The sequence below is a fragment of the Dendrobates tinctorius genome, unplaced genomic scaffold (genome assembly GCF_039654945.1).
Source record: "Dendrobates tinctorius isolate UK_male_01 unplaced genomic scaffold, ASM3965494v1 ptg000292l, whole genome shotgun sequence".
In the NCBI taxonomy this organism is placed as follows: Eukaryota; Metazoa; Chordata; class Amphibia; order Anura; family Dendrobatidae; genus Dendrobates; species Dendrobates tinctorius.
Window position 1 is genome coordinate 4732653 of NW_027361959.1, and position 288358 is coordinate 5021010.

The 288358-nt window shown below is 43.7% G+C and overlaps 2 protein-coding genes across 5 annotated transcripts in view; one reads left to right on the top strand and one right to left on the bottom strand.

Annotated features, from left to right (window-relative positions):
- The first annotated feature begins 45041 nt into the window (after positions 1-45041).
- ZSWIM8 (zinc finger SWIM-type containing 8) lies at positions 45042-203915 on the top strand. 2 transcript variants are annotated; one of them, XM_073560052.1, is made up of 26 exons: positions 45042-46180; positions 95350-95503; positions 110093-110187; positions 115117-115289; positions 126562-126669; positions 126745-126826; positions 135547-135667; positions 136583-136784; positions 140978-141153; positions 141259-142306; positions 144616-144747; positions 145150-145329; positions 147430-147613; positions 157460-157558; positions 161479-161603; positions 163126-163273; positions 164476-164625; positions 176532-176754; positions 176847-177136; positions 177304-177527; positions 177700-178173; positions 182395-182563; positions 183196-183369; positions 189849-189968; positions 190313-190491; positions 202963-203915. In XM_073560052.1, exons 1-26 carry the CDS (start codon positions 46003-46005, stop codon positions 203164-203166), a joined length of 5412 nt encoding a protein of 1803 aa, XP_073416153.1. In that variant the 5' UTR covers positions 45042-46002; the 3' UTR covers positions 203167-203915. The 2 variants fall into 2 exon arrangements, with proteins under 2 accessions (XP_073416153.1, XP_073416152.1); XM_073560051.1 differs by having other exon boundaries at positions 45043-46180; positions 163126-163360.
- Positions 203916-220666: 16751 nt separating this feature from the next.
- Positions 220667-288358, bottom strand: part of NDST2 (N-deacetylase and N-sulfotransferase 2) — a 229064-nt gene continuing 161372 nt past the window's right edge. For 2 of the 3 annotated variants that reach the window (XM_073560053.1, XM_073560054.1), the window contains 12 exons: positions 283839-283926; positions 280827-280981; positions 269739-269924; positions 268359-268487; positions 255765-255947; positions 254411-254507; positions 254204-254327; positions 253943-254129; positions 251669-251839; positions 225785-225894; positions 223668-223770; positions 220667-222669 (listed from right to left, as the gene is read on the bottom strand). In XM_073560053.1, coding sequence (XP_073416154.1) covers positions 222544-222669; positions 223668-223770; positions 225785-225894; positions 251669-251839; positions 253943-254129; positions 254204-254327; positions 254411-254507; positions 255765-255947; positions 268359-268487; positions 269739-269924; positions 280827-280981; positions 283839-283926 — 1659 coding nt within the window. In that variant the 3' untranslated portion in view covers positions 220667-222543. The remainder of the gene's footprint in view (positions 222670-223667; positions 223771-225784; positions 225895-251668; positions 251840-253942; positions 254130-254203; positions 254328-254410; positions 254508-255764; positions 255948-268358; positions 268488-269738; positions 269925-280826; positions 280982-283838; positions 283927-288358) is intronic. The other variant, XM_073560055.1, reaches the window with a different exon arrangement.

Consider the following 288358-nt stretch of genomic DNA (forward strand, 5'->3'; position numbering starts at 1 on the left):
GTACTATTTACCTGTATATATCAGAGGCTGTTGCTGTGCTGGCTGTATATAGAATAGAGTCTGAGGGGCTGTATAAAGTGTATACACAGCACTATACTGTAAGGGTATGTGCACCTTCTGCGGATTCAGCTGCAGATTTTTCTGCGCGTATTTGGCTAAATCCGCAGGTCAAATGACCTGCGTTTTACCTGCAGATTTAGTGCAGATTTTGTGCGGATTTCCCCTGCGATTTTACACCTGCCTTTTCCTATAGTGGAGCAGGTGTAAAAACGGTGTGGATCCGCAAAAAGAATTGACATGCTGCGGATTTGAACCCGCAGCAAATCCGCGCGAAAAGATCTGCAGCATGTGCACTGCGTTTTTTATTTTAGGTAGACTACAATGGTACTGTACAATGCAGCAGAATCCGTGTGCACAGACCCTAAACAGGTCTACATTATATACATACAGTATACACAGACACTGTAATGCAGGATATAGTGTGGACCTGTATATACAGTATGGTACCATGTAGGACAGGAGCTGCAAGAAAGATACACAGACAGACACACACAGACACACACACAGACAGAGACCATACTCACCCACCGCGACACTGTGAAGACTGAACCACTTCACTCTGGATCTTCAATGACTGAAGATCCAGAGTGAAGTCCTGCCGCGCTCCGTGCTGGAGAATCCTCTTCTCGCGCCAACATTGTGGCTCCGCCTCCTTTCTCGAAGGTAGCTGAACAAACTCTCATCTGATCTAATCCGAGGGAGCGATATAGCTGAATAGGTAGCGCCTAGAAGCTTCTGTTGGGATCAGAGAAGGCTGCCGCATGCCATAAGCTACGCATTAGGTACAGGTACTTAGGAAGTCTGGCTAGCCAGGTCAGTGGATGCTGACGCAGGTGCCATGACTCTGCCGCTCTGCGCCAGCCAATGAGATGTGGGACTGTAGCCAGGTCCCTACACTTTCAATAGTTTCTCTTTTGTTAAATGTTCCTTATCATTAGAAACGGTTCACAGCAAAGAGAGGTGTATTTTACATGTTTTGAGATATTTATCCCTATATTGGTGGGAGGCCCCCGCTTGTTGGGTGGCCCCGGACCCGGGCCCCTTGGGCCCCCCCCCTAAATCCGGGGCTGAAGAGAATACTTATTGAGATCAAATACAGAAAGTCCACCACAAGGAGCAAACCATTAATCAAGCTTTAAAATAGAAAGTTGAGATTCCGGTACTTTTTGCCAGAAAACATCTAAAGAAGCCAGCCCAGTTATCGAAAAGCATTCTTTGGACAGCTGAAACTAAGATCAACCTCTACTAGAATGATGGGACGAAGAAAGTATCAATCAATCACCAGAACTCAACCACATCGAGCAGCATTTCTCATGCTAAAAACAAAACTTCAGGCAGAAGCATCCACAAACAAGCAACAACTGAAGTCAGCTGCAGTAAAACCAGACAAAGCATGGCTTACAGACGTTAGGCAATCATTGCCTGTAAAGGATTCTCTGCAAAGTATTAAAAATGAACATTTAATTTATGGTAATGTTCATATATCCAATTACTTCTGAGCCCCTGGGATGAGGAGGCTTTGTAGAAAAATGTTTGCAATTCCTAAACGTTTCACAGGATATTTTTGTTCAACCACTGAAATTAAACCTGAAAGTTTATACTTCAATTGTATCTCAGTTGTTTCATTTTAAATAAAAAATAGTGTCATGCAAAGTCCAAATCATAAAGATTTGGTCACTGTCCAAATATTTCTGGACCTAACTGTATATGGTGGGCAAATTAAAACTGCATGTATGTATGGGGAAGGGTTGTAAGAATTAGCTGCCAGCCGAACAAGCAATTGAGTTGCTGGCAGCTATCTAATATGCATGTTTATTGGAATCGGCTGAAAAATCTAATATATATAGTCCTACTTCTCTAGTGGGATCTGATAGGCTGTAGTGTATTTGAGACTCATAAACCATAGTCAGGCCACCGGTTGCCATTGCCACCCATCATTATACCCACCAGCACGTTTTGGGGGGTGCCGATGGGCTGACAGAGGAAGCGCTCTCCCTCTGTCAAACTCCTCATGTGCTTCTGTCACTTATGTAAGCAACATATTAGAGGTTAACCTGCTGAGATTGGTGAGAACAGATCATACCAGCTAATTGTGAAAGTAGAGACGCTGTAAAAGCTGTACCAAGTAATTAGCATAACGTACATATTTGTCATGGAGCACAAAGTGACGTGCTTATGACCGATACTGTATGTCAAATGATGTTGAGATGTTAAGAAAAACTTGTTAGATGGTGCTACTGCACAGGGGCTATATGGTGCCTCTTGGCCATTCAGTGGCACTATATTAAAAACAAGCATCCATAATAAATAGAGAATCACAAAGAAGAATGTAAAGCTCTGCGCAGCCTCGGAGATGTTAAATGCAAACTTATTTCATGCCCCACTAAACTTAGCCCTATATTCTGATAGATGCCATATATTCAACCACATATGCACCGTTTAACAATTCTTCACACAATTCAAGAGGAAGTATCTGTTTAAAATGTTTGCTTTTCAAAAACTATATAGTGCAGTATAAGTAAGGAAAGAGTTTGTAAGTGATTAGTTTCTTTTTTTAATGCTTTTTCTACTTCCCCCACATGCTCCCAAGAACTATGGTTAATGTTCATTAAAATGTGAAACCCTCCTAAGAAAAAAAGCTATTCTTCCTTTGTTCACAAATCCTAGGAATTAGCTCACTTTATTTTTTTGAGCAGTATATACAGTGCCTTGTGAAAGTATTCAGCCCCCTGGAACTTTTCAACCTTTTCCCACATAAAGATACCAAATGTAAATTTTTGGTGAAGAATCAACAACAAGTGGGACACAATTGTGAAGTTGAACAAAATGTAATGGTTATCTTAATTTTTTTTGGCAATTCAAAAACTGAAAAGTGGGGCGTGCAATATTATTCGGCCCCTTTACTTTCAGTGCCGCAAACTCACTCCAGAAGTTCATTGTGGATCTCTGAATGATCCAATGTTGTCGCAAATGACGATAAATATAATCCACCTGTGTGTAATCAAGTCTCCGTATAAATGCACCTGATAGTCTCAGAGTTCTGTTTGAAGCACAGAGAGCATCATGAAGACCAAGGAACACAACAGGCAGGTCCGTGATACTGTTGTGGAGAAGTTTAAAGCCGGATTTGGATACAAAATTATTTCCAAAACTTTAAACATCCCAAGGAGCACTGCTTAATCTCGTCTTGTATAGCTCATTGTGGGTGGAACTAAAATCCTATGGGCCCCAGTTGATCTTCTGGAGCTGCTCTACCACAACTTCAAGCTTATTATTTGGATGTCTTGATGCCCCTGATAGAATCTATATATTTCTTCCTCCCTAAAAAAAAATCTCACAAATATACAGTACACAGTGACTTACGAAAGTATTCATTCCCTTGGCATTTTTCATGTTTTGCTACCTGGAATTTCACAGTTATTTTAAGAGTTTGCATCAGTTCATGTAAAGAAGATGCCGACAACTGGGAACATTTGTTTTTTGTTTTATTGTGAAGTAAATGACATTCCCTATTCATAAAAATATTAAAGTATTCTTAATCAATGGAGAATAGAAAAGACACACAAAAAAATTAAAAATGTTTAATACCAGTTTGAGGAGTCAGACTCTGCCTTTTTAGATAGATACCTTAACCCCTTTCCGATGTTGGGCATAATAGTATGCCCACGTCGGACTCCCCCTGTTTAGTGCAGGCTCCACTGCTGAGCCTGCACCTTTCCAAGCACATGTCAGCTGATCTATACAGCTGACATGTGCCCGCAACAGCTGCGGGTGGAATTGCGATCCACCCGTGGCTGTTAACTAGTTAAGTTCAGCTGTAAATCTCTGACAGTGGTATTTAACTTGCGCTTACAGGAAGTGCATCACTAATCCTGCCCATCAGTGACCCCGTAACATGATTGTGGGTCACCGATGAGTTGGCCTGACAACCTGAGGTCTGAAGCAGACCTCTATGGTTATCTTTGTCAGATTGCTATGAGTGGCGCCCCGTGTTTGGCACTCATAGCAAAAGAACATTTCTGCTACAAAAATTTTGGATTTTGGATTTTTTTTCACCACTTAAATAAAATAAAAAGGAACCTATACATGTTTAGTATCAGTTAAATCGTAATGACCTGGAGAATCATAATGGCAGGTCAGTTTTAGCACTTAGTGAACATGGTAAAAAATAAAATAACAACTGTGGAATTGCACTTGGAATTTTTTACCTGTTTTTCAAGTCATTCAAAAGTACAACTTGTCCTGCAAGATACAAGCCCTCACATGGTGATATTGACTGAAAAATAAAAAAGTTGTGGCTCTGGGAAGAAGGGGAGCAAAAAACAGAAATTCACTGGTTGTTAAGGGGTTCCACCTGCATCCTTGTTACGAAAGTCTCAAAAAAGTCATCTCTGTCTTTTCATGATATGAATATATTAAAAGATCCGTTGGATAGGAAGGCGTAAGATTTTCTTAGAAGAGCATGGGAGGCATCTGCTGTCTTTTTTAAACTAAATATTGCAGCAACTCGTACATCACAACCCCTTTTTGTGTGGTTGCTTCAGGTTGAGCCCTATTTAGGAGGAGAAAATCCAAGAGAGCAGTAAAAGCACTTCTGCTCCTGATTACAAAAAAGGCAGGTTTTTACTCCATGTTTTTTGGTAAATGACCCCAACAAATAATAACGAATCTCTAATATTTGAACATATTCATCAAATACAGAAAATTCAAGATGGAACTTACTGTATAAAATCAACCCTAAAACTCTTCTATCTTTTTTGTTTCATGTCTGTAATACATTTAAGACATGTTTACTGTGAAGGATGACACCAGAGAGCTCACACAGAATCCCACCACTGCCACCAGATGTGGTGAACCCGCACCTCACCACCCCACCTGACATCACTATCACGTAATCTGGTCTCCCCACTATCACCAACGTGACATTCTTCCCCCCTTAGGGACACGTAAGGTCAGCTTGGTACAGTTTTACTTAGACACCCCCTGTCCCAGGGAGGCACAAGGAGTGAGAGGATGTGGCTCACACTCGCTCACAACCCTGTAACGATGAGAGGCCCCTATGACTAGCACCAGTGAAACAGCGCCTGACCAGCCTGGTAGGACTACCCCCAGTTGCTCGCTAGATATAAGCCTGGTCTGTTAATGGGATTATATCACACTAGAAACCAGCCCCGGTAGAATGGAAAGTTAAGCCGAGAAAGGGACTTGTGGATTCATGGATCGACTTTGTTGTAGCTGTTTTCGTTCTGACCCAAAGCCAGACATGCCAGATCACCAGTGAGGCCAAATTAGGAGTTTACGCCCTTAAATTACAAGCGCTTGGAGACAAAGGAGACTGCACACAGGTCATGGGCAAATCACTTTATCTGACGTAATGAAACACAAGGCAATCTTTTATACCATTTACAACAAATATGTAACTCTATGGAGCTCATGTAGCCCCCACTGTTTACCCAGGGTCATACCTTGTTTACCATGTACCCAGAACACGTTGTGGCTGACTATTGGGAACATATATGATAAGAAGCATATTTTCCTTGAAGAGGAGACAGGCAAAACTGCTGTGTCATAAGAATAAATTCTAGCAATGAAAGGCAAAACGCAATTGAAGAATTAAAGGCCGTTAAAGGCAAACCATTAACCCTTCTATATCAAGAAAAAAGAGCAGCCCAAGGTTAACTTATATATTTTATCGCCTTGAGGGCACACCAGACACTACACTATATACACAATGGTTATACATATACAATGCTCAGATATGCAAATACAAATAATGGTAGTACAAAAAATATGAGCAGGTGGATCATGTCAGTTACCAGGTTGATGTTCATAAATATGTGTGCTGGGGTGCAGGGGGCATGGGCTGCTAGCTGGTTCCTAGGTCCTTTCAAGAACGTTAGTCGACATGGCCCCCACTTTCAAAGTGAACCACAAGCATAACAGAGAGAGAGGGCCCACATGGCCTTACACTAACCTTTTTCCCCTTTGGGTCACTCCCCTCCTGCCCTCTAGGCTTATACTTAACCCCTTGCCTCTAGCAGCTAAAACTCCAAAACATAAGATAGAACATAACTCCTTAATGAACGGGCCTAGAGAGGTGGTTTTGGCGTCCTTGGACCTGGCCAGGTCCATGCTACTTTTGAGACCAAACAGAGATTTTCTACCTCCCTCCTACTAGCCATTTTACGTATCTCCCAACCCTGTGGTGCTCGAATGGATGAGATCCTGAAAGGCGTTCAGTCTGTTCCAGAGATCTAAAAAATGTAATCGGCGTGTAGCTTTGAAACAATAAGTCCATATTCTCCTTATGAAAACCTAGTTGTCTGAACAAAGCAGTTAGATTGCATGGTATCGACATTGCAAGCTAGGCCTTTGTTTTGAGCTTAGCTGGCTCAAGGTGTGAGATCTGTCACTCACATACTGTACTTTTGAGGCATGGCTCCCTGCTGAGCTAGGTGTCCTGTTACAGCTGCACAACAGATTGGGATTTTATAATCCCATGGTAAATAAGATACAAATGAGTGACATGAAATTATATCTCCAGTATCGTTCACAAATCCCCCCTTTAAAGGGCGCTAAGGGCAGCACTTTCCAGTGTTCCCCCATGCGCCCATCCGCAACCTTCCCTCATCGGGATAACCTGTCAGCATTACTGTCATCATGGCTTTTCTTGTGGCAAATGGCAAAGTAGTACTGCTGGAGTGCAAGGCTCCAGTGGAGCAACCTCCCATTCATTACGGATATAGTGTATAACCAGCTGAGGGGGTTGTGGTCCATTTCCACTGTGAATTGGCGTCTGTACAAGTATGGCTGCAGAGTCTGCAGGGCCCACACAATTGCCAGACAATCCTTTTCCATCATGGTGTAGGCGACCTCCCTTGGCAGGATCTTCTGGCTCAGGTACAAAACAGGATGTTTTTGGCCCGTAGAGTCGACCTGGCTGATCACAGCACTGAGCACTGAGACCAAAGTCACTGATGTTGGTCTGTATTACAAACGGCCATGTAAAATCGACTGTAGTACCGGCAGGCTGGAAAGGGCGGTCTTCAGCGCTCAGAAGGCGGTCTCACAGTGGTTTGTCCAATTGACTGCGGAGGGCAGCTTCATCTTGGTGAGGTCCATCAGGGACTTCAATAGGCTACTATAGTGGGGGACACACCTTCTATAGTACCCGGCAGTGGCCGGGAAGGTCATCACCTGTTTCTTGGTCCTGGAGGTAGGCCAGGATGCCAAGGAATCAACCTTCCCAGCTTTAGAGCCCTCACCTACCCGGTGTCCCAGGTAGCTGACCTCACTCATACCCAGCTGCCACTTTTCTGGCTTAACCCCTCTACCACCCAAGAAGTATCCGGTGGTAGAGGGTGGTTGACCTGGGATGTATGGATACATCCTGGCAATTTTGCACGTACAGAGGCTGACACCCGGCACTCAGTGCCAGGAGCGGTCCCGCACTGCTCCCGACACTTTAACTCCATAAGTTCTGCAATCAAACTCAATCGCTGCATTATGGGAGCAGGCAGATTGAAGAAAACTCCTCTGTCCTTGGATCAGAGACCCCACAACGTCATCGTGGGGTCCTGATCGTTGCCATGGTGACTCGATGACGACGACATTTGTGTCACCGGAGCTAGCAAAGTCAGTTCAGCACTGACAGTTTGCATAGCATAGGGATGCTCCTGCATCTCTTTGCTATACAAGTGATCAGCCTGTAAAGAATGAAAGTTCCATTGTGGGACAAAGTAAAAAGGTAAAAAAAAGTTTTTAAAAAATTGTAAAAACATTTGAAAAAAATCAAAAAATGATTTAAAAAAACAAAACAAAATATATTGTACTCATGAATAAATATTTTAATGCAAAAAAACAAACAAACAAAACAATAAAAGTACACAAATTTGTTATCGCCTCATCCGGAACGACCAGATCTATAAAACTGTCCCACTAGTTAACACCTTTAGTGAACACCATAAAAAAGGAAGGCAAAAAACAATGCGTTATCATCATACCGTCAAGCAAAAAGTGGAATAAAACATGATAAAAAAGACAAATATAAATTTTAAAAAAACAAGGCATAATACAGCTCCATCAGCGGAAAAATATTTATTGCTCACAGAATAATGCGATTCAAAACTAGTTAATTTTTCTATAAAATAGTTTTTATTGTGTAAAAGCACCAAAACATAAAAAAACAGAATAAATGTGATATCGTTGTAATCGTACTGACCTGAAGAATAAAACTGCCTTATCAATTTTACCACACGTGGAACGACATTAAAAAGAAAATAGAAAGCGATCAAAAAGATTTATGTGTCTCAAAATAGTACCAATAAAAACGTCAACTCGTCCCGCAAAAAACAAGCCCTCACATGTCTCTGTGGGCCAAAATATAAAAAAAATTAGCTTTCAAAATACGGCGATGAAATTAGTTTTTGCAATAAAAAGGTATTTTTAGTGTGTGACAGCAGTCAAAAATAAAAAAAAATATAAATCTGGTACTGCTGTAATCGCACCAACCAGAAGAATAAAGTCAACATATCACTTATACTACACGAAGAAAGGCGTAAAAAAAATAAAACCAATTCTTCACCTGCTGATGATTTGTTCATTCTCCCTTGGGGTTTCCGTGTAAATCTCTGAAATACCTGATTCAGACAGAATCCCCATAGGAAGATTCCCTATAAGGCAATTGGAGGAACTGTGGATGCCATAGGACCTGTGATCCGGCGGTGTCTGTTTCTTAGGATTTTATAAAAGTGCCGTCGGCCACAGTTTTGTGTATTTCTGAAAAGGGCACTGCTGAACAGAGGCCAGACGGAGTCCAGAATAACTCTGCTGCCTCATTATAGTGAATAGATCTCTCGGGGGTTTCATCTGAATCACATCACTCAGAGATTTAGATGAAAACTCATATGTAATGCAACTGCTCAGCGTAGAGTGCCGGATAAATGTGATCCCAATTGTTGTGTAAAATGTTCCTAACAAAAGCTTCAACTCAATCCACATAAAATGCAAGTCCCCACTCAGGTCCGTAATCTGTTAATGGAAATTTAGGGGGCTGCTACGTTACTGGTAGCACAAAAGCTCTGGAAAAGCAAAATGGCTCATCGCCCCTCAAAAGAAATTCAGCAAATTCTGCGCTCCCAAATCCAAATGCCTCCCTCCCTTCTGAGCCCCACAGTGTACATCAGCCACATATATGTTTGGCATTTCTGAAACGATGAGAGCCCGCCTAATTTACAGGTGCATGTCTCCAGAAGCATGAGCTGGGAAAAAAAGTACTGGTCACTACAATATACTGGTCACTACAGCGTACTGGTCACTACAACGGCAGTTTGCAATTTTCACTTGGCAACATTCATTGCTGCTTGTTTCTGGAGAACACTCATGGAGTCAAAATCGTCACTACACCTGTAGATAAATAGATAAATTCCCAAAGGGGTATAATTTCCAAAATGGGGTCACATGAGGGAGGGATTCTGCTCTTATAGCACTTCGGGGCTCTGCATATGGAGTTCGCAAACTATTCTAGGAAAATCTGCACTCCAGGAGGCAAATCGCGCTCCGTTCTTCCCGAGTCTCTCCGTATGGCTAAGCAGTATTGTACAGCCACATATGGGGTATTGCCACATTCAATAGAAATTGTGGGACACATTCTGGTGCCATTTTTACCCACTTCTTGTGTGAAAATGTAAATTCTGGGGGTAAAATGAAATTTTGTTGTAAAAATGTCATTATTTTTTTTTCACTGCCCAGTGGTATAAAATTCTGCGACACACCCGTAGTGTCAATATGATCACTGCACCCCTAGATAAATTTATTGAGAGGTCTAGTCTGTAAAATGGGGCCACTTTTGCTTTTGTTTTTTTTGCTGTTATGGCAACTCAGGGGCTCTCACAGTGGGACATGGCACCCGTAAATCATAACAGTAAAATCTGCACTATAGTATGGTGATCCTTCTCTTCTGAGATTTGCACTGTGCCTGAAAAATATTTCCTGATTACATGTAAGGTATTGGCGCACTCAGGAAAAAATGAACCTCACTTTGTTGTAAGAATTTCTCCTATTAGCCTTAGAAAAATTAAAAACTTAGGGCTAAAACATCATTTTAGTGGTAAAAATTTAATTTATTCTTTCAAGGTGCTCACCACACATCTAAATACATTCCTTGAGGGGTCTAGTTTCCAAAATGGTGTCACATATGGGTGGTTTCCATTGTTTAGGCACATCAGGGGCTCTCCAAACGTGACATAGCATCTGCTAATTGTTCAAGCAAATTTTGTATTCAAAAAGTCAAATGGCGCGCCTTATCTTCCAAGCTCTGCCGTGCTCCCAAATAGTGGTTTTCACCCTTATATAGGGTATCAGCATGCTCGGGAGAAATTGCACAACAAATTTTGGGGTCCATTTTTTCCTGTTGCCCTTGTGAAAATAAAAACAATTAGGGTCTAAAGTAAATTTTCTGTAAATAAAACTTTCCTGTGACGGGTTAGTAAACTTCTTGAATGTGGTTTTGAACACCGTAAGGGGTGCAGTTTTTAGAATGGTGTAACTTTGGGGTATTTTCTATCATATAATCATATAGACCCCTAAAAGTCACTTCAAATGTGAGGTTGTCTCTAAAAAAAGTGGCTTTGTAAATTTTGTTGGAAAAATGAGAAATCGCTGGTCCACTTTTAACCCTTATAACTTCCTAACAAAAAAATTGTTTTGAATTGTGTGGTAATCATGACGTAAAATAATGTCACAAAAAAACAATCTCAGAATCAGTGGGATCCGTTGATGCATTCCAGAGCTATTATCTTATAAAGAGACAGTTATCAGAATTGTAAAAATTGGTCTAGTCATTAAAGTGCAAACCACCTTGGGGGATAAGAGGGCCAATGGTCAAGCCTGCTCGGCGGATGCTCTCAAGCACCTGTGCCAGATGCTCTAGGTGATTCTCCTATTGTAGGTGGGACTGATGATGGCAATGTTGTCCCGGTACGCAGCCGTGTATAATTCATGTCCTTTGAGCAGTGTGTTGACCATCCACTAAAAAGTTGCAGGGGCAGTCTTCATAGGGAATGGCCTCATTGTGTTCTCATACAGTCCAAATGGGTTGATAAAGGCAGAGCAGTTCCGTGGCTCGTGGGTCAGGGGACTCTGACATTATCTCCGCTCAGATCCCTGATGGTCAGGTAGAGGGGCGTAACTAGAACTGATTGGGCCCCATAGCAAACTTTTAAACGGGGCCCCCTCAAAGACACACCCCCTTCAAGACACACACCCTTCAAGACACACCCCCTTCAAGACACACCCCCTTCAAGACACCCCCCCTTCAAGATACACCCTCTTACCGATAATGCAAACTAGAGTTGGCTGAGTGGCTGGCCTGGCATTAATTAAGCTGAGACAGTGAGGGCTGCCTGCCTTCCTCCACGCAAACCGATCTCCAGGAACTACATTTCCCAGAGGTCCATGCGGCAGGCAGCTCTGCAAAGAGCTAATAGACAGCGAGGGCTCAGGGAAGGGGCGGGACTGAACTAGTCTGAAGCAATACACTGGCTGCAGGCAGGGAGGCGGGCCCAATATGTGCTTCGCTCCGCACAACAGGCACAGAAATGCAGCGTAGGCTGCAAAATCATAGTGTACATTTTTTTCCACTGGAGCCCCGGATCCCCTACACTACACGCACCGGGCCGGTGGGCCCCCAAGACAGCGTTGGCCACAGCACCTGCCGGAGCGCCGCAGTAATGTACCGTATATGCTCGTGTATAAGCCGACCCATGTATAAGCCGACCCCCTAATTTTGTCACAAAAAACTGGGAAAACTTACTGACTCGCGTATAAGCCTAGGGTGGAAAATGCCGAAGCTACTGGTAAATTTCAAAAATAAAATGGGCCCCATAAGATGCTCCATAAAGTTCATGATGGGTTTCATAAGATGCTCCATACAAAAATATGCCTAATAATGCTGCACAGTGAATATTGGTGGCCCTATAACATGCTCCATAATAACATATGCCCCATATAATGCTGCACAGTGATTGGTGGCCCCTTATAATGCTGCACAGTGATTGGTGGCCCCTTGTAATGCTGCACAGTGATTAATGGCCCCTTGTAATGCTGCACAGTGATTAGTGGCCCCTTGTAATGCTGCACAGTGATTAGTGGCCCCTTGTAATGCTGCAGTGATTGGTGGCCCCTTATAATGCTGCACAGTGATTAGTGGCCCCTTAAAATGCTGCACAGTGATTAGTGGCCCCTTGTAATGCTGCACAGTGATTATTGGCCCCTTGTAATGCTGCAGTGATTAGTAGCCCCTTGTAATGCTGCACAGTGATTAGTGGCCCCTTGTAATGCTGCACAGTGATTAGTGGCCCCTTGTAATGCTGCAGTGATTAGTGGCACCTTGTAATACTGCACAGTGATTGGTGGCCCCTTGTAATGCTGCACAGTGATTATTGGCCCCTTGTAATGCTGCAGTGATTAGTGGCCCCTTGTAATGCTGCACAGTGATTAGTGGCCCCTTGTAATGCTGCACAGTGATTACTGGCCCCTTGTAATGCTGCACAGTGATTAGTGGCCCCTTGTAATGCTGCACAGTGATTACTGGCCCCTTGTAATGCTGCACAGTGATTGGTGGCCCCTTACAATGCTGCACGGTCATTAGTGGCCCCTTACAATGCTGCTGCCGCTGCCTCAATTAAAGAAAAAAAAACCTATATACCTCACCTCATCTCTGCAGCTGCAGCTGCTGCTCCTCAGCGTTGCCGGCCCTGCACAGTGACTGTTCAGGCAGAGGGCGCCTGCTAACTACGTCATGGCGCCCTCTCTGACCTGAACGTCATTGCCAGAGGAAGCAAGACAGCAGAGCGATGCGCAGCGGTGGAACGGGGGACAGGTGAATATGGCTTCCTCCATTATACTCACCTCTCCTAGCATGTCTTGCAGCCCCACGTGCTTATTCCATCTCAGCGCTGCTCTTCCTGCTTTCAGTCTCCACGTGGTGCCGCTCATTACATATGCGCATATGTAATGAGCCGCTCATTACATATGCGCATATGTAATGAGTGGCCACTGAAAGCAGGAAGAACAGTGCTGAGAAGATGGAATAAGCAGCGGGGGCTGCAAGAGACATGCAGGAGAGGTGAGTATGTACTCAATTGCACTACCCGGGTAGCGCAGATCGGAGCCGGGGACCCGGGCCCCTATATAGGCCGGACCCCAAAGCAACCGCTTCGGCTGCTACCCCGGTAGTTATGTCAGTGGTCAGGTACTTGGCCCTGGCCAACTGATTGATCAGGTCATTGATGCGTGGCATTGGAGTGGTGTTGAGCCCCCTGTAGTCCACGCAGACCCGGGTTGTCCAATCCTTCTTTTGAATGAGGACTACAGGCGAGGCACAAGCATTAATGGATGTTTGGATTACCCCCAGCTTCAGCATTTCATCAATCTCCTTGCGCATGTGCTGCTGTTGCTGAACACCGGATTGGGAGAGATCCCCGTTGTCCATGTAATTGACGACTGGCTTGGTCCTTCTAGGTTTGTTGCTGAACAAATTCCGGAAAGGGTGTAGGGTTGGTCCGACAAGAACTGGTGTCAAACCTCCACATCTTTGATGGTCATACCCACCCTAGCTCAGGTGAGCATATACGGGAGGGTCTCTGCTTCTCCCTCTTCTGGCAGGTTGTATACAGAGATGGTGTTGACTTCGAGTTCCAAAGTGGAACTGAGAAAGTGGGATATACATAAATCCCCGCAGTTCTTGGAAGGTTGATAGCAGTGGTGGGGCATCCAAAATACCCCCCCTGCGGTAAATTGTTAGAGCAAGATTAGCTTGCTGTATTTTTGTCACGTGGTGCCAGTGGTGGGATAACTAAGATAAGCCCCCACTCTGCGTGTGATAGCCGTGTTCCGGCAGTGCGTCACGTCCCTCCGTCCGCTGACCTGCTGGTGCCAGTGGTGGGATCATGACGTTTTGGTGGCACCGGGTCCGCCGTTCGTCACAATTCGGTGGCAGCGGCGTGCCTCCTGCTGCCGTATCGACACACCTGTGTTACCTGGTTATATCAGCAACCATCTGGGCCTAAGCCATCCCGTTCCGCCTACAGCCATCCAAGTCCAAGAACTGAGTGATGGTCACTGGAACCGACTCCTTACCAACTAACCGGATCCAGGACCCAGCACATTACGGACTCTGCTGAAACTTTTGATATCCCTTTTGGTCCCGCTGGGACAGCTGCCACATGTTCGGGGTCTAACTGGAGGTAGAACCTGTGTCCTCCAGGTATTCCATTCTGGCCTTGCCTGAGGGGCTTTACTACGGGTGCCTGGGGCTCACTAGTCACGCCCCCTTCGGAGCCCCCCGGATCGTGGTCCCGAGGTTCCACTTAAAAAATAAAAACGAATGTAAACTTCACCATCTCTGCCTCCGCTTCCATTCATTACAATTGGTAATAACTCCTTAATGGGCGGTCCTAGCAAGGCGGTTTTGACGCCATTGGATTTGGCCAGGACCCTACTATGCATTGAGACCAAACACAGCTTTACAACTTGGCTCCTACAAGCTATTCTATGTATCTCCCCACCCTGTGGTGCTAGAATGGATTGAGATCCTGGAATATGTTCAGTTCATGCCAGAGATCTCAAAAATGTAATCGGTCTGTGGCTATGACATACAATAAGTCCATATTCTTGTGAAATTCTAGCTGTCTGAACACAACACTTAGACCACATGGTATCAACATTGTAAGCAAGCCTTTTCTTATGAGCTTAGATGGCTCTAGTTGTGAGATCTGTCACTCACAGCCTTTCGAGGCTTGACTCCCTGTTCAGCTATGTCCTGTTACAGCTGCACAATGGACGAGAGTTTATAATCCCATGCCAAATAAGATACAAATGATTGACATGAAAATATATGTCCAATATTCTTCATATTTACTATCAAGAGCCTGTAAATTGCTAGTATCAGAAATATCAAAGAGTGGCCATCTTTTTAATAAAATCAGTTGGGTTATTTTCAGTTTCAATCATTACCTTTTGAAATTGCTATGGCACCAACATTGATTTTTTACCAAAATCATATCATAAATGGTGGCCCATATAAGAGAAAAGGATATCCTATTTGGACTATGGACAGCAAAATGGCACCCCAGTATGCCAACCTTTTCATCGCTAAACTGGAAAATAATTTTTTGCATGCTGCTCCATCAAACCCTTGGCCTATTTTCTTTACATGGATGACATCGTAATAATCTGGACTGAGTCTGAACAAGAATTTTAAAAGTTCCATGACACATTACAAACATTTCATCCCACCATAAATGTAACATTGGATCACTCATAAAAGGAAAATGACTGTCTGGATACCACCATGAAAATTCAAAATGGCTCAATCCTGACATCGATGTATCGGAAACCAATTGACAGTCTCACATACATCAGATGGGACAGCTTCCACCCGAAACACAATAAAAAGTCAATCATCTACTGTCAGGTCTTTAGATATAATCATATCTGTTCGTGACTACTGTAATGAACAGGGATGAACACTTAACTCATCTTAAAAAGACATTTTTATAAGTTTAAATTAAGGCTACCACCCCACCTCCATTGATGATCAGATCATTAGAGCCACAATTATCCCTAGAAGTAAATTACTTCAATACGAAGAAAAAGTAATGAGGTATTGAGAAAATCAGCTAAAAAACTTCACCACATCCTACACAAGGATGAGCTCTAAAGACAATAATCAAAAATCTTCCCTTGCTGGGTTACAGGCAACCTCCAAATTTAAGAAACATCACGATCCAAAGTTTAATGCCTTCAAATACACCAAGAGGAATTTGTCCTTGCAATATGAGGAGCAGCCAAAGACACGATACAGATTCACAATACTTAGTAAGACTATAAGATTTCTGGGACATTCACATGTTCCTCTTCCAATGTGGTGTACGGTACTTAATTCTGTACACTCTCTCCAGTCATCACAACTCACCTAACTACAATCTTTAATCTCTCCCTCTCCTCAGGCATTTTCCTATCCTCCTTCAAACACTCTATCATTACTCCATTATTAAAGAAACCTGCTCTCGACCCATCCTGCACAAACAACTACAGACCAGTCTCTAATCTCCCCTTCATCTCTAAACTCTTGGAACGCCTAGTCTACTGCTGCCTTACCCGTTACCTCTCCACTCACTCCCTCCTAGACCCTTTACAGTCTGGCTTCCGACCCCTACATTCGACTGAAACTGCACTCATCAAAGTGACCAATGACCTTCTGACAGCAAAATGTAACGGTGAACACTCTCTGCTCATTCTTCTCGACCTTTCTGCAGCTTTCGACACTGTTGACCACCGTCTCCGACTCCATAGGCTCCAGTCACTAGGCATTAAGGACATCGCTCTCTCCTGGTTCTTTTCCTATCTCTCTGACCGCTCCTTCAGTGTTTTGTTCCCTGGCTCCACGTCATCTCCTCTTCCTCTCGATGTCGGGGTACCTCACGGCTCAGTCCTTGGCCTCCTTCTCTTCTCTCTCTACACAGCCCCAATTGGACAGACCATCAGCAGATTTGGCTTTCAGTACCATCTTTATGCTGATGATACACAGCTATATACGTCATCCCCTGACCTTACTCCCACTGTACTACAGAACGCCAGTGACTGTCTGTCCGCAGTCTCCAACGTCATGTCCGCTCTCTATCTGAAACTTAACGTCTCAAAAACTGAACTTTTCTGCTCTCGCTATCTACTAACCTCCCTAAAGCTGACATTTCCCTCTCTGTGGGTGGCACCATAATAACACCCCGGCAGCAGGCACGCTGTCTGGGTGTTATGTTTGACACCAACCTCTCCTTCACATCCCATATACAATGTCTTGCCCGCTCTTGCCGCCTACACCTAAAGAACATCTCCAGAATTCGCCCTTTTCTCACCTTGAAAACAACAAAAACCCTCACTGTCGCATTGATCCACTCCCGCCTGGACTACTGCAATGCTCTATTAATTGGCCTCCCCGCTACTCGACTTTCCCCTCTCCAGTCCATACTTAATGCAGCAGCCAGGGTCATCTACCTGGCTAAATCGGTACTCGTACGCGTCCGCTCTTCGCCAGTACTTACATTGGCTGCCCATTCATTATAGGATCCAATTCAAAGTACTTGTTCTCACCCACAAAGCTCTTCACAGTGCGGCACCCTCCCTACATCTCCTCCCTCATTTCTGTCTATCAGCCTAGCCGACTGCTGCGCTCTGCAAAAGACTTTCGACTAACCTCTGCACTAATCCGCACCTCCCACTCCCGACTCCAAGACTTTTCCCACGCTGCGCCAATCCTCTGGAATGCTCTACCCCAAGAAATTAGGAATATCCACAATTTGCACAGTTTTAGGCCCTCTCAAAACACATATATTCAGAGCAGCCTATCACGTTCACTAATCAAAGTCATTTTATGTGCAAGTGTGAGTATGTAGCCCATTCACTATCTCTGTCCCCCACCTTCTCAAGTTGGCTGGACCATCATTGTAAATACATCATTGTAAATACACACTTGTACTTTGTATCTCCCCCACCTCATTGTAGATTGTAAGCTCTCACGAGCAGGGTCGTCTTATTTTACTTTAATTACTGTATTGTTAACGTTGTTACTTATGACTTGTGTTTTGAAACTATTAAACTGTAAAGCACTGCGTAATATGTTGGCGCTATATAAATAAAGATTATTATTATTATTACTATTGGAGATCTCTATGTGGGCGAAAGAGGACAGAAATTGAGAGCAAGGATGAGATCTCATCGCCATACGATTACAGATAAAACATTTACCAGTGGCCAAACATTTCTGTTTTCCAGGACATAACATAAACAATATGAAAGTTATCATATTAAAAGGCAACTTTAAAACACAAAAACATCGAAGGGTTTGAGAATACAAACTTATTACAGGCTTTGATTTCTTTCACACAGGACTAAATCTGTCAGGAGGATTTATGACTTATTTATGATTTATGACTCTCTACAAGATCTGAGGAGTCTGCTCCAGAGACATTGAGGGCATCAGGCCTCTGATCTTACTTGGATATTGGGACTATAATACTTTCACACCACTAATCTAATCCAATTTAGGATTCATTCTCTGAGCTGACTTTGTTTATATAAATGTCTATTTATTATGCCATGCTTCTGGGTTTTTCTTTGTTTTGTTTTATTTCTTCATATATTTGTGTTTCTTCAGAAACGTTGTCCTACCGGCCTGAGGAAGAGACCTAGGAAGCTTGATTTGTAACATAATTTATTTGATTTCTGTTAGCCCTTAAAAGGTATCACAACTGCAAGATTACCTTGTTTCCCACTGAGAGCATGGTTATTCCCACTGGCGTAACTACCGGGGTAGCAGCCGAAGCGGTTGCTTTGGGGCCCGGCCCATATAGGGGCCCGGGGCCCCGACTCCGATCGGCGCTACCCCAGGGGCGGACCTACCGCCGTGCAGCCCGTGCATTGCACGGGGGCTCCAGGGGAGAGGGGGCCCCTCCAGCACAGCATGGCTAATTATTCAAATTAGCCATGTGGAGCGCCAGGCGTAAGGAGGAGAGGAGCCAGCCCTGAGGTGAGATGATATCAGCGTCAGTCATGCTGTCTGCGCTGCTGCTGTGGAGGAGGAGAGGAGGAGACAGACTGTCTCACTTGCTGTGCCTGTGGCGCCGGCCGGTGGCTGCAGCCGCAGGTTAGTCAGTCACTTGTGTGTGTGTATGTATGATGTATGTGTATGTGTGTATGTATGTGTGTATGTCTGTGTGTATGTCTGTGTGTGTATGTGTGTATGTCTGTGTGTGTATATCTGTGTGTGTATGTCTGTGTGTGTGTGTATGTATGTGTGTATGTCTGTGTGTATGTTTGTGTATGTGTGTATGTTTGTATGTGTGTATGTCTGTGTGTGTATGTCTGTGTGTGTATGTATGTGTGTATGTCTGTGTGTGTATGTATGTGTGTATGTCTGTGTGTATGTATGTATGTGTGTATGTCTGTGTGTATATGTGTATGTATGTGTGTCTGTGTGTGTATGTAGTATGTATGTGTGTACGTTTGTATGTCTGTGTGTGTGTGTGTATGTCTGTGTGTGTATGTATGTCTGTGTGTGCATGTATGTGTGTATGTATATGTGTGTGTATGTGTGTGTCTGTATGTATGTGTGTATGTCTGTCTCTGTATGTGTGTATGTACAGTATGTGTGTATGTGTGTGTGTTTGTATGTATGTCTGTGTGTATGTATGTATGTATGTCTGTGTGTGTATGTATGTGTGTATGTCTGTGTCTGTGTGTATGTATGTATGTATATGTGTGTGTGTCTATGTGTATGTGTGTGTGTATGTATGTCTGTGTGCGTATGTATATGTGTATGTCTGTCTGTGTGTATGTCTGTGTGTGTGTATGTCTGAGTGTATGTCTGTGTGTGTGTATGTCTGTCTGTATGTCTGTGTGTATGTATGTGTGTGTGTCTGTGTGTGTGTGTAGGTTAGCCTGGCCCTGGAGGAGATGCGGACATGAGAAGACTGTGATGAGGAGAGAAGGCCATGATGCCCGGGGTGATGGGAGAAGGCCATGAGGGGTAATGGGAGACGGCCATGGGGGGTGATGGAAAGAAGGCATTGATGGGGAGAAGGCAATGATGGGAGTGATGGAGATAAGGGAGTGATGTTGAGAAGGCAATGATGGGAGTGATGGGGTGATGGAGCAGGCAATGATGGGGAGAAGGCAATTATGGGAGTGATGGGGTGATGGAGCAGGCAATGATGGGGGTGATGGAGCAGGCAATGATGGAAGTGATGGGGAGAATGCAATGATAGGAGTGATGGAGCAGGCAATGATGGGAGTAGGCAATGATGGGAGTGATGGGGAGAAGGCAGTGATGGGGTGATGGAGAAGGCAATGATGGGAGTGATGGGGGAAGGCAATGATGGGGGTGATGGAGCAGGCAATGATGGGAGTGATCGGGAGAAGGCAATGATGGGGGTGATGGAGAGAAGGCAATGATGGGGGTGATGGAGAGGGCAATGATGGGGTGGTGGGGGAAAAAGAAATGATGATGGGGTGGTGGGGGAGAATGCACTGGTGGTGGTGGAAAGGGCAATAATGGGGGTGGTGGAGGAGGAAATGATGGAGGTGGTGGAATGGGCAATGATGGGAGTGGTGGGGGAGAAAGCAATGATAGTGGTGGGGGAGAAGAAAATGATGGAGGTGGTGAAGAGGGCAATGATGGGGTGGGGGAGATGACAATAATGGGATGCGAGGGGAGGAGGACAATGTGGGGTGTGGGGGATTGGGATGTTAGGAAGGGGGACTTATAATGGCCTTAGGAACAGGGGGAGGTGGAGGAAGACGTTATCGCTTATTATGTCTAACACAGTCCCTTATTATATAGTGTACTCACTAATTCTGTATAACACGACCCTTAGTTACATAGTTTCCTCTTTTATTATGTATAACACATCCCTTATTACGTACCATCCTCTCTAGTTATATATGGTGCCGTCCCTTATTATATAGCTTCCTCTGCTGTTATGTATAGTGCTGTCTCTTACATAGATTCTTGTTAATTTTGTTATTTACAGTGCCCTCTTTTATTACATAGTCCCTTCTCTTGTTAGATATAAAATGACTGCTGATGGAGCAGCCGGTGACCAAACTACCAGTCCATCAGCTCCTCCATTAGAAAGGAAGCTCTCCCATGCTCCATCAGCCATCATTGCATTATACAGCTAACAAGACAGGATGGTATGTAATAAAAAACAGGGCTCTATATAATTCAATATGTAAGGGACGGTACTGTACATAAGAGAGGGCACTGTGTAAGGGACAGCAATATACATAATAAAGGAGATTATGTAATATATATACATGTATGTGTGTGTGGCTATATAATATCAATATATATATATATATATATATATATATATATATATATAGCTTTGACGCCATAAAAGGAGGGGGGCCCAGACACGTTTCTTGCACAGGGGCCCCAAGCTGTCAGTGTCTGCCCCTGCGCTACCCGGTAGTACAATTTAATTAAGTACATTACTGCGGCGCTCCAGCGGGTGCTGTGGGTGGCCAACGCTGTCTTGGGGGCCCGGTGCGTGTAGTGTAGGGGATCCGGGGCCCCAGCGGAAAAAAATGTACACTATGATTTTGCAGCCTACGCTGCATTTCTGTGCGAAGCACATATTGGGCCCGCCTCCCTGCCTGCAGCCAGTCACAGAGTGTATTGCTTCAGACTAGTTCAGTCCCGCCCCTTCCCTGAGCCCTCGCTGTCTATTAGCTCTCTGCAGAGCTGCCTGCCACATGGACCTCTGGGAATGTCTTGAAGGGGTTGTGTCTTTGAGGGGGCCCCGCTTAAAAGTTTGCTATGGGGCCCAATCAGTTTTAGTTACGCCCCTGGTTATTCCTATGTACTACTTACTATATCAGGCATACAGTTGTGGCCAAAAGTATTGACACCCCTGCAATTATGTCAGATAATACTCAGTTTCTTCCTGAAAATGATTGCAAACACAAATTCTTTGGTATTATTATCTTCATTTAATTTGTCTTAAATGAAAAAACACAAAAGAGAATGAAGCAAAAAGCAAAACATTGATCATTTCACACAAAACTCCAAAAATGGGCCAGACAAAAGTATTGGCATCCTCGGCCTAATACTTGGTTGCACAACCTTTAGCCAAAATAACTGCGACCAACCGCTTCCGGTAACCATCAATGCATTTCTTACAATGCTCTGCTGGAATTTTAGACCATTCTTCTTTGGCAAACTGCTCCAGGTCCTTGATATTTGAAGGGTGCCTTCTCCAAACTGCCATTTTTAGATCTCGCCACAGGTGTTCTATGGGATTCAGGTCTGGACTCATTGCTGGCCACCTTAGAAGTCTCCAGTGCTTTCTCTCAAACCATTTTCTAGTGCTTTTTGAAATGTGTTTTGGGTCATTGTCCTGCTGGAAGATCCATGACCTCTGAGGGAGACCCAGCTTTCTCACACTGGGCCCTACATTATGCTGCAAAATTTGTTGGTAGTCTTCAGACTTCATAATGCCAAGCACACGGTCAAGCAGTCCAGTGCCAGAGGCAGCAAAGCAACCCCAAAACATCAGGGAACCTCCACCATGTTTGACTGTAGGGACCGTGTTCTTTTCTTTGAATGCCTCTTTTTTTCTCCTGTAAACTCTATGTTGATGCCTGTGCCCAAAAAGCTCTACTTTTGTCTCATCTGACTAGAGAACATTGTTCCAAAATGTTTTAGACTTTTTCAGGTAAGTTTTGGCAAACTCCAGCCTGGCTTTTTTATGTCTCGGGGTAAGAAGTGGGGTCTTCCTGGGTCTCCTACCATACAGTCCCTTTTCATTCAGATGCCGACGGATAGTACGGGTTGACACTGTTGTACCCTCGGACTGCAGGGCAGCTTGAACTTGTTTGGATGTTAGTCGAGGTTCTTTATCCAACATCCGCACAATCTTGCGTTGAAATCTCTTGTCAATTTTTCTTTTCCGTCCACATCTAGGGAGGTTAGCCACAGTGCCATGGGCTTTAAACTTCTTGATGACACTGCGCACGGTAGACACAGGAACATTCAGGTCTTTGGAGATGGACTTGTAGCCTTGAGATAGCTCATGCTTCCTCACAATTTGGTTTCTCAAGTCCTCAGACAGTTCTTTGGTCTTCTTTCTTTTCTCCATGCTCAATGTGGTACATACAAGGACACAAGACAGAGGTTGAGTCAACTTTAATCCATGTCAACTGGCTGCAAGTGTGATTTAGTTATTGCCAACACCTGTTAGGTGCCACAGGTAAGTTACAGGTGCTGTTAATTACACAAATTAGAGAAGCATCACATGATTTTTCGAACAGTGCCAATACTTTTGTCCACCCTCTTTTTTATGTTTGGTGTGGAATTATATCCAATTTGGCTTTAGGACAATTCTTTTTGTGTTTTTTCATTTAAGACAAATTAAATGAAGATAATACCAAAGAATTTGTGTTTGCAATCATTTTCAGGAAGAAACTGAGTATTATCTGACAGGGTGTCAATACTTTTGGCCACAACTGTATGTGTGAATCCAGGGGAATAAAGGCTCCCTGAGGACATATGTCTATAAGAACAGCTATATTGAGAAAATGCTTTGGAGGCACAAAAACCACCAGCCTTCAAGTAAGTTTTTACAGCTGTGCATGATCTCATCTTGACCTTATGTGAAGGAGTTAAGCAGATTAAAACTTGTGACAAGACTGTATATCACTGTTGTCTGCAAAATATGTCAAATGTCACATTCTTGAAACCCTATTTGGAGACATACATATCAAATCAATAGTGAAGTATCCTGACTTTGTCCTTGGGACAGAAAATGTCAAAATAAGCCACACATGCAAAAGACAAACCAGTAATTAAGTGTCTATGAAAATCTTTGCTCTTTAAATACATCCTCACATATTTCATCTTTGAGCTTAATTATTTTTTCATGAAATGCTGGTCAGATTGCAGCAAAAAGGAAAGTACATTGAATATTTCCATCATTTCCCATAGGAAAGTCTTGGAAGATACTGTTGATAAGAAAGGAGTGATAGTCACTATCAGTAGAGGAAATATTCCAATAAATATTCAACTGTTTGAAAATATTATTTAAAAAAAACAAACACATTGTCAGAAGCTTTAGTTATCGGTTGTATTGTATTACATATCTGCAGTGACATCTATTAACGGGACTGCCAAATTAGAAAAAAATATGCCAGCATAGTGTGACCGCATGCAATTGTTGCTAAGACAAGTCATTAAGGTTGCATGTGCAGAAAAAGTTTGATACAATTTCTGAGGTCAGTTCTGATTGTTGAAAGAGTAACAAAAGTTTTTGCTTTTGTTTTCAATAATTTTATCCAGCTTGGAAAGCTATGAAACATGGCAAATCCCTTTATTTGGGGATTTGTCTTTCTTCCTGTAAAAATATTTCCTGTAAGTGTCTTCCACACACCTTTTTTTCCAGTATATTTGCCTGAATTGATATCAGATATACTCAGTTGGAGTACGGATGCTGGCAGTGAAAAGGTCATCTCAGCAACTGTGTCTCACTAGGGATCATTCAAAACGGTCCGAGTTTAATCAGTGTTTTTCATCAGAAGCTTTATTATATACAAGGCTAGACACAGGACTAATGGTTAAATAGAAAATTTTCATTAACTAGCTCAGGGGTGGGAAACCTTTTCTCTGCCAAAAGCCATTTGAATATTTATACCATCCTTCGGTGGCTGCACAAAATTATCAACTTGAAAACTACCCATCTATATTTAGTCAGACAATTAGTTAACTTGCCAATGATGTGATGGCTGAAGCTGCTTCTCTTTGATGCGGCGGTGATGTTAGGTGATATGGATGATGATGCTAGTAACTGCTTTATATAAATTGTTAACGTCTTTCATACTTTGAACGTATCCATACGTCCCTGTGATCTGAGGCTTATTAACCTGGGATATATAGATACGTCCCGGCGATTTTGTGTGCAATGTGCTGTGCGCACGCGATCGCCCCCCGGGTGCCAGCTAATTCTAACAGCTGACAACCGACACTAAGTGCCAGGAGCAGTCCCGCACTGCTCCCAGCACTTTAACCCCCTAAATGCTGCAATCAAACTCAATCACTGCATTTTGGGAGCCGACAGAGTGATGACAGCCCCTCTGCCCTGGGATCGGAGACCCCGCGATGTCAGGCGCGTCCCGATTGTTGCCATGGCGACCCGAGCATGATCAGCAACTTACCCTGTCAGTGCAGAGCTGCTGCATCCCCATGCTATACAAGCGAGCAACCTGCAAAAAAAAATTAAAGTCAAACCAGACAGGCCTAAATGCTTCAATGTTTTCATGTTAGAGTAGGACTGGCAAGTGTAAGGAACTTTGACGCAGTTTGCCAGCTTCCGTATTAAGGCCTTAATATCAACCAATACCTTACATATATTGATATGTTTTTTGTTCACTTTTTATATTTCTTTCAGGGTGCAGTTGGGCCCAAATGGTTCTGCAAACTTGTGGCCTCTGTTCACACGGGATGCATTCTAGTTGGCACTGGGCAGCTCCCCTATATGGTGTTACTAAGAGGTTGTGAGCCAGAAGCCCTGCATTCCCTGTGTGAACATTGCCACATGCGGATTATTTCTTCTGCACTGGTGTACCACACGGCTAATCCTTGATTGTAGGCTGGCTGTTTCGTTTGGTATTTATGCACAGGTGCAGCTGCCATTTTACTTGGGTCCGCTGCACCCTGTAATAGTGCAGATGCATTTAGGCCTGTCTGGTTTGTATTTGAATTTTTTTGGAGGATTTTTTCCTATTTTTGAGGTTTTCAAAAAAAATTAAAGTCCCAAAGTTTAAAAAAGTTAAAAAGACATATAAAAAATGTACAAATATATAAATAAGTAAAAAAGGAAGTAGAGCCAGCGCTGCTTGTGGTCAGAACGCAATACATAAAGTGCATATGCACATATTAATATCTAACTGTATTCAAAATGAGATATTTGGCAAAAAATTGATCAATCATTTGAGCCACCCCGCCGCGCCAAGGCAATCTCATGTGGGGCAGTCCTACTCTACATTTTTTATATTTGCTGTGCCATTGCGGCCTCTTAAATGTATTAAAAGCAAGACCATATTGAATGCAATCTGTACCTGGAGCATTTCTGAACCAATCCCATGGAGCCAGAAAAAGCAAGCGCAGATAAAGGCCAACCAGGTCTGGATATAGACATCTCAGGTTTAACCTCCACACTTGCCTGACCAGCAAACACAGATGAAGGGCGATGCAGGTTCAGACACAGGTGCACAATTAAATAGAGCTTGGGGCAGGGCAGGGCTGCTGTGTGTGCACAAAAGCCTAGATCAATCACAGTGAACACAGAAAAAATGGTGAACATAACCCTGCGCGCACGGTAACAGTGGCGGTCAACCACAAACCAACATACAGTAAAAAAAGGAGAAGAGCCAGCGGTTCTTGTGGTCAGAACGCAATACATAAAGTGCATATGTACATATTAATATCTAACTGTATTCAAAATGAGGTATTTGGCAAAAAATATTCAGACCCTTTGCTCAGACACTCATATTTAAGTCAAATGCTGTCCATTTGCGTGTGATCCTCCTTGAGATGGTTCTACTCCTTCATTAGAGTCCAGCTGTGTTTTATTAAACTGATAGGAATTGATTTTTAAAGGCATCACCTGTCTATATAAGACGTCACAGCTCACAGTGCATGTCAGACCAAATGAGAATCATGAGGTCAAAGGACCCGCCAAGGCGCTCAGAGACAGAATTGTGGCAAGGCAAAGATCTGGCCAAGGTTACAAAACAATTTCTGCAGTACTCAGTGTTCCTAAGAGCACAGTGGCCTCCATAATCCTTAAATGGAAGAAGTTTGGGACCACCAAACGTCTTCCAAGACCTGGCTGTCCAGCCAAACTGAGCAATTGTGAAAGAAGAACCTTGGTGAGAGAGGTAAAGAAGAACCCCAAGATCACTGTGGCTGAGCTCCTCAGATGCATTAGGGAGATGGGAGAAAGTACCACAAAGTCAAGTATCACTGCAGCCCTCCACCAGTCGGGCCTTTAAGGCAGAGTGGTCTGATGGAAGCCTCTCCTCAGTGCAAGACATATGAAAGCCCCCATAGAGTTTGCTAAAAACACACAAAGGACTCCCAGCCTATGAGAAGTAAGATTCTCTGGTCAGATGAGATGAAGATAGAACTTTTTAGTGATAATTCTAAGCAGTATTTACGGAGAAAACCAGGCACTGCTCATCACCCGCCCAATACAATCCCAACAGTGAAACATGGTGGTGGCAGCATCATGCTATGGGAGTGTTTTTCAGCTGCAGGGACAGGATGACTGGTTGCAATTGAAGGAAACATGAATGTTGGCAAGTACAGAGATATCCTGGATGAAAACCTCTTCCAGAGTGCTCTCGACCTCAGGCTTGGCCGAAGGTTCACGTTCCAACAAGACAATGACCCTAAGCACACAGCTAAACTAACAAAGGATTGGCTTCAGAACAACTCTGTGACCATTCTTGATTAGCCCAGCCAGAGCCCTGACTTAAACCCAATTGATTAATCACTATGAGGTGTCCTATTCACAATATAACATTAATGTGTACCATCAAAATAATGCAAATAAACCACAGTTTTGGACCCATGAAATAAAGACTGGGCTTTGAGAAAAGATAATACTGATAAAAATTCACTTTGGGAGGAGGCCGTAGAAGCAACAGCGAAACGCGCATCGGGGCGGAGGGACGCCTAGGGGACTCCACGCCAACCTCACGGTATGAACTGCTACATTATTTGATAGATCCATTTATACCAAACATTACTCCTTGTGCTGTACATGTCACGGTCTTATCATGACAATGCATTTAGAATGGTAGAGATTGTTTGTATGCCTCAATTGTTCAGGCAGCCATTTGATAGCGGGTCAGAATGCAGCCACCATATACATTTGGTTGAGAGCCATGTTTGAGCTTGCTTACTTCAGTGGCATTTCTTTAAATAACGCCATATTATAATCTTCAATGCATTATTTTGCATGATATGAATAAAAGGTGTTTTTTGTAGCCACAGTTTTAGTAGCTATTCAGGCAGTCACCTTCATTGGTGATGTTTTACATCTTTTTATGGGGGTTGATATTGTTGTGAGATACCCTATGGGTGATTAACATCCCTTTTTGTATTGATATGCACATCTCTCTGATTGTATGTTTTTAATATTAGTAAATAAAAGTGAATTTTTATCAGTATCATCTTTTCTCGAAGCCCGGTCTTTATTTCATGGGTCCGAAACTGTGATTTATTAAACCCAATTGAGCATCTCTGGAGAGACCTGAAAATGGCAGTCCACCAATGATCACCATCCAACCTGACGGAACTGGAGAGGATCTGCAAGGAAGAATGGCAGAGAATCCCCAAATCCAGGTGTGAAAAACTTGTCGCATAATTTCCAAGAAGACTCATGGCTGTACTAACTCAAAAAAGGGTACTTCTACTCATCACTGAGCAAAGGGTCTGAATACTTATGACCATGTGATATTTCAGTTTTTCTTTTTTAATAAATTTGCAAAAATTCCGACATTTGTTTTTTTTTTCAGTCAAGATGGGGTGCAGAGTGTACATTAATGAGAAAAAAGGAACTTTTTTGAATTTACCAAATGGCTGCAATAAAACAAAGAGTGAAAAATTTAAAGGGGTCTGAATACTTTCGGTACCCACTGTATATAAAGACGAATAGAAATGAAAATGGTACCACTGAAAAGGTCCTCTAGTCCTGCAAAAAAAACAAGCCATCATTCAGCGGAAAAATAAAAAAGTTATAGCTCTCAGAATAAAGTGATGCAAAAATAATAATTTTTTTCTATAAAATAGTTTTTATTGTGTAAAAGCGCCAAAATATAAAAAAAGATACAACTGTGTAATCATATTGCCCTGAAGAATAAAACTGCCTTATCAATTTTACCACAAGCGAGGCGACATAAACCCCCCTAAAAAAAATTCCTGAATTGCTGATTTTTGTTCATTCTGCGTCCCAAAAATCGGAATAGAAAACGATAAAAAAAAATGCCATGTGTCTGAAAATAGTATCAATAAAAACGTCAACTTGTCCCACAAAAAACAAGCCCTCACATGACTCTGTGGGCTGAAATATGGAAAAATTGTAGCTGTCAAAATATGGTGATGTTTTTTGCAATAAAAGCATCTTTTAGTGTGTGACAGCAGCTAAACATGAAAAAATATATAAATCTGGTATCACTGTAATCGCACCGATCCGAAGAATAAAGTCGTCTAATCACTTATACCGCACGAGGAACAATGTAAAAATAATATAAAACCAATTATTCACCTGCTGTTTTGTTCATTCTGCCTCCCAAAGATCGCACTAAGGCTCGGTGCACATTTATCCTGTGCTCTACGCTAAGCACTTACATTGGGGACATTGGGGTCTCTGAAAGATGTAATTCAGATGGAACCCCTGGCAAAAGATTCCCTTTAAATGAGGCAGATGGAAGCACTGTGGAAGCCATAGGACCTGTGATTCGGCGGTGTCTGTCTTTTTAGGATTGCATGAAAGTGTAGTCCGCCACAGCTTTTTGCACTTCTGAAAAGTAGGACACCGCTGAAAAGATGCTAGACGGAGTCCAGAGTAACCCTGCTGCCTCATTATAGTGAACGGATCCATCGGAATTTCATCTGAATCACGTCACTCGGAGATTTAGATGGAAACCCCAGAGTAAGTGCCCAGCATAGAGCACCGGATATATGTGATCCCAAACATTATGTAAAATGTTCCCAATAAACGCTTCAAATCAATCCGCAAAGAAGTCAGGTCTCTCATCTGTTAACGGAAATATAGGGGGCTTCCAAGTTACTGATATACAATGGCTCCTCGCGCCTCAAAAGAAATTCTGCGCTCCCAAATCCAAATCCCCCCCTTTCTGAGCCCCACAGTGTACCTAAACCACATATAGTGTCCACATGTTTGGCATTTCTGAAGGGATGAGAGCCCGCCTAAATTACGGGTGCATATCTCCAGAAACATGAGCTGGGCATAAAGTACTGGTGATTGCAAGGTACTGGGCACTACAACATACTGGTAACTACAATATCAATTTTCAATTGGGAATATCCATTGCTGGTTATTTCTGGAAAACACCTATGGAGTCAAAATTGTCACTACACCTGTAGATAAACTCCCAAAGGAGTACAGTTTCCAAAATGTGGTAACTTGAGGGGGGATTCTGCTCTTCTATTAATTAGAGGCTCTATTTATGGAGTCCGCAAACTATTCTAGAAAAATCTGCGCTCCAGGAGGCAAATAGCGCTCCATCCCTCCCAAGTCTCTCCATATGGTTAAGCAGAACTGTACAGCCACATATGGGGTATTGCCACATTTAGTAGAAATTGTGGGACAAATTATGGTGCCATTCTTACCCACTTCTTGTGTGAAAATGTAAAATCTGGGGCTAAAACAAAATTTTGGTGGTAAAAATGTAGTTATTTTTTTTCACTGCCCAATGGTATAAAATTCTGTGAGGCATATGTTGTGTCAATATGATCACTGCACCCCTAGATGAATTATTTGAGAGGTGTAGTTTCTAAAATAGGGTCACTTATGGGGGATTCTGCTGTTCTGGTAACTCAGGAGCTCTCCCAGTGGGTCATGGCAGCCACAAACCGTACCAGTAAAATCTTCACTATAGTATGGCGCTCCTTCCCTTCTGAGCTTTGACTGTGCCTGAAAAATATTTTCTGATTACATGTAGGGTATTTGCACACTCAGGAAAAAAATGGACCTGTTTGTTGTAAAATAAAAATTCCTATTTGCCCTTAGAAAAATTAAAAACCTGAGGCTGAGGCTAAAAAAACTGTTTAGTGGTAAAAATGTAATATATTCTTTTTTCACCGCTCAATGTTATAAATTTCTGTGATGCACATGTAGTGTCAGTATGATCACTGCACCCCTAGATGAATTCATTGGGGAGTGTAGTTTGTAAAATGAATTCACATATGGTGGGTTTCTGTTGTTCTGGTACCTCAGGGGCTCTGCCAATGTGACATGGCACTCTCAAATCATTCCAGCAAAATGTGAACTCCAATATGGCACCTCTTCCCTTTTAAACTTTGCACTTTGCCTCAAAAGTAGTGTTTCTTCACATATGGGGTATGGGCGTACTCAGGAGAAATTGCACAACAAATTGTATGGTGCAATTTCTCCTATTACCCTTGTGAAAACAAAAAAATTGGTGCTAAAATAAAATTTTTTGAGGAAAATGTGATTTTTTTATTTTCACAGGTTAACGTTATAAAATTCTGTAAAACACCTGGGGGTTCAAGGTGCTCACCACACATCTAAATACATTCCTTGAGGGGTCTAATTTCCTTAATGGGGTCACTTGTGGGGTTTTTCCATTGATTAGTAATATCAGGGGCAGTCCAAACGGGGCATGGTGTCCGCTAATGATTCTAGCAAATTTTACATTCAAAAAGTCAAGTGACTCTCGTTCCCTTCCAAGTCCTGCCATGCGCCCAAACAGTAGTTTTCTCTCTCATATGGGGTATCGGTGTAGTGTGCAATTTTTCCTGTTACCCTTATGAAAAAGCAAAATTTGGGGCTAAAATAATTTTTTGTGGGGAAAATGTGATTTTTTTATTTTCACGGCTCAACATTATAAATTTCTGTGGAGCACTTGGGGGTTCAAAGTGGTCACCACATATCTAAATAAATTCTTTGAGGATCAAATTTCCAAAATGGGGTCACTTGTGGAAGATTTACAATGTTTAGGCACATCAGGAGCTCTCCAAATGGGACATGGCATCCTCTGATTCCAAGAAATTTTACATTCAAAAAGTCATATGATGCGCCTTCCCTTCTGAGCCCTGCTGTGCGCCCAAACAGTAGGTTTCTCCCTCATATGGGGTATCTGTGTACTCAAGAGAAATTGCACTACAAATTGTATGGTGTAATTTCTCCTGTTACCCTTATGAAAATGCAAAATTTGGGGCTAAAAACATATTTGTGGGGAAAATGTGATTTTTTTTATTTTCATGGCTCAGCGTTATAAACTTCTGTGAAGCACCTGAGGGATCAATGTGCTCACCACACATCTAGATCAGTTCACTGAGGGGTCTAGTTTCCAAAATGTTGACATTTGTGGGGGACTTTCATTTTCTAGGCACATCAGGTGGTCTCCAAATGCGACATGGCCTCCTCAAATTGTTCCAGCAAATTTTGCATTCAAAAAGTCAAATGGTGATCCTTCCCTTCCAAGATCTAGCGTGCTGCAAAACAGTGGTTCTTCCCCCATATGAGGTATCGGCATGCTCAGGATAAATTGCACAACAAATTTTGAGGTCAATTTTTCCTGTCACCCTTATGAAAATAAAAAAATGTGCGTCTAAAGTAAATTATTTGTGATAAAAAAGTCAAATGTTCTTTTTTTTCCACATTCCAAAAATTCCTGTGAAGCACCTGAAGGGTTAATAAACTTATTGAATGTAGTTTTGAGCACCTTGAGGGGTGCAGTTTTTAGAATAGTGTCACCTTTTGGCATTTTATATCATATAAACCCCTCAAGGTCACTTGTGAGGTGGTCCCTAATAAAATGGTTTTGCACATTTTGTTGTAAAAAGTAGAAATCGCTGGTGAAATTTTAACCCTTATAACTTCCTAACAAAAAAATGTTGTTTCAAAAATTGTGCTGATGCATAGTAGACGCGAGTAATCTTATTTATTAGCTATTTTGTGTGACACATCTCTCTGATTTAAGAGCATAAGAATTCAAAGATTGAAAATTGCAAAATTTTCCAAATTTTTGCCAAATTTCTTTTTTTTTCACAAATAAGCCCAAGTTATATTGAAGAATTTTACCTGTTATGAATGGGTCACCGAGGAGAAAAAAACAAAGCAAGCTAAGTCACAGAAAACCAGAGAGGTTGGTAATTATGCAGATTGCAGATCCCTGATCCTAACCACAACAACTAGCAGCAGCCGTGGAGCGTACCTACGATGATCCTAGAAGCTTCGTCACAGCCGGAGAACTACATAAGCCTGAAGCAAGAAAAGGGGAAACTAACTGCCCCAGAGCAGACCCCAAAGTAAAGACAGCACCCACACATGTATTGACGGTGAAACAAGATGAAAGCACAAACACAGGCAGGAAAATAGGCTAAGCAAACGATGGGGCCCAAACTAACTAGAAAGGACAGGAAAGGAAAGACACTGTCTGCAATCTGCAAAAAAACCCTACAAAAATAATGTCAAACACTTCTGATAGCAAAATTAACCCTGAAGTCACTAGACTTCTCCCACTATATCAGCACTCTGAAATATTCTGAGACAGAGCAAAAAAGAGGCCAATCTAATAAGGGACAAAAAGAAAATTGGCAAATACAGATAAATAAGAGTGGAAGTTCAGTACAACCCCAGCCGGGGTTGGCTGACCACACAAAAAACTGAATAGACCAACAAAATCAAGTGTGAACATTAGCAGAAAAACTTAGCTTTAGATGACTAGAACAGAGCTGAAAACCAAGACCTGACAAGCAGAAGGAATCACCAGCACCTGAATAGGGCGTCGGCTGTCTTAAATCCAGTCTGAGATTCCTGAGGTCCAATCGTCATCCTCATTATCAGGTGGCAGATCTCTACTGATTATATCAGCCTCACTACCTCCTGTTACCACCAGAGGGAGCCTGGCGGGAGAACTCACAACTGGTGGACCAGAAAATGAACTCACAACATTTACTACTATCAAGAAGTGCAATGTCACGAAATAACAGTCTCAGAATAAGTCGGATCCGTTGAAGCGTTTCAGAGTTATGACCTCATAAAATGACAGTGGTCAAAATTGTAAAAATTGGCCTGGTCATTAATGCGCAAACCACCTTGGGGTGCTAAATGGGTTAAAGAGTAACCAACATTTAATTTTTTCTTGTAAAAATCAATAGTACACATGTAAATGAGCAGCGTTGCAATAAATCTTATCAGAGAAATCTGCATCTGTTATGCACCTGTCCTGGATCCATGTTTTGCTCTCCTCTCCCCAGTCCACTGAACTCTTTTGTGCGCCAAGTTGTACTTTGCAGTTGGCCTTGTGGGATCTCATGTGATCATCTGCCTGGGCCTATATATCGCCTACCAAGACACACACCTATGTCTTGGTATTAAGACTTTTAGACTCCATGAGTCCTGTTTTCTTGCAGCCTCCAGGACTCCTGACACCTGATCCCGGCCTCCTACGAACCCCAGAACCTCAGTTACCGGTCTCCTGTCCACCTGTGGTCTCCAGAACCTCTGCTATCTGTTCTGGGTCTCCTGTTTGTCTGCAGTCTCCAGAACTGGCTATTCATTTTCAAAGTTCTCAATTCTCGGGTAAAATCTGTATTGAGTGAATCAGACTGTCCTATTTCTGAGATAGCAGTCGTTATGATGATAAAATATATTGTGAAGTTGCTCAATTTCATGTGTAATACTGATTTATGAAAAAATATAAAAACAACAATTACTCTAAGTTTAACAGGAAAGTGGAAACAAGGTTTTATAAGTTTTTACAAACACATAAGAACTAAATACTAATCAGTGATAAAGATTTTAGAAGAAATTTGGATACGGAAGCATGTTTAGTAAATTCACTGATTAACATACGGTTTTGTTGATGTTAAGTCAATGGTGACGAGAAAAAAAAACTCATCATGGGCATTATGTAGCTTTAATAGATATATTTACAATTGGCCATTATAAAACATTCTATATACATGCAAATGACTCAGTATATAATCATGAATAGAAGGCTTTCATGGAGATTCCTCTGCAGCTTGCTCGAGACCCGACGTGACACAGGAATAATAATTCATGTCAGGATTTAATGGTTTTTTTTAACTTATTGTATCAATGTGTTCGGGATTACTCCTTATGTTAAAGAAAATAATAAAACATATTAATATCCTAAAACATATTTAATCACGCCTAATTCTGAGGCTTTAATATTTCCATTTAAAATATCATTGGATCATATCATGGCTCCTAAGGAGGTGTACAGGAGAAGTGCAGAATTAGAATGGGGCCCCGCCATGTGCTGGTTCACATTACCATAACCCCATACTGGGACTGGTGGGCCCTGCACTTGTTTGCCAACTGCCTTCACATCTGTTCTCGTAGCGAAGGATGGCATGATCCTCCAGGAGGTTGACCCCCTCTCTATTGTTCAATAATGTGGTGCTTGTGGGCAGCAAAGACCCTATATTGGTCCACACAATGCATAGGGAAGGGGCCAATGTGACCTGGACCTCTTTCCTGGAGTAAAAATCAACAGGACAACTCATTCGCTTTGTAGTACAAATACCCATGCCACCATGATGGTCACAGTGAAAAAAACGACTCCTCCACTGACACTGAATAATATATTCTAAAATTCATGTCAAACAGCTATAGTTTGGCCACTTGTATTAAACATTGAATGACATTCTGGGTCCTGTCGCCGTGCCAGAACTTCACCCATCGGTACTAACAGAAAAGATTACTCATCAAACTGCTTATATTTATTTAATGGTCACTTCTAAACAATTTTATGAGTTGTTCAGGGTATCAGACATATGACATGAGGATGATATTAGACTATTGTTTTTCCTGGACTATTGTATGGACAATGCAGTGACCATAAACTACTTCACATTAATTAGTAGCACCAAGAAGTAACTAATATAAAGCCTTAGTGTGGAGTCTGTGGTAGATAACAAAACTCGTATTACTGTAGACCCTGGTCAGTTCAACAAGCTTATAGATGAATATGGGTTTCAATAAACAATATACTTGTAATCACTGCACATGCTCCAGGCCACAAGGAAATGAGCAAAAAAAATACTAAAATAAAAAATGGCAAATTTGGGAGAATAGAGAAACTATAGACTTTATCCACAAGACTGAACAATCCCTTTAAAGGGGAAGTCTAATGAAAACAATTTATCACCTTTCCACAGGATAGGTGCTAACTTTTTTTTTTAAAATCAGATGATTTTTATTTAAAAGTTGTCAGCATGAAACTTTGACAATGCATTTAACTTTAGCATATAATATAAACCATGTTCAACCTGACAGGTGATATAACTGTACTTACATCCTAAATCCCATGCCCTCCCCCCATCCACCCTAACCCCATCCCTTAAATCATTGCACTTATCACACACCATGTCACATTTTGAATCTTTTTTTGAGACAGCCACTTAAGATCCCTGTTTACAGTACCAACACAGAGGGTCAAGGGCGCGTAGGTAGACGCATTCTTTCTCTCATAAGAGCCTCCGAAGCCAGGCCTGGGCGCTCCATCCAGCCACCCCACGCATTCTCAAACTGCATGTGTTGACCTCTTTTCGCATATATGTTCTGTTCCATCAAAATAATAAAGTTAACCTTATTAATCAGTTCCTGTCTAACTGGCGGTTTGTCATCTAACCAGTGGGCCGCAATGAGCTTTCTGGCAGCATATAGGATTCTGGCTATGGTCAGCTTCCCCCACTCATCAACTGCAATATCCTCCATGCATCCCAATACACACGTCAGCGGGTTCTTTATAAGATCCACTCCCATTACCTCCTGAGTCAAATTAAGTGTTTGTACCCAAAAGTTCTGTAGGGCAGGGCAGGACCACATCATATGTAGGAGATCTGCCCCATCCTCAGAGCAACGTGGGCAGCAAGAATCTCCCCTCAGGCCTGCCCTCTTCATCCAGACCGGGGTTCTGTATACCCTATGTATTAGGTAGAGTTGTGAGACTCTCCTGGCTTCGCTCATAGAGACTTTGGGGATGAATTGTAATACGCTCTCCCACTGAGAATCCGAGATTTGTCCCATATCCTACTCCCATTTTTCTCTGGACTTAGCCGGGTGCCCTACTAGGAATGAATCCAAAAAACCCCTATATACGAGGGAGATGAAACCCCTAGTGCCCCTCAGTGACCCTATAAGATTCACCATCACATCTGATTGCACCACTATTCTTGATGTTTTAAGCTGTCGATCGACTGCATGCTGCAGCTGCAGATATTGAAAGAAGAGAGATTGACTAAGAGGGAACTCCCTCCTGATCTCGTCAAAAGTCTTGAGCATGCCGTCAACAGCTGTGACACAAACCGTATCCCGACCCTTCTCCATTGAGCAAATCCCCTCAGACATATTAACTCCCTCAGTCCAGTCTCGGATCAAACCAAACCGACGAAAAGCGCGTGAACTCCGTAATGCCCCTCCATTGTCTAACTCTTTGCCAAATTTTGTCCACCATAGTGATCGTCGGGAGCCTTTTAGGGTTCACCCGGAACCTACCAGCCTCTAGACTAGCCAGCAGCGGACCTCTGCCCACTATAAACTCAAGGACCTTCCCGGCCGATGTAGATTGAGTTGGCTCCCCCACCCCACCATATGCTGACATTGGGATGACACATAATAAACCCACGGGTTTGGGATTGCCAGGCCCCCCTCCTCTTTTGACCTCTGTAGATGTTCAAGTTTAATGAGTGCCCTACTACCCTTCCAGATCAAGTCCCGGAAAAGAGAATCAATCCGGTAGAATTTACTTTGCGCCAACCAGACAGGCGTATTATGAAGTGTATATAGGAGCTGGGGCATGAGGATCATTTTTAATAAATTTGCTCTACCTGCCACAGACAGGAATAGTTTCTTCCATGCTCCAATTTTTTGTTGAAACTTATTGATAAGGGGGGTAAGATTAAGCCGTTCATATTCCTCCAATTTAGCCGAGACCACAATGCCCAAATATTTAAACTCCCTAACCACCCTCAAAGGGGTCCCAGGGTCTAGCACCAGGGGAGCAGCCGAGTCCACGGGAAGCAACACGGATTTATCCCAGTTGATAGTCAGTCCAGAAATAGAGCCGAATTTACCAATAACTGCCATAGCCGAACTCAGGAAGTTGCTCGGGTCAGCCAGAAACAGCAGCACATCATCCGCGTATACAGCCACTTTCTCTACGTGGCAGCCATATTGTAACCCCGGATATCTGTAGTACCCCGAATCTTTGCTGCTAACGGCTCTGCCGCAATCGCAAACAGCACGGGGGACAGGGGACACCCCTGCCTTGTTCCCCTATATAGGGAGAAACTCTCAGACAGCAAACCATTAACCCGTATTTTAGCACTAGGGGATGTATATAGCAAACGCACCCAACTCACAAACTGATCACCAAATCCCATGGTTCTCATTACCGCCCACAAATACCTCCACTCCACACTGTCGAATGCCTTAGCGGCATCTAGGGAAACTATTACCCTCTGTCCCACATTATCCGCCCTCGCCTGCATGTTTAAGTATAGTCGCCGGAGATTTATAGCTGTGGATTTATTGGGCATAAATCCTGACTGGTCTTGGTGAATTAGGGATTCGATGACCTTGTTAAGTCGGTTCACCAGCATTTTGGCCAATAACTTAATGTCAGTGGTCAACAAAGAGATCGGACGATATGAAGCTGGGTCCGTCAAATCTTTTCCCTGCTTTGGTAGGACAACAATTATCGCCTCTCGTATGGAACGGGGCAGCTCCCCCCCCGCCAAACCCGCAGAGTAAACCTCCATCAACTTGGGAAGCAACACCTCCTTGTATTTTTTGTAGACTTCCCCTGGGATACCGTCCCCCCCGGGGCCCTGTCACTAGGTACAGAAGCCTCTGCTCCGCTAGTGAGAGTCGTGGAAGCTGCACCCCCACTAAAAAGTTATCAATTTCCTCCTCCGACGGCTGCACGTGTGACTGGTACAGATTGGAGTAAAATCCCATCTTCACCTCCAGTATGGCCCTACTGCTGTATGCTCACATCCATCTTTCCCCTTTAATTTAGCAATATACGCCGATTCCCTTTGGGCCGCCACCACCCTGGACAGAAGGTGACCTGCTCTCTCTCCCTCCTCGAAAAACTTCATTGTGCAGAACAGCCTTTTCCTCTCTGCAGTTTTCATAGTCATATTACAAACCTCTCTCTGCGCTGATCTCAAACGGTCCCAGGCCTCAGGGGTTTGCTCCTCAATTAGTGCCGCCTCTGCTCCCTCTAATGACCTAATCAATTCCTGGTCTCTCCTGCCCATCTCGGTCTTAACTAGCGATATGTCTTTAATGCACAGCCCTCTAAAGTAGGCCTTCATGGTTTCCCATACCATTAATACCGAGGCCGAGCCCATATTAATTTTAAAGAACTCCGTCAGGTCAGCCCCCACATGGCCGTCCAGATCAATCAGCTGGAGCCAGAACGGATTTAGCCTCCACAGGGGTCTCCTGGAAAATTCGGAGCCCTGCCCCTGAAGCACCACACACGTAGGCGAGTGATCCGACAGAGTTCTAGCCAAATAAGTTACCCCACCCACTAGACTTAATATTGGACCATTCCCCAGAGCCAGATCAATCCTGGACAGCGAGGCAGAGGCGGACGAAAAGCAGGAGTACTTATAGGTTCCGGGGTGATGGATTCTCTATATGTCTATTAGTGCAGTCTCCTTCAGAACCGCCCCAAAGGGGGTGCAATTACCACCCGATCTCCGCACCTCCCAACCACCCCTGTCCCAATGGGCATCAGGAACATTGTTGAAGTCGCCAATTATCAGAAAGGGAATCCGCGGGAAATCGCCCACTACCTCCATGACCTTATACAGCAATTTCCCACAATACGGCGGAGGGATATATATATCGAGATCAGTAACATCAGTATACCAGACAATTTACATAGCAAGCATACGAACCATCCCAGCAGGTCTATAATCACTTTACACTGTTCAAAAGGCATACCTGTGCGAACAAGAACACTGACCCCCCCGTGAGTATGAGGAATATGTTGCATGATACGCCGCCTGCAGCCACCCTTTTTTGAGAAGATGCGTTCCACTCTCTATCAAGTGGGTTTCTTGCAAGCATATGACTGCAGGTTTGGAATCGAGCAAAAACGTAAACATTGCCTGTCTTTTTACTCCGGACGCCAACCCCCTAACGTTCCAACTTATTATCTTTATTTTATCCGCCATTACCCTGCAGCCCCAAATACTGTGCCATCCATTTCCACAATTGTGAATTAGTAAGGCTGTCTCCACTCAAACCTGTGTGACATAGAGCTCTCAACCTCTTCTTAATGTCAACGAATTTGGTTCTTTGCTTTTGAACCTCCATAGAGAAGTCCGGGTAAATGGAAATCCTGGAGCCATTGATTTTCAGGTCCGGATGATTCTTGGAAAAGCGAAGAATAGCATCTGGGTCGCCCTCCCAGGGCCGTGGGGTACTCGGTACCGGGCCGGTATCAGTGGGATGTGTCACAGCAGCGGTGACCCGGACCGTGGCCCTGGGCGCCCAAGTAATAGGAAGATGTGAATGGTGGAATGTAGTTAGATGAATAGTTCGTGACGCCACCTGTGTTGTTCGGCAAGGGAGGTGTTAAGCCGACGCTGCAGACAGATCCTCCGGGACATATGGTGTGGTGCAGCAATGATGTTATAGCCCTCCACAGGCAGGGCTGTTGTCCCAGGGCAGTGTAGATATGCAGACACTTAGTGTAGTGTCCGGCGCAGGGGATGTAGCAGTGCCAGTCGGACGGACGCAGGAAGGAATGGAGGACACCAGGGCATGTAGTTCCAAAGCTTTACTCACAGTCTGTAGTGCCCGCTTCTGTGCCGTGTCCTCCGGGTGAGGGACTCAGTCAACCCCCCAGGCAAGATGGAATGCTCCCTTCCACGCTCCGCCAACTTCTGTGCCTTTTCTGAACGTCTCCTCTATAGCGCCTTTAAGTGTGAAGATCTCCTAGTACTGTGTTACACTGGAGTTCCTCCTGACAGATGTTCCCAAGAACTCTACTTGCACGGCAGACAGCTGTAGCCTGCTTTGGGGACTCTCTACTCCTAAGTCCCGGCTCTCTATCCGTGTTGCTGTTGTGCCCTCAAGTCTTAGATGGGAGTAGTGCATTTACAGCCCACTACTCCACCGGTGTCTGCTGCAGAACCATTAGTGTCCATACAACCTCGGGGACCGGGCCCCGGCCTTGCGCTTAGAACTTCTAGGCAGGATTCTTCCTCTAACCCACGTCATCTGTGTTCCCTTTTACTCTTACGTTCCGTACTTGTCTTTTCCCTTCTATGGAAGCTCAGGCTTCGGTTCAATGTCCTTCTCCTTCTTTCCTTTCCCGTGCCAGCTGGCTCAGATCACTGAGGCAGCTGCAGCACTCCTTCCTCCATCCCTCTTCCAGGGATCCCTACTCCTCCTGAGTGGCTTCCTCTCTCAACCTCTGAACTCAACTGAACTCAATCCTGGAACTGTCCCGCTCTTATATATATATTCTGAACTCCACCTACCTCCCAGCACGTCTAGTGTTCCAAGCAGGGAACCACCAAAGGCGATCTGCTTCTCTCTAAGCAAGGAGCCGCAATGTGGTTTTGCTGAACTACTCTATTGTGTGGGGTGCGAGTGTTGGAGTGTGGTCAGGAGCCCCCAACCTACCTGGATGGTGGGGCACCACACCTTAGGATAAGGTGCAGTACCTCTGTGGCGACTGAGCCTCAGGGGCACCACATATCCCTGTCCTGATAATGCAGAACCTTGACAAGCACCTGTCTTGGGGGATGACCAGGGGGAGGGGAAACACGGGAACGCGGTGAGCTCTTTCCACGGCGTATAAATGGGACAGGTTATTCTGGCCAATAGTGTTTAACAGCCACTGTTCAAAGAACTCGATGACAGAGCCTTCGTTTTTTTCCGGCACCCCAATGATCCGCACATTGTTGCGTCTTGACCTGTTCTCTAGGTCATCAGTCTTTACCTGCACAGCTGATATTGCAGTGGCCATAGTTGATGCTGCTTGTCAGATTTTGATTTAGTATCTTCCACAGTGCTAATACGTTTCTCAGCTTCCCCCATCCTCTCCTTAGTGACATGCATAGAGTGTTGTAACTTAGACATACTGGCCTGCAGGACCCCCAGCTGTGCTCCCACCTCAGTAATAGTAGTGTGAGAGTGCAGTGCCAGCCTGAACAAGTCTTTTAATGTGGGCAGGATAGGTGATAACTTGTTGATTGATGTGGATGCGACTACTGGAATCTGCACTGATCTACATATTGTGGCAGTTTTATTCCTGTTAAAATAGAGCATCAGTGTGTATGCTTAGCCTGCTGTTCCATTCATGCACTAAAAGGCTGCCAAGCGCTACGATCTTCTAATCCCAACAGCCCCATGGAAAAATAAGGAAGTGGTGGTCGGGCATCTGACCTGCTGCTCCATTTTATAGACATGGTAAAAATTCCCCATTTTGCTGATTGGTGCAGGTCCCAGCTGTCAGAACCCACTGATCAGCAATGTAACACCTATGTAGGGGCTTTCAAATGCTTGTTACAGGGTGTAAGTGCCTCTTTCTGAAGCTTTAGCAGGGGCATCTCATTGAGATGGTCAAACTGTACTCTGTACTGTCCAGGGGAAAGGACCCCAAAAAAGCTGTCTGTAGAAGAGTGTCAGGCTTGTCTACTCATCCTGGTCATGTTGCATGCATCATTAAAGGATAGGGTTACTCCCTGGCTCTTGCAAAATAATAAGGGAAAAGACAGTAAAAGTACACTTTAAGGTGGCACCACTGTGCCTGACTGACATTAATAGTGGTACCTTATTTCTCACAAATGCTGAAGCCAATCAGGACCAGAGCCTGGTAAACCTGGCCAACTGCTGTGACTTACGTTTCAATTTGCGGCGGATGTGCACACTGTGTGCGTGGAGTTGTCTCAGAATTTAAGCCCGCTCCCTACAGCCCGGGTGTCGGCTGTTTTATACAAACAGCACCTGAAACTAAGGTCACATTCAGACATTTGTGGAACACGGTCCATGATGTGTGCCTATCGATGGCTCTGCCTTGTCAGTGGGGCCTACTGATTGCGCTGCCCTGCCAGTGGGACCTACTGATGGCTCTGCCCTGTAAGTGGGGCCTACCTATGGCTCTGCCCTGTCAGTGGCGCCTACCGATGGCATTGACCTCTCAGTAGTGCCTACCGATGGCACTGACCTGTCAGTAGTGCCTATCGATGGCACTGCCCTGTCAGCAGGGCCTACCGAGGGCACTACCCTGTCAGTGGGACCTACCGATGGCACTGTCAGTGGAACCTACTGATGGCATTGCCCTGTCAGTGGGGCCTACCGATGGCACTGACCTGTCAGTGGGACCTACCAATGGCTCTGCCCTGTCAGTGGGGCCTACCAATGACACTGCCCTGTCAGTGGGACCTACCGATGGCTCTGACCTGCCAGTGAGACCTACCGATGGCTCTGACCTGTCAGTGGGACCTACCGATGGCTCTGCCCTGTCAGTGGGGCCTACCGATGGCTCTGACCTGTCAGTGGGGCCTACCGATGGCTCTGCCCTGTCAGTGGGACCTACCGATGGCACTGCCCTATCAGTGGGGCCTACCGATGACACTGCCCTGTCAGTTGGACCTACTGATGGTTCTGCCCTGTCAGTGGGACCTACCGATGGCTCTGCCCTGTCAGTGGGACCTACCGATGGCTCTGCCCTGTCAGGGGGGCCTACCAATGACACTGCTCTGTCAGCGGGACTTACCGATGGCTCTGACCTGTCAGTGGGACCTACTGATGGCTCTGACCTGTCAGTGGGACCTACTGATGGCTCTGCCCTGTCAGTGGGACCTACCGATGGCTCTGCCCTGTCAGTGGGACCTAGTGATGGCTCTGCCCTGTCAGTGGGGCCTACCGATGACACTGCCCTGTCAGTTGGACCTACCGATGGCTTTGCCCTGTCAGTGGGACCTACCGATGGCTCTGCCCTGTCAGTGGGGCCTACCAATGACACAGCCCTGTCAGTGAAACCTACCGATGGCTCTGACCTGTCAGTGGGACCTACCGATGGCTCTGACCTGTCAGTTGGGCAAACCAATAACACTGCCCTGTCAGTGGGACCTACCGATGGCTCTGCCCTGTCAGTGGGACCTATCGATGGCTCTGCCCTGTTAGTGGGGCCTACCAATGACACTGCCCTGTCAGTGGGACCTACTGATAGCTCTGACCTGTCAGTGGAACCTACCGATGGCTCTGACCTGTACAGTGGGACCTACCGATGGTTCTGCCCTGTCAGTGGAACCTACCGATGGCTCTGCTCTGTCAGTGGGACCTACCGATGGCTCTGACCTCTCAGTGGGACCTACCGATGGCTCTGCCCTGTCAGTGGGGCCTACCAATGACACTGCTCTGTCAGCGGGACTTACCGATGGCTCTGACCTGTCAGTGGGACCTACTGATGGCTCTGACCTGTCAGTGGGACCTACTGATGGCTCTGCCCTGTCAGTGGGACCTACCGATGGCTCTGCCCTGTCAGTGGGACCTAGTGATGGCTCTGCCCTGTCAGTGGGGCCTACCGATGACACTGCCCTGTCAGTTGGACCTACCGATGGCTTTGCCCTGTCAGTGGGACCTACCGATGGCTCTGCCCTGTCAGTGGGGCCTACCAATGACACAGCCGTCAGTGAAACCTACCGATGGCTCTGACCTGTCAGTGGGACCTACCGATGGCTCTGACCTGTCAGTTGGGCAAACCAATAACACTGCCCTGTCAGTGGGACCTACCGATGGCTCTGCCCTGTCAGTGGGACCTATCGATGGCTCTGCCCTGTTAGTGGGGCCTACCAATGACACTGCCCTGTCAGTGGGACCTACTGATAGCTCTGACCTGTCAGTGGAACCTACCGATGGCTCTGACCTGTACAGTGGGACCTACCGATGGTTCTGCCCTGTCAGTGGAACCTACCGATGGCTCTGCTCTGTCAGTGGGACCTACCGATGGCCTGACCTCTCAGTGGGACCTACCGATGGCTCTGCCCTGTCAGTGGGACCTACCGATGGCTCTCCCTTTCAGTGGGGCCTACCAATGACACTGCTCTGTCAGTGGGACTTACCGATGGCTCTGACCTGTCAGTGGGACCTACTGATGGCTCTGACCTGTCAGTGAGACCTACCGATGGCTCTGCCCTGTCAGCGGTGCCTACTATTGGTACCTGACTGAACCCAACTTGTGACCAGGCTTCCTATGACATGGGTCATTTACAATAAGCTACATTATATTAAAAAATTGCAGGTTCAAGCACACAGGTAGAAGGACTAATATAAAGTGTAAAAAAGGGAAAATGGTTTTGAAAAAAAAGATATTTTTTTTAAGTTCAAATCCTCCCACTTTTCCAGGAACATTATTAAACTCGTAACACATATTTGGTATTGCTTTATGCCCATTTGACCAGACTGATAAAGTATTATTATATTTATACCATACGGTAAACGCTAAAACAAACAGAATTAAATGGTAGAATATTGTTTTTTTTCAGTCACTTTGCACATTGAAAGCGAACAAGGAGCACAGCCAACCCGAACCCTGCTGTGAGGGGGAGGTTAGCAGCGAGCTGGTGCCCTGAGAGTCCTCCTGACATCATAGATTCCGGCCGCGGTCCAGACTGTCGCTTCCCGTCCTCTGTTCTTCCTCTCACCGGGTCTCTCTGGTGAAGGAAGCCGGAAGTAGCGGGGCGGAAACCGGGATCAGCTGATCGAGCTGTCCCCAGGTAGAGCCGGGGAGAGGAAGCCGAGGCTGGCAGGCGGGTAGGCAGGCTGGCGGGGGAGGACTGGTAGCTGGATGGAGGACGCCTCTGACGAGCAGCGCTATACCACAGGGTGCACAGAGAACGAGGACGGCAGCGCACAGGCCCCGCAGCAGCTCTCTCCCGGCCACACGGGGGCAGTGTCACCAGCACAGCGCTGAGCAGTAGGGGGGCTTTTGTTCAGTCAGAGGAGCTGATAAATCCCCTCCGGGGGCCCTGACATCGTCCTCCAGCCCCGGCCTCAGCAGCTCCGGCTTTTCACACCAGAGGCAGGCAGGAAACAAAGGATACGGGAGAACAAAGAGCGGACAGAGGCAGCTGGCCCGGCGGCTCCAGGTGACAGCAGCTCCGGGACCTGACAGGAGACAAAGCAAGAAGTCCTCCACCAAGATGTGAAGTCGCCATTTGTGGGGGGCAGGAGCCAGGTTGTCACGTTGTCGGGGTCTCTGGTTTGGGAAGTTGGTGCAGCACTTGTATGAGCGGAGCCATGCAGCCCCTGGGCTGTGGCGGGGGGTCCTGGGTGCTGCGGCTCATCGGTACCCAGAGACGCTCTGTCATTTAGGTGTCGATCGGTGACTGACGGGGGAAGGGTCGGGCATGAAGATAAGCACAAGAGTCCAGTGACCCCGGGGAGGCGATGTGAGACACCGCTGCCTGGATCTTTAGAAGAGACCCTCTATTTCGTCGTACAGGAACGTTCCCACACACCGCTGACTGCCGGCCCCTTTATATACAGAGGTTTTTAGTTTGTGGTCCTGTGCAGACGTCCTCGTCGGTTTAGACCACTGGATGTAATGGAACTCATGTTCGCGGAGTGGGAGGACGGCGAGAGATTTTCTTTTGAGGACTCTGATCGGTTTGAAGAAGATTCTTTATGTTCTTTTATCTCCGAGGCGGAAAGTCTCTGCCAAAATTGGAGAGGATGGCGCAAACAGTCGGCCGGGCCCAACTCCCCTACCGTCAAAATGAAAGGTGAGTCCAACTTTATTTCCATCTGATTATAGAATGGACCGTGTAAAACTTGTTTGTTTTTTTTGTAAAGAAAAAAGTCTGTGTTGCCTATAGCAACCAATCTGAAGATTTCATTATTCTAGAACATATTTGAAAATAACAGAAGTGATGTGATTGGCAGCCGGGGCACTGGCATGAGGCCTATTGTAATATTACATTTTCCTGTTTTCTCTCGTGGTCTTCATGTTTCTTTAAGTTGGATGATTGAGTATTACAGAGTTTCTTCGTATCTAATGTTGATTCTTTTTAGCATTGCTAATAGATTTTGCATCATTTCTGGCCAATGCCATCTTGGTTATTACTCTTGATGACCAAGTCACTATTGTACAATGCCTATACTCTAGGGGGGCTTTGGTAGTCCACAGAACTTTAAATACATATCAGATTTATTCTTTGGGCTTTTTTAGGGGTTATTTAAATACGAAAATGTTGTAGATGTTGCAGTTTGAGGGCTTGATAGAAAAGCATTCAGCACTACACTATTCAATGGTGTCATTCTATTGTCTATCCCATTATATACAATGGTGTCATCCTAACGCTGTATACTTGTGTCAAATCAAATTATCATTGTGACCGTCTCTGATATTGCACAGTTTCATATGCAATTGTTGTTGAAGATCATGAAATGTTGACCTCTTGTTTTTATACATATGACTAGCTGAAGAGCCTGGTGTTGCCTGGGCATAGTAACTCACTGTTTGTTACGCTCTCTCCCTTAACAGTCCCGCTCTCCATCCACCATCATGCTCTCTCCTTCCGCAGCCCCGTTCTCCACCCACTGTCCCGTGCTCTCCACGTGCCGTCCCGCTCTCCCTCTGCAACCCCGCTCTGCAGTCGCCAGTGGGCGGGACTATGTGGAGTGGACGTGGCTATATAAGCACACACACACAAACACACACATATATATATATATATATATATATATATATATATATATATATATATATATATATAATATACATAGATATATATACAGTACAGACCAAAAGTTTGGACACACCTCATTCAAAGAGTTTTCTTTATTTTCATAACTATGAAAATTGTAGATTCATACTGAAGGCATCAAAACTATGAATTAACACATGTGGAATTATATAATTAACAAAAAAGTGTGAAACAACTGAAAATATGTCTTATATTCTAGGTTCTTCAAAGTAGCCACCTTTTGCTTTGATTACTGCTTTTCACACTCTTGGCATTCTCTTGATGAGCTTCAAGAGGTAGTCACCGGAAATGGTCAACCAACAGTCTTGAAGGAGTTCCCAGAGATGCTTAGCACTTGTTGGCCCTTTTACCTTCACTCTGCGGTCCAGCTCACCCCAAAGCATCTCGATTGGGTTCAGGTCTGGAGACTGTGGAGGCCAGGTCATGTGGCGTAGCACCCCATCACTCTCCTTCTTGGTCAAGTAGCCCCTACACAGCCTGGAGGTGTGTTTGGGGCCATTGTTCTGTTGAAAAATAAATGATGGTCCGACTAAACGCAAACCGGATGGAATAGCATGCCGCTGCAAGATGCTGTGGTAGCCATGCTGGTTCAGTATGCCTTCAGCTTTGAATAAATCCCCAACAGTGTCACCAGAGAAAACAGAAAGCAAAAAACACAAATATCCTGAACTAAAAGTAAAAAATATACTGCAAATAATGCATAAAGGTAATAATAATAATAAGGGTATTTAGTAAACATAATTTTGATCAAAATTATGTACAAGCCATCCCGCCAAGTCACGTGACGTGGCGGGATGGCTTGTACATTATTTTTATCAAAATTATGTTTACTAAATACCCTTATTATTATTATTACCTTTATGCATTATTTGCAGTATATTTTTTAGTTCAGGATATTTGTGTTTTTTGCTTTCTGTTTTCTCTGGTTAATGGTCATGTGTTAAGATGCACTTACATTGTGCATACACATTAACTTGTCTCAGTTCAGATTTGTTTTTTATTTTTTTTGTTTTTTAACAGTGTCACCAGGAAAGCACCCCCACACTATCACACCTCCTCCTCCATGCTTCATGGTGGGAACCAGGCATGTAGAGTCCATCCGTTCACCTTTTCTGCGTCGCACAAAGACACGGTGGTTGGAAACAAAGATCTCAAATTTGGACTCATCAGACCAAAGCACAGATTTCCACTGGTCTAATGTCCATTCCTTGTATTCTGTAGCCCAAACAAGTCTCTTCTGCTTGTTGCCTGTCCTTGGCAGTGGTTTCCTAGCAGCTATTTTACCATGAAGGCCTGCTGCACAAAGTCTCCTCTTAACAGTTGTTGTAGAGATGTGTCTGCTGCTAGAACTCTGTGTGGCATTGACCTGGTCTCTAATCTGAGCTGCTGTTAACCTGCGATTTCTGAGGCTGGTGACTCGGATGAACTTATCCTCCGCAGCAGAGGTGGCTCTTGGTCTTCCTTTCCTGGGGCCGGCCTCATGTGAGCCAGTTTCTTTCTAGCGCTTGATGGTTTTTGCCTCTGCACTTGGGGACACTTTCAAAGTTTTCCCATTTTTTCGGACTGACTGACCTTCATTTCTTAAAGTAATGATGGCCACTCGTTTTTCTTAGCTGCTTTTTTCTTGCCATCCATTATACAAATTCTAACAGTCTATTCAGTAGGACTATCACCTGTGTTTCCACCAGACTTCTGTACTACACAACTGATGGTCCCAACCTCATTTATAAGGCAAGAAATCCCACTTATTAAACCTGACAGGGCACCCCTGTGAAGTGAAAACCATTTCCGGTGACTACCTCTTGAAGCTCATCAAGAGAATGCCAAGAGTGTGCAAAGCAGAAATCAAAGCAAAAGGTGGCTACTTTGAAGAACCTAGAATATAAGACATATTTTCAGTTGTTTCACACTTTTTTGTTAATTATATAATTCCACATGTGTTAATTCATAGTTTTGTTGCCTTCAGAGTGAATCTACAATTTTCATAGTCATGAAGATAAAGAAAACTCTTTGAATGAGAAGGTGTGTCCAAACTTTTGGTCTGTACTGTATATAGATTTAAATAGATATAGATAGATATATATATAGATATTTATAGATTTGTTACAGGTAATCTCTGACATATAACTTCGTGTCCATATATTGTTTGCACTTATTGCATACTAAGTTACTATGCATTATGAGTACTAGTGAAACAGTTAATAAGAATGCAACTAAAGTTAAGGGGAAGCTATCAGATGTTGACTCATTATTTAAATAAGGTTTTTATGTGTTTCATTTTTTTTTATTTTGGAAACATTCCTCCCCCATATCACGATCTTTATTCTAATAAAAATGCGTAATCTTGCAATATTCACACTGGCCACTGGGGCTTTTATTCACTTTAATTTCTTGTCCTTTCAAGAAGAGTTTCAGCAGGAACATTATCGTCAGAGGACAGCTTACAATGCCAGGTAACACACATCTACACAGAGGACCCATTGCAATGGGTGATGGCATTGCTGACCTTGCTCCCTTCACAGTGCCCTTTACACAAGCTCATTAGAGATGGGGCTGAGAGTTGCTCATTGTGGCTTTGTAAATTTGTTTCCTGAAATAACTGGAGCCTAACAATCCTCAGTGTCCAACGTGGAAATTACAAACTTGCAGTATTTATTTTTAATACAGATTGTGATGTCTGAGTAAAAAAAAAAAAAAGTATCATTGCCAAAAATTAAAAAAACATCCCATTTTTTTTGTTTGCTAATTTATTTTATTTGGTTTCAGGATCACTATTTTATCATTTCTATAAGATATTTAATCATATAATGATATATGATCTTCCTGTTTTGGGTAAGAATAGCAGGGCTGTAATTAAGATTTATTCTTGTTCTTCTTAGAAAACAAATGAACATATACCCCGCTATAAGTAAGTAAAAAGCAATAGTGTATATTAATAATATACGGTTCTTAATAAAACTGTCTTTGATTAAAAGGGTAAAACCCATCTCTCCAGCGCCAACGTGTACCCAGTCAGGATGGTCCTAACCGCTAAGTATTAGACCCTTACCATGTGTAGTATTATAAAGTGAGAGTAGTTGGGAGAAGCAATTTGCCACCTTAAAAGACACTGTCGAAATTCGGGCGCAGTCAGACTGCTGTATAAATTGGACCAAGATCGGAACTCTTTGCACGGACTGGCCGGCAGCTGTCCTGACCCGACCGTGACAGCTGCTTAGAAATACATGAAGCTGTCGCACTCTGATCGGGATAGTCACCGGCCAGTCTGTGCACTGCTTTCCAATCTCTGTCCCGTTTATTCGGCTGTCTGACTGCGCCCTTAGGGCAACTCGTTCTAAAATCCCTTACTCATTGGGTTTTTTTTTTATTCTTTTGCTCAGGATCAAGGAATTTGATTATTTCCTTTCTTTAGGCTAATTTTATTCAGGTTTTTTTTTATCCTCTACTCTACTTAGCATCTACTGCGTCTTTTTTTTTTTTTTTTTTTTTTTTTATTCCTTAATACTGATAGGCATGGCCTCAATTAATGTAGCCATGTTAAATGTTGGGGGATTTAATACCCCACAGAAATGTTCTCAGATTCTATATATGCACATAATGGGAGGGCAGGTCTCCTTTCTACAGGAAACCCATTCAAAATCAGAGGTGAAGAACCGCTATTATACACATTGGTTTCATACGAATCAGATTTCTAAATCTACAGGGGGTTACCATTGTCATCCATGAGAATTTACCCTTCAGATTGTAGTGATCAGATGGAGATGAGAATGGACGATTTATTTTTCTGAAGGCCTCAGTTATTAACCAAATTTATACATTAGCTAAATAAAGATCAAAAGGAAATCTGTCAAAGGTACATGAGACGGCTGGAGGGTTTGATGGAAGGTTTACTGGTTGTGTGAGGAGACTTTAATCTGACGGTGGATAAACTACTAGACTCTTCTGTTGGTAAGTCCTCGATCCCATCCTCACCCAATTGGAAAAATAGTTTAGCCTATAAGCAGTAGACGTTTGGCGCATTTTACATCCGAAAGTCAAAGACTTTACCTACTACCATCAGTCCACAAGTCATACAGTAGAGTTGACTACTTTATGACCAGGCATCACCTCTTAAGTTGGAGTCCCTCTGCATCTGTTGGCACCGTGAACTGGGCAGACCATGCCCCGATTTTGTTCACTTTTCAACCACCAGGTTCTCTCTGACTGTAGCAGTGGCGCCTAAATTGAAATATTTTACAAGATACTTTAAAGGGAACCTGTCGTGTTCTTTTAAGCATGTAAACTGTCCCCAGTGTGGTGTTAGTGATGCAGTGTGCAGCACTAACATGTTTTTTTTAAATAAAAATGGTGCTGTGATCCTGTGCAAAAAGCACTTTATATATTTAGATCGTACCTGCTCATTTAGTCATAGGGTGTGCTTAATTTTATTCAGTCACAGTGAGCGCCTCCCACACAATTTGAATGATGTTGATTGCGCCACCGTCACTCAAATCCGCTTTGAAAAATCCCACGCTTGCGCAGTGTTGATCAGGGAGCTCTGCATGCGCCGTGACGAGCCACTCCCCGAGTGTGCGCAGTTAAGCTTTGTAGTACCCAGTTTCACGGTGCAAGTGCGGGAAGCTGCTTGTCACTGCGCATGTGCGGCTCCCCTATTGACACTGTGCAAGTGTGGGATTTTTCAAGGCTGATTTGAGTGACCTCTGGAACATCATTCAAATTGCGTGGGCGGCGCCAACCATGACCGAACAAAATGAAGCACACCCCTATGACTACATTCTAAAACGAGCGCCTTTTACCTATATATCATTCATTTGGACCTCTGCAGGCATAGCAGATGAAGCCTGACATATTGCCGATGCATTTAAAGATTATTATAAATTTCTATATAATATTACATTCCAATATTCAGATATTTTCCCAACACACCTCTAAATAAAGGTAGACCAATATAGTGAAGAAACTGCTCTCTCCTCCCTATCTGATGACATAAAGAGCTCTCTAGAACAACCTCTTACTCCACCTCTTAACCACTCCAGTGTTCTGTGTTTTTTTTTTCCCCTCCTATTTCACCTGTGTTGTTTGTGTTGCTTAAAATCCAAGTCCCATGCTCCCTGTCTGACACTCACCTTCTGGCATTTTCATCTGTTTTCGCTTCCGCTCTGTCCTTCTGCAGTTTGTGACCTGCCGGCAGCTCCAGTATTTCATGGAGCGAGCTGGAGGTCACTAACCGTTGTAAGTCTATGAGAACCTCGTTCTGGCTCTCAAAGACTTGGATTGAGAGCTTGTGACGTAGCTTTTGACTTCCTGCTAGTCAGAAGCTGCGCTCACAAGATAGCTCTGCTAGACATGAGCGACTCTGAAAAACTGTGAGCACGCCAGCAGGTGAGTATACAACCCCTGGCAAAAATTATGGAATCACCAGCCTTGGAGGATGTTCATTCAGTTGTTTAATTTTGTAGAAAAAAGCAGATTACAGACATCACAAACTAAAGTAATTTCAAATGACAACTTTCTGGCTTTAAGAAACACTAAAAGAAATCAAGAAGAAAATATGTGTTAGTCAGTAATGGTTACTTTTTAAACCAAGCATAGGGGAAAAATTATGGAATCATTCAATTCTGAGGGAAAAAATTATGGAATCATGAAAAACAAACAAAAAACACTCCAACACATCACTAGTATTTTGTTGCACCACCTCTGGCTTTTATAACAGCTTGCCGTCTCTGAGGCATGGACTTAATGAGTGTCAAACAGTACTCTTCATCAATCTGGCTCCAACTTTCTCTGATTGCTGTTGCCAGATCAGCTTTGCAGGTTGGAGCCTTGTCATGGACCATTTTCTTCAACTTCTTCCACCAAAGATTTTCAATTGGATTGAGATCCGGACTATTTGCAGGCCATGACATTGACCTTATGTGTCTTTTTTTCAAGGAAAGTTTTCCCAGTTTTTGCTCTATGGCAGGATGCATTGTCATCTTGAAAAATGGTTTCATCATCCCCAAACATCCTTTAAATTGATGGGATAAGAAAAGTGTCCAAAATATCAACATAAACTTGTGCATTTATTGAAGATGTAATGACAGCCATCTACCCAATGCCTTTACCTACATGCAGCCCCACATCATCAATGACTGTGGAAATTTGCATGTTCTCTTCAGGCAGTCATCTTTATAAATCTCATTGGAACGGCACCAAACAAAAGTTCCAGCATCATCACCTTGCCCAATGCAGATTCGCGATTCATCACTGAATATGACTTTCATCCAGTCATCCACAGTCCACGATTGCTTTTCCTTAGCCCATTGTAACCTTGATTTTTTCTGTTTAGGTGTTAATGATGGCTTTCGTTTAGCTTTTCTGTATGTAAATTCCATTTCCTTTAGGCAATTTCTTACAGTTCGGTCACAAACATTGACTCCAGTTTCCTCCCATTCGTTCCTCATTTCTTTTGTTGTGCATGTCCTGTTTTGGACACATATATTGCTTTAAGTTTTCGGTCTTGACGATTTGATGTCTTCCTTGGTCTACCAGTATGTTTGCCTTTAACCCGTTTACTCCCAAGGGTGGTTTGCATGTTAATTCCTGGGCCAATTTTTACAATTCTGACCACTGTCCCTTTATGAGGTAATAACTCTGGAACGCTTCCATGGATCCCGGTGATTCTGACATTATCTCGTGACATATTGTACTTCATGTTAGTGGTTAAATTTCATTCATATAACTTGCGTTTATTTGTGAAAAAAATGGAAATTTGGCGAAAAGTTTGAAAATTTCGCAATTTTCCAACTTTGAATTTTTATGCTCTTAAATCAGAGATATGGCACTCAAAAAACTTAATAGATTACATTTTCCACATGTTTACTTTACATCAGCACAATTTGGGAACCAAATTTTTTTTTTTTTGTTAGGAAGTTATAAGAGTTAAAAGTTGACCAGCGATTTCTCATTTTTACAACACCATTTTATTTTTAGGGACCACATCACATTTGAAGTCACTATGAGGGGTCTATATGATAGAAAATACCCGAAAATGACACCATTCTAAAAACTGCACCCCTCAAGGCGCTCAAAACCACATTCAAGAAGTTTATTAACCCTTCAGGTGCTTCACAGGAATTTTTTGAATGTTTAAAAGAAAATGAACATTTAACTTTTTTTTCACAAAAAAGATTACTTCAGGTTCAATTTTTTTATTTTACCAAGGGTATCAGGAGAAATTGGACTGGAAAAGTTATTGTGCAATTTGTCCTGAGTACGCCGATACCTGATATGTGGGGGGAACCACTGTTTGGGCGCATGGCAGAGCTCGGAAGTGAAGGAGCGCCGTTTGACTTTTTCACTGCAAAATTGGCTGGAATTCAGATTGGACGCCATGTCACGTTTGGAGAGCCCCTGATGTGCCTAAACAGTGGAAACCCCCCACAAGTGACCCCATTTTGGAAACTAGACCCCCCCCAGGAGCTTATCTAGATATGTGGTGAGCACTTTGAACCCCCAATGGCTTCACATAAGTTTATAACGTACAGCCGTACAATTAAAAAATCATATTTTTTCCACAAAAATGATCTTTTCACCCCCAATTTTTATTTTCCCAAGTGTAACAGGACCCCAAAAGTTATTGTGCAATTTGTCCTGAGTACGCTGATACCCCATATAGGGGGGTAAACCACTATTTGGACACATGGCAGAGCTCGGAAGGGAAGCAGCGCCATTTAACTTTTTTGGCTGGAATTGAGATCGGACGCCATGTCACGTTTGGAAAGCCCCTGATGTGCCAAGACAGTGGAAACCCCCCAATTCTAACTCCAACCCTAGCCCTAACCCTAGCTCTGACCCTAACGGGAAAATGGAAATAAATATATTTTTTTAAATTTTATTACTTTTCCCTAACTAAGGGGGTGATAACGGGGGGTTTGATTTACTATATATGGTGGGTTTTTATTTTTGGCAGCTGTCATACGCCAAAAGACGCTTTTTATTGTAAAAATAGTTTATGCATCACCAGATTTTGAGAGCTATAATTTTTCCATATTTTGACCCAGCGAGTCATGTGAGGTCTTATTTTTTGCGGGACGAGTTGACGTTTTTATTGGTACCATGTTCGGGCACGTGACTTTTTTGATCGTTTTTTATTCCGATTTTTGGGACGCAGAATGAACAAAAAACAGCATTTCATGAATTTCTTTTGAGGGGTGCGTTTACACCGTTCCGCGTGCGGTAAAATTGATAAAGCGGTTTTATTCTTCGGGTCAGTATGGTTACAGCGATACCTCATTTATGTCATTTTTTATGTTTTGGCGGTTTTATGCAATGAAAACAATTTTATATAAAAAAATAATTATTTTTGCATCGCTTTATTCTGCGAGCTGTAACTTTTTCGCTGATGACACTGTGTGGCGGCTCGTTTTTTTGCGGGACAAGATGACGTTTTCAGCGGTACCATGGATATTTATATGCGTCTTTTTGTTCGGCGGTATGATGATAAATCATTATTTTTTGCTTCGTCTTTTTTTATTTTTTACGGGGTTCGCTAAAGGGGTTAACTAATGGGACAGCTTTATAGGGTGGGTCATTATGGACGCGGCAATACCAAATATGTGTACTTTTATTGTTTTTTTTCTTTTTGTTTTTTTATTTTAAAGAAATGAATTTATTAGGGAATATTTTTTTTTTATTTAGCGATTTTTTTTTTTTTTTTTTTTTTTTTTTTTTACTTTATTATAATGACCCATTGGGGACATCACTGTCCTGTGACAGATCGCTGATCTGTCACATCACAGATCAGCGATCTGTCACAGGCACTGCTGCAGGATTCCTCATGCCTGCACTCTGCGGGCAGTGAAGAAGCCAGCTCCCTACAGGGCCCCGAAGGTCCCCGTCGCCATATTGGATCTGGGGACCTGCTGGGAAGGCGACCCCCGCAGCGGCGCTGCACATCGCGCTCCCTGCCGATGCTTCCTTTAACCCCCGGTACACCGCGATCATTTTTGATCGCGGTGTGCCAGGGGTTAACATGTCGGGGGCGGTCTGTGACCGCCCCTGACACATTGTGCCAGGTGTCAGCTGTGATAATCAGCTGACACCCGGCCGCGATCAGCTGCGCTTTCCCCGTGAGCGCTGCTGATCGCATAAGACGTACTGTTCCGTCCTTGGGACTTAGGTCCCAGGTCACATGGACGGAATAGTACGTCTAATGTAGGAAAGGGGTTAACAACCTTGCCATGTTGTTTGTATTTGGTCCAGATTTTAGACACAGCTGACTGTGAACAACCAACATCCTTTGCAACATTAAGTGATGATTTTGATTTACCCTCTTTTTTTAAGAGTTTGATAATCCTCTCCTTTGTTTCAATTGACATCTCTCGTGTTGGAGCCATGATTCATGTCGCTCCACTTGGTGCAACAGCTCTCCAAGGTGTGATCACTCCTTTTTAGATGCAGACTAATGAGCAGATCTAATTTGATGCAGGTCTTAGTTTTTGGAATGAACTTTTACAGGGTGATTCCATACTTTTTTCCCTCAAAATTGAGTGACTGCATAATTTTTCTCCTATGCTAGGTTTTAAAAAAGTAACCATTACTGACTACCACATTTTTTGTTCTTGATTTCTTTTAGTGTTTCTTAAAGCCAGAAAGTTACCATTTGAATTGACTTTTTAGTTTTGTGCCATGTCTGTAATCTGCTTTTTTCTACTAAACTAAACAACTGAATGAACATCCTCCAAGGCCGGTGATTCCACGGTCAGGGGACTTAAGTTTAAAGCACCAATCCAGGGGTGAAAAAACAAAATGCTGGAGCTGTGCTTTAATGAAGAAGTGGTGTTAGGGTGCTTTCACATTACGTTCTTCGTCCACGGTGGGGCATACGTCCCGTAGGAGACTTTATCTGAGTGTCCTCTTCCTGTTGGCGTACACTCCCGAAAAAGTACACGGCAGAGCTCGCATTCTCTCCGCCGTCACCATTACAGTCTACAGTGGGTGCGTCTGGGCCCTGTTTTGGACGTATGCTTGACGGGGACACAGAACTCAATTTGAAAGCACACTTAAGTTAAGTTGTCCCAGACCTCACAGTAGAAGAGCAATAATCTACAAGATATTTGCTGCACAGCTGACGGCACTCTTCACCATGGTATTCAGCTCTGTTAAACCCATTCCCTAAACAAACTTTGGAGGCTCACATTTCGGTTATAACAAAACCTAGGAAGAATTTGACTACTTGCTTGAGTTATCGTGCAATCGCCCAAATATTATTGTGCAATTATATAGATGAGATTGGCCCCTCACTCACCTTACCTTACACATAACAATTAGGTGGGATTTGTTCCTCATAAGGAGGTGATAATCCAGATTTTCGTACAGGTATAGGGGGTCAAAAGATTTATGATATGAGCATTTAATAAAAAAATCGGATTACAAAAAGTCCTTATAAATTCTCACTTTCGACATCCTTAACTGAGCTAAAGGATCAGTCGTGGTTTTCTTATTTACAATGGCATATTTCAACCTTCCAGCAGGTCTCTGTGCTAAGAACTGAACTTACTCCTTTTGAATAACTTTTCCTTCAAGACTTTACACCAAGACGTCCCATCTCTCAAGTCTATTCAATTCCCTCCTCTGACGCCAATTGTGATGCACCCTGGTTCGTAAAGGAATGGCAGATGGACATTGGGTCGGACTTCTCTGAGGAGCAGTAGAATAAAGCAAGCACATGCTGCTACTCATGTTATGTCAGGGCAGGAATAAAATACAAAATCATCACTAGATGGTTCCAGTGCTCAGTTGATCTACATAGAATATACCCCTCAGTTTCCAAACAATGTTGGAAGTGTGAAAAGGCAGATGGTACTATGCTCAATATATCTTGGGAGTGTTCCTCAATTCATCAACTTTAGAACAAAGTTTGGTGTGTTTCAATGTCTCTGGTGAAGATTTATCTGGATCCCCTCAGTTTCGGCTTATCTTTATGCTTCCAGGTTCTTTTAAAACTGTTAAAAATGGGTTATTCAAACCCAGCATAACCCATATCCGCTCCGCTATTTAGAAAAGATGTCACACCAGGATACCTACCTCCTTCTATACAGGAGTGGGCCTCGGAGATGGTTTCTGCTTATAACAAAGCTCAATCTGACAGATTTTATAGAACTTGGAAGAGTTGGATCAAGTTTAGAGACTTTAATGAATACTTATCCGCAGGGCTGTGGAATCGGGAAGCCAAACCTGCGACTCCAACTCCTCAATTTCCCTTGCACCGACTCCCACATATATTGCTTATATTTAAGTGAAAAATTTATTGCAGTACAATGTGAACATCAGACATTTAATCGTTTTTATGATACAATAATCAAGATATTTAGAACATAATATGTATTAATTGGAATACAACTGTAGAACACCAAAAACTGTAAAAAATTGTAAATATGTGAAACACTATGTAATATCGATTACATGTATAGATATATTGTGTGTGTGTGTGTGTATATGTGTGTATATATATATATATATATATATCACTATGTAATAAACTATGTAAGTGGCAAAAAACAGTTTTCAACAAAAACATACTAAATAACATTTGTGCAGTCTATGAATTTGTTCAAAGGCCAGGTTCACATAGCGTTAACACATCCCGTTCAACGCATAGCGTTGCCGGGCTGCATTAACGCTATAACATAACGCGATATGCGTTATGCTATACCTCTAGCGCTGATGATTCATCAGCGCTAGCGGTGACGGAGCCTTAGACGCTGCCGCCCGCGTCCGAGGCTCCATCAGTGAATGACGGCACATTGCGAACGCGTGCCGCTTTACGGCAAGCGTCGTGATGCGCCACATAATGGGGGTCTATGGCAGCGTTAACGGACTGCGTTACACCGCGGTGTAGCGCAGTCCGTTTAACGGACTGCCTTAACGTTGTGTGAACCCAGCCTAAGAAATGGAATTGCCTCCATCAGATCCTCCTTCATAGATGACCTCAAATCTGACCTAATAATTTTAAGGCTATAGAACAACCTCTCTACACTAACTTGGGTTGGAGGCAAAGCCGTAACCACATGGGCAACAACAATTTCCAAGTATAAAAGAACTGCCTCATGCACAGTTTTGATGAATGGTTGAATTTTTCTATTTCTTTGAGAGCAAGTGAAACATTTTGCTGAAATATGGTCAATCTGCTTGCTATAGGAGACGGAGTGAAAACTTTTTCCTTGCGGCAACGCTTTACGTGCTCTATGTCATCCAAATGCTTGTCAAAGTCAAACTCCTCATCTGAAGAGGATGAAGATTTGGCAGCAGTAGCACTGTCAGGACCCAAGTCCTCTTGTGCCTGGCAGTCCTCCTGTAGGCCACTCATCCTGACTGCTACCTCAGTCAGAGCTTCTTTTCCTTTAGTAAGCTGTTGATCATCAAGCAGTATACGATGACTTGGGTCCATATAAACAACTGCCAGAAAATTTTTATTTTCCAATAGCTGTGTCTCTCTCCATTTCATTGAAGCAGAAATGTTAAATCCTCAGCTTGTAATGTTTTAGTCACGGTAAATAGGTGATTAAGCAATTCCTTCAATTCAGCCACCTGTGTCCATTGACCTTCATTTAGGGATACCTGAGGGTTCGCCATATCTATAAGAAACAGTTTTAGTTCAAGCAATCGCTCAATCATTAAGTAAGTACTGCCCCACCGAGTGGCTTGATCGACAATTGCCCCTTTCCCAGCACGTCTCTTCAAGATGGAATCAATGTTAGTGGTTCTGGCGGCAATAACCAATTTCCTCACATTTCCAATCAGATTTCCAGCATGTCCCTCTTGCAGACTATCTCTTATTGCCAGCTGCAGCGTGTGCACAACCAGGGCTGTGGAGTCGGTAAGCCACAGTTGCGACTCCGACTCCTGGATTTTATCAGGCTCCGACTCCGGCTCCGACTCCTTCATAAATGGCCAATTCATAACAACAAATTTACTGTTGTAAAATATTAAACATCGTGCTTATTCAGTTTCTCACCATCATAAAAGTAATCAGACCACTTAGAGCAAAAACTACATTTATTAGAATACAATTAGAATATAGTAAATAACTTTTATAAACTTTTCTAAACTGTAAGTAAATATGCAATAAACACTTTTATGCAGTTAATAAGAAGAAATCTATAAATTTGTCCTCAGAAAAAGTATTGCCTCTGTCAGATCCTCCTTCATGGATGCCCTCAAATCTGATCTAATTATTTTGAGAGCAGAGAACAACCTCTCTACACTAACTTGTGTTGGTGGCAAAGCAGTAACCACTCGGGCAACATCTCTGACAATGTCAGGATACAGAGGAATCGCTTGTTGCACTGTTATTTTTGATGAACGGTCAAATTTCTCAATTTCTTTTAGTGCACATGAAAAATTCTGCTGAAATGTACTGGCTGTGTTCCTTGATGGGGATGACTCTTCTTCTACGCGGGAACGCTTTGCACGGTCCTTGTGATCCAAATATTTTCCGAAATTAAATTCTTCATCAGTTGATGATGAGGGTGAAGATGTGGCAGGACGACCAAATTCTTCTTGTTCCTCCTGACTGTTCTGCAACCCTTTCATCCTTACTGCTATTTCAAACAGAGCTTCTTTTTCTTTACTTAGCTGTTGATCATCTAGAAGAGTCCGATGCATTGGGTCTACATAAACAGCTGCCAAAAGAATGTTATTTTGTAATAGTAGCTCCTCTCTCCGTTTCATTGATGTAGCAATGCCACTTGCAATTAACCCTCCTCTTTGGGACAGGCGAAACATCAGGTTCTTCCACTCCTTTAAGAAAATACCTGGAGTTAAGTCCTCTGCTTGTAATTTTTTAGTCACTGTAAATGGGTGCTCTAGCAATTTTTCCAGCTCAGTCACCTGATTCCACTGACTTTCATTTAGCGTCAGTTGAGGGTTAGCCATGTCTACAAGAAAGGTTTTCAGTTCAACCAAGCGCTGAATCATTAAGTAAGTACTGCCCCATCGTGTGGCTTGATCAATAATTGCCCCTTTTCCAGCACGTCTCTTCAAAATTGAGTCAACTTTAGTGGTTCTGGCAACAGTAGCCAATTTTCTCACCTTGCCAATCAGTGCAGCAGCATGTCCTTCTTGCAGACTGTCTCTTATAGCCAGCTGTAGCGTATGCACAACACAGCGCATGTGATGAATGAAAGAACATATTGACACAGTTTCAACAAGATCATCTAAACTATCATGTTGCTGTTCATCTGAAGCAACTTCATTTTGCTCCTCGGTTACAATACTGTGTTCCTCTATTTGAAACATTTGTGTCTGTGGACCCAGAATGTTCTTCTAGCTGCTGGTCACCATCATTACTCTCATTCATTAGCTTAATAGTACTTATCATATTTGAAGCATTGTCAGTTACGACAGAAAGAACTTGCTCTTTTTTAAGTTCATAGTCTTGCAGAACCTTTTCCACCAAGACCTGGAGAAACTCACTGGTGTGATGAGCTTTGGTGTCTTTTACTGCCAATGTCTTGGTAACTATTTCATTTTTGTCACAAACAAATCGGACATTGATGGCAAAATAGTTCACTCTGTGACGTGTGCAGGCATCCATTTTAAGAAACAGAAAGCGTCCCTTGAGAGTTTTTTAAGTTCTTCCTTTTGTTTAAAAGCTTCTTCGATTACTAATTTTCTAATATTCTCTCTCTCCAGAGAAACACCAAGCTTGCGGGCCATTTCCCCATTCAGACACAAAAGCTGGTCGTGAAAATAATGAAATAGGCACACTATCCTTTACAACAAGCTCTATGATCTGTTTTTTAAATGTATCTACTGTCATTGTCACAGTAACTTTGTCACTGACAAAATATCTTGCAACTGATGGCTGCAAAGTTCTCTGCTCCTTTGTTTGGCTGGAAGAGCTGGGCACTGGTTCATTGGTTTGGATGTGCAGTCTTTCTCATCCACTGCTTTCAGTACTTCTGGATGAAAGCGCTGTAAATGTCTCTTTAGATTAGAAGCTCTGGTAGGAGCATTTTTATCTTTGCCTGAATATGCACTTATCTTGGCTTCACAGCATTTGTTTTCGTCTGGATCATTTGTCATACACTGACAGACATAATGTTTTCTATCTTGAGTGATGGTGAAATGTTCAAATACAGCTGATTTAATGTGATGCTTCTTTGACATTCTCAGGTTTTTAATTCTGCATTCACAATCCAAATGACAATTGTTTTTCCTAAAAACAATTGTACAAAATTATTGCCAGGTCGTACAACTGATATAGTGGTCAGTAATACTGTTATTATTCCTCATGTACTCACAGTTAACTGATGCAAAGTTTGTTGAAAGGATAATACTTCTTACAGTCTTCCTCTTCTGAGTAGCAGGCAGCTGTGAGATGCTTGGAAGACGCACACCTAGTATGATCTAGTCTAGAGGAGGAGCTTTACTACTAAGAATTTGCAACACATTTTCACTTTCAGTTTCATACATTGTAAGTAGGAGGGTTGGGGCAGCATGAGGTTAACCAAGTATAAGATTAGATAAGGGCAGTGGAGAACAGTGACACACAAGAAGTAAGAAATGTCTCTATCTCCAGCAGAACTGCTTATCACTGTTGTTCATAGTTTTATAGAACATATATATTTGAGTAACATTTATAAAATTCATATGAAAGTTCAATTATGAAATATTAATACATTTTTTTTAAAGCTGGAGTCGGTACATTTCTACCGACTCCGACCAAAACTAACTCCGACTCCACTACTCCGACTCCACAGCCCTGTCACAACACAGCGTATGTGATGAATATGAAAAACGTATCCTCAAAAAACGCAGCAAAAACGCTGTGCGTGAATGTAGCCTGAGATCAGGAATAGAACAGGCATTTATAGGACATTTCATAACTTTCCCAAATTCCTATGAAAAAATATTCAGCACATTCTGCATTGAACTACTGTACCCAATTTATTATATATTAGCTGAAGAGCCCGGCGTTGCCTGGGCATAGTAACCAACTGTGGTTAGTTATAACAAATTATAATGATTATATTGCACATAAAAACCGTGCATCTAATCCTATCCTGTGTGATACTGACTGCTGAGCCGTGTATCTAATCCTATTCTGTGTGATACTGTCTGCTGAGCCGTGTATCTAATCCTATCCTGTGTGATACTGTGTGCTGAGCTGTGTATATAATCCTCTCATGTGTGATACTGACTGCTGAGCTGTGTATCTAATCCTTTTCTGTGTGATACAGACTGCTGAGCCGTGTATCAAATCCTATCCTGTGTGATACTGGGCTCCCCCTGCAGTCTGTGTCAGAGGGTGGTCTGTGTTGGCACGGTAATAAATTGTGTTATTTCCAGCTTTACAGAAGGACGATAACACCATAGAAATGATAAGAATAATAGGCCTCAATTACCACAACTGTCTACAAAGAAAATTGTTGCTGATAGCAACCAATCACAGCTCATTTTTCATCTTTTAAACAGCTCTGGGACAGCGTGGCGAGTTTTGAGTGGCGACTTTTGTGTTTCAACTTTTATGTGGCGAGGATGGTGTATGTGTGGTGAAATGTGTGCTGAGGGTGGTATATGTGTTGAAGCACGTGGTAGTGTGTGGCGCATTTTGTGTGTGTTCATATCCCCGTGTGGTGAGTATCCCATGTCAGGGCCCCACCTTAGCAACTGTACGGTATATACTCTTTGGCGCCATCGCTCTCATTCTTTAAGTCCCCCTTGTTCACATCTGGCAGCTGTCAATTTGCCTCCAACACTTTTCCTTTCACTTTTTCCCCATTATGTACATTAGATAGGGGCAGAATTGTTTGGTGAATTGAAACGCGCGTGGTTAAAATTATGCCTCACAACATAGCCTATGACGCTCTCGGGGTCCAGACGTGTGACTGTGCAAAATTTTGTGGCTGTAGCTGCGACGGTGCGGTTGCCAATCCCGGACATACATGCATACATACACACCGACATTGAGCTTTATATATTAGATTTTAGGAGTCTGAGTTGGTCCATTTTATACCGACAGCACCGACTCCGACTCCACAGCCCTGCTTATCCGTGCTCTTGATCTGATTTTTTTTGGAAGATGAGGCTACCTTAGATCTCTGTACCCATTCTCTCCCCTTTTCCTACTATTTTCTTCTTTGTCGTTTTTTTTTTTTCTTTCACCCTTCTCTTATTTTTCTTGGGGGGGGAGTTGTATTATAACTGAAATGCAATATTAAACAATATATCACGCCTTTGATTCAATACTTTATGTTGCAGTAATACTGATGTGATGCAAATATTGTATGAGGTCTTGTGAGATATTAGCAACAGTTTTGTGTTTGTTTTTCCTCATATAATTGACAAATAATTTGCTTTATATGTATTTTATTAATTGTTAGTACAGTAAACAAGTTGATGCAAAAAAAAGAAAACGCCAAACAGATATTTAAAGGGAAGGTGCCATCCAAAAAAATTTTTTTCAGCAATTGAAAAAATGTAAAGAATTAATGTTTACATTTTCTTAAAAAATATTATCATTTGTTTTTAATTTTGCAAAATATGAAAAATAATTTTAAAAAGTTTGGCATTTCCACTTGTTAACACTAGGGGGAGCAGCTACTGAAATCTGGCACAAAAACCTATGACATCTAGGAACACAGTGAGCAGCCATTTTGATGGGGCCTGCAAAGTTACTGACTGTCTTTGCATGTAAAGTCTGGATCAGAACGGCCATCAATCAACCTGATCCAGACTTTGCAGGCAAAGACCCCATTCCCCTCCTCAGATCCTGTCCTGGCGATGTGTGAAAGTGAGGCGACAGGCGCAGTCCGGGGTGACGCTGGGAAGCAGGATGGGGGAATTGTAGCCATACAGTAACGATAAAAATGAGACCCCTCTCTTCAGCTGCCTCCCTAGCCCTCCCCTGACTGCACCTATTACCCCTGACCCGTGTGCAGGTGCTCAGCCAGAACCACCCTAGAATGGGTCCCCTTTTAGCAGATAATACTGCCATAGTGTTCTCACATAATACCGCCATATACTTCACACATAATGCCGCCATATAGTTCATACCACCATGTAGATCACACATAAAACCAGCAGGGTGACAGCAGCACAGAGTATTTCAGGAGAGCAGTATCACACGGGATAGGATTAGATACACGGCTCAGCAGGCAGCATCACACAGGAGAGGATTAGATACACGGCTCAGCAGGCAGCATCACACAGGATAGGATTAGATACACGGCTCAGCAGTCAGTATCACACAGGATAGGATTAGATGCACGGCTCAGCAGTCAGTATCACACAGGAGAGGATTAGATGCACGGCTCAGCAGTCAGTATCACACAGGAGAGGATTAGATACACGGCTCAGCAGTCAGTATCACACAGGAGAGGATTAGATACACGGCTCAGCAGTCAGTATCACACAGGATAGGATTAGATGCACGGCTCAGCAGTCAGTATCACACAGGAGAGTATTAGATGCACGGCTCAGCAGTCAGTATCACACAGGATAGGATTAGATACACGGCTCAGCAGGCAGTATCACACAGGAGAGGATTAGATACACTGCTCAGCAGACAGTATCACACAGGAGAGGATTAGATACACGGCTCAGCAGACAGTATCACACAGGATAGGATTAGATACATGGCTCAGCAGTTAGTATCACACAGGATAGGATTAGATACATGGCTCAGCAGTCAGTATCACACAGGATAGGATTAGATACACGGCTCAGCAGTCAGTATTACACAGGATAGGATTAGATACATGGCTCAGCAGTCAGTATCACACAGGATAGGATTAGATACACGGCTCAGCAGGCAGTATCACACAGGAGAGGATTAGATACACGGCTCAGCAGACAGTATCACACAGGATAGGATTAGATACACGGCTCAGCAGTCAGTATCACACATGATAGGATTAGATACACAGCTCAGCAGTCAGTATCACACAGGATAGAATTAGATACACGGCTCAGCAGACAGTATCACACAGGATAGGATTAAATACACGGCTCAGCAGGCAGCATCACACAGGAGAGGATTAGATACATGGCTCAGCAGACAGTATCACACAGGAGAGGATTAGATGCACGGCTCAGCTGGCAGCATCACACAGGATAGGATTAGATACATGGCTCAGCAGTCAGTATCACACTGGGGAGGATTAGATACACAGCTCAGCAGGCAGCATCACACAGGATAGGATTAGATACACGGCTCAGCAGTCAGCATCACACAGGATAGAATTAGGTACACGGCTCAGCAGTCAGTATCACACAGGAGAGGATTAGATACACGGCTCAGCAGACAGTATCACACAGGATAGGATTAAATACACGGCTCAGCAGGCAGCATCACACAGGATAGGATTAGATACACGGCTCAGCAGACAGTATCACACAGGAGAGGATTAGATGCACGGCTCAGCAGGCAGCATCACACAGGATAGGATTAGATACATGGCTCAGCAGACAGTATCACACAGGAGAGGATTAGATGCACGGCTCAGCTGGCAGCATCACACAGGATAGGATTAGATACATGGCTCAGCAGTCAGTATCACACTGGGGAGGATTAGATACACGGCTCAGCAGGCAGCATCACACAGGATAGGATTAGATACACGGCTCAGCAGTCAGCATCACACAGGATAGAATTAGGTACACGGCTCAGCAGTCAGTATCACACAGGAGAGGATTAGATACACGGCTCAGCAGTCAGTATCACACAGGATAGGATTAGATACACAGCTCAGCAGTCAGTATCACACAGGATAGAATTAGATACACGGCTCAGCAGTCAGTATCACACAGGAGAGGATTAGATACACGGCTCAGCAGTCAGTATCACACAGGAGAGGATTAGATACACGGCTCAGCAGTTAGTATCACACAGGAGAGGATTAGATACACGGCTCAGCAGGCAGTATCACACAAGACGGTATTACAGATATGCCCACACTGTTGAAACTTCCAGCCCCCCCATACACTAGACTATGGGCTGTATAAGTCACTGTCCTCCTCAGACAGCCATAAAAGCTGTCATAAAAGGGAAGGTGTCAGATTACCGGAGATCACTGGGGCTGTGAGTGAGGAGACCGAGCAGAAGAACACAGTACAGCAGGAAGCACAGGGCCGAGCCTGGAGCAGGACAGAGGAGCATAGAGGAAAATCACCCGCACTCACCACTCTCCATCCTCCGGCTCCAGTGAGCGCTTCTCTCCTCTGCTGACCACCTTCTCCATATCTACAGCCTCTCCTCACAACACAGGACCTGTTATGCCACAAGTGGTCCTGTGATAGAGGGTAAGTGGAGCTCAGCAGATAGCACTGGGCTACAGTAAAATGGCGCCCAGCCACACCTACAGCAGTGAATGGTGCAGCCCACAGGGGCGTGCCCAGTTCACTGCTAATGAGGCTGCAATGTGGGGTCGGGAGCCGTCCGCAGTCTCCTATGTCCAGGGACGGCCATATTTGCAGACTGTATGAGTCCTCCACAGATCTGCAAATCAAGATGGCAGCGCCCAGTGGCTACATTAAAACATTATTACAAACAAACCATAAATCCTGGTTAGTACAACATTTGCTGAAACAACATGTTTTGTTACTTACTATTTTTTTGCAAATTATATAAAATTGCGGCACCTTCCCTTTAACACACAAACTTGCTTTAAACAATAGGCCTTTTTCTGTCGGTTCCTTTACAATAAGGCCTGTTTCACACTTCCGTTTTTTCAAATCCGTCAAAATCCGTTGGTTTCCGTAAAAAAACGGATCCGCCATTTTTTTGCAGGATCCGTTTTTTTTGTCCCATAGACTTCCATTAGTGGTTACCGTGGATCCGTCAAAAAAACGGATCCGTTTTTTTAAAAACGGATCCGTTTGCATCAGTTTCCGTCAAAAAAACGGAAACGGATCCGTTTGGCGGACACAAAAACGGAAGTGTGAAACAGGCCTAAGCTGTCACCTGGCTCACGCTGCTCAGAGCACAGGCAGCATCAATCAGATTTTGGCTGCAAGATCACAGCCAGATATAGTTTTCTCTGAAATGTTTCAGCTGTTTTTTACAATAGTTTATCTATTCCAAAGTTTTTACAATCGCAGACCTGGCAAATATCTAAAAGACGCCCTAATATCCTGCACTGATGGTGCTGCCAGGCCTCTTGTTTCCCCTGGTGAGTCATGGTCTGGGGAGGAGGTCTATCCCCAGGTGACCTTTCTCCTTAAACTCCCCAGGATTTCCCTCACTGTATGGAGAGCCTTGCTGTGCACTGTTAAATTTCTTTTAATTTTTTTGGCAGTACAATACACTGCACTTGGTTTGCCTTGGAAATAAACAATCTGGATTAGTTGCCGTACTTGGCAGGAAATCTCATGAAAGCGCTCAAATATTGTTCCCTTCCTCCGTGTCTTTTTTCTTTAAGTCAGTGCACTATGACTTTGTAGTCTGTTTTGCCAGTAAAATGAATATGTTGTAGAAAGTCTAAATTTAAACCATGTGTGGTTATAGCAGCCGAGCTTGTATGTAGGCAGTGGTCCTGGTAGTCTGCTTCATTGGTGTTAGTGATGGTTAGCTCGCCCTAAGCCCTGCTTGTCATTAAACCATGGGTCGTCATCAAATGACCATAAGGCCTCATTCATACACAACTTTTCTCTTTTTAAAATTCATGAAAATAGCATCCAAATATACAGGATTTTTACTTGAGGGTTTGGTGACATTTTATTTCCCGACATGCTTGACGTTCAACAGAGAAAAATCCATGCCTGGGAAATGCATAGTTTTGATCAAACACTAGTAACACCAATGTTGACAAAAAGCTAAACAAAATGCCTTTATGGCTGTATAATGTGCCTGGGATCTAGCTAAACAGCAGTACATTGAATAGGAACATTGAAGTGAATGTCCCACCATGTGCATATGTCCAATAAGGCCATAAAGATGGTATGGGCCATTCACTTATTACATGGAAAGAGCTGAATAGTCTTTTTTTTCTCTTTTTAATCTCATTAACACTAAAATATAATGTATATTTGCTCTCGCTATTGTAAGCTGTGTATTGTGGTTAAGGCCCCATTACACATGATGATGGCCCAGCGATCCCACCAACGATCCGACATGATGGGATCGCTGGGACATCGTTAGGCTGATCACTGGTGAGCTGTCACAAGACAGCCCCTCCAGCGATCATGACCAGCGATGCTGGACACTGGTTTCTAATGTAAACATCGGGTATCTAAGAGCCGCGCTACTGGATACCCGCTGTTTACCTTGGAAACCAGCGTCCAGCGACTCTGATCGCTGGTCTCTCGCTGCCACACGCAGCGAAGCGTACTGGCCAGCGGGAGACCAGCGATCGAAAAATGGCCCTGGCCGATCGAGCACGATCAGCGATACCCGGCCGGGGGGCCGGTCATTGATCCCCATCACACACTGCGATCTCGCTGGCGAGATCGCTGTGGCGTCACAAAATCAGCGATCTCGCTAGCCTTTAGAGAACTTTGTTAGTGCATTTTCTACCGTTACTGGGGGAATTTGTGTTTTTACTGTGAGCTTTTCTGCCTGTTTTACCTACTGGTGATTTTCTGTGTTAATTCAAGAGCTTTCTCTGTTCTAAAGGCCCCGTCACACATAGTGACTCACCAGCGATCCCGACAACGATATCAACGTGTCAGGATCGCTGGTGAGTTGCTACATGATCGCTGGTGAGCTGTCAGACAGCCAGCTTCACCAGCGATCAGCACCAGCGACGCCGAGGGCGCGGCATCGCTGTGTACTTTAGTTACCAGCGCGCTGATGCAGGGAGCTGGTAACTAAGGTACACATCGGGTTTCTAAGGGACGTGCGTCCCTTAGATACCCGATGTGTACCTTAGTTACCAGCTGATCGCTGGTCTCCTGCCTGTCACGCGCAGCGATGCGTGCTGGCCAGCGGGAGACCAGCGATCAAAGAAATGTCCAGGGCTTTCCAAGAGCGATCAGCGATACCCGGCAGGGGGGCCGGTCGCTGATTGCTGTCACACACAGCGATCTCGCTGGTGAGATCGCTGTTGTGTCACAAAACTTGTGACTCAGCAGCGATCTCGCTAGCGAGATCGCTATGTGTGACGGGGCCCTAAGACATGATGGCATATCCCAATGATCTGGGCTGATGATTGACAGTTAGAGAAAGCTTCAGCTTAAGGGCCTGTCACACTAAGCGATATCGCTAGCAATATCTGCAGGGCACAAATCAGATTAGCTAAAGCTGAAAATGAATTGAGGCTTGCAAGAGATGTCAAAAGCAATAATAAAGGATTTTGGGGATATGTCAAAAGTAAAAGAAAAGTCAAAGATGCTATAGGATTTTTACAGGATGAAAATGATGAAATGGTAAGACAGGATGTTGAGAAGGCTGAACTTTTAAATTCCTATTTTGCATCTGTTTTCTCTCAGAAAGGAAATGTAACATCAACTGTTATTCACTGTCCTATTAAGGGAATAGAAGAATCCAGGATATCTATAAACAGAAAGATAGTGAGGAAACACTTAGCTAGCCTAAATGAATTCAAGTCTCCAGGTCCAGATGAATTACACCCCAGAGTACTGAAGGAGATAGCAGAAGAAATTTTTGAACCCCTCTCTATAATCTTTGAAAATTCTTGGAGAACAGGAGAAGTGCCAGAAGACTGGAGAAGAGCAAATGTTGTTCCTATCTTCAAAAAGGGGAAGAAGGTGGACCCAGGTAACTATAGGCCGGTGAGTCTGACTTCTATACCAGGAAAGATCTTTGAACAAATTATTAAACAACATGTATGTCAATACCTGGATAAGAATGAAGTGATTAAACAGAGTCAGCATGGGTTTGTAACTAATAAGTCATGTCAGACTAACTTAATTTCCTTCTATGACGGTATCACTGATTGGGTGGATCAAGGAAATGCTGTAGATATAGTATATCTTGACTTCAGCAAAGCATTTGACAAAGTCTCTCATACAATCCTTATTGAAAAAATGATTAAGTATGGAATGGACAAGGCAACTGTTAGGTGGATTCATAACTGGCTTAGTGATCGGACCCAAAGAGTGGTCGTAAATGGCTGCACATCCAGTTGGAAGAATGTCTCAAGTGGGGTACCACAGGGCTCTGTCCTGGGCCCTGTATTGTTCAACATCTTTATCAACGATTTAGATGAAGGAATTGAGGGTAAACTGATTAAATTTGCTGATGACACAAAGCTAGGAGGGATAGCTAATACTAGAGAAGAGAGAGAGAGGATTCAAAAAGATTTAAATAAACTGGAGAAGTGGGCAGCAACTAACAGAATGGTTTTTAACAGGGAGAAATGCAAAGTACTACATCTGGGCAATAAAAATGGAAAAAGCATATATAGAATGGGAGGAATAGGGCTAAGTGACAGCACATGTGAAAAAGACTTGGGTATACTAATAGATCACAGACTGAATATGAGTCAACAGTGTGATGCAGCAGCAAAAAAGGCAAATGCAATTCTAGGATGTATTAACAGAAGCATACAGTCTAGATCACGTGAAGTCATTATTTCCCTCTACTCCTCTTTGGTCAGACCTCATCTGGAATATTGTGTCCAGTTTTGGGCACCACATTTTAAAAAAGACATCAACAAACTGGAGCAAGTTCAGAAAAGAGCGACCAGAATGGTGACCGGTCTGCAAACCCTGTCTTATGAGGAAAGGTTGCAGGATTTGGGAATGTTTAGTTTGCAAAAGAGAAGACTGAGAGGAGACTTAATAGCTGTCTACAAATATCTAAAGGGCTGTCACATTGTAGAAGGATCAACTTTATTCTCATTTGCACAAGGAAAGACTAGAAGCAATGGGATGAAACTGAATGGGAGGAGACACAGATTAGATATTAGAAAAAACTTTTTGACAGTTAGAGTGATCAATGAGTGGAACAGGCTGCCACGAGAAGTGGTGAGTTCTCCTTCAATGGAAGTCTTCAAACAGAGGCTGGACAGACATCTGACTGGGATGATTTAGCGAATCCTGCTTTGAGCAGGGGGTTGGACCACATGGCCCAGGAGGTCCCTTCCAACTCTACGATTCTACGATTCTATGATTCTATGATTCTATAACGTCACTGGTTTTTGTGACGTTATAGCGATATTGCTAGCGATATCGCTATGTCTGATACTTGCGTCCGACCGGCTCCCCCGCTGGTTATAGCTGATCGCGCGAGAACGTCCTGGGCCGTTTCTCGTCGTCCGCTTCCTGTGGCGCCGACGAGCGACGCGTGGATGTGAGCGGGCGGACGCAGGATCGCCTCGTCTGACAGGTAAGTAACGACCCCCGACCGCTGCTATGTCGCTGGTGAGATCTGCCTGTGTGGCAGCTCACTATCGACCACTTTGCGATGCACCAGCGATCCTGACCAGGTCATATCGCTGGTAGGGATCGCTGGTGCATCGCTAAGTGTGACAGTACCTTTAGTGTCCTCACAGCCAAACCACACATCTGCTCAGTGCTCCCTCCCCCCAATAACCTGCTTTTCCACTATTAGGATAAGGCCAGACAGAGCGGCCAAAAACCTTGGTGGCAAGAAACTGATTAGTTATTTAAATGATTGTTAAATGGGTGCATGATGCTGCAGGAGACCCGTTATCCACCCACAAAAATGAATGTCACTATGACATGGCTGCTTAATGTAGCCTACCTCTGATAAAATACTTAATGAGGCACCTTACCACTCAAGCACTTGATTTAATTCAATCACATCTCATTGCCAAACTTATTTTGTGTTCTTACCAGTCTTGACTTATCTCTTCAATGTTCTTAATAACATCACACCCGTTCTTAAGCCACTACTCCTGATTCAGTCAATACTCTTTGAATGACCTTTGTCTGTCTTCCCACCTCTCCTCCAACTCTACAATGTGGTTTCTGTTCTCGCCTCTCAACTGAAGCTTAATAATGATATACTATCTCTTGAAGCCTCAAGACGTTGCCATGTCTTCCTTCTAGATCTGTCTTCTTCCATTAAGACGACCATTTCCTCCTGTTACAAATGTTCTCATCTCGTAGCATCACTGACGTGACCTCTCTTGGATCTCCTCATACATCACAAACCTAAATTTTAGTGTCTCCTACTCATACCCCCCTCATCTCACTCTCTTTTGGTGTCTCTCAAGGCTACTTCCTGGGACCCCTGCTTTTCTTAATTCTTACCTGTAGCCTGGAACAGTTCCTAGAATCCCATTGCTTTCAATACAGTTTTCTGGTATACTTTAACTCTTTGGCTCCTGTGTAACATCTCTTTGATCCCGTATTCCTGGGTGTCTATCAGCTACTCTGAAAAGATGTTTCTTGTACTTTCATATGTGCAGCGCTATAATAAATTAAAAAAGAAAGATGGCACTCGCCAGTCTCAGTTGTCCATATTTTTATTGAAGACAGTTAAAACATGTTGCTGGGGGGAATGGGATCAGGTGTATGCGAGCGACAACGGCCGTTTTGCGCTGTTTTGTTTCTATTGGTCACCCCGTAGAAGCGACCCTTATATATCTGTTTTAAAAATGTGGCAACGACCCTATCCCCCAGCAGTTACAATGTGATATGCCATACCATTGTTAGATGTTAGTATCTCTTTTACACCTTCCTAATCAGGGCTGTGGAGTCGGAGTCGTGGAGTCGGAGCTCATTTTGGCGGAGTCGGTATAAAATGGTCCGACTCCTAAAATATATAATAAATTGGGTACAGTAGTTCAATGCAGAATATGCTGAATATTTTTTCATAGGAATTTGGGAAAGTTATGAAAAGTCCTATAAATGGCTGTTCTATTCCTGACCTAAGGCTACATTCACACACAGCATTTTTGCTGCGTTTTTTGAGGATACGTTTTTCAGCTGCAAAAGCAGATCAGGTTTTTAAAAAACCGCATCACCTGAAAGGTTTTTGAGCTCATAGATAATGTTTTCAATAGCAAAAGCAGATTAGAAATCTGCTCTATCTATCCATTTATCCATATCTGTCTATCCATATCTTATCTGTACCAAAAAGAATGAAAGCCAGGTAGCACACAGACTAACACTCCCTTTTTTTTTTTTTTTTTTTTTTTTTAGCACTAGTCAGGTACACCTCATAGCTGCTGAAAAGGACGCCCAGGACAGGCATTGCTCGTCTTCAGTAACACATCAACATCAATTGATAGTTGGAATAAATAGACTGCATTCACCACATCTTAAGGTGCAGGCTTTATTTTCAAGTGTAGGGGTGTGCAGTATAAGGTTCTGCAGCAGCTGAGGTGTGCAGTATAAGGTTCTGCAGCAGCTGAGGTGTGCAGTATGAGATTCTGCGGAACAGTAAGAGGTTCTGCCCCCTCCAGTTTTGATCCTGGCTAAAACCGTTTCTTATAGATATGGCGAACCCTCAGGTAACCCTAAATGAAGGTCAATGGACACAGGTGGCTGAATTGAAGGAATTGCTTAGTCACCTATTTACCGTGACTAAAAAATGACAAGCTGAGGATTTAACTCCTGGCATTTTCATAAGGGAGTGGAAGAACTTGCTATTTTGCCTGTCCCAAAGAGGAGATTTAATCGCAGATGGCATTTCTGCTTCAACGAAACGGAGAGAGACACAGCTATTGGAAAATAAAATTTTTCTGGCAGCTGTTTGTGGACCCAAGTCATCGTATACTGTTTGATGATCAACAGCTTACTAAAGGAAAAGAAGCTCTGACTGAGGTAGCAGTTAGGATGAGTGGCCTACAGGAGGACTGCCAGGCGCAAGAGGACTTGGGTCCTGACAGTGCTACTGCTGCCATATCTTTATCCTCATCAGATGAGGAGTTTGACTTTGACAAGTATTTGGATGATATGGAGCAGGCAAAGCGTTGCTGCAAGGAAAAACATTTCACTCCGTCTCCTATAGCAAGCAGATTGACCATATTTCAGCAAAATGTTTCACTTGCTCTCAAAGAAAAACAAAAATTCAACCGTTCATCAAAACTGACTGTGCATGAGGTAATTCCTTTATACTTGGAAATTGTTAGAGATGTTGCCCATGTGGTTATGGCTTTGCTTCCAACCCAAGTTAGTGTAGAGAGGTTGCTCTCTGGCCTTAAAATTATTAGGTCAGATTTTAGGTCATCTATGAAGGAGGATCTGATGGAGGCAATTCTATTTCTTAGAACAAATTCATAGACTTTTTGTTGAAAACTGTTTTTTGCCACTTACATAGTTTATTACATAGTGTTTATTTATATATATACATATATATATATATGTATATATATGTAATCGCTATTACATAGTGTATTACATATTTACAATTTATTACAGTTTTTTGTGTTCTAAAGTTGTATTCCAATAAATATATATTATGTTCTATCTAAATGTCTTAATTATTGTATCATAAAATTGATTAAATGTCTGATGTTCACATTGTACTACAATAAATTTTTCACTTAAATATAAGCAATATATGTCGGAGTCGGTGGAAGGGAAATTGAGGAGTCGGAGTCGCAGGTTTGGCTTACCGACTCCACAGCCCTGTTCCTACTGTAGTAATGTCACCTGCTTAACCCAGCAGGAAGTGCGGCATAGTCTAAAAATCACTAAAATTGACAAATCCCCGGGTCCGCATGGGATACACCCCCCCCCCCCCCCCCCCCCGAGTACTGCAGGAATTAAGTACAGTCATAGACCATTATTTTTAAACTTTAAAGATTCCATAACAACGGGGTTTGTTCCACAGGACTGTCGTTTAGCAAATGTGGTGCCAATATTCAAAAAGGGGACAAAAACTGAACGTGGAAATTATAGGCCAGTGAGCTTAACCTCAACTGTGGGTAAAATCCTGGAGGGTTTTCTAAGAGATACTATACTGGAGTATCTGAAGAAGAATAACCTCATGACCCAATATCACCATGGATTTACAAGGGACCGTTCCTGTCAGACTAATCTGATAAACTTTTATGAAGAGTTAAGTTTCGGACTGGACCAAGGAAATGCAGTGGACGTGGTGTACATGGACTTTTCAGTACAGTTTTTGATACGGTGTCACACAAAAGGTTGATGCATAAAATGAGAACAATGGGGATAGGGGAATATATGTGAGCTGGCTCAGGGATAGGAAACAAAGGGTGGTTATTAAAGGGAATCTGTCACCCTTTTTTTGGACTATGTGCTGCCGCCACTGACATCAGGGGCTTATCTACAGCATTCTGTAATGCTGTAGATAAGCCCCCGATGTAACCTGAAAGATAAGAAAAACAAGTTAATTATACTCACCGGAGGGGGCAGTCCGGTCCGATGGGTGTCGCGGTCCGGTGCCTCCCATCTTCATACGATGCTGTCCTCTTCTTCCCTTCCTGTAATGGCTCTGGCTGACGCCTGCGCACTGCAGTATTCTGCTCTGCCCTCAGCAGGGCAGAGCAGTGCGCCTGCGCCGGAGCCACAACAGGAAGGAAAGAAGAGGACGGCATCGTACAAAGATGGGAGGCGCCGGACCGGACCGTGACACCCATCGAATCGGACCAGACCGCCCCCTCTGGTGAGTATAATCTAACTCTTTTTTTTTCTTCTCTTTCAGGTTACATCGGGGGCTTATCTACAGCATTACAGAATGCTGTAGATAAGCCCCTGATGTCAATGCTGGTTATGGTAGAATTTCAATATTTGCAGATGACACTAAACTCTGCAGGGTAATCAATACAGAGGAGGACAATTTTATATTAAAGGAGGATTTATGTAAACTAGAAGCTTGGGCTGATAAATGGCAAATGAGCTTTAATTGGGATAAATGTAAGGTCATGCACTTGGGTAGAGCAAATAAGATGTATAATTATAATAATAAATTTTATTTCTATTGCGCCGACATATTCCGCAGCACTTTACATTTCAGAGGGGACTTGTACAGACAATAGACATTACAGCATAACAATAGTCGCATAGGTGATGACAGATACCAAGAGGAATGAGGGCCCTGCTCGCAAGCTTACAATCTATGAGGGGAAAAAAGGGTAGACACGAAAGGTGGGTGGTAACAATTACCCTGATTGTTTGGACCAGCCAAAATGTTAAGTGTGTAACAGTACAGACACAGAGGCTAATAGATGCATAAGGCATATGGAAACATGATGCGGGGAACCTGGTTATGGTAAAACTTTTGACTGTGCCACACAGAGATAGTTATGTTAATGTGTTGAGGCGATAGGCCAGTCTGAATAAATGCGTTTTCAGGGCATGCTTAAAATTGTAGGGATTGGGGACTAATCGTATTGACCTGGGAAGTGCATTCCAAAGAATTGGCGCAGCACGTGTATAGTCTTGGATATGGGAGTGGGAGGTTCTGATTATTGAGGATGATAACCTCAGGTCATCGGCAGAACGGAGGGCACGGGTAGGGTGGTAGACTGAAACGAGGGAGGAGATGTAGGGTGGTGCTGAGCCACGGAGAGCTTTGTGGGTGAGGTAATAAGTTTGTACTGGATTCTGGAGTGGATGGGTAGCCAGTGTAATGACTGGCAAAAGGTAGAGGCATCGGTGTAACGATTGGCGAGGAATATGATCCTTGCTGCAGCATTCAAGACAGATTGGAGGGGGGAGAGTTTGGTAAGAGGGAGACCGATTAGGAGACAGTTACAATAGTCCAGATGAGAATGAATAAGAGAAACAGTAAGCGTTTTTGCGGAATCAAAAGTAAGAGAAGGTCGAATTCTAGAAATGTTTTTGAGGTGCAGATAACAAGAGCAAGCCAGTGATCGGATGTGGGGAGGCGAATGAAAGTTCGGAGTCAAGTATGACCCCAAGACAGCGGGCATGTTGCTGGGGAGTAATAGGGGAACCACACACAGAAATAGCAATGTCGGGTATAGGTACATTAGTAGAGGGAGGAAACACAAGGAGTTAAGTCTTTGACAGGTTCAGTTTCAGATATAGTGAGGACATGATGTTAGACACCGCGTTTAGACAATCGCTGGTGTTTTCTAACAAGGCAGGCGTGATGTTAGGAGAAGACGTATATAATTGGGTGTCATCAGCATAGAGATGGTACTGGAAACCAAATTACATGCTTAAATGTAAAACACTGGGCAAAACTGTCATTGAAAAAGATCTGGGTGAATGGGTGGATGACAAACTCACATTTAGTGGCCAGTGTCAGGCAGCTGCTGCAAAGGCAAATAAAATAATGGGATGCATTAAAAGAGGCATAGATGCTCATGAGGAGAACATAATTTTACCTCTATATAAGTCACTAGTGCGACAACACTTAGAATAGTGTGCACAGTTCTGGTCTCCGGTGTATAAGAAAGACATAGCTGAACTGGAGCAGGTGCAGAGAAGAGCGACCAAGGTTATTAGGGAACTGGGGGGTCTGCAATACCAAGACAGGTTCTTACACTTGGGGTTATTCAGTTTGGAAAATCGAAGGCTTAGGGGTGATCTTCTTACAATGTATAAATACATGAGGGGTCAATACAAAGAACTTTCTAATGATCTTTTTACTCTTAGACCTGTGACGGGGACAAGGGGGCATCCTCTACATCTCGAGGAGAGAAGGGTTAAGCATACTCACAGACGTGGATTCTTTACTGTAAGAGCAGAGAGACTATGGAACTCTCTGCCATATGATGTTGTAATGAGTGATTCCCTACTAAAATTTAAGAGGGGACTGGATGCCTTTCTGGAAAAGTATAATATTACAGGGTATATACACTAGTTTCCTTGATAATGCGTTGATCCAGGGAGCTAGTCTGATTGCCGTATATGGAGTCGGGAAGGAATTTTTTCCCCCAATGTGTTGCTTACTGATTGCCACTTGTTTTTTTTTTTTTTTTTTGCCTTCCTCTGGATCAACATGTTAGGGCAAGTTAGGTTAGGATATGGGTTGAACTAGATGTATTTAAAGTCTTCCTTCAACCTTCATACATCAGGTGTAGGTGTATGGAGTGGGTTTCTAAGCTGAGTCACCTCCGTATACGGGAAGAGGCGGCTGTCATATAGCCAGTACCTGCCACCTGTTTAACCTTTTACATTCTGCTGTCAATATGTTAGCAATTAAACAGTTTTGGTAACTGTGCGTGGGGTCCCTAGGGGTTAACCATTGCAGTATGAAGCCTACTGAAGCCCCCGTCTCAGCCATCCTTGTACTCAGCTTGTGACTGGGCTTCAGTGGAGATTGTCATTTTTACTTATGCTTACCTTATATATTGCAGTCTATAGTACAAGAAATTACACAATCACGTGTTCAATTCACCTAGGGGTAAAAAAAAAGAAAAGTAAATTAAAGTTAAACAAACATTTTAAAAATGTTAATAAATATGACTGTTTTTAAATCGTACCTTTTTCCGAATCAAAAAATAAAATCCATATATATAGTATCGCATCGTCTGTCCGGCCTATGAAAATATAAAGGTAATTAAAACACATAATCCAAGAACTACCGTATACAAGTTTGGTATCCTTAAGGTAGTTCTGGCCTGAAGTATTATGTTGCCAGATCATTTTAATCACACACAGAATGCCTTAAAAACTGAACCATAAAAAATAAATGACGGAATTGCAATTTTTCACTATTTTGCTTCACTTGAAACATTTCATTTTTTCATGACATTCCATGGTAAAATTAATGGAGTCATTCAAACTACAACTTGGCCTGCAAAAAAACAAGGCCTTCATAAGACCATGTTGTCATAAAAAGTATAAAGGTTACGGCATTGGAAAGAAGGGGAGAAAAAAATGAGAGCGTAGTAAGAAAATTCTCTAGAAATGATGGATTGGTAGGCTTGTAATAGTGAATTGGAAGCTGTTTTACCATGTCAAAGTGACAGGGCGGGTACGCCCTTACTTACGTAATGCTCACTAATATACCAATTAGGCACACTGAATACAGTTTTATGGTAAAACAATAATGTAACAATTTATTAAGATTACATCAGGATAATACTGAATTAAGGAATGGCAGATATAATATTGCCCTGTTTTGTTAATTCATTTTATGTGAATCATACAACTAATATGAATTATAGTACATAGAGAAATAAGCATCAATACATTACCAAGTATTGTAACATCACTTCTCCACTGGAGGGACCACAGTGTCAGCGAGAGGGAAATACTCTGGTCTTGTCATCACAGAAACTGTGCGTCCACGATACCTTCTGGAATGTCCCTACCTCGCTGTCACAGGGTCCCCTTTTTTATACACAGCTTCCACATCCTCCCCTATCACATCTGTGCAGTATGTTTAGGCCGAATCATCAGTATCTTGCCATTGCGCAGTAGGTTGTTTGTTATTGATTACAACCCAAGATTTGTTTGCCACTGGCATGTCTTCTAACAATAGCACAATGCTTCAAGGTTGTTTGTTACTGTTCAAAGTTCCCCCATATGTTGCTTGTCACAAAGTTAACTCTTCATGATCATAGCATAACGCTCTAAGATGGTAGCATATGGGCAGCATGACTTCCATAATCACCTATTCTGAAAACTGGATACCTATCGTAACCCAGGCACACACTCATACTTGTCTCATTTGTATCATAGAAGCAAAAACAGTAACTTTATTTCATGAGTGTGCGCCAGTTCTCTTCCCCATCCATTGTTTGGTGTTGTGTAGTTATTAACAATAGGTCTTGATGAATGGATGCCTCTTATCGCTCAGCTGTCTTGTGATTGTTAAATTTTAGTGCTGAATAGATTTTTAGTATTTTTTTTTATCTAAATGGTACTCTAGTAACTGTACTCGAGGGACTGTGGCATAGCAGATGGGAAAGTGGGACCTGTTTAGGCTCTGGTCACCTCTGAAAATAGGAAACTGAAGAACTTAAAGGGGTTGTTATAGGACAACCACTTCTTGAGCAAAATGTTTGGTCCCATAAAATAATAAAACCTCCTGTGCCGGCACCATTCCCGTGGTGTTGGCACTCATGGTCCTGGGACTCTCGTGCGGTTGTTGTGACACGTTATTTCGGCACCCAGTCAGTGCTGACATCACTGTCCCCATCTTCGGACAAATTGAACATGAAGAGAAAGTCCAGGCTGCAGCTGATCTCTGGCTTTCTCTTCCTGCTTAATTTGACAGGATTGTCACAGCACAGGAAGCCTGGGACCGCAAGTGCCAACATCACAGGAAAGGTGAGTATAAACTTCATTATTTTATGGGGGCCAATCGAGGGGTATGACAAGAAGTTGTGGACAACTTCGTTTAATAGCTTCCTGCTGAACTGTTTGACCTTATTGACATTTTATGATTATGATGGGACATAAACCCGCACTAAAAATTAGACTAAAACCACATGTTGACATACTTTAAATGTTCCTACAAATGCTTCCATGACAGTTTGTGATCTTAAAGGAAATGGCGAGATAACCCCCCCCCCCCCCCCATACCATCCAGCTCACATATATGGCCATGCAGATGTTTGAAATTAAATCAACACCTTTCTGTTTTCTATAGGTTGCTAGATTCCCTAGTAATTAGCTTTTTAATTCATATGCAAAGTAGCTATTAAGAGCTCTGGGTGTGACAAAGCACTTCCCAGGCTTTTGCTTCCTCGCCTCAGCATCAACCTTTTTAGCTGATTGATAGCTCGCTGTCTGTGTAATGTCAGATTCCAAGAGTTTATAATTCACCGCACACTCTAAAGGCCCCGTCACACATAGCGACTCACCAGCGATCCCGACAACGATATGAACTTGTCAGGATCGCTGGTGTGTCGCTACATGATCGCTGGTGAGCTGCCAAACAGGGATGCAGGGAGCTGGTAACCAAGGTACACATCGGGTTTCTAAACGCCGTGCAGCGCTTAGAAACCCGATGTGTACCTTGGTTACCAGCTCCAGCTCGCTGATCGCTGGTCTCCCGCCTGCCACACGCAGCGATGTGTGCTGGCCAGCGGGAGACCAGCGATCAAAAAAATGTCCTGGCCATTCCAGGACGATCAGCGATACCCGGCAGGGGGGCCGGTCGCTGATAAGTGTCACACACAGCGATCTCGCTGGTGAGATTGCTGTTGCATCACAAAACTTGTGACTCAGCAACGATCTCGCTAGCGAGATAGCGGTGTGTGACGGGGGCTTTGGATCATTTGCAAAAGGAGCGATTAGTTTATTATATAAACAAAAATCCAGTAATGTCAACAAAAAGTACAATGCGACTGAAACACCCGACGTTTCAACCCTCACGGAGTCACGGGTCTTAATCATGGGGTCGCTTGGTTTCAGGCATAGGAATTGTATAAGGCAAGAGTAAACAAAGGGGGTCCCTGAGAAAGTCCACAGACGCTAGCATTGGTGGCTGTCAGGGTTGTGGGGGACCTTGTGATGAGGAATTGGCTTGCTGCTAGTGCTGGCGCCTGCTGTAATGTCTGTATACCCTCTTCTGCTCCCCCCCCCCTGCCCAGATGATATGATTAGACCATGTTCCTGTACGGTCAGACACAGACATCACACAGCATCCAACAGGGGCACATTTATAAGATTATCACAGCACAGGAACATTTGTTTTTAAACATATTTGCGGAAATGATTATTATTCCAAGATCTATTGATGAAAATCAACTTTAAATTTGGCTTTGTTCATTGGGAAAACCCCTTTAAGTGCTCTTAATTCCACAGCAGATTCCTAGGGAATGCATCATCAGATAAAATGAACAAAGGTGCCAATAGAGTAAAGGTACTGTCACACTTAGCGATGTACCAGCGATCCCGACCAGCGATATGACGCTGTCAGGATCACTGGTACATCGCTAAGTGGTCGCTAGTGAGCTGCCACACAGGCAGATCTCACCAGCGACATCGCTGGGGACGGGGGTCGCTACTAACCTGTCACACCAGGCGATCCTGCGTCCTCCCGCCCGGCTCCACGCGTCGCTCGTCCTCACAGCAGGAAGCGCCGCAGGAAGCTGACGACGAGAAACAGTCCTGGACGTTCTCGCGCGATCAGCGATAACCAGCGGGGGAGCCGGTCGTAGGTAAGTATCAGACACAGCGATATCGCTAGCAATATCGCTATAACGTCACTAGTTATAGCGATATTGCTAGCGATATCTCTTAGTGTGACAGGCCCTTTAGAGTGCCTGAGGTATTGCCATGTGTATGATGCCTAATTTAAAGGAATTTTCTCAAAAGTTGTATGATTATCTAGCTGACCACAATCCCTATCACTGAGTGCTCCACTGTTCTTTAGAACAGGCGTCCTTGACCCCCTCTCTGCTCCTCATTACTGCTGTGACTACCTGTGGTTGGGCTTGCTCTATTACATACTGAATGTGTGGAGTTCTGGGAAACATTTGCATCGAGGAGGACCAGATGACAAGGGTCCCAGTCATAGTGATTGGTGGGCCCACCAGCTCTAAAACCTGTAGACCTATGTACAAGGGATTGAAAAGTGTTCACCATAAGGAATTGTGTAGAGAGAAACCATAAGGACTACTATACTAACCAAATTGTGCATAGTTTTTACAATTACAATCCATATTTCCAGACGCCCCACTGCTGTGTTTTAGGCAGCCCCCAAATTTATGAAGCATCATTGTCAGAAGCTCCCTGTCCTCCCCAACAGCTGCAGGAACCTTTCCTTGCATCCAGAAAAAAATGTAAAACCTGTCCATTTATAATGACCATGGACAAGATAAAGATCCCCAACTCACATCAGGACTACAAGATCCCAGGTACTTTCAGCTGCATCACATCTAATGTGGTGTGCCTAATCATTTGTACTAAATGTCCAACTGGGAGTCTGTATGTGGGGGAGACCGGGTAAGAACTGAGAACAAGGATGAATTCTCATCACCACACAATAAGAGAAAAAAGAATGGATCTACCTGTGGCAAAACATTTTTGTATCCCCGGTCATACCATGATGGACATTAAATTACTTGTATTAAAAGGTAACTTCAAGTCTCAGAGAGACAGGAGGGTCTGGGAGTATAAATTTATGACAACCTTTGACACACTCAGTGCAGGAATGAATGTGAAACAAATTGCAAAGCTTTTTCGTGCAAAAGGTGACCTGTGGAAGCGCATTTTGCGCGAAACGATCATCGTCACTCCCGTTCTCTGGCTCCCATTCTCCCGTTGAAGATGTTCTAATGAAGGCTTGTAATTTCACCCAGTGAGTGCCATTCATCTTTTCTTGCGATTTGTTTCATGGACATATTTTTTCATATGAATGGACAACAGCGGGTTTCGGGTTCATTTGCCGGCTGCGACTCCTGCACAGTAACAAGTTTGGAGGTTTTAGTTTTGTTAGCGGTACCGATCAGCTGTTTCTCTTTTGGTATTCGCAGGAATGAATGTATCGCATGCATTTATGTCTTTTTACATCAATTAAGGAATTTGCTCTTCAGACCTTCTGGGGTCATCACAACACAGAACTAGACCCCATCAGAGGGCAATAAAACCTTCAGGCTCCTTATCTATGAACTGTTCCAATATTTGTGTTTCTCCCTCTCCCATAAAGACAATTCTGCTTCACATCACTTGTCTTATCTATTGCGTTATTTCTGTGCTGTGTTGTGTATAAATGTGATTCTTCAGATGTTGTATTAGTCTAGCCTGATGAAGAGACCTGAGTAGTCTCGAAAGCTTGTAATGTGTTACCATCTTTTCAGTTAGTCATTAAAAGGTATCAACCACTGAGGACTCTCAATTCTAAATGTTTTTTATGAAGTAATATTGAAGCCGCAGTGCTTTCCAATGTGCTGAACTTAACAGCCAGCAGCAGCATGACGGTTGCGAAATCCTTAGCAAGGTCATGCCTAGATTATGACACGCTCACTCCCTGCAGTCCTTCTGACCACAGACGGCTGCTTTCCTCTCCATCACAATATTTTGCTTTCCTGTAATTGCTGCCAGACGTTGGGGACTTCCAGCAGGTGTTCTCCATAGACCCGCTATGCTCTAATGGCCACAAACTGCTCCGAGGTTATTGTGAGGCTGCTATTCACTTGGGGGAGAACGTGGCAGATAGTACCTCTCAGTACATGGCACGAGTGTAGGAAAATAGATTACACCCAGGTCTTTGTTGTACATTGCTCAGTGCCCGAGATTCATGTACTTGGAGAATTTCAGGGAACATTCTGTGCAGCTCTGATTTTTGGTTCTTCAAATCCCCTTAATGGCCAGGCCTGATAAGCCTTAGTTTATTTTTGCTGTATTTTAAAAGCAAAGGAAACAAATAGCTATCCCCTTCACCTTTTTTGAGCGATGTCTCTCTAGGATTAAAAACAAAAGACATCCTGACATCTACTGCCGATCTGTGTCCCTAACATTCAGGGCACTGGTAGTTTTGACATCAACATTACAGATACAGGTTGGTGCCCCCATCCTCCTTGAAGAAGCCAGGTCATGTGAAACGCATGTTGGAAGTATAGCGTAGAGAGGTTACATGTGTGCAAAACCAATAAAGTGCGTGATGTAAGTGGACAGGATGCAATCATCTATTGCTCAAGTGCTAATGCCTGGTGCAAAATAAACATCACAAGCCTATAGGTAAACATTAAGACCTGTACAAAAAGTAAGAGGTAAATGCCACATCTTAGTTCACCCTCCAACATCTCATGCACACTAGTGTATTACCGCTCTGTACCGTCTCCTATGGGTTACAGCAAACAACTCAGCCGAGTACTGAAGAGATTCATTAAAAGTAAGTTTTTATTAATTTATCACAAACCAGTTTAGAAAAAACAGTTAAAGCAGCCAACAGGGGACGCTAGTGTGACCACAATAAACGATTATGACCAAAGTGCAGGAAATTGAATTAGAGAAATGGAAGGGATTTTTTATTATTTTTTTTTAGAAATTCAGGTACCTTTACTACCCTTCATTGTTAGGGCTTATTAGATAGGTATACCATGCATAAAAATTTAAGGTGATCACCGTCTTAACAGGGATCAGGTGTGTGGACAATGGTTTTGAAAAATAACATGCAGTCTGCTGGTTCATGTGAGTCTGTTCTGTTTGAGCAAATGCATTTAAATTCAGCTCAATATTGAGCCAATTCATGGACTGGGTATGTAAAATAGAGCTGGTATCAAATAGAAACAGCACAAAAAAAAAAAAAAAAAAAATAATATATATATATATATATATATATATATATATATATAATATTAGTTCCAGATACCATGCAGCATGGTTGCACATGTTGCAAATAATACCGGAGTATGAGCCCACAGATAGAAATGGTCATCACTCGCGTCCCCTTACTGTATACACATCCGTGCACACTCGCCTTCTCTGTTGAATTAACAAGGTCATATTTTGGTCTTCAGGCATCTTGTTGTGGCTTCTTCAGTTTCAGCTCAGTGTGTAGAGAAGGGCTTACCTGTCTAGCTGGGACTGGTTAATTTGAGTAGACATGTGGTGAGGCATAGTGATTCACTTGCCCTTTCCTAAATTTTGTAGGTGTCATTCATAAAAAAGTGATATTGGGATCATTTCTGGTAGTGCAGTGATGTTTTTACAGACCTCGTCATCATAATCTCCACTTTGGCTCAGAATCTAAATCCCTTATGAGTATGTCTTTGGAGTGTGGGAGGAAACCCACGCAAACACTGGGAGAACATACAAACTCCTTGCAGATGTTGTCCTTGGTGGGATATGAACCCAGGACCCCAGCGCTGCAAAGCTATAGTCATAACCACTGAGCCACCATGCTGCCCTGGTAGAGTCTTGTGAATCTACCATATCTTTCTATATCATTTACTGGTGTTGGCTACCAATTTTTGACATTGTTGTATGGACTCCTGTCATTCTGTTATATACTGTAATGTTTACATGATCATGATGTGTGCGCGTGAAACCAACTTGGGAAAATTATCACACGCCTGGTCAATAAGATCCTGAGGAAGAAACACATTTCTAACAGATCTATATCTGTGTGATCCACTGCTGAGAATATTCCTTATACGCTTTGGCGAATAAGTGTGTGTGTGTGTGTGTGTGTGTATGTATATGTGTGTGTGTGTGTGTGTGTGTATGTATATATATATATATATATATATATATCTATCCCTCTGTATAAGTCCGATACCGAGTACTCTGGTGTGGGCACTATACGGTGAACATTTTCTAATGTAAGGGGCATGTGCCGTTTTCTTTTTTATGACACAGTATAAGTATTTTAGCATTATTTTGCGTTAAAAGCGGTCTAGAGACTTGTTTTATGCATCGGTACTTAAGGCTAGGGCTACATGGCGGCATGTCACATAACACTGAAATGGGAGCTACACATTGTTGGATTTTCTGTCATTAAGTCGCAAGTTGCACATGACTCTTGGCCTAGACTTCAATGGAAATCACACAGTATATGTTCTGCTCTTTTTCTTAGTGACGTCACTGCTCTGCAAACTCTCCGGGTGACTCAGAATCTGCGTGATCTGGAAGTGGCTTTTACAATGTACGCATATGGAGCATCAGAACGAGACCCCCTTAAGGCCTATATTGTAAAAGAGACTTCCGGCTCACACATAGAGCACAGAGTGACCTGAAAAGTGGTGATGACACTGAGAAGAGGAAAAGGACGGCGGTAGATGAGTACATTGACATATTCACAGTACACACTATACAAATACAGTGGGTATGGAAAGTATTCAGACCCCTTTAAAGTTTTCACTTTTTGTTTCATTGCATCCATTTGGTAAATTCAAAAAAGTTCATTTTTTTTCTCATTAATATACACTCTGCACCTCATTTGGACTGAGAAAAAACAAATGTAGAAATTTTAGCAAATTTTTAAAAAAAGAAAAAACGAAATATCACAATGTCATAAGTATTCAAACCCTTTGCTCAGACTCTCATATTTAAGTCACATGCTGTCTATTTCCTTGTGATCCTCCTTGAGATGGTTCTACTCCTTCATTGGAGTTCAGCTGTATTTAATTAAACTGATAAGACTTGATTTGGAAAGGCACACACCTGTCTATATAAGACCTCACAGCTCACAGTGCATTTCAGACCAAATGAGAATCATGAGGTCAAAGGAACTGGCCAAGGAGCTCAGAGACAGAATTGTGGCAAGGTTACAAAATAATTTCTGGAGTACTCAAGGTTCCTAAGAGCACAGTGGCCTCCATAATCCTTAAATAGAAGAAGTTTGGGACAACCAGAAGTCTTCCTAGACCTGGCCATCCAGCCAAACTGAGCAATCGTGGGAGAAGAGCCTTGGTGAGAGAGGTAAAGAAGAACCCTAAGATCACTGTGACTGAGCTCCAGAGATTAAGTAGGGAGATGGGAGAAAGTACCACAAAGTCAACTATCACTGCAGCCCTCCACCAGTCGGGCCTTTATGCCAGAGCGGCCCGACGGAAGCCTCTCCTCAGTGCAGGACATATGAAAGCCTGCATAGAGTTTTGTTGTGAGTTCATTTTCCCCTTCACCATTGAGGTCTGATGAGCTCCCTCTTCTGGTGAAGGAAGGTAGTGAGGCTGATTACAAAGCACCTGAGCAGAATGATGATGACTGGGTGACTGGGATTGCTGACTGGATATAAGGCAGCCGACGCCCTTCTGCCTTGCGGGTGATTACTCTGAGGGATTCTTGGAGACCAGTCTGATTCTTGCTCCTCAAAAGCTAAGTTTTCTGCTCTACTTTTTGCATTTGTGTTTTGGTTTTGTTTTGCCTTGTTTTTCTGGATTTCTGCCTTTCCCTGCTGGGTGAGCTGAATTCCTTTTTGCTCTGTCTTCAGATAATACCGGAGTACTGATATAGTCTTTTTGAAGCCTAGTGTCTTCAGGGCTTTTTTCCCTATCAGTCTGTTGGCTCTTGTTTTTGAGAGGGTTTTGGTGGATTGCAGACAGCAGCTTTTCTATTCTGTCCTATTTAGTTAGCTTGGGCCCCATCATTTGCTCAGCCTATCTTTCTATCTGTGTGTGTTTTTTCATTTTGCTTCACCGTCCTTATATGTTGGGGGCTGCCTATTGCTTTGGGGTCTGCTCTGGGGCAGTTTAGATTTCCCTTTCTGTCTGTAGGCCATGTAGTTCTCCGGCTGTTCTCAAGGGGTCTAGGGCACCGTAGGAACCCCCCACGGCTACTGCTAGTTGTTGTTGTTAGGTTCAGGGGTCTGCAATCCGATAGCCGCCAACTAATCTGGTTTTCTGGACTTAGCTAGTATTTCTGTTTTTGCCTCCTACGGTGACTCATTCATAACAGAATTTGCTCAAAAAAACAAACACATGTTGGACTCTGACTATGAGAAATAAGATTTTTGGTGGTATGTGTGGAGAAAACCAGGCACTGCTCATCACCTGCCCAATACAATCCCAATAGTGAAACATGGTGGTGGCAGCATCATGCTGTGGGGTCGTTTTTCAGCTGCAGGGACAGGACAACTGGTTGCCATTGAAGGAAACATAAATGCGGCCAAGTGCAGAGATATCCTGGATGAAAACCTCTTCCAGAGAGTTCTGGACCTCAGACTTGGCCGAAGGTTCGCCTTCCAACAAGACAATGACCCTAAGCGCACAGCTAAAATAACAAAGGAGTGGCTTCAGAACAACTCTGTGACCATTCTTGACTGGCCCAGCCAGAGCCCTGACCTAAACCCAATTGAGCATCTCTGGAGAGACCTGAAAATGGCTGTCCTTCAGTTCCCTCAGGTTGGGTAGTGAACGTTGAAGAGGATCTGCAAGGAAGAATGGCAGAGGATCCCCAAGTCCAGGTTTGAAAAACTTGTTGCATCATTCCCAAAAAGACTCATGTCTGTACTAGCTCAATAGGGTGCTTCTCCTCAGTACTGAGCAAAGAGGCTGAATACTTATGACTATGTGATATTTCAGTTTTTCTTTTTTTAAAAATTTGCAAAAATGTCTGCATTTCTGGGTTTTTTTCAGTCAAGATGGGGTGCAGAGTGTACATTAATGGGAAAAAATGAACTTTTTTGAATTTACCAAATGGCTGCTATGAAACAGAGTGAACAATTTAAAGGGGTCTGAATACTTTCCGTACCCACTGTATAGGTAGATTTAGTGAAGAAAACAAAAGTTCATGGCAGGACTTTTTAGCATTACATTTCTGCTAGAACCAGTGTTGTTTTTTTATCTTTAATCCCTTCTTACAAGGATGTTTTCTTTTCCAAAAATACTCTTGGCGTGCTCTTGTGTTTACAAAATGATGGTATGAGATGGATTAATGTTGATATTGAGTTTACGCCAACATTGCTTGCTTTGTGTGTGTGTGTTTTTTTTCTGAACTGACTGTTCTTTAATGTTTGCATTTCAGGTGCAAAATGTATTTTTCAGATGGTTTTCATTAAAAATTTGCGCTGTTTGGCATTTACTGGCTCATTGCTTCCTTGAAAATTACATGCTGCTGCGTTAAAGGGTTATTTACATATTGTCATTTAGTCCTTGTAAATCCAGGCATTTTTTCAATTATTCAAATTTACAGCCATTCTTGAGATACTAGCACTTTTTTCTTGAATACTGACCACTGCTGCAAGACAGTGGGACATGTGCAGTGCTTACAAGCTCTTTTCTTTTCAGCTTGTAATCACTGTTTTGTAGCTAGCTGGGATCACTGGAGTGTGATGTTACCTCCTAATCCTGAAATGCAAAAGGAGGGGTGCACTACTGTCATATCTCAATCTCCAGTGGAGTGCAATACCTAGCCTGTGAGCAGAGAAGCAAAAAAAAAAAAGGGAGAAAAAGACTAGGCTACATTGCAGGAAAGATAAGGCAGAAAGACAAACTTGATATCAAGCATATAATAAATGTAAGAAAATTTATAAATCCTAACTGCCCTAAAGCATGTGGACCTTGTAAAAGACACCCAAGAATGGTTATACCATGGCTGAAATTGCAAAGTTGCAGTGGATGCATAATGAGCAAATTAGAATCACCAGATACAGGTCAGAGCAGCAAGAGTCCCAAAGGGGTTAAAGAAAGGGGGTGGTAGGCTTTGCCTGCAATGTACATGGCTGTCTTGTTATATAGAATTGCATGATATGTGCCTGCTTATGGGTGGCTATGAATAGTACAATATGGGCCACATCTCAGGTTCATATTACCTGTTTTTTTGGGGGTGTCTGGGTCATTGTTTCTTTGTATTTTAAATGTTTTTAGCTTATTGTATCCAATATGAAATAAAAGTTTTTTTATTGTCTATTGGGATGTGCATACCATCATTAGCCTAGTCTTTTTCTCCCTTTTTGTTACTTCCTAATCCTGGCCATCTTCCGCACAGTGCTTACAAGCTAGAACACAGTAGGGTTAATATATCAGGACAGCTGTAAATTTTAATTACCATAGCAGTAAATTGTAAAAGTGCTTGTATCCAACAATAGCCATCTTGGAAAATGGCAGTGAATTCATTCTGATGGGGAGTTTGTAACCTTTTTTTTTCTGAGTTCTCATGCTAATTTATGACCACAGACCACACACAACTTTGTACTGAACTTTTTTTGTGTCTGTAATCAGCTGAGAGGAGCTCAGAAGAAGACAGAAAAGGAATGTTTATACTGTCTTTTTTGCCTTTTTATCAGCAGGGCCACTAAAAAAAATGTCAGGTTAAGCACTAACAAAATGATCAAAAGAATGTTCTTTATTAATTTATATGTGAAAAAAAACTTACACTTAAGTTGTTCAGGCTTTTGAATGCCATTTAAACACTTGGCATTCTTTGAAAGCCTGAAATGTTTAAAAGAAGGGATGTACAATCATGGCTGAAAGTGTTGCAGAAGATGAAGTATTTCTTCCAGAAAATTATTTCAGTTACGTTTTGTTATGCACATGTTTATTTCCAGTGTGTGTATTGGAACAACGTTCAAAAGTAGAGAAAAAATGCAAATTGGACATCATTCTACACAAAACCCCAACAATGGGCCTGACAAAATTTTTGACACCCTCAGCTTAATATTTGGATGCACAGCCTTTGGAATAAATAACTGCAATCAATTGCTTCCTATAACCATCAACAAGTTTCTTAAACCTCTCAAATGGAATATTGTACCACTCTTCACACTACATTGCAAATCAAAATCCTTCATATTTCATGATGCCTTGCACACAGTCATGGCACCCAATGCCAGAGGCCGCAAAACAACCCCAAAACATCCTTGAACCTCTACCATATTTTACTGTAGGGACTGTGTTCTTTTCTTTATAGACTTCATTCCGTTTTTGGTAAATGATAGTATGATGTGCTTTACCAAAAAGCTCTATGTTGGTCTCATCCCTCCACAAGGTGCTTTCTCAGAATTTGGCTTACTCACATACGTTTTGGCAAACTGCAGTCTAGCTTTGTTTCTGTGTCAGCAGTGGGGTACTTTGGGGTCTCCTGCCATAACGTTTCATTTCATTGAAATGTCGATGGAAAGTTCGCACTGACACTGATCCCCACCCTAAGCCTGCAGGATAGCTTAAATTTCTTTGAACTTGATTGGGGCTGCTTATCCACCATATGGACTATTCTGTATTGCAACCTTTCATCAATGTTTCTCTGCCATCCATGTACAGGAAGATTAACTACAGTTCCATGGGCTGTAAACTTTTTGATTGTTGTGCAGGGTGGAAAAAGGAACATCAAGATCTCTGGAGATAGACTTGTAAACTTGAGAGTGTTGATATTGTTCAACAACTCTGTGTGGCACACACAATGCAAAGATTGAGTCAACTTCTCCCCTTTTTATCTGGTTTCAGGTTTGATTTTTATATTGCCCACACCTGTTACTTGCCACAGGTGAGTTTGAACGAGCATCACATGTTTGAAACAAAGTTATTTGCCATCAATTTTGTCCAGTCTATTTTTAGGGTTTTGTGTGAAATTATGTCCAATTTGCCTTGTTTTCTGTCGTCTTTCTTTTTTTGTGGTGTTCCAATACACACAAAGGAAATAAACATTTCTATAGCTAAATGTGTAATTACAATAATTTTCTGGGAGTACTTCATTTTCTGGAACAACTTCAAGGGTGCCAACACCTTCTGCCATGACTGTTTATTCCTTAGAGGTTCTTCTCTAGGATCACACTCAATATTTTACAATAGTAGTCCATTGGAAGGCTGGCTAAAAAGATGCCCTGGTGTCTAAGTGTGTATTTGAGCATTTTGTCAGTGCTTTGCTGTAAACTACCCCCCCACACACACACACTTTTTCTTAGTATAGTGGATTTTAAAAAAGTGTTCGGAAATGCCAATAAAAAAAAGCACAGAAAAAACTTTAAAAAATGAGAAAACATAAACAAAGTGGTGGATAAAACATCGAAAAATGTTTAGGAAATGACAAAAAGCCAAAGAAAGAAGAGGAAAATTTTATATATATATATATATATATATATATATATATATATATATATATATATATATATACCGGGTGAGTCATAAAGGACGGACGTTTTTAAAATAATCATAAAATCGTTAAATATTTATTAAATATAAATGTATTCACAGATTTGGTTACGTATACTAATAGCATTTGACAAATTCAAGTGTGGAAAACAACATCTGCCATGTGGTGGCCATTATCAGTGATGCATTTCCAAAGGCGTTCTTGGAAGTTGGCATCAACACGTTCCAACACAACTCTGTCGATTTGGGCAACTTCCACTCGAATAGCTTCCTTCAGTTCTTGTAATGATCGAGGCTTAAGCTTGTATACACGTGATTTGAGGTGACCCCATAAGTAATAATCGCACATGGACAGGTCTGGGGACCTAGGAGGCCAATTAATATCGCCAAACCTGGAAATGATGCGACCAGGGAAGAGAGGGCGAAGAATGTTCATTGTTGCTCCGGCTGTGTGGGCCGTTGCCCCATCTTGTTGAAACCACACACTAGAGATGGGGATATGTTGCCGTCGTAACTCAGGAACAAAGAAGTTATTTATCATGGCAATATAACGTTGTGAGTTCACGGTAACAGTATTGCCATTATCGCCTTCGAAAAAGTACGGACCGATCACGCCATATTTGCCCATAGCGCACCACACCGTTACCTTAGGGCTGTGCAGCGGTACGTGCCGTTCGTGGAGCCCCCGGTGGTCGTTTGTTCATTAGTGTACCTCGTGTACGGAGTGCTTCAACCCAACGTAGGATAGTGTTACGAGCGGGAACAGCTTGATTTCTGTGAATATTGAAATGACGCCGAAACTCACGCTGAACGGCTGTGATACACTCATTATTCTTGACAAAACTGTCGTACGCAAAAACGCGATGTTCTATCGTCCACGGCACCATAGCTTAAACTGAAACTAAAATAAAAACAATGCTTTCACCTCACAAACATAACCCCGCCTCCCGCACATCTCTACCTCCACCTGGTGGTGAGTTATAGCCACTTCAAATACATCCGTCCTTTATGACTCACCCGGTGTATATATATATATATATATATATATATATATATATATATATATTCATACTATATCCCCCTCATTCTCTGATCTCTTTCCGAAATTCATCTGCATGAAAGAGACATATATCCTGCTGGTGGAAAATGAGAGCGTGGCTGAGATAGCAGCGCAATGTGTGAGTGCAGGCTTCAAGAAAGAGAACTATGATATGCCATGGACCTCCATAGTCCCCATCCATCGTTCCTCCAGTCCCTACCCATCATCTCCACAGTCCCTGTTCTCAACTGTACTTGTGCTTTGACACACACACACGTGTGTGTGTATATATGTATGTATTTTGTTGTATAGCAATTACCTTTCAGTTTTGCTGTTGCTATGCATAAATAAGTTCGCTTCTGCGAGGTTAAGAAGTAGAATAAGTAACACAAAGGAACAAATGCAACACACCCCATACTAAAATTATCTGTAACATGCTGTGCCAGGAATAATAAAATCCATTGTTCGCTTGGGTTACATTCATCACTTTGTGCTATGTCTAGTTTTACATCTATTATTAATTGACTTTTGAATAACGTATATCTTACATTTATGTATAGTAAGAATGGTTTGTGTCACTTCTGCTGGCTAAACTTTAATAGTGTTTTTTATCCTTGTCGTGTACCAAAGATGTATATTCCAAATATATTGACCACATAATTACATTTTGTATAGTTTAGCCTGCTGCTCTAGCTTTGTGCCAACTTTCCTAACTCCTACTAAAAGAGTGTTTAAAAAGCAGCTTGTAAATCACATGTTATTCTGTTGTGTAAAGGCGCATGCTGATTATGACCTATGGTCCTGCAAGGACGTTTGTACTCAGGACTGGCTACTTTTAGGCTCCATATGTAATTTGTTCTTCTGACCTAGCTATTTGATTCTATACACTGTAACTATTATTTTTCCTCTCTTGGTAGATGGATTTGTCAATCCTCTAGTGGAACTGTCTGCCAAACAGGTAGCATTTCACATTCCATTCGAAGTGGTCGAAAAGGTTTATCCCCCAGTCCCAGAGCAGCTACAACTGCGGATCGCTTTCTGGAGCTTCCCGGAGAATGAGGAGGACATAAGGTGTGTTCTTCACATTTTTTATGTCTGTTTGAAACCTTAGTGTGTGTTGGGAGTGGTGTATTAATCCAAATAATTTTCATGTATTTTGTATGATCCTCTGTATAAGGCCGGGATCACACTACCGTGTGTGATACAAGATACTCGCACGAGTCTCTCGCATCAACACCCGGCAGCAGATTGCCGCGAGCACTCAGGACCGGAGCGTGAGGTCCACTCCGCTCTTGAGTGCCGGTGGTAGCGTTGGGTGTTGATGTGAGAGACTCGTGCGAGTTTCTCGCATCACAGTAGTGTGATCCCGGCCTAAGGATGTCTATTGTCACCAGTCCTCAGTATTAAGCTATATTAAATAGGTAGTACATTAAACTTTTATCAATTGCAAAATAACTCAGTAAATTGCTGTCATTTACTCACTTTTTGTAAACAGTTTACCCTGTATTTTGGCATAAAAAATATAAATAAAAATTTGCACTAAAATGTGGAACTTTTTTAATCCAAGTATGCATAGCCTCCAAAGAGACAGTTTGTCACGTTATTAAAGGAGTTATCCACTACTTGGACACCTCATTGTTAAGGGAAAAGCATATACCGTACTTTCCTCAGTGACCAACGCTATTCTAATGATGTCGGCTCTGGGTCTGTGGGTTCTCTTGTGACATAGTCATGGGAGCGCTGCAGCCCATCAGCAGACAGAGTGCCTGCTAAAAGACATTAGGGCCTCTTCAGGTGACCAATTCAAACTTGTATAGCAAGAAACATTTTTAAGTCCTTCTTGACACCATTAGAAAAAAAAAATGTGTGTATATACAGTAGAGACCAAAAGTTTGGACACACCTTCTCATTCAAAGAGTTTTCTTTATTTTCATGACTATGAAAATTGTAGATTCACTCTGAAGGAATCAAAACTATGAATTAACACATGTGGAATTATATAATTAACAAAAAAGTGTGAAACAACTGAAAATATGTCTTATATTCTAGGTTCTTCAAAGTAGCCACCTTTTGCTGTGATTACTGCTTTGCACATTCTTGGCATTCTCTTGATGAGCTTCAAGAGGTAGTCACCGGAAATGGTCTTCCAACAGTCTTGAAGGAGTTCCCAGAGATGCTTAGCACTTGTTGGCCCTTTTGCCTTCACTCTGCGGTCCAGCTCACCCCAAACCATCTCGATTGGGTTCTGGTCTGGTTACTGTGGAGGCCAGGTCATCTGGCGTAGCACCCATCACTCAAGGAGAGTAGCCCTTACACAGCCTGGAGGTGTGTTTGGGGGTCATTGTTCTGTTGAAAAATAAATGATGGTCCAACTAAACGCAAACCGGATGGAATAGCATGCCGCTGCAAGATGCTGTGGTAGCCAGGCTGGTTCAGTATGTCTTCAATTTTGAATAAATCCCCAACAGTGTCACCAGCAAAGCACCCCCACACCATCACACCTCCTCCTCCATGCTTCACGGTGGGAACCAGGCATGTAGAGTCCATCTGTTCACCTTTTCTGCGTCACACAAAGACACGGTGGTTGGAACCAAAGATCTCAAATTTGAACTCATCAGACCAAAGTACAGATTTCCACTGGTCTAATGTCCATTCCTTGTGTTCTTTAGCCCAAACAAGTCTCTTCTGCTTGTTGCCTGTCCTTAGCAGTGGTTTCCTAGCAGCTATTTTACCATGAAGGCCTGCTGCACAAAGTCTCCAACAGTTGTTGTAGAGATGTGTCTGTTGCTAGAACTGTGAGGCATTGACCTGGTCTCTAATCTGAGCTGATGTTAACCTGCGATTTCTGAGGCTGGTGACTCGGATGAACTTATCCTCCGGCGATCCTCATGTGAGCCAGTTTCTTTGTAGTGCTTAATGGTTTTTGTCACTGCACTTGGGGACACTTTCAAAGTTTTCCCAATTTTTTGGACTGACTGACCTTCATTTCTTAAAGTAATGATGGCCACTCGTTTTTCTTTACTTAGCTGCTTTTTTCTTGCCATAATACAAATTCTAACAGTCTATTCAGTAGGACTATCAGCTGTGTATCCACCAGACTTCTGCACAACACAACTGATGGTCCCAACCCCATTTATAAAGGCAGGAAATCCCACTTATTAAACCTGACAGGGCACACCTGTGAAGTGAAAATCATTTCCGGTGACTACCTCTTGAAGCTCATCAAGTGAATGCCAAGAGTGTGCAAAGCAGTAATCAAAGCAAAATGTGGATACTTTGAAGAACCTAGAATATTAATAGAACTTTTGGACTGTACTGTATGTGTGTGTGTGTATGTGTGTGTATATATATATATATATATATATATATATATATATATATATATATATATATATATATATACATACAGTGGGGCAAAAAAGTATTTAGTCAGTCAGCAATAGTGCAAGTTCCACCACTTAAAAAGATGAGAGGCGTCTGTAATTTACATCATAGGTAGACCTCAACTATGGGAGACAAACTGAGAAAAAAAAATCCAGAAAATCACATTGTCTGTTTTTTTTTTTTCATTTTATTTGCATATTATGGTGGAAAATAAGTATTTGGTCAGAAACAAGCAATCAAGATTTCTGGCTCTCACAGACCTGTAACTTCTTCTTTAAGAGTCTCCTCTTTCCTCCACTCATTACCTGTAGTAATGGCACATGTTTAAACTTGTTATCAGTATAAAAAGACACCTGTGCACACCCTCAAACAGTCTGACTCCAAACTCCACTATGGTGAAGACCAAAGAGCTGTCAAAGGACACCAGAAACAAAATTGTAGCCCTGCACCAGGCTGGGAAGACTGAATCTGCAATAGCCAACCAGCTTGGAGTGAAGAAATCAACTGTGGGAGCAATAATTAGAAAATGGAAGACATACAAGACCACTGATAGTCTCCCTCGATCTGGTGCTCCACGCAAAATCCCACCCCGTGGGCTCAGAATGATCACAAGAACGGTGAGCAAAAATCCCAGAACCACGCGGGGGGACCTAGTGAATGAACTGCAGAGAGCTGGGACCAATGTAACAAGGCCTACCATAAGTAACACACTAAGCCACCATGGACTCAGATCCTGCAGTGCCAGACGTGTCCCACTGCTTAAGCCTGTACATGTCCGGGCCCGTCTGAAGTTTGCTAGAGAGCATTTGGATGATCCAGAGGAGTTTTGGGAGAATGTCCTATGGTCTGATGAAACCAAACTGGAACTGTTTGGTAGAAACACAACTTGTCGTGTTTGGAGGAAAAAGAATACTGAGTTGCATCCATCAAACACTATACCTACTGTAAAGCATGGTGGTGGAAACATCATGCTTTGGGGCTGTTTCTCTGCAAAGGGGCCAGGACGACTGATCCGGGTACATGAAAGAATGAATGGGGCCATGTATCGTGAGATTTTGAGTGCAAACCTCCTTCCATCAGCAAGGGCATTGAATATGAAACGTGGCTGGGTCTTTCAACATGACAATGATCCAAAGCACACCGCCAGGGCAACGAAGGAGTGGCTTCGTAGGAAGCATTTCAAGGTCCTGGAGTGGCCTAGCCAGTCTCCAGATCTCAACCCTATAGAAAACCTTTGGAGGGAGTTGAAAGTCCGTGTTGCCAAGCGAAAAGCCAAAAACATCACTGCTCTAGAGGAGATCTGCATGGAGGAATGGGCCAACATACCAACAACAGTGTGTGGCAACCTTGTGAAGACTTACAGAAAACGTTTGACCTCTGTCATTGCCAACAAAGGATATATCACAAAGTATTGAGATGAAATTTTGTTTCTGACCAAATACTTATTTTCCACCATAATATGCAAATAAAATGAAAAAAAAACAGACAATGTGATTTTCTGTATTTTTTTTTCTCAGCTTGTCTCCCATAGTTGAGGTCTACCTATGATGTAAATTACAGACGCCTCTCATCTTTTTAAGTGGTGGAACTTGCACTATTGCTGACTGACTAAATACTTTTTTGCCCCACTGTGTGTGTGTGTGTGTGTGTATATATATATATATATATATATATATATATATATATTCCTATAAAAAATTGTGCATTAAAGACAATTTATATACTCGAGTATAAGCCAAGATTTTCAGCCCATTTTGTAAGGCTGAAAGTGCCCCTCTCTGCTTATACTCGAGTCATATACCGGGGGTCGGCGGGGGAGGGGGAGCGCGGGTGTCAGAGTTCATACCCCCTCCTGGCGTGGTCTCTGCAGCCTCCCTGCTTCCATGGTCTCGGCGCCCCAGCTATTTCTGCATTCAGCGGTCATGTGGTAGTGCTCATTAAAGTCATGAATATGCGCATATTCATGACTTTAAGGGGAATCTGTCACCCTTTTTTTCAGCTTGCAGCTCCTGGCATAGACATCGGGGGCTTATCTACAGCATTGTGTAATGCTGTAGATAAGCCTCCGATGTAACCTGAAAGATAAGAAAAGCACGTTATATTATACTCCCCGGGGTGGGCGGTCTGGTCCGGTGGGCGTTGTGGTCCGGTCCAACTCCTCCCTTCTTCATGCGATGACGTCCTCTTCTCCCGTCCTGTAATGGCTCCGGCGCATGCGCACTGCTCTGCCCTGTTGAGGGCAGAGCAGAGTCCTGCAGTGCGCAGGCGTCGGGAGAGGTCCGGTGCCTGCGCACTGCAGAATTCTGCTCTGCCCGCAACAGGGCAGAGCAGTGCGCTTGCACCGCAGCCATTACAGGACGGGAGAAGAGGACGTCATCGCATGAAGAAGGGAGGCGTCGGACCGGACCGCACCGCCCACCGGACCGGACCGCCCACCCCGGTGAGTATAATATAACGTGCTTTTCTTATCTTTCAGGTTACATCGGAGGCTTATCTACAGCATTACACAATGCTGTAGATAAGCCCCCGATGTCTATGCCGGCAGCTGCAAGCCGAAAAAAAAGGTGACAGATTCCCTTTAATGAGCGCTACCACGTGACCGCCGAGACCATGGAAGAAGCACGGGGGCTGCAGAGACCGTGCGCCAGGAGGCAGTGAGTATAAGGAGGATGGTTATCAGTGCAATATTCACCTGTCCTCATTCCACTGCCGCGCGCTGCTCTGTCCTCCTCATCCTCTGACTGATGTTCAGGTCAGAGGGCGCGATGACATAGTCAGTGCGTGCCCGCTGCTGAACGTCACTGCAGAGGACCCGGGAGACAGAGCGGCGCACGTTTACGGAACGGGGAGAGGTGAATATCGCCAGTGCCGGGGGCCTGAGCCAGTGACGACACCGGCACCTGGCCCACATAGCGCGCCGGTGTCCCCGCCTGCTCAGGACATCGGCACCTGACCCCCAGTGACGGAGAGGTGAGTGTGTTATTTTTTTTTTTTTTTAATGGCAGCAGCAATATATGGGCCGTATTTATCTATAGAGCATCTTCTTGGGCCACCATTAACCCTAGTGCAGCATTTTATGAGGGTATTTATCTATGGAGCATCTTCTTGGGCCACTATTAACCCTTGTGCAACATTTTATGGGGGTATTTATCTATGGAGCATCTTCTTGGGCCACCATTAACCCTTGTGCAGCATTTTATGGGGGGTATTTATCTATGGAGCATCTTCTTGGGCCACCATTAACCCATCTGCATCATTTTATGGGGGGTATTTGTCTATGGAGCATCTTCTTGGGCCACCATTAACCCTTGTGCAGCATTTTATGGGGGGGTATTTATCTATGGAGCATCTTCTTGGGCCACCATTAACCCATCTGCAGCATTTTTTGGCGGGTATTTATCTATGGAGCATCTTTTTGGACCACGATTAACCCTTGTGCAGCACCACCCTCAGCTTATACTCGAGTCAATAAGTTTTCCCAGTTTTTTGTGGCAAAATTAAGGGGTCTCGGCTTATACTCGAGTATATACGGTAGATATTTTTATTATTTATTAGGTATACAAGATATAATGATAATATTAAAAATAGCTGAATGAATCGGAGCATGTTTAAAATAGTATTATTTCAGAAAATTTATGCAAAAATATATTTAAATATCCAAGTACATAGCCCAAAGAAATTTTAAATGGTTAGCTGCATAGCACTACAATATCGTAATTATCACCATCAAAATTAATAAATAAATACATCCAAAAAATTTTTTTTATAAAACCAAAATTATGCTGCAAATTTGATAATAAAAAAACACAAAGGGTTATTATTTATATAAACATAATATAAAGTGCTGAAGTGCAAAAGGTTAATCAACCCTATAAATAACCCTATATATTTTTCAGTGCTCTATATATGATTGCACTGCAGCACTTTCTATAGTGTTTATCATAATTTATTATGGTTTTTTGCACTTTTTTATAGGGTTGATCACAAAAAAGTGCCCTTACTTTCAGCAAAGCAGTATTTTGCATCTGTGCTGCACCCGCCTTTATCATGGGGGTCGGCTGCTGCCTGGTAGTGCTTTTGTATTGTGATTGGCTGTAAATAATTGGCCAATTTTTTGTAATGTGTATGGGAGGCCCAGATTGTTTTGTCAGGGGAGTTAACGATCCAGGATGTCCAATTTTGGAATGATTCTTTTATACTTCCCATGATAAGGCCGCTATCAGGCATGTCTGGCTGTGGCTCTCTCATAGGGAACACAGAAGTGCTCGGCTATAACACTCCTGATTATGGTAGAAAGGTCCAAGGTAGCTGCCCGCCGGACAATCACTTTACCCATTGTTCGGCTAACAGCCATTTAATTTGTATTGGGAGCTTCACAGTTGGGATCACATTTTGCTCTAAAATTCTTTTGATTATCCTCTGATTGTTCATATAACGTGTTCAAGGCATCCAGACCCAGAGGCATCCAAGCAGCCCTACAGTATTACCGTATGTACTTGCGTATAAGCCGGGATTGTCAACCCATTTTTTAGGGCTAAAAGTCCCCCCCCCCCCTCGGCTTATCCGCGAGTCATATAGACAAGGGGTAGGTGGGGGAGCGGGGGTGTCACATCATACTGACCCCCCCGGCGTGGTCTCTGCAGCCCCCCTGCTTGTCCCACGGTCTCCCTTCCTTCCTATAGCGGTCACATGGTACCACTCATTAAAGTCATGAATATGCACATAATGAGCGGTACCACGTTACCGCTGAAGGAAGGAAGGGAGACCGTGGGAGAATGGGGCTGCAGAGACCGTGCCAGGGGAAGGTAAGTATATGCTATATTCACCTGTCCCGGTTCCAACGCTGCTACACGCTGTCTGCCCGCCGGGTCCCTCTGTCAGTGACGTTCAGACAGCAGAGGGCGCGATGACGTAGTCAGTGCGCGCCCTCAGCCTGAACTGTCACTGACAGAGGGACCCGGTGGGCAGACAGCGGCTAGCAGCGTTGGAAGCGGGACAGGTGAATATCTCAGGTGCCGGGTCCTGAGCCAGCGGCAACACCTGTCTCCAGTAGCGCGCTGGTGTCTCCACCTGCTCAGAACACCGGCACCTAGCCCCCAGCGACAAGAGGTGAGTATGTCTTTTTTTTTTTTTTTTTAATACCTGCAATAGCGGCAGCGGCAATATATGGGGGCATAATCTATGGGGCATCTTATGGGGGCAGCATATGGGGGCATATTCAATGGAGAATCTTATGGGGGCATATTCAATGGAGCATCTTATGGGGACATATTCAATGGAGCATCTTATGGGGGCATATTCAATGGAGCATCTTATGGGGGCATATTCAGTGGAGCATCTTATGGGGGCAACATATGGGGGCATATTTAGTGGAGTATCATATGGGGGCATATTCAAAGACGCATCTTATGGGGGCAGCATATGGGGGCATAGTCAATAGAGCTTATTTGGGCAGCATATTGGGGGTGTATTCAATGGAGCATCTTATGGGGGCAGCATATGTGGTGATATTCAATGGAGCATCTTATGGGGGCAGCATATGGGGCATAATCTATGAAGCATCTTATGGGGCCTATGCTATGGAACATTTTATGGGGCAGCATATGGGGCATAATCTATGGAACATCTTATGGGGCCATAACCTTTATGGAGCATCATATGTGGCATATTTTTCTATGAAGCATCTTATGGGGCCATTATTAACCTTTGTGCAGCATTATATGGGGCGTATTTTGTATGGAGCATCTTATGGGGGCAGAATATGGGGCATAATCTATGGAGCATCTTATGGGGCCTATGCTATGGAACATTTTATGGGGCAGCATATGGGGCATAATCTATGGAACATCTTATGGGGCCATAACCTTTATGGAGCATCATATGTGGCATATTTTTCTATGAAGCATCTTATGGGGCCATTATTAACCTTTGTGCAGCATTATATGGGGCGTATTTTGTATGGAGCATCTTATGGGGCCCATCATGAACTGTATGGAGCATTATATTTGGCTCCTGATTCAATATGGCTATTCAAAAACATTTAACCTACTGATGCCTCAATTAATTTTACTTTTATTGGTATCTATTTTTATTTTTGAAATTTACCAGTAGCTGCTGCATTTTCCACCCTAGGCTTATATGCGAGTCAATAAGTTTTCCCAGTTTATTGTGGCAAAATTAAGGAGGTCAGCTTATACACGGGTCAGCTTATACATGAGTATATACGGTATTTATCCTCCACCATGTTTACCTCCACCTTCACTGTAGGTGGGGTGCAGTTTTTTTATATGCTTCATTTTGTCATCTATAAACATAACTGTCACTAATAATACACCTTATACAAAAAAAAAAATCTCTGCTCCTCCCCAGCAGGCTATACTTAGCCTCTCTGCACCAAGCTTCTCAGTTCTTGTCACAATGGAGACAGTCATGCTTCTGAATCTCAGTCCTGTCTTTGCCTTGAATAGAAAAAAGGGACTTATCAGTAGGGATGGGCAGACCCGTGAATGTTCAGGTCTGTCGTGTTCGGCTGAACTTTATTAAAATGCTCAGTTTATGTGCCAGAACAGTACCCAAATTTGATCCCAAACTCCTTTGAAGTGAATGGAGGGCCCAAACATCCACCGGCGGTTACAACCGCTGAGTATCGCGGACCGCTGCGAGTTCCCACACTTTCACACAGGAGATAGGCGTCGGCTGATGACTCCTACTACTGAAAAATGATATCAGAAAAAGTATATTCAAAAAATGAAAGAAAAAAAAAAAGTGGGTGGAAAGAGGGGGAAGAGACACTTTACGTGTTTTGGACAAACATGTCCTAAATCACATGTATGAGGAGTAGAGAAAAACCTCCTGAACGTTACAGGTAGCTTGTTCCTTCTATCACAGAGCAGACAAAAAGGGGCATTTCTTTTCTGCTCAGTGATTGAAGGAACAAGCTACCTATAACATATTCAGGAGGTTTTTCCGCTATTCCTCATACCTATGATTTAGGACGTTTGTCCAAAACGCGTAAGGTGTCTCTTCTGTCTCCTTCCCCCTTTTTTCTTTTTTTTGACTATAGCGTACTTTTTCAGATATTTGATTTTAAGTGGCATTAATAAAATTTCCTATTTTTAATTTTTTTTCTTAGTGCTGGAATTTTTTTCTTAGTAGTTTGCCTTGGATAGGTTAGGACCTAAGGTGTTTTTTTTTTTTTTTCCCCCCACTCCTTTAGTATGGGTAACACAGTGGAATGATGCCACTTTGCTTCACCCCACGGATCGATGGAGGGTACAGCCTGTATCTTGTCTCATCAGGATGGCAGGACCGTGTACCCCGACTTCCCGATGCCTAGCCAAAGTATCAAACCTCTTCAGGACACTTAAGTATATTCTTTTCTTTAGTCCTGCGTTGCCCTGGCTGCCTTGTGTTCGTTTCAGCATACCGATGGTGTACCTGAGGCGTCCTGGCATTTGAGTTCAGGCCGGGCACTCAGTGCAATGTTCTTGGGCTGCGTGCCTCCCGGCATCTCTGGTCTTCAGTTTGGAGGGGATCTTGAGTTTGGAGGGTTCCTTGATTTGAGGGGTGGGCATGTCGCTTCCCCCTCCTGGTCCGTTCGTTTTTGCAGTGCCTTTCTGGGTTTTCCTGTGTGTTTGGGGCTCTAATTGAGCCCACAACTTTCTTGCAGTTTAACTATCCCCCACCTTCCGCCCGCAGGCCAGTCAGCATAGCCGTCGAGCACTGGCCAATCCGAGAGGGCAGTGAAATCCTACCTGCCAGAGTCTCTGCTCTTTCTGCTTCCTGTGTTCTGGTCTGCTCCTTTTTATTGTATTTTTCTGGGAAGGTTTGTTCAAGGCTCTGCCGTTGCTCCTCACTCCGCCAGTCGGCCACCGTGTCTCTTTGCACTCCAGACGCTTGACTTTGGAACACTAGCTGTAGTTATAGTCCAGGTGCCTTCAGTCTTTATCCTGTCGGGGTCTTGCCACATTTTCTCTCCGCAATGTTGGAACGGGTATGCTGTTGGTTGCTGGGGGGCCTGACACTAATGATGCCCTAGCAGCTTTTTTCTTTTCTTCACCAGCTATTGCCCCATGTTTTCCCTATCCCTTTGTGTTCTCTGTCTTTCAATATGTCAGAGTAAAAAAAAAATAGCACATGCCCTACAGCTCAGCCAGTCCCGGTTACTTAGTATGCTTGCATCTCCTGTAAGTATAAGTTTCACTCGGGCCTCTGCATAGCATGTTGCACTGCTTGTACCCTCCAATATCTTCTGAATGGGCCCTGACATTAGCTTTTTCTTTCTAGTTCTCCTAGGAGTTAGTGGGCCAAGCCAATCGGCTCGCTCAGACTGCTAAGTATCTTTGTTCAGCATCATTGGCAGCTCCGCCCAAGCAGTGAACAATATTGTGGCTATCCACCTCATTCTGTGAGAAGGCGCATGGAAAGTGAATCTAGCTTCCAGAAGATCCCTTACAGGCCTGTATTACTTGCTGGTTTAGAACCACGTTTTACAAAATTATTGTGGACACCTCGATGGCAAAAGTACGTTTCTCCCTTAACCATGACAAGCAACCCATTTAGGTGACATAGTGGTCATCAGTTACCGTAAATTACTTTTGTAAGTTTCCATCGGCAGGTGGCTGTAACCGCCCAGACAGACCTCAGGCTTCCCAGGGAAGAATGAGGTTATCTTTCAAGCCTGCGCTATCCTGGAATTTGCACTGTCCAGGAGTCAAGGCCTCTAAGACTAGAGGCAACACAGGGTCCAATGCGTGACAGACTGGTCTTCTCTTTTTCCAGGAGGCAGGGGCAGTCGACAACGTCTGAGTCAGAGACGTCATCTCCTCTGGTACAAGATAGAGTTTACCACTGTCCCACATGACCGATTTTTTTTTTTTTTTTTTTTTTTTTTTCAACTCTTGTACCCCCAGGGATCCCACCTTAAGAGTCAGTTTCAGCAAGGCCATAATGTCTCTTCACCAAGCAGGGGTCCTTACGCTTGTCCCGACTCTGGAACATTTCAAGGTTCTCTACTTGAATCTGTTCATCATAACCAAGGAAGATGGCTCAGGGCAACAGGAAGATACTGCAGGCCGCAGTCACTCATGTGGTTGGCCTGAGTGAGGATGATTCCTCCTGTTGTAACTGTGTTTTTTTTCGTTCCCACTCCAGGTGTAGCTTTAGGACTTCCCGGGGTCCCTGTGTCTCCAAATGAATCAATCGAGAAAAGAAAATGTTTCGGATTTACCATAAAATCTTTCTTTTAGTCTTCTTTGGGGAACATAGCACCCTTCCTTGGTTGTTCATTGCATTTAAGTTAACTTTTCATTTGTGGTGGTTGTGCTTTTTTTTTTTTTGCTTCTACTGATTTCTAACTAATGGAGAGGGTTAGAGTCGGCAGGCTAGGGATAGTCTGCTGGGGAGGAGCGGACTTTTTTTTGGTTTTGTTAAAGTGTTTTATTAGCCTCAAACTTCAACCATTGTTCTTGTCCCCCCCCACACTCCATCAATGAAATAAACGATAAAGAGATTTTAAGTTAAGTACCAAAAATCTTCATTTAATGCTGAGTAAAAATTTGCCTTACTTGCAAAAAGCAATTTTGCTGATTTAGAGAAATCCATAGTTGAAATTGTATGCTAATGAGTTGTAACAGTAGTGAGCGGGCACTGCATGCATGGTCTGCTCTCCCCGCCCTCTCTCCCTATTCGCTGCCTGTCAATTGCCAGCGGGTGGGGAGTAGGAAGACAAGCGGAGGAACTGTAAGTTCCCACTGCATTTGCAACTCATTAGAGCACAATTTCAACTATGGATTTCTCTAAAGCCACAAGCTGGATTTCTACAAGGAAAGTAAGAATTGACTCAGCGGCCCAATGGAGGAAAAGATTGCACTCTATGCAGATGATGTTCTTCTGTTTTTGGAGGATCCCCTCGAGTCATTGAACCAGGTGGTAGCTATTGTCGAGCGATTTGGGATTTTGCCTGGATTGACGATAAATTGGGATAAATCAAATCATATGATGGTAGACAGGGATAGACTGGGTGAGTTGGGAGAGTTTGGATGTACTAAACTTAGTGGTTGACCGTTTAAAGGGAATCTGTCACCCATTTTTAGTGATATCATGTAAAGATATCACCCAATTGTGCGTCCCATAAGGATTCTATTAGGACTTTTGATTCCCCCGACCCCACACCTTTGATGCATAAATACCTTTTTTATCTTGGTGGAGATGTATGGAAATCGTCGCGGTTCGGACCGATGGGCGGGGCTTATTTGCCTTCTCCCCCCCCCCTCGGCTTGCTGAACGTAATCTTCATCTGTGAATATCACAGATGCCGTAGTTTTCCGCGCTTGCGCATTGAAAAGGCCTCCGGTGCTTGCGTATTATGCTTTGCCCAACTGTGGGCAAAGCATATAATTGGTATTGCGCATGCTCCAGTATTTCTCAGCGCGGTCTATGCCCCGGAAATCTTCACATGCAGGACACACTTCCGGGGCATAGACCGCTCTAAAAAATACCGGCGCATGGGTAGGACGAACCTGTCTAAAATGATACTTATGCCGAAACACCTATATGTGCTTCATAATTTGCCAATCTGGCTCCCGTGGGGTTTATTCCAAAGACTTAATTCCATATTTTGAGACTTGGTTTGGGGTGGCCGTCAACCTAGGATAAAACTAGAGATCTTGTATAGACCTAAGGATGGAGGGGGACTGGCTCTGCCAAATTCTTGCATATACTTCCTGGCATCCTAAGGCCAACATATTAGAGGTTGCGTATCAGGGGTCGGTAGGAGTTCAGTGCAAGCTATCCTTGGGTATGTGGTTCGGAGGGTCCCTTTGGTGCAAGGGCTGGAGAATGGGAGTTTTGGGTGGTTGAGTAAGAGGTTCCCCACTCTGGGTCTGGTGCAGAAGATGTGGTCCAGGATAAAAAAGATTAGAGAGATTTCTGAAATTACTGTCTATACTCCCGTCTGGATGGACGAAAATTTGGGTGAATTCCATAAACTGGGGGAATGGAAAGCTTGGTCGCGTAGGGGGATATGTTATATATTGGAATTATAGGTGAATCAGGAGTTGAGGTCGTTTGAGTCCTTACAAGAGAATTTCAGGTGCCAGATCGGGTTCTTTATATAAGGGTTCTGCATGCCTACAGGCTGCAGAGGTGGGTTAGTGGTCTAAGGGTCCAGAAAGACAATTTATTAAACTATATTTGTATGGAAGGGACCACGAGAAGGGTTATTTCCATGATCTATGAAGACCTGTTACACACCTTTTTGATGTGGCACCCTATTCGAGCTCGGGACAAATGGGAGGAAAAATTGGGATTAGTCTATTTTAGAATATATTCTGAAATTGTCATTCAGTGAGCCTGGTCGTATGTCGCTATTATTTACCATTCATAAAGCTTACAGATTCCCTGAGTTTCTACATAGGGTTGGTGTGAGAAGCACTTCTGAATGTCCGAGATGTATGAATGAGGGTGTGGGTATTTTGCATATGTTATGCGAATGTCCCCGGTTACAAGCTTTTTGGATTGTGGTGATTAGTATGATACAGGGGAGGTATGAATGCGTAGTGCCTAGGACTCCTTTAGTGTGCGTTTTGGGGTTTGTTGATGAAATTGGAATTAATATTTGAAAGAAGTTGGCCATGGCCAGAAAATTAAATGCCAGATATTGGGTGAGGGCTGAACCACCCTGTAGAAAGGAATACATTCAGCAAGTGGATTATACAGTTGTATAGAAGAAATGCATTAAAAAAGTTTGAATACATTTGGGCATCATGGTTGCAGATAACGTAGGGAGGTATATGGACCTTTGAGATATAGTAGCGGTTGCATAAAGGCTCCTGAGTGAGTGTCCTGTTCCAGCTGCATAATACAGTGTGGTGTATGTATTGCAAAATTTGGTTTTGGTTCCCAAAAGGAGGAGAAAATATGATTGCTGTGTACTGGGGGAGAAGGGAGTGGGTGGTGGTGGGAGGAACCAAAATCTTAGAAATTCCCAATTGTATGTTATTGGGTATACGTTGTATTTGCTTTACTTGTTGAATAAAAAATGTCTTATTTTAAAAAAAAAAATAAATAAATAAATTTGACTCCGCGTTGAAGCACCTTTATATGCATGCCATTAGTTTGGGTTCAAATTCCTGGCGACAGGTCCTCTTTAAGTATATTAGAAGTCTTTTGTTATCTATGACCATCTTGTTTTGGGTAGTCTTCAACATCGCATGGAGGATCTTCAGAAGAAAGGGTTCTACTGTAACTATAATCAATAATCTTCTCCTTCCGCAGGTTGTACTCATGCTTAGCAAATGGTAGTGCTGATGAATTTCAAAGGGGGGATCAGCTTTTTCGTGTGCGAGCCGTGAAGGACCCTCTACAGATAGGTAAGGAGCTATGAAGTTACTGTAATCGAGGTGTGCTGATGCGCTGCAGTCATACTGCAGTTTTAGCCGAGAGTTTTGATGAATCGTTCTATGACCTCAATGTGTTGACACATCTCTGGTTCTTTATCCTTGTTTGCTTGTCACAGGAATGTATAACAATAAAATGCAGAATGTCTAAGACTGTTAAAATGTTGTACTATTTAGTGTAATGGAAAGGGGTTAACAATGTATAGTATTTCTATAGTAAGCAGTTTCCGGTAAATTTTGCTTGACTTCTATGACTGTTCCCAGCACTGTGGGTTGGTAGAGCTGTATGGCGCAGCTCAGCACTAGTGCCTCCCTACCTGCATTGTGATAATGCAGTAATACATACAGCCAGGCTGTTCCTGTCTACCATGCCAGCAGCACAGATGGTTCTCTTGCTCTTCTAATACATAGAGGTCAGTCAATGAGAACTTACTATCGTCTGAAGATGTTAAAGAAAAAAATGGGTGAAATGTGATATACTTCCTTTATGTAATTAAAACTAGACAGTGAATCATATTCTTTTTGGCTAATCTGTTCTTTTTAGAGTTTTAGGTTTTTTTGCTATCATTTTCCATATTTTATGCCTAATTTTGACCTAAAACTGCATCAGATTTTCACAAAAGTCATACAAGTAGATAAGAGGAACCAAATCAAACAGTTTAGTAAAACATATTAGACTTTATTTTTCAAATGAGGAAAATGATCCAATATGTCATTTCTGTGGCCGGCAAAAATGTGATTCTTTAGGATTAGCAGATTACATGAAGGTGACATTTTTTCTATTTAAAAGCGTTAACAATCAGATGCAAGTGGGTTATGTGTTTCATTTATTAACGAGGATCTAACAAAGTCTGAGAGGTGTTGATGATCGTCAGGCTCTAAAAAGGTCACAAAACAATCATTATTATTGCTGCACAAGGGAGGTCACATCAGATCCCGAAAGCCGAGGTTCACATACTTTTACCATATTTGGATCATCTCCAGTTAAAAAAAAAAAAAAGATAGTCTAATCATAGAATCATAGATATTTGTGACCCATCTGTTTGATTTGGTTCTCTTTACTTACAAGATTTTAACATGTCTTAAAAGTATGTAGTTCTAGCTCAGATTTGTACAGAAATATGGAAGAGTCTGAAGGGTTCATAACTTTCAAGCATTACATATATACCGTATATGCAAAATAGTAGCATGTTCCCACCGGCCATCAAACAGACAAAACCCAATACAGAAACAAAATTAACAAATAGCCTGCTATAAGTAAAAGTAATATAAATAACATTGGGTAAGAGAAAAAGTCAAGTTCTTGATCATCATGCATTATTTTTACATCCTATACCCTAGTTTATCGTTAAGATTATACTTCTAGATCCATCATTCTATCCCTAAGTAATTGTGCAGAAGTTAGACGAAGAGTGTCTAACCATGGGCCCCATGCTTTTTCATGTTTACATGTAGACTTTTTTTTTTTTTTTTTTTTTTTTATAGATATATCGCTCTTCATTCTGATTTATAGGATTTATCTTATTTTTAAATTTGAGCAACAAAGTTTTGAATCCATCGGGCAGTGATACGTTTTGTGGCTTGGAATAGTATTCTGGAAATACGCATCCATTATGTCTTCTAGCATCCCTAAAATGCATGTTATGAGATTTATTTGGATTATATTGTAGATTTTATAAATTCCATTACACATACCCCCTTCCAATAATTACCCAGTGCATAGCATTCCCACAGTGCGTTCTCCACTTTGCACCTTGGACACCTATTGTCTGATCTATTGTGTGCAAAATAGGTAGAAGTTCTTTACTTTCTGTGTTGGAGATATAACTGGGATAACCTTTGTCCTTCACCTAATGATAATTGTGGAGTGAGTTCCATTATAGTGTTCCATTGACCTTCATTGAAAATCGCCTACATTTTTTTGCTTATTCGTTTTGGGATTTCATAGGAAAGTCAGATATTCTGATAATAAATATTTGTACAAGAGGGATATCAGTCTTTTCTAAGAATTTACTTAAATGGCAACCACAATAAAATAATTAACAATAATCACAAATTGTGTGTTTGCTTCTGTGTTATAGGCATGTCTAAATTTTAGATACTTATAAAATAGGTCTGTGCCAAATTGAAGTCTAGCTGGAGTTGATCAAAGCTTTTAAAGAGGCCATCTTTTAGAACATGCTTTAATCTATTGTATTAATGCCCTTTCTCCAGTGTATGAAGTTACCGTATGTAATTTAAGTATTTCAGGCAAATTATGATTATGCCATAGGGGGTAAGTTTTATATGTGCTGCAATCCCTAGTATTTCCTTTCCTCTATCCCAAACTTTGAATATCATTGCCAGTATTGTACAGATTGAGGCTGGGATTCAGAATGTAACTGGGCCCATCAAGCTCATATTTTCCATGGTGTATTCTCAGTAAGTAGCCTTCCTATATCCATATTTGTTCCCTGCTACCAGCCCCTCAACCGTAGACCCCTCCTCCACCAATGTATTCACTACTGTGTGCATCGATGCAGATGGCGATGACTGCTGACGGCGGTGAATGGATGGCCAGTGTGCAGGGTATGGTGCAGCCCGTAAGCTACTGTTTAAGTCCTTCCGCTGTCTTGGTCCACGGGCCGGACTGGAACAGCCAGTGGGCCGGTTGTGGACCGTGGACCTCAGCTTGCTCAGGTCTGCTTTAGCGGCATCTAAACACAGTGTTGTTCTATCCCCAGTCTCACCAGAGGAAACTAAAGATTCAAAAATAGTTTCCTTCGATTTGTCGTTGTGGACCTATTTGGCATAAAGCCAAATTGATCAGTCTGAATTATAAATGTAATGGTGTGTTTGACAGGGCTTTAGCAATAATTTTGACATGTACCGGAAGGAATGAGTGGTCTTTATGATTCTAGTTTGAACAATTACGACTTCGCTCATAGACTCCAGAAAATGACCCTCTTTGATGGCTGATTCAAAAGCTGGTACCTGGTAGTATCAATACAGAGTATGTTTTGTAGAATTCCCCAGGTAGACCATCCACACCTGCTGATTTTTCATTGAGGATAGATAGTAGTGCAATCTCTAGCTCGTCAAGAGATAGGGGGACTTCAAGAGTAGCACTCTCTGTTGACAAACTGGGCAAAGCAATATCATCCAAATACCTATCTATTTCTTCCAAGGTCCCAGTAAAAGTAGATTTATATATATTTGTAGACTATTCCCTTAGAGCTTCCAGTATGTGTCTATCAGTTTTGACATATTCCCCTTTATTATTATTATTATTATTATTATTATTATTATTATTATTATATTGAGATATATGGAAGGATCCCTCATAGGATTTTACTATGGTAGCAAGCAGGTGTCCGACGCTTTCGCCTGTTTCAAAATATTGTTGCTTAACAAGAAAATGTTTTTCATCTACAGTTGACAGAAGATGATCATACATTTTCTGTGAGTCCTTCCAATTACCCATATTTATTTTGTTAGGGAGTTGTGATATAAAGTTGTTCAGCATCTTTAACATTATTTTGAAGGTTCAACTTTAGGGCTCTTGACTTGGATTTGTCTACTTACACTACCATTCCAAATTTTGGGGTCACCCAGACAATTTTGTGTTTTCCATGAAAACTCATACTTTTATTAATCAAATGAGTTGCCAAATGAATTTAAAATCTAGTCCAGACATTGATAAGGTTCGAATTAAAGATTTTTATTTGAAATAATAATCTGTCCATAACACTTTTTACCAATCTTCCTCTGTCCAATGTCTGTGTTCTTTTGCCCATATTAATCTTTTCCTTTTATTAGCCAGTCTCCGATATGGCTTTTTCTTTGCCACTCTGCCCTGAAGGCCTGCATCCCGGGGTCGCCTCTTCACTGTAGACGTTGATACTGGCATTTTGCGTGTACTATTTAATGAAGCTGCCAGTTGAGGACCTGTGAGGTTTCGATTTCTCAAACTACAGACTCTAATGTACTTGTCTTGTGGCTCAGTTGTGCAACGGGGCATCCCACTTTTCTTTTTACTCTGGTTAGAGCCTGTTTGTGCTCTCCTCTGAAGGGAGTAGTACACACTGTTGTAGGAATTCTTCAGTTTCTTGGCAATTTCTCGCATGGAGTAGCCTTCATTTCTAAGAACAAGAATAGACTGTCGAGTTTCACAAGAAAGTTCTTTTTTTCTGGCCATTTTGAGAGTTTAATGGAACCGACAAATGTAATGCTCCAGATTCTCAACTAGCTCAAAGGAAGGTCAGGTTTATAGCTTCTTTAATCAGCCAAACTGTTTTCAGCTGTGCTAACATACTTGCACAAGGGTTTTCAAGGGTATTCTAACTATCCATTAGCCTTCTTACACAGTTAGCAAACACAAAGTACAATAAGAACACTAGAGTGATGGTTGTTGGAAATGGGCCTCTACCACCTATGAAGATATTGCATTACAAACCAGACGATTGCAGCTAGAATAGTCATTTACCACATTAACAATGTATAGAGTGTATTACTGAAAACTCTGCTTTTCTTTCAAAAATAAGGAAATTTCTAAGTGACCCTAAACTTTTGAACGGTAGTGTACTGTATATCCCTAGTAAGCAAATCTCTTGTATACTCTTTCATGGTATTCCAGATTATAAACTTAGATGCCGAATCAGCATTTAATCTAAAGTATTCTGGGATTTCTTTTTTGAGTGAATCACCAATTAACTGTAACCCGAAGGGGTTGAGGTGCCAAGGGGGTTTGTTTCCTCACATTTGCCAGTTATGCAAGAATTCTGGCGAATTTAGCTTTATAAATATACCATATGCTCTTTGACACTTTTATAAGAATGAAAGAATCTAATTGCTTTACTGATAAATGTACACATTTTGTATTAAAGTTCCATTATAAAAAATGTTAATTTTTCTCTTTTTCAGGTTTCCATCTGAGTGCCACTGTGGTACCTCCACAAATGCTGTCCCCAAAAGGCGCCTATAATGTGGCTGTGATGTTCGACCGTTGCCGGATCACATCGTGCAGTTGTACCTGTGGAGCGGGAGCAAAGTGGTGCTCCCATGTGGTGGCCCTCTGTCTCTTTAGGATACACAATGTTAGTAAAATGATTAATGGGGGAATCACATAATTATTTATGTTCCTTGCTCAGTAGGGTGTGATATTTGTGTGTTTGGGATTCCACCCCCAGTGTAGTACGATAAAATACTGAGAAAATAGGTGACGTGTCCAACGCAATATACTCCAAGTTTCATTTTGAAACCACATGATGTGCTGCGATTGATATCTGATCAGTTTTATTCCAGTGACTCTGCTACACAGAGCTTCTGTAATCACGCCTGGGAGTTACCTAGGATGCATCTAAGGGACTTCATGATGTCCTATAATTAATCCCATAGATGTGGTTGTCTGGTAACAAATGATTCTGGGAAGCAGTAAGGATGTGATAAAACACAATAGCATGAAAATGCTACTTTTACAATTTATATTCAATTTACTGTTATCTCTAAGAAACATATATATCTAAACACGTATGTTGGTACCTCTGTTTTAATGACAGAAAAACCCACAATGGTCACAGAAATAACTTGAATCTGACAAAAGTAATAAAAAAAAAATATCTATGAAAATGAACAAATGAAAGTCAGACATTGCTTTTCAACCATGCGGCCTGGACTGAAATGATGGTACCCCTGAAAATAATGTAACAAAAGGGACATGTTAAATCAATGTGTGTCCACTAATTAGCATCACAGGTGTCCACAATCTTGGAATCAGTGAGTGGGCCTGTATAGAGGGCTACAGATACACACCATTTCACCAAACAGCACAGTGAATATCAAACTCAACATCGACCAGACGAAGCGAAGGAAAGAGTTGTCTCAGGAGATTTGAAAGAAAATTTATAGACAAACATGTTAAAGGTAAAAAAGTTATGAGACCATCTCCAAGCAACTTGATGTTCCTGTGACTACAGCTGCACATATTATTCAGAAATTTACGCTCCATGGGACTGTAGCCAACCTCCCTGGATGTGGTCGCAGGAGGAAAACTGATTACAAATCACAGAGACGGATAATACGAATGGTAACAAAAAAGCCCAGAAAAACTTCTAAACAGATTAAAGGTGAACTTCAAGCTCAAGGAACATTGATGTCAGTTCGCACCATCCATCGTTGTATGAGCCAAAGTGGACTTCATGGGAGAGAACCAAGGAGGACACCATTGTTGAAAAAAAATCCTAGAAAAACCAGACTGGAATTTGCCAAACTACATGTTAACAAGCCACAAAGCTTCTGGGAGAATGTCCTATGGACAGATAAGACAAAAATGGAACTTTTTGGCAAGGCACATCAGCTCTATGTTCACAGATGGAAAAATGAAGCATATCAAGAAAAGAACACTGTCCCTACTGTGAAACATGGGGGAGGCTCTGTTATGTTCTGGGGTTGCATCTGGCACATGGTGTCTAGAATCTGTGCAGGGTACAATGAAATCTCAAGACTATATCAAGGGATTCTAGAGCGAAATGTGCTGCCCAGTGTCAGAAAGCTTGGTCTCAGTCGCAGGTAACGGGTCTTGCAACAGGATGATGACCCAAAACACAAAGCTAAAAACACCCAAGAATGGCTAAGAGGAAAACATTGAACTATTCTGATGTGGCCTTCTATGAGCCTTGACGTAAATCCTATTGAGCATCTTTAGAAAGAGCTGAAACTTGCTGTCTGGAAAAGGCAACCTTCAAACACGAGACAACTGGAGCAATTTGCTCTTGAGGAGTGGGCCAAAATTCCTGTTGAGAGGTGCAGAAGCCTCATTGACAGTTACAGGAATCATTTGATTGCAGTGATTGCCTCAAAAGGCCGTGCAACAAAATATTAAGTTAAGGGTACCATCATTTTTGTCCAGGCCTATTTCATGAGTTTTATTTTTTTTAAATTCTGTGGAAGCATGGTTGAAAAAATGTCTGACTTTCATTTATTCATTTTCATAGATTTTTGATTTATTACTTTTGTCAGATTCAAGTTATTTCTGTCACCATTGTGGGTTTTTCTGTTTTTAAACGAGGGGTACCAACAATTTTGACCACGTGTGTATCTGTACACTCATAATGATTTAGTGTATACACTCACATACAAAAAAAAAAGCTAGAAAGTAAGAAGCTTTCAAATCTAGAAGTTTCAATAGTTTATTTTTATCAGTTACTAGCTGAAGAGCCCGGCGTTACCTGGGCATAGTAACCAACTGTGGTTAGTTATAACAAATTATAATGATTATATTGCACATAAAAACCGTGTATCTAATCCTATCCTGTGTGATACTGACTGCTGAGCCGTGTATCTAATCCTATCCTGTGTGATACTGACTGCTGAGCTGTGTATCTAATCCTATCCTGTGTGATACTGTCTGCTGAGCTGTATATCTAATCCTCTCCTGTGTAATACTGCCTGCTGAGCCATGTGTCTAATCCTCTCCTGTGTGATACTGACTGCTGAGCTGTGTATCTAATCCTATCCTGTGTGATACTGACTGCTGAGCTGTGTATCTAATCCTCTCCTGTGTGATACTGACTGCTGAGCTGTGTATCTAATCCTATCCTGTGTGATACTGACTGCTGAGCTGTGTATCTAATCCTATCCTGTGTGATACTGACTGCTGAGCCGTGTATGTAATCCTATCCTGTGTGATACTGGGCTCCCCCTGCAGTCTGTGTCAGAGGGTGGTCTGTGTTGGCACAGTAATAAATTGTGTTATTTCCAGCTTTACAGAAGGACGATAACACCATGGAAATCATAAGAATAATAGGCCTCAGTTACCACAACTGTCTACAAAGAAAACTGTTGCTGATAGCAACCAATCACAGCTCATTTTTCATCTTTTAAACAGCTCCGGGACAGCGTGGCGAGTTTTGAGTGATGACTTTTGTGTTTCGACTTTTATGTGGCGAGGTTGGTGTATGTGTGGTGAAATGTGTGCTGAGGGTGGTATATGTGTTGAAGCACGTGGTAGTGTGTGTAGCATTTTGTGTGTGTGTTCATATCCCCGTGTGTGACGAGTATCCCATGTCAGGGCCCCACCTTAGCAACTGTACGGTATATACTGTTTGGCGCCATCGCTCTCATTCTTTAAGTCCCCCTTGTTCACATCTGGCAGCTGTCAATTTGCCTCCAACACTTTTCCTTTCACTTTTTCCCCATTATGTAGATAGGGGCAAAATTGTTTGGTGAATTGGAACGCACGGGTTTAAAATTTTGCCTCACAACATAGCCTATGACACTCTCGGGGTCCAGACGTGTGACTGCGAAATTTTGTGGCTGTAGCTGCGACAGTGCGGATGCCAATCCCGGACATACATAAACACCCACATTGAGCTTTATATATTAGATAAAATGGATAGTGAATGAATCAAATCTAAATCAAATATTTGGGGTGACCACTTTGTGACTTCAAAACAGCATCAACGCATCCAGTCTTCTGCATACACATGATCAGTTTTTGAAGGAACTTGTCAGGGAGATATTCCCAGATATCTTGAAGAACTAAGCATAGATCTTCACTGGATTTAGGCTTGCACAAATCCTTTTGTCTCTTCTTGTAATCCCAGACTGACTTGATGATGCTGAGATAAATCTTATTTGTCAGTAAAAATATTTTAAACATCTGACTTGGATATCTAAAAACACTGAAGTATCAAACTATGAAAACCAAAATGTGAGAGTTGGAGTACAGAAAAACGATAGCATGTGCTGTGGACTGAGTCAAAATGTTAAATATTTGCCTTTTAACAGAAAACAGTTTGTTCACTGAAGGGCGGGAGAGCTGCATAATAATGTGTCTGCAGGCAACAGTGAAACATGGTGGAGGTTATTTGGGGCTCTGGTCAAGGTTAATAGTATATTCAATGCTGGGGAAATCTACTCTGCAGCAAGATGACATCCCCAAACATGCAGCCAATGTTCTTAACAATTATCTTCAGTATAAAGAACAATGAGTCCTAGGAAATTATATGGCCCCCACAGAGCCCTGATCTCAACACCATTCAGTCTCTGGGATTACATGAAGAGATAAGTGTTTACAGAAGTCTACATTCATATAAGATCTGTGGTTAGTTCTATGAAACGTTTAGAATAACCTCCCTTTTGAGTTATCACACACAGCGATATCGCCAGCGAGATCACTGATTTTGTGACGCCACAGCGATCTTGCCAGCGATATCGCTGTGTGTGACATGGATCAGCGACCGGCCCCCCTGCTGGGTATCGCTGATCGTGCAGGATCGTCCTGGACCATTTTGTGATCGTTGGTCTCCCGCTGGCCAGCACGCATCGCTGCGTGTGGCAGCGAGAGACCAGCGATCAGCGACGCTGGTTTCCAATGTAAACAGCGGGTAACTAAGAGCTGCGCGGCTCTTAGATACCCGCTGTTTACATTGGAAACCAGCTTGCTCGCTGGTCCTGATCGCTGGAGGTGCTGTGACAGCTCACCAGCGATCAGCTATGTCCCAGCGATCCCATCCACGTCGGATCGTTGGTGGGATCGCTGGGACATTGCTACGTGTAACGTGGCCCTTAGTTTAAAAGCGGTTTGTAAGTGTACCTAGAAGACTTGATGCTGTTTTGAAAGCAAATGGTGATCAAATTAAATATTGATAAGATTTCGATTTATCTTTTGTGCATTCACTTTTAATTTTTTTTAACGGATAAGACTAAGTTAATACTTCTATAAACCTGCACAGTATCATAATGTGTGAGCATTTTATATATATCACATATATACCATATTTTGCAGACTAGGATGCATCCCAAATTTTGGAGAGGAGAACAGAAAATATATATTTTTTAATAAAATGGTGCATTTTATAGTCCGATTTTGCGGTCGCTTACTGGGGGAGGGTGGGGAGATTACGGTGGAGTGGGGTCACACAGGAGGCAGGATCGCTGCTGTAGGAGTGGGGTGCAAGGCTGCGGCGGGCCCCCAGACTATCACAAAATGTCAGCGGAGTCCCCACATTTCCCATTGTATTCTGCAGTGGACTTTGGGGGAAAATAGCCAAGAGGTGGCACATGCGTACATTGAGATCTCGGGAGCCAAGATCTTAATCTGTGCATGCGCCTCCTCACATCATCTCCACATCCCATCATACAGTCCCCTCTCATCCCCACAGTGCCTGTCCATATTGTTTACTTCACTCGTGCTTTGACAAAACTAATGTTTATTTGGTCCTGCCAATAAAACTTCTTTGAATTTGAGACACACACACACACACACACACACACACACACACACACACACACACACACACACACACACACACACACACACACACACACCATATATTTACTGTGTGTGTGTGTCCGAATGTGTTGGCACCCTTGGAATTGTTCCAACAAATAAATTATTATCTCAAAGAAAATTATTGCAGTTACACATGTTTTGTTACAAAAATGTTTGTGTGTATTGGAAGGGCGCAAAAAAAAAAAAGCAACGGAGGAAAAAAAAGCCACTTGACCATAACCCCCCCTCCCCCCAAAAAAAGTGTTAAATCTCACCTGTGGGAAGGAAAAAAGAAAAAGTGTGGGCAATGTGAAAATCACACCTGAAACCAAACAAAAAGGTGAGGAGTTAGCTTTTTTTTTTTTTTAATGAGATGAAACGCTGTGGCAGGAGACCCATGAACTGGTCTGCAGTTTGCCAAAATTTACATGAGTAAGCCAAAGTCCTTCTGAGAAAGTGTCTTGTGCACTGATGAGACGAAAATAGAGCATTTTGGTAAAGCACATCATTCTAGTGTTTACTGAAAGCAGAATGAGGCCTACAACAAAAAGAACACAGTACCTATAGTCAAATATGGTGGGGTACAATGCTGTAATCGGGAGGGCAGTAATGTCAAGATGGGGGCAGGCTTTGCAGCATTGAGAATCTCTCCCCCCTGTGCTCACCCACCTATCCACTCTCTCTCCCCATGTGCTGACTTTTCCCATCTGTGCTCTCTTCTTTGACCTGTCTACCCCATGTGCTATCCCCCTTATCTGCTGTCTCTCTCCTTCCTGTGCTGTGTTCTCCCCTCATGTGCTGTCCCATTTGAGCTGTCTCCCCCCTGTGCTCTGTCTCTCTCAGCCCTGTGTCTGACCATGTACAGAACATACCACTGCTCCTGGGCAGGGGAGGAAGCAAAAGACAATACTGACATTATAGCAGGAGATTGCAGAGGATACATTTTGTGAGGTAAAATATTGAAATATTTTACCTCACAAAATGAATCCTTTGTGATCCCCTGCTGTAATGTCAGTATTGTCTTTTGCTTCCCCCCCCTGCCCAGGAGATGTGGTATGCTCCGTACATGGTCAGACACAGACAATTTTTAAAATTAACTTTCGTTCGTTGGAAAAGCCCTTTAATGTGACAGGCTTCCTCTGCCTGTAGACCCGTTGTGCATCTGCCGCCAGGATCAGCCGAATGATTCACTGCACCTGCTTGGAATTTGTGCGGGCGCAGTGCGATGGTGTTCCGCTGGTGGTACCGCACAAGCGGTTGCGTGAGTGTGAGTTGCGTATAGAGTGTGTGTGTGTGTGTGGTGCGACGGTGTTCCGCTGGTGGAACCGCGCAATAGGTTGGTACCATAATGTAAATGTCTTGTGAAGCACATCACACAAACCCACCTTTAAGTGGTGGTATAGAGATATAGTACTATGGTGGTGGACAATAATATGGGAAATCGCATAAACTATAACACAACAAAGAAACCACGAAAAAAGCCCGAAAATTGCTGAAAAAATATGCAAATATAAATTTATTCAAAATAGACAAATACACGGAGAGGAGGAGTTACACCTACTGGCACATGTACAAGAGGACGCCCAGTCAGATCAATACATTCATTATATAATAGCCAGGGGAAAATTCATAGATGGCAAAACTATAGCAAAGATAATTCATTACTGAAAAATGACACATTGGTCAGAAAAAGAGTAATATAATCATATGGAGCAGATACATGATCAAGAAATATTGCACATTCCCACAGATGGCCTATCATCACGGTATTATAGCCACATGGAGCAAATATATGATCAAAAAAGTATTGCACATTCCCCTGGCCTATTGACACAATGTTGGAGCCACTGCACCTGAAATAGTACTGTAAAGCAACATATTACCTGATGTAATGGCAGGAGCAGGAGATGATCAGAGAGCGTCCACCCCGACGCGCGTTTCGGTGATAAAAGCCTTTCTCAAGGGGCATAACTATAGGGGGAAGAGGCTGGTTTTAAAAGCCCCATCAACCAATGGCAGTCACAACCTTCAATTAGGGAAGTGAGCATCATGGTAACCAAGCGGCCAATAGCATGACTGATCGTGGCGTCTTATCACTTTACAAGGCCCTAACATTACAACCCATCCATGTGACGCGTGTATCTGCTCCATATGATTATATTACTCTTTTTCTGACCAATGTGTCATTTTTCAGTAATTAATTCTTTGCTATAGTTTTGCCATGTATGAATTTTCCCCTGGCTATTATATAATGAATGTATTGATCTGATTGGGCGTCCTCTTGTACATGTGCCAGTCTCCTCCTCTCCGTGTATTTGTCTATTTTTAATAAATTTATATTTGCATATTTTTAAGCAATTCTTTGACTTTTTTTGTGGTTTCTTTGTTGTGTAATAGGTTGGTACCAGCAGCAGTTTCCATATTGGGACACCCATCACTTGTGTGTCCCAATATGGCGGTCGGTGAACTTCCTCATCTTAGAATGCTGGGATATGGTGACATCTGGACAGAACAGGAAATGTAGACATTACAAGGCAATTATATAAATAGATTGAATGTAGTCTTTTAATCCAGAGGGTGTGCAAACAAATATTAAGTTGAGGGTGCCAACAATTTTGTTTGGCCCTTTCTTAGAGTTTTGCATGAAATTATGTCCAATTTGCCTTTTTTCTCTGTTTTTGTGTTCAAGTATTCACAAAGGAAAGAACCACGTGTATAACAAAACATGACAGGCATGATGGTGTATATATTATGTATATATCTATTTTTCATTGTGTGTGTATGTATGTATGTGTATGTATGTATGTATATGTGTGTGTGTATGTGTATGTATGTGTGTGTATATATATATATATATATATATATATACACTCACTGGCCACTTTATTAGGTACACCATGCTAGTAAGGGGTTGGACCCCCTTTTGCCTTCAGAACTGCCACAATTCTTCGTGGCAGAGATTCAACAAGGTGCTGGAAGCATTCCTCAGAGATTTTGGACCATATTGACATGATGGCATCACACAGTTGGCGCAGATTTGTCGGCTGCACATCCCTGATGCGAATCTCCCGTTCCACCACATCCCAAAGATGCTCTATTGGATTGAGATCTGGTGACTGAGGAGGCCATTTGAGTACAGTAAACTCATTGTCATGTTCAAGAAACCAATCTGAGATGATTCGAGCTTTATGACATGGCGCATTATCCTGCTGAAAGTAGCCATCAGATGTTGGGTACATTGTGGTCATAAAGGGATGGACATGGTCAGCAACAATACTCAGGTAGGCTGTGGCGTTGCAACGATGCTCAATTGGTACCAAGGGGCCCAAAGAGTGCCCAGAAAAAATTCCCCACACCATGACACCACCACCACCAGCCTGAACCGTTGATATAAGGCAGGATGGATCCATGCTTTCATGTTGTTTACGCCAAATTCTGACCCTACCATCCGAATGTCGCAGCAGAAATCGAGACTCATCAGACCAGGCAACGTTTTTCCAATCTTCTACTGTCCAATTTCGATGAGCTTGTGCAAATTGTAGCCTCAGTTTCCTGTTCTTAGCTGAGAGGAGTGGTACCCAGTGTGGTCTTCTGCTGCTGTAGCCCATCTGCCTCAAAGTTCGACGCACTGTGCGTTCAGAGATGCTCTTCTGCCTACCTTGGTTGTAACGGGTGGCAATTTGAGTCACTGTTGCCTTTCTATCAGCTCGAACCAGTCTGCCCATTTTCCTCTGACCTCTGGCATCAACATGGCATTTCCGGCCACAGAACTGCCGCTCACTGGATTTTTTTTTCTTTTTCGGACCATTCTCTGTAAACCCTAGAGATGGTTGTGCGTGAAAATCCCAGTAGATCAGCAGTTTCTGAAATTCTCAGACCAGCCCTTCTGGCACCAACAATCATGCCACGTTCAAAGGCACTCAAATCACCTTTCTTCCCCATACTGATGCTCGGTTTGAACTGCAGGAGATTGTCTTGACCATGTCTACATGCCTAAATGCACTGAGTTGCCGCCATGTGATTGGCTGATTAGAAATTAAGTCTTAACACACAGTTGGACAGGTGTACCTAATAAAGTGGCCAGTGAGTGTGTATATATACACACACACACACACACACACACACACACACACACACACACACACACACGCTACAGCCCAAAAGTTTGGACTCACCTTCTCATTCAGAGTTTTCTTTATTTTCATGACTATGAAAATTGTAGATTCACTCTGAAGGCATCAAAACTATGAATTAACACATGGAGAGTGATGGGTGCTACGCCAGATGACCTGGCCTCCACAGTCACCATACCTGAACCCAATCGAGATGGTTTGAGGTGAGCTGGTGAAGGCAAAAGGGCCAACAAGTGCTAAGCATCTCTGGTAACTCCTTCAAGACTTGGAAGACCATTTCCGGTGACTACCTCTTGAAGCTCATCAAGGGAATGCCAAGAGTGTGCAAAGCAGTAATCAAAGCAAAACGTGGCTACTTTGAAGAACCTAGAATATAAGACATATTTTCAGTTGTTTCACACTTTTTTGTTAAATATATAATTCTACATGTGTTAATTCATAGTTTTGATGCCTTCAGAGTGAATCTACAATTTTCATAGTCGTGAAAATAAAGAAAACTCTTTGAATGAGAAGGTGTGTCCAAACTTTTGGTCTGTACTGTATATATATTTTTATTTTAATAATTTTTATTTTTAATATATACCGTATATACTCGTGTATAAGCCGAGATTTTCAGCCCATTTTTTGGGGCTGAAAGTCCCCCTCTCGGCTTATACACGAGTCATATACCGGGGGGGGATCGGCAGGGGAGGGGGAGCGGGGGTGTCATATCATACTCACCCTTCTCTGCAGCTCCCCTGCTTGTTCTATGTTGTTGGCGCTGCTCTCTTCCTGCTTCAGCTGTCAAATGGTACCCGCTCATTAAATATGCGCATATTTAATGAGCAGGTACCACGTGACCGCTGAACCAGGAAGAGAGCAGCGCCGACAACATGGAACAACAAGCAGGGGAGCTGCAGAGACAAGCGCCAGGACCCGGTGAGTATGAACACGGGGGGTTGGGAGGCATAGTCACCTGTCCCTGCGCTCTGCTGTCTTGCGTCCTCTGCAGTGACATTCAGGTCAGAGGGCGCTATCGCTCTCTGCCTGCACAGTCACTGCAGAGCGCAACGCTGATGAGCAGGGGGCAGCGACTGAGGTGAGTATGCAGGTTTTTGTTTTTTTTTGTAAGGGAGGCAGCGGCAGCAGCAACATGACGGGGCCACTCACTGTGCAGAAAAGCTGGGGCCACTCACTGTGCAGAAAAGCTGGGGCCACTCACTGTGCAGAAAAGCTGGGGCCACTCACTGTGCAGAAAAGCTGGGGCCACTCACTGTGCAGAAAAGCTGGGGCCACTCACTGTGCAGAAAAGCTGGGGCCACTCACTGTGCAGAAAAGCTGGGGCCACTCACTGTGCAGAAAAGCTGGGGCCACTCACTGTGCAGAAAAGCTGGGGCCACTCACTGTGCAGAAAAGCTGGGGCCACTCACTGTGCAGAAAAGCTGGGGCCACTCACTGTGCAGAAAAGCTGGGGCCACTCACTGTGCAGAAAAGCTGGGGCCACTCACTGTGCAGAAAAGCTGGGGCCACTCACTGTGCAGAAAAGCTGGGGCCACTCACTGTGCAGAAAAGCTGGGGCCACTCACTGTGCAGAAAAGCTGGGGCCACTCACTGTGCAGAAAAGCTGGGGCCACTCACTGTGCAGAAAAGCTGGGGCCACTCACTGTGCAGAAAAGCTGGGGCCACTCACTGTGCAGAAAAGCTGGGGCCACTCACTGTGCAGAAAAGCTGGGGCCACTCACTGTGCAGAAAAGCTGGGGCCACTCACTGTGCATCATAACTGGGGCCACACACTGCAGATAACTGAGGCCACTCACTGTGCACCCTCGGCTTATACACAAGTCAATAAGTTTTCCCAGTTTTTTGTGGCAAAAATAGGGGGGTCGGCTTATACTCGAGTATATACGGTAAATATCTGTATCTAATGCATATGGTGTGAAAATCTGTTAATAATTTGCATACAATGATATATATTTTTTATAGGCCTCCGCAGTCTGTTTGCGAGCTCCAGTTTCTGAATCCTTATCCAGGCTACAGAGGGATCAACTGCAAAAGTTTGCCCAGTATCTCATCAGTGAGTTACCACAACAGGTAGGTAATTTGTACTTAGATGTATAGGTGACCAGTCGCTGTTACATGTTCTCACTTTAATCTGTCTTCATTTAGATACTTCCCACAGCTCAGCGTCTTCTGGATGAATTACTGTCTTCACAGTCCACTGCCATTAACACTGTGTGCGGAGCTCCAGGTAGCTGCGATCTTCAAAAATTTGCTTCTGTGTCTAGTGTTAGCACTGGGCTGATGACCAATTGTGGGTTTTGAAATTGCTGCTTCGAAAGGCATGTTTTTCAATAAATATACAGCCCTGGCAAAAATTAAGAGACCACTTCAAAATTTTCAGTTTGTCTGATTTTTCTCTTTATAGGTATGTTTTTTAGTAAAAGGTAAATTGCTTTTTTATCCTATAAACTACTGACAACATGTCTTTTCCAAGCACTAGATTTTGTGTTTTCAGAAAATGTGAAATGGTCAAAATAACGAAAAAATGCAGTGCTTGCAGACCTCCAATAATGCTAAGGAAGCAAGTTCATAATCATTTAGAAACAACAATACTAATGTTTTAACTCAGGAAGAGTTCAGAAAACAATATTTTGTGGAATAACCATGATTTTTAATTACATCTTTCATGCTTCACACTGCTTTTGTGTGATCTTATGGCACCCCTGGTACAAAAATTTAAGCAGTTATTCTTTGTTTGATGGCTTGTGACTATCCATCTTCCTCTTGATTACATTCCAGAGGTGTTCAATGGAGTTCAGGTCTGGACATTGGGCTGGCCATGACAGGGATTGGATGTGGTGGTCCTTCATCCACACATTGATTGACCTAGCTGTGTGGCATGGCACATTGTCCTGCTGGAAAAAACAGCCCTCAGAGTTGGGGAACATTGCTTGAGCAGAAGGAATCAACTGTTTTTCCAGGATAACCTTGTATGCGGCTTGATTCATACGTCCTTCGCAAAGATTAACCTTCCCAATTCCAGCCTTGCTGAAGCATCCCCAGATCATCACTGGTCCTCCACCAAATTTCACATTGGGTGCTCTCACTGTGGCTTGTACGCCTCTCCAAGTCTCCGTCTAACCATTAGGCGACCAGGTGTTGGGCAAAGCTGAAAATTAGAATCATTAGAGAAGATTACTCCAGTCCTCTATGGTCCAATCCTTATGGTCTTTGGCTAACTTCAGCCTGGCTCTCCTTTGCTTCTCATTGATGAAAGGCTTTTTTCTAGCTTTACATGACTTGAGCCCTGCCTCCTAGGAGCCTGTTATGAACTGTTCTTGCCGTGCACTTCACCCCAGCTGCCATTTGCCATTCCTTTTGTAGGTCACTTGATGTCATCCTGCGATTGCTGAGGCAACATGACTGCTCATGTACAGCTTTTGCCAGAGCTGTATATATGTCCACTGCACAGTTTTATAAAAATTTGCTTCTCTACAGGTCTGACAGCCATTTCATTCCAGTTGAATTCCAAACAGAGAACACCTCATTCTACTTAATGTGCTTCTGATTAGGTGATCAGTTGAAACAAATCTTATTTGTCAAAGGAAAGTGTAAAGAACCCTGCTGTTGTGTTCACAATCCTCTTGCAATAGGACCAGCCGGATGGCAAAACAAGTGCTAGTAATATCCCTTTACTAGCAGATGAATACAGTGAGCGTCATCTTTCCTCTATCCTTAAAATTTCTAAGATGGCAGTCCTTTACAACAAGTCAAGCAGCAGACATTGGGGACAACAAAGCTACAGAGCGGCAGAGGGCGAAAGTGACTCTCCACTGACCGGGATGACCGTCATCTTATTCGAATGTCACTCAGCAACCGCAAGATGACATAAAGTGACCTACAAAAGGATTGGCAAATGGCAGTTGGGGTGAAGTGCACAGCAAGAACAGTTCCTCAAAAATGATTTTTTTTAGCCCGCAATTTTTCATTTTCACAAGGGTAACAGGAAAAATTGGACCCTAAAAGTTTTTTTCCTATTTGTCCTGAGTACCCTAGTACCCCAAATGTGGAGGGGAACCACTGTTTGGGCACACGTCGGGGCTCGAAAGGACAGTAGTGCCGTTTTGGAATGCAGACGTTGATGGAATGGTCTGCGGGCATCATGTTGCATTTGCAGGGCCATTGATGTGCTTAAACAGTAGAAACCCCCCACAAGTGACACCATTTTGGAAGCTAGATCCCCCATGGAGCTTATCTAGATTTGTGGTGAGCACTTTGAACCCCTAATTGCTTCATAGAAGTTTATAACGCAGAGCCATGAAAATAAAAAGTCATTTTTTCCCACAAAAAATGATTTTTAGCCCGCAATGTTTTATTTTCACAATGATATCGAGAAATTAGACCACCAAAGTTGTTGTGCAATTTTTCCTGAGTACGCTGATGGCCCAATATGTTGGGTAACCACTGTTTGGGCACACGTCGGGGCTCGGAAGGGAGGGAGCACCATTTGGCTTTTTGAACGCAAAATTGGCTGGAATCAATGGTGGCGCCATGTCGCGTTTGGAGAGCCCCTGATGTGACTAAACAGTGGAAACCTATCAATTCTAACTCCAACCGTAACCCCAACGCACCCCTACCCCTAATCCCAACCTTAACCATAACACTAACCACAACCCTATCGCCAACACACCCCTAACCCTAATCCCAACCATAACCCTAACCACAACCCTAACACCAGCACACCCCTAACCCTAATTCCAACCCTACCCCTAATTCTAACACTAACCCTAATGGAAAAATGAAATAAATATATTCATTTCATTTTTCCATACCTATGGGGGTGATAAAGGGGGGTTTTATTTACTATTTACTGCGTATGCGCCCACCATTTTTTAACCGGAAGATGATGTCGGTGCCCATGGGGGAAGGCCTGGAGCGGGATTCGGGAGGGGTTGTGGAATCTGACGACAGGGGGAGTGGGGGAGGGGTTGTGGAATCGGACGGCGGGGGCAGCGGAGGGCAGAAGAGGGAAGGGGAGCAAATACTGACAGCGACAGATCACAGCCATCAATCGGTGTCGGGGCAAATCGCGGTCTCCAGCCATGGCCGATGATATTGCAGCATCGGCCATCGCTGGATTGTAATATTTCACCAAGTTTTATTGGTGAAATATTACAATTGCTCTGATTGGCTGTTTCATTTTCAACAGCCAATCAGAGCGATCGTAGTCACGGGGGAGCAAAGCCACCCCCCCCCGGGGTCAAGTACAGGTCCTCCTGTATCTGCAGGTCGAGTGACATTTCAGTGACCCCGGTCACCCGACCCGCAGGAACGGGATCCTGCCATGACGCCACATAGGCATCACAGGTCGGATTGGCACCGACTTTCATGACGCCTACGTGGCGTCACAGGTCGGGAAGTGGTTAAGCTCTATGGGACTGCAGTCAACCTCCCTGGACATGGCCGCAGGAGGAAAATTGATGACAAATCAAAGAGACGGATAATACGAATGGTAACAAAAGAGCCTAGAATAACTTCTAAACAGATTAAAGATGAACTTCAAGCTCAAGGAACATCAGTGTCAGATGGCACCATCCGTCGTCATATGAGCAAAAGTGGACTTCATGGGAGACGACCAAGGAGGACACCATTGTTGAAAAAAAATCATAGAGACACCAGACTGGAATTTGTCAAACTACATGTTGACAAGCCACAAAACTGGGAGCTTCTTTCCTATAGACAGATGAGACAAAAATGGAACTTTTTGGCAAGGCACATCAACTCTATGTTCACAGATGGAAAATTGAAGCATATCAAGAATGGAACACTGTCCCTACTGTGAAACATGGAGTAGGCTCTGTTATGTTCTGGGGCTGCTTTGCTGCATCTGGCACAGGGTGTCTAGAATCTGTGCAGGGTACAATGAAATCTCAAGACTATATCACGGGATTCTAGAGAGAAATGTGCTGCCCGGTGTCAGAAAGCTTGGTCTCAGTCGAAGGTCACGGGTCTTTGCAACAGGATAATGACCTAAAACACACAGTTAAAAACACCCAAGAATGGCTAAGAGGAAAACATTGGACTATTCTGAAGTGGTCTTCTATGAGCCCTGACCTAAATCCTATTGAGCATCGGGAAAGAGCTGAAACTTGCTGTCTGGAAAAGGCAACCTACAAACACGAGACAAAATTCCTATCGAGAGGTGCAGAAATCTCATTGACAGTTACAGGAATGGTTTGATTGCAGTGATTGCCTCAAAAGGTTGTGCAACAAAATATTAAGTTAAGAATATAATCATTTCTGTCCAGGCCTATTTCATGAGTTTATTTTTTAAAAATTCTTTGTAAACATGGTTGAAAAGCAAACTCTAACATTCATTTGTTCATTTTCATAGATTTTTGATTTTTTGGTTTTGTTAGATTCAAGTTATTTCTGTCACCATTGTGGATTTTTCTGTCATTAATCGAGGGGTACCAACATTTTTGACCACGTGTGTATAGCAGCTATTAACATTACTCTATAGCTGACAATTTGCCATCTCAGCCACGATCAGTGTTTATCGACTATAGTTGTTTAACCTCTTAAATGCTGCTGTCAATAGTGACTACAGTATCTAGATGGTTAAAGTGTGGCAGCTCCCTTTTTAACCCTATTGGCACCTTGAGATCTTGATTGTGTGGTCCTGAGGTTGGCCATGGCAATTCATAGCTAAATAACAGCCTTAAGACCCCTTTACATTTAGCGATGCACCAGCGATCCCGACCACGATACGACCCGGTCAGGATTGCTGGTGCATCGCTAAATAGTCGCTAGTGAGCTGCCACACAGGCAGATCTCACAGCGATGCAGCAGCGGTCGTTACTTACCTTTCAGACGCGGCGATCCTGACGTCCTCCCGTCCGCGTCCACGCGTCGCTCGTCGGCGCCAGCAGGAAGCGCCCGACGAGAAATGGAGCTGCGCGATCAGCGACAGACAGCAGGGAGCCGGTCGGAGGTAAGTATCACACATAGCGATATCGCTAGCAATATCGCTGCTGCGTCACAAAATCGGTGACGCTTTAGCGATATTGCTTGCGATATCGCTATGTGTAAAGCCCCCTTTAGAGTTTGCTGGCTACAGTGACCTGTTAAGTAATTATCAACATTTAGATGGTAAAAATAAACTTCTTCATTCCGGTCATGTCACTTTGCATTAATTCCTGAAAAGAACCTGAAGGGTTAATAAACTAACTGAAAGCAATTTTAAATATGTTGAGGGGTGCTGTTTTTAAATTGTATCAGTTTTAATATCTGATGTTTTTATAAATAAATGCAGAAAATATCAACATAAATTTACCTTTATAATAAATTACAATGTCACAAAGAAATCAATTTGAAAATCATTGGGCTATCTTGAAGCATTTCAGAGTTATTACCACATAAAGTGACACTGGTCAGAGTTTAAATATTTGGCCCGGCCACTAAAGGGTTAAAGATTATAGTTCTCAGCAGCACATCATCGTGTGTGTACAGGACCTGTGCTGATGAGAACAATGGCAGCCTATGCGCACAAAATGATCTATTATAGATAGTTCTGCACACATGTTAAATGAGGTTTCCCTCTCTAAACAGGATATTAACCCCTCTCTGCATTAGACGTAATATTCCGTCCATGTGACCTAGGACTTAAATCCCATGGACGGAATAGTACATCATGTGCGATCAGCCATGCTCAGAGGGGAGCGCGGCTGATCTCGGTCGGGTGTCAACTGATTCTCACAGCTGACACTCGGCACTAAATGCCAGGAGTGGTCACAGACCGCTCCTGTTATTTTAATCCCCGGAACACTGCGATCACACATGATCGCAGCGTTCTGAGCTGGGTTAACAGAGCTGAGAGACTTCCTGTCATGCGCAGTGCATGTCAGGACGTCTCTGAGGCCAGTGTGCACAGAGTGCAGCGCTGACAGCTTAGGCCTCTTTCACACTTCCGTTTTTGACAATCAGTCAAGATCCGCCAATCTCTCTCTCTCTCTCTGTCTCTCTCTCTGTCTCTCTCTCTCTCTCTCTTTCTCTTTCTCTTTGTGTGAAAGAGGCCTTATATGGCATGCAGATATGCGTGCCATATAAGCAATCAGCCTGCACAAAATGTGTCCCATAGTGGGACAAAGTGTAAAAGTAAGAATGAAATAAATTTTTTTTTTTAAATAATTGTAAATATATACGGTATATAAAAAAAAATCAATATTCCATCAATATATAAATATTTTAATTAACAAAATCAAAGTATACATATTTAGTATCGCCGTGTCCATAATGACCCGACCTAGAAAACTGTCCCACTAGTTAACCCCTTTAGTGAACACCTTTAAAAAAAGGCAAAAAAAAATGCTTTATCATCATACTGCCAAACAAAAAGACATATAAATAAATGTGGTACCGCTGAAAACGTCATCTTGTCCCGCAAAATACAAGCCGCCATATCGCTGTACTCGTACTAACCCAAAGAATAAGACTGCTTTATCAATTTTACCACACGCGGAATGGTATAAAGGGCCCACCCCAAAGAAATTTGTGAAATGCTGGTTTTTGTTCATTCTGCCTCACAAAAATCGGAATAAGAAGCGATCAATAAAATGTCATGTACCAATAAAAACGGCAACTCGTCCCGCAAAAAACACCTCACATGACTCTGTGGGACAAAATATGGAAAAATTTTAGCTCTCAAAATGTGGTGATGCAAAAACTATTTTTTTGCAATAAAAAGTGTCTTTTAGTGTGACTGCTGCCAAACTTAAAAACCCGCTATAAATAGTAAATCATACCCCCCTTTATTATCCCCTTAGTTAGGGAATAATAAAATTAAAAAAATGTATTTATTTCCATTTTCCCATTAAGGGTTAGGGTTGTGATTAGGGTTAGGAGTGTGTTAGGGCTAAGGTTGGTTTTAGAATTGTTTTTTTTTCCACTATTTAGGCACATCAGGGGTTCTCCAAACGCGGCATGTGTTTGATCTCAATTCCAGCCAATTCTGCGTTGAAAATGTCAAACGGTGCTCGTTCCCTTCTGAGCTCTGTCATTCGTCCAAACAGTGGTTTACTCCCACATATGGGGTATCAGCGTACTCAAGACAAATTGCACAACAACTTTTGGGGTCCCATTTCTCCTGTTACCCTAGTGAAAGTAAAATATTGGGGGCGAAAAGATCATTTTTGTTAAAAGAATGATTTTTTTATTTTTCCATGTCTACATTATAAACTTCTGTGACACACTTTGGGGTTCAAAGTGCTCACCACACATCTAGATAAGTTCCTTAGGGGGTCTACTTTCCAAAATGGGGTTACTTGTGGGGGTTTCCACTGTTTTGGTACATCAGGGGCTCTCCAAACGCGACATGGTGTCCGATCTCAATTCCAACCAATTTTGCATTGAAAAGTCAAATGACGCTTCTTCCCTTCCGAGCTCTGCCATGCGGCCAAACTGTGGTTTACCTGCATATATGGGGTATCAGCGTACTCAGGATAAATTGTGCAACAACTTTTGGGGTCCAGTTTCTCCTGTTACCCTTGGTAAAATAAAAAAAAATTGGATTTGAAGTAATTTTTTTGTGAAAAAAAGTTAAATGTTCATTTCTTTTTTTAAACATTCAAAAAAAATGGTATTGTAAAAATGAGAAATCGCTGGTCAACTTTTAACCCTTATAACTTTCTAACAAAGAAAATTTTGGTTCCAAAATTGTGCTGATGTAGAGTAAACATGTGGGAAATGTTACTCATTTAGTATTTTGGGCGATATATCTGTGATTTAAGGGCATGAAAATTCAAAGTTGGAAAATTGCGAAATTTTCAAAATTTTCTCCAAATTTCCACTTTTTTCCACAAATAAACGCAAGTCATATTAAAGAAATTTTACCACTAACATAAAGTGCAATATGTCACAAGAAAACAATGTCAGAACCACCGGGATCCATGGAAGCGTTCCAGAGTTACCTCATAAAGGGACACTGGTCAGAATTGTAAAAATTGGCCTGATCATTAACATGCAAACCACCCTTGGTGGTAAAGGGGTTAAACGATCACCGACCTGCAAACAAGTAACCGATCAGTGATTGTTTAGTGATGTAAATCGTGTGGTGTAAAGCCATCCTCCTAAATCATAATTTCCACTTTCAACTGAATAAAATAAAATTTGCCTATCGTATGTTTGCTGAAAAATATAGAAATGTTTTATTGCATACTGTGGTTTTCACAGTTTGGATATAATATTATTGCAACTTTATACATGTGTATTATAAGGATCTTTGTAAGGAGATATGGTGGAAATAGTCATTAGTAGGTTTGGAAACAAACAGAGAGATGCATTCCATGTATTAAATTACCAATTTATATTCCAGAATATCAGTCAATGACTAAGGGCCCCGTCACACATAGCGACTCACCAGCGATCCCGACAAGGATATTAATGTGTCAGGATCGCTGTTGAGTCGCTACATGATGATGGTGAGCTGTCAAACAGACAGCTTCACCAGCGATCAGCACCAGCGACGCCAAGCGCGGTATTGCTGTGTACTTTAGTTACCAGCGCGCTGATGCAGGGAGCTGGTAACTAAGGTACACATCGGGTTTCTAAGGGGCGTGCGTCACTTAGAAACCCAATGTGTACCTTGGTTACCAACTCCCTGCATCAGCGCGCTGGTAACTAAGGTACACATCGGGTTTCTAAGCACCGCCCGGTGCTTAGAAACCCTGCATTTACCTTAGTTACCAGCGCACTGATCGCTGGTCTCCCGCCTGTCACACGCAGCGATGCGTGCTGGCCAGCAGGAGACCAGCGATCAAAAAAATGTCCTGGCTATTCCAGGACGATCAGCGATAACCGGCAGGGGGGCCGGTCACTGGTCAGTGTCACACACAGCGATCGCTATGTGTGACGGGGGCTTTACTTGTAAGCTTGTTAAGTGATGAGCTCATTGTCGACTTTTTGTTCCAGACCCCACAGCAGGACCCTCTGCCTCTGACCAGAGCACTTGGTACCTGGATGAATCCACTTTGAGTGATAACATAAAAAAGACTCTCCATAAGTTCTGTGGCCCCTCTCCTGTTGTTTTTAGGTAACTTCATTGTTTAGTTGATTGGAAGATCTGATACATTAGTACAGTATCATGTTTATTGTGCTTGGATTACGCGTAAATCCAAAAACTATACAATATTTAGCATCATAATGCTTCTGAATGATTGATCTCTTAAGGACCAGGGGTATTTGTTTTTGAGTTTCCGTTTTTTGCTTTTTATCATATCTTGTACTGGAAAACTGTAAAAAAAAAAAAATTAGTATGTGGCAAAATTGCAAAAAAGTGCAATTCCACAATTATTTTTTATTTAGTTTTTACCATGTTCACTAAATGTTAAAAGTAACCTGCCATTATGATTCGCCATGTCATTACAAGTTTGTAGATGCCAAACATCAGGTCAGGAAGGTGAAAACAGGCTTTGGGGTGAAGGGGTTAAAGGGAACCTGTCATGTAAAATAACACTATTAACCTGCAGGTAATGGTGTTGATCTGCAGGTTAAAATCATTATGATACCATGTGGCATCTGCACCAAGATCTCCTCTGCTGGAAGGAAATGAACTTTGTTCCCTTCAGTGTCATTCGACTTCCAGTCATCGAGGTGGCGCCGGCACGGTTTCAATCGCCTCTCTGTGCATAGACTTTGGTGACTGTGACCATGCCCTGGTATTGACTGACAGCAGGATCACCATTAAGGCCAACTATCAGTTCCTGTTTCACAGTTACAGCCGCCGCTCTCTATGCACAGAGTGGTGACTGTAAACCGTGCTGGTGCCACCCCTATGCTGTAGGGTATATTCTTTTTTTTTTTTTTTCCATCTGGGTTTATTTTTTTTAATAAGGACATTGCAGATTTGTTTTTTTTTTTTAAAAGCACTTTGCAATTTTACTCATTTACTCCGTTTAATATGGCGTAACAATGATTGTCTTTCCTCTGCTCTTTTCTACCTCTGCAGTGATGTAAATTCTATGTATCTGTCATCTACTGAGCCTCCTGCGGCAGCAGAATGGGCCTGTCTCCTGCGCCCTTTAAGAGGAAGGGAACCAGAAGGTATATGGAATCTTCTGTCTATTGTTCGGGAGATGTTCAAGAGACGAGATACGAATGCAGCGCCCTTACTGGAGATCCTCACTGAACAGTGTTTGACTTATGAGCAGGTATGGGTTATGACTTAGTAAATTCTCTGTGGAGGGAGTCAATTTATTAAAAAAAAATCTGCAATGTCTGAACATAGCCTAAATAGTTCCTGCAAATTTGATGAAATACGCGAAAATCGGTACAGAGGAGCTATGTCTGCTGACTGACTGCAGCAGTCATGTGTCGAAACTGTTAGAAAGAGACAGGAGACTGTTTGTTCTGGCTCAATAGGAATGTAACCACTGCAGACAATTGGCAGCTGCTAATTGGCAGAAACTGCCATCTAACGTTACCACCAACATCCAAAGTGGAAGCCTGAAGACTGTAAGGGAAAATCAGTAGTGGTACAAGGGAGTGGTGAGGGTCCAGTAGGGTAAGTATTAGAGTTGACCAAAAAGATTTGCAGGACACTGGTCAAGATGTCGTCCATGTCCACCGGAACAGAGGCTTGCAAACCTCCTGCTTCCTGCTGGCATCCCCTGCTCCTCTACTGATTAGTGTGCCTGTTGCAAAATCATGATTGCGGCTTGACACATGCATGACCTTGCGCTGGCCTAGTAATGTAAACAAACGGGGATGCTGGTAGGTATCAAAAGGTTCACATCCCCACATTTTTACAGACATAAACCAAAGCCCCTTTTACAAACCATGCCTCCATTTGATGCCCTCAACACTGCCTAAGAATCACAAAAAAAATGAACAAAAAGAATAGATAAATTCTCCTCTCGTTTCCTCAAACTCAATGTGCACAAATACAAACTTATCTTCCCTCCATCTCACAGATCTTCCTTACCTGATTTTTCTATCACAATAAATTAAATCTTACGTTCCCCCATATCGGAAGTTCGCTGCCTTGGAGTAACGCTTGACTCTGCCTTGTTCTTCAAACCGCATATCCAAGCTGTTTCCACCTCCTGACACCTCTATCTGAAAAATATTTCCAGAATCTGTCCTTTCCTCAACACTCAATCTACTAAAATACTTGTGCATGCCCTCATCATCACCCATCTCGACTACTGCAATATTTTTTTCTGTGGCCTCCTGCTACCACTCTCGCACCTCTCCAGTCCATCCTTAACTCTGCAAACCTAATTCATCTCTCTCCTCGCTACTTCTCCGCTTCTCCCCTCTGCACATCTCTTCACTGGCTCCCATTCCCTTAGCGTGACCCGTTCAAATTACTAATACTTGCCTACAAAGCCATCCATAACCTGTCTCCCCCATATGTCTCTGAACTAATCTCCCGATATCTTACCTCACGTGATCTCCAGTCCTCCCAAGACCTCCTTCTCTCCTCCACACTTACACGCTCATCACCTAATTTCCTCCAAGGCTTCTCCCGAATATCTCCCATCCTCTGGAAATCTTTACCCCATCACGTCCGACTATCAGCCACATTCGGATCCTTCAGACGGAATCTGAAAACCCACCTCTTCAAGAAAGCCTGCAATGACCCCGCTGCCTCCTCACCATTACCGGAGCTACCGCCTCACCATCACCAGAGCTGCCGTGACCTCCCAACCTACTGTCTCCTTCCCCTCCATCTTGTGTAAATAATGCCCAAAAGGGCAGGATCCTCTCCCCTCTGTATCAGTCTGTTTTTGTTAGTTTCTCTACCGTAAGTGATATCTGTAATTTGTATGTAACCCCTTCTCATGTACAGCACCATGGAATCAATGGTGCTATATAAATAATAATAATAATAATAATAAGTGTAGTTCTATATACAAGTTATTACTGCAGCATTGGATGTGACTGGAGTATAAGGGGTACTTCACACTAAGCGAGATCGCTAACGAGATCACTGATGCGTCACCAATTTTCTGACGTGTCAGCGATCTCGCTGTGTATGGCACGCATCAGCGACCGGCCTCCCCGCCGGGTATCGCTGATCGTGCATGAACGTCCTGGGCCATTTTTTGATCGTTGGTCTCCCGCTGGCCAGTATGCAACGCTGCGTGTGGCAGAGGGAGACCAACGATCAGCGAGCTCCCAGCGCTGTAAGCAGACACTGGGAGCTGGTATCCAAGGTAAATAGCTGGTAACTAAGCGCGCGCGTCCCTTAGTTAACCGCTGTGTACCTTGGATACCTGCGTGCTCGCGCTGGAAGCTGGTATCCAAGGTAAACAGCGGGTAACTAAGCGCCGCGCATGCTACCGCTGTTTACCTTGGATACCAGCTCCCAGCGCAAGCACGCTGGTATTCAGGGTACACAGCGGGTAACTAAGGGACGCATGCGCTTAGTTACCTGCTATTTACCCTGGTTACCAGCGTCCTTGCTGGTCCTGATCGCTGGTGAGTCTGCCTGTTTGTGAGCTCACCAGCGATCATGTAGCAAGGCACCAGCGATCCTGACCAGGTCATATCGTTGTCGGGATCGCTGGTGCGTCGTTTATAGTGAAACGGGACACTAAGCCTTATATAATGGTAGAATAGTGACTGCAGCTCTGAATGTGACTGAAGTACATGACACGATGCAACAGCAAGAATAGTAACTGCAGTTCTGTTAGTGACTGGAGTCAAAGAAATGATGTGATGCCGAATAGTGGCTGGAGTAAAATACTTGCTGAAACGTCAAAATAGTGACTGTAGCACAAGATGTGAATAAGATATAAGAGAAGAATAGTGCGTGCAGCTCTGCAGATGACTGGAGTATAAAGGCCCCTTTACATTTAGCAATGCACCAGCGATCCCGACCACGATATGACGTGGTCAGGATCGCTGGTGCATCGCTAAATGGTCGCTAGTGAGCTGCCACACAGGCAGATCTCACAGCGATGCAGCAGCGATACAGCGGTCGTTACTTACATTTCAGACGCGGCGATCCTGACCTCCTCCCGCCTCCACGCGTCGCTCGTCTGCGCCAGCAGGAAGCGCCCGATGAGAAATGGAGCTGCGCAATCTCGCGCGATCAGCGATGGACAGCGGGGGAGCCAGTTGGAGGTAAGTATCACACATAGAGCTATCGCTAGCGATATTGCTGCTGCGTCACCAAATCAGTGATGCTTTAGCGATATTGTTAGCGATATCTCTATGTGTAAAACCCCCTTAAGACATGGTGTAACACCAGAATAGTGATTTCAGCTCTGGATGGGGGAGTATAAGGCATGATATGGCAGCAGAATAGTGACTACAGATCCATTTATGATAAGAGTATAAGACTTGATGTGACTGAGTAGTGACTGCATCTCCTCTCCCTACTGCTGCACAATGCCCCAGTTTCAGCTCATCAGTAGACTGGCTGTTAGTGATTCTGCACTATACATTCCATTTTTTTCTGCTGAACTCTAACCACACCCCCAGAAAATGCACCCCCAGAAAATTTTTAATTTTTTTTTTTTTTTTTTGTGTGTGGACGGTTTATGAATTTACTGGTGGTTTTCAATCTATTTATGAGGGAGATAGTTGGTGCACTTTGAGTAAATTTGATTTATCATGGAAACGTCCAGTCCAATCTACATTGGGATATTTGCAGCAATACAGCCAGTGGCCTTCATGTGAAATATTTCAGTGGCAATTAGTGTATCATTTTCACAAGGGTACTAGAATACCACTGTACAGTTAGTTGTATCCAAAAATATAAATAAGCATATACGTGATATTTTTTTAAGGTCTAATGCCTTGCTTACTAAATTTTCTGTTGACCGCAGAAAAGTTGCTTCCCTGTAAAGAGTTCCCGCTTTATTGTGTTAAATAAGGGGTAAGAGCCTAATGGCTGCAAATTCAAATTGCAATATATTAAAGAGGTTGTCCCATTTCAGAAAATCTTGGTCCCCAGGTGCAGTTTGTTACTAAAACAAAAACCCCAAAGCACTCTTAACTGATCATACCCTGGGTGCACAGCTGAGTGTCTTCTACTGCTCCTGGCATCTGTTATTGGCTGCAGCGCTGACGTCATGTCCATCTACACAAGTAGAACTGCTAAGGTAAATAATTGGCTGGTTTGCTCTTGACATGACATTAGCACTGCAGCCAATATCAGACACCAGGAGCATTGGCGGAGACTCGTCACTGGACCCGGGCAGGGGGAGTTAAAAAGTTTATTTTTAATAAATTGAAGCCAGGGACCAAGATTTTTTGCACAAAAACAACCTCTTAAATAGTAGGTAGATGCTTAGGAGGTTACAAAGAGGTTGGATGTAGGTGACTGTGCAGAAAGTGCGTTCTGATTTATATTTCTGTTAGCTAACCTAGCTCTGGTTTGTATTTGCAGATAACTGGTTGGTGGTACAATGTGCGGACATCAGCATCTCACAGCAGTGCTAGTGGACATACAGGTCGCAGTAACGGGCAGTCAGAGGTTGCTGCTCATGCATGTGCTAGTATGTGTGATGAGATGGTCGTCCTGTGGAGATTGGCCGTTTTAGATCCTACAATTAGCCCTCATAGGTAATTGGCCCTTACACAGTGTGTCTGTCTTTCTTACAGGTTTCATTACTTAATATAATTCATTTTTTTCTTTTCTTTTGGTTTTGCACATTTGATATATTACAGACGACGGGACCTCTGCGCTCAGTTACGTCAGTGGCAGCTAAAAGTCATTGAGAATGTCAAGAGGGGCCAGCATAAAAAGTCTTTAGACAAACTCTTCCAAGGCTTTAAACCAGCAGTAGAAGCATGCTACTTCAATTGGGAAGAGGCGTACCCCATTTCAGGAATCACTTATTGCAGCACTGACAAGAAGAACTCGTTCTGTTGGGTTAAAGCTTTTCAACAGAGAACCTGCCGCTTGCAGTGCTCTGAGGCTGTCTGTGAAGGTGGACGTGCACAAGGCCATGAAAGCTGCCTGCTTTTTGGTGATCGATCACGTCCTTCTTCGCAGGAAATGTCTGTACGTCCTAAGGAACTTGTGGGCAAAAGGAAAGTGGCATCTGAAGTGCCTCAAAGAGTTCTGAGGAGACTTTCTACAGAGGGAGGTGAGAAAGCGATTTATAAATCTACAGTCAACAAAACGAAGATACCAGCAAGTAAATGTCTGGCCAACAAGCACAGTGGCAAGCGTAGGATGAGTAGTGAAGATAGCTCTCTAGAACCAGACATGGCTGAGATGAGTCTTGATGATAGTAGCATGGCACTTGGAGCTGAAGCCAGTAATACTTTCAGCTTTATTGAATCACCTCTCAGTAGAAGATACAGGGATACCTTTGAGGACGAGGGAGGAGTTTACTACTCCGAAAACCTAGAATCTTCTGTTGTCAGTACAGCCATTTCGAAACCCGAGGTTGGTGCACTGGTAGAGTCATCTGCTGCTAGTGGCAGTGGAGAAGGTGATCAAGTTGCTGCAGATGATGACGAGGGAAAAGTCCAAAAGACGGATGCTGTGGTAGCAGAGGTTGGAGCAATAGGTGGGGGTGAAGGAGACAGCAAAGTAGCAGAGGAAGCCAAGAGCCGTGAAAAGGGAGAGGAAGATGATGACTATCAAGCCTACTACTTAAACCCACAAGAGGCAGCTAAAAATGAAGAGGAGAAAGCAGAAGAAGGAACAGAAGAACTGGATATATTTTCAGGAATAAAACCTTTGGACCAGGAGAACAGAATGGAGGTGATAAAATGTTAAACATTGTTTAGAATGTTATTTAGAAATTTAGAAAACCATGTATCATTTCCTTCACACTTAACAAATATGTCCCATCCCATTAAAAAAAGCAAACATTTGTTTGTGGTATGACGTAAAAAAAAAAGTGGAGAAGTTCACAGAATATGAATACTTTTTCCAGGCACTATCAAGAAAAAAGAGGGGGAGAAGCCAGCGCTGCTTGTGGTCAGAACGTAATACAAGAAGTGTGAAAACACACATAGGTTTCAATCTGTATTCAAAAATGAGACATTTAGCAAAAAATTGATCAATTGTTTGAGCTACCCCGCCACGTCAAGGCAGTCTCGTATGGGGAGTCCTACTCTACGTTTTTTATATTCGCTGTGCCATTACGGCCTCCTAAATGTATAAAAGCAAGACCTCATTACATGCACACTGTACCTCAAGCATTTCAGAATCGCTCCTATGGCACCAGAGAGGACAAGCGCAGATAAAGATTAGCCAGGTCCATGCAGACATTTCAGGTCCAACCTCCACACTGCCTGTCCAGCACCACATGATAAAGGACGATCCAGGCCCAGATACAGGTGCGTAATCAAATAAAGCCTAGGGCAGGGCAGGGCTGCCGTTTAATGTGAACAGCAGCCTAGATCAATCACTGAGAAAACAGAAAGAATGGCGTACATGACCCAGCGCGCACGGCTACAGTGGTGGTCAGCCACAAAACCAATATCAAGAAAAAAGAGGGGGAGAAGCCAGCGCTGCTTGTGGTCAGAACGTAATACAAGAAGTGTGAAAACACACATAGGTTTCAATCTGTATTCAAAAATGAGACATTTAGCAAAAAATTGATCAATTGTTTGAGCTACCCCCCCACGTCAAGGCAGTCTCGTATGGGGAGTCCTACTCTACGTTTTTTATATTCGCTGTGCCATTACGGCCTCCTAAATGTATAAAAGCAAGACCTCATTACATGCACACTGTACCTCAAGCATTTCAGAATCGCTCCTATGGCACCAGAGAGGACAAGCGCAGATAAAGATTAGCCAGGTCCATGCAGACATTTCAGGTCCAACCTCCACACTGCCTGTCCAGCACCACATGATAAAGGACGATCCAGGCCCAGATACAGGTGCGTAATCAAATAAAGCCTAGGGCAGGGCAGGGCTGCCGTTTAATGTGAACAGCAGCCTAGATCAATCACTGAGAAAACAGAAAGAATGGCGTACATGACCCAGCGCGCACGGCTACAGTGGTGGTCAGCCACAAAACCAATATCAAGAAAAAAGAGGGGGAGAAGCCAGCGCTGCTTGTGGTCAGAACGTAATACGAGAAGTGTGAAAACACACATAGGTTTCAATCTGTATTCAAAAATGAGACATTTAGCAAAAAATACGCTATTCTTTCTGTTTTCTTAGTGATTGATCTAGGCTGCTGTTCACATTAACAGCGGCCCTGCCCTGCCCTAGGCTTTATTTGATTACGCACCTGTATCTGGGCCTGGATCGTCCTTTATCTGTGGTGCTGGTCAGGCAGTGTGGAGGTTGGACCTGAAATGTCTGCATGGACCTGGCTAACCTTTATGTGCGCTTGTCCTCTGGTGCCATAGGAACGATTTTGAAATGCTTGAGGTACAGTGTGCATGTAATGAGGTCTTGCTTTTATACATTTAGGAGGCCGCAATGGCACAGCGAACATAAAAAACGTAGAGTAGGACTCCCCATACGAGACTGCCTTGACGTGGCGGGGTAGCTCAAACAATTGATCAATTTTTTGCTAAATGTCTCATTTTTGAATACAGATAGAAACCAATGTGTGTTTTCACACTTTATGTATTACGTTCTGACCACAAGCAGCGCTGGCTTCTCCCCCTCTTTTTTCCAGGCACTGTATATGCTGTGTATACCATGATTGGAAATGCAGAGTCTGTAATTTGCCGACTCTGCCTTCTCTATATGGAGTCTGGTTGTGTCTGACAGCCAACTGCTGTGTCACGCATTGATTCTTTACAAAGTCACTGCAAAGTAGAGCGTGAACAATCTGAAGGTTTATAGTCTATGGGTAGTTCGGAAGTAGTTAAAAAGCCAATAAACTAACACAAATTAACCCATTGTGCTTTACTTTAGTAGGGGGAATATCATTCTGTGTATTCGTTAAGAACCACCCCATAAACACAGGCAGGGCATTCCTGTTTTCTCCACTTGTTGAACTCTTTTCATTGTATGGAAACCGGATGAATCAAACTTCTTGAAATATAATTACGGTATTTCTTAATTAAATTAAGCTAACTAAATCTTTTTATCATTTTCTTCCAGGTATTGTTTGCTTGTGCTGAGGCTCTGTATGCTCATGGGTACAGTACTGAAGCTTGCCGTCTTACAGTGGAACTAGCACAGGATCTTTTGGCTAATCCACCGGACCTCAAAGTTGAGCAGCCCCCAACCAAGGTGAGAAACACTGAAACGTCTGATATCTAATTACTTATAAAATAAGTTTTGCCATCAGAAAGAAATGGCGGGATATTACTAGGATAAGTAGAGCCCCTGTAATCAGAACGTTAAAGCATTTCCTTATTATATGCCATAATATCTTAGGATAGAATATTCTTTCAACTGTGTGATTTGAGCAGGTCTCCATTTGTGTCTATTTCAGAACCTCATTTGAGATGGGGTCACTCATATGCTCAAGTGACTGAAATTTTTGGCAATTTCTTGTATCATTTCTATTCCTAGAGGTCTTCATATTTGTTTCTAAGAGTCACATGTTCAGGCAGAAAATTAAATTGGTGCTTACCTAAAAGTATTGGAACAAGAAAACCAATTTTGTTAAATTTTTATTTTATTTAACAGGGTAAAAAGAACAAAGTATCTACTAGTAAGCAGACGTGGATAGCAACAAACACATTGTCCAAAGCAGCTTTCCTCTTAACTGTGCTGAGCGAGCGGCAGGAGTACCACAACCTGGCCTTCTGTATTGGAATGTTTGCCCTGGAGCTTCAGAGACCCCCAGCTTCCACCAAGGCATTAGAGGTAACCAGTGTGTCCCAATGGTCAAACAATGGTCAGGAAATAAGCAAATCGGTTGGCTATAGAAATAGGGCTAAGTTCCTGCAATTACCCTATAGTCCCTCCAGCCACCGGTTGTGTCTGCAATCAATGGAAGGCTATACTCTGCTGATTGCTATAAAGGGATATTTAAGGAAGGAAAATCCTCATAACCCGTTCTATATTGATAGACTACTGTGATTAATGCTGAAAAAGCAAATGTCATGTAAATGTCCTCTTTATGCAGCATACAAGCCTTTATATGATTTTGACCTTTTACATAAGATAAATAAGACAAAACTTTTCAGGGTAATTTTTGACCTTTAATTCTGTCATTTATTCTTTCTAATTATAATAATTTTTGTTTATAAAATATACGATCTTTACTCATTGTATCAATTTGATACACATTTACACTTCCTACCAGCAGATATGATGAGGCACATTAGTGTTTCTTTACACAAGATGAAAGATATATTATTTATTATTATAGCGCCATTTATTCCATGGCGCTTTACATGTGAGGAGGGGTATACATAATAAATACAAGTACAGTAATCTTAAACAATACAAGTCAAGACTGGTACAGAAGGCACGAAGACCCTGCCCGTGAGGGCTCACAATCTACAAGGGATGGGTAAGGGTACAGTAGGTGACGGTAGGGCTGGTTTGGTGCTTGTTATATATATTTAATATAATATATGGAAAAACGATTATTGCTTATAATACGAAGCTGTGTGTAGCTGAACATTGTACCTACACGTGCCGGGCAAACATGGAACGGAGTTCATGCGGACCCAGTATAGCATGTATACATGTCTGAATGACTGTGATATATACATTATAAAACAGCTGTTGATAAGCCAGGGATTGTGTTTAGGCTGATAACTACTTTTTATGAAATCCTTGCCTAGTGTAAACGTTGTAAGAAAATGCAACTTGGATGGTAGAATGTTACTGATATTGAGAGGTCTCGTGCACAATAGTGTTAAAATGTTGCATTACGGAATCATGGCTCTTAGTTAATACATCCATTGTATAAAGAAACATCTGATTCCATGACCTATTAATTAGTACAGCCTTACCATAAAAACCACAGACTTGTGAAGAATATTGATTCTCATGACAGTGGCACCTGTCAGAGGGTGGGTTATTTAGGAAAGCAGGTAAATCTTTATTTTTCAAGTCAAAGTGTTCAAAGCAAGTATTATAGACAATTGTAAGGATCTGAGGGACTTTCCCAGCAACCGAATTGCGATGGTTGGACAACTGCGTAAAACATCTCTTAATAAAAAAAAATAAATAGAATGTGTGTGAGGTGATTGCAGTATGCATTGATCAGTACCTTACAGAACTGGTCCAAGGAATACTGGTTTAAGAAATGTGACAAAAAAATTCTAGATGAAGACTTAACCTTCAAATCCCAGAGATCTGAATCTAATTACGGTAAGCATCTGTAGTATATGCTGGAAAAATCCATGGAGCCCCCACCTTGCAAGTTACATGGCTTAAAGGGGTTGTCCACTAAATACCCATGTTCCCTAAGTAAAATAAACAAAAGCTTATACTCCCCTCCCACATCAGCACCTTTCTAGTGTTGTTATGTCACAGGAGCGTTGCAGCCAGAAATTGGCTGCTGATTGGCAGCAGAAATAAAATGACATAACATGATCCCTGGGACACCTGACATCAACACTGCTGGAACTGCACCAGTTCGGGAGCCAATTACGGTATATAAGCTTTTCTTAATATATTTGGGTGACTTGAGAATATAAGAAAGTGTTTTCCAAGTGTTGAACTAAAGGTTCTGCTGCTAACGCTTTGGTGACCGCTACCCCAGGATGCCTTTTAGAGATCTTGTGAAGTCCCTGCCTTGATAGGTCATAGCTGTTTACTGGGCACAAGGGGGACATCCAAAATATAGGCTGGGCTTTGATTCTGTGACTGATTGTCATGAACTGAAAGTTCTTTTTAAGTTTTATTCTCATTACAATGTTACATTAATCGCCATTTATAACGTAAGTAGTGTTTCATTCCCATGATTGCATTATATTACAATTAACCACTTACTTTTTTTCGGTATAGGTGAAATTGGCTTACCAAGAATCTGAGATTGTCTCTCTTTTGAAGAAGATTCCTTTAGACTGTAATGAAATGAACACTATTCGTGGACGAGCTAAGGATCTACGAGATGGCACGCTGTGCGACTACCGGCCTGTACTTCCTCTTATGCTGGCCAGTTTTATTTTTGATGTCCTTTGTACACCAGGTACAAAGATTTTAGTTATTTACCGATTGCTGTTATATTGTTACACTGCCATGGGCTACAGATTGTAGGTGAATAATTGGTGGACCCTAAAAAATTAACCAGGAAATTGCATTATTGGTATTGTCTTGGATTTAAAGGGAATCTATCACCATATTTATTAATATGGGCATACAGGTTATAGACTGCTGAGGAGAGCGATACCTGTGTGTCTCATATCAGATGTGTTGTTGTTGTTAAGTCATCTTTTATCACTTTATATAAATGACCTCTTCCAGGCTGTGGGGAGGCGCTGCCTGGAGATAACTCTGCCTCCAGAGCTTGTTATACATGAGGGGGAGTTACCAGTGTGATGTGTAATGGTTACCAGTGTGGTGTGTGATTGCCGCTCTCTGACCTCACTGCAGAATTGTGTGTCATTATACCTGACACATCTGTAGGTTACACTCAGGTTCAGTTTCCAGCTCAAAGGGAGACTGAGTTGCAATATTGTTGCAATACAGCAAAGCTATGAGATATGCAAAAATATGTTTGCAAGATGACAAATTTAATTTCTCCTGTTCTGTGTTAGTTACTAGTCTCACACTGGTAACTGCCTTTTCATGTAAATAAGCTCTGGAAACAGTTATATTCTGGGCAGCGTCCTTCCCATAGCCTGGAAAAGGTCATTTACGTATAAGAAAAACATAGATTTCTCTGGAATAAGACATCAGATTACAAAAATCAAGGTATCATTTTATTCACCTTCCTGTAACCTGCATGCCCATATAGATGGCTTAGAAGGAACAATCCTAGTGACAGATTCCCTTTCACGATTGATAACCCATCCATTTTATCGGTATGAAAATGGTGGCGGTCCAATACTTGGCAACCCCACCAATGAGTTGAAACCCAGTTCGGCATCTGCCGGTTATGAGTATTGTGTGCAGCAGAACACAGCAGCCTTGTACATTATTTAGTGAACATGGACGATAAAGCGCAGTACCCTGCAGCTTTCTGAAGCAGATATAATCTAATCCAGGGGTCCCCAACCGCCGGTCTGCGGCCCAGCACCGGGCCGCTGCAGTGCCCTTGCCGGTCCGCGGACACAAGGGGAGCCAGGGGCGGTCAGTGGCGTAGCGGGGGCTGGGGCAGCGCGCAGCAGTTCTTAGCGGCGGCCAGGGAGCGATCCAAGCAGCTCCGCTGCCTGCAAGAGGGAATAGCAGGAGCGGAGCTGTAAGGACCCGTCCAGCTTCCTGCCCGCCGCCCGCGCTTCCTGTCTCTGACTGACACAGAGAGGAGAGCGCGGTCGCTGCTGTGTCAGAGCGAGGAAGCGCGGGCGATGCTGCGACAGGTGAGAGGAGAGAGGTGGTGTCTGTGTGTATGTATATATAATGTGTGTGTGTGTGTGTGTGTGTGTGTGTGTGTGTGTGTGTGTGTGTGTGTGTGTGTTGGTCTGTGATTGTGTAGCCTGGCCCTGGAGGAGATGGGGACATGAGGAGAAAGCCATGAGGGGAGTGATGGAGAGACGGCAGTGATGGGGTGAAGGCAATGATGGGGAGAAGGGAGTGATGGGGTGAAGGCAAAGATGGGGAGAAGGGAGTGATGGGGTGAAGGCAATGATGGGGAGACAGCAGTGATGGGGTGAAGGCAATGATGGGGAGACAGCAGTGATGGGGTGAAGGCAATGATGGGGAGAAGGGAATGATGGGGAGAAGGGGGTGATGGAGCACTCATTCAAAACCTATGGTGAGTTGAGTCACATTATGAATGTTATTTAATTATAAGTATGCACTGCTACACTACAACCGTGTCCATAGCCCCGCCCCCTTATGACCAAACCCCCGCCCCTGCCACACCTCCATCCCCGCCCTGCCGGGACATGGAAGAATGGTCTTGCTTGAAACCGGTCCCTGGTGCAAAAAAGGTTGGGGACCACTGATCTAATCCATGGGGGTGCCATTTGACAGACCCCCACCAATCTCATATTGATGACATCTTCTTAGAAACCTTACCTAAATCAGTAGTGTGGGTGAATATAAAAACACTTTGTAGTATATATTGTCATCAAAATGTACTTTTTTCCGCTCTTTCTCATTAGCCACTTTTACCCTGTTTCCAGATCTTATGCTCTGGTTTATCATTCACCCTGAAAAAAACAGTTGATCTCTGTCTTGCTCAATACAAGACGGGCTACTAGCTCAGTGAGGTGTTGGGTTACCCTCCTATTGTATTCTGTGCAGCGAGGAGAGAGGAGCAGAGGGAGGAAATTTATAAGGCTGAGTTCACACGTGGCGTTTTTTTCGCGTTTCCGCGGCGGTTTTAATCGCGCGATTTTGCCGCGAAAAATAAGCATCTCATGCATTCCTATGGGATTCCGCAATGCTGTGCTAATGCTGCGGTTATTACCGCGGCGGAATCGCTTCGCGGTAAAAACCGCAGCATGCTCATTAATTTGCGGAATCGCGGCGATCCCGCACCCATAGGAATGCATTGTTCCGCTTACTTCCCGCATGTGGCTGTGCACACCATGCGGAAAGTAAGCAGAACAATTGCGGATGGTACCCACGGTCCGGAGGAGAGGAGACTGTCCTCCGGGCTTTGGGTACCATATCCCTGTAAAAAAAAAGAATTTAAAAATAAAAAATATTGTTATTCTCACCCTCCGACGTCCCGCGCAGCCTTCCCGCTTCTCTCCACGCTCCCGTTCCCAGTAGTCCTTTGCGAAAATGCCCGCGATGGCGTCCAGTCTCGCGGGATCGCGAAGTCTCGCGGTCATTCGCGCGACGTCATCGCGAATTACCGCGAGACATCGCGATCCCGCGAGAACGGACGTCATCGCGGGCATTTTTGCAAAGGATTACTGGGAACGGATGCGCGGGACGTCGGAGGGTAAGAATAACACCATTTTTTTATTTTTTTTTACATTCTATCTTTTACTACTGATGCCGCATAGGCAGCCTCAATAGTAAAAAGTTGGTCACACTCGTCAAACACTATGTTTGACGAGTGTGACCAACCTGTCAATCAGTTCTCCAAGCGATGCTACAGATCGCTTGGAAAACGCTAGCATTCTGCAAGCTAAATACGCTTGCAAAATGCTAGTTTTTCCGCGGGAAAGTCGCGGGAATTTAAAATGCGATTTTTCCACGGAATGGAATTCCGGAATTCTCGCGGTAATTTCCTTGAGAGTTCCGGTACGTGTGCACTTAGCCTAAAGACACACAGAAATCGTGCTGAGCTTTCTAACAAGTCTTTTACCCAGCCCAGAGCTTTATTTCCTTCTACACTGCACAAGACTGCTGTATCCTTTCTCCCGTGCTCCTGCTTCTCTCTGTGTACTAAAAACGGATTAAAGAGCATATATCCATCTCTTTGTGTGATGTACTATATATGGAAGACATCATAGAAGCTCTTAGCACCAGCTCAGAGGTAACTGCACATTAAGAGATACAGACTACATAGTGTTAAATTGGTGACAATGCAAGATACAAGTCATAAAATGGCTCGATTTAGTGTTATTCCACAAACTCACAAATGACAGCTTTTTTGCAAAAGTTACTTGAAAATGCAGCTTCCTTTTAAGTCTGTCAACCCCATTAAGTGATTTCACACTGACAGTTTTGTCCTCTGTTATGAGGTACAGTGGTATCTGAGTCTCCAAAAGTTGTGTATTTAGGACTCCATTTAGACAATCCGAATGAGGGTGCTAAATGACCGCCAATCGGCCACATGCATTACAAATCTCTGTAGTTTAAAACACACAGATTTGGGGGATGGGGCAAAAAATGCATTAATATATAAGAATTTATATATACAGTCATGGCCGAAAGTGTCTTCCAGAAAATTATTGTAATTACACGTTTTGTTATACATGTTTATTTCTTTTGTGTGTATTGGAACAGCACAAAAAACTCAGGAAAATAAGGCAAATTAGACCTAGTTTCACATAAAACTCCAAAGCCAGACTAAATTGTTGGCACATTTCCAAAATTGTGGCTAAACAACTGTAAATATAATCACAATACACTGGCGCTCCCAGCAGTACCTACTAAAGCTGCAGGTGCTCAAGCCGTTACTGTGCAAATAACTGGCAATAATAATAGTTACAAAGTATAGCAAATAGCGCACCGCGCTGAAGCTGCTGCTGTACAGATAAAAGATTGTCTGTTACCAGTGATTGGTAACTGAAAAAAGGTTAAAAGTGCGGCATACAAATAAAATCCTCTGACGAAGAAGGTCCGTGCACCTTCGAAATGCGTTGGCGATTGGCCCCTCGCCCCCTCCACACTCCGACACTGTCAGCGGCGTCCTACGTGTCGGCACGATCTTGTGTGATCACTGGTGCTTGGTCAGATCACGTCTTCCTGCTCCAGCGCCCAGGACCCTTTATTACCGAAGCACCGTTTTGACTGAAGGTAGGCTGGATTTTATTTGTATGCCGCACTTTTAACCTTTTTTCAGTTACCAATCACAGGTAAACAACTGTGTTTTGAGCATGTGATGCTCGTTCAAACTCTCCAGTGGCAAGTAATAGATGTTGGCAATATGAAAATCACACCAAAAACCAGATAAAAAGGGGAGAAGTTAACTCAATCTTTGCATTGTGTGTGCCGCACTAAGCATGGAGAACAGAGAGAAGAGAACTGTCTGAGGACTTGAAAACCAAAATTGTTGAAAAATATCAACAATCTCAAGGTTATCATCTTCAGAAACCTTGATGTTCCGTTATTCATGGTGTGCAGCATATTTAAGAAGTTTACAACCCATGGAACTGTAGATAAACTTTCTGGACATGGATGGCATAGAAAACTTGATGAAAGTTTGCAATGCAGGATAGTCCAGATGGTGGATAAGCAGCCCCAAACTAATTCCAAAGAAATTCAAGCTTCCTGCAGGCTCAGGGTGCATCAGTGTCAGCGCAAACTATCCCTTGATATTTGAATGAAATGAAACGGTATGGTAGGAGACACAGGAGGACCTCACTGCTGACACAGAGAAATAAAAAATGGAGACTGCAGTTTGACACAATGTATGCGAATAAGCCAACGTCCTTCTGGGAAAGTGTCTTGTGGACAGATGATGAGACCAAGATAGTTTTTTTTCTGGTAAAGCACATCATTCTACTGTTTACCGAAAATGGGATGAGGCCTACAAAGAAAAGAACACAGTACCTACAGTCATATATAGTGGGGTTACAAAGATGTATTGTCATTGTTTTGCTGCCCCTGGCACTGTGTGCGTTTATTGTGTGGGGGGAAAAAGGAAAAGTTGTGCCAGCTTCTTAAAAGTCCATACTTTTATTGTTCAAAATCTTAAAAAATAATGGCAGGAAATAGTACACACAAACGTATGTGGCAACACGTTTCAAGCACTCAAGGGGTCCTTTCTCAAAGCCTTTGACTGTGTACAAGGCATCATGAAATCTGGAGATTACCAAAGGATTTTGGGGAGCAATGTAGTGCCCAGTGTCAGAAAGCTGGGTTTGCGTCATGGGTCTTCCAGTAGAACATACTTCAAGAAGCACCTAGAAGTGGATGGAAACAAAGCACTGGAGAGTTGTGAAGAGGGAATGAGTCCGGATCTAAATCCCATCGAACAGTGGTGGAGAGATCTTAAGATTGCTGCTGGGAGAAGGCGCCCTTCAAATATGGGAGACCTAGAGCAGTTTTTCAAAAAAAGTGGTCCAAAATTTCATTTAAGATGTGTAAGAAGTAGTGATGAGTGAACGTGCTCAGATAAGTTATCAGAACATGCTCGGGTGATAACAGAATTTCTCCCACTTGCCTTAATAACTAATTGGAGTCTCCATGGCTACTTGCCTGTTTGCCAGGCAATCCCTGCATGTATTGCGGCTGTCAAATAGCCGTGAGACATGCAGCCATGGAGAGTCAAACATATTCTTCGAGCACACCGATGACACTTGTTTAACACCCAAGCGTGCTCGGATAACACCTTATCCGAGCTCCGTTGCTCATCCCTAGTACGACGCTTGTTGATTGTTATAGGAAGCGATTGATGCAGTTATTTATTTGAAAGGTTGTGCAACCAAATATTAAGGGTGCCAACAATTTTGTCCAGCCAATTTTTGGGGTTTTGTGTGAAATTGTGTCCAGTTTATTTTTTTTCCCTTTTGTTTTTTTTTGTGTGTGTTAATAAGCGTGTGTATAACAAAACGTGTGATTGTAATAATTTTCTGAGAGAAATACTTCATTTTCTGGAACATTTTCAAGGGTGCCAACACTTTTGGGCATGACAGTTAAGAAATAACCATTAAATGCTCAAAGTAGATTTACACTGCGTGATTATTGTGAATTCTCACTTGTTGGGTGAAGTGATCTTTTGGTTTGTCCAAAAGACCGTTATCCTAGGCGGCACATCTTCCTGTGGAGAGCAATATCAGCACAAGTCGTGATGAGAGATCATTGTGTTAAACGATCGCCCACTGGTGAGCATGTTACAGTGAGCATTGCACAGTGTAAATGCCCATGCTGTTTAGTATTCAAATGTATGTTATGACTTCTTTATTAATTTGGATCTCGATGTTTAAAGGGATCCTGTCAGCAGTTTTGGCCGATATGAGATGCAGCCATCACCTTTCAGGGCTTATACACAGCATTCTATAATGTTGTATATAAGCCCCCAAGCTGACTTGGAAGAACTGAAAAATAAGTTTTATTATACTTACCTGAGGGGCGGTCCGGTCCAAGGGGTGTCGCAGGTCTTGGTCCGGTGCTTCCCATCTTCTTATGATCGCCGCCCTCCTGCTTTTTCTTGTGGATGACACGACCCTGAATCATCCACAAAGGCTCCCGGCATTGTTCTCCTGCACAGGTGTACTTATGTCCCCTGTTGAGGGCAGAGCAAAGTACTGCAGTGCGCAGGCAGCGGGATAGGTCAAAGAGGCCCAGCGCGCCTGCGCACTGCAGTTCTTTGCTCTGTCCTCAACAGGGGAGATAAGTATGCCTGCGCATGGGAGTGATTCCGGGGAGCCTGTGTGGATGATGCAGGCTCGCGTCATCCACTAGAAGCAAGCAGGAGGGCAGTGATCATAAGAAGATGGGAGGCACCGGACCAAGACCAACGACACCCATCGGACCGGACTGCCTCGCAGGTGAGTATAGCAAGTTATTTTTCAGTTCTTCCAGGTCGGGTTGGGGGCTTATATACATCATTATAGAATGCTGTGTATAAGCCTTGAAAGGTGATGGCTGCATCTTATATCTGCCAAAACTGCTGACAGGTTCCCTTTAATTACATGGATTTTTAATGCATTTCACAGAAATTGTTAAATTTTCATTGATGGCCCAATTTGTCTCCAATGTTTGTTTTGTTTTGTTAAGGTATAATGTTGCAGGGAAATAAAATCTTTGCCAGCAACCAGTGGATCTATCCGCAGACTCCTGGTTCCTTTCACTAAAATGTATAATTTGTGGGTTTAGCACAAGTTTCATGTATTTTTTTTACTGAAATATACGGTACATGTTCTACATGAAATAGCCATTTAAGACTATAGTGTTAACCACCGTGTCCACAAGAGGGCATACCAGACTATGTACCGAACTGGAGTTCTAGTTTGGTTGAACGTTTATGCAGCTTTGTTTTCATCTAACGCAGATTCAATATGTCACAATATTTGCAGCATCATTTACACACTATTAGCCACTTAGCAAAGACCAGTACGATCATATCGAGTATTATCAATGATTTTATAGAGGAAAGTCATTGCACATTTACAATTTGATGTTAAAGACACAATTTGCGTAGAGCTATAGATGCTATAATACCTTCCGGAATAGTCACGTTGTACACGTAAAACATTTTTTCACTGCGGAATTACATGTGGCAAATTCATTGTGTATTAAATTATAGCGGCGGCGTTGTGGATGCCTTTTCTGCTTCATGTCAGTTTATGAAGCAGACACCACGGCGTTGTTAAACTTTTAAAAGTAAAGGTTGTAAATTGTGAAAACACAACTGCACTTCTGCAATGTCCGTTGGGGATGTGTTCCTCATAAGACTCTTGATCTTCCCAACATCCTAGGTGTTTAGGATTCCTGAAAATAAATGTTATTACACAGGGTCAAAATTGACTTGCTGGCCACTGACCATTTATTTGGTTGCTCACTGCAGCCAGACTGGGTAGTTCATGCTTACTCTTTGCTGACAATGGGGGTTAGACTCGAGAATCATTTTCCATTACAGTCAGGTTATACAATCACTGCTCTATTTCCTAATTCAACCAACACATAAAAAAACCTTAAGTGCTTCACTGGGGGCTCTGAAGAAGCAGTCGTGGCCAAGTTCTGAGACTGACACATATTTTGATAGTCACAAAGTTTGTTGCTTCAGTGTTATTACATTTTACTCAGAGGTTTCTATGATAGCTGAAGTACAATTATAAAAATGTCATAAGATTTTAAACCTTTATGTGCAAAGACTTGATATATACAGGGTTGTCTTTTATGTTTAAAGACTTCTGCAATTCTTCTTGGCACCTGTACATCAGCTTCTGGTTCAAATCCTGCCTGATGACAACCCATTCTTGTCTAATCAATTCTCGGAGGTTGTCACATTTTCTGTATTTTTGTTTGTCCATCCACTTTTTGACAAATGACCACAGGTTTCCACTGGAATAGGGATCCGGTGAGTTTCATGACCCCGGTCCCAAAAGTTCAATTTTTTTTTGTAACTGATCCACTTGCCTTTTGAACGTGGTGCTCCATCACCAAATTGTTCCTGGACAGATGGGACACATTGCTATTGGAGGAGGTTTAGATCCCATTCATTATTAATGGCAGTGGTCTTTGGCAAAATTGTGAGTGACCCCATCAATGAAAAGCCCCCACACAAGAATCATCTCAGGATGCTTCACTGTTGGTATGAAACAGGACTGATGATGGCACTCAACTTTTCTTCTCTGGACAATCATTCTTCCAGTTGTCATAAACGGGGGGGACTTCATCAGAGAAAATAACTTCAGCCCAGACCTCTGCAGTCCAATCCTTGTACTTTCTGCAGAATGTCAGTTGTCCATCAATGTTTTTTCTGAAGAATATTGACTTCTTTGCTGCCCTTCTTGATATCAAGCCAGCCTCGAAAGCTTTCACCTCTTTCAGCGTGCAGATGCACTGATAGCTGCCTGCTCCTATTCCTGAGCAAGCTCTGCATTGATGTTGAACCAATTCAGTAGCTGAATCCTCTTTAGACTTTACTGGAACTTAGGGACCTTGAAGTTTTCTTCATAGCAATTGAACTTCTCTACTTCTCTCTTTGAAGTGCTTGATGATCCAATAATTGATTAACATTTGCAATTCATCTGGTCACTCTTCATAACAATTTAGAGATCATGTAAATTGCCACTATAAAAGCAGGAATGGCAAGCTTTTGAAAACCAAAATGTGTCAGTCTCCAAACTTTTAGCTATTACTGTAGTTCACATTGTCTCATTCTATCTATGGAATGCATTACTCTTCTTGATGCCTTTTGAGCTGTTGTGGGAAAACATTTTACAAAAAAATCTAAAGTTTTTGATTTAGTTCACTTTTCTACCTCTAATGTACAGTACATATGCACAAATCGAAACACTGTTGGTATTGCAGAAACAAGTTTTTTTTCTCTGGGCTTAAAAACAATGGAAATGTAAAGTAAAGTAATAAAATAAGCAATACTTGAGAATGAAATGTAATGTCAGAAATACTTGGCATTTAGGATAAGAACGGTATGACTGCCATAACAAATCTCTCTGGATAAAGATATTCATATGATTACACTGAAGTATAGAAAGGGAGGAAGTGCATGCTACGTGCAGTGTCGGTGCTCTGCCTACGCTACACTGCAGCTGTGTGATTGTGACTATTTGTCTTGCAGTGGTATCCCCAACTGGATCCCGTCCTCCAAGTCGTAACCGTAACAATGAGATGCCTGGGGACGAGGAGCTGGGCTTCGAGGCAGCTGTTGCTGCGCTTGGTATGTAATTTATGTCATGGCCTCATAGATGTAATTGTTCGTTTTGCTGTTTGATTCTCTCCCCACATTTGTGTATAATACAACCCAGCGGTTTTGTGCCTGAATTATAAAACAAGTATGCACTTATAGAACTGTATACATGCACATAATAGGTTCGTTTTTGCATATAAAAGCAGCAGTATTATGGCGGCTGTCCACAGATGTAACTGTTATTGCTAACGATCCAAACTATAACAACCATCATTAACTATAATTGCTATGTCCGTGGTATGGAAATGATTAGTTCCAGCTAATGGCTGCTACATTTATGGGGCACGCTTTATTAATATTTATTGGTTGGCGTTGGTAAACTCTTTTAAAGCACGTACTAAGCTATGTTCTGAGAAAAGAATCCATTTTTATAAAAATAGGGATTCTTCCCATTGTTTTTGATGTCTATGCACATGTGTCTCTTTCATGATAAGTACACCTAATGGTAGTCAGGGTACCTCTGGCTAGCACATGGAAGAGATGCCTCACCACACCATTACTGACCCACTGCCAAACCAGTCATGCTGCAGGCAGAAGAACGGTATCCACGACGTCTGTCACACCTTTCACCTGCTCAGTGTGAACCTGCTCTCACCTGTGAAAAGCACAGGGTGCCAATGGCGAATCTGCCAATCTTTGTGTTTTCTGGCAAAGTCGCCCTGCATGGTGTTGGGATGTAAGCACAACACCCACTTGTGGATGTCGGGCCCTCATACCACCCTCATGGAGTCTGTTTCTGATAGTTTGTGCAGACACATGGATGTTAGTGGCCTGCTGGAGGTCATTTTGTGGAGATCCAACACTGCTCCTCCTGTTCCATCTTGCACAAAGGCGGAGGTAGCGGATCTGCTGTTGGGTTGTTGCCCTCCTATGACCCACTACACATATCCTGGTGTACTGGCTTGTCTCCTGGTATCTGCTCCATGCTTTGAACACTGTGCTGACAAGCACAGCTATTGATGTGCCATCCTGGATGAGATGCACTACCTGAGAAACTTCTATGGGTTGTAGAAAATGTCTCATGCTTCGGTACAGTACCTCTAGGGGTGAGAGAATTTACACTACTAAGCATCATTTTACTGTCTTAAGGCTTTTCCACCGAAGCTTGTAATTTTATTTTCCACTTTGATTTGCGTATCATTCCAAATCCAGACCTCAATGGGATATTAATTTTAATTTACATTGATCATTTTTACATTTTATTGTTCTCAACACATTCCAGTAGGTAACAAATAAAGCTTTGCAGCTGGAATATTTAATTCAGTGATATGTGTGTGTAATGTGTATGTATATAGTAGAAATTAGAAAAATTATCTGCAGCATTCCCATTGCTGTAAGATCCACTGCAAAGAGATCTCATGGGGTCTGCACTTTTCCTAAAGAGGACAACTTTTTGAAATGAAGCTGGGCTGCAGTCAGCTTATTGTTGTGGGTTTTTCTTCTGAGACCTCTGCTCAGTAGATTTGCAAGTTGCTGTTAACCATACATTTTCTCTGCATTTAAAGGAATGTGTCATCACAAAATAGTTGTCAACAACTCCAGGATTGTCCATGTATTAAATCATAGAATCGTAGAGTTGGAAGGGACCTCCTGGGCCATCTGGTCCAACCCCCTGCGCAAAGCAGGAATCGCTAAATCATCCTAGACAGATGTCTGTCCAGCCTCTGTTTGAAGACTTCCATTGAAGGAGAGAACTCACCACTTCTCGTGGCAGTCTGTTCCACTCATTGATCACTCTAACTGTCAAAAAGTTTTTTCTAATATCTAATCTGTGTCTCCTCCCATTCAGTTTCATCCCATTGCTTCTAGTCTTTCCTTGTGCAAATGAGAATAAAGATGATCCTTCTACAATGTGACAGCGCTTTAGATATTTGTATACAGTTATTAAGTCTCCTCTCAGTCTTCTCTTCTGCAACTCATGCAGCCTTTCCTCATAAGACACGGTTTGCAGACCGGTCACCATTCTGGTCGCTCTTTTCTGAACTTGCTCCAGTTTGTTGATGTCTTTTTTAAAATGTGGCGCCCAAAACTGGACACAGTATTCCAGATGAGGTCTGACCAAAGAGGAGTAGAGGGCAATAATGACGTCACGTGATCTAGACTGTATGCTTCTGTTAATACATCCTAGAATTGCATTTGCCTTTTTTTGCTGCTGCATCTGTTGACTCATATTCAGTCTGTGATCTATTAGTATACCCAAGTGTTTTTCACATGTGCTGTTGCTTAGCCCTATTCCTCCCATTCTGTATATGCTTTTTTTCATTTTTATTGCCCAGATGTAGTACTTTGCATTTTTCCCTGTTAAAAACCATTCTTGCCCACTGCTCCAGTTTATATATATCTTTTTGAATCCTCTCTCTCTCTTCTCTAGTATTGGCTATCCCTCCTAGCTTTGTGTCATCAGCAAATTTAATCAGTTTACCCTCAATTCCTTCATCTAAATCGTTGATAAAGATGTTGAACAATACAGGGCCCAGGACAGAGCCCTGTGGTACCCCACTTGAGACATTCTTCCAACTGGATGTGCAGCCATTTACGACCACTCTTTGGGTCCGATCACTAAGCCAGTTATGAATCCACTTAACAGTTGCCTTGTCCATTCCATACTTAGTCATTTTTTCAATAAGGATGGTATGAGAGACTTTGTCAAATGCTTTGCTGAAGTCAAGATATACTATATCTACAGCATTTCCTTGATCCACCCAATCAGTGATTCCGTCATAGAAGGAAATTAAGTTAGTCTGACATGACTTATTAGTTACAAACCCATGCTGACTCTGTTTAATCACTTCATTCTTATCCAGGTACTGACATACATGTTGTTTAATAATTTGTTCAAAGATCTTTCCTGGTATAGAGGTCAGACTCACCGGCCTATAGTTCGCTGGGTCCAACTTCTTCCCCTTTTTGAAGATAGGAACAACATTTGCTCTTCTCCAGTCTTCTGGGACTTCTCCTGTTCTCCAAGAATTTTCAAAGATTTTGGAGAGGGGTTCAAAAATTTCTTCTGCTATTAGGATACTCATTCATTAAACAAAACACTATATGTAATACCATACTTCTCCATCCAACTTTTAAAGGGTGTTGTTTACATGTTTTAATATTAAATGTATTTTTTTTTAAAGGTTTGATTTTTATATTTTTTATTTTTCATCCAACTATATGTAAAAAAAAACAAAGCCAAAAACCGTGCAATTTTCATATCAGCAACTAGGCATGTTATTGAACGTCTTCTTCCTGTTGCGCACATGAACATTAGCAGCAATTGACTGACTCAGACTTTTTTTAAATTGTATTGATGTTTTTAATGAGCGTGCACCCATCAAGGCAGAGCTCATCGTGGAGGGAAAGTATTCAGCAATAGTGCATAGGTGTGGAATCCCTGAACATGTGATCATGGCCGTGATGGGAGATGACGGCAATTTTGTGATGTGGCACACAATCAATGCATGTATGGGCAAGCTAAGGCTACTATAAGATCTCTTTAATCTCTTTAGGACACTAATATTAGCAGCACAAACAAGAAAATGAAATATTCATTTTATAGAGAGGAGGTTAGGATGTGAGAAAAGATTAATAGAGACATAAATCACTTGAATGAATGGAAAAAAAATGCCAAAGTTGTACAGTAGTCTGACTTGTGTTTCTCCCTATTTACTCTAACGGGAGATGTCTCACTTCCATTTTTAATGTACCACTGACACCATAGATAGGAAAGTTGTCCAGGCTGTTGATGTAATGAGTTTTTGTTCTGTCTGTATACATTTAGCAGATGGCACATATCACAGAGAATATTATCCGTTTCAAAATGAGTTTGTCCCTTTTGTACTTCCTGTAGTATATATCGGTGTAAACGTTGTAATTGCTTTTGTTCTGACTCATTTGCCCAGGCATGAAGACAACAGTCAGTGAAGCAGAGCATCCTTTGCTTTGTGAGGGAACAAGAAGAGAGAAGGGTGATTTGGCGCTAGCTCTAATGATCACCTATAAAGATGATCAATCCAAGCTGAAAAAGGTACTGAAAAAACTGACGCCAACAGCGCTACATTCAATACTTGACATTCTCTGTGCCACTTACTATCTGGTTTGGGAAATGGGAACTGTTCCACTAGAAAGCCGCTATACAGTCTCTCTTATAATGACATGGTGCATGCAGAATAATGGGGAATGCGGCCACGTGCCCACGATGCGTTTTTGATGTTGCAGATTTTCTGCACCTATTATTTGCATTTTTTTCATTGCTTTTTGTGTGCTTTTTTTTTTACACTTCCATATTTATCACACTTTTCAACTACGCTTTTTTTTCTAATATGTCTTGCTCTAAATAAAACTGCTCTGTTTTTTGACAACTTCCTGATATTTTATATTGTTAAAAGTTTATTGATAAAGTCATGTGTGGATTACGTGTGATTTTAGTCCATTACCGGTAGAAACACACGTGTGGCCTGTGGTGCTGTGTCTGCAGGATGGTGTGACCTGGAGCCGTGGTTGCTTTGCCTTACAGCATGGGTGTTGTAGCGTGTCAGGGTCTCTCCCCTTGCTGACGCAGTATCCGTTAGGCACTGGTTGCTGCACCTTTAGGCCTCTTTCACACATCCGTGTCTCCGGTACGTGTGGTGAAAGTTTTCACGCGTACCGGAGACACGTACTCACGTAGACCCATTCAAATGAATGGGTCTGTGCGCATGTCAGTGTGTTTCCATGGTCCGTGTGTCTGTGTGCCCCATACGTTGACATGTCCTTTTTTTACTGTCAGCACGGACAGAAAAACATCCCGCACACGGAGAACACACATTGATGTAATCCGTGTGACATGCATCAGGGAAGAAGTGCTACATTAAGCGCTGTTCCCTGGCAGCAGGTGCTGAAGAATGATAAGAGCGTCTTCAGCACCCGCCGAGGAACAGCGCTTACTGTAGCGCTTCTTCCCCGGCAGCTGATGCAGCACACGATCGGCACACGGTTGCCACACGTGTGCTACACGTATTACACACACTGACACTGATATCTCCTGTACCAATATTTCCTGTACTAGAAATAAACGGGCGTGTGAAACCGGCCTTAAGGTTAAAGACCACATTGAGGTTTGCGTGGCTATGAAGAATATCTGCTAATAAAACCCATATTTCTCACTAGAGGAATTGACATGTTAGGGATTTAAAAAAATGCGCTACAGATCAGTTTACACTGTGTACAAAAAAAAGTGAGCAGGAGATTTCTACATATCTTATTCACCACTTTCCTGGAACTAGAAGATGCTGCATTTTTTGCGCAGCATCAAAAACTCATAGTGGGAACTTAAGTTAAAGAGGCTCAGACTCCTCGAGCCACCGCACAGGGAGGCACCTGGGGCAAATACAATAGGACTGCTGGGTTGCTGTACGATATGTCTGATGCATTATAGTCATTGGTGGGGGTAGAGGTGAGACCACCATGAATCAGTACGTGATGACCTATCCTTGCAATATGCCATTGAAGCATGTATTCTTGTGATTCACCTTAACACATTTCTTCTGTATTCCTCCCCCAATTTCCAGATATTGGATAAGCTCTTGGATCGAGAAAGTCAAACTCACAAACCTCAGACTCTGAGCTCCTTCTATTCTTCCAGTAAACCAACAGCAGCCAGTCAAAAATCTCCTTCAAAGCATGCGTCCCAGTCCACAACATCCATTCTAATATCAGGTAGCACAGCCACTCACCAGCAGCCAGGTGTGACCACTGCAGTCCATGGAGGGATCGCTGAAAACTTCTCAGAGAAGAACGTGCAGGGTACCTTACTCACCGTGCTGTTTTTGTTTTTCCTGCCCATTGTAATTTCAAAGATGTTAATGATACTGGTGTTTCAGTTACATATTTATGGTGGTTTTTGATTTTCCTACCAGAACGTCCAACCTATTTTGTCCAGAATCAGTGATCACAAAGGCTCAGTAGCGCAATCAGACTGGAATTCTAATTATTTTTCATGTCGCAATCACAAGAATCGGTGTACAAAAAGCAGCTTTTTTTAAAGAAATACTGAGCTCGTTAGATTACTTATTACCAGAGAGCATTGCTGGGCCCATAAGTTTCTCTACTCCAGCTTGGCATCTTCCGCATTGCTTGGAGAACCAGTAGTACCGAGACTCCGTTGCAAGTGTTCCTTAGTAATTGGAGTAGCACTGTTAAAGGGATTGTCCACTAAAAACAAGCTATCACCTATCCACAGGATAGGAGATCCCTTATAGATTGTAATTTGACCCGTGGGACTTGCACCAAATGGCAGAAGGGCACACTTCTATCCTGCCTAAAACAGAGTGAGAGTACACATGCCTGACCATCGCTCTATTCTTTCGTTATGATGCAGCAGTGAACTTCTGGCATCCCTGTAGAGAATGAATGGAGAGTTGGATAAGTGCCCGAACTGTGACTCCATTTTGTAACAGGGATAAATATTCCCTGGCGACTGATGCAGGTTTCATCTGTCAGACCCTCACCGATCAGTAAGGTGTCACCTGTCTTGTGTATAGGTGATAACTTCTTTTCTCCAGACAACCACTTTACATGAACTCTGTCAGCTCAGAATGATCAAACTTAGTACAGGCACTTAGTGCCCCATGGTGAGGCCAATCACTTATATACACCCATCTGCTTGGTTTCCATCTATCTCCTCCCTTCTCTGGCGCTATGAAGCCAGAGCTGTCACACAAAGAAGAGGGAAATGGTGGAGACAGAAGGACAACAAGCTGGTGGGAAGGTGTAAATTAATGGTTGGCCCCACCGTCAAGCACAGGCTAACAGGACTTGGTTTGAACAGTCATTCTGTGCTTACAGAATCCCTTTTAAGTATTTTGTGAGTGGACTTTACACATTACCTGTGTTAACAGTGTTGTATGGTTGTGTTGCAGATGGCTCCCAGAAATCCAGCAGCGAACCAGTGGAAGCACAAGTATACAAACAGGAAGGAAAAGTTCCAAGCCGCCTTGCCTTGGGAAACCGAGGAGGATATAATGGGAGATGTTGGGGTTCACCAGTGCGTCAGAAAAAAAAGCACACAGGTAATTGACGCTCGGACAGCCATGACGTCTACTACATTGAATTATGGATGCTTATAGTTACAATAAAGCCTCTAGAAGCGTAATGGATGCCTGTAAAGACATCAGACCACTTTGAAATCCGTCTCATATATTTTTATGAGACTGAAGTAAGCTTGGGCCACTGGGTAATACAGTATAAAGTAGTGTTGTGTATAAGAAGCAATTTTCTCCTACGCCTCATTGGGGGACACAGACAGTGGGTGTTATGCTGCTTGCCACTAGGAGGACACTAAGTAAACCAGAAAAAAAGTTAACTCCTTCCCTGCAGTATACACCCTCTCGCTGGATGAGATATCTCCAGTTCATGCTTAGTGTCTGTAGGAGGCACTTGGGTCTGGTTTCAGACCCCACCGTTTTTATTTATTTTTTTTTTTAAATTCGTTTATTAAACCACAAGCAGTTTTTATTTTATTTTTGATTTTTCTGTAAATTTTTATTTTTTAATTAACGGAGTGAAGGGGGCGACTGTTCCTTTCTATGGCCCGCTCTCCCCCGAACCAACAACAGGCAAGCACGCGGAGTATACCTCCCCGTACACTTTCCTGCGACATTTGGGGCTGATTCCTCTAGCAATTTTGGCGATGATCCTCACAAACCAGAGTTCGGGATTCCATGGACAGCGCTTACAGATATGAGGGCAGGCGCAATGGAGAAGACTGGACAGCGCTTACGTAGGCCCTGAATCATCCCCATAGCTCTCCATCCCCCTATCATATGGAGATTGAGCATGGCACCTTTAAGAACTCCTCCAGCTCTGCTACATCAGCCCATCGGCGCCAACCGCGGGTAGGCTCAGAAATTTAGCCCCCGTCTTTTCCGGCCTACTAGGGCACAATTTGAATAGCGTCGCCCGCGCTATTATCGCCGCCCCCTCGCCCTGGCGCCTCTCATCCCTGACGAGATGCGCAATTATAATGTCGGGGGGGCCATATCCTTTTACCTCAGCCTGCTCTGGAAGCTGTGAGGCGAGCATTCTGCCAGATACCGGGTGACACCGCAGGGCCACCGCTATTCCTCCCGGTGGGACACAGCATAGGACCGGGTAAGCTGCATCTGCCCTCAGATTAAAGCTTAACCCCTTCCCAGCACGTTCCCTGCAGCTGCAGCAGACTCTGCCGTTAACCCTTTCAGGAGCGCTATGTCTCAATCTAAGGAGGCTACGCGGGCAGCTAAAAAGCACACTGCATTTTTACCGTGTGTACCACTTGCAAGTCTGCCCTACCCAGTGCACAGATTAGTCTGTTATGCACGGACTGCAACCTGGCCTGCGCCCCGACCTGCGCTCAATCGCCCCTCGCCGCGGCTGCTGACGGGCCTCCTGCGTTTAGTACCCCTGAGTGGGCTGCGTCCCTGTCACGGTTGGTGGAGTCTCTGACCCAGGACTCTTTAAGCCAGAAGGCGTCCCCCCCCCCCGAGGAACCATCCACCAGCAGGGGCCGTACTCGGTCAAGGGATGGTCAGGTTTCTATAAAGCGGACCCATGATGCGTCCCCTAGTCCCTTTCGCGCCTCTGCATCTGTGGCTCCTGTCTCTCGCTCTCCCTCTCCTGGAGTTCTCAGCGAGCATGACTCTGAATTCGAATCTGACACATCAGCCCCTCAGAATCCCCCAACTGATCAGAAGTCGCTTGATTCTCTTATAGAATCGGTCAACAGGATTCTGAAGTTGGATGAAGATAATGCTCCAGCACATCCTATCTCACTTAAGAAAACCAAGCATGTGCGCAGGTTATTTACCAGCCATCCGGACTTTAAGGAAATTGTCCAGAAACATAGAGATCGTCCACATAAGCGGTTCACAGGGCAATAGTCTTTTTTTTTTTTTAAACCAAAGATTTTTATTATATTCAAATGTCGTTATAATTACATTCAAGCAAAGCTTTCAAATCATCTCCATTGCATATAGAAGAATACACGACATTCAATTTCCTCCCCGTCATAAAAAGAAAAGATAACCTAACCCGACCTCCTCCCTCCCCCCCCTTCCCAACTGCAATACAGACTTTCTCAATGTGATTGTCTCCACTGTAATCACATGGCCCAGAGTTTTTCAAAGTGAGCTTCCGTATGTCGCCTTCTATAAATTCTCTCCTCCAATCGGATTACGTTATTCACACGGATAACAAACTCCCCAGTCGTTGGGGGTTCAGCATCGATCCATTTTTGAGCTATCAGCTTACGGGCAATATATGAGTTTTGCTATGATGGACTTATAGGCATTCCCCACCGACACCTCCTCCACATACCCCAACACACACGTTACTGGGTCCCTTCCTATATCACATCGGTATATCTTCTCAACAAGCCCTATAACCTCCTCCCAGTATAATGAAAGTCTTGGACAAGACCAAAGCATATGGAGCATTCCCGCAGGTTCATACCCACATCTTGGACACTCCGCATTATCCCTCAAGCCCATTTTCCTCATAAGTTCTGGAGTCTTATATGTTCTATGTAAAATATATATTTGCGATATCCTACCTGGCTCATTCAAAGAGAGTTTAGGTATATACTCTAAAATAGACTCCCATGTGTCATCTACTATTTCCCCCACTTCTCTCTCCCATTTAGATTTTACTGTTAGAGGAAACCCAGTCAAGTAAGAATATAATAAATCTCTATAGATGGTAGATATAACACCTCTCGTACCCCCGGACGCACACACATAGTCCAATACCACATCCCTCTGCACCGTCATATTCATTATCTGTTTCTGCGCTTGAAATGCATGCCTGAGACCAAAATATCGAAATTCCCCACTACATGGGAGTCCAAACTCTTCTTTCAAAACAGTAAAAGACTTGATCTCAGACCCCTCCAATAGTTGCCACACATATTGCAAACCTCTCCTCTCCCAATCAATAAAGTCCTTCAGTTTGTATAGTTCAGAAAGGTTCACATTATCCCAGATAGGTGTGTATGTCGTCAATTCCTCAACTCTTCTAAGAATTTTGATATGTTGCCATATTTTGTGCATTAGTCCAAATGTGGGCATGTCCTTCCCTAATCTCCCAAAGTTTCCTGCTTCTAGACTCTGTACCAATGTTCTCTTGTTGGTCAGTTGGGCCAAAACTCTCCCCATAACGCTCAAGTTCCCCTCCTCTCGCCAACCCCTAAAGTGCTGCCCCTGCGTTGCCACAAAGTATATCCATGGATTTGGCGCTGCCAACCCACCCTCTTCCTTCCCCCTTTGCAGTATTTCCAATTTAATTTTTGCTTGTTTTTTCCCCCAAATCAATTCTCTAAAAATGGTATTAATTTTGTAAAATTTTTTCTTGGGAATCCAAACCGGGGCATTATGGAGGACGTACATCAACTGAGGCATCAGAATCATTTTAATTAGATTTGTCCTCCCCACTATTGATAGTACTAGCTTACACCACGCTGTCATCTTAACTTTAAATTTAACTAGTAATGGGTCCAAGTTTAGTTCGAGAAATCTAGATACAGGCATAGATACCCATATTCCGAGGTATTTAAATTCCTTAACTACTTTCAAGTGTCTAACTACCTCCCCCACATCTTGATCTCCCAGCTCTCTATCAATCCCCATGATACATGACTTGTCCCAATTAATTCTCAATCCGGAAAAGTATCCAAATTTCCCTATAAGGCCCATGACCTCAGTCAGTGCTTCTCCGCCGTCTTTTAAGAAAATGAGTATATCATCCGCGTATAGGGTGATCTTTTCCTCCAATTCCCCATATCTAAAGCCTTGTATTTCTTTGGAGTTACGAATTTTTATCGCTAACGGTTCCATCGCTACAGCAAACAATAACGGTGACAATGGACATCCCTGACGAGTTCCTCTGAACAACCCAAATGCCTCCGAAGTCTCCCCATTAATCCTAATATATCCTTTCGGGTCTACATACAGTAACTTAACCCAGGAGATAAATCTATGCCCAAATCCCATACATTTCAGTACTGCCCATAAATACTTCCACTCTACCCTATCAAATGCCTTTCGTGCATCCAGTGAGACCACCACCCTTTCCCCCCTATTATCTGCTGGAATTTGAATATTCAAAAAAAGTCTTCGCAGATTAATGGCGGTGGATCTATTTTGTAAGAACCCTGATTGGTCTGGATGTATCAATTTGGGGACAACTCTAGACATTCTTATCGCCAACATTTTGGCTAGTATTTTAACATCTGATGTCAATAACGAGATTGGTCTATAGGATTCTACGGATGAGGCATCCTTCCCTTCCTTAGGAATCACCACGATTACAGCCTCCCTCATAGATCCTGGCAATACCCCTTTCTTTACTGCCACCTCAAGTACGTGCTTAAGTTTGGGTGCTACAATTTCTATTAATTCTTTGTACACTTCTCCTGGGATCCCGTCAGATCCAGGTGACCTGTCATTTGTTAATGATAGGATAGCCTTCTCTACCTCTTCCACAGTAAATAATTCTTCCAAGTTTTGTTTATCAATATCATCTAACTTAGGTAGCTCTATCTCTTGTAAATATCTATCCATCTCCAGATCCGAGGCCCTCAATTCCGAGGTATACAGTTCAACATAATATTCCTTAAAACACTCCAATATCCCGGTGGTATCCTTATGGACTGCCCCATCTTTAGTGACAATTTCATATATTTGTGAGGGTTTTTTCTGTGCTGCAGTAATCACTGATAAGGCCGGTTTCACATTAGCGCATTTTATGCGCACGCACGGCCGGGGGTAGCTCCGCCCCCGATCCGGCTCTCTGCCCGGCGTGCCCGCCCCTTGCCTGTAGCGCCGCCTCCTAGCGGACGGCGGCGCCTGCGATCGGCGCACCCTATCTTTAGCATAGGGTGCGCCGATCGTGCGCAGGTCGTGCGCTAGTTGCGCTTTGACCTGCGCTGCGCACTTATGACGGTGCGCCGTGCGCGCCAAAATCCGAAAAGTTCGATTTTGGCGCGCACGGCGCACCGTCAAAAGTGCGCAGCGCAGGTCAAAGCGCAACTAGCGTACGGCCTGCGCACGATCGGCGCACCCTATGCTAAAGATAGGGTGCGCCGATCGCAGGTGCCGCTGTGCGCTAGGAGGCGGCGCTACAAGGAAGGGGCGGGCACGCCGGGCAGAGAGCCGGCTCGGGGGCGGAGCTACCCCCGGCCGTGCGCGCGCTGAAAATGCGCTAATATGAAACCGGCCTTATAAATGTCCCACCTTTTCCCCCTCTTCATAGAACAATGCTTTTTGGAATGCCCTTTTCTTATCTATCCCTTGTAGGTATAACTTATTTACTTCCTCTTGTGCTTCTTTTAATGCGTTTTGGGTGTCGGCATTGGGTCTAACTATCATCTCTTCCTCTGCCCTGCTAAGCCTATCTGCTGCCTCCTGATTCACTTGCCTCGTTCGTGTCTTCTGTCTCGAGATATCTCGTATGAATAATCCCCGCAAGTAAGCTTTCATGGTATCCCATACAATAAGTGGATCCGCAGTACCTTCGTTTAACTGAAAAAACTCAACAATATCATTTTTAATAGTTCCCATGTTTAAACATTTGAGCCATTCCGGGTGAATTGTCCCCCCTGCTCTCTTCCCTTTCCCCATTCCCACTCTCAGACTAACCACAACTGCCCTGTGATCGGAGATAAGTCTCTGTAAGTATTCCACCGTCCCAACCATTCTGTCCATGCCCCTATTACCCAGTGCTAAGTCTATTCGTGATAAAGTGTGATACGAAGTCGAATAACACGAAAAGCATTTCTTCCCCTCATTGCGTACTCTCCATAAGTCTATCATATCCATTTCGCTAACATATATCCCAAATGGAGTCATCTTGTTTTTCCTAGGGCAATTACCCCCATTACCCGCCCGGTCCCAAAACTCATTCATAACATTATTAACGTCTCCTAATATTAGCACTGGATAATCCCCTCTCCCTCCAATCCACTCAAAAATCTCCTGCAGTTTCTTTTTCGAATATGGGGGTGGAATATAGAGGGCCACCACAATCATGCATATTCCAGAAATTCGACAGTGCAGAGACACAAACTGTCCGTCCTTATCTACGCAAGAATCAATTTCTTCATAATGAGTATGAGAGTGTATCAGTACAGATACTCCCCTTGCGTAAGCTGAATACGTAGAGTGATAGGCCCGAGTGATCCATTTTTTCCCCTCCAACCAGTTTTCCTTTCCTTTAATCAAATGGGTTTCCAATAAACATGTAATAGCTGGATTATGCCTCCTAATTTCTGCCATAACTGCCGCTCTTTTATTTGGATCAGACACTCCCCGTATGTTCCAACTTAGAATTTTTGCATCACCACTCATTATGTCCTAAAAATATAAAATATAGCCGAGCTCCTGTGGTCACTATATTGTATTGCAGTACATGAACTACCCCATAACAAGGCAACGTAGGGGGACACGGTGTGCTCTCTCCACTGCGAACACCCTGGAGAGCGTATCTCTGCCGATCTTGGATAAAATCCATTGCTCAATAAAGTCGGTGGGATCACTGCCCTCTGCTTTTTCCGGAAAGCCCACAAATCTAAGGTTGTTCCTCCTTGATCTATTTTCTAAATCGTCCTGTTTTAAGTGCACTTCTGATATCTTTTGAGCATGCTGGGTCTGAGTTCTCTGCATTTTGTTTACAGAATCCTCAGTGGTGCTCACCCTCTCTTCCACAGCACCCATCCTAGTATCTGTCTTGTTCAGTGCCTCCTTAATGCCAGTGATTTCTTCTTTGATCTTTATCAACCCGGCTATTCAATCTAGTCAGTGTCTTTTTGCAAAACGACCACCATAAAGACATCTTTCAGGGTTGGCTCTCTCTCAGGGGTCTCATCATCGGCTCCACTGTCTTCCTCCTCAGACATACATTCAGGGGCAGCGACTTCCCCTCCCCCTCTTCTCCTGTTATCAGCGTCTCCTGTGGCTTCATCGCTCACCCCTTCCCCCTCCAGCACAGTACCTTCTCCGGTGTCCCCCTCCTCCTCCCTTGCAAAGCGCTGCAACTTCTGGAGGATTTGTGACCGTTTATCATAGCTCTCAGACTGTCTCCGCGCCTCCTCCACTTTCCCGGCGCCATCTTGTGCAGTCACGCTGCCGTCCTCCCCGATATCTTTCTGCCTCCTCCTTCCCATCTCAGCGCTTCTCTGTACTCCCGGCGTCTCCTCCCGACTCTTAAGCACTTACTGTGCCGATAGATGTGCCCAGATCAGTGCTAAAGCGGCCTGATGAAGGATATTACATAAAGCTGATGGCAGAGCTCCTTTGCCTAGCGTCTGCTCACATCAGCGCTAGGCCACGCCCCACAGGGCAATAGTCTACTGAGGCTAAATACCCTTTTGATCCAGACCTAATGAAGGATTGGTTACAGTCCTCCCTGGTGGACCCACCTGTATCGCGTCTTGCTTCAAAAACGCTTCTATCTGTTTCTGAGGGTTCCTCAATCAGAAACCCGTCAGATTGACTACCTTGCCCGTTCAGTTTTTGAAGCTTCAGGAGCAGCGCTTTTTCCATCTTTTGCGGCAATTTGGGTCACTAAGGCAATGGCCGCTTGGGCAGAAGTCCTGATTACTTCCTTCCAGGGCACCAATCTTCCTCCAGAGGCAACCACGGTCGCCAGGCAGATAATTCACGCAGCAGACTTTGTAGTGGACGCCTCTTTTGATGCCGCCAATTGCGCTGCCCAAACTGCCGCTAATGCGATCTCCATTAGAAGAGCCCTATGGCTCCACGACTGGCGGGCGGATGCCACATCTAAAAGATCGTTGACTTCACTCCCCTTTCAAACGGGTCGTCTTTTTGGAGAGAAACTGGATCAGCTTATTTCTGATGCTACCGGAGGAAAAAGTAAATTCCTTCCTCAACAAAAGGCTGTTTGGCCGTTTCGCAACCAACATCTGACGCGCTTTCGATCTTTTCGCAACAATTCCAGTTGGTCCTCCTCTACCTTCTCTTCTGGATCAGGTCCGTCTCCACGCGGAGACAGAGGCTCCCAGGTCTCATACAGACCTAACTGCTCTTGGAAACCCAGGCCCAGTGCTTTTGGATCCAAGGGAGCCAGATCTCATAGATCTACCCAATGACTTGTTGTGGTATCCGGCGGAAGCCGACAGAGTAGGCGGTCGCCTATTTTCCTTCAGCCACACCTGGCTCGCGGTCGTTCACGACAAGTGGGTCAGGGAGCTGGTGTCCTACGGATACAAGATAGAGTTTTCCTCTCCCCCTTCAACTCGCTTTTTCCTTTCCTCTCCCCCCAAGGGAAAGACAAGAGCCTTCCTTCGGGCTGTTCAGGCTCTCTTAAAGGACGGAGTCATCATTCCGGTCCCACATCACGAAAGGTTCACAGGATTTTATTCAAACCTTTTTGTGGTTCCAAAGAAGGACGGGACAGTGCAACCTATTCTGGATCTCAAACTGTTAAATCAGTTTGTCATGGTTCGGCGATTCCGAATGGAATCTCTCCGATCAGTTGTCGCTTCCATGGAAAAAGGAGAGTTTCTAGCATCCATCGACATCAAGGACGCTTACCTTCACATTCCGATCTGCCCGTCTCACCAGAAGTTCCTGTGTTTTGCAATTCACGAGGAACACTTCCAGTTCGTTGCCTTGCCCTTCGGACTCGCCACTGCCCCCATGGTCTTTACCAAGGTCATGGCGGCTGTCATGGCCATTCTCCACTCTTGGGGAGTTAGTGGTGTTACCGTATCTGGACGACCTGCTCATCAGGGGTCTGTCCCTTCCAGCCTGTGAGGAATCCGTGGAGATAATAGTAAATACACTTTCGCGCCTGGGGTAGAAGATAAACTTCGCAAAGTCTTCCCCAAAACCGGCTCAGCAGATTTTCTTTTTAGGAATGATCTTGGACACTTCCCGCGGGTTGGTCATTCTCCCTCCAGAAAAGACGCAAGCTTTACAACAGGCTGTGCGGACTCTTTCCCGTCCAGCTTCTCACTCCATTCGTTTCAGCATGAGAGTTCTCGGAAAGATGATAGCTCCGTCCCTTACAACATGCGTTGCTGTTAGCGTGGGACAAGAACCCGTTCTCCCTGGACCGTTGGATCCTTTTGTCCCTGCGGGTCAGGCAAGCCCTCAGGTGGTGGACTCTGAGGTCCTCCCTGAATCAAGGGAGGTCTTTTCTTGACTGGGGTGTGGACTTTCGTCACCACATGGCACAGGGTCGTTGGTCGACCCGAGAGTCACGTCTCCCCATCAACATTTTTGAGATACGAGCAATCAGATTTGCTCTACGGAGTTTCCACCATCTCGCAGGTCACCCCATCAGGATCCAATCCGACAACGCCACGGCTGTAGAGTATATCAACCGCCAGGGGGGTACCCGGAGCAGGATGGCCATGCACGAAGTGAGTCACATCCTCCATTGGGCCAAGACCAACCATTCATCCATCTCAGCAATCCACATCCCGGGCATAGAAAATTGGGCGGCAGATTTCCTCAGTCGCCAAGGCATTGCCTCGGGAGAGTGGTCTCTTCATCCGGAAGTCTTTCAGCAGATTTGTCGTCGTTGGGGGACTCCGTATGTGGACCTCATGGCCTCAAGCCTAAACAACAAGGTGTCTCAGTTCATTGCCCGATCGCGCGATCCATGCGCCATCACAGCGGACGCCCTAGTTCTGCCATGGCACCGGTTCCGGCTCCCGTACATCTTTCCCCCTCTTCCCTTGCTTCCGAGGGTCATCAAGAAGATCAGAGCGGAGGGTGTACCAGTGATCCTAGTCGCGCCAGATTGGCCGCGCCGAGCTTGGTATACAGAACTAATACAACTAGTCGCCGACGTCCCCTGGCGACTCCCAGATCGCACGGATCTGCTTTCTCAGGGCCCGATTTACCACCAGAACTCTGGGGCCCTTTCTTTGACGGCGGGGCCGTTGAATCCTGGATTTTAGCACAGGCTGGATTCTCTCACGACGTGATTTCTACCATGATTAGTGCTAGGAAGCCTGTGTCCAGGCGTATCTATCACCGCACCTGGAAAATCATCTTTTCATGGTGCAAGGATCATGGTCGATCCCCTCTGGTGTTCTCCATTCCGGCCATATTGGAGTTCCTTTAATCCAGATTAAACTCAGGCCTCGCGCTTACCTCGCTCAAGGGCCAAATTTCTGCCTTGTCAGTGCTTTTCCAATGCAAAATTGCCACCAAACCTCAGGTCAAGATGTTCATTCAAGGAGTGTCCCATGTGGTGCCTCCTTATAGAAGGCCATTGGAATCATGGGACCTTAACCTGGTTTTCGGGGCCTTACAGGAGGTCCCTTTCGAACCGCTGCAGGACGTGTCATTGACCGTCCTCTCTTGGAAGGTGGTCTTTCTAGTGGCAATTACGTCAATCAGAAGACTTTAGGAATTGGCAGCCCTGTCCTGCCGCTCTCCGTTCCTAAATTTTCATCAGGACAAGGTAGTTCTCAGGACGTCCCCGTCCTTCCTGCCCAAGGTCGGCTCCTCTTTCCATCTCAACGAGGAAATTGTTTCGCCTTCCTTTTGTCCGGCGCCAGTCCATCGCATTGAGAAGGCCCTCCACATCCTGGATGTGGTTAGGGCGCTGAGACGGTACATCTCGCGGACGGCTCCCTTCCGCAGGTCAGATGCCCAGAGGGGCATAGGAAGGGTCTAGCCGCTTCAAAGGCAACGCTAGCCAGGTGGATTCGCTCAGCGATTCAGGAATCCTACCGTGTCAGGAACGCGCCTGTCCCAGCGGGGATTAAGGTGCACTCTACCCGGTCAGTGGGCGCCTCTTGAGCCATTCGGCACCAGGCCTCGGCAGAACACGTCTGCAAGGCTGCAACTTGGTCCAGTCTGCATACTTTTACAAAACATTACCAAATTCATTCTCAGGCCTCTGCAGATGCAGCTCTCGGCAGACGCATCCTGCAATCGGCAGTACCTCAGTGTTGACTCAGTGGTACATGGGGTATTAGCAGATGTATGCTCCCCACCCAGGGACTGCTTTAGGACGTCCCACTGTCTGTGTCCCCCAATGAGGCATAGGAGAAATAGGGATTTTTGTGTACTCACCGTAAAATCCTTTTTTCCGAGCCATTCATTGGGGGACACAGCACCCGCTCTGTTTAGCCTACTGGCTCATTTGTAGCATTCTTAGGTTTTGACATAGTTATGGTTATTGTTGACTGTTTAAGCTCCTACTGCTTTTTTTCACTGAACTAGAGATGTCTCATCCAGCGAGAGGGTGTATACTGCAGGGGAGGAGTTAACTTTTTTTCCTGGTTTACTTAATGTCCTCCTAGTGGCAAGCAGCATAACACCCCACTGTCTCTGTGTCCCCCAATGAATGGCTCGGAGAAAAGGATTTTACGGTGAGTACACAAAAATCCCTATTTTTTTTTAAACTCCTTGTTTCAAAGAGGTATTCCCAAGCATTTTCTGCTATTTTCTGAGCAGTCATAGAAGTTAGTGAAGAGATGCTCACCTACATAGCCATCCATGTGGGTGCAAGACGGGGCCCCGTTTTAGAGATGGATGCGGATCTCAGAGGTGGGACCTGATTGTTTATCAATCACTTATGGCATGTGCCATAAATGTCTGAGACTGGAACACCCACCCCTTTAACTTCCATACTGGGTACCATTGCTGGCTGTCAGGCAGCTCATGATGACAGCTGGTAAGGATCTGTGTGTCCTCCTGTCGCATAACCCCAACATGTGTTGAGTAAATGAAAATGTAAGTGGCCCCTCTTCCTACATAAAAGCAGGAGCCCTCCGTACCCACACAATACAGATCTGTGGGGTTTCTCTAGAGATGGCTATGGATTTCATAGTACCCACTGCAGTAGCAGCATTAATGTCCTGTGCTCACCAGATGAAATCTGTCACATTCTAATGGTGACATTAGTGCCGAGAGAGTTTTCATTTAATTCTCACATTTTGTATAATTTTTAACAAAAGGAATGGCCAGCATCGACAGCAGCGCACCAGAAACTACATCTGACAGCTCACCAACACTTAGTCGCCGTCCACTGCGTGGAGGTTGGGGTGCTACTCCTTGGGGACGGGGACAGGACAGTGATAGCATCAGCAGCTCCTCAAGTGACTCACTTGGATCATCATCATCTAGTGGGAGCAGGAGGGCAAGTGGTGGAGCCAGAGCCAAAACAGTAGAAGTCGGAAGGTAACTGTCGCATTTGCTTCAGTAAAATACATTTCTTTCTATTGGTCAAGATAACATTTTGAATAAATTACTTGATTGTGTTTATTCTCTAGATACAAAGGACGTCGTCTGGAGAGCCATGCTCCCCATGTCCCTAATCAACCCTCTGAAGCAGCTGCCCATTTCTATTTTGAGCTCGCCAAGACTGTCCTCATAAAAGCTGGTGGGAACAGCAGTACTTCCATTTTTACACATCCCTCCTCCAGCGGTGGACACCAAGGGCCCCATCGCAACCTCCACCTCTGTGCCTTTGAGATAGGTCTCTATGCCCTGGGCTTACACAATTTTGTGTCTCCAAACTGGCTGTCTAGAACCTACTCTTCACACGTCTCCTGGATAACTGGTGAGCGATGTATACAGGTTATTGAAATGTTTAGTGTGGTTGGAAAGCATTGAGCAAAGTAACCAATTCTGGGGCAGCAGCCATATTTTCTGTATCACAAACCATTATACATCTTAATTTTGTTATTTGTATATGTTTGTGCTTATCAACCTAATTTTGCATTCCAGGGCAGGCAATGGAGATTGGAAGTGCAGCTCTAAATATTCTGGTCGAGTGCTGGGATGGCCATCTCACTCCACCAGAGGTGGCCTCTTTGGCAGACAGGGCTTCCAGAGCAAGAGATTCCAATATGGTCCGTGCCGCTGCAGAACTGGCTCTGAGCTGCCTCCCTCATGCACATGCCCTGAACCCCAATGAGATCCAGAGAGCGTTGGTACAATGCAAGGAGCAGGTATGAATGCATGATTTACCTTCTAGCTCATAATCACCTGTTCACTCCTTGACCTGTGGTGAATTATAATACCATAGGAAATTCACATTTTTTGTTTTAGGTCAGTTAGAGGGAAAAGTTATATCTGTTTGCCGTCAGCAATCCAGTTACTTCAGAATGTTTTTCTTCCTAGGACAACTTGATGCTGGAGAAGGCATGCATGGCCGTGGAAGATGCAGCCAAAGGAGGAGGTGTTTACCCAGAAGTCTTGTTTGAAGTGGCTCATCAGTGGTATTGGTTGTATGAGCAAATGGTGGGTGGCACTCCGGCACAAAGAGAAGGCGCTACTGGCTGCAGTACAGCAGGAGCTCGTTCTGTGCCGGAGGTGGTGCGCGGACTGACAGACAGTAGGATAATACCAGATACCTCCACTGTGACCGTGGCAGCCGCAGTGACAGCAGCAACTGTGGTTCCAGTGATATCAGTCGGGTCCACTATCTACCAGCAGCATAGTGCAATGGCTCATGCCCACAGCCAGGGACTACACCCTTATACTACTCTACAGACACACATACCCACGGTGTGTAATCCTCAGTACATTGGAATCCCTCGCCAGCAAATCCCACAGCCAACAGTCTTCCCAGTTCCTGGAACATTGTACACACAGGTAAGCATCATGGGGGGGGGGGGGGAGGTGTGAAGTGGGGTACTAAACAATCCTTACGTTATGTCTGTAAGCCTGAGGTCATTGCTGGAGTGGTTCTCGATGGCAAGGCATAATATATGTGTGTGTCCTTATGTTATCTTCATTCAGGTTAATACAATTGGAATTTTCAAGTTAAACTTTGAAATGATCCTACAATGCAGCAGAGATATTCTATTTTATGGCAATGCTGGCGATAGCTGAGCTCAGTACTGGGCCTATAGACAATTAATGGACTGGTAAAATGTATGATTAACCATGCCATCAACATTATTAATAAGGGATAGAAGATCAGTAACTGCCTTTCTAATGATCCATAGGTGTCCTAGACAATAAATGTATTTTGTGGGAAAATTTTTGTATGTACCTCATGAAACAGAAAAGATCTTTTCCCAAACTGTTGCTAAAAAACTTGGAGTACATGGATATCTAGACTGTCACTTTGGGGTTAAGTACAAGTTCACAAGGCTTTATTTTGGTCCATGATTTTCTAACCTAAATCAGGAATTCTTCAATCCACTTTCTTTACTGGACCTGATCATCTCAACTGTTATTCCTTCTTTCTCTATGGCCTCCATACACTATAGACTTGACTAAAGTCCGCCAAACCCTCGCCTCCTGACTTTTCCCCGAAAAATAATATCTGGAGAGAAAAGGATCAGTCGGTTTCCTTTTGTTTAGCCCTGAGAGGAGTCTGTTAGTGGCTCTCTCATTGAGGATGCAGCTGAGCCAAGCGTTGCTGTGTCTGGGGAAATTGAGAGGCTTTTATTCATGCCACATTGCATATACAGTGGCATGTAAAAGTTTGGGCACCCCTTTTCAAAATTACTGTTACTGTAAACAGCTATGCAAGTTGAAAGATCTCGAAAAGGACTAAAGTTAAAGTTCATCTTTTACTCTTTGAAAATTGCTAAAAGTAAAATGTGCCAATGCAAAGATTTGGGCACCCTGCATGGTTAGTACCTAGTAGGACCCCCTTTTGCAAGTATCACAACTTGTAAATGCTTCTTGTAGCCAGCTAAGCATTTGAATTTTTGAGGTATTTTCATCCATTCTTCCATGGAAAATTCTCATTCTGTGAGATTCCTGGCTTGTCTTGCATTCCCTGAAATTTTGAGGTCTAGCCACAGATTTTCAATAATGATCAGATCATGAGACTGTGGGCAATTGTAAAACCTTCAGCCTGTGCCTTTTGAGGTAGTCTGTTGTGGATTTTGATGTGTGTTTAGGATCATTATTCATTTGTAGAAACCATCCTTTTCTCAACTTCAACTTTTTTTTTTTTTTTTTTTTTTTTACAGATGGTGTTATGTTTTCATCAATAATGTGTTGAAATTTAATTGAATTTATTTTTCCCTCTACCTGTGAAATGTTCCCCATGTCATTGTCAACCCCAAAGAATGACTGATCCACCCAAATGCTTAATGGTTGGCGAGATGTTGTTCTCCTGAAATTGTGACTTTTTCGCCCCACACATACATACTTTTTGATCATTGTGGCCAAAGAGTTCTATTTTAACCTCATCAGTCCACAGAACTTGTTTCCAAAATGCATCAGGCTTGTTTAGATGTTCTTTTGCATACTTCTGACGCTGAATTGTATGGTGAGAATGCAGGAGAGGTTTTTTTCTGTTGACTCTTCCATGTTTGTGCAGATGTCTCTGAAGAGTAGAGCAATGTACCACAACTGCAGAGTCTGCTAAATCTTTCTAAAGGTTTTTTGTAGGCAAGCAGGGGTTTTGATTTGCCTCTCTAGCAATTGTACAAGTAGCTCTCACTGAAATTTAGCTTGGTCTTCCAGACCTGTTTCTTGTTATCTGACATTTCTTAATTACATTTTGAACTGAGGAAAGGGCAACATGAAAACGTTTTTGAACTTCTTATGGCTTTTTCCTGCCTTGTGGGCCTCCATCATTTTCACTTTCAGACTGCTAGGCAGCTGCATAGAATAACCCATAGCTGTTGTTTTTTCGCCCAAGGTTAGAGGAGGCTGAGTTTTTATAAATCTATGAAATTTGTATCACCTGGCCTTTCTTTTAACGATGGTGGTGAACACACCATAACCCTAACAGGCTGATTAAGGTCTGAAAACTTGGTCAAAGTTATCTGAGCACACACATTTCCAAGGATGCACAAACTTTTTCATCGGCCCATTTTTCTTTTTGCAATTTTTAAAATGTAAAAGATGACTAATATATACAGGTGCTTCTCACAAAATTAGAATATCATCAAAAGCTAATTTCAGTTCTTCAATACAAAAAGTGAAACTTGCATATTATATAGAGTCATTACACACAGAGTGATCTATTTCAAGTAATTATTTCTGTTAATGTTGATGATTGTGGCTTACAGCCAAAGAAAACCCAAAAGTCATTATCTCAGTAAATTAGAATAAGTAACTAAAAACACCTGCGAAGGCTTCCTAAGCTTTTAATAAGGTCCGTTAGTCTGTTTCAGTAGGCTCGACAATCATAGGGAAGACTGCTGACTTGACAGATATCCAGAAGGCAAGGAGGGTAAGCCACAAAAGGTCATTGCTAAAGAAGCTGACTGTTCATAGAGTGCTGTATCCAAGCATATTAATGGAAAGCTGAGTGGAAGCAAAAAAGTTTGGTAGAAAAAGGTGCACAAGCAATCGGGATAACCGCAGCCTTGAAAGGATTCAGAAAAGGCCATTCAAAAATTTTGGGAAGATTCATAAGGAGTGGACTGCTGCTGGAGTCATTGCTTCAAGAGCCGCCACCACACTTACGTATCCAGGACATGGGCTAGAAGTGTCGCATTCCTTGTGGCAAGCCACTCATGACCAATAGACAACGCCAGAAGCGACTTACCTTGGCCAAGGAGAAAAAGAACTGGACTGTTGCTCAGTGGTCCAAGGTGTTGTTTTCAGATGAAAGTAAATTTTGCATTTCATTTGGAAATCAAGGTCCCAGAGTCTGGAGGAGGAGTGGAGAGGCCACAATCCAAGCTGCTTGACGTCTAGTGTGAAGTTTCCACAATCAGATGGTTTGGGGAGCCATGTCATCTGATGGTGTAGGTCCACTATGTTTTATCAAGACCAAAGTCAGCGCAGCCGTCTACCAGGAAATTTTAGAGCAGTTCATGCTTCCCTCTGCCAACAAGATTTTTGGAGATGGAAATTTCATTCTCCAGCAGGACTTGGCTCCTGTCCACACTGCCAAAAGTACCAATACCCGGTTTACACACAACAGTATCATTGTGCTTGATTGACCAGCAAACTCGCCTGACTGTAGCCCCATAGAGAATCTATGGAGTATTGTCAAGAGGAAGATGAGACACCAGACCCAACAATGCAGACGAGCTGAAGGCTGCTATCAAAGCAACCTGGGCTTCCATAACATCTCAGCAGTGCCACAGGCTGATCACCTCCATGCTACGCCGCATTGATGCAAAAGGAGCCCCGACCAAGTATTGAGTGCATTTACTGAACATACATTTCAGTAGGCCACATTTCAGATTTTAAAATAGTTTTTCAAGCTGGTGTTATAAAGTATTCTAATTTACTGAGATAATGACTTTTGGGTTTTCATTGGCTGTAAGCCATAATCATCAATAATAGCAGAAATAAACACATGAAATAGATCACTCTCTAGTGACTCTATATAATATGAGTTTCACTTTTTGTATTGAAGAACTGAAATGAACTTTTTGATATTCTATTTTTGTGACACGCACCTTTGTGTGTATGTATATATATTATATATTAACAAGGGAAATGTGTCATCTTTAACTTTAAGCCTCTTACAGATAATTTAATCTTCAACTTTCTTGACTGTTCACAATAACAGTAATTTTGACCAGGGGTACCCAAACTTTTACACGCCACTGTACAAGAGGCATGTAAACACTGTTTGTGTTTCCAGAGCGGTTTTTGGCTGGTCTTCACAATGTGTGCACTACTAGTACCAGGTGCAGTGTGACCACATAGTCCTGTAAGTATTGTACCTATAGGGGCTGCAGGCTTCCATATTCCCCTGCCATAGGGCCTGGCAGACATCAGTTCGCAGTCCTCTCACAGCACCTCTTATAAACCTGTCTAGTGGTGAATTATAGTTTTTGTTAAAACCATTTCTGAACATGGCACATACATTGTAATCAGTTCAGCATGATTACTGCGTCCTTCAGATTGTGCCTAATGACTGTAATTTTCCCTTATTTGCAGGGCGTTCATCCAGCGTTCATCGGTGCCCAGTATCCATACACGGTGACAACTCCTTCAATCGCAGCCACGGCTGTGTCCTTTCCGGGGGCCCCTGTCCCTTCAATGACACAGATTGCTGTCCACCCTTATCATACAGAAGCAGGACTGTCGCTAACATCTAATGTAGCAAGTAAGTAAGCCCCAATCACCCACCGTCTTTGTAGAATATTCCCCACCATTGGGATTTTGTCCCGTTGTTACCACTAGATGTTGCTAGAATCCTTCCCTGTAGAAACATTAAGCAGGAGGGATATGTAGCTACAATTTGGATTCACTTTACAAACCGTCTCCAGCGGATGACACCTTCCCTCTTGTTATGTACGCGAGGGTACGGAGGCCAAGGCCCACATTCCTTATCAGGCCTCAACAATTAATCCCACTTTAATTTCCTAATATAAAATATTTATCTTGTGTAATATAATGTGGTAGAACCTCTCATTGGGGACATTTAATTTGTACTTTGACATCCACGATCCTATATATGTTTTCCTTTACTTTGAATGTGCTTTTTTTTTTTGTTTAACTATTTTTTTTTTTTCATGTATCATTATATGTTTCTGGAAATTACATTTGCAAATTCAGGGTGTTTTTTTTAAATGTGAACCTGTCAGGTTCTCTGACCCACAGGCAGTATAAATCTGGGCCAGATTACCTAATTCAGGGTATCCGTGTCAAGATTGACTCCAAATGTGTAGTTCTTTTGGTTAACATAAAGGAAGTGGGGAGTAAGATGTAAAAATGACTCCCTTTTCTTGATACCAGTAGGGAGCGTTCACACAGGGACTACCTTTCCAGCCATTCCAGGCACTAATCTGACAACACTAACCACCCAACCCGCACAGCTGGTAACGGGGAGCTTTCCTGTGGAGGATGAGCAGCACAGCCAGCCGGTCAGTCCGCAGGGTTTGCACTACCTCCACTCTGCATATCGTGTCGGTAAGTAAACGTCTGTATAGCTTGTGCTTCACCCGACAAGAATTGAGATTCACTTTCAGTGTGCTTTTATGTTATTTCCATTAGATGAAAAAAAAATTCCCAAATCTATATTAGTATTAGAAAAGGTACCAGCAAAAAGCCTCATCATACCTTCTTGTGTAAACTGAGGAACACCTTAAGCATGTTACAAATGTCTCATCACAAATGGGTAAAATTGCAAAGTGATTGGAAACAGAAGCAAGGGATTTTTTTATTCGGTGCGTTACTACTTGTTGCCTAGGTTATCTGCCACTTTTGCAGTGTGGCTGCTTTCCTAAGCAAAGAGCGCACGCTTGGAAGCCCTGCTTTATAGCTGACCGGATTGCTGGATTCAGTCAGGGGAGCCATTGTGCTCCCCTGGTGCCACAAAAACAAAGCGGACTCTACTTGCATCAAAAATGCTGTTTGTCAAAACAGTCAATTAATTAATTTCTCAACACCCCACCCACCCCAGCAAGTAGAAAGTCAGGAGGCAGGGGAGCAATACGTACCTGAGAGTCAAACATGAAAACAGCCCTATCATGGAAATGAAGGATATTGACATTTTAAACTTTGGTAAATCCTAAAATGCGTCTGTAAGAGGTACTGCATTGCCTTGTGAAAGTATTCGGCCCCCTGGAACTTTTCAACCTTTTCCCACATATCATGCATCAAACATAAAGATACCAAATGTAAATTTTTGGCGAAGAATCAACAACAAGTGAGACACAATTGTGAAGTTGAACAAAATTATTGGTTATTTAAAATTTTTGTGGAAAGTCAAAAACTGAAAAGTGGGGCGTGCAATATTATTCGGCCCCTTTACTTTCAGTGCAGCAAACTCACTCCAGAAGTTCATTGTGGATCTCTGAATGATCCAATGTTGTCCTAAATGACTAATGATGATAAATATAATCCACCTGTGTGTAATCAAGTCTCTGTATAAATGCACCTGCTCTGTGATAGTCTCAGGGTTCTGTTTGAAGCACAGAGCATCATAAAGACCAAGGAACACAACAGGCAGGTCTGTGATACTGTTGTAGAGAAGTTTAAAGCTGGATTTGGATACAAAATTATTTCCAAAACTTTAAACATCTCAAGGAGCACTGTGCAAGCGATCATATTGAAATGGAAGGAGTATAATACCACTGCTAATCTACCAAGAGCCGGCCGGCCCTCTAAACTTTCATCTCAAACAAGGAGAAGATTGATCAGAGATGCAGCCAAGAGGCCCATGATCACTCTGTATGAACTGCAGAGATCTACAGCTGAGGTGGGACAGTCTGTCCATAGGACAACAATCAGTCGTACACGGCACAAATGTGGCCTTTATGGAAGAGTATCAAGAAGAAAGCCATTTCTCAAAGATATCCATAAAAAGTGCCGTTTAAAGTTTGCAGCAAGCCACCTGGGAGACACACCAAACATGTGGAAGAAGGTGCTCTGGTCAGATGAAACCAAAATCGAACTTATTGGCAACAATGCCAAACGATATGTTTGGCGTAAAGGCAACACAGCTCATCCCCCTGAACACACAATCCCCACTGTCAAACATGGTGGTGGCAGCATCATGGTTTGAACTTGCTTTTCTTCTGCAGGGACAGGGAAAATGGTTAAAATTGATGGAAAGTTAGATGGAGCCAAATACAGGACCATTCTTGAAGCAAAACTGTTGTAGTCTGCAAAAGACCTGAGACTGGGACGGAGATTTGTCTTCCAACAAGACAATGATCCCAAACATAAAGCAAAACCTACAATGGAATGGTTCACAAGTAAACATATCCAGGTGTTAGAATGGCCAAGTCAAAGTCCAGACCTGAATCCAATTGAGAATCTGTGGAAAGAGCTGAAAACTGCTGTTCACAAACGATCTCCATCAAACCTCACTGAGCTCGAGCTGTTTGCCAAGGAAGAACAGGCAAGAATTTCAGTCTCTCAATGTACAAAACTGATAGAGACATACCCCAAGTGACTTGCAGCTGTAATCGCAGCAAAAGGTGGCGCAACAAAGTGTTAAGTTAAAGGGGCCGAATAATATTTTAAGTTTTTGACTTTCCACAAAAGTTTAATATAACCAATAAATTTCGTTCAACTTCACAATTCTGTTCCACTTGTAAATTTTTGGTGAAGAATAAACAACATTTGGTATCTTTGTTTGATGCATGATATGTGGGAAAAGGTTGAAAAGTTCCAGTGGGCCGAATACTTTCGCAAGGCACTGTATACACACAAGGTGTATATGAAATCTGTGTTCAGTAGGCGATCTGTTAGATATAATTGTGAAGGCTACATCCAATCAGTGACTGGCTGCAGCTGTCATGTAACCTGGTTAATTTCATGACACCGGTGGGAGACCGTGCAGAGGTGGCATCCATCCGGGAAGGAAGTATACATTATTTTATATATACAGCACCCTTAGACAATTAATAAGGGCTTGTCCCGTAATGCAGCTGAGCAATGTAAATAAAAATGAAAATATGAAATATTTTTTTTTTTTTTTCATAATTTTATTTCCTATTTTTCATTTTTATATACATTGCTCAGAAATGTTTATTTACAATTTATTCTTATCATAACTCATTTTGGCATACTTCCATATCTCTGGGTGCTCCATCATTCAGTTAATACAGATTGTATTACATTGTTCTATATTATCTTGTACCATATCAACGTGACAATTCTTGATCTATACATTTCTTATATATTTGTGAACTAATCTATGGTGCTACTTTTGTATTTTACTTTGTTGTAATCTTTTGACCTTTTGGGTTTAACCCCTTCCTGACCTTTGACGCCACATAGGCATCATGAACAGTCGTGCCAACACGACCCATGACGCCTATGTGGCGTCATGAATTGATTGCCCCCCTGCTGGTCAGGTGACTGGGGTCACTGAAAGGTCACCCGACCCGCACACAGAGGACCCTTTATAGTTAACACCAGGGGGCGTGGCTTAGCCCCACGTGCCTACGATCCCTCTGATTGGCTGTTAAAAGTGAAACAGCCAATGAAATTTGGTGAAATATTACAATCCAACCATGGCCGATGCTGTCATAGCATCTGCTATGGCTGGAGACCGAGACCCAACCCCCCCCCCCCCCCACACACCGACTGCCTGGGCCGATTGGCCCCCGCCACCGACAGACAGCAGCTATCCGCCGCCGTTAAAATCAGCTCTCCTTCCCTCTGCTAATCAGCTCCCCTTCCCTCTGCTCCCCCCTCACCCCCCACGGTACCTACAAAGTCCCTCTGGCCGTCCCGGATCATGGGCGCCGCCATCTTGGAAAATGGCAGGCGCATGTGCAGTGCGCCCGCCGGAATTTGCCAACTGCAGATTAATTTTTTTCATTTTGATCACTGTGGTAAACTCACAGTGATCAAAGTAAAAAAAAAGTAAATACACCCACCCTTTATCACCCCCATAGGTAGGCACAAGTAATAAAATAAAAAATATTTGTATTTTTCCATTAGGGTTAGAATTAGGGTTAGAATTAGGGTTGGAATTAGGGTTGGCATTAGGGTTAGAGGTAGGGTTAGGGTTAGAGATAGGGTTGGAATTAGGGTTAAGATTACGGTTAGGGGTTAGGATTAGGGTTAGGGGTGTGTTGGGGTTGGAGTTATAATTGAGGGGTTTCCACTGTTTATGCACATCACGGGGTCTCCTAACGCGACATGGTGCCACCATTTATTCCAGCCAATTTTGCGTTCAAAAAGTCAAACAGTGCTCCCTCCATTCCGAGCCCTGACGTGTGCCCAAACAGTGGGGTACCCCCCACATATGGGGTATCAGCATACTCAGGAAAAATTGCAAAACAACTTTGGGGTCTAATTTCTCCTGTTACCCTTGTGAAAATAAAAAATTGGGGGCTAAAAAAATTAGATTTGTGGAAATTTTTATTTTTTTATTTTCACAGCTCAGCGTTATAAACTTCTGTGAAGCACTTGGGGGTTCAAAGTGCTCACCACACATCTAGATAAGTTCCTTGGGTGGTCTAGTTTCCAAAATGGGGTCACTTGTGGGGGGTTTCCACTGTTTAGGCACATCAGAGGCTCTGCAAACGTAACATGACGCCCACAGACCATTCCATCAAGTCGGTATTTCAAAACGTCACTACTTCCCTTCCGAGCCCCGACGTGTGCCCAAACAGTGGTCCCCCCACCCCACATATGGGGTACGAGCGTACTCGGGACAAACTGGACAACTACTTTTGGGGTCGAATTTATCCTGTTACCCTTGTGAAAATAACAAAATGTGGGCTAAAAATCATTTTTTGAGAAAAAAAATTATTTTTAATTTTCACAGCTCTGCGTTATAAACTTCTGTGAACCACTTTGGGGTTCAAAGTGCTCACCACACATCTAGATAAGTTCCTTGGTGGGGGTCTAGTTTCCAAAATGGGGTCACTTGTGGGGGAGCTCCAATGTTTAGGTACACAAGGGCTCTCCAAACGCGACATGGTGTCCGCTAACGATTGGAGCTAATTTTCCATTCAAAAAGTCAAATGGCGCTCCTTCCCTTCCGGGCCCTGCCGTGCGCCTAAACAGTGGTTTATGACCACATATGAGGTATCGATGTACTCGGGAGAAATTGCCCAACAAATTTTAGGATCCATTTTATCCTGTTACCCATGTGAAAATGAAAAAAATTGATGCTAAAAGAAAATTTTTGTTGGAAAAATTAAAATGTCCATTTTTTCCTTCCACGTTGCTTTAGTTCCTGTGAAGCACCTGAAGGGTTAATAATCTTCTTGAATGTAGTCTTGAGTAGCTTGAAGGGTGCAGTTTTTAGAATGGTGTCACTTTTGGGTATTTTCTGCCATATAGACCCCTCAGTGACTTCAAATGTGATGTGGTCTCTAAAAAAAAAAATGGTTTTGTAAATTTTGTTGTAAAAATGAGAAATCGCTGGTCAACTTTTAACCCTTATAACTTCCTAATAAAAGAAAAAAATTTGTTTCCAAAATTGTGCTGATGTAAAGTAGACATGTGGGAATGTTATTTAGTAACTATTGTGTCACATAACTCTCTGGTTTAACAGAATAAAAATTCTAAATTTGAAAATTGCGAAATTTTCGCCAAATTTCCGTTTTTTTTTTTCCCACAAATAAGCGCAAAAATTATCTACCTAAATTTACCACTATCATGAAGCCCAATATATCATGAATAAAACAATCTGAGTCGCTAGAATGCGTTGAAGCGTTCCAGAGTTATTACCTCATAAAGGGACACTGGTCAGAATTGCAAAAAAAAATGGCCAGGTCACGAAGGGGTTAATTATGTTTATATATTGTGTTTTGTCTCCTTGTTTAATCCCAGTCTGAAGAAGGTCTGATTATAAGACCAAAACGTTACCCACAAGATATTGGGATTATTTATCCTTAATAAATTCTCTGCAAACAATTTTTTTATGAGTGCCAGATTTTTGATATTCTTATGAATTAGGAGTGGTATCCTTTTCTGTGCAGAGTGACGTGTACCCAATCTTCATCAATTTCCAGATAGTTATTTTCATAGAACGTTATCGCACATCCATGACCTGACCTCTTAGGCTGTATGCGCACGCTGCGGATTGTCCTGCGGATTTGTCAAAAACCGCAGGTAGATCCGCAGATCAAAAGACCTGCAGTTTATCTGCAGTTTTTCTGCGGTTTGACACCTGAAATGGAGCAGGTGCCAAACCGCAGCGGAATCCGCACAAAGAATTGACACGCTGCGGTTTTGAAACCGCAGCAAATCCGTGCGGAAAAATCCGCACTGTCTGCACAGCGGGTTTAATTTTTCATTGATTTTAATGGTACTGTACCAGGACCAAAACCACTGCGGATCCGCAGCAGAATCCGCAGCGTGTGCACACACCCTTACATGCCATGAGACCTGCTTCCAGTCACCATAGATAGTGATTCTAATAATTAGAGATGGTAGAATCGATTTCTGTACATCGTCCAGGTCAGTAACCTATGACTACTGGTCGGGATCCCTGGCAATCCCCTCACCTCGTGGCTCTTCCTTTTATTAGCATGACTGGTGTGGCATCGGGTATGCGTCACACCACAGTGATGCCATTGCTCCAGCCTCGCTAATCAAAAGAAGCGCTTGGAATACTGGGAAGTAAGGAGACTGGCAGGGGTCTGATCAGCAGTCACAGGTTACTGCCCTGGCCGATGGTCTGGAGTGCTGAGAATCCATTTTCCCATTTTTCCTAATATATCATATATGCCACAGTTGTACTTGTGTAGTTTCAGGACAAACCAAGCACTTGTTCTGATGACTGCATCACTGAAGAAACACGTAGTAAAAAATGGGACAAGTTCTTGCCCTTGCAGATAAAGCCCACTCCTGCCTTACGCATTGCTGGTGTAGCCTACGTGTGCATAACTTCTTAAGGATTGAAATTGTGGTTTCTAATAATACACTTGTCATTGTCTTTGCGGTGTCCTTATACCAGCTATATTTACCCTCAGGAATGCTGGCGTTAGAAATGTTGGGACGAAGAGCCCACAACGACCACCCCAACAACTTCTCCAGAAGCCCCCCTTACACTGAGGATGTCAAGTGGCTGCTGAGTTTAGCTGCGAAGTTGGGTAAGCACAGGTTCCAATAATGGATCCACAGACTTTGTGACTATTAATCTTTGTCTGAACACCATGAATACCAATCACCTTCGATTGCTGAAGTTTTTTTCCCCAGTAATGAGACCAAGTTTATGCATCTAGTGCGAACTGACCTTTTCAGAGAATGCAAGTGGCTGATAGCCGGGGCTTGTTTACCAGGATGAAATGACATTGTGCATCGTGTAGACTTTCACAGTACAAAGGACACCGTGGGGTTAAGTTTCCCTGTACTTGGATGTTCTGCTTTTAACACATCTGAGATGTCTACCTTTGGTCTGTATTTATTTTAATTTCCTTTTTTTGCCCTTTTCTAGGTGTGAATTATGTGCATCAGTTCTGTGTAGGAGCAGCCAAAGGCGTGCTGAGCCCATTCGTCCTGCAGGAGATTATTATGGAGGCACTTCAGCGGCTTAACCCTGCCCACATCCATAACCACCTGCGTACCCCTGCATTTCATCAGCTGGTACAGCGCTGCCAGCAGTCTTACATGCAGGTGAGTGTTGCTTTTTAGAAATGCTTCTCCAAAATGTGTAATTCTTTATTAATTAGCTTTGGATGACTTATTTCTCAGACTGCGAATTCTGAGACTTGTCGCTGGGGAGAGTCCTCATATACATGGTGACAATTACAATCAAATATAGAGGCTGTCTTCCCTCTTCATCCCCTCGCACTCCTTCCTTCATCGCTGTCGCAATAACATTATTTCTTTATCGCCTTATTGGGGGACACAGATTACCATGGGTGTATGCTGCTGCTGTTAGGAGGCTGACACTATGCAAAACAAGAAAATTAGCTCCTCCCCGGCAGTATACACCCACTGACGGGCACTAAGCACCTCAGTTTGTGCTTAGTGTCTGTAGGAGGCGGACCGGGATCTCCCCAGATCCGCATCTAACCATTTTCTTTTACGTTTTGTGTGTGTATATTAATCTTTTCTCATTTATTTTCCAGATTCTACACCGGGAAACAGGGGGTAAATGTTCACCCTGCTTTCCCATATCATGCGGCTGAGCGAGCAATGTGGTGTTACCCACATCGCAACTCTCAGGACCGCAGGCAGGAACCTTGCCCTATCACCCTCGGGTGCTACGGGCTGACTTCAGGTGGCGGGTCCTAGCCAATTCCCCTCCTCACCCCTCTCCCAGGACAGGGCTGAGAGGAAGACGGCGGTCACCGGCGGTGACTATCCCTTGCAGGCAGAAGGGTTTGGCGCCGTCTTCTGCACTATTCAGAGAGAGTGCGGGGCAGAGGACATTCATTCCCAGCGGCACCCCCTCATCGCGGGCCCCTGTGGTCATCCTTTTCAGGAAGCATGTGGACGTCAGGTAAGCAGCCTAAAGGGCTACCATCAGTCCCATGCACGCGCCTTACAACCTGGTAGCAGAGTCTCCTTTGAATTTCCCGCACCTTCTCTGCAGCCACGCGCCTTTCATCTCCCACGCTGGGTGCCCTTCCCCTGAAGCAGCAGGCAGCGGGTCCTCTCTCCCTTACTTCCCTCATCCATCGCGGCGTCACGGGCTCATCGCGCCGGGATCAAGGCTCTGGGGGCAGAAACCGGCGCGGCGCCGATTTTACTTTCGCTTTCTGTTCTGCTCCGGTGCGCACCCACTACAGAGCGCGAGCTTTGTTGGCGCCATTCCTCAGCCCGTCACAGGACTGCGCTCTGTTCAGGGATCCTCTCATCTCCTCATGACCCCCCCGCAGGTCACAGCCAATCGCGCAGCGCTGCCTCCCATCTCTAAGGTCCTGCGCCTCTCTGATTCCTCGTGTGAGACACGCCAGGGATCTCCGCTTCGGGGGCACTTCTGCTGTTCTGCTGCACATCAGATAACGGTGCTGGTGACGGTAGGCTCTTGTTTTTTTTTTTTCTGAGCCCCTAATTTTAGCTCCCGCGGCAGTACTCCCTTTTTAGATACTGGCCGCAGTTATTCTGCAGTCCTTGCATATGTCCAACCCTGCAGGGGCTCCTTACCCTATACCCACCGCTACCCACTACGCCTGCTCGCTGCAAAAAGAAGTGGGCGTCAGGACAGTTGTCTCCCTTCTGCCCGTCCCGCAGGCCTTCCGCGATGTCTGCCCCACTGGTGCACCCCGAGTCCCGGGATGAGCGCACCCCCTCTCCTCCAGAGTGGGCTGCTGCAATGTCTCTCAGTCCCCGGTCCAGGCCTTGGAACGACTTTCGCAACTATCTCCAGCCACCTGTGCTCCGACCGCCTCTCACGGTGAGTCGTCGGCACCTGACCGCGACCTCCACAGGGACAGGCCGGGTAGGATTGCTAGGAAGCGCGTTATCTCTAGCTCGTCTTCCAGCTCGCAAGGTCCGTCCGCTCCACCCAGGCTGCTTTCCTCGTTCCCCTCGTCAGAAAACGTTCCCCTCGTCAGTGTCTCTCAATCGGGATCTGACTCAGACGCAGATAACAACATGTCCAAGACTCAGGACATGGTCGAGAGTCTCATATCGGCCATTTTCAAAACGCTCAAAATAAAGGAAGAAAAAGCTCCTCTTCAGGACAGCTCCGTCCCCTTTAAATGAGCGAAACCTTCCTCCCGAACCTTTCCTAACCACAAAGAGTTCGAGACCACTTTATCCAAACACTGGGAGCCCTTTGAGAAGCGGCGCTTCTCAGGCCGCAGGTACGTAGACGCCCTGTATCTATTCGATGCGGACCTTCTTACAAAATGGACGAAAGCTCCCGAAGTGGACCCACCAGTTTCTCGTCTATCCTCTTTGAAGCATCCAGCGCCTCTTCTGCCCTATTTTTTGCTTTTGCCTGGATGCCAAAAGTCATTTCAGCTTGGGCAAAAATTCTTCGCAGGGGCATTCTGTCGTCTGCCCCTCAGGTCTGGCAGACCAAAATAATCATGCGGGTAAATACCTTTTGGCCGCCGCCTTAGATGCGGCCGGCTGTGTAGCAAGAGCTAACAGCAACATAGTTGCTATACGCCGTATTCTTTGGTTGAAGTCTTGGAGCGCGGTTACCACCTCAAAGAAGACGCTCGCTAACCTGGCATTTCTAGACTCTTTGTCGCCAAGCTGGATCAGAATAATCTCCGTTGCCACAGGTGGTAAAAGTACCTCTCCGTGGCCGTTTAGGTCCTTTCGTCCCTTCCCTTCAGCAGAAGGATCATCCCAGCAGGACCGGCCCCTCCGTCTCCAGAGAGCGCAGAAAACATCGTCCACACACGCTCCCCGCTGGAGATCAAGAGGCCAACCCTCCAGATCCTCAGGCTCCCGTTCCGGTAGATTTTCCTCAAAGTGACGGGTCACCCACACCTGGAAATTCTTCCAGGGTGAGGGGCAGACTTTCCTCTTTCATGGACGCATGGCTTTCTGTTGTCGACGACGCTTGGGTCAGGGAAGTCACCATGTCCGGATACAAATCGAATTCCCCCCCCCCAATCTGGCGCTTCTTCCTGTCGCGATCACCAAGTCAGCAGTCCCAAATTCCAGGGTTTCTTCAAGCCGTTTCCTCCCTTCTTTCCGCCGGAGTTATCTTCCCCGTTCTTTCAAACGAACGGTTTTCAGGGTTCTACTCAAACCTTTTCGTAGTTCCCCAAAAAAAAAAAAAAAAAAGACGGCTCCCTTCGTCCAATCTTGGACCTCAAGTTGCTCAACCGCCACGTAAGGATCCTCCACTTCAAGATGGAGTCCCTGCACTCGGTGATAGCCTCAATGGCACCCGGGGAGTTTCTCTGTTCTGTGGACATACAGGATGCATATCTTCACATTCCTGTGTGTTTGCAACATCAAAAATATCTTCGTTTTGCGATTCAAGAAAATCACTACCAGTTCACGGCTCTTCCCTTCGGACTAGCCTCTGCTCCCCGCGTTTTCACGAAGGTGATGGCGAAAGTCATGGCCATTCTTCGCTCCAGGGGGATCCTCATCATCCCTTATCTGGACGATCTCCTGATCAAGGGCTCGTCCCATCAAGACTGTCTTCAGAGCCTTCAGATAACCCTAGATACTCTTTGCCGCCTCGGATGGATAGTCAACAAGGAGAAGTCCGTTCTGACCCCCACTCAGCGTCTGACCTTTCTGGGCATGGAATTCGTCACGAATCTAGCCCGGGTGTTTCTTACGAAAGAAAAATTTGCGGCTCTCTCCAAGGGAATCCGAACCCTCAGAAGGCCAATGCCCATTTCCCTTCGGTCCTGCATGAAGGTTCTGGGGAAGATGGTAGCTTCCATGGAAGCAGTGCCTTTTGCACAATTTCACCTTCGCTCCCTTCAGCTGTCCCTTCTCTCAGCCTGGGACAAACCACGTTGTCTCTGGACCGCCCCATTCCCCTTCCTCTCAGAGTAAGGCAATCCTTGACTGTGGGCAATGCCAGCGTTAGTTCTACAAGGGAGGTCCTTTCTTCCGCTTCAGTGGCAAGTCATCACCACCGATGCCAGTCTTCTAGGATGGGGAGCAGCGGCCCAAGGACACTGGAATCCACACGAAGCTCTCCTCCCTATCAATCTTGGAGATAAGAGCAATCTTTCTGGCCCTGCTCCGCTGGCAGCCTCTCTTCGTAGGCAAACCAGTCCGCATTCAGCCGGACGCCACGGCTGTGGCGTACATAAACCACTAGGGGGGCCCGCGCGGCAAGCAAATAATGTTGGAGGTGACCAGGATACTGCGCTGGGCAGAACTTTACGTTACGGCAATCTCCGCCGTTCACATTCCAGGAGTGGAAAATTGGGCAGCCGACTTCCTGAGCCGTCAAGGCCTAGCATCAGGCGAATGGGCTCTTCATCCCTCAGTCTTCGATCAGATATTCCAGCGCTGGGGCTCTCCGGATGTCGATCTCATGGCATCTCGAATGAACCGCAAGGTTCTGCGCTTCGTAGCCAGGTCCAGGGACCCCCTGGCTGTCGCCTGCGACGCCCTAGTAATTCCGTGGTCCCAATTCCAACTTCCTTATCTGTTTCCGCCTCTTCCCTTGATCCCCAGAGTGGTCAAGAAGATAAAATCGGAAGGCGTCCCAGTGATTCTAGTGGCTCCAGACTGGCCAAGACGTCCTTGGTACGCGGAGCTGGTGAACATGCTCGCGGACGTTCCCTGGAGGCTTCCAGACCGTCCAGACCTTCCCTTGCAAGGCCACCTTTCCAACGAGAATTTTCAGTCTCTGAATTTAACGGCATGGCCGTTGAGGCCGCGATCCTGAAAGAATCAGGTCTGTCCAGCCAGGTTATTCAGACTATGATCAGAGCCAGAAAACCAGTCTCTTCCCGCATTTACCACAGGTACTGGAAGGCGTTTTTCCGTTGGTGCGACGATAAGGGAGTCTTTCCAATATCCTTTGCCATTCCATCCATACTTGGTCTTCTCCAGTCTGGGTTGGATGCGGGTCTGTCACTCAGTACCCTCAAGGGCCAGGTCTCCGCTCTATCGTCTTCCAAAGAGAGCTCGCTCCCTTACCGCAGGTTAAGACCTTCATCCAAGGGGTCGCCCATGTAGCTCCACCTCATCATTTGACGATAGACCCGTGGGATCTCAATCTCGTCCTTAGCGCTCTCCAAAAGGTGCTGTTCGAGCCTATCCATGACATTCCCTTATCTCTCCTCTCCTGGAAGATAACCTTCTTGATTGCCATTACATCCTTCAGAAGAGTCTCCGAATTAGCGGCCTTGTCATGTCGTTCCCCTTACCTGATTCGCCATCAGGATAAGGTTGTCCTCAGGCCCGTTCCTTCTTTTCTTCCAAAGGTGGTATCCTCTTTTCACATCAATGAGGATATTGTTCTCCCATCCTTTTGTCCTGCTCCTTCTCACCCTCTTGAGAAGTCACTTCACAAACTGGAGGTAGTTAGAGCCTTGCGGGTCTCTCTCGCCAGGACCTCTCCTCTTCGTCAGTCCGATTCATTGCTGGTCATCCCTGAAGGTCGCCGGAAAGGGCTTCCGGCATCCAAATCCACGATCGCTCGCTGGACTCGTTCTACCATTCTGGAAGCGTACCGACTTCAGGAAAAATGGCCCCCTCCGGGAGTGAGAGCTCACTCCACCCGAGATGTGGCCGCTTCGTGGGCCGTTCGTCACCAGGCTTCGGCTTCACAAATTTGCAGGGCCGCGACCTGATCGTCCTTGCACTCTTTTGCGAGGTTCTACAGGGTTCATACCCAGATCGCGTTTGATGCAGTTGTTGGTAGGAAGGTTCTGCAGGCGGCGGTGGCACACCGTCTGACCTAAGCCCTTCCTGTTCTTTCGTTCCTTATTGCTGTTCCCTCCCTTGGGACTGCTTTGGAACGTCCCATGGTAATCTGTGTCCCCCAATAAGGCGATAAAGAAAGATGGATTTTTGGTTCTTACCGTAAAATCTCTTTCTTGGAGCCTTCATTGGGGGACACAGCACCCTCCCTGTTTAAGTTATACCGTGTTGGGTCTTTGGGTCCCTTGTTGGGTTGGTACATATGTTTAGAGTTTTTCGTTGCTTCTCCTACTGCTTTCTCACCAACTGAGGTGCTTAGTGGCTGTCAGTGGGTGTATACTGCCGGGGAGGAGCTAATTTTCTTGTTTTGCATAGTGTCAGCCTCCTAGCAGCAGCAGCATACACCCATGGTAATCTGTGTCCCCCAATGAAGGCTCCAAGAAAGAGATTTTACGGTAAGAACCAAAAATCCATCTTTTAGTTTGGCTGCTTTGCTTAATGTACAACCTCTGATGTTTCCATTAAAACAAATTGAACCATAATATCAATCAGTATGAATGCAATTCTTTGGATGCTGGAAAGTCGTTCTGAGAATTGTGCCTGACAGCCCTGAATGGTGGAGAAAGGTCCTGGATATGGGACCTTACATCCTGCAGGCTCAAGATGCCCCAAAATAACTAGGCTGCTTGTACCACCACAAAGGAAACGTGAAAAAAAAACTTGTGCAGCCCTATTGACTACAGCAGATGGGTCCAGTCTGTCGCTGACTTATGTGGCGAACAAGTAACATTTGGTCATTGATGCCTGCTAATAGTTTTACAGCTGCAGATTAATATCCATACATAATTAAGAAAACAGAGCAAGACGGTGTTTTTTTTCTGTGACTGCCAGATAAACCATAGAGTGGGATGACCCTCTGTGAGACCAGGTATCATATCTTAGAGTAGCCCCCCGAAAGCTAAATAAAGCTGACAGTGGTTATCTTTAGAAAGCTACCTCCTGCTCCAGATCCTGAAGAACGACCAGAAGTGTGGTAAGGCCCGAGGATCCATCACGTGCGATCCCACTTGGGGTTATGGAATGACAAATTTCTGGATAAAAAAAAATAAATAATGGTGGCTACAATTGGTGGAAAACACAGTGCATCGCAGTCAGAGCTGTATTGGTGGCATGACCGGGACCGACACAGTCTATGGTTTTATTCTTTCTAAAAAATAAATAAAATGGCCCCATTTCTGTTGTATGGACTATTAGCTCTTTGTACTAATCATTGTGTAGCGGTATTTTAGGGGGTTGCTCCCTTTCAGTAAATGAATGTCCCTGGCTGCAGGCTATTATAAAGAAACCAACCGAGCTGTACTCACCTTCCCCTGGTCCAGTGGCGAGTCTTAGGCCGGAGTCACACTAGCGATTAAATTGGACGAATGCAATGCGATAAAAAATCGCATTGCATTCGTCCCAATGTTATTCTATGGTGCTGCTCCCATCATGCCTTTTTTTGTCGGATCCGTTCCTCGGACCGAGACAATCGCAGCATGCTGCGATTGTCACCGATTTTCGGATCGGACTCGCCAATGCAAGTCTATGGGGGCGAGAAAAAGGTCAGATGACAAACGGACCAGATGTGTGACTTGCGATAAAATCGCACCCGGTGTCCTTTACCAAAAGCCGGCAATTCTTTTTACAATACAGTAAAATCACACTGACCGGTTAAATAAAGAAACGAAAGAATAGATCTAGACACACACGTGTGTGTGTATATATATATATATATATATATATATATATACACACACATACATACATACATACATACATACATACATACATACACACACACACACACACATACATACATACATACATACATACATACATACATACACACACACACACACACACACACACACACACACACACACACACACATACATACATACACATGTCATATAGACACATTTATAATTCATACAGTTCTTCATAGCAGTTTAGCCGCTGAAACATTTGCCGGCTTTTGGAAACTCATTCTCCTACCCGACATGAAATGACACATGGTTTACATACAGTTAACCATTTCATGGTTTTTTTTTTAGATGTCTATCACTAGTAATTAGATGAGGGTTTGTGGGTTAAATTTTGGAGTTGTAGGGGTTAATTTAAGGGGTTAATTCGATGTTAAAAATTATGGGGACTCCCTGCAGCCTCAGTGACGTCAGCGAGAGTCCCCGCAATTTTATACAACGAATTAACCCCTTAAATTAACCCCTACAACTCCAAAATTAACCCACAAACCCTCATCTAATTACTAGTGATAGACATCTAAAAAAAAAAAAAAAAAAAAAACATGAAATGAAATGGTTAACTGTATGTAAACCATGTGTCATTTCATGTCGGGTAGTAGAATGATTTTCCAAAAGCCGGCAAATGTTTCAGCGGCTATACTGCTATGAAGAACTGTAAGAATTTATATATATATATTTATTTATTTATAACTCAATGTGTCTAGATCTATTCTTTAGTTTGTGTTGGAAAACCTGTCATTGGGCTCCATTATATGTCCATTTTGCTAGCCTGCGAGAAAATCTCGCCAGATGGATGTCAAATGGATGCTTAGATGCGAGTAAAATTGCATCATCACACGAAATTCGGCTGACAGACGGATCCCTGGTGAAGAAACCTTTGTGCGATTTCGGTCCGTCAAAATTGGACTGATTTTTTTATCGTTTAGTGTGACTCCAGCCTTACACTCAGTCCCTGTGTCTGGCATTGATGGAGACTCGCTGGTAGATCTGTGGAAGGCGAGTACAGTGTGGTTTGTTTCTTTATAATAACCTGCTGCCAGAAACATTCATACAGAAAGGGAACAACCCACTTTAACCCCTTACTGACATCGGATGTACTAATACGCCAATGTCAGTATCCCCCTTGTTCATGAGGGCTCCGGCGGTGAGCCCACCTCAAAGCCGGAACATGTCAGCTGTTTTAAACAGCTGACGTGCCCACAATAGCCGCGGGCGGAATCGTGATCCACCCGCGGCTATTAGCTAGTTAAATGCTGTCAAGCTCTGGCAGCGGCATTTAACATCGTATGCGTTCGGAAATACGCACACAGCGGCATTTAACGCATGCGGTCGGAAATACGCACACCCTTGACCTGCGTCACGTGATTGCGGGTCACTGGTGTGTCGGCATGACAACCAAAGGTCTTCTTGAGACCTCTATGGTTATTAGTGCCGGATTGCTATGAGCGCCACCCGGTGGTCGGCGCTTATATCAAGTCTGTGATTCTGCTACATATAGGCGATCTGAGTATCGCCTCTATGTAGCAGAGCCGATCAGGCTATGGCAGCTTCTAGCCTCCCATGGAGGCTATTTGAAGTATGCCAAAAGTTAAAGAAAAATAGTTTTAAAAATTATAAAAAAAAAAAAATATAAAAGTTCAAATCACCCCCCTTTCGCCCCGTTCAAAATAAAAAAAAAAAAAAAAAAATCAAACATACACATTTGGTATTGCTGCGTTCAGAATTGCTCGATCTATCAATAAAAATAAAGAATAACCTGATCGCTAAATGGCATAGCGGGAAAAAAATCAAAACTCCAGAATTCCGTTTTTTTTTTTTGGTAGTCACATTAAAATGCAATAACGGGCGGTCAAAAGATCGTATCTGCACCTAAATGGTATCATTAAAAACGTCAGCTCAGCACGCAAAAACTAAGCCCTCACCCAACCCGAGATCACGAAAAATGGAGACGCTACGGGTATTGGAAAATGGCGCATTTTTTTTTTCTTTTTAAATCAAAGTTTGAAATTTTTTTTCACCACTTAGATAAAAGAAAACCTAGACATGTTTGGTGTCTATAAACTCGTAATGACCTGGAGAATCATAATGGCAGGTCAGTTTTAGCATTTAGTGAACCTAGCAAAAAAGCCAAACAAAAAACAATGTGTGGGATTGCCCTTTTTTGGCAATTTCAGCGCACTTGGAATTTTTTTCTTGTTTTCGAGTACACGACATGGTAAAACCAATGGTGTCGTTCAAAAGTACAACTCGTCCCGCAAAAAAATAAGAAGGGGAGCGAAAAACAAAAACGCAAAACCGAAAACCGCTCCGGTCATGAAGGGGTTAATATATCGTATTTGTGTGATCCGTCTATAGAGAGCATTCTTGTATTTCCATTGTAAAGACTTTTATTTTCTGGACTTTGAGGTTTGCCTGGCAATAACTAATTTCATGTTCTTTTTGCAGAGCCAACTAAATGACTTGCAATTATTTTAATTCTTTATTTTCTTCTGTTTCCTGGGCAAGCATCCTGTTTAATAAATGACTAAATGAACATGGCCACTTAGGTTGTAGTTGAATATGTAGGAGACTTTAATAAAATTACATTTTTATTCCTTTAATTAGAACTTGAACTTCTCCCCTAACATATGAGCATGAGCGGATGACCTAGTATTAGACCAAATAACTTGTGTGCCCATTCTGGTGCCTTTGTCATAGTGATGTGTAAAGTGTTCAGTTACTGCATGATACCGTAAAGTCAGTATGAAATTTGCATCTTCAGCGAGGAAAAGGACTCTAGCGCCACCTATTGGAACAAGCACATGGCTTAGGAGGAAAGCCAAACCAGAATCTCTATTGCACACACATGTTATGGGTTGTTGCTCCTCCTCATTGCAAAGCAAGAGTTCTGATTTGGCTGTGAGAGAGAACTCGGATTGTTGTCTAAGGGGTAACGTCTCTCCTTATGGGAAGTGACATGCAAGTATAAGGAGACTCATAGGCCATGCAGTGCTCTTCTGGGAAATGAAACAGGCAAATGGCCTCTTCAGAGAGGACTTGAATTCTAGAGCCACCAATTGAATGTAGCAATCTTAGGTCATTTTTGACCCTTTAACGAGCCTTGTCACATGACTTGACATACAAGCCACGCCATAATCTGTATTTGTAGGCGTGTTTGTGGGTGGTACCCTCTCTTCAGTGCTAAACAAGACATGTGACTTGACTGTGTTAGAGGCTTCTAAGGAATAATGGATCTCTTTCTTTGCACTGAGGAGGGGGGAAACCCTGAAACGTGTCTGCAAATAGAGATTCTGATTTGGCTTTTATCTAAAGTCAGGTGCCAAGTCTCATTAAAGGATCAATAACGATTTTTAGAAAAGAAATAAAAGACAAAAGAAAAGACCGGCACCATGGAACATGTGGTTACCTGCAAAATATCGAACTGATTATGCATCAGCTATAAAATGCGCTCTTCCAAGATGAAGATATTTGCATAGAAAAATGAAGAAAACTCATTAACTCATTGGTTAAGTTTTAAAAGTCCAAGATTTATTCACATCATTAAAAAGTCTGACAAGGGAGAAAGTGGCACATGTAGCGAACAATGGCCGTTTCGTGCCTGTATGCACTAATCTACAGGTCCAAGGATAGACTCTTAACCGGTGAGTGCCACCACTTTCTTTATTTTTGTATATTGATTTTTAGGATTGCTACATCCAGTAGGTGGCACTGAAGATCAAGTTCTGTTCATCTCTGAAGAGCCCATTTACATATTTAATTTTCCTAAAGGAGCATTGCGCGGCCTGTAAGTAAGTCTTATACTGGCAAGTCACTCTCTCCAAGGAAGTGGCATCACCCCTTAGACCCCACAGAAAGTCAGCACCGAGACTGGACACAGAAATGTATAGGAGTGTAACAAAGTGAAGAAACATGTCAAACCAACGAAGCCCTCAGATGTCTGATGTTGGTGATATTTCTAGTAAATAATTTGTCCCCTCACAGCTTGGTTTATCAGTGAACACCTACTGTGTTTTGATATATGACCATGCTTAAAGGGAATCTGTCACCCTTTTTTTGCCCTATGAGCTGCCGGCATTGACATCAGGAGCTTATCTACAGCATTCTGTAATGCATTCTGTAATGCTGTACATAAGCCCCCGATGTAACCTGAAAGATGAAAAACACGTTAGATTATACTCACCGGAGGGGGCGGTCCGGTCCGATGGGTGTCGCGGTCCAGTCCGGCGCCTCCCATCTTCATACGATGCCATCCTCCTCTTCCCTTCCTGTTGTGGCTCTGGTGCAGGCGCACTGCTCTGCCCTGTTGAGGGCCGAGCAGAGTCTTGCAGTGTGCAGGCGTTGGGAGAGGTCCGGCACCTGCGCACTGCAGTATTCTGCTCGGCCCTCAAGCAGTGCAGAGCAGTGCGCCTGCGCTGGAGCCACGACAGGAAGGGAAGAGGAGGATGGCATCGTATGAAGATGGGAGGCGCCGGACTGTGACACCCATCGGACCGGACCGCCACCTCCGGTGAGTATAATCTAACGTGTTTTTCATATCTTTCAGGTTACATCGGGGGCTTATCTACAGCATTACAGAATGCATTACGGAATGCTGTAGATAAGCCCCTGATGTCGATGCCGGCAGCTCATAAGCAAAAAAAAAAAAGGGTGACAGATTCCCTTTAACACATTACTATAAAATATGCACATACACTCGTCAGCTTTCTAGGTATGTCACCTCCAGCTTGCTGATGGTTTCCAGGTAGTACTGAAATGAAAGAAGTTGTTGTGTTTTTTTTTTTTTTTTTTTAATACAGCAAATAAAAAGTGTCTAGTTAATCATGGAATTAAGCTGCAAGTAAATGGGGATGCATGATTGATGCTGAGAAGAGGAGCAGGTGCACTTGAATCTTCCAGATGCCAGTGTCAATGTTGCACATTTTGTTATCCATAGAAACCCATCAGACAAAAATCCAAAAGGGGAGTCATGCAGTGGGTCCAATACCGCTGACTGTAGCAAGCTGGTAATATGACTTCTGTTTTCTTGCAGTACATCCACCATCGTTTAATCCATCTTACCCCTGCTGACTACGATGACTTTGTAAATGCCATCCGGAGTGCAAGGAGTGCGTTTTGCCTCACCCCTTTAGGAGCCATGCAATTCAATGACATTCTACAGAACCTGAAGCGAGGCAAACAGACCAAGGAGCTGTGGCAGAGGGTGTCCCTGGAAATGGCCACATACTCTCCTTGACCCCCCTAAAGAGACAGCATCCAACCATGGCTTCCACCTGCAGGGCTCTGTCCGACCTCTGGCTGAGCAATAGGATAAGACCCCACTGCAGGCTCAGGCCTAGATGGTTAACCTAAAATTGTGAACCAGCTCTATGATGTGTTGTGGATCTAGACGCGGCAATGAAATGACATTGGTCTGATTGCCGCCGTGTGAACTATTTGTACAAGGTTGGATTTTTTTTAATATATATAAAAAAAATATATATATACACTATTTTAGTTAATACATTACAGATCACATGTCTGACGTGTCATTCCTTCTATTACAAGACCCTCTCTCCTGGCTTTGATGTTATTGGTTGGGACTTTGCCGAAAAGTCTGCTTAATGTTTGTTACTTAGGGTTTCTTTTTGTATTTGTATGTTTGTCTTCATTATGTCCTGTCATATGCAAAATATTTATTTTGGCTTTTTCTTTGACACATGTACTCTGTATCTCTTCTATTAGTACATACATTTGCTTTAAACAGGCCTCCTCCCAGCCAATAGTCAGAGCGCAGAAGCCTTAGAGACATGTAAAACACTGTTCCCTTAGGGCTTGGTATGTGTTTTAATGCAACATAAAGGGGAATGTTATTTGCCAACTGTGAAAGTTAAGTATGTGTGTTCTGCATCATCTCAAAGCAGAATATCCTCCTTTAATTTTCTTTTTCTGGTAGATACATTGTTGTCTTATTTTTGTTTCCTAATTAAAAGGAAATATTCTTTACACCAACCTTGTCTTTTATTTATTTATTTTTTTTTATAGATACTATTCCTCTATAAAGTCATAAAAAGTGACTGGAATAGAGTAACCCTTTTGCTATAATAGAAAGAGCATTGGATATTAATAGGTAGAAATGTCGGTTTAATAAGGCCGCGTTCACACGTTGAGTATTTGGTCAGTATTTTACATCAGTATGTGTAAGCCAAAATCAGGAGTGGAACAATCACAGGTAAAGTATAATAGCAGCACGTCACCACTTCAGTATTTTCTCCCACTACTAGTCTTGGTTTACAAATACTGAACCTGTGAACATGGGCTCATACCAAGGAAATCCAGAAAACATGACCTGTTAGGATTATATGAGGGCTGGAGTTGAGAAACACTGATCTGGGAGACCAAGTCCACACTTTGGTGTTGGCTCTAGTAACAAAATGATACATGCTGCTGTTTATTGTGCTTAAAGGGAATATGTTAGCAGGTTTTTGATACTTACTCTGAGAGTGAGCCCGATTCTTGCGATGTCACTCACTAGGATGTGTGTTGTAGTTTCAATACAATCATTTTTTTTATCAGCAGGAGATTATCACTACCTGACTAGGTCTCACATGCACAGCAGTCGGGCTAGTCTGTAACCCCACCTCCACCACTGATTGGCAGCTTGCTAACAATGTACACAGGAAGCTGCCAATCAGGGGTGTACCCAGGGATAGGCACATTACGACCACTGCTACAGCAGGGATTTTATCAAAACTGCACTAAGTACTACTGTAAGTGATACATCATTGGAATCTGGCTTTCCCTATAATATGCAGCTTTCACATTACATATGAAAACCTGCTGACAGATTCCCTTTAAAGGGGTAGTCTTCTTCTCTGTCAACACCTTAAATGCTATATTCTGCCCCTTGTAAGAGAAAAATGTCCTCTCCTCACATACCAATGCTGTTCCAGTGATGTTAGTATTGGGTCTCCTGAGGCACTTGAACCTTGCAGGCCGTCAGCAGCTGCTAAATAACTGCAGTGTTCTCTTTTCTTCAGGGAAAGGTGTGAGCACATCTCAATAATGGCTGCTGACTCCCTGCTAGGCTCACGTGGCATAACAATGTCACACAAGCCTCAGGGAAACCGAAATCCAGAGTCAACAGCATCGGCATGATGCTGGTACCTAAGGAGTATAGTGTATTATTATTTTTCAAAGTGGAATGTGTCATTAAAGAAGGGGTTATCCGAGTAATTGACAACCCACTTTAAAAAAGGTCTGTTGTAAAATGCTAATTAGGGAAGAGCGTGCATTTTGAAGGAAAAAAAAGTTAAGACTTTTTTTCATGTATAATGACTTGTATACAATGTAAAATTTAAAAGGATTTAAACAATATATAATTTTGAGTAAACCAAAACTTATTTTTTTTATTAAAAAATAGGAAATTTAATTTTAATTTATGACGGAAGCAAAAACTACCAAAAATAAGGGACTCAGAGGAACTCAGATCCTCCCTGTATTAGACATAAAGGAGGGCCTCATATACATTCTTTTAAAATTGCCATATATTGGTACTCCTAGACTCATAAAGGCTATATACGTTTGAGGTTTATATACCAGGAAAATGTGTTCCAGACCACGGAATAGTCTACGGGTGAGCAATATAATACCAATAAATTTAAAACAAGTTTTTTAAGGGTTATATACCAACAAAATGTAATCCAGACCATGGAATACTCTATGGGTAAGCTGAGCAATATAATAACATTTTGAAAGAGTTTTTGGAGGGTTATTGAAATGTACCCAAGAACACGTAATACTGTATGGCTGAGAAATGTAACCCAGCACAATTTTAAAATTTTTTTTTTGTCTTGTATATCACAAAAATGTACCCCCAGAACGTGGAATCGTGTATGGGTTAAGGCTGGTTTCACATTAGCGCCAAACGCAACGTGCTGCATTTTGGTGCGATCGCCACACCGTCAAATGCAGCGGCATGCGTCCGTAGGCGGAGCTGACCGGAAGAGGCGTGGCAGGGGGCGAAGTTTCACGGCGAGCGTCCGCTGCGCCTCCAAACGCTAATGTGAAACTAGCCTAAGAAATGTGAAGAAACAAGCAAAATTTACAAATGCTTTTTTCTACTGTTATATACCACAAAAATGTGACACACAGCACGTAATACTGTATGGATGAGTAATCTAATCCTGAACTATTTTTGTATGTTTTACATACTACCGTAATGCAACAATAACTGTGTTAAAATTGAATCCATAACAACATTTTGAACGAAAATATTTTGAAAATGTAGTCAATGTACTTAGACAGTCATAATGGCTTGGGAGAAAGTGCAAAGCCAGACAGAAAATATGATTAGGGTCATCCATAGACCCCTAAAAGGGCAACAACTGGCAGGCCTCATTAAATTATTGACTATTACAGACACTTTGTGCTGCTGTCATCTGGTGGTGTGGACTAATCAAGGCTTTGCTCATTTTTTTTTATTAGAGGGAGCATGTTTGCATTCTCTGTTGACAGGCGAAAGCCTCTCTGTTATCATTTCCCATATCGGCACTAAAAACTTGCACAGACAAGATGCTAGTGGTAGGGCAGTACAACACCTCCAAGGCATAGAGGGACAGCTCATGCCAGGTGTCCAGCTTGGAGACGCAATAGTTGAAAGCCGCAGCGGAATTAGGGAGTACGCTGGATTGGTCGGCTAGGTATTGCTTGACCATCTTTAAAAACGTTTCCATCCTTGTCAAAAAATACCCGGTTATCAGGCCTTGGGTGCGGAGCTGGGTTCATGAAATTGGCTCACGCCTTCGACAGTGTGCCTCTGCTGTCTCTCTCCCTGTTCTCTCCTCCTTGGTTGGGCAAGGAAGCTTGCCCCCTGCTGCTAGTAATGTCTGTTAGCAATTTTTCCATATTTTCCACAACGGCCTTCTGCGGGGATGGGCAATTAATTTTCCTGTGGGGCCACATGAGAGACCATGACTGTTGTGGAGGGCCGAACCAATAGCTTGAAATTAATTCTACTCAATATTAATTGTATCACTTAATATTGAGCAGAATTAAGTGCTGACACCCCCTATATATTTTTGAACCCAAGTACAGACCCTTCTGTATATCGTATGAACCCCCCCACAGCCCAGTATATACAGCATGAGCCCCACACAGCCTCCCCATATACTGCATGAGGCCCCACACAGCCTCCCCATATACTGCATGAGGCCCCACACAGCCTCCCCATATACTGCATGAGGCCCCACACAGCCTCCCCATATACTGCATGAGGCCTCTACAGCCTCCCCTATACTGCATGAGGCCCTCACAGCCTCCCCCTATACTGCATGAGCCCCACACAGGGTTGCTATATATTGCATGAGACCCACCCAGCCTTCCTATACACTGCATGAGCCCCACCCAGCCTTCCTATATACAGCATGAGGCCCCACACAGCCTTCCCATATACTGAATAAGGCCCCCATAGACTCACCATGTGCAGCATGTCACCCCCACAGCCTGCCCATGTGCAGCATGATACTCCCATGGTCTCCCCATGTGCAGCATGATACCCCCATAGCCTCCCCATGTGCAGTATGACACCCCCATAGCCTCCCCATGTGCAGTATGACACCCCCATAGCCTCCCCGTGTTATGCGAGACAGCCACATAGAATCCCCATGTGCTGTCTGTCACACCCATAGAATCTCCATGTTCACACATGAGGAAATAAAAAACCCACATACCACGGGCCTGTTCCCTGGCGCTCTGCTCTTCTCCCTGCCTCCGGAGTACTGACTGGCAGTAAACAGCTGACGCGATGATGTCATTTCATAACGTCAGCTGTTTCACAAGCTGATTGGTGGAGGAAGTGGCCGGAGGCCCCTCCTCCACCAATGCTGACTGCATCTAGGGAGACAACGGAGAGAGCCAGCGGGCAGGCACTGTGCAGCCCGTGGACCTCTGGTTTTCAGAAGGCCGGATGTGGCCTGCGAGCCGCACTTTGCCGAGGACTAGCCTTCTGGTATAGCAACAATTTAGAAAACTTCACCTCAGGAAGGAGAGATGTAAAGTTCCCCTTGTAGCATGGGTCTAGCAGGGTGAACAACCAGTACTCTTTTTATGGCCAAGATTAATGTAACGCGAGGATCACGGGAAAGGCAGCGGAACATAAAGTCGGCAATGTGTTGCTAGCTCCATACAGCCAACATTTCCCTGTCTCCACCATGACGAGTCTCCATCTCTTCCTCATTGCCATCCAAGTAGGAGAGACAGGTCGAAGTTTGTGTGGTTACGAGCCTCTGTTGCACTAGCCACCAGCTCCTGTTCCTAGTCAGCGTCCACCTCCTCATTGATACCCAATCCAAGCTGAGCAGATGAGATGAAGTTGGGCTGCTTACTATCTCTGTTATGTCTTCCTTCATCCCCACCTGGTCTTCATGCAAAGCTTCATGTTTGTGATCAGCGACTGTTCAAATAAGCACAGAAGCGGAATAGTTGCTCTCACCATCTTTGTGGAGTCCTCAAAGTCTTGGAGAATAAATGTCAGAATACCAACGGGCATGTTGGAGCTGGCACTCAACCACTGGCCTTTGCACATCCTGGCAAGGCTTTGTGAGCAACAATGTGGAGTTCCAGTGTGTGGTGACATCACGTAGAGCACATGTGCCAAGCATGAAGTGTGTGAACTTGCCAAGCTTCACACCTGCCACCAGGTAACACGTATCATCACACACGACATACCTACTTGGAGGATCAGCAGCAAAAAAAACACATCTGTCTGGTTTGTTATTCCTTTATGTAAATCTGCCGCAGTGTGCGGTTTGTCTCCTAGACAAATTAGCTTCAGCAGGACCTGTTGCTGCTACGCTGAGGCAGTGCTGCAGAGCTGATGTGGACGACGTGCTCTGAGATACCACGTTGGAGACGAAGGGGGTGCAGGAACTGCTGTAGGGGGTTGAGGTAACCCTGATAGTAGGGCCAGCAATCCTCGGCAGCACATGCACCGTGCGAGGGTGTGACTCGGCCCCAGCCTCCTCAATGTTCGCTCAGTGTGCCGTCAGGGAAATGTAGAGTCTCTGACTACAAGCGCTTGTCCACGTGTCAGTCATTAAGTGGACAATGCCAGTAAGTGCATGAGTGATGTTCCTAGACACATGCTGATACAAGGTGGGGACGCCACACTGGGAGAAAGAGTACTGAGGAATGGCTGCCGCCATGAGTCAGTGGAAATCATCCATGTCTACCAGCCTAAATGGCAACATTTCCATAGCAAGCAGCCTGGAAATGTACCTGTTTAGCATTTGAGCCTGTGGGTGGATGGAAACTTTTTCAAGGCCTGGGGTAGGGACAGCTGAACCCTGAGCCGGGACAAGGATTTGGAAGTCCCTAATGATGGGAAGTCAGAATGTGCAAACATAGGGGCAGGAGGCATATGTGGCAGTGTTTTAGACGGGATTGGGAAGCACCTAGCACAGGGGAAGAGGCAGTGGTATCACCCGATGGCAACAATCATGTAGCCAGGTGTTCTGCCCACCAAGTCGGGCGCTAAGATGACGTGCCTGATTATGCTGGTGGTGGTTAGGGTCTTAGTGGTCAAGCTCCTGCTGATCTTTGCATGGCACAGTTTGCAAATGGCCATTTTGTCTGGGACCTTTTTTAAAGAAAGTTCTGAGACAGACTGGGGAACACCTAACTCTTTGATGGAGAAATTCAGGCCTGTCTGTGCTCTGCAGAACAGTTTCCTGTCTTCTCCCTCTGGTCACCCCATTGCCGCCTCTTGTCTGTCTGTTTCAGTGTTGCTGGCCTCGCTCTACATACTAGCTTCCCAGGTTGGGTCGGTGACTTCGTTATCCACTACCTAGTCTTCCACCACCACACCCTGGTCCTCTGTTCACAGACCACGTTACACTATAAGTCTGAGAAATGGAAGCTTACACAATTTTTAAAAGCTTTTGTTCACTGAGATCACAGAAATGTACTCTACACTACAGAATAGTGTATGGCTGAGAAATGTAGCCCAGGAAAGTGTTTTAATGATTTTTGGGTGTGTTATAAAACATAGAAAAGGACCTCAAAGCACGTAATACTTGATAGTATTTTGATCTGTCTATAAAATTATTCCAGCACCCACAAAAAAAAACCCCACAGCTATATATTTGCCAATGGACTGCACAAGCCTAATCCCTGTCAACACTGGATTCTCTCCCTCCCAAGGCTAAATACAGATTGTATGTGATACAAATGATTAGCCCTTAGAAGGGCTGTTAGTATGATAGTTCAGCTTCAGTATCAACACTACAGTACCCTGATTCGTTATACTGTGCACATACAGGCCTGGACAGACAATTACTCTCTCCTTCCTAGTGTCACAGAGCTGTGTAATGGCATCAGTGTACTGAGCTGGGCGGTGCCTGTCCTTTTATAACCCCTGATGATGTCAGACAGCCAATCACAGTAATGCCACAACCAAGATGGCTATGGCATTACAGTGACTCCCAGGCAATCCGCATTTGCTTACTGGCTGCGTAACAGGCGCCAAAGATTCAGGGCGGGGATTCGAGTTTTACATTGAGCACTGCCCATTACTCACCGAGTAGCGAGCACCGTGATACTCGAATGATAACCAACACGTTCACTCATCCCTAATGCCAATTTCAAGACCTAGCCAGAAATCTTGTACTTTGCATGGTAGCATATGGTACACGCAGATAAGAATCTCTGTACTACTACTGATTTTTTTTTTAATCTAAATTCCTTTTACCACTTATCAGATCCCTCTCCTCCCTGGTAAAATTAGTCTTCTGAGAAATTAACTTTCAGCTCACAGAGGATTCAACCCCTTAAGGTACTGTCACACTTAGCGATGCACCAGCGATCCCGACCAGCGATATGACACGGTCAGGATCGCTGGTACATCGCTAAGTGGTCGCTAGTGAGCTGCCACACAGGCAGATCTCACCAGCGACATCGCTGGGGACGGGGGTCGCTACTTACCTGTCACACCAGGCGATCCTGCGTCCTCCCGCCCGGCTCCACGCTCGTCTCTCCACAGGACGCGGACGACGAGAAACAGTCCAGGACGTTCTCGCGCGATCAGCGATAAGCAGCGGGGGAGCGGTCGGAAGTAAGTATCAGACACAGCGATATCGCTAGCAATATCGCTATAACGTCACAAGTTATAGCGATATTGCTTAATGTGACAGGCCCTTTAGTGTCAGCCAATTTTGACCATAATGACCAGGCCAAATTTTTTTTAAATCTGAGCAGTGACACTTTGGAGGTAATCATTGGAACGCTTCAATGAATCCCACTGATTCTGAGATTGTTTGTTCGTGACATATTGTACTTCATGATAGTGGTAAAATTTCTTCGCTATGACTTGCATTTATTTGGAAAATATTGGAAATTTGGCAAAAACTTCACAATTTTCAAACTTTCAATTCTTATGCTCTTAAATCTGAAAGTTATGTTACACAAAGCACAGTTTGACTTTTTGAACACAAAAATGGCTGGAATTGAGAGTTGTGTTTGGAGAGCCCCTGCTATGCCTAAACAGTGGAAACCCCTCCCCTCTTCACCCCACCCGTGACCACATTTTGGAAATTAGACCCCTCAATGAATGTAAGTTGATATGTGGTGAGCACCTTAATCCCCCAGGTACTTCACAGAGGTTAAGGGTATGTGAACACTTTGCGGATTCCATTGCGGATTTTTCTGAATCCGCAGGTAAAGTGACCTGCGTTTTACCTGCTGTTTTAGTGCAGATTTACTGTGGATTTTCTGTAGATTTTGTGCAGATTTCACCTGCGGATTCCTATAATGGAAGAGGTGTAAAAACGCTGCGGATTCCGCACAAAGAATTGACATGCTGCAGAAAATAAACCGCAGCAAATCGCGGAATTTTCCGCAGCATGTGCCCAGCGGATTTCCGCAGGGCCAAATACGCTGCAGATCCGCAGCCAAATCCACAACGTGTGCACATACCCTTATAACGCAGAGCTGTGAAGAAAAAAAAATACATAGAAAAAAAATTAATTTTACCCTCAAAAAACATACTTTTAGCCCCAAATACTTTTTTTTATTTTCACAACGGTAACAAGAGATGGACTGCAAAATCTATTGCGCAATTTCTCTTGATTACGCAGATACCTCACACGTGAAGGAAAACTACTGTTTGGGCGCATGTCAGTGCCCGGAAGGGAAGGATTGACGTTTTGGAATGAAGACTTTGATGGAATGGTCTTGTAGGTTTCAAGTTGCGTTTGGAGAGCCCCTGATATGCCTAAACAGCGAGCATTTTGAATCCACAGGCACGACACAAATTGATAACAATTTTCATATGTTATGATCTCAAATTTGTAATTCTCACAATAGATAATAGGAGAAAACTGACCCCATAATTTGTTGTGCAATTTGTCTTAAACGATTCCATATGTGGTCAAAAACTTTCGCTTGGGCACATGGCAGGAAAGGAAAAAGAGTTATTTGCCTGGGATAGACTATGAATGCCATATCACATTTGAAGAGGCCCGGACATGCGAAAACAGCAGAAACCCCACACAAGTGACCTCACCACTTTGGAAACTAGACCCCTCAAGCAATTCATCTATCGGTATAGTGAGTATTTTGAACCCATAGGTGCCTCACAGAATTTTAACACATCTAGATGTAGAAATGTAACACTTTATTGGTAAAAATTAAATTTTTTTATTTGCTGTAAATTTGTCAGGTGCACAAAGGTTAGTAGGTGAAACTAGACCCCACAATTTATTGCGCAATTTCTCCCAATGCAGTGCTGCCTCACGTCAGAAATTACTGTTAGGCGACATATGTCAGGGCTGAGAAGGAAGGAGCACTATTTGGCTTTTTGCACAGATTTTGCTAGAATAGTTTGAGGAACCCCGAAGGTGCCAGAACAGCAGTAAAAAAAACTAAAGTGTCCCCATTGTAAAAATTGCACCTCTCAATTGAATTTATATAGGGCTGCAGTGACAATTTTGGAACATCCACATCAGGCTTTTTTTTTTTCTGGGGAATTGCAAATCTGCCAGTCTAGTGCCTGCCTAGACATTGTGCCCCATAAAGTGTAGAACCCCCAGATATTGGCAGCGCCCCCATACATTGCGCCGAAGTTTAGATCCCAGGGAGGAGTGTTTAAGGAAGACAAAGGCCTGGATCTACTGGCTGCCTTAATGAACCTGGACATCCAACGGTTCCCTGCCAAGTCATAGTTGTATAGGGACCCTAGGGCCGCCACCTGCACTTTTAATGTACTGGTAGCTAGACCTTGCTATAAATCGTTTTGCAGGAACTCTAAGATCTTTGATAGAGGTACATTCCCACTTGAACTGGCCCTTGATACTGAAAGGAACTTCCTCCAGATCCTCCTGTACAATTTAGTGGTTATCGGTTTTCTACTTTGAGCAGGGTAGACACTAAATTTGTAGAGACCCCTCTGTTGCTTAACAGAGCCCATTCAAATTCCAGGCCATCATATGTAGGTTCTCCACCTGATGGTGCAGCACTGGGCCCTGTGAGAGTAAGTTCGGGATATCCGGGCGGACCCAAGGGTTGGAGATGGACATTCTCCTCAACCACGAGAACCACGTCCTTCTCGGCCAGAAGGGGGCTATTAAGATTACCTTTGCTTTGTCCTCCCGAATCTTCCTCAGAACTTATGGAATTAAGGCTATTGGTGGAAACGCATATGCAAGAGAAAAGTACCAGGGGATCATGAGGGCGTCCAGGGCTACTGGGTTCCTGGAGGGGTCTATGGAGCAGAAGATTTTCACCTTCCGATTCGTTCTGTTGGCAAATAGGTCTATGTTGGGTTTCCCCCATAGTTTCGTGATCTGATTGAAAATTTCCTGGTTTAACTCTCACTCGCCCTGTCTCAGCTGTGTGCGACTTAGGAAGTCTGCCGTCACATTGTCTGCCCCTTTTATGTGTAGTGCAGTCAGTGAACCTAGACTTCCCTCTGCAAACTGGAAAATTGGGCCATTAGGGTGCGGGATCTTGTTCCCCTCTGATGGTTCAAGTAAGCGACTACCGTGCGGTTGTCTGAAAACACTCTTACGTGGTGGGTTCTGAGGGAGTCCAGAAAATGCAGGAGGGCGAGCTTTACCGCTAAGAGCTCCTTGATATTTGAGGAGGCTGCATTTTTGTCCCCTGTCCAGACCCCTTGTGCTACATGATTGTCCAAGTGAGCCCCCCACCCCTGGGGCTTGCATCTGTAGTAAGGATTCGAGAGACTGGTATCACCCAAGGGACCCCCCTGGATATGTTGGATGGCTCCATCCACCATTGCAGTGAGTGAGCTGTTTCAGGTGAGATGTCTAACTGCCCTTCTAAATCTCCGTGAAGATAAATTTTTGCCGCTAGAATTTCCCACTGGAGATCCCTTGTATAAGTTTGGGCCCACTGAACAGCTGGCATACAGACTGTCATTGAGCCGAGCAGGGACATGGCCTTCCTCAGTGTTACTGTTACTTGCCCCTGCTATCTGTTTCATGTGTTGCCCTTTCTTGCCTGAGAGCTTCTATGGTAATGCCCAAATACTCCTGTACTTGGCTCGGAACCATCTGAGATTTTGGCAGATTTAGCAGCCAACCTAGGCTGGTCAGTGATTCCATAGTCCTGTTCAACTGGTCCCTGCAGTGAGAAGGGGAGTTGCCTATCACTAGGAAGTTGTCCAAGTATGGAACTATTAGGACGTTCTGCTCTATTAAGTGTGCCATTACTTCCGCTATAATTTGTGTGAAAACTCTTGGCGATGGCCAGCCCGAATGGGAGAGCTTTGAATTGGTAGTGCTTTATTTCTCCCCTTATAGTGACTGCTATTCTGAGAAACCGGCGGTAGTCCGTGTATAGGGAACGTGGTAGTACGCGTCTTTTAAGTCGAGTACTGTTATATAACAGGCTGGAAACAGCATTTTTACTGCAGATTTTATTGTTTCCATTTTGAACGGATGGATTATCAGGCACTTGTTTAACTTTTTCAGGTTCTCTATCGTCCAGAATGTCCCATCTGGCTTCCTCCTCAGGAAGATAGAGGAATAGAAGCCTTCTCCTTTTTCTCGGTGGGGGACCTCTTGTAACACTGATTTCTCCACCAGGGTCAGAATCTCCTGTTGAACCACGGCTTGCTCTTTCACTGACTGCCTCTGCGGGGTCACTACGAAAGAACGTTTGGATGAGGTGTGGAAATTTAATTTGAGGCCTGTTTTTATGATGTTTAAGATCCAGGAACTGTTTGATATCTTTTCTCAGGTTGGGAAGTGGCCCAATCTTCCTCCTACCTGGGAGACACCTTCATTTGGGTTGCTTTTTGTCTGCTGGTTTCCCAAACATGAATCCTTTTCCTCTCCTGTCCTCCCACTTATCCTGGGAGTTTTTAGGCGGCTTTCTCTGGATAAATTTCCTGCTCCGAAAACATTTGAAGGGGAAATTGGACTGGTTGGGGAAAGACTTCTTTTTATCCCGTTTTGTCAAGGATATCGTCCAGTGTGGGGCTGAAAAGGAATTCGCCTTCACAGGGTATGGAGCAAAGTTTGGATTTTGTCTGCAGGTCCCCTGTCCAGCATTTGAGCCAGAGTGCTCCCCTTGCTGCGTTCGAGAGTGAGGCTGCCCTAGCTGTCAGTCGGATTGAAGCCGCCGCTCCCCTCATCAATGGGACGGAGTCTAGAATTGCGTCTCTTGGGGTTTTGTTCTTCAGTTGGTCCTCCAATTGATCTAACCACAACATCAGGGCTCTGTCTGTACAAGTGGCGGCTATAGCAGGTTTCAGTCCTCGTCCGGCTGCCTCCCAGGAACGGTAAAGTGAATTTTTTTGAGACTTTTGCTATGGCTACATCCACCTTTGGCGCTTTCTCCCAAATTGAACAGCTTGGGTCTTCAAAGGGATATTTTCTTTTAGGCGCTAGGAGATCCTTTTTTGCCAGCCTTTTCCACTCCCTCTGTATTAGCGCCTGAATTTTCTCGTTCATAGGGAATGATCTTTTTTTCTGTTCTAACCCACTAAACATGGCATCCTGAATGGTTCTTTTGGTTCTGGTGTCTACCAGCCCCATAGTGGTTCTAATTGCCTTTATTAAGTTATCAGTTTCCTCTATAGGGAAACAGCTGCGACCCCCCTCCGCAGAGGACGAGGAGTCGGATGACGGACTGTCCGTGCCTGATGTTGAAGATTTGCTCTGCTTATCGCTGTGGTCTGACTCAGGGTCCCTGCTCTTAGCCTTCCTATGCTTTTTGCCTTCTCCCTGAAGGGTTTTGAAGGTGTTCTCTACTTGATGTTTGATTAGGGCCCTAAGGTCGGAGGCGAAACTTGGAGATTCTTTGCAGATCGTATGCTCAATGCAGGCTTGGTAGAGCCTTTTCCCTCATCCCGTGGGAAGCTCCTCTTTACAAAGTGGGAAAATCTTGTGGTTGGCCTTTTTTGTGCACTTCTTTCCCTAAAAGAGGACAGTCCCTAGTTACAATTTATACATTCACATAGTTCACTTACCCACCAGGCCGAAGGAGGATACAGAGTTTGGAGGGGCCACCGGGTCTGCAGAAGGCTGGTCTTTTGGGACCACTGCCCCACTGAACTCTTTGCTGCGCCGGGATCCTGAGCGGCTGCTGCGTCTGGTACCCCTTGGAATCCTTCTTACGGTGCTGCTGCTGTTGCGGTGATTGCCACGGTTGCTGCTGGTGTCCTGTGTCCAAGGACATGTCCAGCAGCGGTTGCTCCTCTGGAGGCTCACTCATGCTTCCAGGAGATGCAGCAATATCTGCTTATGGTTGATTAAATATCATCGCTCCCCTTCTGGCCACTGACACGTATCTTTTTTTTTCTTTCCTTCCCACTGGGTGCGCGCCACCTCTGCATCCCCTTTCCCGACACTCCAGGCTCCCAGAGATGCTTTGCGCTGCACCCGATGTCATCCGACGCCGTCCCCCCTCCCGCATGTGCGCCCTGCTGCCGCCGCTCCGACATGTATTGCGGCAGGGCCGACGTCTTCTGCGCGTCCGCCCTGCCGCCACCCCCAGGAATGCATTGCGGCAGGCCTGATGTCACCTAGCGGCGCCCCCCCCCCCCCCACATCACTGCCTGAGCCCACTGGGAACACCGGCGCGGCCCGCTACCTTCTGGATGCTGACCGCCATCGTGCTGAGGGTCCACATACTCCTGGGAGAGGTGATCTTCTGGAACGGCTTCTGCCGCCTCTACCCCCGCACACCCTGGAGGCCCGCTGACCCCAGCGGTGGCACCTCGGGTCACCACCCCAGCCGGGACAAGGAACCTCCGCTGTCGTCTTCTGGACTGGTCGGCCCCGACATCGATCGGCAAGTCTGTAGGTTCCCTATGGGGATAGGAAACCAACTGATGCGGGAGAGAGGTACCACCTTTTTGCTGTAGGTTTCCTGTACCCGTGGGGCGGATCCCTTCTCTCTGTTGTGCCGTCATGGGGGAAAGAGAAAATGTAATTGCCCCTCCTAGGGAATCTCTGCAAATTACTTCACTGCAGATTTAAATCTGCACTTCAACTAGGAGTTATATGAACATAAAACTCTAAGAATTAGTGGCAATCCCTGCCGGAGGTGAGCAGCTCTATGGAGGGTAACTGGAGATCTAGTTAAAGCATTTGCTGTTTTTTCTCTTTAATAAAACTTACAACCCAAACAGGAAACAGTAACAAAGATCCGCAGAGACTTTGACTCCTTAGTCCACCAGCTGGAGGACGTCGCCATGTACAGTTCTGCCTTCCGACATTACAGAGTGTTATGCAATGACTTAGGCCCTTTGAGCCGTCCTCGTGCCTGCAGTTGTCAGTTCACGTTACAGAGGCATTATCCTCTAGACGCGATGCTTTTAGGTCACAATATCTACAGATAGATTTAAATGGGATATGACAATTGTCTGAACCCAGAGCGGTGCCTGTGTCTACCTTAACGCAGGCTTTAGGCCTATAGGGTTCAGTTCTAAATTAAGGACATCTGCACAAGCAATGTTTTACAGGGCAGCCAGGAAATACCGCAAACTGTCACGGTGTGGTTGCCAGACAATACCACAACACAAAAAAATGCAAATGGTGATTGAGGGCCTTTGCATTTTTGTCACATGACTGGCAAAACTTACTAAAACTTAGTTCTTGTTTAAAAAAAAAAAAGGAATGTTTTGTGAAATAGCTTGAAGATTTAAAAAAAAAAAAAGTTTTCCCCACAAAACTATTTATTTATAGTAAAATAGTGTGGTATGGCGGAGCTGCACACTACCAACAAGCCCTATCATATTTATTGCAAAAGACGAGGTAAAGCTCTAGTCGAATAGTCTTGTTAGTGAGGCTACCTTTGCAGACTTTCTATCCAGACGTCCATCTGTCTCTCCGACGACTCTATACAGTTCAGCTGCTTTCCACTCATTACTCACTGCTGACACAATATTTAGGAAGGGAACCAAAGAGGCCACCTCCAGTTATTGTGCCTACACATTCCTGGCCCCAGCTGCTTATTGCAGCCAAACTACTCAGATTTCAACACGTTGATGAAGCAGAATCTTTAACATAATACCTCTCTTGCATTCCCTGTATCTTTTTGGAAGTTCAGACATGGCAGAGAAAAAAAAAAAAAAATCTGCATTTGTATTTTAATGTAGATCTACAGTGGATTTCACTCCTCGCAACGGAAGAAATCCACTCTAAGTCGATCTGAGCAAAAAGGCCGTTTGGGTTTTCACCCACGTCACACCTACTACGTGTGGACCAAGTCTAAAAGGTGAAATTAATATTGCACCAACGCATTGTTTGTACAAGAACATAGCCACAGCGTTTAGATCAAGTTTTAGTGTGTGCATCTTTTATTGCTGCTAGGAGACCATTTTTTATGGCATTTTCACATAAGCGTATATGTCCGTGTACAAACAGCTTGCAGACAGAACACAAATCAATACAAGTCAGTGGTGTACGAGGAGTGTTCAATAAGTCTACCTCGTCATGCTCTGTCAGTGATAGAAAGCTGAGCTTTCTGTACACAGCAGAAATTCAGTCTGATGAAAGCACTGGAAAGGACAGGATGGCAAGTACAGTACAGTGCGGCTCTACAAAGAAGTGAGATTTGGATCTTCATTCAGTGAGATTATGTTCCGTACTAAAGGAAGAAAAGTAGCCTAAAAATCCATGAATGATGTTTGACAGAGAGATTATATAGCTATATCGCTCCATCTCTCTCTCTATAGATCTATATAAATACACACACTTGAAACCAGAAGTTTACATACACTACATTTTCAGCTGTATATATTGATGATGCACTTTCCTACTACTAAGTAAAGTTTTGAACCAAGCAGTTTAAATGGAGTAGGAAATCAACTGAAGATGACCCCTGTTCAGTATGAACTTTCAAAACATCTTCATAGGAAATGTGCCGTAAAGTGGAAGCCATGATTTTTGAAAGATCATCAGGTCAAGGTGCTCATGAACTAGGCATTTCAGTTGACACAGTTTCCAGTATCATTTATGATGTTCTGATGATGTCAAAGTTCAGTTCCCAGTAGGTGACATGAATGTTGAAAAAGAACTTCCACTTGCCTGATCTATTTTTGGATTAAACTCAATAGGTGTGATAAAAAAAAAATGCATATGACTCAGACACCATCCGTTTCTTTAGGGATTCAATGCAACCGTAGTGTATTGTAGAGCTGATCGGGAAGCCGCGCATGCACCGTGGCCACACAAGACAGTGAAGCTGGGTACTACACACAGCTTCAGTACACATGCACGGGGAGCCACTTGTCATGGCGCATGCGTGGCTCCACGATCGACACTGTGCAAGAGGGGGATTTTTCAAAGCAGACTTGAGCAACGTAGGCGCAACCGCCGTTTTTAATGATAAAAATAAAAATGTTTTAGTGATGCACATTGCACTAATGCACTGGGGACAGTTTACATGCTAAAAAGGACAAGACAGGTTCCCTTTAAAATGTCATCAGAATGTAAAAAAAAAAAAAAAAAGACATACTAATGGTGTACAGAAGAAAAACTGTGTTCATCCAGAATAAAATCGATTTTTCATATGCTCATTTGAACCAGATATTGAGGAAAGATTTTTTTTTTTTTTTTTTTTTAAGAGTTTCCACTTTCATGTTTTCTTTTTTCTATAGGTTTTGAAGGCAAAGCCATAAACTGAAGAAACTAAGACAAGACTAATTTCTTATTTAAAAGGGGTTGTCTACACTATTCAGACAACCCCCCTTCTCAATCACAGTGTTCCCCCCTTATAAACATAATTACAGCTCTTCTAACCTCCGGGGTCGGCAGTATTCCAGCGGAGCTGGCACTGGCTCTCCTGGCATTATGTTGTGCAATCCCTGCACCCAATCAGCTGCCATTTCACTCTCCCCTCAGGACAAATCAAACATCCAGAGGAAGCGAGAGAGCAGCCGTAACACTCGTTTCCTTTAGATATCACTGATTAGTCCCAGGGATCGCATGACTGTGTCACACAAGCCCTGGGAGAGCCAGTGCCAACAATATTGTAAAGCTGCCAGTCCTGGAGGAGAGTCGAGCTGTTATTTTATAAGGGGAAACTGTGATTGAGCAGTGGTTGTCCAAGTTGTGGGCAAGTCTTAACATTTTTCAACCAAGAAGAGTGGCTTTCAACAAACCTTAACTGAAGGGTGCCTGTTGGGCAATTTATTATTTATTTATTTTTCTAACTTCAGCTTTCAATACAAGTGTCTTGTGTTAATCTGATTATTAAATCAGTGAAATAACCACAAAGAAAACGTAGAGTGAATCCACGAATGCTACGTCTAGCTTTTTATTTCAATGTGTTCAGCTACGAGAGCCAAAAATTTCTCCATTATCATCATTCAATGTGAATGACACAATACATGAGGGTCCAGTGCAGTAGGGGGACAGAGGGCTTGTTGACAAAATACCACATGTATCTTTTTTTCGTGTGTTTAAGCATTTGGTTGTACAGTTTTTTAACCAGCTGAAAAAAAGGTACATGGCATAAAATACTATATTGCATACTATTTACATTTCAACATACAAGAGTAAATGGACCATTTTACAAAATACACAATACCTACAGATTAACTTAAGAAGCTTGTGTAGGAATGCCCCGTATCCATCTACTCTCCCTCCCCTCACATTCTGTTAAGACAACACAATATTGTGTAAAGCTAAAATTTAAAACACAGGGCATCGCTGTGGAATGACAGACTATTAAAAACTCACATGAAAAGAACAAAGTCCTACTAACCACATGGGAAGGCTCACACCTCACCAGTAAAAAGGGAACCGTTGCTTTACTTTCCATTCTAATTCTACCCAATCCAAGGAATTTGTAACATTGCATGGAATGTTAATTGTGCAAAACCTTGACCTGCGGCAAATATCGCTATTGCCTACAGTTCATCGGCTTCAAGGTCAGAAGAACTTGCACGGCCCTCCAATGACTAGGTGAAGGGAAGAACCTGGCCATTGCTAGCAGCCGGTTTGAGAGGGTCCAACAAGAATTCTCCACTTCTGGGCATGCTGGAAACTGTAGCATTCTCCGTTTGATTAACCCTTAAATTAGCAGCCCAATAGCCTAATCCAATAATTGTTTCCGTAGCACATAACTGGAAGTCACGTACTATATGCATCTATTTACATGTAATGTGTGGAGTTAATACTGAAATCCGTAACGCTTACCTGACAAATACAGATCAGCTGTTCTTATAAATGCACAGCCCAGTGTGACAAATAAAACACTCAGATATACAGCTAGTAGACAGTAATCAGATTTGCAGGAAATTACCATTCCGCTCAACCCAGACCATTAGTTTCTGCACTTCAACTCCTCTAAAAGGGGCAGAAAGGCTGAGTCGCTGTCTGAGTTTCCTGTTGAACAAGACATAGTGGAACCTTTGAGCCCATGTTTTTTGAATGACACGGCCTAATAAAATTCATGATCACTGCCAGTAAGGAATGAGGGGAAAACCAAGTATACAAGAAGACCTGATTGTAGGCTTCCTCTGGAAACCACAGCAAGATAAGACTTCCTGTAAGTATATGATTAATGTCATTCCCCTAGAGGAAAGCCAAAATGGCCCATAAACGAATAGTACAGAGATAACTATTAGATTTCTGTCTTTTTCACATGTACAATGGCTGAAAATAGACTTAAATGCTCGTTTCCACAGCTTGAAGGAACCTTTCAGCCTGAATTTGCCATAAGAGAATGATATCTTTGCTTCTAAGTTATGAATATCATTGAAAGGATTCTTTAAGTGAGATTAAGTCACATAATTCACAACCTCACTAGGTCCACTAATGCCCCTCGGTTTGTGGCCTGTATGGACTAAGCGTTGAGCGATTCCGTTTCTTAGGGCAGAAAATCTTGCTATGTAAATGGTTAATACTTTCACACATGAGCAGCATTTCTAACCACGGCGTGTTCAGGTGCAGGAGGCAAGGTCATGGTCAGATCGGTGCCGATAATCACTGCAGTACAAGAGCTCCATATTCCACAGCAATGAGAACTTAGTCCGCTCCCACAAAGAACGATGAACCGTTGTAGCGCCGATGATGACACACACAAAAGAAATGGTCACTGGTATTGGCAAGAGCGGCCTGTTTGTTTTGCATTGAATGCTCGCCCATTATGGAGACCAAACTCAGCTTCTACTGGAATTCTGAAGTTCTTCTCGGAGCCATGTCGGCAGTGGTTGCCCCAGTCTGTTCAGGAACTTGGATAGTTCTATATTGTTTTCCCGATAAAGGTCTGCAAGGTAACTCCGGGACTAAAAAAATAAATAAATTAAAAAAAAGTGTTACAGGAGTTTTCAATGCTAAATTTTCAATATTTATTCTACACATTCTGCCCAGTCCGGCAGTGGTTCTGACCCAAACTCAGCAGCTTCATATTTATATTTAGGTTAATGGAGTTCTGGCCAGGAGACCCTCAGTCGTCCTGGACATCTGTACTCTGATTATGTTTTATGGACATCAGAATTTGGCCTTCGTAAATCCTAGATTTTCAAGACAGGTGTCATGATCATCCCAGGAGCCTTCTCTGATCAGCAGAAATGATATGTTTAAGGCATCAGACCAGATAGTGTTGTGCTTTTTGTGGTTTAACATTAGATACTGTCCATTGTGGATGAAAGTTATATTTCATGAATCATTTTTCATACCAAAAGTCCTGAAATGCTGTCAATAGCAGAAAGCAAATTACAGTGTTCCTAGCCTAACATTACCCCTTAATGATTTTTTGGCTCCCTGTTTGCTCTTACCACACCTCCCCATCCCTCTAGTGCTGATGCCAATCTGTCCTGATGGGGGGCAGAATCTAGACAGAATCCGTTTCCCTCTCTGGCCACTGACTGTACAGTCCCATCCTACTACCATGCTTCTGCATTAGTTCTGCTCCTTCCCCATTTCTCTTCAGAGCTCTGCAGTGCCCAGATGATCAATATGCAGAGACCGGGCTGCTAGGAGGGCTACTGACCATGGGTGGCCCACCAGCACTCTGCTTATCAGGGGCACATGCACACGGCTATACATTTACAGCCTCTAAGTTGTAAACATCTGTATATATCATGAAACAAGAAGAATAATATATTTAAAGTTGGGAAATGCCCTATAAGATCAAGCTGAGCAATTTATGAACAGCTCAACAACATGCAAATAAATGTCACAGACATTAGAGAAAAGATTACCAGAACCCCAGTACTTCGGCCGTGTCAGACACTGGCATCTCTCATACAGTGTGGACCTACTGTGCTCGCACACAACTTACCGAAGGCTCCATTTCTGGGTATCTGCGACCTTTGCTTTTTCCAAGACATTTGGTTTTCCCTTTATCTACCACCGGACACCAAAATCCTTTTGCTTCATCATACCTATAAGAGATGTTGGTAAGTGTACAGTACCCACCAATTCTGGTTCTGTGTAACCAGACATACATGCTACACATATAACATGCACATGAATGGTGAATGGGCGAATGATAAGCCATGTAGTAAATTTAAAAAAATACCAAGCTAGATACACAAAATAGATTTATATCAGCTGAACCAATAGTGGGTCCGGCCACCCATTTAAAATTCCTATGAGGGCCTCCTGACCGTCCACTAACCGCAGACGTCAGACAGAGATCGGGCACCTGGATACTTCTAAGTTTTTTTTTCCTCATGTGAAATAATCAGGCACCAAAGACGTCTTGCAACAACTTACACCTATTTTCCCACACAGATCACATCGACAAATGACTGAGTCACGTGTCTATGCAAATAGGCTTATAGGGGCAACAGGCAGGGGCACACACAGAAATCTGGATGCTTATTGGGGGTGAAAGGGGGCCCCAGCCTCTGTCTAACCACTTCGATGTCATGGTCACTTTTCACCATAGCCTCATAAAAAGGTTAAACTGCTACAGCCAATCATAGCAGTTACCAACAGGTGAAAAAGTGCAAAATCACACTGGATATGAAAGTAGCCATTTCACATTTACACGGCTATACACTCTTTACATATTGAATTTGAAACACTAAGGAAATGTCTTGGAATTCAAGAAATCACAGGATGGACAGACATGTTAATGGAAATTATGAAAAATGGCAACAAAATTTTCAAAACATCTCAACATATTCAGTATGGAGTGAGTATGAGCGCCACACACAGAAATTCCCGCACTTACATACCTTGCCTGCTATTAATGAGGTTATTACTGGTTGTCTGATGAATGTTCTGCCACGCTGAATGCACTTGGGCAAATCATCGAGATCCACTGCTCTCCTTGCAATTGCTGATCAATGTCATCCCAGATGTGCTTGCTGGGAGACAAGTCCGGAGACACTGTAGGCTATGGTGGCAATTTAGTCCATGCAGATTGCTCTTAGCCTCATGGCATTGCTCAGGTGATCTCCAAATGCAGTCAAAACAGAGGTTTATTCAGATTTTGTCTTGGATGCACTAATAGCCATAGAGAGTTCGGGGACCAATGAGGTCTTCACAAGAGAGTCACACCGGTCCTACTCCTGGGATTATGGTGGAGGGTGGCATAATGCAAAGTAGCTGAACCTCTCTATTTTATTCTAAGAATTAAGTGTTACAGTGATTTAGGCATGGAATCAGTGTTATGGCCATTTCTCCAAAGCAAAGTGTCCTAGGCCACCTATTGCTTGTTCTACTGTGAGCAGCCCATATGGCGTTCACGACCCGCAGTGTCTCATGACTGGTCTCCCATTGAGCACTTCTGGGACAGAATTGGTTGGCAATTGCAAATGCAGCTGCCAGTAGTGGATCTTGATGATTATCCAAGTGCATTCAGGGTGAATATTCATTAGACAACAATTACAATTGTTACAATTTTTTCATCATTTGCATATCATTACCATGTCTATCTATCCTTTGAGGTGCCTAATTGCATGACTTTTCTTTGGTGTTGAGGAGTGTAAGTACACACACATTTCATATTTACAGCACTGGTCAGATACCTCTTATACAGAAACAAATTCTCCTTGTAAAAACTTTCTGAAAGAACAAAATCTTCCTTGTGAAGCCAAGTGACTGAGTGAAAGAGGTGAATTATGTAGGAAGTGGACGGACTAATGTGTTTACATATGAAGACTAGCATCAATGCAACGTGAACCTGAAAGGAGTAATGTGCGACCCTCGAAGCTGGGAATAGCACTGCCTATAATAACCCGCCCATAAGAAATCGCAGAAGCGTTGTCTGCTACATTACTATTCTCATGACCATAACATGCATGAGTAAATTCTAAAACAAGCCCAAGGTGTTCACAATCTGTCTCGGGTGGCCATGCACCTGGTCATACATCCTCCTTACTTGATATGAGTACACAAGAATTGCAACTTCTTCCATTATTTCTTGATCCAGACATTGACACTTACTTAAGAGCCTGTGTGTAATTGAAATGTGGGGTCACTCCTAGGAACTTTTGGACACCATCCATGGCTGCAGATGGGTTGTTCCGCAATTCCTGGCCATCAACTATATGAAGCTGGTGAAATTAAAAGAAAACAATAGCATTAAGCTATATGCACTCTGCAATGCTGCCAGCAATTTTGTAACAGGTTGGTGGATAAATGGGAGGGCCAGAAGCTAGCAATGCCTTAACAAATTCCTATACAAACCTCCCCTCCCTCTCACACTTTGTTCCTATTAGGCTATGTGCACACGTAGTTTTTTGGGTGTGCGGATTTTGGAGAGAAAACCGCAGGTAAATCCGGACAAAAGTCCTGCGGTTTATCTGTGGTTTTACACCTCATAATGGATGAGGTGTAAAACTGCAGCGTTTCTGCACCAAACAATGGACATGCTGCGGATTGTAAACCGCAGCAAAACCGCGCAGAAAAATCCGCAGCATGTGCACTGCGTTTTTTTCCATTGAAATGAAAGGTACTGTACAACGCAGCGGAATCTGCTGCGTTTCCGCAGAGCCAAAACCGCTGCGGAAACGCAGCAGATTTCACTACATGTGCACATACCTTTACACCTTAGGTTGCGTTCACATGTCGCTGTTTTTTCACGGCGGTTTTTAACGTGCGTTTTTGCAGCGAAAACGCAAAAAAACAGCATCCCATGGGATTCCGCCATGCTGTGCTAATGCTGCGGATCTTCCCGCGGCGGAATCGCATCGCGGAAAAATCTGCAGCATGCTCATTAATTTTGCGGAATCGCAGGGATTCCTTCTGCATAGGAATGCATTGTTCTGCTTACTTTCCGTATGTGGCTGTGCCCACCATGCAAAAAGTAAGCAGAACATTTGCGGATGGCACCCAGGGGGTGGCGGAGAGGAGACTGTCCTCCAGGCTGTGGGTACCATATCCCTGTAAAAAATAGAATAAAAAATAGAATAAAAAAAAAAATAAAAAAATCGGGTTATATTCACCTTCCGGCGTCCCGCACAGCCTTCCCGGGCCTCAGCGATGCTCCCGTTTCCAGTAATGCCACGCGATACTGTAGCGGTCTCTATTCCTCGCGAGATCGCTACAGTTCTATGTTTGACGAGTGTGACCAACCTGTCAATCAGTTCTCCAAGCGATGCTACAGATCGCTTGGAAACGCTAGCATTCTGTAGCTAGTTACGCTTGCAAATCGCTAGTATTTCCTCGGGAAAACTGCAGGAATTTAAAATGCGATTTTCCCGCAGAATGGAATTCCGGAATTCCCGCGGAAGTTACCACGGGAATTCCGCAATGTGTGCACATAGCCTTACTGGTACAGTTTAATACTTATTCGTACAAAAATTAAAGAGGCTTCAATATTTTCCAACATTTATTACACATACATTAGTTATCACATCATCAATACAAAGACAATGAACATGTGCATACAAACATGGGAGCAGATTGTTGTACTCTATCCTTCCATGATGTGCTCACATCAATTTCCCATATTACTCCTGTGTAACTTAGGTTGTTCTATATTTGATGTAATATTCCACTGTATACCCCATTTAAAAGGGAAAAATGTATCCAGATATAGAACCTAGTGATGACAAAAATCGATGCACCATGATAGGATTTCCATCTCCCCAATATCTTATATTTGTGCAAAGCTTTCGTTTTTCGTATATCCCTTCTTCTAACCGAACTAATAAATGCATCCTCTCAATAAATTCTCAAAATTTTGGAGGAGAATTACTTAACTAGTGAGCTGCTCTCATTTTTCTTATTTGGTAAAAGTGCCTTTTTAATAGCAAATCTTCAATTACTCCCTCTACATACCCCAGCACACAAACTATAGGTTGCATTGGGATATTTACACCAAAGAGACGATTCAAGTACCGATCAGTGCGTTTCCAAAAATGTTTAAGAGCCACACACCCAAAACATGTGTAAAATATCAGCGGGACCCATCCCACATCCTGGGCATACATCACTTGCTCCCACTCCTATTTTATGGAGAAATGTAGGAGTTCTATGCACCTGGTGTAATAGGTCAATCACAGCTTCATTAGTGGACAGCTGTGGGACCGAGGACATTATTAGGTCTCAATGATCAGGATCAATTATACAAATATCTTTCTTCCATTTTTCTTTAAGGCTTAATGGATGTTTAGAAATAAACTGTTCTTTTAGTATTCTGTAGAATCTAGTGATGGCTCCTTTAATATTACTTTGGTTTGTAACCATAGAGAATAATAAATGAATATCTATTTTAAGCTTTTTATTTTGTCTTATTTAAGCCAATAATGTCATATTTGGAGATATTGAAAGAAATAGTTATTTGGGAAAAGAAACTTAAACACCCCACTTATTTGGAGTTGGGCAATAGTAGCCAGACCAGCTGTTCTCCAGGCCCTCTAATCTAAACATCTCTGGGAGTCTAGGGTTTTGCCACACTGAGGTTTAGCTGTGTAAACCCATCTATGTCTAACAACTGTCTTTATCATAAGGAGCACCACTGGAAGCTTCTTTTATTGCCTCCTCTGGTAGCCCACCTACAAAAAGGGGATAATCGAGATACCTTCTGAATTGTCCTGCAGCACGGTCACAATATTACCTTGCAGTTGTTTGAGCTGTTGAAGCTGCACCTCTAAGAAATACAACCATGGATTTGGTGCGGCAAGACTGCCGCCTCCTCTTTATTCCTTTGTAAAGAGTTATATTTAGTTTGTTAACTCCCTTTTTCCAAATCTGTTCCCTAAACCTAGCCTGAAATTTGTAAAAGTGTTTCAGTGGAAGCCATACTGGTGTGTTGTGCATGAAAGGGAACCTGTCACCCCCCAGGCGTTTTTAAGTAAAAGAGCCACCTTGTGCAGCACTAATGCTGCATTCTGTCAAGGTGGCTCTTTTACTTAGCGTCCCTTCAACTGCGGAAATAATAGTTTCTAAATTTGGTCAGACATACCTGATTGTTGACCAGGGGGCAGTCTTTCCCCCTCTGACACAGACGCCTCAAATCCATCACTCATGTCCTCCGTTTTAATTTGGCACCGCCTCCTCAGCTTCATTTCAATTCCTTGGGTCTGCGCTGTAATATCTTTTCTTGGGCATGCGCAGTTAGCGCTGCCCGTGCCCTCACATCTCATCATGGCCTTCCTATGGCGCCTGTGTGGACACGCGGCCAGAGATCCCGCCCCGCAGTCGCTTGATTTATTCACACTGCGGGGCTGGGAATTTTGGGCATGCGCAGTAGAGAGCTGCAGCTCTCATGCCCAAGATTCCCAGCCCCGCAGTGTGAATAAATCATAAGCGACTGCGGGACGGGATCTCTGGCCACGCGTCAACGCAGGCGCGATAGGAAGGCCATGATGTGATGTGAGGGCACGGGCAGCGCCAACTGCGCATGCCCAAGAAAAGATATTACAGCGCAGGCCCAAGGAATTGAAATGAAGCTGAGGAGGCGGAGCCAAATTCAAACGGAGGACATGAGTGATGGATGCGAGGCGCCTGTGTCAGAGGGGGAAAGACCTGCCCCCCGGTCAAAAATCAGGTATGTCTGACCAAATTTAAAAACGATTATTTCTGCGGTGGAAGGGACGCTAAATAAAAGAGCCACCTTGACAGAATGCAGCATTAGTGCTGCACAAGGTGGCTTTTTTACTTAAAAACGCCTGGGGGGTGACAGGTTCCCTTTAAGCAGTCGGGGCATCAGTATCATCTTAACCAGGTTCGTTCATCCATTCACAGGTATCTTGCACCAGGTATTGATTTTTTTGTTGAAACTTGGCGTACAAGGGGACCAGATTCAAAGAGACGAAGGCTCTAATATCAATATATTTATGGATTCCTAAATATTTAAGTTACCGTCGCACTGTCAAGCATGTTTGGTGCACATTAGAGTTTTGAGATAAGTCTATATTAATGCCAGTAGACGAATTATCCCAGTTGACTCGAAGCCCTGAATGATCTACAAATTTGTTTACAACGGCATTGGTGTTTACCAGGGAATTATCAGCGTCCCCAAGGCACATCAGAAGGTCGTCAGCATACAATGCAAGTTTTTCCTCCACTGTACTGTAGATAGAGGCTTTTATCTCTCTACTAGCTCGTAATTTAACAGTAAGTGGCTCTATAGCCAAGGCAAATAGAATGGGAGAGAGGACACCCCTGTCTAGTCCCCCTACAAAACTTAAGGGAGTTTGACAAGGTAGCCATTAGCCCTGATTTTAGATCTAGGATTAAGGGGGTTTTACACACAGCGATATCGCTATGTATGATACTTACCTCAGACCGGCTCCCCCGCTGTCCATCGCTGATCGCGCGAGAATGTCCGGCTCCATTTCTCGTTGTCCGCTTCCTGCTGGCGCCGACGAGCGACGAGTGGAGGCGGGCGGGAGGACATCAGGATTGCTGTGTGTGAAAGGTGAGTATCGTGCGCTGCGTCGCTGCTGCATCGCTGTGAGATCTTCAGGTGCGGAAGCTCACTAGCGATCATTTAGCGATGCACCAGCGATCCTGACCGGGTCGGATCGCTGGTGCATTGCTAAATGTAAAGGGGCCTTTAGAGTATAACACCTTAATCCAGAGAAGGAGGTTTAAAAGCCCATGGCCCTCATAACCGACCAAAGGTACTCCCAACAAAATGCTTTCAAAAGCCTTCCTGCGTCAAGTGACAGCACCACCCTCTCTCCCACATTTAGGGGCTGCATCTCAAGGTTAATATATACACATCTCAGGTTTATTGAGGTTGATTTAATTGGCATGAATCCCCTCTGGTCTCCGTGTACCAAATATGTGATGACTTTAAGAAGTCTCAAAGCCAGTGCCTTGGCTAGAATTTTTTATAACCACTGACAATAATGAAATGGGCCTATACGAGTCTGTACATGTTAGATCTTTCCCTGGTTTAAGGAAGAGAATATTGCTGCCTAACACATGGAATATGGTAATGTCCCCACTCTGAATGCCTCCTGTACACCTCCAGTAGCTTAGACAGTATAGCTTAGGCAGTATCACTAAACCCATTTCTTTTCCGAGAGGGGTGCATTCAAGGCCCCCTCTGTTCATCCGATAACTAAGGCAGTTGCAGACTGTTAATGTAATCATCAATTTCTTCAGGTGTTTTACAACGTTTTGAAAAATATAATGGTTTGAAAATACTAAAATAGCTTCTGAGTCGGTAACCAAGGATCCATCAGAAGTTTTAATTGCAGAATTAACTGAGGAACTCTCCTGTACTACCGCTATTGTGGCTAGAAGATGACCGATGTTTTCCCCCTCATTGTAAAAGCTTTGGTCAGTGGAAAATCTCCTATACGAGGCATTTAAAGGCATTTTTGCACCACCTTTTTGTGGGACAAAGAGAGTGTACCCACATCACATTGTTCCATTTCATTTATACTGTGCTGGAGAGTTTGAGAATGACCGGCTTTTAGATTTGATATGGGAAATCTCTGATTAATATACCTCTCAGGTAGGCTTTCATTGCATATGGATTGAACTTCCACACCTCACCTTACTGATTAACGCAAAGGAGAATATTAAGAACCACTAATAATGGGGAATGATCAGATAAGTGCCTCCTGAGATATTCTACTTCAGCAATCCAATGTAGCAGAAACTTATTTCCCAGGGCAAGATGTATTCTTGACAAAGACGAATGTGAGACCGAAAAACACGAGTATTAAAGCGCCAGTGGAAATTCGTTGCGCCAAACATCAACCCACCTAAGTACCCACATCACACGGTCTAGCGTTGTTTCATTCCCCCATCCATAACCCATGATACAGTAACATCAAGGTAAGCATTAATATCTCCAATATCAATCAACGGGGTAGATGGATATTCAGATATAAAAGGGAGTGTCATGGTATAACTTTCATTGAAGAAGGGAGCGGCATGTACACTGCTATTATATAAATCTGTGCCCTAAACAAAAGGCACACTAAATCGATAAATCTTCCTTCTGAGTCTATCAAAGATTTTTCACAAGTGAATGCTAAGTTTCGATATATTAATATGCTAACTCCTCTGGTTTTTGAGCTGAATGTGGAGTGAAAGGCAGGGCCCACCAGCAGTTGGTTAGGGGTTAAGCATTCTCTGGTGTCAAATGTGGTTCTTGTAAGCACACCACAGCGTAATTAAACCCTTTGAGGTTTTTAAGTATGGCATGTCTTTTGTTATGTTCCATGAAATAATATTAACCTGACCTGCCATTTTCATGAGACTTTGTATAAATTGCCCCTCGCATTTTATCCCTAAGATTATTCAGTAACCATATACCGATGCTTCTCACAAAATTAGAATATCATCAAAAAGTTAATTTATTTCAGTTCTTCAATGCAAAAAGTGTATCTCATTATATAGAGTCATTACAAACAGAGTGATCTATTTCAAGTGTTTACAGTCAATGAAAACCCTAAAGTCATCTCAGTAAATTAGATTAACAAAACACACCTGCAAAGCTTCCTAAGCATTTAAAAAGGTCCCTTAGGCTAGTTCCACATTTGCGTTTGGAGGCGCAGCGGACGCTCGCTGTGAAGCTCCGCCCCCTGCCACGCCTCCTCCGATCAGCTTCGCCTATGGGCGTATGACGCTGCATGCGACCTGCATACCCAATCTTTAGCATTGGGTGCGCAGGTATGCTTTAGCCGGCACATTCACCCTTTTGACTGTGCGCCGACCTGCGCCAAACGCATCGTGTTGCATTTTGGTGCAGCTGGTGCACCGTCAAAAGGATGCATGCGCCGGCAAAAGCATACCTGAGCACGGCCTGCGTACCCAATGCTAAAGATAGGGTACGCAAGTCACATGCAGCGTCATGCGCTCATAGGCGGAGCTGACCGGAGGAGGTTCGGCAGGGGGCGGAGCTTCACGGCAAGCATACGCTGCGCCTCCAAACGCTAGTGTGAAACTAGCCTTAGTCTAGTCTTAGGCTCCACAATCATGGGGAAGACTGCTGACTTGACAGATGTCCAGAAGGCAGTCATTGACACTCCACAAGAGGGGTAAGCCAGAAAAGGTCAGTGCTAAAGAAGCTGGCTGTTCACAGAGTGATGTATCCAAACATATTAATGGAAAGTTGAGTGGAAGGAAAAAGTGTGATAGAAAAAGCTTCAAAAGTAGTGATGAGCAAGCATACTCATTGCTCGGATTTTCCCGAGCATGCTCGGGTGTCCTCCGAGTATTTTAGCATGCTCGGAGATTTAGTTTTCCTCGTCTTATCTGCAGGTTTTGCGACTGCTAGACAGCTCGAATACATGTGTGGAATGCCTGTTTGTTAGGGAATTCCCACATGTATTCAGCCTGTCTACGAGTCGCAAATCATGCAGATAAGACGATGAAAACTAAATCTCCGAGCACGCTAAAATAATCGGAGGACACCCGAGCATGCTCGGGAAAACCCGAGCAAGGAGTATACTCGCTCATCACTATTCACAAGCAATCGGAATAACCGAAGCCTTGAAAGAATTGTTAAGAAAAGGCCATTCAAATATTTGGGGGAGATTCACAAGGAGTGGACTGCTGCTGGAGTCATTGCTTCAAGAGCCACCACACACACAGACGTTACCAGGACACGGGCTACAAGTGTTGCATTCCTTGTGTCAAGACACTCATGACCAATAGATAACGTCAGTAGCCTCTTATCTGGGCCAAGGAGAAAAAGAACTGGACAGTTGCTCAGTGGTCAAAGGTGTTGTTTTCAGATAAAACTAAATTTTGTATTTCATGTGGAAATCAATGTCCCAGAGACTGGAGGAAGAGTGGAGAGGCCACAATCCAAGCTGCTTGACGTCTAGTGTGAAGTTTCCACAATCAGTGATGGTTTGGGGAGTCATGTCATCTTCTGGTGTAGGTCCACTATGTTTTATGAAGACCAAAGTCAGCGCAGCCGTCTACCAGGAAATTTTAGAGCACTTCATGCTTTCCTCTGCTGACAAGATTTTTGGAGTTGGAAATTTCATTCTCCAGCAGGACTTGGCACCTGTGTCCACACTGCCGAAAGTACCAATACCTGATTTACTGCAAAAAATAAAAATAAAAAGAGGGGGGGCACACTAAGGCGGTAAATGAGGGACACCAGCGTGTTTAACAAAGGTAATCCACTCACCTGATGTGGTGAGTGGACAAACCCCGGCTTTTCTCTTCTCTATTGTAATACCTGATTTAAATACAACTGTATCACGGTGCTTGATTGTCCAGCAAACTCACCTGACCTTAACACCATAGAGAATCTATGGGTTATTGTCAAGAGGAAGATGAGAGACACCAGACCCAACAATGCAGACAAGCTGAAGGCTGCTATCAAAAGGAACCTTGGCATCCATAACACCTCAGCAATGCCACAGGCTGATCTCCTTCATGCCATGCCGCATTGATGCCAAAGGAGCCCCGACCAAGTGTTGATTGCATTTACTGAACATACATTTCAGTAGGCCACATTTCAGATTTTAAAATCATTTTTTCAAGCTGGTGTTATAAAGTATTCTAATTTACTGAGATAATGACTTTTGGGTTTTCATTGGCTGTAAGCCATAATCATCAACATTAACAGAAATAAACACTTGAAATAGATCACTCTGTTTGAAATTACTAAATAATATGAGGTTCACTTTTTGTATTGAAGAACTGAAATTAATTTTTTGATGTTAATCTAATTTTGTGAGAAGCACCTGTATCAATGTCTAGACACAACAGGAATAGAACAAGACAACCCTTCCTCTTCCCCCACCCAACAACTTGAGCTCAAAAAAGTACCTAAGGCTAGGAAATGTAGTCACTGAACTCTAAGCCGTGACCAAAGAGTCAGGAACCAGCCCGCAGTTACACCCCATGTAGATCACACACAGAGGAACAACTCCTATATTCAGTGATACAACGAGTTCCCCTATCTATTTATATAATTTCCATGTAATGTTGTCTTTTCCTGTTCTGTCCAGATGTCACCGTATCCCAGAATTCCAAGCGGCGGAAGTTCACCGACCGCCATATTGGGACACCCAAGTGATGAATGTCTCAATATGGAAACTGCTGCTGGTACCAACCTATTGTACGGTACCACCAGCGGAACACCGTCGCACCACACACTCTATACGCCATACGCACCACACTCACACAGCCTCTTGCGTGGCACCACCAGCGGAACACTGTCACACTGCGCCTGCGCGAATTCTGGGCAGGCGCAGTGAATCATTCGGCTGATCCCGGCGGCAGATGTGCGACGTGTCTACAGGCAAAGGAAGCCGGTCACGTTAAAAGGGTTTTCGCACGAACAAAAGTTCATTTTAAACATTGTCTGTGTCTGACCGTGTACGGAGCATACCACATCTCCTGGGCAAGGAAGGAAGCAAAAGACAATACTGACATTACAGCAGGGGATCGCAGAGGATTCATTTTGTGAGGTAAAACTTTTCACTGACTGTCTTTAAACAATATTTTACCTCACAAAATGTATACTCTGCGATCTCCTGCTGTAATGTCAGTATTGTCTTTTGCTTCCTCCCCTGCCCAGGAGCTGTAGTATGGTCTGTACACGGTCAGACACAGGGGTGAGGGAGACAGAGCACGGGGTAGATAGCTTAAATGGGACAGCACATGAGGGGAGAACACAGCACAGGAAGGAGACACACCAGACAAGGGGGGATAGCACATGGGGTAGACAGGTCAAAGAAGAGAGCACAGACGGGAGAAGTCAGCACACGGGGAAAGAGAATGGATAGGTGGGTGAGCACATGGGGGGAGAGATTCTCAAAGCTGCAAAGCCTGCCCCCATCGTGACATTACCGCCCTCCCAATGTGATAGCATCGGGTCTCCATCTCGTATTCTATATTACCGTAGTTCAGTTTACCCGCGCTGTAAACAAATATATTATCTGCCCTGAAGGCACATCTCTCTTTTTTCTCTCCTAATTTTTCTTTTAATATTTATCTATTACAACAGGATATGAAGAAAGCAGAATCATAGATAGAGAGAGATATCGCTCTATAGCTCTCTCTATATATATACATATAAAAAGAGAGAGAGAGCGAGAGAGAGAGCTCTATCTATATATCACCATGTACTCAAACATTTTGCCATATGTATGAGGCCCACCTAGAAACCTCTATAAAAAAAAGAAAAAAATTTTTTTATTAGGGTTGATCGAACAGCTTCAGATAAGTGCTTATGTTAACTGTCACACAGCCACGACACATGCAGCTGCTGCGCCGAACAGCTGACTATCGGGAGCGCGCCAGGTATCCAGGTTACCGATGCAGCTATTCAGGAACCACTATAGCTATTCGGATAAGCACTTATCCGAAGCTATTCAAATCAACCCTAATTTGTATATATCTCAACGGCTTCTTAAGGCCCCGTTACATTTAGCGATGCACCAGCGATCCCGACCACGATATGACCCGGTCAGGATCGCTGGTGCATCGCTAAATGGTCGCTAGTGAGCTGCCAAACAGGCAGATCTCACTAGCGACGCAGCGATGCTCGGCAGTCGTTAGTCACTTGTCAGACGCAGCGAGGGTGACGTCTTCCGCCCGCGTCCATAGCTCGCTTGTTGGCGCCAGCCGGAAGTCGACGACGAGAAATGGACCGGGACGATCCCGCGCGATCAGCGATAGCCAGTGGGGGGGGGGGGGCGGTCGGAGGTGTCACATGTAGCGATATTGCTGCTGCGTCACAAAATCGGTGACACTTTAGCGATATCGCTAAGTGTAACAGGCCCTTTAGTTGGTGTTCATGGGTATCCCAATCACTGCTGGGCGTCCTTGGGGTTGTCAAAGAAATGTTGCCCCAAGAGCTATCACTCTGAGCTTTGCTAGACATAGCATAGCGTATTGGACCTGGAGCAGATGAAATCTCTTAATGTCTTGAAATTGTGCTTTTCTTCTTTGAATCTCTGCAGAAAAGTCTGGAAAAATGGAAAGTTTGGAGCCTGGCTTGAGACATCCATGTTAGCTTTAGGATTTTGTCTGTCTTTAAAGTGCAGTATTTTGATCAAAACTGAGCTCGGTCGAGTACCCGGAGGCAGGGGTCTTGAGGGGACTCTACGAGCGTGTCTACTGCAAACATGTTAGAAAACTCACTTTTGCCAAATGTTGTAATTTTGCAGTTCTCAAAGAAGTCCACCAAATTATTTCCATCAGCTTTTTCCGGGATTCCAAAAAGGCAAATATTACGCCGAAGCCTATTTTCCCAGGTCATTAGTTTTACTCAGCAATGTCTCAATATTTTGAGAGGCTTTTTTAACTTCCTCAGTTAATGGTGGCAGAGGGTCCGCCACTACTCCCACTCTGCCCTCTGCAGCAGAAACGTAATCAATTCAATGAAGCTTTATTGGCAGGACTAAATACACATTAGTTTTGCCAAAGCAAGTGCACAAAAGGGAATAGGGATAGGGACTGTAGGGATGTTGGGTAGGGGCTGTAGGAAAGGTGGATGGGGCAGATCCAGGATGGGGCTATAGAAGTCCATGGCATAGGGAAGGTGGATAAGGGGCATGGGGCAGATCCAGTGTGGGGGCCATAGAAGTCCATGGCATATCATAGTTCTCTTTCTCGCAGTCTATGACATTCGCTCACATAATGTGCCGCTATCTCCACTGCTCGCTCTCCTTCCCCCAGCACTATCTATATTTTCTCTTCCTCCTTCATGGTGATGAAATCCGGGAAGAGATGTGAGAGTCTCCTGAAGTGAGTGTCCCTCACTGCTGAGTATTTGGAGCAGTGTAGCAGGAAGTGGGTTTCGTCCTCCAGGGCCTCCTGGTCACAGTGTTTGCACAGTCTTTCCTCCCTGGGCTTGTAGCTCTGCCTGTGTCGGCCGGATTCGATGGCCAGACTGTGGGCACTGAGTCTATATCGGCTCAGGATCTTGCGTTCTCTGGGGTCCGGGAGTTTCTCCAGGTATGGGGCCAGTCTGTAGTCTCTCTGTAGACTCCGGTACATGATCAGTTTCTGTGAGATGATGTCGTTCTTCCAGTCACTTACGTACCTCTCCTGGCCTGCGTCTACCATCTTCCTGATTCCGGCTTCTGTCAGGTTGTTGTGATTGGTGTTCTGGTCAGGTTGGGTTTGGGTGGGCTGTTCCGAGGATCCTTGTTTTTCCTGTTTCACCTACATGTGTCAGGGCTTTATGGTGATGGGAGCTTGGATTGCTCCTATGTAGGTGAGCCCGGAAGGACAGTGCCCACTTTAGAGCCGTTAGGTGTAGAGGGAATCTGCCTAGCTCGGCCCGGCAAGCACTGTTGGAGGTGCTCCGATGGACTTGGAGAAGGTGCTTGCAGAATTCTAGGTGGAATATTTCTGTTGGGCTGGAATCCCACCTTGACCAGTCTGGGTAGGTGTGAGGACCCCAAACTTCGCTGCCATACAGGAGGATTGGGGCGATGATAGAGTCGAAGATTTTTAACCAGACCCTCACTAGTGGCTTCAGATGGTATGGTAGAGTTTCCTTCGGATGGCATAGAAGGTTTTGCATGCCTTGTCTTTCAGGGTCTCTATGGCTTGTTTGATGCTCCCTGACCGGTGAATCTCTAGGCCCAGGTAGGTATATTTGTCCGTTCCTGTAAGGGCGCAGTTGTTGAGGACAAATGAAGGGTGCTGGTCTGATTTTCTCTCTCTCTTCTGGAACACCATGATGTTGGTTTTCTTTAGGTTGACAGGTAGTGCCCAGGTGGAGCTGAATTTCTCTACGATTTTCAGGTTGTCTTGGAGGCCTTTCTCTGTTGGTGACAGAAGCAGCAGGTCATCTGCATACAGCAGGAATTTCACCTGCGCGTCATGGAGGGTGGTGTGGTGCTGTGGAAGATTCCAGAGCGGTAGCTAGCTCATTGATGTAAGTGTTGAAGAGCGTTGGGCATAGGCTGCAGCCTTGTCTGACGGGAATAAGCCGTTCTTCTGCCGTTCACACTCACGCTGCAGAGGTTCTCGGTGTAGGAGCTTTTGATAACATCATAGGTCTTTCCTCCTATTCTGCTCTTCAGCAGTTTCAGGAATAAGCCTGGGTGCCACACAGAATCAAAGGCCTTTTTAAAGTCCACGAAACAGGCGTATATCTTCCCGTTCTTTGTATTGTGGACGTTTTTCTGAATGAGGCTGTGCAGGGTGCAGATGTGGTCAGTGGTTTGGCATGAATCCTGCTTGGCTCTTGCTGAGGACGTTATGCTCAATGAGGAAACTGAGGATCTCTCATTTTCTGCATGTCCTGTCTGATTAAGGAGACTTCCTTCTGTACAGAACCCATATGTCCATTTAGAGATGTTAGGACCCGATATTTATATTTTTCATTCTTGGTTCTGCTCCCTCACTTTCATGGTTATCAGGCACTGTATTCTTACTAGTGAGGTGAATGATGGTGGGGGTAGTTGTCAGAGCAGCTGGCTTATCTCCTTGCTCCATCTTCTGCATCACTCCCCCTTGTGACACACAGCTAGCTGAGGGGCTTGGCTGCCATGAGACTCCCCTGCTCCTGGGGGTCCTAGCATATTGTTCCATACACTTCCCTTGCTCCTTATCAGTTATTTTTGGAGGGGGGGCATCTTGCTGAATGTTCTCTGCCTGTGTAGCAGTTTAAGCTTTTGTCTGGTCTTGTCATGAGGGGAGATGTATGTGTCTGTGCCTGAGGATTTCTGCCACCACAGTCTCGTCTTTCCAGCTCTCCAAAGCACCTTCACGTTGCAGGCAAACAGGATTTTAACAAGGATCTTGCAGGAACTGTGCCCCTTAATATGTTCTTAATTAATATGGTTTTGTGAGTGCCAGTGTCTTTTCATACAAATAGACTTTAATATTAAATAATCTGCATCAAGGAGATTTATGAACCATTGTAGTTGTCCTCATACTTGCCTTTTTAGATCTATCCCATATTTATAAGGTGTATTTTTTGTGATTGTGTCACTATTTGATCAATATATTACTTATTCTTCATTATTCTGTTTGTGATCACCTACTTTCTTGTTTTGGGTAAGATCCAGTAAAAACTGGATTCTGCACCATTAGGACTTTTTTGGTTTCCCTGCATAGAAATAGCCTGGCTGAAAGATTCGTTAAGACGGTTTAATTAGAAGAAACAGCCCTATCCATGGTAATGGGGCTTATGGCTGTCATGGAGGAGGGGCCTACATGGCAGATTGGCCAGACGGCTACTATCACTAGCTTCTTCACACATTGCCTAATGAAAAGTGACAAGTAGTGTTGAGCATTCCGATACCGCAAGTATCGGGTATCGGCCGATATTAGCGGTATCGGAATTCCGATACTGACTCCCGATACTTTTGTCATATCGGATTCCGGAATCGGAATCGGAAGTTCCCATCATGCTATGAGCCTGCTTGCTTTGATTAAGCCAATGGGAATCCTCCGAAGTGTGGGCACATCCTGTTAGGCATATAGGCATGTTAACTATTGGCATGGCTGTGATTGGCTGCCGAAATGATGTCATGATGCACTATAAAAGCCACCGCAGCCGCCATTTCTGGTCACTCTGCTGTGAATTCAGTTAGGGACAGGCTGCTGTAGAAGACTGTGAGGGACAGTTAGAAATAGCGATTCCACCAAACATCTAGTGCTTTACCCAGGCTACATAAACCACCACTGTAGCCTTCTTTGCCCTAGCAGCAGTGTTCACAGCTGTTTGCAAGGGCTGTGTGAGTGCAGCTCACGCTGTGGAGTGGGTCCTGCAGCCACGTCAGGCTGTAGGCCACCCAGTGTGATCACTGCTGCCTCATACATCTTTTATTTTTTGAGCTGCATTTTTTACATAATTTCAATCTAGTGTGCTTCCATCCGTATCCATATACGTTGGTTGCAAACACTAGTAGTAGACAGCGGAGCCTTTCTGCAGCCTTTCAGTGCTAGTGTCCACTTTGCTGCACTGTTCACGGCTGTCTGAGAGGTCTCTGTGTGTGAGTGCAGCTCACGCTGAGTAGTGTGTCCTGCAGCTACGTCTGGCTGTAGGACGCTCAGCGTGCGTCAGTGCCTCACACATATTTGTCTTTGAGTGCAGCTCATTTTTTCTTCTCCTATTAGTGTGCATCCATCCGTATCCATCAACATTGGTTGGTTGCAAACACTATATAGGAGTAGATAGAGGAGCCTTTTTTTCTGGCTTGTGCCCTGCCGGCGCAGCCAGATTAGTATTACCCAATTTTTTTGGAGCCTCATCTTTTGCATTGTAGGTTACCTGCCTGCATTGTAATAGCTCCAAAAAGTTGGTGATACTATCAGTTTCAATTCTTTGTTCACATACTTTGAGTTTGTTTCCAACAAAGAAACCACAAAAAAAGTTCACCAAACACTACATTTGGAACTTGTGTAGGCCACATCAGCTCCTATTAAAGTGTAGTCCACACACACACACTTCATAAAATTAGTGTTTCTTGTACCTGTAACCAGCTGTTCAGGAATAAGCACACTAACGCCCCCCTTTGTACTTTTCTGCCTATCTTAAGCAGTCTTGCAAGATGAAGAAGGCAGGGAGTAAGGCGCGTGGGCGTGGAGTTTCAGCAGGGAGAGGACGTGGGGATTCTGCAGGGAGAGGACGTGGGGATTCTACAGGTAGAGGACGTGGGTATTCTGGGCCTGCTGCGGGCACCAGTGGATCAGCATCCCCCAGTTTTAGCAGGCAACAGTCCTTTATGCGCAGCTTTGTAGGACCTCAACGTACCCCACTGCTGCGGGAGGAACAAATTGAAGCCGTTGTCGGATGGATGGCAGCTAACACATCGACTTCAATTACTTCCGCATCCTCTCAGGGTCAGAGCACCGAAGAGCAACCATCTGTCTCTTCACCACCTGCCAAAGTGCCCAGGCAGTCAGAGAGACATGGACAGGAGCCATCACAGTCTCTACTTCTGTTCTCGGAATCTGTTGGCTTGGAAAGAGGGGGCCAGCCAAGCAGCATTCCTGAATGTGAAGAAGAGGGAGTATGCAGTGATGCGCAACTTCTTTGTCCCTCTGAATCTGAAGAGGCGAGTGGGCCAGTGCCTATGGTCAGCACACCTCAGTACGCATCAGATGATGACGAGACTCAGTTGCCACTTTCTGGTGCGTACGGTGCTGGCGAGACAACCCCGGAGAAGCAGCTGTTTGAAGAGGGGAGGGAAGATGATGAGGTCCTTGACCCATCATGGCGTGAGGAACAGGAAGGTGGTGGGAGCAGCTCGGAGGAAGAGATTCCCCTACCGGCCAAAACAGGAGGCAGAGGGAGGGGGAAGACTTGGTTGCCTGTACCCTCCACTTCGGCACCCGTTAGGAGCATTCCTCATTCCAAAGGCAAACCGGGCGCTCCCAAGAGTTGCAGTGCGTGGTCCTTTTTTGACACAGTTGCAGATGACATTTGCTTTGTCAAATGCAAGCTGTGTCATCAGAGAGTCAAAAGAGGGAGAAATGTCAGCAACCTCAATACCACAAATATGTGGAAACATGTGCGCACCAAGCACGAGTTGGAGTTGCAGAGACACCCTGAAGACGTAGGCCAACGTACAGCACCACCTACCACCTCTTCAGTTCGTGTTGGGGCCTCTTCCTCCAGCTCACACACTGCTGGTTCGGCTTCCTCACAGGATCGCCAAGGAAGAAACTCTGCCACTGTTGTCCGGAGACCCTGTCAGATTACACCCATAGCAGCACGTTCCCATCCATCACAGCCATCGGTAGCACAGGCATGGGATAAAAGGCGCCCTTACTCGGCAAACCATCCCCGAGCACAGTCTCTGAATGCTGGCATTGCCAAACTTCTGGCAGTTGAAATGCTGTCATTCAGGCTGGTGGACACTGACACCTTCCGGGACTTAATGGCATTGGCAGTCCCCCAATACAACGTGCCCAGCCGCTTTTATTTCAGCAGGCGAGCCGTCCCTGCCCTGCAGAAACATGTTGAGGGCAAAATAAAACATGCGCTACTAAACGCCGTTAGTAGCAAGGTCCACCTGACCACCGATGCGTGGACCAGTAACCATGGACAGGGACGATACCTTTCCCTCACTGCCCACTGGGTCAATGTTGTGGAGCCGGGTACGGATCTGGAGAGTGGCGCTGTACGTGTTCTTCCAACGCCACGGATTGCAGGACTCCAGTCTGTACACAGACTCCTCCTCCTACTCAAGTTCCTCAGAAACAGCAGAGCAGGAGCCTGTTACGACCGATATGAGCACAGCCGTGGCCAAACGTCAACAGGCTGTACTCAAATTAATTTCTTTGGGGAATCGAAGCCACACAGTGCAGGAGCTCTGGAATGCTATCAAGCTGGAGAGCGATGTGTGGTTTGGGCCAGCGAATCTCCAGCCGGGCTTGGTAGTGTGTGACAATGGCCGAAATCTGGTGGCAGCTCTTGGCCTAGGCAACCTCACACACATCCCATGTCTGGCACATGTTCTTAACGTGGTCGTGCAGAGCTTTCTGAGGGACTATCCGGATCTTGATGCACTGTTGCACAAGGTCCGCATAGAGTGCGCTCACTTGCGACGTTCCAGCACGGCAAGATCGCGCCTCGCTGCTCTGCAGCGACGATTTGGCCTTCCGGAACATCGCATCATATGTGACCTACCCGCCCGGTGGAATTCAACGTTACATATGTTGGAGCGGTTGTGTGAGCAGCAGGCAGCAGTCATGGAGTACCAGCTGCATCAGGCGCAAACAAGTCGCACTGTGCGCCGTTCACACTTCAGCACCATTGAGTGGGCCTCTATGAAGGACATCTGCCTCGTTTTGCGTGCCTTCGATGAATCCACGCGGATGGCGAGTGCAGATGATGCACTAGTCAGCATGACTGTCCCCCTTATCTGCCTGCTTCAACAAACACTGCAAGCACTAAGGGATGAGGTTTCGGAAGAGGTGAGGATGAGGAGTCCCAAATGCCATCTGCTTCTGGACAGTCTGCGCTACGTGTTTCCTCACAAAGGCCTAGGCAGGGGACACTTTGTGAGGAGGATGAGGAGGAGTCGATGGAGGAGGAAGACATCTCTCCAGAGGAGGGGGAGGTACACAAACCTCTACTCAGTATGTACAGCGAGGGTGGGGTGATGCAGAGCAGGCCGAGGTCACGCCTCAAACAGGGGACAGCGGTTCTTTGGCAGTTGGGAGTCTGCAGCACATGGTTGATTTCATGCTGCAGTGCCTGAGAAACGACCGCCGCATCGCCCACATTCTCGTCTCGGCTGATTATTGGGTGTACACCCTCCTAGATCCTCGCTACCGGGACAGCGTACAAAGGCTCATACCAACGTTGAACCGGGAGCGTAAACTGCGGGAGTACGAAGAGTCACTGGTGCAGTCCATAATGTTTTCCATTCCACCCGACAGCATTGTTGCTATTGCTTTAAAAAGCAGCTCTGTGCGTCGAGGCAGTGGAGGAAACTCTGCACAAAGAGGGAGCAGAGGCAGCGCCGCAGCACAAGGCAAGACCACTATGGCCCAAATGTGGCAAAGTTTTGTGTGTCCACCACAATTGTCTACACCATCAGCGACGCCTCGAGTCAGCAGGAGGCAACGCTTCCGTCAGATGGTGTCAGACTACATGTCTTGCCCTGTCGCTGTACTCCCAGATGGCTCTTCCCCCTTCAAGTTTTGGGTCACTAAGCTGGATACATGGCCAGAGCTTAGCCAGTATGCATTGGAGGTGCTGGCTTGCCCTGCTGCCAGTGTATTATCGGAACGTGTCTTTAGTGCCGCAGGTGGTGTACTAACAGACCGTCGCACGCGACTATCTTCCGATAATGTTGACCGGCTGACTTTTCTGAAAATGAACAAGGCCTGGATGTCAAAAGACTTTGCCATTCCTCTTACAGACTAAATTAGTGGTTGGCAACTGTATCCAGGTCTGCTGGTGTGTTCATTTTTCTACCACCTGAACTATAATCCCTGTGCTTCAACACAGCCAGTTGTCGCTCAGATGTGTCGTCTGCACAGAGAAACACACTAGCTCCTGTGTTAGTGGGGTTCAGTAATGCCAGCTGATCCCCTGCTGTGTGGACGGCAAAGTCACCAGCTCCATCAACATTCAAACCACTACTGATTTTTAACCGTGCCCAACTTAGGTCTCTGGCTCCACTGTCTCTACTATTTCCCCTGACCTCCAACCCCGCCATCTACATCTCTGAAGTGGCGTCAGCACAATCTACACTTGTTCCTGTGTTCCTGTGGCTCAGTCCCATCAGTTTATCCCCTGATGTGTGTCCGGCAAGGTCTCCTGCTCTGTCCACATTCCCATAACCAGTAGTGGGAATGAGGACAGAGCTGGCGAACTTGCCGGACAAACATCAGGGGATCAACTGACGGGACTGAGCACCAGTAACACAGGAACAAGTGTAGATTGTGCTGACGCCACTTCAGAGATGTAGCTGGCGGGGTTGGAGGCCAGGGTAAATAGTAGAGACAGTGGAGCCAGAGGCCTAAGTGGAGCATGGTTAGAATCAGTAGTAGTCCACAACCTCCATAAAAACCGCTGCCCATTGGCCTCTGCATGCGGCATGCGTAATCCTGGGCTCCAACAGTGTCAGTTGGTGTTCAGAAGTGTCGTCTCCACAGAGCCAAACACATTCGTTCGAGTGTTAGTGGGTTTCAGCACTGCCAGCTGTTCCCCTGCTGTGGAGATGGCAAGTCTCCTGCTGCCTTCACCTGCCAAAAACAACAGGCCCCAGCCTGCTCCTCGCCTAATCCTGGGCTCCAACAGCGTCAGTTGGTGTTCAGAAGTGTCGTCTCCACAGAGCCAAACACATTCTTTCAAGTGTTAGTGGGGTTCAGCACTGCCAGCTGTTCCCCTGCTGTGGAGATGGCAAGTCTCCTGCTGCCTTCACCTGCCAAAATCCAGTAGGCCCCAGCCTGCTCCTCGCCTAATCCTGGGCTCCAACAGCGTCAGTTGGTGTTCAGAAGTGTCGTCTCCACAGAGCCAAACACATTCGTTCGAGTGTTAGTGGGTTTCAGCACTGCCAGCTGTTCCCCTGCTGTGGAGATGGCAAGTCTACTGCTGCCTTCACCTGCCAAAATCCAGTAGGCCCCAGCCTGCTCCACGCCTAATCCTGGGCTCCAACAGCGTCAGTTGGTGTTCAGAAGTGTCGTCTCCACAGAGCCAAACACATTCGTTCGAGTGTTAGTGGGTTTCAGCACTGCCAGCTGTTCCCCTGCTGTGGAGATGGCAAGTCTCCTGCTGCCTTCACCTGCCAAAATCCAGTAGGCCCCAGCCTGCTCCACGCCTAATCCTGGGCTCCAACAGCGTCAGTTGGTGTTCAGAAGTGTCGTCTCCACAGAGCCAAACACATTCGTTCAAGTGTTAGTGGGGTTCAGCACTGCCAGCTGTTCCCCTGCTGTGGAGATGGCAAGTCTCCTGCTGCCTTCACCTGCCAAAATCCAGTAGGCCCCAGCCTGCTCCTCGCCTAATCCTGGGCTCCAACAGCGTCAGTTGGTGTTCAGAAGTGTCGTCTCCACAGAGCCAAACACATTCGTTCGAGTGTTAGTGGGTTTCAGCACTGCCAGCTGTTCCCCTGCTGTGGAGATGGCAAGTCTCCTGCTGCCTTCACCTGCCAAAATCCAGTAGGCCCCAGCCTGCTCCACGCCTAATCCTGGGCTCCAACAGCGTCAGTTGGTGTTCAGAAGTGTCGTCTCCACAGAGCCAAACACATTCGTTCAAGTGTTAGTGGGGTTCAGCACTGCCAGGTGTTCCCCTGCTGTGGAGATGGCAAGTCTCCTGCTGCCTTCACCTGCCAAAATCCAGTAGGCCCCAGCCTGCTCCTCGCCTAATCCTGGGCTCCAACAGCGTCAGTTGGTGTTCAGAAGTGACGTCTCCACAGAGCCAAACACATTCGTTCAAGTGTTAGTGGGGTTCAGCACTGCCAGCTGTTCCCCTGCTGTGGAGATGGCAAGTCTCCTGCTGCCTTCACCTGCCAAAATCCAGTAGGCCCCAGCCTGCTCCACACCTAATCCTGGGCTCCAACAGCGTCAGTTGGTGTTCAGAAGTGTCGTCTCCACAGAGCCAAACACATTCGTTCAAGTGTTAGTGGGGTTCAGCACTGCCAGCTATTCCCCTGCTGTGGAGATGGCAGTCTCTCCTGCTGTCTCCGCATTCCAAAGACAGTAGGCCTCTGCCTACACCCTCCTATTTCCTGGGCTTCAACTCAGCCAGTTGTAGCTCGGAAGTGCCGTCCACATGGAAAGAGATACTTGCTCCCGTGTCTCAGTGGGGTTCAGTAACGTCAGCTGATCCCCTGCTGTGTGGATGGCAGTCTCTCCTGCTGTCACCTCATTCAAAATACAGTAGGCCTCTGCCTACACCCTCCTATTTCCTGGGCTTCAACACAGCCAGTTGTAGTTCGGAAGTGCTGTCCACACGGAAAGAGATACTTGCTCCCGTGTCTCAGTGGGGTTCTGTAACGTCAGCTGATCCCCTGCTGTGTGGATGGCAGTCTCTCCTGCTGTCACCTCATTCAAAATACAGTAGGCCTCTGCCTACACCCTCCTATTTCCTGGGCTTCAACACAGCCAGTTGTAGTTCGGAAGTGCCGTCCACACGGAAAGAGACACTTGCTCCCGTGTCTCAGTGGGGTTCAGTAACGTCAGCTGATCCCCTGCTGTGTAGATGGCAAAGTCTCCTGCTGCCTACACAGTCGTACCACTACTGATTTTTAACTGTGCTCCAATTAGGCCTGTGGCTCCACTGTCTCTCGTATTTCCCCTGTCCTCCAACCCTGCCAGTTACAGCTCCATAGTGGCGTCTGCACAATCCACACTTGTTCCTGTGTTACAGGTGTTCAGTCCGGTCAGTTAATCCCCTGATGTGTGTCCGGCAATGTCGCCTGCTCTGTCCACATTCCCATTATGGGAATGTGGACAGAGCAGGCGACATTGCCGGACACACATCAGGGGATTAACTGACCGGACTGAACACCTGTAACACAGGAACAAGTGTGGATTGTGCAGACGCCACTTCGGAGCTGTAACTGGCGGGGTTGGAGGACAGGGGAAATACGAAAATCAGTGAAGCCACAGGCCTAAGTGGAGCTTGGTTAAAATTAGTAGTCTACAACCGATCTTAAAATTTCTTCAATGCAGCCTCAGCCTGCTCCGTGCTTGTCCCTGGGCTTCAACACAGCCAGTTGTTGCTCGGAAGTGCCGTCTTCACAGAGTAAAACACTAGCTCCTGTGTTTGTGGGGTTCAGTAACGTCAGCTGTTCCCCTGCTGTTTTGATGGCAATCTGTCCTGCTGCCTCCCAATTGACAGCACATCAGGCCTCAGCCTGCTAAGTGCTTGTCCTGGGCTCCAACATCGCCAGTTGCTGCTCATAACTGACTTTGGCACGGGTACTCCCTCCTGCCCAGCTTGGTTCCAGCCCTGCCTGCTGTTTCCGGGAAGTGTCAATGTCAGTTTGCCACCCCAAGTTGCCATGTCGTGTTGCGGTTGGGTTAGCCGAGGCTAGGGTGCCAGCAGTTTAGGTGCTTCCTATGTGGACTGCGGGTTCTGGTAAGAAAGGCTTGTTCCATAGTGCCAGTAGGACAAGCACCCCCTGTAGGACTGTGTGATTCGGTAACTGCGGCCAGCTTGCGGCATGCCAACTTTACTTTTCAGGGGTAACTTCTGATACCCCTCCGGGTTCCAGCACCGTCAGCTGGTTCTCGTCAGAGCCTTTGGCCTAGGTGCCTCCATCTCGGTATCCGAGTTCCGGCAACGTCTGCTGGTCCTTGGTAGTGCTTTGTAGCACAGGTACCTCCTGCTTAGTAACCGGGTTCCAGCACCGTCAGCTGGTCCTCGGTTGTGCCATTGGCTCTTATTCCTTCTGCTGCCCCTCCGGGTGCCAGCACTGTCAGCTGGTCCTCGCTATTTACATTTGCTCTTGCAGCTTATGCTACCCCTCCGGGTTCCAGCACCGTCAGCTGGTTCTCCTCAGAGCCTTTGGCCTAGGTGCCTCCATCTCGGTATCAGAGTTCCGGCAACGTCTGCTGGTCCTTGGTAGTGCTTTGTAGCACAGGTACCTCCTGCTTAGTAACCGGGTTCCAGCACCGTCAGCTGGTCCTCGGTAGTGCCATTGGCTCTTGCTTCTTCTGCTGCCCCTCCGGGTGCCAATACCGTCAGCTGGTTCAAGAGGACAAAGAACAGGAAGACAACCACCAAGATGCAGAACAACAAGAGAGAGAAGACAAAGAAGCATAAAAAAAACAAAGCAGAAGAACATTAAGCATAAGACTAATACTCTGAGCAAATGATATTATCTTATTTATAAGCAGAAGACGACTAAGCAGTGTATGGGGGTGAGTCCGTTCCTCCTCGTGGTGCCCCTGGAAAAGGCCTGCTGCTGCAGGCCAAACTGAACGCGGACAAATCCTGTTGTAAATCTTTTGTGACAGGCAGAACGGAAGGTGTAAACTTCTAACTTTTCTAGATAACAACTACAGGAATGCCTGACACAAACAAGAATATGATGAAGAAGAATAGGAAGAAGATGAAGAAGTTGAATATGTAGAATAATAATTGTTGAATAAGAAGAATATGAAGAATGTAAGAAAAGGAAGAAGAAGAAGAAGAATGTAAAAAAAGGAAGTAGAAGAATTTAAAAAAGGAAGAAGAAGAATGTAAAAAAAGGAATAAGAAGAAGAATGTAAAAAAAGGAAGAAGAAGAAGAATGTAAAAAAAGGAAGTAGAAGAATGTAAAAAAAGGAAGAAGAAGAATGTAAAAAAAGGAATAAGAAGAAGAAGAAGAAGAAGAAGAAGAAGAAGAAGAAGAAGAAGAAGGTAAAAAAGGGAAGAAGAATAAGAAAGAAGAAGAAAGAAGACATACATGTCTGGCAAAATATAAATGAGGCTAACATAGTCAATATCTTTGTAACTCCTAACGTCTTTAAAAAAAAAGTTTAATTCCTGCTATTCCTTTTGATTGGACTAAAACTCTATGGCTTTAATGTCTCCTCCACCTCCCACAATACATTCTACATTATTCTTAGTTGTTTTTCATGTAGAATTAACCTACAAGGAAAGAAAGGGTTTTTTTTAATTCCGATATTTTGGCCCCATTGACTTGCATTGGTTCCCGGTATCGGAATCGGCGATACCGATATTTTTTTTTTTTTAAGATCGGCCGATCCATTCCGATCCGATATTTTCAAGTATCGGCTGGTATCGCTCAACTCTAGTGACAAGTGAGAATTACTTTATTTCCCGTTACCTTTATACTATTACTAATACAGTTAGGTCCATATATATTTGGACAGAGACAACATTTTTCTAATTTTGGTTCTAGACATTACAATGAATTTTAAACAAAACAATTCAGATGCAATTGAAGTTCAGACTTTCACCTTTCATTTGAGGGTATCCACATTAAAATTGGATGAAGGGTTTAGGAGTTTCAGCTTCTTAACATGTGCCACCCTGTTTTTAAAGGGACCAAAAGTAATTGAACAGATTACATAATTGTAAATAAAATGTTCATTTCTAGTACTTGGTTGAAAACCCTTTGTTGGCAATGACTGCCTGAAGTCTTGAACTCATGGACATCACCAGACGCTGTGTTTCCTCCTTTCTGATGCTCTGCCAGGCCTTCACTGCGGTGGTTTTCAGTTGCTGTTTGTTTGTGGGCCTTTCTGTCTGAAGTTTAGTCTTTAACAAGTGAAATGCATGCTCAATTGGGTTGAGATGAGGTGACTGACTTGGCCATTCAAGAATATTCCACTTCTTTGTTTTAATAAACTCCTGGGTTGCTTTGGCTTTATGTTTTAGGTCATTGTCCATCTGTAGTATGAAACGACGACCAATCAGTTTGGCTGCATTTGGCTGGATCTGAGCACACAGTATAGCTCTGAACACCTCAGAATTCATTTGGCTGCTTCTGTCCTGTGTCACATCATCAATAAACTCTAATGACCCAGTGCCACTGGCAGCCATGCATGCCCAAGCCATCACACCGCCTCCGCCGTGTTTTACAGATGATGTGGTAAGCTTTGGATCATGAGCTGTACCACGCCTTCGCCATACTTTTCTCTTTCCATCATTCTGGTAGAGGTTGATCTTGGTTTCATCTGTCCAAAGAATGTTCTTCCAGAACTGTGCTGGCTTTTTTAGATGTTTTTTAGCAAAGTCCAGTCTAGCCTTTTGATTCTTGATGCTTATGAGTGGCTTGCACCGTGCAGTGAACCCTCTGTATTTACTTTCATGCAGTCTTCTCTTTATGGTAGATTTGGATATTGATACGCCTACCTCCTGGGGAGTGTTGTTCACTTTGTTGGCTGTTGTGAATGGGTTTCTCTGCACCATGGAGACTATTCTGTGATCATCCACCACTGTTGTCTTCTGTGGGCGCCCAGGTCTTTTTGCATTGATGAGTTCACCAGTGCTTTCTTTCTTTCTCAGGATGTACCAAACTGTAGATTTTGCCACTCCTAATGTTGTAGCAATTTCTCGGATGGGTTTTTTCTGTTTTTGCAGCTTAAGGATGGCTTGTTTCACCTGCATGGAGAGCTCCTTTGACCGCTTGTTTCCTTCACAGCAAAACCTTCCAAATGCAAGCACCACACCTCAAATCAACTCCAGGCCTTTTATCTGCTTAATTGAGAATGCCATAACGAAGGGATTGCCCACACCTGTCCATGAAATAGCCTTGGAGTCAATTGTCCAATTACTTTTGGTCCCTTTAAAAACAGGGTGGCACATGTTAGGAGCTGAAACTACTAAACCGTTCATCCAATTTTAATGTGGATACTCTCAAATGAAAGCTGAAAGTCTGAATTTCAACTGCATCTGAATTGTTTTGTTTAAAATTCATTGTGGTAATGTCTAGAACCAAAATTAGAAAAATGTTGTCTCTGTCCAAATATATATGGACCTAACTGTATATTGGACTACACGTGCCAATTTATTATATTATTACCCTAAATACTCCCGAATCAAGCACAGAACTTTGCTTCTGCACTCACCTGGCTGGTTGGATAGTAGGTCAGCCACCTCTCCAGGTGAGTAGCGTACCAACCGGGTATCAGACAGCGGCTCTGGAGGTTTCGCAGTTCTTGTGGAGCATGTAAACCAGCCATTATCACTTGGGCGAAGGTGTAGTTCATTGCCACTGGATCACTGTGTGCTCGCTGGTGCTAAAGAGGAAAAAAAATAAATTAAACAAACAAAAAACCTCTTATTCACTTTGTAGCAATCCTGTTTAGGACAAGAAAATTCTTCAAACTCTTAAATCCAGCTGAACATAAATCTAGTTAATATGATATAAAGGAATTAATCATGTCACTTTAATAAATATAATCTCGACTGCTTCGACCCTAAATAGGCTTTATGACCTGCTCTGCAGACATTGCTGATCCTATCCAACAGGCTAAAAAGCAGCCATCTCCGTGTCATTAATCGCTGATTTAATCTATACTGAAGGGTATAATTAATTCAACATTACAGAACTTTCAAGTCGCCAAAGTTATTGAAAACAATGTCTGCTCTCCACCAGAAATGGCACCACTGGTGTCAATGGATTGTGTCTGGTATTGTAGCTCAGTTAAATTAAAAAGATTAGGACTGAGGTGTAGTACCAGACACAACCTGAGGACCAGTATGGTGCCGATTTAGGACAAATGTTAAAATGTGTTATAAGCCTATACAAGCCTTTAGTATGGAGCTATTCCTGTAAAATCCAGGTGCCCAGGGCACTGCCATCCCCATCCAGGAGAGTGGAAGATCTAGGGAGATTTCTAGCTTAATCTTCTATTTTAATGAAAGGATCAGGGAGAAGTTGTCTCCTTACGCTTTTACTCTCTGAAGTAAAGGGCATAGACAGTATTTGTCTGTATGATCATTTGTGACAGCCACATTTTAATTATCCTTTTCTGCGGCTAACTAGAAAGTGAGCCGGTCATTATAAGTGAGAAGTAGCACTCGAATGGACTTCATAAGTGTCATCGCTTTTCTAAGATAAGACAGAGGGAAGGAGAAACATATTTAGATGAAGCAATTCCCCCCAGGCAGTGGCTGCTAGTCACAGAACACAATATTGCTCTTGTGGACGGCCAGGAAAAAGCAATTAACTTTGTTTGCGTCCAGAAATGACGACCAGAAATAAGTTAATCAATAAGGCAGATTAGCTGAAGACAACCCCAGGCCCTATGTGTTGTAGATTCAGTATAATGAGCTTTCTCTGAAGCCACAAACTGGTCACTGAGGCCAATAATGAGTGGGAACGTCAGCAGCCACCATGTCACCCAACTATTAACCTTTAAGATCCTCTCCACAAATGCCAGACTCCCCGGAGGCCACAAGGAGACAAACCGTAGTGTCCCTACTATCCAACATAACCCTCAGAACCAACCTCTACAACTTTGATTCTTTTCTATAATACATCAATTGTGCTCACGCCTGGGCTAGTCGTTGCCATGGCACCATCACTGCCAAAGCTGGACTTGTACTCCAGCCTAATGGCTCATGCAGACTGTCATGCAGACTGGCCGACCTCTGACTAATGCACGGACTGGTCACGGCTCTCCCAATCTGAGCGCGACAGCCTCATCGAAATATGAAATAGAGCTGTGGCCAGTAGTGATGAGCAAGTATACTCATTGCTCAAGTTTTCCCGAACATGCTTGGGTGTCCTCCGAGTATTTTGGCATGCTTGGAGATTTAGTTTTCGTAGCCTCAGCTGCATGATTTGCTACTGCTAGACAGCCTGAATACATGTGGGGATTCCCTAACAAAGAGGCATTCCTCAAATGTATTCAGCCTGTCAAGCAGCCGCAAATCATGCAGCTGCGTGTCGACAGAAACGAAAACTCCGAGCATGCCAAAATACTCGGAGATCACACGAGCATGCGCGGAAAAACCCGAGCAACGAGTATACTCGCTCATCACTAGTGGCCAGCCCATACATTAGTGGTCTGAGATAAGACAGAGATCCACAGATGTCTGAGTCCTTTCTGCGCTGGGTTTGTATATCATATTGAGGACGGTCAGGTTCTACACCTGATACCTAGTACGTCTGAGAGGTCGATCTCTGTGAGGAGTCAGACGCCAGTGTACTAAAGTCAGGGTTTGGGATGTTACTAATGAGCAAAGACTGGGAACATTATTCTTGGAGTCATGCAGTTAAGTTTGTACTTTCTGAAGTGTGGATTAAAGTGTCAGCTATTAATCTTTCCAGTAAATTCTCACTATATCCAATTACCATACAGCAATTAAAAATGAGAAGTCTAGATTTCATTCACCGCTGTAAGTACCTGGTACCAAGAATACGCCCGATCGGCAGGATTAATCAAGATGACAATAATCTTGGCTCTGGGCAGAAGAGCTGCTGCACGCTTTGGTACCACTTCTGTGTCAAAGTAGTTTGCACTTTTCTCAAACATGAAGTCTGTGCTGGCATTGGAGGGCACAGGGAAAAAATCCATGTACCTAGAAATCAAGAAAGTACAGATGAATGGTTGTTCATTAGGACACATCTGTATAGAGCATTACAGCGCATTTACCAGTCGATGCCTCTGTGGTAGTTTACTCCATTAAAAAACTGGATTTCTTCAAATGTGACAGGGCTCTGGAAGTTGCTGGTGACCGCTGGGTGCATGTTGAGGAAGGAGTACAGAGCAGTTGTACCTGTGAACCAGTGAGATAACTACAATAAGATCTTTATCCTCCTGATCAGGGATAAACTACATGGATATTACAGGTCCACTTACCAGTCTTTTGAGGCCCAACAACAAGAAACTTGGGCAATCTGTCACAGGTCTTCTCTTTTGACCAGATATCCTTATGCCTCTTGTCATCACATGGGTTCTGGGATAAAAGAAAACACGCACCGGTTGTCTAAAATCATGGTGATCCTGTCCCACGGGTGGCATTTCTGTTTTAATAGGATCCCCTAACTTGGGTGTACTATGATTAATTTCTAGGAAGCGATGATTGGAGGGGTGATATGCTGGGTAGGGATGGACACTTTTAGGGTTCGCTATGGGGTAGACATTGATGATCGTATTTTTCATCATTACGTCCAGCTGGACACCGAAGTCTAAAACTCTGTTCATATTGTGTTTTAGCCTACGGTCAGTGGCTCCATCGGAGCTAACATCTAATGCCTTGGAACAGAGAATTCAGAAGAATGCGCCTATTTGAAGCGGGCACCAAGTCCAGTCAACGGTAGCCTTGACTTAGCCACTGACAGTAGCCTAAAATGTCATATTAACATAGTCTAAGTCAGGCAAATTTTAGCTTTTAGGAGAGGTGTGTCCCAACCCAAAATTTGCAAAGGATGAGTGGTGAGTAAGTCCTGCATAGTGGCGAGTAAGTCCTGCAGAATTTGTCTTTTACGGGCTCTTCCTTTCTCTGCACACAACACTTTGATGTGGTCTGACGTCATAACTCAGAAGATAGGAACTTAAGAAAAGACAGCTAAAGATATTAAAACTCTCCTATTGGTCCAGATTTCCAGCTAAGCTGTTCTACAACAAGGATATAGAAGGTAAATGGTACAAAATTCTTCATGAAACCCAATAAAAAAAAAAAAATTAAGCCAAAAACACAGGCATTTAAAAAACACAAATAATCCCCCCTTCCTCTCTGAAAAAAAGCAGACAACCCATTTAAAAAGGGAGGGAATGGATAGAAATAGGCTAAACTGGTGAAGTTTTGGCTGGAGTCGCATTTAGACAAACAGAAGGAAATATGTTCAGCCATAAAGCCCATAAATATTAACATATAATATAAACACTAACACTATAACAATATATATAATATATAACAAGTATAACAATACTATAAACATTACATTACGAATCAAGGCCTTTTGTAATCTGTATATTTCTTTGGTAAGTGGCAACAAAACCGCACTACGGTATAGTATAAACATATAAATCCATTGGCTTAAGGCCTACAAGAATGAAAATGCTCTGCATTCCCTCTGAAAGGTGTGCGACAGATTGTGACCTTTGGAATGGAGTGGATACAAATTGGCTGGTAATCATCATGACGTGCCCCAGTGCTGGGCACCAAAGGCAGCCGTGGCTGCAGTGTTACATAATCAGCGAAGGCACTTACCTGCCACAGAGGGTTCTTCTCTTGGGGGAAGATCTCAAAGTATTTATTTGCTAGTTGGACAGGTGGTAGAGTCTGTAGTCGGAGGTTGGTCCAGCACTGCACAAACTTCACCAGGCTTTCAAAGGTGTAAAGCCCCAGGCGGTCATTGCCATAGTTAGAAAGATGTGTCATGAAGATGCTGATCTGTAACAGACACACAAGGGGAACGCCATCTACGTTAACTCTCCTAAGTAGAGCACTTGGCTGTATAAACACTCATCATTTATTAATGCGCCTTGCAGAGAGATAAAAGACAGTATATAGGGCAAGGGGCTGCAGGTACGGTGGGATTTGAGACCTTGGTCCAATTTTCTGGTTATAATTCATATCCACTTGATGTAGAGCAGTCTTTTTTGACATTAACATGACATTACAGAGCTAGACCCAGTGAATATTTCATGACCTTGCCATGGTGCTGCGCTGAATATTTCATTGGAGGGAGGAAGGATGGCGGCATTCTGCTGTACTTGTGCATCCCTCATCTCTGATAGACCACTGCTTCCCTTGCGTTGGATTCCAGCACAAGTTTCCGTGTATCACAACCTAGTCAGTTCTCCCAATCTGGAAATGCAGGAAAAAAATTCCTGTGTCCTGTTTCTTAAAGGGAATATATAGAAGTCGGTGGAAGAGAAATAATGTGGATTCTGTTTTTCAGTGTTGGTGCCAATTTTGTTTTTAACCTTCTTCCAATTTAGGCAGTGCAGCCGGTCTCCTCTACCGGAGAGTATTATTTCCTTATATAACCCTCTAGGAGTCCAATAAAGCGGTCATTAAAAGGGAATCTGTCACCCTATTTTTTGGCTTGCAGCTGCCGGCATAGACATCGGGGGCTTATCTACAGCATTCTGTAATGCTGTAGATAAGCCTCCGATGTAACCTGAAAGATAAGAAAAACGAGTTATATTATACTCACCGGGGTGTGCGGTCCAGTCCGGTGGGTGTTGCGGTCCGGTTTGAAGCCTCCCTTCTTCATGCAATGACGTCCTCTTCTCCTGTCCAGTAATGGCTGCGTCGGGAGAGGTCCGGCGCCTGCGCACTGCAGAATTCTGCTCTGCCCTCAACAGGGCAGAGCAGTGCGCTTGCGCCGCAGCCACTACAGGATGGGAGAAGAGGACGTCATCACATGAAGAAGGGAGGTGTCGGACCAGACTGCAACACCCACCGGACCGGACCGCTCACCCTGGTGAGTATAATCTAACTCGTTTTCTTATCTTTCAGGCTAAATCGGAGGCTTATCTGCAGCATTACAGAATGCTGTAGATAAGCTTCCGATGTCTATGCCGGCAGCTGCAAGCCAAAAAAAAGGTGACAGATTCCCTTTAAATCCGGCACGCTCTGTCCCAGTCTACACTGCATAGCTGACAAATGAGCTACAGAAGACAGGACGCAGGATAGTTTCTGCTATATCACCAGTGTATGATCTAAAAGATTCCAAGATTTATTTTAAATGGATAGTCAAATAAAGAACACATACAAAAAACGAAATGGCTGTGCATTGCCGTAATGACATTGCATTCAAACTCAGTACTGCACATTGCAGTTTGACCACTCATATACTGAAACCTATGAGATGCTCTGCAGCTTGACTTTACATTTATGTTTAAGGCCATGTGCACACGGTGCGGATTCTGCTGCGGATCCGCAGCGTTTCAGGAGCTGCGGATCCGCAGCAGATTTAGGTGCATTGTACAGTACCATTGTTTTCAATTGTCAACTGAAAAACACTGCAAATGCTGCGGATTTTTCCTTGCAGATTTGCTGCAGGTTCAAATTCGCAGCATGTCAATTCTTTGTGCGGATTCCGCTGCGGTTTCACACCTTCTCCATTGTAGAGGTGTGAAACCGCAGGCTAATCCGCAGGTCTTTTGACCTGAGATTTTACCTGCAGATTTGTAGAAATCCACGCAGAAAAATCCACAGGACCAAAATCTACGTGTGCACATAACCTAAGGCGAATCCGTCCCAAATCATGCTGCTGTCAGATTACATAGCAAAAGCCTGCTGAGAGAGTCCCCGATTCCAGAGATGTCGCTCAATATACTGACTGCAGCAGAAGAATTCGTGTTTTCTCTACTGCTGATGTAGCAGAGCTCATAATGTTGATCTCTGTGTAACCCCACCCACAGCACTGATTGGAAGTATTTCTGTGCACACGGGCAGTATGCTGCCAATCAGTGGTGGGGGCGTGGTTGGAACAGGAAGCATGTGAAACCTAGTCCTGTAGTGAAACAGCAAAACGCAGCATATAAAGCGATACACTGCTGGAATCAGAATCTCAGACCCTACTTTACGCAGATTACAGAGCAGAAAACTTCTGACCGATTCGCTTTAACTAAAAATGAAGAAAACTAACAAGCGTAACTTACCAAAACTATTCATGTATAGAGAACAAGTGCAATCTGAGTCCATCACCGTTACATTAAGAAAAGGGTTAAATTCTTCAGGCCTGCAAAAACTTCATAGGGTGTGGCAATTCTCAGAGAACTCTCTGAAAGCTAGAACGGCTGAGGGGTGTTACTAGGCTGGGTGAATGCGGGGAGCGTCTTTACTTATTACACACTTATGTACTTCTGCACGGTCCGCGCATGGTCATGAACGGTATAAACATGACCTTCATTGATTCTTTGGAGTATCTTGAAAATCAAGTCTGCATTTTCTTCACCTGGATCCTTAACTACCTCACGAACCGACCTCAGTTTGTAAAGGTTCGGCACAGTGTGTCAGACACAGTGATCTGCAATACAGGAGCACCTCAAGGTACAGTTCTTGCCCCTTTTCACTGTACACTGCGGATTTTAGGTGCAACTCATCTAGCTGCTACTTGCAGAAGTATTCCGATGACTCTGCAATAGTAGGCCTCATCACAGGAGGAGATGAAGGAGAGTACAGAGATACTAACCAAGCTTTTGTGGAGTGCTGTCAGAGGAACCACCTTAGGATTAATTCCGGGAAGACCAAGGAATTGGTGGTGGACTTTCGCAAGGGAAAAAATCCACCAGTAGTGGTGAACATTCAGGTAAATGACATTGAGATAGTCGACACCTATAAGTACCTTGGCGTGATCCTCAATAATAAGATTGACTGGGCCCATCACTTGGATGCAGTGTACAGGAAGGGCCAAAGCAGGCTTTATCTGCTCAGAAGGCCGAGAGCCTTCGGAGTTAGAGGGGCACTCCTTGCATCCTTCTTCAACTCTGTTGTGGCATCAGTCATCTTCTTTGGTGTGGCGTGCTGGGGTAGTGGCATATCAACCAGGGACAGGAATAGGCTGGACAAACTGATTAGAAGGGCCAGCTCTGTCCTGGGATGCCCCCTTGACCCAGTTCAGGAAGTAGGCGACAGGAGGATACTGGCCAAGGTGAGCTACATGGTGCAGAATGATTCCCATCCCATACATGAGACCGTGACAAAGATGTGCAGTACTGTCAGTGACCGGCTACTTCATCCTAAATGTGAGAGGGAGCGCTATCGAAAGTCCTTCCTTCCTGCCGCAGTTAGGCTGTATAACCAGCACTGTCCAAAACGGAGAACGACCCAAACAGAGAACTGATAGATCCAAAGTTGTGACAGTCTGGTTACATTGTTTTTTTTTTTTCCGTATAAGTACCTACCTACTGTCAATGTAATGCCTTTATGCATCTGTATCTGTACTTGTTCCTGCCTTGCTGCTGTAATGCTCTGAATTTCACCATGGTGGGACGATTAAAGGATTATCTTATCTTGTTCCTCACCAGCCATAAAATGAAACTTAAATCCAGAAACTTTTAAATTGGGGTCTACATTGGAGTCTTGTGTCTGGATACAGCAGGAAGGCAATGTGAAAGGCATATTTGATCTTGTGCTTCTGTGAGATTTTGGATGCTGTTGAGGCAGGATGGGACCAGAGGTATAATACAGAGAGAGAATCCTGACCTTCCCCCTAAAATTAGACTTTAAAGGATGAGCGCCCTCTAGGGTTACAGATACTGCTACATGTTACTCACAACCTGCACTCAGTGAACAGGAATATATAACATTTCTTTAATCTGGAAATAATGGGATCTAATGAGCGCCAGATTATTGGACATTCCATACTAACTGTAAAAAAAACTAATGTATTACAGTAATGGCAAACAGAAAACCAAAAGGCAAACACAGAATGAACGATCACCATTTATTTCTGACTGGAGGAGACTAGCATTTAGATCTCAGTTTAGTTTTTAGACTTGGGATTGTGAAATTAAAAATTATTAAACAATTATGTGCTGTACACAGGCGCCATGTTATCAACAACGCTATCAGCGTTTCTGGGTCATCGCCATATTGCCAAGAATATTTAAAAAAAACAAGTACAAGAAAAACGTAAAAGATTTCTGGATTACAGGATAATAAATAAATCTTTATTTTTATATAGCGCTAACATATTCCGCAGCGCTTTTACAGTTTGCACACATTTTCATCACTGTCCCGGGTGGGGCTCACAATCTATATTCCCTATCAGTATGTCTTTGGAGTGTGGGAGGAAACCGGAGTGCCCGGAGGAAACCCACGCAAACACGGGGAGAACATACAAACTCCTTGCAGATGTTGTCCTTGGTGGGATTCGAACCCAGGCGCTAACCACTGAGCCACCGTGCATGATAATGAAAGACAAATGTCACTGGTGTATCATGTTAGAAGCGGCGACTTCTGCAGCGAGTGTGTTGAATGTAACCAGGGCTGTGGAGTCGGTGCTCATTTTGGTGGAGTTGGAGTCGGTATAAAATGGACCGACTCCTAAAATATATAATAAATTAGGTACAGTAGTTCAATGCAGAATGTGCAGAATATTTTTTCATAGGAATTTGGGAAAGTTATGAAATGTCCTATAAATGGCTGTTCTATTCCTGATCTAAGGCTACATTCACACAGCGTTTTTCCTGCATTTTTTGAGGATATGTTTTTCAGCTGCAAAAGCAGATCAGCTTTTAAAAAAAACAAACAAAAAAACGCATCACCTGAAAGGTTTTTGAGCTCATAGATAATGTTTTCAATAGCAAAAGCAGATTAGAAGTCTGCTCTATATATCCATTTATCCATATCTGTCTATCCATATCATATCTTATCCGTACCAAAAAGAATGAAAGCCGGGTAGCACACAGACACATACTCTTTTTTTTTAGCACCAGTCAGGTACATCTCATAGCTGCCCAAAAGGACGCCCAGTAACATATCAACATCAATTGATAGTTGGAATAAATAGACTGCATTCATCACCACATCTTAAGGTGCAGGCTTTATTTTCAAGTGTAGGGGTGTGCATTATGAGGTTCTGCAGCAGCTGAGGTGTGCAGTATGAGGTTCTGCCCCCTCCCCTAGGTTTGATCCTGGCTACGCCCATGGTGTGAATGTAGCCTGAGGATCTAGGCTTTGTCTTAGCTGAGATAAGTCATAGTAATATATATATATATATATATATATATATATATATTTAGAAAAAAGAAGAAACAGAACAGTACTTGGCTACGGGTGCACGGCCCCCAGGCAAATAGTCCAGTATCAGCCACAGTATCAAATATTCATTCCAAATAGCGGCAGCACTCCATAGTTAGTTTTCAAGTGATAGTGAATTTATTAGACCCACTTATCAGAGCTCTGATATGTGGGTCTAATAAATTCACTATCACTTGAAAACTAACTATGGAGTGCTGCCTCTATTTGGAATGAATATATATGTGGAATTACATAATTAACGAAAAGTGTGAAACAACTGAAAATATGCCTTATATTCTAGGTTCTTCAAAGTAGCCACCTTTTGCTTTGATTACTGCTTTGCACACTCTTGATGAGCTTCCAGAGGTAATCACCGGAAAAGGCTTTCACTTCACAGGTGTGCCCTGTCAGGTTTAGTAAGTGGGATTTCTTGCCTTATAAATGGGGTTGGGAGCATCAGTTGTGTTGTGCAGAAGTCTGGTGGATACACAGCTGATAGTCCTACTGAATAGACTGTTAGAATTTGTATTATGGCAAGAAAAAGGCAGCTAAGAAAAGAAAAACGAGTGGCCATCATTACTTTAACAAATGAAGGTCAGTCTGAAAATTTGGAAAAACTTTGAAAGTGTCCCCAAGTGCAGAGGCAAGAACCATCAAGCGCTACAAAGAAACTGGCTCACATGAGGACCGCCCCAGGAAAGGAAGACCAAGAGTCACCTCTGCTGCGGAGGATAAGTTCATCCGGTCACCAGCCTCAGAAATCGCAGGTTAACAGCAGCTCAGATCAGAGACCGGGTCAATGCCACACAGAGTTCTAGCAGCAGACACATCTCTACAACAACTGTTAAGAGGAGACTTTGTGCAGCAGGCCTTCATGGTAAAATAGCTGCTAGGAAGCCACTGCTAAGAACAGGCAACAAGCAGAAGAGACTTGTTTGGGCTAAAGAACACATGGAATGGACATTAGACCAGTGGAAATCTGTGCTGAAAGTCTGACGAGTCCAAGTTTGAGATCTTTGGTTCCAACCACCGTGTCTTTGTGCGATGCAGAAAAGGTGAACAGATGGACTCTACATGCCTGGTTCCCACCGTGAAGCATGGAGGAGGATGTGTGATGGTGTGGGGGTGCTTTGCTGGTGACACTGTTGGGGATTTATTCAAAATTGAAGGCATACTGAACCAGCTACCACAGCATCTTGCAGCGGCATGCTATTCCATCCGGTTTGCGTTTAGTTGGACCATCATTTATTTTTCAACAGGACACAGCCCTTAGCTGTGTAAGGGCTATTTGACCAAGGAGGAGAGTGATGGGGTGCTACGCCAGATGATCTGGCCTCCACAGTCACCAGACCTGAACCCAATCGAGATGGTTTGGGGTGAGCTGGACCGCAGAGTGAATGCAGAAGGGCCAACAAGTGCTAAGCATCTCTGGGAACTCCTTCACGACTCTTGAAAGACCATTTCCGGTGACTACCTCTTGAAGCTCATCAAGAGAAAGCCAAGAGTGTGCAAAGCAGTAATCAAAGCAAAAGGTGGCTACTTTGAAGAACCTAGAATATAAAACATATTTTCAGTTGTTTCACACTTTTTTGTTAATTATATAATTCCACATGTGTTAATTCATAGTTTTGATGCCTTCAGAGTGAATCTACAATTTTCATAGTCATGAAAATAAAGAAAACTCTTTGAATGAGAAGGTGTGTCCAAACTTTTGGTCTGTACTGTATATATGTAATCAATATTATATAGTATTACATATTTACAATTTATTACAGTTTGTGTTCTAAAGTTGTATTCCAATAAATATATATTATGTTCTATCTAAATATCTTGATTATTGTATCATAAAAATGATTAAATGTCTTTTGTTCATATTGTACTACAATAAATTTTTCACTTAAATATAAGCAATATATGTGGGAGTCGGAGTCGGTGTAAGGGAAATTGAGGAGTCTGAGTCGCAGGTTTGGCTTACCGACTCCACAGCCCTGAATGTAACCACAGGCTCATCCTGCGAGGACGGCTCCAACAAAGGTGCAGTGGAGAGACAGAAGACATCGGATCAGCTGTGCAGCGGCGATACATCCCAGAGACAAGAACACTCAACCTCCTCCAGGCTACGCCTTCCGCATGTCACTGGCTGGATGGGACAGACTGCAGTCTATTTGCTGCTAGATTAAAGGCAGATGGAGTGGGAGCAGAGCCCAAATAACCCAAATTATTATTTTAGGAAAGAATGCAGTGCAGTGACCTGGCTCCATTCTCAACTTCAGTGGTCCCTGACTGTTCTGTGCAAGTTTAATACATTGTATTTTTTAAATTAAAATAGGTCACTTCTGTACAAGCATCTCTATATGTTGTATATTCCTTGCAATACACAAAGTTATATAGACACAGTACATCTCTAGGCAGGATGCCCTAAGATACAATGTACATATCTAGGCAGGATGCCCTATGATACAATGACACAGACACATGGTACATATCTAAGCAGGATGCACAAAGATACAATGGCACAGACACACAGTACATCTCTAGGCAGGATGCCCTAAGATACAATGATACAGAGACATGGTACATATCCAGGTAGGATGCCCTATGATACAATGACACAGACACATGGTACATATCTAAGCAGGATGCCCTACGATACAATGGCACAGACACACGGTACATATCTAGGCAGGATTCCCTATGATACAATGAGACAGACATCTCTTGCATATTTGGGCAGGATGACCCAAGATAATACAACACAGACATATGGTACACATCTTGGCAAGATGGCCTACAATATGACACACAGATATATTGCATATTTGGGCAGGATGCCCTACGATACTACGACACAGACATATCGTACATATCTTGGCAGGATGACCTATGATACTGTCACAAACAGTGAGAACTCTGATGGTAATTAAGCATAATAGAACAATTGTTGGCACGTCACTATGTTTTTGGTAATGTGCGCTAAAGTAGCTCTTCTGTGGGTTTGGTTCAGATCGGCTAGCCATCTCTCCCTACGTACATCAATGAGCCTTGGGCAAGCATGACCCTGTTGTCAGTTCATCAGTGGTCTTTCCATGGCCCACTTTTGGTGGGTACACGCCACTGCCAACTTGTAACACCATATAAGACCTGGCATTTGGAAGATGCTCTGACTTAATCCTCTGGAAATTTCAATTTGCACATTTTCCTACAATACAGGTATTGCTATGAGTAGAGGAGTCAGTACAAAGAATAAGATTACTCTGAAAAGTTCAGGTTGTATTAGCCTCAACACTAGAATAAAACCAGGGCTGTGGAGTCGGTAAGCCAAACCTGCGACTCCGACTCCTCAATTTCCCTTACACCGACTCCGACTCCAACTCCGACTCCACGACTCCAACTCCCACACATATTGATTATTGGATCATAAAAATGATTAAATGTCTGAGGTTCACATTGTACTACAATACATTTTTCACTTAAATATAAGCAAGATATTTAGATAGAACAGAATATATATTGGTGTACTACCCGGTTTTCATTCTTTTTGGTACAGATACGATATGGATAGACAGATATGGATAAATGGATAGATAGAGCAGATTTCTAGTCTGCTTTTGCTATTGAGTAACATTATCTATGAGCTCAAAAACCTTTCAGGTAATGCAGTTTTTTAAAAAGATGATCAACTTTTGCAGCTGAAAAACGTATCCTCAAAAAACACAGGAAAAACGCTGTGTGTGAATGTAGCCTTAGATCAGGAATAGAACAGCCATTTATAGGACATTTCATAACTTTCCCAAACTCCTATGAAAAAATATTCAGCACATCCTGCATTGAATTACTGTACCCAATTTATTATATATTTTAGGAGTCGGAGTCGGTCCATTTTAAACCGACTCCAACTCCGACTCCACCAAAATGAGCACGGACTCCGACTCCACGACTCCGACTCCACAGCCCTGAATAAAACCAAGACTCAAGCTAATCTATCGCAGCCAGCAGCAGACTGTGGTAAATGCTGAATGGTGTTCTGCCTGACTACAGTGTTATAATAAGAATCCATAGGAGATGATATCTCCTGTACTTAGATAGACAGGTGATTGCTGAGAGGTAACGCCATCTCCTGTCTCATCGACCAGCACAGTGTGAGGCCACAATAATAACGCAGCGCTAGATTTACATTTAATAAAAGCAATCAGGCTGCAATAGTCAGTCTCAGTCTGCTGACCGCAGCTTACCAATTGGTTTTTTTTCTGCAAAATGTAAAGTGCACCTGTATGCTGCAACGGCAGATTATTTGTAGGAGCCTCGGTTTCTGGGGCTGCAGTCTAAATCTACTGAGCTCCTGCAAACAGTCCTTATTAAGGATCTTTTACACTTGCCGTATTTTTGCGGGCCGTTTTTGCGGCCCCAACAGATTTAAAATACATCGGTGTGCCGTATGGCTGTGAGGGTCGTATATATGACCGTGAAAAAATATCGCGCTTACTAGAAATTTTTCATGGCTCACGGACTCCATTTAAATCAATGGTACCGCAAAAACCGAGAAGGTTTTTTGTGGCCCTTTTTGCGCAAAAATCACGGCAATATGGGCCGCAATAAACCCGGCAAGTGTAAAAGAACCCTAAGGCTAGGTTCACATAGCGTTAATGCAGTCCGCTCAACGCATAGCGTTGACAGACTTCATTAACGCTACTCACATAACACGATCGCATTATGTGAAGCATCTGCGCTAGCACCGACGGACCCCACGGACGCTGCAGCCCTTGTCCGAGGGTCCGTCACAGAATGATGGCACATTACCAGCGCCTGCCGATTTATGGCACACACTAGCGATGCGCTCCTAATGAAAGTGAGTGGCCGCATTAACAGATTGCATTACATCGCGTTATGCCGCTGTGTAATGCAATCCGTTAAACGGACTGCTTTAACGCAGTGTGACCCCAGCCTTACTGAAGTAGGAAACTGGATAGTGCAGTATGGAGAAGGACACCGAGTCATGGGTCGCCAGCCTGCAGCGCTCCAGATGGGAGTGATGACAGCATGCCCCTGCCCCAGGGTCTGGGGAATCTGCCATAGAAGAACGAGTTCACTGTGAGGCGGTCGGGCTACAAGGTAAATGGAAAGTGACAATGGTATTGAAGTCTGAAACCGATGTTAGTGAAAGGCCTAGAAATAAGACGTCTATCCCACTGTACTTTACATAACAGACAATGATTGTTAAAATCTCACAGTCATTTATAAACTCATCCCCCCAACTTTAATAAAATTCTGGGATTAGCTCACGGGAATTCTAAGCGACTATGTATCAGGAAAATTAGGGCCTTATCCTATTAATATTTAGTATCATCATGGAAACTTAAGCAATGGAAATTCCACAGCAATGAGGTTCCCTTTCTCCACTTGATATATTAGGAATGTCATCACTTAAAGCAGGGGTGGGAATCTCTGCCAAGTGCTATTTGGATATTTATAACGTCTATCGGGGGCTGTACAAGTCATGTGCCAACTCCACCCACAAAGTACATTCTGACCCTTCTGTAGGAGGCACAGAACTGGTTGACGAGCAGCCCAACTACTACAAAAGTGAGGTTGTAGAAGACCGTTTTTGGTGACAGGGCATATGTACATCATGGCAAGAACAAGCACAGCAACAAGATACAAGGTAGTTATACTGCATCAGCAAAGTCTCTCCCAAGCAAAAATATCAAAGCATACGGGGCTTTCACGTTGTGCTGTTCAAGCGGCTTTGTAGCATAACCAAGAAATTGGCAATGTTGTAGACTAAGATGAAGATTTAGTGCAGCAGGTGAAAGACACATCATGCTTGCTTATTTATTTATTTTTTAATGAGAAGACGTCCAGCAGCATCATCAGTTCAGGACTGACAGCAACAAATTATCAAATGGGAACCCATCTACTTGTTTGGAGAAGTGGAGTCAAAAGTGGTCTTCATGGAAGAATTCCAGCCAAAAAACTCATAAGTCTGATAAAGAAAAAACGGTCAAAAGTCAGCAGGTAACAGTGTAGCATGGTGGAGATTGCTTGGAAGTTTGGGGCTGCACTTAAGCAAAAGGAGTTTGGAAGTTTGTCAAGATTAATGGTATAGCCAATCTTGAAAAATACAAGGCAGATCATTGGGGAGATGTCTGATTGGCTCTAAATTTATTCTCCAACTGGACAACGACCCAAACATGCAGCCAATGTTAAGAATTATTTTTACCATAGAGAACAAGGAGTGTTGAAAGTGATATGGCCCACAAAGGGACATCATCAAGAAGAAAATGATGAGGTTTTTGCAGAACTTTTGCATAGTACCGTGTACAGGAAACAGTTACAAAGTCAATGATGTGGAAGACCGTTTTTTGGTCATGAGTCACATTATATATACAGACATCCTTAACATCTAATGCAGCATACATAGGGTGTTTGTTGGAAAAGTTCATTCAGCATAATATGATACATAGACTTGTTCAGAACAGTAACATATTAATAATGCTTAGGCGCTCTTCATTAAAATTAGAGAATACAGAAGAGAATGCTTTGCTACATTTCGCCTTTTTTTATCACGGGGGTCCAAAGTTTAGAGGGCAAAGTGTTATTAAGTGTAAACAAAGCAAAACCAAATAGTAAATAGAAGAAATCATTTACCATCTACTGAAGCAGTTCTTCACCAGTCAAAGAGCACAATAAAATGGATAACTTTATGAGGATCATGAAGAGTTTTAGGCAATGTAAAGAGATTTACGAACAAGCCTGAGGAAAGTCAGAACTGCCAGTAAACTCCGTACACCAATACACATATATCTATCCAGGGATTAAGTACCGGTGACAAAACCTAACAACAGGACTGATTATTTCAGGAGATTTACAGTCATTTGATGATCAAGAGAGTTTCCTGGCCCAGTGTGATCACAAATTTTAGTGACGCACCCATAAACTCTATTTTCAGAGTGATAGTACAAGTAGTCAGTGAAGCAGACCACCACTTTGCAACATAAATAATCAGTAAAAGCTTGGATTTTTCTCCAAGCTTTTCTTACGGGCATACAGATTCTTAGCCAGGTCAAACTTGTTCTGTAATGTAGTTGCAGGCACGTTTGCTCTCACCGGGTTCAATAGAACGGTCAGGAACAGTTCACCACCACGGATGGACTTGTCCAGCTCTTTCGACCCTCCTGGATACTCATTGTAGAATATAGTGTGAGTGAAAAGTCCACATGTCTGTCGGGGTAAAACCTTGAGACAAAATACAGTGAAAAGCTTACTAGTTAAATTTTTGATGGCTACTCAACAAGGAGAAACCAATGAAAAAAAAACCCCAAAAAATACACAATGTAAGAACACGTAATAAGACCAAAAATGCAACAGGTGCCGTGTATTTCATGCTCAATGACTGATTTTTTTTTTTCATTTTAAAACACTTTTGGATGATTATTTCAAAACACAAGGTTATATCTGGAGTTGCAGACTAACCTTTTTTAATTTTTAACGTTTTAAATCAATAGTATGAAGATAAGCTACTTTTTAATATCTCCATTCACTCTCAAATTCAGGAGTAAAATATGTACTCCGTGAAGAGACTCCTTACGGAGATGGGAGAGAGCAGTTGGTGCTTTTAAAGTCCTATGGAGGAGGGAGGAGCTAGAGGCAGACAGACATTCTGCTGCTAGTTCTTCTGATATCAGGCTATGTGCCCACGATGCGATTAAATCCGGACACTGAAAACCGGACCCCTTCCCAGAAATTGCGCGTTTTTTTCCCGCGCAATTTTACCGCGATTTTGCCACGATTTTCGTGTGCGATATTCAAGCACTTTCCAAGCGATTTGAAGCATCGCTTGGAAAGTGATTGACAGGTTGGTCACACTCGTCAAACATAGTGTTTGACAAATTTGACCAGCTTTTTACTATTGAGGCCGCCTATGCAGCATCAATAGTAAAAGATAGAATGTTAAAAATGATAAAAAAATCGGGTTATATTTACCTTCCGACGTCCCGCGCTGTCTCAGCGACGCTCCCGTTCCCAGCGATGCCTTGCGAGACCTGTGATGACGTTGGTCTCGCGTTGCTACAGCGATCTCACGAGACCGCTAGAGTCACGCGAGACTACGTCATCACAGGACCCTGCCGCAAGGCATTACTGGGAACGCTGAGGCCCAGGAAGGCAGCGCGGGACGTCGGAAGGTAAATATACCCCGATTTTTTATGTGTGTACTCACTGAAGACTGATTTTGCCTATGAATTGAGACTTGAGAATGAAAGAGGAGTCCAGGAGAAGAAAGCCATTTCTCCGATAAGATATTACAGTTTCTTATTTTCATATGCACTATTGCTTTATGAGGAAAAAAAAAATAAAAATGACAGTTACTCTAAGTGTCTCATAAATCCTCATTTAATGCTTGTTTTCCAACTTTGATACCTATGCAGTAGAAATAGACAGTATTTTATGTGAAGATAATGCAATATAAATCCATGGAGATCTTCTCACCATGATGTTGTTGTGGACAAATCCTCTCCGGTAGCGGGCAGGTCTCAGGTGAGGATATTCCTCGGTGCTGGTGACTTGGATGTTCCATACAGATTTCCAGGCTTCGTACAGTTGACTATGTATTGGGTAAACTCCAGAATGATGAGGTGCGACTGCATATCCCATATCTATGGGGATACCATGTTCCTAAAAGTGCATTAAGAGAGCAGATTGTTACAGAAGCATGGGTGGTGAATAGAATCTTAAATATTACTACAAAGAAACCATTGTATTAGAAGATCACCAGTAGACAAAGATGAGGTGAATGTACAAGTTAGATACAACTTTATGGAACCAACCAATTCTGGAGGGACCAAATGACAATCCAATATAGGTGTTCCCCTATACCAGATATTTGGCTTCATTCTCAAGAACGTATGATATGATCCGTATAGGAATCGGTAGTATTGCAGGTCTGTATATGGACCATTTAGTGCATCTGTGTGAACATCGTGGGGAATGAACTATTGATATGTTGGATTTCACCACTCCTAATTAAGAGAAGTTTCTGCCAGTGGTTTATTACCTTCTCCTCATTGAGTAAGTATGCATGCAAGTATGTGTATGGGGGAATTAGGAGGAATAACGCATGACCAAATGAGCATTTTGGCAAAAGTTATTTAAGATTTCTGGCCCCTTTAGCCACAATGGATGCATTGCATAACTCAAACTTCTGGCTCTACGCAGATTTGACTTTGTACATAGCCCAATTACTCCTTTTAGGGTTTAGTCTACATTTACACATCCCAAACGATTAGCAGTTTGATAGCGTGTGAAACTGGAAAAAGAACTGGGCAAATAACGAAAATCTCTGTACAGGCTGTAGAATGCATTGGCACTACATAGGCAGCTGAAATAATAGACTAATGTGGTTATCAGGACCACTACAATTAAACGGCCAAAGATCTAAAATAGAAAAAAATATATAAATATATTTCCCAATTATCCAACGTACAAACAAACACCAAATTATTATTATAATAAACAACAGCCTCGAAAAAATGTACGAAAAATTAAACAAAATGTAAGAGGGTCCAAGGTTTAAAAAGCTGGTCCGAAACTGACAGATTTATTCGTAAATCTCTAATGTCAATCTAATAGCTTTTCTGATACACCTTAATAAAAAATTCCCTACTATTCCCACCATTCCCTCTTTGCTCTAACTTTTATTTATTTTAGCAACTTTTGGTTTGAGGACATTTTGTTTGAGAACCCCTACTGCATGCTGGGTTACTCAAATGAGAAGTCACTGCAACAGCTACTCCCGGTTCTACGGAGCATTAGTGGGCTCTTGATTCCGACGTATGCTCAGCAGGATCTTGTCACTGTGTAATATTCTTTTTAATGCAGTGACAGTGCGCTCCTTCACCGGCTCTGATGAGAAGTAACAAGCCTGCAAGAGAGCGCACTGTCAGTACACAATGTAAGGAGATAACTCAGTGAGCAGGAAAAGAAGAAACCAGCCCTGCCCCAGAACCAAATCACTAGGTGTTGGTTTTGGAACACCCCTATAAAAATAGGCTTTTTGACATTAAACTTAGAAATATTATATACAATTACAATTGAAAAACAGTTGAGATGCAGAGTTATATAAAGAAATCAAGAATGCAATGATTTGGAAATCTGTAATAGTCATTTTATTCAGAACAGACCATAGGTTATAGATCACATCCTTTGAAAACAATCATTCACTCATTTACATATTGATGGCAGCAACACCGCTCAAAAAAGTTGAGCCGCATCCACAAAAAGGCTTGATGTGTTTAGATTATACACAGGGTCCAACCTTTTTGGGAATTGGGGGTGAAACTATGGTTTGGCGGTTCCAGCATATTCTGTATACATATAGGATGCACGGTCTCACAGCTGCCGCTATGCTTTGCAGCACTGTTCACGTCCACTATTCTAAATGAGACTAAGAAAGGACCGATGACATGAGACGGGTCATTCAAGGTCAACAATGTTCGACAAATACGAGTGCTGCCAATGTGCAAACTAATAAACAAAGGCTGCCGGCTCATCCTCATCGCTGCTCGGAGACAGACCTTTATTATACGGAGGCTTGGATTCAAAGAAAAATGGAAAGCAAGCGCTAGGTTACCCTATGCAAGCATATGTATCAGTCCCGCAGCGACTAATATCAGTAAGACATGAAATTTCACATGTGTGGTCACGGCTCACTGGGGCCAGGTCTGTCTGTATTAATGTTCCACATCAGTAGTCCGGGAACGTGCCGCGAGGCCACTGGCACAGAACATACCTTTTCACACATTAAGCTTCCTGCCCTTTTTTTGTCAGAATTAAATTGCCAGCACAACCATTTCCTTTTATCTTCCTTTCTGGAAGCTTTGTATGAACTATTTTATCTCAGTAGAAACAACGCTGTTAACAAGCGTGCCACCTTTCCTCCTCTTCACAGACTTTAATATTGACGCCTTATCCTTAGGTTAATCAATTTCAAATCGACGGGCGAATGACTAAGAGAGCTGCAGTACCATTCATGGCCACTAGGCAATATAAGGAACCAGGAGTCTGAGCCCCTCCGATCTGATACTAATGACCTTTCCCAGGGATAGGTCAATATTAAAATTTGGGAAAACCCCTTTTAGGGTGAAAAAACAAAAACAAAAAAAAAACAAAAACAGGTAGGCTAGTACTATGGGCATGTGATAATAAAATACACCAAGTTTAATTATTTTATAACGTTAAGGTACCGTTACATTTAGCGATGGACCAGCGATCCAGACAACGATACGACCCGGTCAGGATCGCTGGTGCATCGCTAAATGGTCGCTAATGAGCTGCCAAACAGGCAGATCTTACCAGCGATGCAGCAGCGGTCGTTACTGTACTTACCTGTCAGACGGCAGCTCTGATGACTACTTCCTCCCGTGTCCATGAGTCGCTCGTCGGCGCCAGCAGGAAGCCGACGACAAGAAATGGACCAGGACGATCTCGCGCGATCAATGATCGCCAGGTCGCAGGTACGTGTCACATGTAGAGAGATCGCTAGCGATATCGCTGCTGCGTCACAAAATCGGGGATGCTTTAGCGATCTCGCTATGTGTGAAGGGGGCTTTACTCAAAGAAGAGAAATGGAGTGAAAAAGTGACTTTGTAATAAATACATAATGAAGTAAAACCTGACTCGTGCCTTATTTATTTTCAAATGTATTCAATGTAATATATGTGACTTGTCATATTCAGTACAACACGTGGCGGTTTTTATTAATTGCACATCAGTACTTTATGATGGACGCTGCAATGTAGGGGCATCTGATGTAGATTTGATCATACTTCAGCACTACAATGTAGTGGGGAATAGATCTCTAGAGCACTTGAAAGCCTAGCTCTCACAATGGAGGATTCAATCACGTATTACATGGTCACCTATTGAATTCAATAAGCAGGCAATACCATGGCATTTTTAGCCATTTAAAAAAAAAAAGACGGAGACATAATGGACCTTCTCCATTTAAAGTGTAACTATCATTAGGAAAAAGTTTATTTTATATTACATGTAATGTTAATCCAAGAAGATTGCTCCAGCTTAGGAGTAATGCTTTGTATTGATTATAATTAAAACTATAAAATTCAAGTGAAAAAAAAAAAAAAACAGAAAAAAAAAAACAACAACATTTCAAATCCAAGGATCCTTAATCGTGACATTAAACAGGTAAAGATGCTTGTTTGCATTTGAAACTTTTTTTTTTTTTTAAATATTTTTTTAACTTTACTTGGATTATGAAATTCTGATAAAAATCAACGAAAAGTATTATTTTAATCCTCTGAAGATGAAAATATTTTTGGATTAAGACTACCTGGCTGGACGTCTTAATGAGCAGTCCGTAAAAAATAAATAAAAGTACACGTATTTGGTACTGCCGCGTCCGTAATGACCCGACCTATAAAACTGTCCCATTAATTAACCCCTGCAGTGAACACCGTAAAACAAATTGATAAAAATCGACGTAAAAAACAATGCATTATCATCATAAATCGCCAAACAAAAAAGTGGAATAAAACGCAAAAAGACAGCTGTAAATAAACATGGGACTGCTGAAATCATCTCGTCCCGCAAAAAAAAAAAAAACAAGCTGCCATACAGTTCTATCAGCTGAAAAAATAAAAAAGTTATAGCTCTCAGAATAAATTATAGATTTTTTCAAAAAAAAAACCTTTTATTACGTAAGAGTGCCAAAACACAAAATAACAATATACGGTAAATGTAGTATTGTTGTATTCGTACTGACCCGGAAAAAATAAAACTGCCTTATCAATTTTACCACAAGCAGAATGGAATAAAAAAGAAAAAAAACAATTCCTGCATTGTTGGTTTTTGTTCATTCTGCCTCTCAAATCGGCATAGAAAGAAATCAAACAATGTAATGAGCCCAAAAATGGTACCAATAAAAACATCAACTTGTCCAGCAAAAAACAAGCCCTCACATGACTGTCAGCAGAAATATGGAAAAATTATAGCTCTCAAAATATGGTGATGCAAAAAAAAAAAAAAAAAAGTTTTTGAAAAAAAAAAGTCTTTCATTGTGTGACAGCAGTCAAACATAAAAACCCGCTATAAATCTGGTATCACTGTAATCGCACCGACCCGAAGAATAATCTAATCGCACCGACCTGAAGAATAATCTAATCACATTTACCAAAGAAAAGGAATGAAAATAAAACCAATTCTTCTCCGGCTGTTGATTTGTTCATTCTGCCTCTCAATGATCGCAGTAAAGGCCCTTTTACATTTAGCGATGCACCAGCGATCCCAACCACGATACAACCCGGTCAGGATCGCTGGTGCATCGCTAAATGATCGCTAGTGAGCTGCCACACAAGCAGATCTCACAGCGATACAGCAGACGATACTTACCTTTCAGACGCGGCGATCCTGACGTCCTCCCGTCCGCCTCCACACGTCGCTCGTTGGCGCCACAGGAAGCGCCCGACGAGAAATGGAGCTGCACGATCTCACGCTATCAGCGATGGACAGCGGGGGAGCCGGTCGGAGGTATCACACATAGCGATATCGCTAGCAATACCGCTATAACGTCACAAAATCTGTGACGTTATAGCGATATTGCTAGCGATATCGCTATATGTAAAACCCCCTTAAGACTCAGCTCATTTATCCATATTTACTCTGCTGCTTCAATATAGTGAGTGGCTCCCTCAGGGTTTCATTTGAATTGCGTCACTTGAAGATTTAAAGGGAAACCCCGATGTAAGTGCTCAGCGTAGTGCGCCGGATAAATGTGATCCAAATTATGTAAAATGTTCCCAATAAAAGCTTCAACTCAATCCACGAAAAAAAAAAAAAAAGTCCCCACACAGGGCTGTCATTTGTTAATGGAAATATAGGGAGATTCCATGTTACTGGTAGCACAAAGGCTCTGGAAATGTAAAATGGCTTCTCGCTCCCAAATCCAAATGCCTCCCTCCCTGCTGAGTCCCAGTGTGTTTATTCCACATTTAGAGTCCAAATGTTTATCATTTCTGTAGAAATGAGTGCCTGTCTAATTTAAAGGTGCAAGAGCTGGGCACTACAACGTACTGGTCACTAAAACGGCAGTTTGCAATTTTCACTCAGTAACAGCCACTGATGCCTGTTTCTGGAAAACTCCCATGGAGTCAAAGTCGTCACTACATCTGTAGATAAATTCCCAAAGGGGTATAAGTTCCAAAATGGGGTCATTTGAGGTGGTATTCTGCTCTTCAAGCACTTAAGGGCTCTGTATATGGAGTCAACAACCTATTCTAGAAAATTCTGCGCTCCAGGATGCCAACTGTATAACAGTAGTGCTTACCATCTGGCAAGACTTTAGAGGGACGGAGCATTATTTGCCAATAATGGCTCTTTCCCTCCAGAGTCTCGCCGTATGGCTAAGCAGTACTGTACCGCCATACTTAGGGTATTTCTACACTCAGCAGAAATTGTGGGACAAATTCTGGTGCCATTTTTACCCATTTTCCCGTGTGAAAATGTAAAATCTGGGGCTAATACTAAATTTTAGCGGTAAAAATGTAATTATTTTTTTCTTCATTGCCCAACGGTATAACAATTCTGTGACCTACCAGAGGTGTCAATATGATCTGTACCCCTAGATGAATTCATTGAAGAATGTAGTTTGTAAAATGGGTTCTCTTATGAGGGGGTCTGCTGTTCTGGCACCTCAGGGGGTCTGACAATGTGACATGGCACCCTCAAACCAGTACAGCAAAATGTGATGACGCTTCTTCCCTTCTTAATTTTGCATTGTGCCTCAAAAGTAGTTTTCAACCACATATGGGGTATTGGCGTACTCAGGAGAAATTGCACAAATAATTATGGGGTCCATTTTATCCTGCTATCCTTGTGAAGATCAAAAAAATTGGGGCTAAAAACATTTTTGTGGGAAAAATGTAATTTTCTATTTTGTCTGCTCTATGTTATAAACTTCTGTGAAGCAGCTAGGGGTTCAAGGTGCTCATCACTCATCTAGATACATTCCTTAAGGGGACTAGCTTCAAAAATGGAGTCATTTTTTTTTTTTTAAACTGTTTAGGCACATCAGGGGCTTTGAAAGGAGACATGACACGGGCAGACCATTCCATCAAAGTCTGCGTTCCAAAACGTCACTCCTTTTCTGAGCCCTGCCATGAGCCTAAGCAGTATTTTACTCCCACATACGGGGTAGCTTTGTCTTCACGAGAAATTGCACAACAAGTTGTATGGTGCAATTTCTCCTGTTAGCCTTTTCAAAATGCTAAATTTGGAGGATAAAAAAAACAAAAACAAAACATTTTTGTACGGAAAATGTGATTTTTTTTTTTATTTTCACGGCTTCTGTGAAGCACCTGGGGATTCAAAGTGCTCACCACACATCTAGATAAGGTCCCTAAAGTGGTCTAGTTTCCAAAATGGGGTCACTTGTGGGGGGTTTCCACTGTTTAGGCACATCAGAGGCTCTCCAAATTCGAAATGGCGTCGTCAAATTATTCCAGCAACACTGGGCCAGAACAGCATATTCTTAATGTTGCATGTGCACATTGTAGTATAAAGCATTAAGGCCATGTGCACACGATGCAGATTTGCAGCGTTTCCGCAGCGGATTTTACCGCGCAGAAACGTTGCATATCCGCATTGTGATGTACAGTACCTTTAAAATGAATGTAAAAAAAAAAAACGCTGTGCAGACGCTGCGGATTTTTCCGCGCGGTTTTCCTGCGGTACAAAATCCGCAGCATGTTACTTCTTTTGTGCGGTTTTCTATCTCTCCTGTTACCAAATCCGCAGGGGGAAGACCGCAATGGAAAACCGCACAAAAACCGCATGAAAACCGCGTGAAAAATGGAAGAAATCCGCAGGAAAAATGCAGGTCATTTGACCTGCGGTTTTCTTCCATTCTGCACGGAAAAATCCGCAGGGCTCAAAACTCCGTCTGCACTCAGCCTTAGGGTGATGGTAAGGCCACTTACAATACTGGCACTTATTGTGCTCTGAAGGATTCTTGTTCTCGTGTTGTATTTTTATGATCTCTATTCTTTAGTTATTGCTTTATTAGATTTTAATTCTTACAAAAGTCACCACAATCTACCGTACTTGTTCTCTGCATTTTGTGGCAGTGATTTTTCTATATAGCTGCATTAGAGTTTTATTAAATGACTCATTGCAGCCTCCTTAAATGAAGGCATTAATGAGTCTCATAAAAAGAAGTCATTTCTTTTGAAGTCCCTATAGTGCATAATGAACATGATCTATTCTTGGACTTCTGGAAATGATCCTATTCCTTCTTGTTCTTTAGCCTGGTAAAGAATCTGTGCCCCAAATTAGAGTAGTTGTTTTCAATAGGGCCTTTGTATTAATATGAAATAGTAGCACAAGTACAGAATTAACGATTTGTTACAGGAAAATTCAATGTGTATTTTTAAAAGGATTTTCAGCAGAATTTCAAGGCTGACGCTCGGATTTCTGCCGCAGATATGCCAACGGGTTCACATGAGGATTAGTCCCACTGTCCTTCAGTAAATGTAATCCAAGGGTTTTCTATGCGCAAAATCTGCTGTTTTGTGTATTGGCTCCCTGTTCTATTATGTGAATGGGGTATCTGACATATCAGAACATTTACTAAGGTCTTAGATACAGAATACACCCAAATGGTAATCAAATTCCTAAAAATCTGTGAATAGAGCCATAGAATTGTTTGCAACAGAAAAGTAACTAGCAAAAGGGGGTTTACCTCTTTCTGAAAAAAGATAACCTTTTTTTCTGCTGGCTCAGCTCATGGGGGGGGGGGGGAACACACACAAAAAGCACGCAACAACGAAAACTTATTATACTTACCCTCCCCTGATAGAGCGCTGCTCAGGGGACAGTGTATAGGCTCCAGCTTTGATGTCACGTTGCCAGTGCTGCAGCCAATCACTCAGCTCAGTTGCTCGTCAGTGGTCATTTAATAGCAGGATTGCACAGACCGACCACTCTTTCAGATGCGCGATCAACAATCCGCAATAAATAGTTCAGTGCACATAGACTGTCACTGTGCTGCCGAGAACGATGATCAATTGTGCAGAGCAAAAGAACGTTTCACCCGGCGAACAAGCGTTTTGCTTGTTCATTAGGTGATCAGCAGCCTGTTTAGACTGCACGATTATGATGCAGCAGATGTTCTTAGAGACACTTTTTCACAATTGTCATGTATTGAATATACACTGCACCAGATTTATCATCTTGTAAGAGTCATTGTAATGAATTTTATGAACTGTAGACTGTCCAATTGAATTTTATGCTGCTTAAATAGTAAAACTGCCCCAATGTTAAAGGGGTAATCTATGATTTTATTATTTTTGCTTATGCGGCTAAGAACCAACAGGCAAGCAGTTGCTAACCACCTGCCTGGCGATAATTTCTGCTGAATCAGAGCTGCTATGGAACGCTCTTGCCAGTGATTCTACAGCTTCTCCTGACACCACACTGACAGAGCAGTGTCTTTTCTTCTGTTCTGCTTAGTGGACGGGTGTCAGTGCTGGTATCCGCACTCCACTACCTAAATGTAGGAGACAGCAGTCAATCAGCATGATGTCTGCAGTGATGCTCCATTGACAGATCACGTTGGAAGAAAATGCTGCACTGTTGATAAAAGGTGAAATGAAAATGGAAAAAAAAAAAATCGCTGGCAGGAGCAGTTCGTGTAGTTAGCAACTTCAGCAGTCTCGTATGGTATATGATGTGCATACAGCATCCTCCGTGTGTCCTATATGATGTATATACAGCAGCCTCATTGTGTCCTATATGATGTATATACAACAGCCTCAGTATGTCCAAAATAATGTATATACAGCAGCCTCAGTGTCTCCCATGTGATGTATACACAGCAGTCCCAGAGTCTATGTGAGGAACAGTGGTCTCGGCGTCTCCTATGTAATGTGTATACAGTGACGAATACACCAGTCTCAGTGTATCCTATGTGATGTACACAGTAGTCTGTCTTATGTGACATACACAGTACACTTGGTGTCTCCTATGTGAGGTACACAGAGATCTTGGTGTAGCTCATGTAATATATATATATATATATATATATATAGCAGTCCTGGTGTATCCACGTGAAGTATTACAGCAGACCTCGCACTGCTTGAATTCTATAAATGTTACATGGGCAGTGATGAATTTCCCACTTTGAGGAACATACAGTGTAATATACATCTGTGTTCAGTACGACTTACTGCAGCACGTTCTTTACAAAACTAATTGTGAAAGACACGTACGCTCCAGACCAACGCAAGCCTGGAAAATCAGTTGTGAGTAGCATCATCCTCCATACCACCTAAAATCACACCTCGCCAAAGAGAAGCAGCACCAGCCGTCACATTGGGGTGAGATAATGAAATGTTTGAATGAATATAGCAGGGTAATATTGTATGGCCTCTGAATGTTATAGATAACCAAATGGTTCTTGGCGAAAAAGGTTCCCCACTCCTGTTTAATCTGAATGCAGTTTCTTTTTTGTTCATCTTGAATGCATTTGGAATTAATTTCAGAGATCCTCAGAAACGCACCAGATGGGAGAACACGGTTTCCCATAGCAACCCAAGAATTAGCATGACTAGACTAATGAATACACTTTTCATTTTCTTAAAGTGTTTGATAAATGAACTTCATAATCCTCATTTAAATCAGACTCCTTCTGCAAGTGGAAAGCACCCTGAAGACTGCGGAGTACCATGCTACCACGTAGGGGGTAAGAGAAGACTCGGGTACAATACCAGCTCTTAGATTTGTGGATTTTCATTAAGTTCCTAGGATATTAGCAGACAAGTGAAAGGCATTACTTGATACTTGTAACTTGGCAGAACTGAGGGAAAACAACATCATTTTTGCACTGCAAGCTTGACCCACTACCCAAATCACTGGTAAAAAGAACATGATGAAATTGTAGAGAGGAGATATTAAACTATGGCCTGAAAGCCGTTTTGTAAATCATATCCTGCAGATTATTCAGACCAGGGCTGGTTGATTGGGAATGGAAAACTACATGACTGCTTGATCCACATGAGTTACAGTCACAACCCTCTGTAATAGAGAGCCGGCTATCGCACACGAGCGGAGATCAAATGGTCCCAGGCTTTAAAACCCAAGCACAGGAGTGTTTTCCTGCTTGAAATCTTGACACATCACAGAGAATCTGCAAATTTTCAAGGAAGCCTAAAGATCACAGATCAGCCCTGAAATGCTTTTCTGCATAGAGCCAGAGCGTCTGACCAGCCTAGATAAAAGCCATCACAGATTTGCCACCGCTCAGCTTCGCTCATGCTGTGTTTGACTTAAAAAGGCAAAAGAAAAACAAAAAAAACACAAAGTCTCAATATAGTTCACTTGGATCTGTTTCTTTTTAGTTACTACATCTGTAAAATCCAGCTTTCAACACAGCATCGATACCCACAGACCTTAGCAATCGGCGCATACGGTACTGATGCTCCACAGACTGTAGATCCTTCTCCGAAACATGCATGTAATAAAAGCTTTCATCGGGATTTAAAACAGGAAGAGCGAGCAGGTCATTACCAGGGCAAACTGCTTGTTGAGTTTCATCTGCTCTGCGAGGACAGTGACGTTATGGAACAAGTGAGGCTGCATGTGGCTCCACATATGAGGGAACCACCAGAACTCCTTTCTGTGCATGAGGAGCATGTCATCCCCCTCGTCTTCCTCATCAGTGCCTGGAGAGACAGGGCAGCACAGTGATCACCGGGAGGCAGACAGCAGGTACATTCTAGAATAGGCAGCTCTACAGAGCACACAATCAACATCATTTTCTACCCTGGGGTACGTTCACATGTTGAGTATTTGCGGCAGATATTTCTGCACCTAAATCAGAAGTGATGGCAGGCAATCTGCTGTTATTTATGCTTTTCTGCTGCATTTTTTTTTTTTTTTTTTTTAAAAAGCAACACTGCTTGTGTTAATGTCATTTTAGAAATCTCATCCATTTTGCAAAAAAATTACACGGATGGTAAAAACAGTACATGTGAATATACCCTTAGTGGCAGAAAAACAATAGAGACACATCTATGAAAAATATTGGTTTCTGATATTTAAATACGTGCTTAGGGCATGGTCACACGTTGGCTTTTTGGAGCATTTTTCACACAAATGAATTGGAAGAAAAATGCATAAGAAATTAGCATATTTTATACAGCAATAACACGCAAATTTTATGCAACATTTTTACTGACAACACTCCAGAACTGATGCAGGTACTGAACGTGTGCACGTACCCTTAAAGAGAAAACTGCTAATAAATGCATGCAAATTCCCAAAATAATTTAGAACTCATCCTTGTGTCCTTCCTCTGTTATTCCTCCTGACACATAGGCGTTACTTATAGATGCCTGCACATAACATGGCCATGGGCGGTAGTGTCTCATGAGAGTAAAGGCTACATGGTAACTTCAAAGTGACACTTCTTTGGGAAGTGCAGCTGGTCAGGTCAACAACGTGGTCTCAATGTGCCTCAACCATACAAACTGCAGAGCTGAAATCTGTGTTCCACAACTGCAGCAATCCATGTAAGGTTTTACCCATCAGTTTTTGACCCCACTCTGACCTTTGAACACTGTCAGGGAATTTAGTGACATACCCCACTGTCAGAGGGCAGTATTTGTGAGCTGGAGTGGGTCTAAAATATGGAAACATTTCTCATGTATGCCCTAGCTCACAAATACTTGTAAAAACTGGCCCGAGATTACATCCCACATTGCCGTGCTGCCCAAAGGGGTAAAATCGTGATAATATTGGTACAAGATTATAGCTAATTAACACTTTTTAACAACCCTCCCCTCCATTTGTTAGCATCACATTGTGGGATCCTACCCTTATAGCATGTGGGGCATGCCCAAATGATGGAGGAATACTAAGCCCAGTTATCAATTTAGTCCTACATTTTTAAGGAGGAATAAAAGAGGAAAAAACAAAACGCACAGTTTTAAGAAAAGAGGCCACAAAGTTTTTGAAAGTGTAACCAAACTTTGGGTTCTTTTTTACATATACTGTAAAACCCTAATTGCCCTGCAGATCGGAGGAGGTGGTGGGAACCGGGACCTGAAAGGCCACCGATAGCTAAAAAATTACTCTTCAGGATGATGGAGCTCAGGAGCCAGAAATGCTGAGCTCCTGCCTAAGTGCACACAGCGGACGTCTACGGGGTCTGCGCGCCGGTCTGTGCGCGCTCTGGCAGGAGCTTGAGTGATCTGTGGTGGTCTCCGAACCCAAGCCCGAGCTCTCACCGCTCGGCAGCATATTTTAGGGAGTACAAAATATAAAAACAGCCTCCAAATTTAGTGACACGTTAATAATCACACAAAATACACAATTTAGGCTGGTTTCACACTAGCGTTTTTTAACGCAACGCATCGTGCGCGTACATGCGCATGCGTCCTGATCCCCTATCTTTAACATGGGGGCGCATGGTCTAGTGTTTGCACACGTTCGTATGCGTTTTCGTGTGCATGCGTTTTTTTGTGGTGTGCGCCCAGGCGCGCCGGACGCAACCTGTTGCATTTTTGGTCCGTCTGACCTGTCTCAAAAAAACGCGTGCGCACGGAATGCGACAAAACAACACATTACAGCCTATGGGAATGCAGACGTGCGCATGGACGTTTTAAGAGTCAATATGGCTACAAACTGGTTAAAATGCATGCGCATAAAATAAGCAAACGCATGCAAAATGCTTGATGCTTTTTTTGTATGCGTTTGGACTGCGCACGCAGCGCAAAAAAACGCTAGTGTGAAAGTAGCCTTACTCACACAGATATGCCGGGAGAGACGACAAGCCACTATGTAAGGGCTATCCACTATTTATGGTGCTATAATGCAAACTTATACAGTTTTTCAACATACTTTACGTATCAATTCTCCGCGGTTTCTAACATGTCTACTTGCAGCCATTCAAAAGGAACCTCCAGACCATTGTAGTCTATGGCCCATGTGGCTGCAGTAAAGGATATCTGTGCTTGCTGGTAACAAAACCTCAGGCAAGATGGCTGCCTCAATACCAAGAGCAGAAAATCAGAAAATGGAATAAAAATAAATATCTCGACTCAAAGAATAAAAACAGATAGGGGGAAAAAAAAAATCTGATTTTAGTTTGTGAAAAAAAAAAAAAAAAAATATAGGCGATACATTTCTTTCAGAATATCCCTTTAATTGACTGAAAAATGTCATATTTTTGTATAAAAGTTACTATATACTGTCTGAAGTAACGCGAGTAGTGATTTATCTCCGGAGACTGATCCCTATAGGAGAGCATACACATTATGAAGGTACATAGTAGTCCGTATAGGTTATCATGTGGATGAAGGAAGGGACCGGCAGACATCTTGTTGGCTCTGCTGCGCTCTGAATATTCCCATACTGCTCTCACATGGAAAAGCACAGAAGTTGATTACATTTTCCCACAGATGTCTGGATGCATTAAAGCTAGCTTTACTACTTTGCTCAGTTATAAAAACCCCCATTACAATAACAGGCAGCCATCTTGGGCCGGCTTTAATGAAAGCTGTGGAGACGTCACCGTACCTGTGTGGTAGAACTTCCCGGAAAACCCCAAGTTAAAAGTGAAATTCGGTACCAGCGTTCGTAGCTTGCTCTGGGTGTTCAGCAAAGCCTGGAATGAGAAAATACATATCAGCATTATGAAGAAACGCCAAGCCATCGGCCAGACGGACGATATATCACATTCTGACACTTCAATCAAGACCAGCAAAGATGGCATTACAGCTGGGCAGGAGAACCTGCAACGGTAAGGGATTAGGAATGCGCTAATGGAAACTTTTCTGCAAACCATCTTTTGCATTGTTCTCATATTGCTTCCACAGGTAGATGGACCAATACGGCCCATGTATTCTCCCTCTGATCACAGTCGCACTGACAATCCAAAATCACAGGGAATTTCTTTCCATTTTAGGAAATGATCTCGGTGCCATGACAAATCAAGATCATGTATTTTTATGCAAAAAGGTGTACATGTTTTGTGCCACTTTTTTTTTTTTTAAACACGTTTTAGCCACTTTTTTGCAGTTCACTCAACAAGTGGGAGAGGTTTATTGTGAAGGGTATGGTTTACATTGTGGCAATATAGTGGTGTAAAGTTCTAGATATTCATCATATCATAGGAGCCACGGAGATAAATTTGGCTAAAATGGATACTATGTAGTCGGCACTTCCAGGGTTTAACATCAGATTAATTAAGCCTCTTTACCAGAAGTGCTGCTGCACATTTAGGACTGATTAACACTTCCAACATCACGGCCTGAGCATATATATTACACACACATTATATTATTTTTTTTTCTTATGGTAGTGGTGTAAGAGAGCAAAAAAACAAAAACAAATTTGATTTCACTGAACGTAAGACAACAGATGGTGGAGTTAGCAACAAACTTTACCAAGTTAAATTGAATCTCCAAAGTGCAAATGAGACCATAAAACGGCAGCGCTTTAAATGCTTTTCTGACAGAACAAGGTTAATAAAATGATAATGCAGTTCCCAGAGAATGAAAATCGCAAGCAATTAGAGCTTACAAAGCCACTCGTGACAACACTACAGTATTTCTTGAAATGAGAACTCACATTCAGGTTTCAGATCCGGACGTAAATGAAAATATTTGTTGCAGAGTAGCGAAATTTTATTCTTCATCAGACAAATGCTCCAACTACAGCGAATGTGATAGTGGTTATGTACGTAAGCCATACACCTTATAATCAGTCACTGCATCGGCACATAAGTGCACCAGGATAAAGGGGGAAATTTAAAGATGCCGTACACTGGCTTCAAGCCATATAATACCGTTTTTAGGCGAAGGCTATAGGGCAACTTATCAAGCAATAGGAATTATCATCAAAGTCAAGCAACAATAATATACGCGCAACCTCGTCATGTGTACTACTTATATTATTTATATAGCGCCATTAATTCCATGGTGCTGTACATGAGAAGGGGGGTTACATACAAAGTTATAGATATCGTTAACAGTAAACAAATTTACAATGACAGACTGGTGCAGAGGGGAAAGGACCCTGTCCTTGCTGACTTACATTCTACGGGATGGTGGGGCAGAAGTTCGGGGGTGCAGCAGCTCTGGTGGTGGTGAGGAGGCAGCTCGGGCGGTAGTGAGACGGCAGAATGGTCATTGCAGGCTGTAAGCTTTCCTGAAGAGATGGGTTTTCAGGTTCTGTATGAAGGATCCGAGGGTGTTGAATAATCAGACGTGTTGAGGCGTGGTATTTCAGAAGATGGGGGATATTTGGGAGAAATCTTAGAGGCGGTTGTGTGAGGAATGAATAAGTGTGGAGGAGAGTAGGAAGTCTTGGGAGGATCGAAGATTTCATTAGGGAAGATATTGGGAGATTAGTTCAGAGATATAGGAAGGGGACAGCTTGTGGATGGCTTTGCAGGTCAGTGTTAGTAGTTTGAACTGGATTCGTTGGGGAATTGGGAGCCAGTGGGGGGGATTTGCAGAGGGGAGAAACAGGGGAGTAGCGAGGTGGATTAGTCAGGCAGCAGAGTTGAGGACAGACTGGAGTGGTGCAAGAGAGCTGGCGAGGAAGCCACAGAGGAGGCTGTTGCAGTAATCAAGGCGGGAGATGATGAGGGCATGCACAAGAGTTTTAGTAGATTGAGGGTTGAGGAAGGGACGGATTCGGGAAATATTTTTCAGTTGGAGGCGACAAGAGTTTGGACGTGTGGTTTGAAGGACAGGGCAGAGTCGAAAGTTACACTGAGGCAGCAGATTTCAGGTGTGGGAGAGCGCGTGACGCCGTCTACCATAAGAGATCGGGTAGGGAAGATACGCGAGATGGAGGAAAGATGAGTTCGGTTTTGTGTACATTGCGTTTTGTAGAGATGTGATTTTGCTGTAGAATAAAGAACAGCTAAATTGTGAGAAGTTGCACATCACTTCAGAATTGCATTGAAGTCTATGGCAAGCGAGACCCTTGCAACGAAAAGCCAACTAAGGCTAGGTTTCACACTAGCGTTTCATTGACCTGCGTCAGTCTGAGCACGGCTGCCGCTAAGCTCTGCCCCTTGCCACGCCTCCTCCTGTCAGCTCCGCCTATGGGCGCATGACGCTGCATGTGACCTGCGTACCCTATCTTTAGCATTGGGTACAAAGGCCATACGCAGGAATGCGTTTGATAGCGCATGCGTCCTTTTGACGGTGCGCCGAGCGCACAAAATGCAACATGGTGCGTTCGGCGCACTGTCAAAAGGACGCATGCGCCGTCAAATGCATAGCTGCGCACGGCCTGTGTTCCCAATGCTAAAGATGGGTACGCAGGTCGCATGCAGTGTCATGCGCCCACAGGCGGAGCTGACAGGAGGAGGCGCGGCAGGGGGCGGAGCTCAGCAGCGGCAGTGCGCAGACCGACGCAGGTCAGTGAAACGCTAGTGTGAAACTAGCCTTACTTGGAAAGATTTGTGACCGTCTTAGGTTGCAAGGCGACACTATAGGACATGATCAAAAGTGATATCACAAGGGGACACGCGATTTCAGTGTTGCACGACAAATGTCACTGTGTAACCCTAGCCTAAAAAAGTTGTAGGAGATTAAAAAAACAAACAAACAAAAAAAAAAAAAAACTGGTCAGTGGGCGGGGATAGCATTAAATATTAAAAAGAATTCTAGTAGCCTGTTAAATCCCTGCTCAATCTTTGCTTGGTTGCAGCCAATCAAAGGGTTTAATCGGTAGTAGTTCTTATATTATATCAGATCGGGGCATTCTCCACCATCTTAATCCCCAACCACCCACTAAAGGCTGAACGACCAGACATGAAAGAGTTGACGCATGTTCACAGCACAGATCCCAAAACCACTAATCTGCAGCAAGTTATAGCAATACATCTGGATGTACATGAGAGAACACTGTGGATGTTCTAATTAGGAGCATGATCATTATGTTGTGAGAAAAGCCCCCGTTACACACAGCGAGATTGCTAGCGATATCGCTATGTGTGATACTTGCCTCCGACCGGCTCCCCCGCTGGTTATCGCTGATCGCGCAAGAACGTCCTGGACCGTTTCTCGTCGGCCACTTCCTGCTGGGCTTCCTGGACGCGGGCGGGCGGATGTCTTCATCGCCGCGTCTGACAGGTAAGTAACGACCGCTGCTATGTCGCTGGCGAGATCTGCCTGTTTGGCAGCTCACTAGCGACCATTTAGCGATGCACCAGCGATCCTGACCGGGTTGTATCGTGGTTGGAATCGCTGATGCATCGCTAAATGTAACGGTACCCAAAGCCGCGGACTTTAATCAGGAGAAACCCATGGCGGGCCATTTGGAGCCTTAACTTGCATTAGTTACTTTCTAAAAGGTTACGTTCTAACCACACAGGTAAAAGCGCATGTGTTCACTGGACAAAATGGATTTACCGCATCCAATACAGTGCCTACAAGTAGTATTCAACACCCTGCAGATTTAGCAGGTTTGATAAGATGCAAATAAGTTAGAGCCTTCAAACTTCACACAAGAGCAGGATTTATTAACAGATGCATAAATCTTACAAACCAAAAAGTTATGTTGCTCAGTTAAATTTTAAGAAATTTTAAACATACAAGTGTGGGTCAATTATTATTCAACCACTAGGTTTAATATTTTGTGGAATAACCCTTGTTTGCAATTACAGCTAATAATCGTCTTTTATAAGACCTGATCAGGCCGGCACAGGTCTCTGGAGTTATCTTGGCCCACTCCTCCATGCAGATCTTCTCCAAGTTATCTAGGTTCTTTGGGTGTCTCATGTGGACTTTAATCTTGAGCTCCTTCCACAAGTTTTCAATTGGGTTAAGGTCAGGAGACTGACTAAGCCACTCCAACACCTTGATTTTTTGCCTCTTGAACCAGGCCTTGGTTTTCTTGGCTGTGTGCTTTGGGTCGTTGTCTTGTTGGAAGATGAAATGACGACCCATCTTAAGATCCTTGACGGAGGAGCGGAGGTTCTTGGCCAAAATCCCCAGGTAGGCCGTGCTATCCATCTTCCCATGGATGCGGACCAGATGGCCAGGCCCCTTGGCCGAGAAACAGCCCCACAGCATGAT

Coding starts and splice junctions, on each gene's coding strand:
- ZSWIM8 (XM_073560051.1), top strand. CDS start 46,003: ATGGAACTCATGTTCGCGGAGTGGGAGGACGGCGAGAGATTTTCTTTT. Junction 142,307..144,615: donor ACCAGGAGAACAGAATGGAG/GTGATAAAATGT, acceptor ATTTTCTTCCAG/GTATTGTTTGCTTGTGCTGA. Junction 147,614..157,459: donor TGATGTCCTTTGTACACCAG/GTACAAAGATTT, acceptor TTTGTCTTGCAG/TGGTATCCCCAACTGGATCC.